The sequence below is a fragment of the Falco cherrug genome, chromosome 8 (genome assembly GCF_023634085.1).
Source record: "Falco cherrug isolate bFalChe1 chromosome 8, bFalChe1.pri, whole genome shotgun sequence".
Lineage (NCBI taxonomy): Eukaryota > Metazoa > Chordata > Aves > Falconiformes > Falconidae > Falco > Falco cherrug.
In genome coordinates, this window is record NC_073704.1 from 43,360,709 (window position 1) to 43,564,680 (window position 203,972).

A 203,972-nucleotide genomic window follows, 5' to 3' on the forward strand; every position below is an offset into this window, starting at 1 on the left:
CCCAGTGCCGAGCTACAGCATGCCACAGCCTGGCCAGTGAAATCACTGAAAAACCTCCTCATGCTGTCCTTGGAGATGGAGATTCAAACCTCTTCCCTCTCGAAGCTGCTAACAGGATGGGCTCCTGGGATAGATCTCCTGGCCGGGGGGATTCCCCTGCCCTGTGCTGCTCATTCACAGCCGCTCTGTGCACCAGCCAGGTGACACTGAGCAGCATGGGCTGGTTGCCCAGTCTGTATGATGCTGTGCTCCTGTGCTTGACTTCAGGAGCAGGATGGGTGCCTGTGAGGGAAGCCAAGACCCTCCTGCCCTCAGCTGCCCTAACTCGTGTCCCGCAGGATGGGACTCTCCAGGCTGGCCCACCCATGTCCTGCGGGATGGGACTCTCCAGGCTGGCCTGGAACCACCCCTGCCCACCCTCTGCTTTACACCTGTGATGCGGCAGGCATGGCAGGGCTGGCAAAATCAAACACTGCAGCCCCCCAGCTTTTAACAGACTCAACTTGAAAAGAATGTAACAAATGGGTGAATTAAGCGGCTGGAAGGCCTAGTGATTCAGGGCTTAAGTAGACATATACGGGCAGAGGGACTTGCCTTTAAGCCAAGGCTTCTCTTGCCTTGGGAGCTTGCTCGGGGCCAGCAGTGGGTGCCCCAGGGCGAGCTCCCGCTGTGCCCAGGTGGGGTTTCCAGGCTAGTGCCACCAGGCACTACTGGGCCCCTGCACCAGCCGTGCTGGGAGAGCCACCCAGTGCTTGCTGGCCCAGCTGGCAAACTGCTGCTTTATGTGCCGATTCAAACACCATTAACATTAAATAGAAGAATCTAAACAGCTGCTGACCACTGGTAACCTGCTCATGCAGGAAAAAGCCCAAATGCAGTCATGTATTGACTTCTCCTCAAGAAACTTTTTCTGGCTTTTTTTTTGTTTTGTTTTGTTTTCTTTTAAAGCCTCTGTTTTAACCATCCTGGCACATCACATGCAGGCTGAGAAAGAGCCAAAGTCACAGAGCTCAGCTCTGTAATTGTGAAAATATATGACCTTTCATTTTTCTGAGTTGTACAGGGCAAATTGTTAACCCACTTCTCTCTGCCCTGGCGTCACATGCCATTTAGTTTTCTAATGAATTTCTAATTGGAATGGTTAAGTACCTCATCCATTTAAAATGCTCAATTCACTAAAAATGGACGGTTCTGAGCACTTCTAGTCCCCCTCTGTTTGGTACAAGACCAGCAGAACACAGAGGATTTCGTATCATAAATTAGATAAGAAAAAAATCTGGAAGGCCAATTTTGCGCACAGCTTTCAGGGTGATGAACTGATTAGCTTACTCCTACCTGAACTGAACATCACGTGAACATCATGCAACAGGAACTGTGATGTGACTGCTTTGTAATAAACGCGTAGCCATTCTGGAACAGCTTTAAGATAGACTGTGATCCTTCTGGGTTATTTATATGCTTTATTGTACACTTCTCATGTGTATCCAGTAGTAAGCGCTTGGCAGAAACACTTAAAAAATTAAGTGGGACAGGTCAAAAGTGAACTGTCAGAGAGTTATTGCACTTCTTGAATGACTAAAGCCACTTTCCCTTCAGTCTCACATCTCCCACAGCACCTGAGATGTCTTAAATCCAGAAATCCCTTGCCTTAGCGTGCAGATGAGGCATGAACAGTGCCCCCAGTCTGCAGCCATCAGGGATACTAGGGCAGGGTAAGGAAGGGATCTTATGGGTCATCTGGCCCATTTACTTCCATCTGGAGGTAATTTGAGATTATGCAGAACAGTCACACTAATGAAGAATCTTTCTGAGCTTTGTTTGCAGGGTAGGAAAGGAGCAGGGCTGTCTGTCCTCCAGCACCCTGTGATCTCGGTACTGCGCTCCCCTACCTGCACAAAACCCGCTGGATACCATCATGACCCGCTGTCCCGGCACAGGGATGCCCTTCCCGAGCATCTCCTCTGGCAGCCTTGCCAACAGCCCAGCTTCCACCCAGCCCTTCTCCAAGGACATGCTGTGGCACACAGGACCACCACAGCATCCCTTTCATGTGCATTTTCCAAACTCAGCTCACGTGGCTGTGAGGACCCTTAAGGCCCACCACCACTTATTTCTAACCCCCCTCCAGCCTCCAGTCTTAGCCTGTGGCTTGCTAAAGCCTTGCCATCATGGACCATGAGATTCCAACAGAAGCCTTGCAACATTTGGAGGTTTTAAAACTTAAAAAAATTGGTGAAAATATGAAGCTGCAAGATCACTTACTTGCATTAAGGTTCTTGGTCCTCAGAGTTGCAAAGGCAAGGATTTGTCCTGAAGGGTCCAAGAAACCAGTTTGATTTTCGTGTTATTGCGTTTAACCCCTCTCACACTTCTCCCACCTGTCTCCAGCTGCATGGTCTCCACCTACCCAGCACTGGCGCAGTGGCTGGGGGCTCAGGCTCCCGCACCTGTGAAGTGGGATGGCAGGTTGGGGAGGCGTGCAGGACAAACCTGCCTTCTCCAGCCTCTGTGGAGGAGCAGGGGAAAGTCCCTGAGGACACGTGGCCAAGGATGAGAAAGGACACATGTAAAAAGAGAGAAATTATGATAAATATAGGGAAAACTGCAAAAAAAAAAAAGGGGGGGGAACTGTCTGAAAAATAAAAAAATACACATTTCAGGACTACTTGGTTGAACTGGGGAGTGGGAAGAGGGAGGAAAGGCAGGGATGGTTTTGCAGCGCTCCTGCAATGTGTGTCCACAAGACACTGAAACACAGAGCCAGCACTGGCAGGACTGGGACACCTCCTCTGAACACAATATTTATTCCCTTTACGTGTTTCCATCTCGATAACGTTGGATAAGGCAAGGTCTGGGCACCTCATTTTAGAATAAAGGAGCCAGAGCAGGTTTGTAATTGCTTCGAAGCTCCTAATCCTCCACGGGGTGTAGGAAACTGCCCGAGCAGCTGCACAAAGAGAAAATGCAGACCCTAACAAGTCTGGCATGCAAAGCAACGCAGCAGCTACTGCCAAGCCCAGCCACATTGCCAGGGGCCAGGGACCAGCTCACCCCCATGCCCTGGCGCTGTGCCAGCCGCAGGCACCCCACCAGCGCAGGTCCCGCGGGCAGAGGGGCAGCTTTGGAGGGGACAGGGCTGGGGCATGGTCAGCCAAACCCCCATACAGCACCTGAAGAAAAATTGTTTCTTGTCCTTTTCTTGAGCTGCAATTGGGCTTGACAAGTACAGCGGCTTTATGAACCCTGCTCAGGCCCTACGTCATTTGCCTTATTGTGGTTGAAATCTCCTCCCAGCCCTCCCTCTTTCTGCTTGCACCCACAGGCACCGGTGGCTGTAATGTGTGCCCACAAGACCAGGGAGGAAAGGACAAAAGGATAAAAATAGCCATGTTAAAAAAAAAAAAAGAAATAAACCCCCCAAACACAGTCATCATCTGGATTCAGAGGCTGGAGAGCAGAGCGCTGGGCAGGAAGGGAGCAAGCAGAAATAAGCGCATTTGCCAGTGCCGAGTCAGGGAGCACCGCCGAGCCCACTTAGGCTCTCACTGCAACCAGCCCCTCGGGCGAGGGAGAGCTGCTTCCCTGCTCCATCCCAGCAAACTGAGCAGCGCTCTATCCACCTGCATTTTGCATAAGCCTCTGTGGATGCTCTCAGCAGACAGCCAGGGGATGTGGAGCTGCTGGGGAGGGCTGCTGACCCCGCAGGAGGTGGGCAGCCCCCAGGAAGGGGCTGTTGCTGCAGAGGGGATGGAGCAAGCCGAACTCTTGCTGGTGGTGACATCCCCGCAGTTTGTGAAGGACGTGGAGCAGCTAATGCTAGTGCAAAGAGGCACAGGGGAGCAGACAGCTTGATGACAAAATGTTGCATTAGGGTTTTGTTGCACAGGACAGGGACAGCGGCTGGACCGCAGGCTGTGGAGACATGTGAAACTCAGACGTCACAGCACTCAGTGCCCAGGAACAACTCTGTCCCGGGACACCTGGTCCCTGGCTTTCCTGAAAGCAGAGGAGCCCCTCCACAGGAGAGCAGGCAAGCAGCAGATGGAAAAGGGCTGAGCCCAACCGTGGGCACACGCATTGTGCCAAGCAAACACGGGTTGGCCAGGAGACCTGGCATTCTGGGGCCCTTAGTGCTCGTCCATGTGTCTCACACCATCCTGGGGCATGGCAAGGTCCGGCCCCACAGCAAATGCTTCTAGCCAGTCCTCCCTCCACCATGGGAGCATCTCCATTGCAGACCCCTGAGCCACTGTCCTCAGGGCTGCCCTCCCTGTCACACTGAATGATGCATAAACAACACAAACCTGTGCAGGCATACCCTTCACAGGCAACACAGCACAGAGCAACACAGAGAATACTGAGAATTATCGTGGAGATCCTTTCTTTTTTTCAGGATGGGGTTACATACAGCCCTTATTCAGGATCCTGCAGATTTTTAAGACTGGAAATTCATAATGAAGTCAGGTATTAATTTCTTGAAATCTGTTAATTTTTCCAAAATAATATCTAAAATTGTTTTATTTTCTGCACATACTGCAGGAGATGGTTTTCTTTCTCAAAATTAAAACACCTCTTTTTACCACCAGTATTGCACCCAGAAGCATCCACCCTCCTTCCACAAGCCGTGGCTCTTCTGCCCATCCTTGGCTTTCTGCTGCCAGCACTGCCTGCGGTCACAGTTTCTGGTGGGTGCAGTGACAGCCGCTATTGCAGTGCTGATGCCCCGCTCCCAGCCCGGCCGTGCAGCCCCTGCCAGCCCTGCATGCCCACAATGAGGTGCATGTCCTGGCTCGGGGTGGGCACGCCAGCCCCTAGAACAGCCCAGCTGGAGTCAGTTCATACAAGCCCATTGCTGAGCAGGGACAGAAACCTAGCAGAGCTGATGTCTTTTCCAATTAATAAAGCAGTGTCCTGAGGCTCTTTCTCTGGCCTCTGCTTCTGAGTACAAACCATCATTTTATCATCTACAAGCGTCTGCGCTTTTGGAAGGAAGAGAGGTCTCGCGCCTGACCCCGCAGCAGGCTTTCTGCTCATGCAGGCTGAAGAAAGGAAAGCCTGGGACTCTGCTGTGCAGAAGAAACCACTGCCACCTCCACTTCGTGCTCACTTTCATGTCCCTGCCCTGGCACACCACTGAACCCGTTTGTGATTGCTAGTGGCAAAGTGCTCATACCCATGGTTGTTCTTATCCTTGCATTTCCCTCAGCCGTGCCGTGTCTGCACAAAGCCAGCAGCAGGGAGTAGGGGGACATGCACCAGAGCAGGGGCTGCTCCGATGTGGCCGTAAGTGGGGGTCTCCATCTGCCATGGCTCAGTCTTCCTTGCATCCCACCGCTCCCCTTGTGACGGCCACGCAGCTTGCAGCTGCCACCGGAGCAGTGCCGGGGTTGGCCAGGGCAGGAGCCACGTTAGCCCAGAAGGGCACAAGGTGGGTCAGGACAACAGGGCAAGTGGCTCTGGGCACTCTGCGCCTATCAGCGCAGGATCCCACTATGGGGTGGAGACCCACAGCAGTGACAACTGTACAGCAGTGGCAACTGTACAGCATCGCAGCACCACCACCATGTTTACCAAGCACTTAAGAAAATTGCCTTTTTGGAACAATAGCCCTTCAGGGGATAAAGCATGCTTATTCTCTGTGCTACTGGCTGAGGCAGGGTGAGGATAACAAACTACCCGCAGGGCAATGGCAGAAGCCTGGCAGGAGTCAGAGGTTATTTTGAGGTGAGAGGAGAGTGCTGCTGGCGGCAGGAATGGGGAGGCAGCGGTCGGGCTGACAGTGTGGCCATGACACAGGAGAGACCAGGAACGACCTCACCGTACGTTGCCTCATCGCATGCTCCAGCGGTGAGCAGCTCGGCACTGCCAACCCTGCTGGTGCCCACGGCCCCACCAGGCAGGACGGCCGTGACACCAGTGAAAGCAGTGACTGCAGGGTCTGCCAGGCTGCGGGGATTGCACCTGGCTCAGGGTACCCTGGTGGGCACCACTGGGATGTGCAGAATGGGGCTGTGAGAGCTCAGCCTGGGCATGCTACCGGCTCTGCCCACTCAGGTCACAAGGAGACAGAGTTTGTTGTGAAATAGGGAAATGCAGGCCCAGAGGCTGCCCAGCCACCATGCCCAGGACCCAGCTGTCCTGCATGTACCTTAGCAGGATCCTCCTCCAGGCTCTGGTTAGCAAAACAGCACTTTAAAAAGAAACAAATTCCTGTAGTCTCCAGGGACTCTGACTAATCATTGAGCAGTAGAAAAGATGGGAATTAGCCCAGCTGTAATGCAAAATTCCTGCTGGTCAGGAGCAGTGACCTGGTGCTATAGTACCAGGCAGAGCTGGACCAGTTTGCGTTAGCTGCCTCCAGGCTGTGGGTTTCTGCCATAGGATGGGGAACGTTTGCACCAGAGGATGCACTAACTGTCCTGCAGCAAGTGTTCTCCCGTCCCTCTGCAGAGGAGCAGTCTCCAGCTGGGCTGCAGCACATGCTTGCACTACAAGCAATAGATAAGCTCCTGTACAGCATCTTCCTAGCTTCTCTCACATGGGTACGGCTGCAACTGAGCACCCACAGGAGCTGCAGCAGCGGCTCGCAGGCAGCGATGAGGCTGGTCCTCTGGCTGTGCCTGGGCACGTGACAGCATGGGGGCCCTGTTGGGGATGGCAGGTCACACCAAGGTGGGTGACTCTGCACTCCTGGCCCTGCCCAGCTGCACACTCAGCTGCTGCCCAAGTGCCCAGGTTTGGTGCAAGCACCTCTCTGGGAAGGGCAAGCCTGCACGGCTGAGCTGGGGGGAAGAGCCCAGGGCTGGGAACACTGTTAGAAGGTGGGTATATGCACACAGCCACATCCAGCTCCGTCTGTCCCAGGGATCAGATAAGGTGCATCAGGAAAAGCAGGGATCCTTCCTGGTGTCCAGACTTGGCACCCAGATTTCGCTGGTCAAAGGGCACCAGGCAGATGGAGAGCTGGCAAGGCACATGGAGGATGCATGCCACAGATCACAGCTCCTCCAGCTGACTGGTCTCACTCAGGAAAGCAGCTGGTGGTGTTGATAAATAAATGTGATTTAAGAAGTATAAAGTATTGTCCATCAGCAGGAGGGCCTTGTGGGATGGGGTAAATGAGTTCAGCAGCACAGAGCGGCATGATGGGGTGGTTTGTTCTGAGCCTGCAAAGCTCATGTGAGGTGGGAGAGGACAGCGCCAGCCACCTGAGGTGAAGGGGATTGCTCTAGGGCCAGGACAGGATGGTAGATCCTCACCTGGAGTTCTGCTGGTGAAGCAGCGTGGGGACCAGCTGAGCCAATGGGCCACGCTTCTGCTTGCCGTGGGCTGTTCTGGTGCTCACTGAAGTCTTTGAGGAACTGATCCCAACGGCGCTGCAGTGGCACAGCCACATCGCCCCGCAGCAGTCTCCAGCACAGCATCTGCCCGTGGGTCCCTCTGCCCGCATGGGGTTTGTGCCCAGGGAGAAGCTGTGCAGCTCCCTCCAGCCCATCCCCTTAAGCAGCCCCCTGTGGGGGGTCCAGCATGACTGCAGCTGCTGTCCCCTCAATGCGGGCTCACCGCGGCATCACCGTCCCAGGGACCTGCTGCGCTGACCTCACGCTTTCCAAGCACATTGTGTGGCTACAGTGAGTGGAACAAAAAGTAGCGTAAAGGAAGGCAAGGTGAAACTGAACCCAGCCTGGGCATGGGGTCCCAGCCTCCAAACAATCCCCAGGCTGATCTTGCTTCTCACTTTAATTTCCATCCTGCATGAAGGCATGAAAGGAGCGCTGCATTTGGAGAGCCAAATGCCAAAACCAACATTTGCTCTTGAAACTGATGGTCTGTGCTGGGCCAGGGAAGGAAGTGGTCCGGGAAGGGCACCGATGCGCAGCAGCGATACCGCGGTAGCTACAATAAACCCTCATACTGCCAGCTGTGGAGACGGCAGTGCGACAGGGCTGCTGGCTGCCGGAGGGAAACTCCACGAGGCCACTTGTGCTGAGGCCGGCGGAGCTGGGCAGGACTGGGGCAGTGCCTAGTGCTCCCGCAGCAACACCAGTACTGGCTCCAGCCAGAAACCGGTGGGATTAAACCCAGCCGGAGCAGCTTTCGGTGAGGCACATAAGGGGCCAGCCCGGTGCTCCTCGAGCGTGCGTGGGCAGGCATGTGTGGCTGCTGCCCCAGCGGCTGCACCTCCTGGCGCATGGACACTGCAGCTCCTGCCTGCCCACGCAGGATCTGGGCAAAAAGGTGTCTGCAGAGTGGGCAGAGCCCCTGCCTGTCCCCAGGAGGGAGCCAGCATGCTGTGTTCAAGGCTATGGAGTGGGTTCAGTGGGGAAAAGTGACTCAACCTTGTCCACAACTCCCAGGAAGCATTCCTGCAATGAAGCAGCTGTGCTCAGCTCCTCTGGGGCAGCAAACGTGGGGACCAGCGGCTCAGCAGCTCCTTAAATAGCTACGCACGTCAGGCAGCTAATTTCTACCTGAAATAAATGGGTTTATGACAGTGTTTCACCTCAGGGGAAAACATGTCCTGTCAAGCTGTAGTTACTCGTGTGCCCTGAGGATTTGTGGTGCCTCGTTTCTTCAGAACGCATTCTACTGACTTCTCCCAAAGCCAGGAACAGATTTATACCAATAATAAACAAGGCAAAACAAAGAACAAGAGCAATCAGTTGATAAAAATCTACATTTTGCCCACCTTGTTTGCTGTTCTGGATCTGCAACAGAAGGAAGGACAGGGGCAGGGGCAGGGCAGGGGCCGGGGAAGGAGAGAGGTAGAGCTCGTAGCCCTGTTCTGCTGGCTGGCACACAGCCTTGTTTCTGTTAGATAAAACTCCCCCCGCCCCGCCTCCGGTGCTTTTTCTGCTCCTTTTGCTGATTGCCAGAAATCACTACTAGAGAAACACACCAGACATCTCTTAGATTTTCGTAAGCTCCCTGCTAACGAACCAGAACTGCTAATTTAAAAGCTGACACGAATGCACTTGTGTGAGCATGGGCTCACACGTGCTGCTGTGATGGCGGTGGAAGCGCCCACTCCTGCTACGAGCACAATCTGTCCCCTCTGCCCAGCGCCGAGCCCCCGGCTGTAAGGGGCTGCCGGGGCTGCCTGCCTTCGCGCACACCGGGGATGCTCTCCCAAGTGTGAGAGCATCTCGTTTATCAGCAGCTTCAGGCAGCGCAGCATTGCAGCAGGGGTACCGCAGCAGAGAAGTCAGCAGCGAGCCGACCTGTGAAGAAACTGCTCTGGCTTGCTCAGAGCAGACATTACAGCAGCTCGGGCAGGACACAGCGGGTGGGACGTCTTTCTGCTGTGCAAAGGCTGACATGCGCTGTCTATTTTAAAATAGCATTTAACATGACTAGAGGTGTTGGATGGGTACAGGAGCGCTGGCTCTCCCGAGCTGTTCTCTTGCTGAGAGCCTGTCTAGATTACCATATGTTATTCTACCATATACTTCATCGTGCTTTATTTGTCATCCTTTAGCTCATATGCTAACAGCTCCACTGCCTGGCACTCAGAAAGTCTGAATTTAGCTCTGAATCAGTCACAAACAAACACTGGCTCGGGGCAACGATCTCTGCTTCTCACTGTCCTCACTTCCCCACCCTGCCTTGCAAAAGAAGAAAACAGTCAGGCAGTTGGACTAGATGATCATTGATCACTTTGAAAACATTTTCTATTTATTCTATTCTGTTCTGTTCTAGTCCTGCAGCCTCTGCCGTGGCAAGCAGGTGGGCAAACCCTGCCTGCAACACATGAGTCGCCCTGCAGTTGGTGAGAGGTAAGAACGGCCACGCTTTGGTTCGGGATATGTTTAAAGCCATCCTAAGGGAGAACAACCATGGGAAAAATAATCACAAAGGAAGGGATCCAACATGAGGGAGATTTCGTAGAGGCCAAGCAGTGAGCCAAACTGCGCAGGGGCAGCTGCCAAAACCTGTGGCGGCCATCCCTTCCCTTCAACATCAGTTCTGGGAAGCCAAAAGCACAAGTCAAGTGTTTCCCTTGGTGCAGTCATGTTTACATAAAAAGAACACGCTTGTTCCTTTTACCTTCAATGCAGCAGGGACAAACACTGCCAGGAACATTGCTTACTCATGATTTCTCAGCCTACCTCTCCAAGCAGAGCTATAGCTCCAGGAGATATCTGTCTCTTCTCACTCAGCAGGGCCACCCTCCAAACCCTCCCCCCTTTGCCACACACAGGGTGCAGGAGGCTCCCTGCCCAGTGCCAAGCACACCAGGAGCAGAGGGCTGCAGTGGGTCAGGGATGGGGTTTCACTGACCACCAGGCAAGGATGTCACCAATGGCAGCTGGGTGTGCCGGAACATTATTTTTAGTTCATAAGTAAATATTTGACTTAAGAAGTTGTTCATGTACTCCAGGAAATAGTTTCATCGTGAGACAGTTTACAGTTGCACAGGTGCAGACTTTGGCAGGCATGCCCACTAATACCCTGCCACGAAAAGCGAAGGGGGAGACATGCAAGTGCTGCATTTAACAGCCAGCAACCTCTGCCCGTGGGAGCGCACTGCCTTGGGGCCACGCACAGTCCCACCTTGCTGCAGGGTCACTCACATGACAACAGCTGCCTGTCTGTCCATCTATCCATCCGTCCGTCCATCCATCCTTCCATCCATCCGTCTGTCTGTCCATCCATCTGTCCACCTACCATTCTGCCAAATCCTGCCTTTCCCTCCCGCACCACTAAATAGCGGCTCCCCCACGAAGCCCCTGCCCAGCCGTGCCCCACGGGTCGCAGAGCACCCGTGGACGGGCTCAGCCTGCTGCAAAGGCAGCACGTCAAGGGGCCAAACCACCACCGTGCTGGAGCAAGGCCAAGGTCCCTCCCCCTCTGAACCCCCTCGGGGCTGCGGATTGCAAATCAGCATTGGAGCCACAGGAAGATGAAGGGGCAAGGCGAGGACTTGTGCCATTCTTTCCCGATCAGCTGCGCTTCCTTTGCCAGCAGGTGATTTTTGTGCCTACTCATCCCACGGACTCATATGGGCTCGACACGCAAGCTGTTCCTTCTCCTTCGTGCATCAACAACAAGTAATACGGGCCCTGTGTGCCAAATCAGCCTCTTATTGACGGCTGGGTGTCTGCCCTGGCTTCAGCCCATCGGCACTCGTGCAGGCGGGGGCCTGTGGCGAGCACAGCTCAGGGCACACAGGCAGGGGCAGAAGCCGGTGCTCCCTCCCAGCTCTGCATCTCCCATGGGACCGCAGCCCCGACGGCGAAGGTGCTTCCACAGGGGAGCGAGGGATGCTAAAGGCAGGCACGGGCAGGGGAAGCACATTTTCCTCCACCAAAGAAGCGCACAAACCCGTGGGAAGCCTGAAGTGTGATCTCACCTCCCCCAAAGTGTTTTACAGCTGCTGTTTGTGAGCAGCAAACCTTCCTATTGTATTCTCTGAACCAAGTAATGCTAATCAGACAAAACTGTGAAGACCTGCACGACAATCACTGCGTTAATTGCACTGTGCCTGAAACATTGCGTTTTGTGCTAAAAAATACTGCAGTTGCACTGAGTGACTTAGATGGTTGAAGGCTGCAGGAGGAATATGTGTGTGTGCGGCCGCAAGGAAACTTTTTTTCTGTGTACCTCATGGTGCAATCTGGTGCATTCTAAAAGGAAAAAGAGACTCCAGATCTGTATTCTTCAGGAGTGTTGTGGAGCATCAGTAATAAGTCATTTTTGGCAGGCATATGTTAACAGAATCCAGGGAGGGGAGAACTTCATCAGAGCAGAGAAATCATTCCAGCCTGACTTTGGTATGACTCCAGCAAGTCTGAAATATCCATAAGGGTTCTGCTGCCATCCCTCCTCCAATCTAGCCTGACCCTCTCTTAGGCAAGATAGCCAATCTACACTTTTCTGTACCGCTGGTTTGTGATGCTTATTTGCTTTTATACAGTGTTTTGCAATGTTAAGGGTTTGGACATGTATTTGCCCAGCAAAAGGCTGCCTGGATTGCAGCAATTACCTTCCCTGTCCCATTAATGAAACAGGACCTCGTTACTACCTGGATGCTGTGCAGTGAGCAGGCCACACACAATACGTTTTTAACTAGGGCTGCAGCTTTGAATGGATGGCAATCGTGCTCTGATTTTCTTTCATTTATTTTTAGTACTTATTAACCAGCTAAATGGCAAAGAAGAAAACCACCATGCACGACAGATAAAGGCATCTGGAAGGAGGGGGCCTTGCAAATCACTTTGAAAGAAGCCGAAGCTGCTGTTAAGTACTGGTACAAAAGATGGGGGGACACTGTGGCAGCAGGTGGGGAGGTGGGCAGGAGCAGGGTGGTGAGCCTGGCAGCCTCATCCCCCGGCTTCACGGGACACCTTGCAACCCGGGACGCAGAAGACCTGCCTGTCATAGCTGAGCACCCAGCTGATGTCAGGATTTAATGCTGATTTGGGGCTAACTCTGCCCGTTGCCCAGGTCACCGGCCTGATGCTCAGCGCAGGACCCAGTACTGCAGGCACGGCTGGCAAGCAGCTGAACTGCAGGATGCAACCCAGGACGCTCAGCCATCCCTGGCCAGGTGCAGATGGGTGGTCAGGCCCAGGTCTGGGGTGCAGAAGCCCAATGGCACCCGGAGGACACCCAGCGCCCCTCCCCCCCTCCCTGATCTGAACGGTTCAGTTTGCAAAGCCCATGGCTGGCCAGGGCATGCCGTGTCCGCACAGCTCCCATTAGGGAAGTTGTCAAAGCTAAAAAAAGAAAATAATGAAAACCTCTGTAGGCAATTAAGGTTGCCCAGAAGCTGTAATGAGCATGCTGGCTGCTTCTGGAGGCTCTCTGTGCTTCTCAGCAGTTCACTGCTAGGACAAGCATTTGTTGTAACAGCCGGGGGACCTGGGATGGTGATCGCACAAATCGCAGAGAAGCGATCCAAGTCGGCAGCAGAACAAGAACATCAGCTGACAAAATCCACACTGAAAGCAGATGTGTTTATTGGTTCAGTTCACCATGGTAATTAATTACCCAGCACTTACCTAATCAACCAGAGCTTTCATCTACATTCCCAGGGGCCAATAGGAAACGCCAGATTCTGCCCCTCCAGCCACTGCCTAAAATATCTTCTAAGGCAATGTCTCACGCCTTGTCAGGACAGGCAGCAGGACTGGTATCACCAGTCTCCTCCCGCTCCTGAAGCACAGGATGCTTGTGCACATCTGTTCCAGACAGCAGCTTGCTGCTGCCCAGCAGAACCTGGGAAGTGCTGAGATGGAGACTGAGCGCCCACAGCTTCCCCGGCATCCTGCAGCTCAACCATGAGCAGGGGACCTGGCCGGGCCCGTGCTGTGCTGCCTCCACATGCTGCCCTTTGCTCTGAGCCATGGGCAGGGGCTGTGCTGGTTGCCCTGGCACTGCTGCCCAGATGTTATCTGGCACCACACGTGCTCGGTGGCCCTGGGGACAGCGGGCAGTGGTGTGTGCCCTGCAGAGCACAGCCATCGTCAGGACCTGGGTCCAGGTCCATCGCACGTGAGGACAGTCATTGACTGCTGTGACACCCGGGGCTGACATCGGGCACCTCTGTGCCACAGGCTGCCATGCAAAGTCCCTTGGGTCTTTTGGAGGGGTCTGAGAAGTGGCCCCACGCCAAGGCACAGCAGCACCAAAGGCAGCTCCTGAGCCAGGGGAGCTGAAGGACAGACTGTGCTGGAGAGGGGCCCAGGCAGCCAGCACGCACCCCTCCCACAGCCCCAGAGCCAGCCAGGCCCCCTGGGACCTGGGCAAACTGACCCCCCTGACCGGGAGCTGCCCGTAAGTGCTCCTGGGCTGAGATGGAGTCGGGTGTGGACAGCGAGAACAAACATCGTTGTCTGGATGTTGCTGAGAATAGAATCGGCCTTTCCATGCCAGAAGCAGCTGCCGCAGGGTCTGTTTCTGAATGGCGATAGCCCACCTCTGCCGAGTGCCATACCTGGGCACCGCTGTGGTCACCAGCAGTGCTGCCTCTGGGGGAGCTCAGTCAGCAAGAGAACTTTTTTGTGCTCGGAGTCCTGAGGGTGAAGGTGGGGATCAGTGGGAGTGGGCACATCCATCTTTTGATGCTTGCCTTGTGAGCGTTTGCCTTCTCAGAGTTTTCCGGGTCACCCAGCAGGACCGTGGCAGTTCAAAACATAACAGACACCCCGGTCCCTGGTGACCCCGTGCTCAGAGAGGGTGGTCAGGGCTGGGGAGCCAAGCATGCTGAGCCCTGACCCTGGAACCAGTGTCACCCCAACCCAAGCCATGTCAGACCGTGTCCCCTCCGAGCATCCCAGCAGGATGATGCCATGCAGACCGACCGACTGACCAAACTAGGGCCAGGGAGCCCCTGGAATGAGGCAGCAGAGCCCTCGCACAGCCCACCAAGGGTGCCCACAGCATTAACTCTTTGTGCACCCAGAAAAAGGCAGGGTGGTTCCAGATTTGCACCAGATGCGGCCAGAGAAAGGCACGTCCCAGAGCTGGTGCCCAGGGTGGGAGCGCCGTTTTGATCCCCGAGGAAGGAGAGTGGTGGCAGTGTACTCAGACAAACCCTTGTCACGAAGCCCTCGCCGGAGACAGACAGGCACCTACCTGGCACCCATGTGCGCCTGCCCTGTGCCCACCGCCCGCCCCACCGGCCCCAGCCCCGGCTGCCCCAGCAGGGCGGCGGGAGGCGAGCAGGGGCGTACGGTGACACCTGCTAAAACAGCCAGTCTGGGACGGACCACGGGGCAAACAAACCTTCGCACCTGATGGGGGAAAGGCAAGCGGGCGGAGGGGACAGGCCACTGTTGATCTTGGGAGCCTGCAAAGCAAGGGAGGGTATTTAACCCCGTGCAGAGCCCCTTACAACCTCCTCAAGCTCCAAAACCTGACAGCTGAAAAAATAGCGGGGTGTTTTCCTTACATTTTCTGCAGGGTATCACTTTCAGCTGACTCTGGTAGAGCCGCTATGACCAAAACAATAGGTTACTCCGGGTGAGTAACAGGGGGAGGTTTGAATTTGTTTTAATAAGACAAGAAAAATGTTCTCTAGGTTTTGTTTAATCCTTATTTATAACATTGCCCTGTATTGTTACTTAGTTTCTTTCCCTCTATTAAAGCAGGTGGAAAGGGAAGGCAAACTGGCCTCCCACTGCCTGCAGAATCTCAATTTAATTTGCACTTGTACTGCTAGGCAGTTATTTGGGACAATATAAATATAAAATCCTGATTTGCAAAGAGCTTAAGAAGCTGTCACATACGAAATAGCACAGTACATTACCCACTAGATATTTCTGGCGGAATTATATGAAAGAGCTAAGGTTGCCATTGACAAAATCGATGATAAATACTGAGAAACTTTTTTTGCTAAATATGCAGGCATAACAAAAGAGATGTCAAAGAGGTTACCAAGAGCAGAAATGCAGCCATCCTGGATACCATGCATAGCTGGCTCATCCCTGTTCCTGTCCTTGTCTCTGTCCCTGTCCCTGTCCCCGTCCCTGTCCCCGTTCCATCCCTTCCCTGACACTGGGGCCACATGTGCCCCTTTGCAGGGCTCCCAGGCCCCCCCATGCCCTATCCCTGTCCCTGCAGGCACTGCCTGGTGCCCCTGAGCTGTCTTCGCCCTGTTCCCCTGCAGCAGTGGGCTCGTCCATGTTAAAAACCCACACTTGGTCTCGATGGAGGAGGACATCCTGTATCACCTGGACTTGGGAACGAAGACGCGCAACCTGCTGGCAGTGTTCGGGGACATAAAGGTAAATAATGGTGAAAAAGCAAGGCAGCAGCTCCCGGCCCTGCGGGTGTCTCCAGCCCCTCGCCCCACAGCTCTACCATCCATGCCAGGGCCCCACTGCCACAGATGCTGCTGCCATGGACAGGGTACAGCTGCTCGGCAAAGGGACTCGGCGACCTGCAGCAGTCTGGGCAGGGAAGTCATCCATTCCTGCTTGTGTTGGGCAGAAATCCCAACAGAAAATTATCTTTTTAAAAACCTGTAGTTCCCTTAAACCTCATTTTGTATTGGCCCCCATGATGGAGGACAGATGAAGTGTGCATTTCTCCAAAGCATCTGATCATCATCTACTGGTGGCAAGGGAATGAGGATGTTGTATTTTCGGCTAGGACCTGCTGTCAAAAGCAGCCTGCCACAGCCACATCTTCTTCCAGTTTAAATCAGAGCGTTACCCCAGCGACACAAGGGGAAAAGACGCGGTCCCGCAAAGCTCGAGCAGCCTGGCACAGTCCGGCCACGCGTGGGCTCCCGCACCCTGCGCTGTTGGCAGCCGGATCAGCAGCGCTGCCCTTGCAGCCACATGCTGATCCCCCTCTCTATGTTCAGGCAGGATGTCATTTTTTCCTTTAATATGTAAAACTTGTCCTTTTTCCTCCCTGACTTTATGGCCTCTGTGTCATCAGCAGTGCTCACTAATTGCAGTTGGCATTGTTGATAGAATAAATTAAATGACAAGCTACTCTAACATCTGGTTTTGCTTTGCTGTCAGTAGGAATACTAACAGTTTAAATTTGCTGAATTATTTTACATTTTCTTGGCTGGGGACTGATATCCAAGTATGTGCAGCTGTACAGTTGTCTGGATGTAACATAGTCACAACCCTAAAGGCGTAACAACTTGGTTTTAGCATTAACTCCTGGGTTTGAGACCCTTGGCTGTTCTGGTGCGCCTCGACTTCCTGAGAGGAAGCAGCATCCTGCTGCACCCTCTGGGGAGATGTGTCTGGTGCAGCCCACCGCTGCCAGTTTAAGACTGAATCTCGGTACCTATTTCAGCTAAAAAGCACCAACACGTCCATATTTTACCTCCAGTTTGTCTGTGTTGGTGGAAGCCCGAAGAGGATGAGGGCATTTGCCCAGTTCATGCACTAGGAGCTGGGACTGACGGGTGATGGGGAGGACCTGGCAGACATCTACATGGGGATGGACCCGTACACCATGTACTGGGCTAGGCCAGTGCTCTCATCAGCGTAAGTACCGTGCCGTGCCGCGCCGCACTGCACCACACGCGCTTTCCACCTCGGGCACTGCCAGCAGGCCCTGCCGCAGGCTCTGCTGCTGCCAGCGCGGTCCTGCAGCGGGCTGGCATGGGGGCCCTGGCTCCCCACACGGTGAGGTGGGTGGCCAGCACGACCTCTGCCTCCTGCAACACCCACCGACAGATTTTTTTCCTCTTTTCAGTTTTCAGCCATTACCATCAGTGCAACCTTTCAGCCATGGTAAAGCTTCTTCTGTTTGAATGGTATTTCTCGGCACCCTACATGTCCAGATTAAAAAGCATTGTATTAAAAATGAACATGTGCATACTTCGCTCAGTTCAGCAGTTTGGCAATTTGAGAGGCAAAGACCATTTCCCACATTGACACAAGCTCTAAAGTGAAAACCTTGCTTTATTATTAATTATTCTTTAAAAGCATAAATTTTGGCACTGCACAAAGGAAAAGGCAAATACAGGCTGCACTGGTGAGTGCTCATACCCCAAGGCTCAGTGCTGCCATCATTTCTTCAGGCATAAAATCAGTCTTAAATCAGATTCTCAGGAGGCAGCATCACTCACACGGCAGAGCTCGTGCTGGTCCCTCTGACCAAACCAAACCAAACCTGAGTGACGGGAAAGCCTGAGGGAGTCAAACTGGTGGGACCCAAGGGGAAAAAACCTGCACAGGCTTTGCCACTCCCCAGTCTGGCAGCAGTTGTGACACAGCTAGAAGAAAAGCCTATGCTGAGCTCTTGGCCACACACCGTTTTTGCACCAATGCAGAAGCCACCAACCCTCAGGCTCATCCCTGCGAGGGGACTCAGGGCAGAGCACGCAGCCAGCCTCCCCCAACATGCTTTGTGCAGAGCAGCTGCCAACATCACATTTTTGCAAGTTGCTTAGAGACACAAACGAACTCAAACATACCAGCGGCAGGAACACGGTTTCCTGCTTTGAATATTTACAATGAGAATAAATTTTTTAGGCATTGGCAAATAAGTCAGGCTGATGTTCCAGAATAACAACCTGCAAAAAGTTTTCATATTTAAAACATGATACAAGCCTAATAGACCATCAGTCTCACAGCCAAATGAAAAGACACAAAGCAAAACCCGACTGCATATGTTAAACTAGTTGTGCTTCTTTACATATGCTTCCTTCAGGTTTTTGAAAAAAAAAAAAAAAAAAAGATAGCAAACCCAAAAAACTGAGGCATGTTTCATGGCAAAAATCAAACCCCACACCACTGAATGCCTTCTGTTTGTCAAGGTAAAGCCGAGAAAAGGATGTCAGTTTGGGTGATGGAGCAGAAACCGAAGACGATGACGTGAAGGAGCACTGGGCAGAAAGCAGAGGCAGCCTCAGCAGCTTGAGATTTGCAGAACACCCACCAGCCCGGGGGAGCAGCAGCGGGGCCGAGGCAGCCGGGCACCACGAGCCCTGGCAGCAGGTGGGGAGCAGGGGGTGCCAGCCAAGCCCAGTGTCTGCAGGCAGCTGGGCATGGAGGGGCACCAGGGTGGGTGAAGTGAACCGGGAAGCAGGACAGTTGCCCCATAAGGTGTGAGGCTTCCCATGACAAATGCCTGACCCCCAAACCCCAGCCCTCGCTGAAGGGCACGCACCCACCCGTTGCCCTTCGCACCCAACGATGCAGGCGGAGGTGCCCTGGTGGGGGGCGAGGACGGGCTGGGAGGTGCCTGGAGAAGTGGAGGTTCAGGTTGTCCTCACTGACATTCACCACTGCATGAGTATGAACAGGACACAACAAAGAATGGAAGGCGGCACATGGCACAAGCGTGGGCAGCACAAAGGGAAGGTCTTGGAGCATTCAGCCATCGGGATGCATTTATGGAGACCTTTCTTGAAGGAGAGACACCATCTGTGTGCCTGATGGGATGGGCACCAGCTCAATTGATAAGAAGAACCTTAAAAGTGTCATGGGGTTAGACGCTGTACCTGGGCAGGCTACAAAGACCCTGAGATGTCTCTCCCTGCCTCAGAACTTTGCTGTTGGCCTCACCAGCTGAAGGAGGCCATGGCATAACCCTGAGCTCACTGCAGTCACGTACCTGTCACCTGCTGCAGCACCACGGGGAATGACATTTTTTTGCTAATTGGTCTCTTGTGCACGTGGCAGTTAAATTCTTGTCACCTGCAAGGCCAGTGCTGCTGTAGCCAAAGGTGGATCAAGGGTGAAGAAAGAGCATGGGAGCCTTGCGCAGTCACAGACCCTCCGAAAGCAGGAGGCCAGTACCTTGCACACTGGCAAAGAAATTGGCCCTGCATCCACAGAGCCTAGCAGATGGGTTATGCTGAGTTGTTTCCTACAACAAGATTGCAATTTCAGAACTACCAAACACTAGAAAAATGTCAGGAAGCATGTGACATTTACGTAAACAAACTTCAGTTACTCTGGAACAGTTTCCTTTTCAAAATTGAATGCTGATTGCAGAGTAGAAGAAATGTAATAAATGAAGAACTAATAATCTGAGGACTATTTATAAACCTTTGGATCTGTTTGCAAATGCGACCATCTGTGTATTGCTCAAGGCCATGTTTTATTTAAACAAAAAGCCATTTGAGAGGATTAACAGTAGGAATAGCAATAAAATGAAGCACTCTGCCCAGGTTAGTGCAGCTGCAGGTATACATTTTACTTGCATCAAGGACTACAGACTGTGCGAGAGGAGTAGCCGCACCAGGCACGTGCCCGCTCAGTGGACCCAGGTGTGGCAGCAGGACAGCTAAAGCCACCAGTGAAGTTAGAGGAGAGGGTCGGGATGGGTGCCCATGCCTGGATGCACCAAGCATGGCTCCAGGTCCTGCCTGCGGTGATGCCCTGGGACCCAGCTCCCTGGCCAGCACCCATGCCACTGGAGCAGGGAACGCCACTTGCAAGTGGCTCAGCTGCCTGACGTCCATGGCAGCTCCTTAAGAAAAATTAAACCTAAATTAAGGGGGTTTTCTGCTCCCCAGTTTTCCCGTTCTGCAACTTGCTATGACTCTTCTAACAGTAATTTGGCATTTCTTGGATTTAACCCGGCAGGCCTTCACAGCTGACGTTTGCCACGGACCTCGGAGGAGCCGCAGTCTTACCCCACATAGTGTAACGTACCCCTGTACTTAAGAGTTGGGGGCTTACTCATTCTTTTCACCAATGTTATAGCCTGCATAGTTTTCTCTTCTATACAGAGACACAGCGTACTGACTTTAAACACTGCAGTTAATATGAGTTAAGTAACTATTCAAAGGAAAACTTTACCAGCCTCAGACAAAACGTAGGCATTGCTGGGTTTGCCTTCTGAAGCTACAGCCCGTTCCCCGTAACCATAAACCCACGCAGGGCCGGCAGTGACATCTCTCTGCTTCCTTTCAAGGTCAGGGGAGATTAGACTCTTTCCAGTGAAAAAAAGTTGGAGTACTTAAAAAGAGCTTATGATGCTGGTGTGAGGAACATTGAAATGGAGTCCACGGCATTCGCTGCCCTGTGCGGGCTGTGGGGCCAGGAAGGTGGGTCCTTCCTGTGCTCCCCGGCTTAACCCCACCTGAGGGCTCGCTTTGGTCCAAGATTCAGACAACCTGAAGGCTAAAAATGTGTTCCAATGATTTTAACTAGAAAACTACACTAAAACAAATACTGCGGCTAAATACCAGTTTGTCTTAGAAGGCCTGAGCACACGTTGGACCAAAAAAAGACTTAATCCCCCCCACCCCCCCAATCCCTCTCCTGTCCTTAAAGCAAGTCCTGGCCATACTGGCATAGCTGCCTCCCCCCATGTTTCTGGGGAAGAAGGGGGGCGAGCAGAGGGCCCTGCGGAGCAGCACTGCAGCCAGCAGCTGCTCCAGGGCTCCAGCCGCGTCCCCCAGGGAGTCCCCAGGGCAGCGGGAGCAGGGCCCCTCTCCTTCCCCACAGGGCAGCGCTTTAAGGCAGCTGGTACCTGTCACCAGGCGCAAGGTAACACAGTGCTTCGGCTGTCCTGCAGCTGCCGTTGGCTGCATGGCCCTCCTGGGCCGCCTGGAAGGGGACCAGACCCAGGCGCCCCGCGAGGTGCTGTGGGAGCGCCAGCAGCGGCCCCAGCGCCTGATCGCAGCCTTCATCCAAAAGCACCTGGGGCTGCACCCTCCAGCAGGAAAAGTGCTTTTCTCCACAAACTGATGGGTGAGAAGCAGAGCAACAGGGCAGCAGGTCCCAGCTGGTGCAGTGCAGGTTTGTGCTCCCGCACCGGGAGCGGGTGTGCAGGACCTACTCACGCTGGTGCAGCGCAGCTTTTTCTGGGAAATGGAAAAGGACATGATGCACTCCCACAGGTGAGTGCCCTCCACAGCTGCGTAGGGCGGCTGGATCCAGCGAACGCTGGTGTGCAGGAGCTGCAGACCACCAGTACGGCTTGAATTGCACAAAGACACTTGCACACCCAAGGAAAGCTCCAGCCAAAATTTGCACAGAAATTAGGGCTGTGTTACTGAACTGCATGCTCCTCACTCCTGTCTCCAGTGGTTGTAAAGGACTGTCCCGTTAGGGTCTCTCCTGTCCACAGGGATCCTCTAGGATGGAGATCTCTTTGCATTTGGCATAAAGCCGAAACCCAAGTAAACGACATGCAAAATTAATCTGTGTCTGTAACTGTGACTGTTACTCATTGCTGTTATGAAGGCCATTCAGACTTTCATTCATACAGTATCTAAAGATCTGTCAAAAATTGATGTACACCAGGGTGTCTGAACACAAGAGGTGGCCACGCGGGAAGCCCACCCTGCGCAGGCTGTCCCCGGCCGAGCAGAAGCAGCTCCATCCCCGTCGCACTGGCAGCAGGTTTGGGTGTGGGGCACTCGGGGATCCTCGAGAGGGAGTGAGGGGAGCACGTGTTACTGATAAAACCTTGCCCTGATGTCACATAACTGCCAGGGACTGCACCGTTCATGTTCATCTGCTAATCAGCACACAGCAATAATCTAGAAAATAATCTTTTAAGTGTCTCCACAAGCTGTAAAACTAAACCACTCCTGGGTTGGGTGGAGGGGCTTTTCATGGAGGGTAACCCACAACCTGAAGAATTTCCCACCAAAATCACATCCAGTTCTTAAGGTTCACAACTAAGGTTGCTTCCAAATGAATTTTGACACCTTTGGAACCAAAAATTACAGGATTTGAGTTCTGGTAAACAAAATTGTATCAAAAAACACGGGAGAAGTTCTCAAGATACTAATGGTATTAAAAGCACGAAACATATTAAGTCTAAAGATACCTACAGAAGTGCTGAGGGTCCATTCCCAAGGTACTCGTTCTCTGGTCAGCATCCCTAAATCTGCTTCATCAGCAACCCTGGGGCCCCTCTATTCCCAGATGTACTTCCACGCACTCAGGCACTGCTCGATTTGCCTCCCAAAAGTGTGGGTTTCTCTCGGCATCCCTCTTGTCACCCCACTGCACGTCATCGCGCTGCCTCCTCCCGTCGGCAGAGGTCCATTTCCAGGGTGTGGGGCCATCTGGGGTGCTCCCCTGGCATGGGCACCCTGCAGTCATGGTCCCCAGCCACTCCAACAACTTACCAGCACTTTGATCTGGGACATGTTCAGTTTGCTGCCATGAAAAAGCAAACTGTTTTTTACAAGAAAAGGAGATTGGTTCCTAGTTTTCATTCTGAGATTGCAGATTTTAGGCTCAAATATTAACCTGACAGGGAGGAATCCCAGGACAGGAGCCAGTGTCCTCCCAGAATGGAAACAAAATCACTCCATTCGCTCCCCATGCCATCTAACCCACCATTCTGTCGTGGTTTGACCCCAGCCAGCAGCTAAGCACCATGCAGCCACTTGCTCACTCCCCTGCTCCACTGGGATGGGGAGGAGAATCGGAAAAAGGTAAAACCCATGGGTTGAGATAAAAACAGTTTATTGAAATACAATGAAATCTACTACTACTACTACTACTAATTGTAATGAAAAGGGAGAAAACAAAGAGAGAGGAACAACGCCCAAGAAACCCCCCAAGTGATGCACAATGCAGCTTCTCACCCGCCTGCTGAGCGATGCCCAGCCAGCCCCCCAGCAGCGACCAGCAGTCCCGGCCAGCTCCCCCAGACTCTGTACCGAGCATGATGCTCCATGGTATGGAATAGCTCTTGGGCTAGCCGGGGTCAGCTGTCCTGGCTCTGCTCCCTCCCGGCTTCTACTGCCCCTCCTCACTGGCAGAACATGGGAAACTGAAAAGCCCTTGCCTTGGGGTAAGCACGACTTAGCAACAACTAAAACACCGCTGTGTGATCAACGTTACACTCGTACTACACCCAGAACACGGCGCTGCGCCAGCTACGGAGAAGAAAATGAACTCCATCCCAGCCTGAAACCAGGACACATTCCAACTCAGTTCTGTACGTCCGAAGTCCACTCAAGAAACTTCTATAGCAATTGCAAAGCACCGGAAGTCCTTTGTGAAAACAATTTAAAGCCACTCCAGGAAAAGAAACACGATACTTTTAACATTTTGCCTAATTTAATTATTATATTTATTATATATAATATAATTATAAAAATAAAAAATAATATAATCATATATATAACATATATATATAATATAAATTATATATATATAAAATATACTAGGCGAGGCTTGCTCTGCATAGCTTACAGCGACACAGTCTTGGTCATCAACTTTGCAGGAGACAGTGAGCTCTCTATATTCTAGAACATTGTCCAGTGAAGAGACTCTTGTTTTTCTCATTTTGGTTTTAGCTTAATGATTATGTCATTAAATGTTTTTTTCTGCTGCCCGTTCTAAGTCTGATGCTCTTGAAGGGCTTCAGCTGAGTCGTTCAGAAGGCGTGTCCTTGGTGCGCTGCTTTTCAAAATATTGACCATTACTGCAAAGCCCTCTCTATTCTCAGAGGGGTCAGAACTCAAATCAGTTATGTTTTTCTTTTTCTATAAATACACATGTAAATGTGCATATAAGGTTATGTGCACATAAGCTGGCACAAACTTTAAATGTTTTGCAGCAGCTGGATACTGCACCAACTGATCTTGCGCCAGCTGGGTACTTGACTTTTGGGCACTATTTCACATTTCAGCCACTTTTCTGACTACCAGAATTGACAGAGAAGTAGTATATCTTGAAACCAAATAATTTTCAAAGAGAAGGTTTTCCCAGGCTTTAAAAAAATCAGATTGCCCATCAAACTGCATACACTTCATACACTGGCATAAAGGATAGCTGAGCTCGGAACGGTTACCCTTACCAAGTCACAACCAACAAAGTAGGGCTGCAAGGGATCCTGGTTGAGAAGTCTATTTCCCATTAACATTTTCTAAATTACTGTTTTCATGTACGAGTAATTTCATACATTTTTGCACAAAAATAACTTGCAAAATTTCATTTTTTTTAAAAAAAGGGTGGATGGCATTTATCACGAAAACAAATGTCATTTTAAACACCTTCACTTCCTGAAGGGTTTTGATCATCTCTCATGAACAGTGCTAAGTGAGGAAGAGGAAGACAAAGACAAACCCACCCCACTCCCGCAGGAGGAGCACGCGAGAGGAGCGTGGCCAGGCCAGGGAGGGTGGCCAACGGGGTCTGCAGGAGCTCTCCTGGCAAGAGCAGCCTCTGGGTGTGCTGAGCAACTGAGCAAAATACCTGAAACCAGTTTCAGGGACCTGCTTGTTTTTCATTCTCCACTGTTACACGTAAATCCCTCTAAAAAGCCTCACTCTGGGCTCTCCGTATCAAGAACGAGCCCCAATTCATGGCTGCAGTGAGCTGACACAGCCTCATAGGTGTAAGCAGACTTCTACTCAGTCTATTCCCTGAGAAGCAACAGACGTGGATACAATTGCAAGACACTGCCTAAAACTCAGTGCACTTTATTTCAAAAACAAACAGCTGCTTCATTTAAACTCTTTTTTCATGTATGTCTCAGTATTTATAAAAGATGACAACTATAATCTGAAATGATTTTGCACCACTGAAACTATCTTGTAGATCTGCTTTTAAATGCAAGAAAAAAGCCCCTCAACTGCCTTAAGTTTGGAATCTCCCATTTCTGGGAAGCAGTCTAGCAGCCAATCTGGTCTCCAAAGGAGAAGAAAAGCAATGCTGGTCTCCCCTGCAGGAACATCCAACAAGTTGTGAAGCTGGCCAAGTGTGTTTTAAAAATAATGTTACCCCAAATGACATACCAAAATAAAATGCACAAATATATGCAGAATTGTAATTTTAGCACAAATACGGAAAAGCTAAATCCAGAAGATGTACAGCTCCCACAGCTTTCGGGCACACTCTGTAGCATTTCTCCTCCGTTAAAAGAACTTAGCTTCAATACTCAGGTTGTGTTGCTCCTGGTTTTAAACTTTCTTGCTCTCAGCAGGTCTGTTGTGCCAGCTCTTCCCCCACCTTCCAGGCACCCTTCCTAGAGCCTCCGTCTGCTTCTGGCTTTGCACCCGTGAGCACCCCGGTGGGAGCAAACCTCCCTCCCCAGGTTCTCAGGGACCTGCTGAGGTCAGGCTTACCCTGCAAGGTTTTGCCTATGTTACTCTCGGTTTGAGGTGTGAGAAGTTACCATTGCTTGTCTCTGACTGCAAAACATTTGGTGTGGAGGTGTCAGGAGAAGAGGGCCCATCGGCTGTGCTGGGTAAGGAGGTAGCATGTAGTGGCCAGCAGTAAAAACACTCTCTAGGTGTTTGCTGGGGGAGCACAGACAGGGCTCTCCCTCCACCCCGATCCTCAGCTTCTCCTCTCAACAGTGAGGAATTACTGCGTTTCACAAGGCAGTGTAGGTATGTGATCCAATAAGACCTACAGGGCATCACAATGCTACATTAATGAAGTTCCTATCATTACTTAGATACGAAACTGTGGATGTTCAGATCTTTCTGACATTCATTGTCCTTAGAAATCTTTGGTTAAACTGCTAATTGTAATTTGTTCACATACCTTTTACACTCATCTTATGTAAGGCTTGAAAACATAATCAGTTAAAAAAAGAAATGACAACAATTTCCCTTTCATTTAACAGAATCATGTTCAGTAGTTTCAGATCCAAAATAAAGATTCCAGATCTGAAATGTTATTTCTAATTTCTAATTTATACTGAAAGACTAATCTGCAATATGAAATTGTATGACCGATTTGCAGTAAATATGATGCAGCAAATTGGTTTCTAAATATAGACAAAGGTTAAGTTTCTTCTTACAATAAACAAGGAGTTATACAAACATTCACAGCCATGAAGATTTTATAATTAAAAGAAACAAATTCTCAAGAAATCTGGAATGAAAGTTGCAGGGTGTATTCACATATAATATAATCTAATGCGACTGTTCTGCAAAGCTATTTTGGATTTACGGTGCCAATTTAAAAACAGAGTTCCTGCTTAAGATGCTACACATCAGACTGGCCTGTAATGTCTGTAAGGAGTCTTTCATGTGCAGGTGTCCTTCCCCCAGCAGAAACAGACGCAGGGAATTACACTACAGCAGCCTCGATAAAATCTTCACCAAGACAGGTGTAAAATGGTTAGCATTGCACGAGCAAGGCACACTGCTTTTCTGAATGACTGCACACACTGAGAACCAAGTAGCTCTATGGCACAGCCTATGGGGATTTTATTTGAAGTTTTCACATTATAGGTCAGACAATACCCCTGAAGCTTCTCTGCTCTTGATATGAGAGAGATGCTCTACGTTTTAAAGACTGTAGATTCCATATCTCTTCTTGGAAGCTTCAGTGGAGGAATTTTTGGTAAAATCTCTTTTGCATAAAGTGTTTTATGAAGTCCAGCTTCTCGAAGAGCTAGCTCAACACGAAGTCGAGGGTCAGAAATGACCTGTTAAAATAAACCACAGCAATGATAAATAGAAACAAAAAAATACTTTCCTCATACACATAGTGTATGTTATGTTACAAGTTATCTGTGGATCTATATATTTTGAAAGTTTTAAAAGAAAGTCAGAAAATTATGGTCATAGAAGAAAGCCTTCAAAAGCAGAGAAACCCTACAGTGAACAAGCCTTATTACACTGCACACATCCTGATATTATCCTTTTTAATATTAATGATCACAAACTATTTTAACAAAGAGCCCTGGTTGTCACTCCTCAGCAAAACTCAAAGGGTTGATGAGAAACTGAGTGACTTTTAATTCAGCTTGCTCACTGAAGAGTTGCTGACTTCTCTACTGTTCTGCATCAATACAGCCCTGCTTTCAGCACAAGACACTTAATCCCTTCCTGTTTGTTTCTATACGATCTAAGTGCTTCAAACATGTTTGTGATTTTTCTCACAGCATTGCCTTGTGACCACATGGCAGCACCACTTCCATTTTACGTAATGACAATCAATGCCCAAGGAAATTGCTTCTGAATTTGTCAAAAGGTTATCTGGCAAAATTTGCAAGCCTCTTTCAAATCCTTCTTCTGGAGGCAACAGTGAGGGAGCGCTGAAAGTACACGTGAGAGTTTCCCATTGCCTTCAGTTCTAGCATCACCTGCCACAGCGCCCAGAGCTGCTGGGAAGACCAACAATGGGGAACATTATCCATGACCACTGCAGCTCTGGGATGGAGCATGCTCATATGCTTAGCAGGAATCACGTACTGCAGTCTGAGCAGTACCAAAACCTGCCTGGAGTTGAAGCAGGAAGAATATTCTGAGAATTCAGGTATCAATCCCAAATATGCATGTTCAGCGCATTTTTAAGGTAAGGCTTTTCAGAACCTCATACATCAGTCAGATCTCGGTAGATGTTAATAGTCAAACAAAACCTACATCTCTTGTACCACACCTCTCCTTTACCAAACCTGAGAAGCTTTAAAATGTCTTAAAATGGGAAGTGCTGGACAAGTGTAGTTAATAGACATTGTTACATTTCAGTTTATTCAGTGCTAAAAGAAAGTTTTTACACCATAGAATTATATGATAGCAGTTCTCTTTCTGTAAACATAATTTTCAAATTCCAGAGTGGGTATAATTTCAAATGCATAGACTAAGCAGATGGGGAACAGTAAGGGAATCAAAAAATCCTCCCCCGTGTTGCTTACTTCCATTTGAAATTGAGCTAGCACTGTGCTCACCAATCCAAGTGACCTGAAAACAGGAGTATAGTTACTTCAGTTTCCTACTTCATTTACACTTCACTGATTTCTTCTCCTTTACCCCTTGCTTATCACATTCCAACTGATCTTCAATCCAGCAATAGTGTTAAAGACAGTCAAGACACCAGCTTCCAGCTTATGAAGAGATTTGTGCTGTGCATAATCTTCCAAGAAAAAAAGAACCCCTCATATTTAAGCTACCTGTGACGTAGCTCTTTTGTATACAGTCAGGAGAACTTAAACGCTGAGTCAGTTCGCTTCAAATACTACGACACTAACTGGAGGTGAAAAGGAGGCACTCTTTTAAATAAATGCATAAAAATGTAAAAGGGGTGAGTTTTGAAATGAATAAAATAGCAAACAGATCAGGCAAAATGCCTGGCAAACACACAAGTGCCAAATGACACCTTTAGCCCAGTGTCCTCTCTCTGGTAGCAGTGGTGGGAGATGCTGTTCAGCGACAGCCCGGGAGCCCTGCACTGGACCTGACTGGATGGACCTTTGTGGCCCACGCTTGTTGCTCCAGCATCTACATTGGGTCAGAGAGATTTTACCCCACCCACTGCTCATTATGGTTTTATATATTCTATCTATTCTATATTCTACTGTTAATATTGCTATTTAGTATATATTATTAGCATTACTATCATGTACTGCTATTAAGATATATGTGCACACAGTAAACTATACAGTATGATTACAGACACTTACCTGCTGTTCACTGTACGTATGCAACTTAAACAGTGGCTTCTGAAGACCAAACTCTTCTTTGGTCCCAATGCCCATCCGAGCTTTAGATGCCACCGTATCAGCCACTACTCTAGCCGGATCTGATTTTGCAGCAATGGCAACCTAAAATACATGATACAAAAATAACAATTACCTCTATGTAGACCTAAGGTGAGAAAAGGTGATTAGCAATAACACATCCCTTGAGAACACAATCATTTTCCTGGTTTAAAAATTTCAAAAGTTGTCTTAAACCACCTTGTATCCATATACAGAAGTTGTAAAGCTTAGAACTTGAATCCAGAGTAAAACCACTTTGACAGAGAATAATAATCGGGGAGATTTTTTTCCTGTTTCCCAATGGAGACAGTTTAATTGGCTGGACTTAATACAGCACTGTGCATGCCCAGAACTGCTTCAGAGTGAGCTGCCTGCTATGTGGGCAAGCCTAACACAGAATAACCCGCATATTATGAATGCCAGCTGTCAGTCCTTGAAAACAAACTTTAAAGCTGGACAGCGTTTCCATCAAGAGAGAGTTTATGTCGCTACCTCATCATACTCCTGGTAGGCAATAAGCTTACAGTAAGATTTAGGCTCCCAGAAAGCAGCACGTCCCAAACGTGCACCACTGATGTTTGCGCTGTAGGAGCGGCGCGTGGTCCTGGCTGCGGAGGCAGCCCTGGCTCCGCAAGGATGGTGTAAGAGAGAAGCAACAGCACCCTCGGCTCTCTAGCAGAGATTGGCATGGGCTCGGATGTTCAAAACCAGTAACCAAATGGAACCAGCAGACTCATAATTTAGCAATACCCACAACTCCTGCAAGTCCAAACTGTCTTCTGATGGAAACAGAGGTGTTCAGATCTGAAGTTCACAATCTTTACAGAGTCATGGACAACAACGTTGAGAGATAAGCCACAGGATTTTTTTCTTAAGTGTATCTGTTCTAAGTGTTTAATTTCCTGCAGCTAGATGAGTATCAAAGATTCTCTCAGACACTATATTGTGCAAGAGTCAACCTTTTTTCATTGCTTATTTTCTTTGTGTCAAAATATTCAGATACAGACAGGCTAATACTACTTTGTAAAATACAGAAAGATGCATAAGCAAAATAATCAGTTGGGACACCATCTGAATGGCTAAACCAAAAAAAATTTTTTTTTTTAATTGTGTATGATAATTTCCCCCCCCCCGCCCCCCATCTCTTTAATAAAATGTCACCTTTGTATTTACAGGCTGTCAAAATACACAGACTGGATGACTTCAGTAAAGATCTTTTTTTTTTTTCCCCACATACAACCAAGCGGCATAATTTATGAAGCAGTATTTCATTAGTGTGAAACCCAGAGAACAAATACTGGTTAGAAATATGTAACGAAGTGGGAAGCCTACTGTCCTAGTCAAAGGCCATTCTAGAAGCATTTTCTACTTCAGTAAGAGAATGGGGTCGGTTAGAAGGGATCAACAGATCACGACTCAACCAGTCTCTTGTAAAATCTGATGCGAAAGATAATGCAATTCAACCAGTAACTTAGAAAAGACATAACAGGGTTATTATTAAAAATGCATTGACAAGCTAAAATAACACTGTTAATACTGCAAAACATTTAATTGAATCAGATTATTAAAAATAAAGCATTATTGAATGGAAATGAGCCTGAGTTCAACAGTTAAAAAAAATGACTGAAGTAACAGACCAATGATCCCTTAGGTCTATTTATTCCTGCTACGCTCAGCTCTCCCACAGTAGATGGCTCAGGGTATTTAATCTCTGTTATGTTTTTCTTTCTTCTTGACTTTGCACACCCAAATGCTGAAGTGAAAGCACTTATAAGGCCACAAACAGTCCATGAGAGACCGAGAAAGAATTTCACTGGCATGCACATGGTTCTGGGATGGTTAATCCTGAAGCCAAAGGATGTGCTGAAGGTGAGGTCAAGGCTGCATCAAATACCATATTTTTAACCATGGGTAGTCCTAGGGAGAAAGCTGCTACATTAGTGCCGTTTAAATTATCCAAAATCAAAAGCGTTTGAAGAGCACCTTTCCTCCCTCCCTCATTTTCCTTTGCCTGCACATTTAGGCTGCAGTTCCTGGAGTGTAAAGAATGTGAGCTCTAGATTTCTCCTTTTTAATCTTTGGAGGAAAAAATAAGGAGGATTAGATAAAAAATGTAAGTGAAGTTAAAATTCCTCCTCCGAAAGTCAGCAGCAGGAAAGAAAACAAAACCAAACCAAAACCACTATATTTACTATGACAAACATTAGCAAGCATTTTCTGGGATGTCCTTTTTAAAATAATGTGCAAAAGTTTCACAGACACTTAAACCTCTCTCTGAAGAAAAGTTGTCCAAGGTCTGTAAGTTTTCAGAATTTAAATTACTCAAAAATATTGCCTAATATTCAAGGCAGATTTATGATTCCTAAAGGAAAAAAAGAAAAAAGAAAAAGAGAAATCACATCCAACCCAGAAAAAAAATCTATTTTCAGATATCCAGTTTCTACAGTCGACTTAACATCATAATGTTCCTGTTGTCAGAGTTACAAAGCACACAGGATTTATAACATGACAGAATTACTGTTAAAGTAAGACCAAAAGTGCATTTCAACATCTTCGTTTATTTGCTTTTGATCGATTGGTCTTTTTATCTTTCATAATACGGCAGTATGTGTTTATATCATTACTGTATATGAAAATACTGTATGCAGGAGATAAAGCCACCTGTTGTCGGAGTGCTTCAAGGCGTTTCTTTTTTTTCTCTTCTTCACGTGCTTCTTGAAGTGCCAGTTCCTTTTTCTCCAGCAACTGTCTTTCTAGTAATGCTTGTCTATACTTTACCCTGCAAAACAGAATACATACAAATGGAAAAAAAGGGGTCAACTGTAATTTTAGATTTCTGTTACGATATTTCAGTTTGAAAACTAGTCTGATGTTTTCTATATCTATGTAATAATACTATGGTGGTTCAGCCGAACACCTGAAAAATGCAAAAAAAAAAAAAAAAGCCTTTTCATTTGAATGTGTTGTTTTTGTTGGAGTAGTTTGGTTTGGGGTTTTGGGGGGAAGCGGGTTTTGGGGAGATTTTTTTTTATTTATTTGGTTTTAGGGTTCTTTTCCCGTTTCTTTGTTTTAAATAACTTGGCTAACCTTTCAGGTTTCTTTTCTAGAACGCAGATTCTCTCTAGCATGCTTTATATAGTCCTGCTACCCTCCCCACACCTCCTCCCCCCGCCACCATATTCTTTGCCAAGAAGAAATGTTCTCTGACATCTGTGTATGGCAGAAGAACTCCTTCCTATAACCCTTTCCATTAAAAGAAACATATCGCTCCCAATCTTGTCACTGGAAGAAGCAAAAAACCTTGAGAATTACATTCTTCTTCAAAAGGAAAAAAGTGAAAGTTAGCACAAGGAAACCTGAAACTTTATCGACGGCATTATTTTTGCTGGTCAATTTTTCGCAATTGGCTTTTATAGCCCTGATAGCACTACCATAACTGTATTTCCTAGTAACTCTCAGTCCACTGCCAAACTGCTTCTTACAAAGCTGTGGGGTATTCTTTGGTATGTCACTTTTATAGTCCTTATACAGGAGTTCCCATTGCCAGGCTTTGCATTCAGAGAATTATCCTTCTTTTGCTCTTCAAATTTTAACTTGCCTTTAGAGATAAGGAGAAGAAAGAGCTGCTTCAGCTGCAATAAAACATGTATTTTTATTTTCTTACTCTCAAAGTTTTAGTAAGCTCAAAGGATTCTATAACTTGTGCTATAAACTCCAAAAATCAGAACTAAATATACAGTTGGTAGCTAGAAAAGACCACTACATCAATAATCCAATAACAATTATCAGGACAAACAAATTTTTCCCAAGACAGTGGTACAAAGCTGCCTGAGGGTGCCCCAGAGAGGCTCTCAGTTTCTTAAATTAGCCATTGTAGTTTAGGCAGATGAATGCTTACAGTAGTAATCTTCCAAAGTAATTTTGTTCCAGGGAAAAAGCCCCATCTTCCTTTCATATGAAGAAAAAATAATGAAAAGCAGATACTTATATTTTTCTGAAAACATGACAAAAGTGTATTATACTGGAAACCTTTCATTCTGCTTGAGCTGACTACTATGATACATCTCTAAAATACTCCAGTTTATCAAATATGAAATTCAGTACCCTGGAAGCTTCTGTAAATTACCAAGAAGAAAAACTGAGGGGCACACATCCAGGTCTAATTTGAAACACTTTCTCTCTACTACAGAAGTTTTCATGTATGCAAGTAGAAACATTTTATGGCATTTCCACATTTGAACAGGTACACAATAATGTATAAGCGACTGCAATTGATGGCCAAAGTAACTGCTAGGCAGACCAGGGAAGAGCAAGGACTTTGCATCCTGATGAAGCATTTGTTGCTCCTAAGAAGAAGGTTCATGTTTCTGTGTTTACATTACTTTAAGAAGATCATCATCTTCCTCATGCTGGAGAGACCAAGGCCAGTATTAACAAAGATAAATTTTAATTGTCTGAGGGCAATGGCAGAGAGAAATCAACACTCAGGGAAGGCAGAGAACCTTGTAAATATGTATTCAATCGTACATGGTGTTCCTAATTCGGAATGTCCTTCCAATACTTTTATTAAAATGTTTACTTGAGCTGTGATTTCACAGTGTCCACATGCAGAGTTAGTTGTTGATTCTCTTTCACTCTATTACGTTTAGTAATATTTTAGCTACTATTTCTTCAAAGTAAACTTAATTTTGTAGAAAAGTTCAAAATTAGAATGTCTTAATACTCAATTTTGACTTTAAGTACCACAGTAAGTAACAACTTTAAGAAGTCACCGACTGAAAAATGAGCTTAGCTGATTAGTTTCAGTAAAGCTACCTTTTTGAAGTATTGTGGGTACACATTTATGTAATTTTTGATAAGCATAATTTCACTAAAACTCTGCTTTCAGATGCTGCCTCATAAATATTCAAAAGGAAATAATGGACTACTAGGTTTATTATGAAAGCTTTAGCAATGCTTTAAAAAATTGGGTTATAACGTAGGCAGCTTTTTTGCCCTGTATCACAGCTTATCCTGTTCACTGTTGTCAGTTGAATAAATCTGACATAAACAGCTGGAAGCCTGATCGCAGTGGCTAGGGAGGTTTGCTGGTGTTTCCACCCGTGAGGCCGCAGTGATGCACGATGCCGCCAAGGCACGAGGCACCTGCGATAGCAAGTGCCTGACACGCTGATCAGATCTGCGAAGCAGCCGCTAGCTCCCACCCAGAGCCTCTGCCCCCCAGGCTGCGCTGCACGGCGGGGCGGGGGGGGGGGCTCTGCGGGCCCCCCCGAACGCAAGGGCAGCCGCCCTTGCTGTGGGCATCGACCCCAGCAACAGCCCTGCCTGCCCAGCCGCATGAACGGCTTCAACACCCCACGATTTGCCCACAGTTTTTCTGGATCCTTTCTGTTCTGTGTCCCCTCAGCGTGCAGCACTGATGAGAGAGCAGGAGGTTTCAGGGCAGTTGGTGAGAGATTTGCTTCAGGAAGGGGAAAAACTTGTGGCAGGGCAAGAGGGGAGGGAGGAAAGGCCGTCTGCACGCAGTCCCAGGGAGGAGCTGCTGCAGAGAGCACAAGGGAAGGGAGAGATGTGATACACAAGCACCTTTCCCCCCGGCATGTGATAAACAGAGCTGCACGGCAAGCAGCTGCCATCGCGCCGTTTCTGATGGTTAGTCAGACAAAATTCATGCAATGAGCAATCCTTTCCTTCCAACTCTCCCACCCCTGCCCTTTGAATTCAGGGCCAGGACTGGCAGCAGTACAGGTGCTGGGTGAAAACGCCTACAGATGCCTCCCACTCGCTGTCTCTCCGCAGAACAGGACTGTGCCAGTCTATTTCTCATAGACTAATTTCAAATATTTCTCATGAATGAAAATATCTGCGCAATTTCACGCCAATTTAATTCTCACCCTGCAGCAATAATGCCATATCTATTGCTTGGGGTAGGTAGGTGGGATATGTTCTTTTACAATATTTCATGTATATTCAATCCATTCCATACCTAAGGGACCCGATGGAGGACCCGACTGAAATGCACTGCATGGATCAAAAAAGGGAGAAGTGGACTGTTAGCAACAGACAAACACCTGCCCTTGCAGATGCTAATTCTTGAAGCACAGTAAGACTCAAATGCAGTTCGTAATTCTTGATACCGCACTAAAAGAAATCTTGTAATTCAGTGTCCTAAAGACATAGGCATGTAGACCTAACTTGAGACATGCAGAACAGCTGAACGTGTGATCCTATGGACATATAAAGGACTGAGGGCAGTAGATGTACATCTGTGCTTATGTCTCTACTTTCAGTGGGCCACATGCAAATGTATCTTGCCACCACTAATTTCTTACCCCCGACATGGTCCCACCAGCTACCCCAGCTTAATGGGGCTAAGTCAGACTAAACACCAGTAAAGAGAACACACACCATTTATTTAGCACCTGCTGTGTTTCTGGAGCGTTTCTCTCTCTGGGGCTGTCATCTACTAAACTTTTAATTTTTATTTAAAAAAGGATCAGAACTCTCAACTTTCCTGTTCAAATGTGGCCAGCCCAGACCTTTTACGATACACACCAGTAATGAGAGCTCTTGCTTGGACAGTTTTAGTCTCAGGTTCTTAAGCTGAAGAAGTTCAAATCTGCATTTTCTGCATTATCAGCAAGCATCAAAATCAGTGAGAATATACAACACTCTAGGTAAGGAGGGAACCTCCACCTCTGTTTTAATAGCTGGGCCACTATCAGCAAACAGTACAGAATGAATGAGTGCAGAGGAAAGCAAAAAAGGAGTTTGATTTTAGACTACTTGTTGGGGCATTTGACAGGATCTGGGCAGACCTGGTTCTTACCTCAGCCCCTGTAAAATGACTATAAAATGACTGCTGGTTAAAAAATTAATACAGAATAGACATCGTGCTTGGAGCAGAAATCACAGCACAATCCTCTTCCCCTCTCCCATGTTTCTGAGTGCAGACAGCATGGCTTCTTAGGATTTTGTGATGCACTCACTACTCTGGCCATCTTTTACTTGTTCAGCATCTATGGGAACTTACATAAACTTAAACCCACGGGGGTTTTGGCAGGTGCAGGCTAGCCAGCTGCTCTGCAGACAACAGTTCTAAGACACGCACAGAACATAAAGCTGCAGCTACCTAGGAACTTCCAGGCCAAAAAATGAAAGGTCCAGTCAGTTACATGTCTCCACTGTCAGATAGTTGCTAACCAGAGGAGCTGCGGAAGGCAAAGCTGGACTCAGTCGCCTGAAATTCTACATCCAGTTTCAGATGCCTTTTAATCCTTTTCTTTGATCTGGTCATAGCTTTGGCTATTCAGCATCTTGCAATTACAAAGTGAGACCTGAATAAACACAGCGCCACAGTGATAATTTTCTTTTTTATAAATCTGATTACTTAATTTTAAATTAATTGTAAAAGCAATTCAGGATAAGAGCAGACCATTTTTTAAGTTTCTTATTGTACCTATTAGAAATTCTATGCACTATCCAGGATGTATCTTGTACTTGAAATAGCCAGTCAGCTCAGGATCCAAAAATCTCTTCCTTTCCCCAGAAAGCCTGAAAACGTGTCAGATCAGAAATGTGGTATTGGCTTGTGCCATGATCATGGCACACGCCTGTGTCATTATCAGTTCTGCAAAGACTCAAAACCAATTTATGTGCTGCAACAGATGAAACGTGTAAGAATACTACTAGTTCATACAGGACTCTAGTTCCACGCTGCGAAACCATTATGCCAGTGTGTCTACCTTAGTTCAGTACAACACATTTTAAAATGCCTTATACCATGCTTGTAGCACTACAACACCTAATAACAGTAACATCTCTCTGCCCTTCTTTGATTAATGTTTCCGTAGGCTTTGAAGATGAAAAGCATTAAGTAATTTCAAAGAATTATTAATCTACACAAACAGTAAGCATTTTTCTTTAAACTGTTTTATTTTGTGCAGTACGCCAATTCTGGGAAACATAATGCTAAGCACTTACCAACTTCTGATTCATAATAGCCTGAAGATGTGATTACTTCCTTCCTGCATTCCTCAATGAACTGTGCCATTCCCTTATATTTTATTCTGCAACATTTATTAGCATAACAAAAGAACATGTTTCTTTTGCTATGAGCTAGAATTGTTGCCGGTATGTTTAAGGGAAGGTATAAATATATTTGTAGCATAAAGATACAGACATTTCAATTTAGCTGTCAGCAAGTTATCACAACAAAGTAAGATCAAAGTAGTGTTTCCCACAGAATGCTTAAGACCAAGTTTAATATTCTAATGCCAATGGTACTTTAACCCTATTTTAATTACATATCTGGTCTATGCAGTTTGGTGGGTCCCTCTATGAAAAGAAAGGTAAGCCTCTAAATTGAGAGCAATTATAACCAGACTACATACAGGGGGTTTTATGCTCCTCTGTGGCAGAGGAACTCCTCTATGAAATCAAGTATTTCTTTAACAGGTCATTGAAGGGCACGTTCTGTAACAAAGACTTGGCAAGGATTCAAATGTTAGCAGGCTGAAGTCCTAAATTACATCAAACAGGTGAAAAGTATCTACAACTAGATGAACAGTTTAAAACCTAAATTCTCTAAAAGAATAATAAACACCTTTGAGGCTGTTAAGTGCTTAATGTGCTCCTCTTGCTTGCCTCTCAAAAAGCCAAACGTGATTATAAATAATTTTTCAAAGTGGGAATTTACCCAGCTACAATTAAAAAACCACAAAGGGAGCTGGTTTTAACGTGTGTACCCTATTGTGATTACAGCAGTTTAGCACTTACAAAGGTCTAAAGCTTTGATGGATATGAATTAATTCAAACTAACAAATAAATTGCATCCAGGATACAATCATGACGCAGCCTTAGTGTATAGACTAAGTGTATAGACTGGGATAATGGCCAAAAAGGAATACAAAAAAATTACTTATCTCTTAGAAAGTTGGAACATAAAAGCAAATTAGGTTATAAGACATTCCTATTGACACTATAGGCATTCACATTTAATTTCTTTTACCTTTCTCTGTCTTTAACTGCTTGTTCAGCCATTAATTTTCTTAACTCCTTCAGATGTTGTAGATCTTTCTCTTCCTGTTCTTGCCACTTGAGCTGTTTCTCAGCCCGGTACTTCTTCACCTAGAGTTTGAACAAATACAGTAAACAAAGTAACAATCATTCACAAGCCAAACAATACAATCATTAGGTAGTGAAAACAAAGAAAATAAGATAAGCATTCAGTTAAAGAAAATCCAGCGTTGAATTTTTAAGAATAAAATTTATCTTTTAGAATAGTATGGGCTAACAAAAGATTTATTAGAAGAACCGGGTGTGGAGCCCCCACAACAGAAACAGTATAATCAGACCGTGGAAACAAATTTGAATATTACTTTCAACTGCAAACTAAAGACTACTACTTTCATTTGCTCCTTCCTTTCCTACTTTGCCATCAACACCTTCAACTATGCTGCTCGTGTGAGGGAATGTTCCTTGAGTGAACATCTCCCAGGTTAGCTCAGACAGCTGGTTCCACACCAGCCTGGTTCGTTTTGGCTGGAGAGCCTGATGAGGAACAGGGAGAAGCACATGAGCACTCCTGATGTAAGTATGAAGCCTTTCCAAAGCTGAGCGAGAAAGAAAGGCCTTGAGCAGGATGGTGAAATCTGAGCAGGGAAGCTTACCTGAAAAGTAGAGGGGGTTTTGCATGTAAAATGAGGAATTGTGATTTAAAGTAAATATTGCTGAAGTGAAACTCTGAATTCTCCACTTGAATAAATTCTACAGGATTCCGTTCCTAAAACCAGGGCAGGTCTTCAAGGACAACTGCTGGAATTTGCAGCAAAGCTGTAATTCCCACTTTGCCATGACATACATTACAAATCACAGAAGCATAGAACCATATAGGTTGGAAAAGACCTTTAAGATCATCCAGTCCAACCATAAACCTAACACTGCCAAGTCCACCATTAAACCATGTCCTGAGTGCTGCCATTTGGAATTCACTGACCAAGCAGCATTAAGTTTCCAAAATTTCAAATACAGCTGGAAAAACAGAGAATAGAAGCTTTAGAAAAAGATGCAAAAATCTAAGAAAATCTTACAAATTTTAATATAAATCTAAGAAAATCTTAAGAAATTTAATGTAAAACTAAGAAAACATTAATTCTAAAATTAATTATAAAAGCAATTGAAATGATACCTCCATAATCTGTTGGTTTTATATTTAAATGCATAAAGTTCCTCTGAAGGTCTGAGAACTTATTCTACCTCCCAAAACACAGGTAATTTCTTATAATGAGATTATTTATGGAATCATCTCACATCGGAAAAATTTCATGAAATGGCAACAAAAACAACTTCTGTATCATCCACTGAACTATATGGAATTTAAGCCTCTTTTGGAAATTCAGTTGAAATGACAGTCAAGATACCATCCTCTTTATCAGAATGGGCTGGGCTGGAAGGGACCCTAAAGCCCCCCCAGTTCCCACCCCTGCCCCGGGCAGGGACCCCCCCAGCCCAGGCTGCTCCCAGCCCCATCCAGCCTGGCCTGGAGCACTGCCAGGGATGGGGCACCCACAGCTGCTCTGGGCAGCCTGGCCCACCGCCTCGCCGCCCTCACGGGGAGAGGTTCTTCCTGATCTCTGACCTGCATCTGCCCTCTCTGCGCTCAAAGCCACCCCCGTGCCCTGTCACACGTGCCCCTGTAAGAAGCCCCCCCCAGCTTTCCTGCCGGCCCCTTCAGGCGCTGGGAGCTGCTCTAAGGCCCCCCCGGAGCCTGCTCTTCTCCAGGCTGAACAGCCCCAGCTCTCCCAGCCCGGCTTCCCAGGAGAGGGGCTCCAGCCCCTGCCCATCTCCGTGGCCCCCGCTGGGCTCGCTCCCACAGCTCCGTGCCCCCCTTATGCCGGGTCCCAGAGCTGGAGGCAGCGCTGCGGGGGGGTCTCAGCAGAGCGGGGCAGAGGGGCAGAGCCCCCTCCCTCGCCCTGCTGGCCCTGCTGGGGGGGCAGCCCAGGCACGGCCGGGGCTCTGGCTGCGAGTGCCCATGGCTGGGGTCGCGCTGAGCTTCTCGCCCACCGACACCCCCAGGTCCTCCTCCGCAGGGCCGCTCTCAGCCCAGTGCATCTGTGAGCAAGCTCCTGCATCTGTGCTTGGCACTGCCCCGACCGTGTGCGGGAGCTCGCACGATATGATTGACTTTGTGCAGAAAAACCTTTAACTATCACAATTTAGAATAAAACAGGTCTTCCAAACAGTGCTTATATTTCAGCACTCCCAATCTATAAGCCAAGCATTTCTTTATATAGGCGATTTTCTACACATGAAGGACATGAAAACAAGAATGGCTATAACAATATTTCTTAGAATGCTTTTATTTAATATTGTTTGGAATACGTATATTTATGAAGTAAAACTAACTCATTTGCAGTTAGTTATTCCATGTCTGTATTCCACATTGCCTGAAGGCTTTCTCTTAAACTCCAATTAGGGACCAGCGGATATTTCTGAAATTCCGTATTTAAATATATAGGGGAAAAAATCTGATCTGCAGTCCAAGAGAGCACACATAGCATTGGTATTTAAGATTTAACGTCATTCTACCCATTCTCAGGTTTGGAAGTACTTGACGCACCCTGCCTAGATTACAAACCAGGCAGAGCAAAGGCATTTCTTTCACACTGATCACGGATCCGTTACATATTCTTCTGGCTGCCACAGAACCCTGACCAGAAAAGCAGCTGCAGTATTGGGTTAGCAGCCCTTCCTAAGGCTCTAAGCTGTGACATGCTCAAATGAAACATACAGACCGCTGACCTCACACAGCTGCTGCTCCATCTGTGCACAGGCAGAGGGCTGTTCTATACAGACATTCCCCACAGGCCAGAGGAAAGTGGAAAGTTCACAAAACCAAAATATTTACACATAAAATGAACATCGCTGGTGGTTAGGTCAACACAGCCTCCCCAAACCTCTTCCCTTCCCCTGGCTTCAGAGCCACCTGCCACTATAAACCTCGCCCCAGCAAAGACAAATAAGCAGAATAAGTTGCAACAAAGGGAAAAGCAGGAAAGCCTCATTAAAGAGGGGCTGCCCCTCTCTCAGTACCCATTCCAGTGCTGGTGGAGAGACCACACCATCTCCCAGTCACACAGCCCAACTCAGACAACTTATGCATTATCCCTACCGGTCAAAATTTCATCATATCTCTCCCTGAAAGCATACAGAAGATGGATGCAGACACCAGACACAGAAGTTCTGCCTTCATTTGTTATTTTATAACTTTAAATCCAGAATGTAACAACATAAATCCAGAACAGATACCAGGAAACATACGTCAACGTGAAAAAAAATAAGATCACATACATGATGAAGTTTTGTAACACAGTGCACATAGACATAATCTGGAAAATTCCCCCTTTGCCTTTTTGAAGAGGTTTATACCTAAAAAGTTCACCAACAGTATCTACAATAAGCCAATTAAAGGTAAAGGCAAAACCAATACTGATTTAAATTGAGCCAAGATGTCTCTGAAAGTGCATGACTTGCAAACCCATAAATACAGCTTTCTCAACTTTTGAACCTGAAATGACAGTCTCAAATACTACAGAAACATATAAGGATTAATAAAACAAATTAAAATAAGGATAAAACCATGAGCTGGACCTCACAGCTGAGGAGACAGGACCAGAGACCTCTTGAGGTCCTTTCCAATCTGAACTTTTCTGATTTGCATGCAAAGTGAGAGTATTCTGTGTATTTTGAAGGAAAGGGAAGCATCTCTTGAAACTGACTTTTGGACAATTATTTGCAATTTTTCTAACTATACGATTTAGCATAGCTTAACAGAAAGATTGTGCTCTGCCAAGAATGTATATTTTATCTTCAAGATAAAACGAAGAAAAATAATAACATCAGGTGACCAAGGTAAAGTAGATACTTCTTCAGCTAGAGAAGGAACTGGATACATGCAATATGCAAATGCAGTAATGAGCAAGAAGAATGAACTCACAAATAAAATCAAATCAATTTGAGATTAGGCAGCTTTTCAAATGTTGGCTCTGAGGACTTGTAGCAATGAGAAATAATGAGGGATAACAGTCTCTACCTGGAGACAAGGCGGCTTCAGAAGCTTCAGCTGCTTTTCTCCAGGTAGCCTTTTCAGTCAAGTGCTTCTTTGCAGATTTGTTGATATAACCAAATTCAATGGCTGTGCAACCTACCACCAGGAATACAACAAGCCACAAAAGCTTCTTCTCATGACCCATTTGCCATGGCATCAAAGCCTATTCCTTTGGACAAAGCAAGGAAAAGATATTGGAGTGCTATAAAAAAAATATAGGGAAATTCCAAGTAGTGCAGGAGTTTACTTTCATTCCTCTGCTAGGCAGTCAGTTTCACCCACCTGCAAGTCATTTAATTTGCTATGCTATAGATTCTTTTCTGCTTTTCCTAAGTGTTGTGAATTGTTTCAGTAACAACTTAATCAAATTGCTTTAAGTATGGACAGTTTTGTGTGTGTGTGTGTTTGTTTGTTTTCCTGCAAGGTGTATCACTGCAATAGACACCACTACCAACACAAGGACCCATCAAGTTCTAGTGTGTCTAACTGGCCATTTTGTAGTGCCATCAGTAAATGTTTGCTCCCAGTAAGATGTTACACAGAAACATGGCAGATAAAGGCAAGAACGCAAAATCTAAAGAGAAAACATGGTAACATATCTAAAGATTTTTTCTTCCTTCTTTTGCACAAGCTTTCTGTAGCATGACACATATTGATGCCACTAAAGCCTTCATACACATCATGGAAACACTCTATCTGGAACAGTTTAGCCTTGTTTTCTTAACTCGGCTTTGAACTGGCATGTTACAAGAGCACAGCTTTTAGTAACCCTTCCTGCAACCATGTTAACACAAGTAGTCCCATAGCAATAAAAGAGCCTGTTTACCCATCAGCACTTGAAAGACAAAGCAATATGAATCTATGACATTCTCCAACTTATTTTTTCCAGAAATAATTCTGCAGCCTTAACAAACAGGCTACAGGTGAGTTGGACCCACCATAAAAAATAATCAGAAAAGGAGGTAAAGTTCTGATAAAACAACCTCCTGGATTTTTGCCATATCATTTAAATAAAAAGGTCAACACAAATACACGTGACACAGCTTGATTTTCTAAAAGCATTACGTTCATTACATGGATTTCTGATTTTCCATTAAGTTGAAGTTTAGACTTATGCATCAAAGCCGTTTCCCAAGGAGTCACCACATAAGTACTTACAATAAAGTAACAGACTTCTGACACCCTGAAAGGGTTAACATTACCATTGTGCTTCAGGCTCACTTTTAAGGCCCTTGTGCTGCAAAGTGCAGCGCGCTATCCTGCAGACAATATACTGTAAGGCTCATTTGCTGCATTGCAGCATACTTAACTGCAGCAGTGGAAGCTTTCATAGTCTGCCACATTGCTAAAAAGCACAAATCTGTAAGCATTAGAAATCCAGTAGTGCCTCTGCGCTGAGTTTTGTGACACGGAGATAGTCGCATACACTTAATTGTTTATGCTTTTTTTTTTTTAAAAAAAACCATAACAAAGTAACACAACTGATGTGTAGTGACAGGCATCTTTAAAGCTAAACTGGACAGTAGCAAGATTCAACTAACCATTTGCTTTTCTCTATACTTACACTAAATACTTTACAAGAATACATGGTAGTGAGATCAGTTAAAGATTTTAAAGCCAGTTGTACACATTAATATATGCAAAATTGTATAAAATTTCTCATACTTTCTCTTTCTCCTGAGCTCTATGAATCATTTCCCGTTCTTTCTGTAGCCTTTCTTCCTCATCTTTCTTTTCTTTTCTTCTGGCAGCTACAGCAGCTTCTCGTTCAGTAGCCTCTTCCTGCTGGGCTTTCCACTGGAGAACCTGGAAGAGACAGTGGAAAAGACAGTTCTGCAGCCGACTTGCGTAACACTGCGATCCAGCCAAGCCGAGGCTGGGAAGGAAACCCACGTAAACCATTTACAAACTTAGACTTACAATCTTATCAGCAACACATAATCATTTAGTAAGCACCACCTTCCCGCATGTTAACGTGTGATTCACAGCTGACTGCCATAATACGCAGTAACATCACGTATGAAAAGACTTGAGGTGAAATTGCCAAAACCACCTCAGTAACATCAGGTCTTAAACTCCCCTCCAGCGCTTAGACTTTCAGTAACATGTAAATCTCTTAACGAACCTATGAACAAATGGAGAGCAAGGCTAACCGACAGGAGTCTGCTTGCGTCCTTCAACTCAGGCACTTCTGTGACAGCGCTTCAACCGGGGCTCTGGACACCAGCAGACTCCAGTGACAGACACTTCCCCTTTGCCAGCTTTCAAACTGTGCAAAATTTACCTTGGTGTTGTCAAGATCAGGTGTATGCTCATCTGTTTCACACTGGTTTCAATGAGATTAACGATGTCTCCTTTCTGTTGGCTTGCCAGCTCTTGATTTGTCAAGTGCCAACAGCACTCTATTCCTCAAAGGAACAAGCGCTCCAGCCATTTTTCACTTGGTTTTCTATACTACAGTAAGTACTTTAATACTATGATATTATAATACTTGGTTTTTTCCACCTTTACTGGATTGCACTGTGTGCATAAACTCCGTTAATCCTTCTGAACACCAATCCTTCACAAGCACAGAAATCCGGCACTGCCTGTGGTCTGAGGCTCTCAACAAGTTGCATCTCTGAGTGATGCCATGGATGCCCCCCTTCTCTGCTTAAACAACAATTATATTTTGTTCTCTTGCAAAGTGTCCCAACAGACTAAACACTGCTGTGACTTGTCATGTAGCACAGGCAAAAAATAATTACACAAAGACAGCATGACGTTTTACAGTGGTTGTAAAATTAAACTCTCTCTTTATTAAAAGATTCAAAGACAGCTTGTTAAAGAGATACTCTGCCTGTAATGAATGCCATGTGTACACAGACTAACCAACAATTACTTTTGTCTTCTGCAACCCAAGTTTATCTTTACAAGTTCTATGCAATTTCCCACCATACCCAAGCATAAGCATTAACTGATGTGTTTCCATGTTTTCATTAAAACTACTCTGTTTTGGGATTCTTCAAGCAACTTTCATTTACACTGTTATTCTCTCAGAGGACATACAACTTTTCCCAGCTTCAACTCCATCCCCAAAGCTAAGAAAAATGATTTAGCTGAGCATTAAACTCTTTTTAACCTCTTTTCTTCCATTTTTGTAACTAATTCTCAGTGGAGGAGGCCTGTCCATAACTGTGTTTCACCTTCTGAAATCTCCTTTCTCTCCTTTCCAGAACAGAAACAAAAAAGCTAGGAAACAGCCATCTTCACCTATCAGATGTTTTACAAGAAGAGAGCGAGGGCCCAAGTCAAAAATTATCCCTGTGACTAGGAAAATGTAGGCAGCTAGGGAAAAAAAAAGGCACAAGATCCTGAAAACCCAAACCTTTCTACTTCCCTCCCTCTTCACCTTGTTTGGACAATGCTACTAATTATTTTACGGGGCAGTGAGGTAGAAACAGGGATAATTTTGTATGTGCCAGCAAGTATTAATGGCACTGAATGAATGTCACAAAACATAGTGTGATGGTTGGCAAGGAGGGAACATAAAAGCGTGCACATGGAAACTGCAGCCAGGCATGGATGCCTGAATATATGCAAGAGGGATGAATTAGGATGCATACATGCAAACTGCACTTGTCCATATGCATTTGAGTGTGCAGGAATGTCATGGCCGAGAGCACAGAAACAACTCTTGTTTTTTTTAGCTGTTCTTACAAAATTGTTTCAAACTGGAATTCAAGCTTGTGCAGTATGCAAAGAAAAAATAAAAATGTTACTGCAGTGTTCCTTAGCACAGATGTTACTCCTCATGTATGATCTCTCTCCTCAGAATTTTGAAAATGTTCCCTTAACAGGATTATATACATATCTGATATTGTAACAACAACAACAATAATATTGTTCATGAAAGACGTAATTGGTAGAGCTTCTTTGGTAGTGGTCAAAATACCTTCTTGTTCCCCAAAAGAAAAAGCACAAACCTCACTCCCCTCAAAACCTTTAACCTGCCAGTCAGAGGCATGTTAAGTTTTTATAAGAACTGGGGAGCACACTGAACACTTGTGGGGCACACAGAACACCTGTTCTTCCCCCACCTCCCAATTCCCCGTTAGTTAGAAGTGACATATTAACATAAATAACCCTTAGACATAAGTACTGTAACATAAATAGCTCTAAGAATCTGCATTAAATCATTTCATTTTTTTCAGAAAAGAGAACTAAACATGACTGGTCCCACTTGAATATATACTGCATATAAATAATTCACCTGAATTTCCCCAAAACAGGTTATTAGAAGAAGTACTGGGCAAAATTTTTTCCTAGCAGGTTTTCCCCCAGTAATTACCATGCTTTTGGTCATCCCAAATACATTAATGAATTCAAGCAGTACGTTCCAAATAATTCCCAAATTTTTACTTAATCACTTGGATTAATCAAGACTGCCATATCACAGCATAAATACCTTGAGCCCTCTTACCCAGGCTGTGGGAGATCCACATTCAATTCTTAATTCTATAAAAAGGAATACGGAGTCATATTTATGGTTAAAATTACTCCAGGTTGCAGAAAGCAGAACCAAAGAGCTGAGGTTGGAAGGGACTTCTCAAGATGGTCTAGGCCAACTTCCTGCTCAAACAGGCTCAGCTAGGTCCATGGCAAATAGAGGTTTACATATCTCCAAACAATGGAGGCTCCACAACCTCTCTGGCCGACATGTATTAGTGTTTATCCACTCTCTCAGTAGAAAAGTGATGGATGCAATGGAATTTCAAGTGTTTCAGTTTGTGCCCGTTGCTTCTCATCCTGTCACTGGGCACCTCTGAGAAAAGGTGGCTCTGTCCCCCTGGCACCCTCTCTCTGGGTGTTTACACCCATCAGTGAGATCCCCCCGAGCCTACCCTTCTGCGAGCTGAGCAGTCCCAGTGCTCTCTGCCTTTCCTCATAGGACAGGTGCTGCAGACCCTTCATCTTAATGGTCCTTTGCTGGACTTGCTCCAGTAAGAAAGAAATAACAACACACTTTTTGAAGCAGGGACCTGTATCCACCTGTCCTCAAAATTAAGAACATTTCATTTTCAGACTAGCTTGAACCAGGGTCTTTTCATTCCTTGACACTGTAGCTGTTCCACTTGAAAATCACCAAGAAGCAGAAGAGCGTCTCTCTTCCAGTGTCCAGACATTCCCCTGGGAATGTCTCCTCTGCTGTCCACTGTCTTTTCTTTTACATTAAAGAGTTACTCGGGTGCAGAGAGGAACACATTTTCTCTATAGTTCAGTCCTCACTCACATCATTCTCCTGGATCAGTTCCCATAGTCAGTTCTGGGACTTGAGTCCTTCTCTCCTATCATCTGAGCTCATATTTCCGTAAGTTTGTTCAGAAGTTAAAATCATGAAGACGAAAGCAGTTGCTGTAAGATTTAAGCAAGTTCCAAGAAAAAGAAATATGCACTTAGCTATGTTTTTAGGCATAACAGAAATGCATCTTCTTGAGGAAGATGCAAAGCAAACGACAGAACCACCTTTTCTCAGAGGCGCCCAGTGATGGGATGAGGAGCGGGAAAAGAGCGGGTAAGAGGATCTAACATGCTTTCTTGGGAGAGTTGTCCGAACTCTCCCAAGTTCTGAAGACTGCCGCTGAAGAGGAGGAATAGCCAAGTATAAGCAGCAAGACGTATTTAGACCTTTATTTCAGGGTTTTCTAGAGATCTGACACTGCTAACAAATTCAGCATTAGACAAGGTCTAAACAGCTTGCTTCACTTGGAAATAACGAAAATGAATAAATGAAGACTCTAAGCAAAAAAATGCTATGTAGCAGAGGTTTATTAGACACCCCACAGGGGAAGCCAGCAGATTTGGGCCTATTGCATGCATAGGAATGACAAACTTGTTCATTCTAAGCCACGCAAGAACAAGAATACCATCAAGCAGGCAAAGAAATCCATAGCAGCTCCACATCTGGGCTGGTTTTGGCTGGAGCACAGTTAGTTTTCCTCACAGTAGCTGGCATGGGGCTACGTTTTGGATCTGTGCTGGAAAGAGCGTTGATAGCACAGGGATGTTTTAGTCATCGCTGAGTGGTGCTTGCGCAGCCTCAAGGGCTTTTCTGCCCCTCACCCCTCCCCACCAGCGAGCTGGCTGGGGGGCACAAGGAGCTGGGGGGGACACAGCTGGGAAATGAGTGTTGAGAACAGAACTGGACCAGCAGAGCCTCTGTCAGGACGACAACTGATTGAAGGAAATCAAACAACAATAAAGCAGTAAGCAGATACAGATGCTCACCTAGTCTGAAATCACCTCAAGCCTCCTTACTCATTCATTTTGGTTATCAGTCGTTTGCATGGCATATGTTACGTGCCAATCTCATGGCAGGCCTTAATCACTTTCCCTAGTTATTTTCACACAGCTCTTCTGTCAAATCCATTTAATTCAAGTCAGAAATCAATATTGGGGCACAAACTAGATTTTTCAAAAGGTCTTATACAAACAAGTGAGCATAACCAAGCACAAAATATGTAACTTCACTCAGGTGCAAAACATTAATCATGCCATGAGGTTCCCCAGCCAAAATTCTGCGCATATCTCCACTACCTTCTACAATGCTATCTACGCTGCCCTAAATCACTATTAAACACACCTATTTACTCAGTGGGTAGAATCTGCTTTCCATTTTTATCTAGTTAGTTTTCTTGAATGCATGAGCCCATTGCCAATCAAGAAAATGGGTAATAAGAATGACAGAAGGAAGGACAGTTTCATTGTAATATACTTTCCCACAGTACCCATTTATTCTTTTCTGTAGGCAGTAAGTATATGGAGTTAGTTCAGATTAACCTTGCCCCACACCCACCCACCCCCTTTATCTAATCCATGCCTTTTCATTAAGGCAAAAGAGGAATCACTTCCTTTAAAAGTGATTCATAATTGCAACAAAAAAGGAAAAAGTGGTAAAAACTGGAAAAGCACTGTTTTCAAAATATTTATAAAATGTGATTCAGTAGGTTGGCATTATGCCACGTCTTCCCCACATGAAGAGTTATCATATAGGATAAAAATTTCTTAACAGAGCTGAGCCAAATTAAAGTGTTCTATTATGTAAGAAATACCAAAAATTAGGAATTAAACTGCTGATGTCAATATATTTCACTTTTTTAAACCACAAACATGAAAACATCTCTTTGCTAGAGAATAGTTTCAGTTCCACAGCCTCAACTTATTTTGTGGGCCAGCCTGCCTATAGAGGGGAACTTCTCAAGGGAGTACCGTCCACAGAAGATGGCAGGGGCCAGAATGAAAAGATTCCCAAACCAAACCCTGTCCATACCATCATGGGTTCAAAAATTAGGAACTAGACTATCTTAATTCAGTAACAAAGGATATAGTAGACTGCCTTTTATGGAAACCCAGCCTGTATCTGTATGTACCTTGCAAACTACACTTCACTTTGTACAACACACGGCACTGTGGGAACCCAATCTTATCTGAGAGCTGTAAGCACTGCTGCAAAACAAGTAACAACAAAGGGCGGGCAGTGAAATGGAGCGTAATAGCTGAGCAGTCTTTGTGGCATGCATTTCCATCCTTTTAATATTGTGCTGTTTAAAAGTGACTACCTGATGTTGAATTTCCAGTATTCTTACAATTTAAGCTTTTCAAGAAAACCCACTATATTCATCAGGTTTTTACTCCAGAGGTAGTATCATGCAGGCCTGAAGAACAAAAACATATCCTGAACAATAATTCCGATTCACTAAGGCAGTAATCTGGGTCCTCAGAATGCACACACAGAAAAAATTAATGTGTTCTTGATTGCATTCTTTCATTCCTACGAGTGCAAAATCAGAAGGGTAGAGTTTACTGTGTCAACAGTAAATGTTCTCTTTAAATATTAAAAATATCTTAGTAGTTAAACTAATATTGAAAGTACACTGAAAACTGGATCCCCTATTGCCTGTTTCACAAAGCAGCTTACATTTTAGCTGTACAAGCACTGCCAACATCAAGTTCTGCAAGTTTTTAATTACAACAGGCATTTCAAGTATATTTCACATTTCATGTATTATTAGAGTAGCTTTTGCCAAGTGAATCATTAAATTGCTGTGCCGAACAGAATGCATATATACCTATTTTCAGTTCGTTATTTCAATATTGCGTATTACAATAAAGTACACTACAAACTAATTAAAGTAATAAATTAGTTCTTTCACTCTAACATCTGAGGAGTAATAATGTATTTACCATGTACTTAATGCTACAGATACATCTCTCTTAATGACAAAAAAACTTTTGAGAGACTTCGCTTGGGAATTCCCACTAAATTAGCACACGGTAACACCGCACCATCAAGGTTTTCTCTTTAAGCAATGCTGACTACATTATAAACAGATCTTGAAGCTGCCTCAAGTGACACGAGAATCAGCATCAAGCTCCTTCTGGCAGCTAAACTGCCTAGCTAGGCAAACAGCAACACAGGACAACTGGCTGATGTAGAGAGGGTCTGCACAGTAAAGGTCACACAAGGAGTAAAACTAGCTTTTGGAAACTGAGGCAAAAGTACACTACAAACCAAAGGGACATAAAATGACCAGGTGGAACAGCGTCACAAAATGACTACACAGAGCTCCAGATCAGTATTCTCACAGGCTACACTGTGCTACACAGTTATAATAAGCTGCTAGAATTCAAATTCAGAATTCCTAATAATCATTTGATAAAGTCAGTATTGTTTGTCATAACTAAAGGCATAAAAAGAAAATCCTCTGATATCCCCACGTGGACTCTCTCTAGCTCACTCCTTCGACCTTATAAAATGACCCCATCCCAATACACCTTCAGAATCTCCCAGAGCTTTATTCCTCTCTGAAACATTTCTGCACACCTTTCCTTATTTTTATTATGGTTTGCAGGTTTTTTCCTTCTTCAAACTGTCCACAACTGATTCCAAGAATGCCTGGGAAAAAATTTAGAGGGTCTCTTCAAGAAAAATAACTTCACAAAAAAGATGCTACATAGCAAAAGTACCACCACAAAATCTGAGTAAGTTGCAGAAGCACACCACAGAATGCTATTCCAGCACTGGTAAAGGAACTGGCATTTTCATGGTGGCATCACCGTGCAACTGAAAACAAAAGCAGCTTGCAGCAGTCAGGGTTGCGTGGTCAGAAATGTTGAAACACGATTACAAGATGACTAGAGATTCAAATATTATTTCAAGGAATGAAGTATAAAGAAATAATTAAATATTAAAAAAATCCTAACCATAAAACAAGGAACCACAGAATGCATCTACATACGTATGTCCACAGCTCTCACTGGTTGTTCCGCAAAGCTGGTAAAGGAGTAGCCGTGAAGTGTTACTCGATGTTTCACAACTGGGCCAGCACAGACACCTAAGTTTAAAGTTACATTGTGCACAACATCTGAGCCCAAAACTGGTATAAGTAGCAGTAAGATTCCTGTTGTGTGGCAACGCTCCACATGAGGGTACTGAAGGTACCCTTGAAAGCAGAGAACAAGTTCAGCAGCTTTTTGGCTTGCCCAGCTAGAACCCAGGCAGTCCTTCACAACCCCAAAATCAGCCCTGGAAAGGATGAGCGCCAAACTGCATGGGAACTGTCATCTGCTCCCTTTCCTTCCACAGGGTTATTCAGGCTAGAGTCCTCTAGGTCATCTAAGGCTTTCCTACAGCTACTTACACTGTGCTCATATGGAGCTCTGAAGAAAGAGGAAGCTTGGAATCAAGAGTCCAAAAGCACACCAAGACATGTCTGCAGTTAGATAACCAGATTGATCTACTTCCATGGCCAGGATCAGCTCCTCTCCTTTCTTTCCCTCCTTCCCAACTTTACTGTGCCATCATCATCATCTCTACCCAGCTTTTCTGCCCTGTTTCTCACTGAATATGCAATTGAGAGTTATCCCGTTTATGGTAAAGTCAGAGATACCTCCTCATTTTTCCAGATGGAAGATACAAGGCACAGAAGGGAAAAAATGCCTCTTAATTGCAAGTTTGGATTCAAACCACGTCAATCACGACATTTTTCCTTCATGTTTTTAAGACAAGGACTGCAGCCTCAGAACAAGTTGGTGACCTAAAGAATTCTGTTTACAAAGAAAAGGCTGTTTTAGAGCTATACATTTCTACTACATCCTGAAAAACTGAATTCAGCAAAACAGATGTAAAAGGTGATTAAGTGATAAAAAGTTATGGGCTAAAGGAATTACAGGATTGCAACATCAGGCCTTCAGTAAGGATATTCTTCTCAGTTCAGTTCCTAATAGACACATCATCCAGTCAATGAAAATGATTTAATAAATTTGGCAAACTTCTTATTTCCCCACACAAGAGAAGGTCATTACTTTTTGTCTGCTATAGAACTGGCCAAACAGCACAGTCAAACTGAGATCACTAGAAGATTAACATGGAAAACTCATTAAAAGGTGACTTTCATTACCAGCAGTGTAGCCTCTTCACTTGCAATATAGCTTAGTTATTAATACTTCAGATAAAAGTAGTACATGCTGATCTATGTCTCTTGCCTGAGCAACTCCGTGCCATTCTATGGTGGGAAAAAAAGGAAAGATTCTTAAGAAAAGGGGGAAGGAAATGTAGAGGAAAATAAAAAATTAAAGACCTGATCTCCCATAGAAGAACAAGGATCCACCCAGCTCATTTCTGTTGAGGTTAATAGAAGTTAAGCTCAAATTCCACTTGGGTTAGTGGAATAATAAATCCCTTAGACTTAGATACTTTGTAAGTGGAACAGGACAATAGAATCTGTGTTACAAAACTAACACAATTTTTTAAAGACACTAATTATACAGAAATGTCTATTCAATGACTATGTAGCACATTTCATTTAATTAAAGAAAAAAAGTTTTCAAACTTACTTGCATTCACTCGTAATTTCTCATTACACTTTCAAACCTCATTTTGACTACTCAAACTTTTAAGTCTTTCTGCCATGGACTAGGAAGAAGGAAATGAATGCATGTTATAAAACATTTTATTTGCATCTCCAGGACAGAAATGCTACTGCTTTCCCAAGACAAACATGTGAGCCTCCATGGTATTTGCACAGCACCCCCAACACTCCTAGGAAGCAATGGCTGTACACACTCTATAGATGTTTTGGGCATGCATGAAAAGCATGAAATTTAGGAAACACTGGACCTACTGGTAACATATGCCAGTGTGCAGCAGCTTCAACAGCTCTCAGATACACAGAACTTGCAGCACAGGTACTGGAGAGCAGATTTGCACTTGTGCAGTGGGCAACTCATGGATTTCTAAATTTCTAGATAACGAGTTGCTTGCCAAGACTTTGGAAGTCACAGGCAAATTTTGCCACAACTAAGCTGACACCTCCAAGGAAACTGGGATGTAGAGTAGACCTGCTACTGATGTATAATTGTATCAGCTGAAAGTAAGAACTTGCATTAATCAAACCCACCACACATTGAAATATAAAATATTAACACTGTTGTTCTTGGAAATAAGAATAGAAAGTGTACGTATATATTCCTAAATGGAAAGACAATGAGATGGGTGCCTCAGGGTATGAATACTAGAGGTTATAAGAGGGAAAAAATTAAAATGTATATTAAGAACAGTTCCCTGGAGTCTGAAGTATTATGGGGCAGGGGGGATCCTTTTTTAAAAGCATTATAAATACTGTTTTCTTGTGCATCAGTAACCTTATGAACTGACATGAATGTTTAAAATAGCAAGTGTGTCAGTTATTAGTTTACTGTGGAAGGAATTTCAGATTTGCAAGGGTAAACATCAACAACCAAGTAGAAATATTTAGCAAGAATCGTTGCTGTTCACATGTTTTGGTTCATATGCTGGTGGTAGCCGCCCAGAGAGCTGAGGTGATGAGGTGATGCCTCCTGCCAGCACCTTAAGCAACACACCAGCCAGGCACCCTGCTGTCTGTGTTCTGTGATACAGTGCTTAAAGTCCTGCTGGCCGTTAGCTTCCCCACAAACACTAAGCATCCAAAATCCATGCTAACTCCTAATTCTAAATACAAAACCCCAAAATCCCCCCAGTGACAGAGGTGACGGGGCAGCAAACACTCTGAAACAACAGGTCACTCAGCAGTCCAGCAGTGAGAATGATGCTAACCTTCCCTGGGAACAAGACTTCGCCCTGCTGCCGTGGCAAAGAACTTGTCCGTATTGCTTACACAGCACCTCCTGAGACCACACAGTTAATACATGATGTTACCTATGACATCAACAGTTACTGATGTCAGCAATATTATATATTAACAGATATTAACAGATGGTGATCTGAAGTCTCCAATAACTTTCAACTCTAAAAACCTGTTCCTTCTTCTCTAGGCTGGGGATCCTTCTACCCTGAAAACTTCTGAACAGCACCTGAAGTCACATCCCGACCCCACAGGGTCTTGAATGACGAAACAGCAAATGGTGCAGGCTGACAGCGTTTTGCTTCTGACTGCCTTACACAAGGCCTATGAGAAGCATTTGGCAATGGGACAATTAAGAAATAAAACACTTGCAAGTTAGTTTGTTTTTTTGTTTGTTAACCTCAGAAGATAATCTCATTCTGGCTGTGGTAGAAAACCCAGGAAAATGCACATCCCTAGTAGATTTTTGACTGGTACTCTTGGGCAGCTTGTGCTCTACAGGCTACCTCTAAGAGGTCTGCAAGAAATAGTGGAGAAAAGCAAGGCTCCTGGCACTAGGATTGATTTTGTTCCATAAAATAATATCTGTATCCACCTCTACAAAAATTTTAATTTGAAAATCAGAGAGTGGCTAAAAGTAACTGTTTTGATTATTAACAGAACTGTAGTCATTTTCTTCAGCTATAAAAGTGTTTAAACTGAAAAAGGAATATGAGAGAAAAGCATCTGAACATAATCCTCAGTTGTAACCTGAAGAGTAAGAAGATATATTGCTTTTAGTTATGCAATTTAGTCACCAGGGCTAGGACTGTTACCTGTCAAACCTGTGACCCAACATAGGCATGGGTTTAGTTCCCTGGAGCTGGAAGCACATCACGACATCTTTGCTCAGGCCAGTGTGTGAACAGTTCACTTTTCTCAGCTTGTCCTTGTACTTCCTCTCTCTCCTCAGTCAGCGTTACTCAGAATATCTTTCTGTTCTTGACATTGGGAGCGTCAAAATTTTATCAACATGTTTAAATATTATGTAGGCTTAAACATTCACACATACATAACCCTAAGTAAGCTGCATTTCTATTTACAACTACTTAGCTACATTTGCTGTCCTTCTACATACAGTACTATCTCTTCTAGTTCCTTCTGCAGTCATATGAAGAGCTCCTTTGATCTTTACTACTTTTGCAAAATTTTAATGCAAATTGTTTTGCTTGCCTGAGGTGCCACTTTTCCAGCTGAAGATGGAAGATAATTCTCCTAAGAAAATAAGGTTAGCGTGGGCTGTCTGCTTGTCCAGCTACCCATCCTCAAATAATTTTTGGGATCACTGGACAATTTCAACTAAATTTGACAGTTAAGTATATGTTTCAAACATACCTAAGATCCTACAGGCTCTGATGAACCTAGCAGCCAGGTAAGTGAGCAAGATATGTCTCAGGCTGAGGCACTATGTGCTCCTCTGAATGGATGGAGTTTTTGGGGTGCGACAAGTTGTTTAAATTGATCTCAGAGCTGACAAGTCAGCCCATGGTCTCCTCCCATGCAGGATACCCCTGCAGCTCGTTACCAAAACCCTGTAATTTATGCCCAGTACATAACGTTAAGCATGTAGTCATGAGTGTCCTCAGAAAAATAAAAAGAAACACATGTAACAGAGTTACCACAGTTCAACAAACTGCCCCTTGTCAACTTCACTAGAATGTGTGGCTCTGTGTGTGCTCCTAGTCCTTCCCAAATCTGTTACAGTCAAAGAAATGAAGAAAGCATTCTGAAATTTGTATGTTGTCTCATATAGCACAAATTCTAATTATAATGCCGGAGCAAACCACAAAGGCAGTTTAAACTAATACTTCCCAGGCAACTGGCACAGAGCAGGAGGTCCACTGCTGTGGCTCCGGAGGCTGGTAGCTCCATCCTTACATTAAGCTGATTACCTAAATCACCCGTGCATTGCCTCACAGCCATCTCACTTACAACCTGTTGTGTCCAACCAACATAATGAAATCACTGGAAGCAGCAAGAATGTGTGCTTATAAATTACACTGCAAATATGATTTACAGAACAGGCAATAGCTAAAGTCTGAACTTCCATTTCTCTTAGGTTACTATTTACCAAACCCCTCTGGAATACAATGTAAGGACCTGGTTAACGTAATGAGCATCTGGTTATTTATCTTTGTATTCTGCTAATGATTGTTTCTTAATTAGCAAAAAGGACAATTATTTTTTCATTTGTAGCTTCAAAGATAATGTCTGCTTCTTAAACACTTCATTAATTGGTTTACCAACTACTTCTGTTTGCGTATTGAAAGAGAGTGACATTATAAGAACATTTCTGCCTTTTTCTTGGGGCTTTGCAGTTGCATCACCGTAACAAAGACCTGTGAACTGCACCAGGAGGTAAGAAAAACATGTGGGATGGTAACCCCTTAAATGGGCCACGTCCTCAGACAAAATATGAGGTAATACATTGTGAGAAGATTTGAACAGAGGTTGACAGATTCAGATGAAACACATACGGTATAGGAAAACAGGGCCAGGGCCGGGGGGGGGGGGAAGGTAAAGCAAGGAACATTTGCATAGACAGTCCCTGCATGTGCTTCAAGCTTACTGCCTATCAGCTTTATCGGACCCAAAAGCCATGTAATTTGTCAGTGTTGTGCTGGCCCCTCAAACTAATAAATCCAGGTATATTAGCTCCAGATTAAAAACATACTACAGAGTCACAGTTGACTCATCTTTGGTGAATCTTAGTCTTAGATATTTGTTCACATCTACTTTGGAGAAATACTATAGCATCCTACAACTCTTAAGCTCACCACATAATTTCTGAATGAGTACCAGTATTTAAAATTTAGGTTATTGAAATTTCTCACACCCAGCAAGTGAATGGGTCACCTCAGTGGTGAATAGACAATGCTTCTGAAAAAGAAAACTCTTCTTTTAAATCTCACTAATTAAATATATTATTTTAAGCTTCCTGCAAAATGATCAGATTATAGTCAAAGTACTAGATTTCAGATCTTCCAGGCTTACTTTTTTTTTTTTTTTTTTTTACATTCAGTTCTAATATTTCAGTGTTGATCTATGGCTGCCAAATCATTCAAATCAGTTACTTGACTATATGCTGAATAGGGAAATACAACTTTTTTTCCCAGAGTTTACCGACAAATCCTTTCTTCTCATTATACATAAAGGGAGAAGGAAGCCAATATGCAATAGGCTTTATATGATTTGCAATACCCCAGTTAATTCCACCCGACTGCTTTCCTTTTGAAATTAATTTATCTTAGCTTCTGCCAGGACAAAGAAAGCAAGAGTTGCTCTCCAAAAATTCCCAACACATTGCAACAGATTTTAACACTGGAGTGGGGATTAATCCTGCAACACAAAAAGAGAAATAGAAAAGATTTAAAGGAAGGCAGGCACATAGCTTTATGCTAAAGAAGAAAAAGCCCACCCTATGCATCATACACAGTAGATTCAACTGTCCTTTTGTCTACTGTTGTAGCTCTTCCCTTGAGTGTCCTTTTAAAACTGTTTTATATGAAGATGGAAAGTAATGGATTATATGTATTTTAAGAAAAAATCAATAGAAAAATAATGTTTTGAACTCATGCAGATACCTGGACTAAATTTCTAAATGTATTACAGCAAGTACTTCAATCCTTCAAACACCAACTGTGAAGCAGCACCCTACCAACCCTCTTAAAAGACCGCTCTCTCACTTCATTACTTACCCACCTTGTGACATAGAGGAATTTCCTTCTCTATGTTGTTTAGGAAGAAGAATTTTTACTCAGAAAGGTATTTTTTACACAGCCATCTGCTAAGGATCCCTGAAAGTGGTTAAATCCACACAGTATAAAGCATACTAAGCATGAGTGATTCTTGGTCACTCATTGAAAGTGTAATCCCCCGTTTTTGTTTTGTTTGTTATCTCATAGCAAACAGGGATGTTAAGGACACGTACCAGAAACGTTTCTTCTTTAAGAATGTACAGTATATCCTCACCAGTATTATCCATTTCATACTTTATTTCATTCAGATATTTATTTCACCTGAGCTTCTTGAGTAGTTTCAAAATTCTTCCTTAGATATTCTGATTTCAGTTATGGGCACACATTGATCTTCTGTGAGATGGAACATGGAATAAGAAAGTCCTCTCCCCAAGTAGCAACTGCTATAAACTGCTGCTTTACTTCTTAATTGCGATACCCCTTGCCAGTCACGAGGCCTAGGGTCTCACTGATGGCAGAGCTGCTTCTAGTGCATTTAAAAGAGCTTTAAATAACATATTCTCTAGTCTGTTTGCTATGCCTTTGGTTTGTTGTTGACAGATGAGAACTATATAAAAGTTAGGTGATATCATGTGGCTACTGCAGTAATAATAAAAATGCATAGCCTGTCACAGATGAGTATTTTCTTTATTGCTCAATCTGTACTACAATTAGGAACAAACTGATTTTCACTCACAGAGAAAGACACACTATTGAAAAACCCCACGAAGAAGCACAGAAATTGATAGAAAAGACATTCCTTTTAAAATAAGTAAAATGGGCTAAATGGTTTACTGACTGGAAGCTATCATATTGGGTCTAGTCTTCTCCCACTGCCATTAACAGCTGCTTAAACAGCCCATTTTGATTTTAATATATTTCTGCATATTGTCTGCAAAATGGGTCTAACAACCCTTTGCATTTCTAGAACTGCTTACATCTATATACACACAGCTTACATATACACAATGTGTGTGTGCCATAACTTCATTTTACAGCTGATGTAAATATAATGATGTAAATAAAGCATATAAATGCTACGACCTTCTCTGCAGCCTGCTGGCGTAATGAAGGAGATCTGTATGGCTCGCATTCAGGGTACAAACTCTTCACAAGCATACCTAGAGTTTACTGCACAGCTCAATCATTACAGCAACTACATTTTCCCTCTGGTGAAGCGATACAGGTAAGATTTCCTTATGCTAAACCTAATGAAATGCAAAAAAGTCAGTCAATTAATGGTCAAAAAGAAAAAGTGGTAGAACAGCCCTAATCCCTGATTTCCAGCTCTGCACTCATTCCCTTAGCAACAGATTCACTTTTTATCCCATCTTATGGATCCTTGTCAGGATGGGGTTTTATCAGTGTAAATTAACTTACTAGGCTGAGAGTTACTTTTTATCTGATAGTTGCCCCACAGCTGCTTTCCACAGTGTGGCATTCTGTAGTTGCACACTTGAGAAGAGTAGAAAGACAAGTCTGTAAAATGAACTAGAACTGAGTAAAGCATGAGTTTTCAAATGCATACACGCATCAAATCTGAACAAAAATTTGGATGGATACAATGGATACATTCAGAATAATTTCTTTGAAAAACAGCTAGCTCCTTGCCCGATTTCAGCTTCCGTCCTCTAGCCCTTTCAGCTGTTGAGCTGATCAAAACAAGGTCACAACGATATCCCCCTCTAATGAAAAAAAATGAAACGTATCTTTCTCTTTCCTCTTTTCTGGGAAACAGATGAATTGTTTTTGTTCAAACGTTCAACATTTTAACAAAGACACCTTTGAAAGCAACCCTTCAAAAGTGTAGGCCTAATAGGTTTAAGTTTCAAACAGTTCCAGGTTACTGGAAACAGGAGGTCAGAATCCAAAAAACTTTCAGGCAATGTTCAGTGCATCACTGAGAATCTTAAGCTACATGGAGACAACCTAAGTACTCCAACACTTGCTTTTTACATTTTGTGGGAAAGAAAAAAGAAAAAAGAAGGAAAAAAAAGACTGGCTCATAAATTCACAGTTCTGGAATAAATGGCCCTTACACCTCTAACTGTTCAGATAAGAGACACGCAGCAATTCCAGAAAGGAAGGCCTAGGTAAAAAAAAAAACCCACAAAACAACCAACCCCCCAGCTCCAGAGAGCTGCTTCTTACTCCACTTGGCTCCAAGGAAGCCTGACACGAGAGTTAAAATGGTGTACTCCCCACTCAGTCAAGCCCAGACAGTTTCTAACCCTAAAGTTTAGATTCAAACCTTTCTATATCAGATGGCTCCAGGAACAGGAGACAGGAGAGTTTTTTTTGTATCACTACTACAGTGAAAAACTGGCATCAACATCAAAAAACTTCATCACAGTACAGTTTTTACTGTGGTTTTCAACTTGTAGAAAGTCAAGATCAGTTGTTTAGTGTTTTGCTGAAAAGTAAGGGTTCACCCGAGATAACGCTGGTAAGGTGAGAATAACACAAAGTGTGGGCTTTCAGATGTTAATTTCTATGCAAGTGGAAAATCACAGAGAGCAGTTTAAACAAATCTTGACATGCCTTTCATGCCCAGAAATGTGATTTCCCTTACAAATGCCTTAGGCATCAACATCATAACAGTTTCCTTTTGCATCCAGGCTCCTCCTATTTTACTCTATTCTCTTACCTAAACACCCCCCCCCCCCTTCCCCCCCCCCCCCCCCCCCCCCCGGTATTTTTATCTTTTTTCACCACTTAACACAGTAAATTGCTTTTCAGAATATTGCAACACTCCATAACAAAGGCAAATAAGTTATGGGATCCGTTTTTTCAGGTCTTAGAAAGCATTCTTAAAAATAAACAGAAGGGAAGACATATTCATTACTTCTCTGAAAATAGACTAGCATTAATCTAAAAAAACAATGGTGGTGATGATGAATGGAACATATTGCTTCCACTTATGAGGATTCTCGTGTTAAAAGCAATTATGAACTAAGCCTCAGACAGTATTTATATCAATCCAATTTTGATGAGGAAGAAACAGAAACAGAAATATTTTGTGACTTGCCAATGTTACAAAGGAACCCAAGGAATATGATGCCAGACCTTTACTCCTGTGGCTTGCTTATGCCCTCTCATATTGTACACTGCAGAACAAATCTTGTTCTTCCAATACTGAAATGCCATTCAACCTCTTCAATGGTGCTCAAAATCCACCGAAATAAATGTGATCGCAGTTATACAGAGATTATACCCACAGTATAAAATTCACAGTAAGGCCTGAAGTGTGCTAGGTAATGAAATTCTTCATCAAAAAAAGTTCAAGAGCTAGTTGAAACAATAACAAGGATCCTTATTGGTAATGAAACAGAGTATCTTCAAAATCATTTGCAAGTCAAGCTTCACAAACATAATGATCTCTACCAACAGATTATAGTTTGCTTTTTTCCCCTAAGTGCCCAAAACAAATCAGGCCAGTAAAAACAGGATTACGACAGCTAGTTTCAGTTAGTTTTTCTTCACTTGAACACTGTAACTTCATTTTGAATTTACCAGTAAAACACTGATTTATAACTGAACCTACCTTTGCTTTCAGATCAGCACAAATCTCTTGTTGCTTTTGCCTGGTATTAGCCAACGTTACTTCTGCCTCACGAGCAGCACAGGCTTCAGCAACAGTCGTCACTGCCTTAAGCAAAAAGGCTTTCCTAGCCTGAGCCCAATTTAATATCAAGACTCTGCGCTGATTCCTAATGAAATGGTAATGATCCCAAGCTTTCTCATGAGCAACCTAAAAAAGCAAAGCATTTCAGAAAGTTTTAAAAACTATGCATTAATAAAATAAAATAATTGTAGACATTTTTGCAAACCTTGAATACAACTGATTTAACTATTATATCACCAATATATGGAATCCACAATTTAGGGCCCAAAAGTATTCTGTCAAGTGCTAGGTATGCTGCAGTCTCCCAGTGCTTGTAGTGATACCACTCCAGCCTTTCCCCATTTTGCCTGTACTGCATGGCACTTCAGTATCCTGATGTCCCACTGTCCTCTTCTGAACTACGCTTTTGCAATACAAATAAATGGCATGCAATGGTTCCTTCCTGCCCTAAAGTACATAAAATGCAAGTAGGTTCCTTCAACACATCTTCAGAGATATTGAGCACTTTTAGCAAGATGAGGCTCTTCATAGCCAATTATGATCTATAGAAAAACAGAACACCAATTAAAGCAATTGTACAAATGCAGTTCAGATGAGAATTAGCTTCACTTTTTCTTTTCTAACAGGAAATGTGGAAATAGATTTTTAGCTTGCCAAGCAGCATACTGCCACCACCAATGTCACCACCTACCGAAAATGGTGAGTGTTTAGTTTGAAATACACCTTCTTTGGTTAGGCTCCTGAGGACATTAAAGCCTTAAGACTTTGACAGAAGCAGTAACAGGTAAGGCTGTGTAGACTGAGGCAGTAGAGTCTTGGACCTGTTCTATATCCCCAAAACCTAGAAGTTACAGGGATGAAGGGGATTCTAGAGATGGCTGTCTCCTCACAAGTGTCAAGGGGACCATCCCTCATGTTAATTTCCAGACTTTTGACAGGGGACAGGGGGATGCTGACTCATCTGGCCCCTAGCTCACAGATATTCCTATCAGTTCATAGTTGGATGAAGATAAAGTGGTACCACTACCCCTGGAGCTTCATTTTGGTCAAATGCACATAGGCCACCACATTGAAAGTTCACATTGCCGTTGCTGCTGCCACAAACTCAAGGTCAGCCTTGCTGGCAAGCACCTAAAGCTAAGACACTTATAAGCAAGAAAGGGAACAAAGAGTTTGCACATCTAAAAGGTGAGAGCACTCTGATGAGCTGCTACTGGATACGTCAGTGCTTGTCCATTGATCCATTCATCTTCAGAGGGAAGAAGGCATAGCGACTCTGAGTTTAGGATTCTAATGTAACACAAACATTTTAAGAATAGATTCTTAGTACCGTGTTAACATTTCTGTATTTGTCATGCTAGTATACATACTAAGAGATACCAATTCAATGCTGAACTATGATTTTTTTGAATTTAGAAATTTACATTTTAAATGAACCTTCAAAGAATTAGGGAGACCCATTAATAATGGCTATCCTTAAAATATACCTGCACTGTACAAAGCACATAATTACTTAGCCCAGTTCTCATGAGCAAAAGCTCTGAAACCCACAAGAACTTTATTTCTGGTGAAACTATGCTAATTGTTAGTACCACTTCACTGTGACTCCTTTGCACTAGGTACCCCTCAAACACAAGGAAGCAGATGGTCTAAAAATACATGCAGAGTTAAAAAAAGATGCCTACTTTACTTATTACATCCTGAGGTGTTCTGGCCTTGAAACAGGTTTCTCTATTAGCTGCTATGTGCTTATTCACTGTGGAGCGTAAAAGGAATCAGCAATCAATTTGAAAGGCATTATGCATACAAAAATAGCCTCTCCCCGAGAGCGGGAGATAACTCTTCACTCTTCCTGCTACATATGTGCCACAGACCAATTAAAATAACTATTCCTAGATAGCATGACAATGCTATACATCCTCATAAAAAATAAAACCACCAAGAGGAGCAGAATAACATGACATAACTATAAAACCGTACAGCAAAAGCAACAGTAACAAACTTATTTTGTGAATTTAGCTGTAAGAGTATGCAGAACTATAAAATCTCCACAGTGTTTATTTTGAAGAAACCATAGGTTTTCAAGTTCACTGATTTTGAAAACCAGGACATCCCTTCTTCACTGCGCAGAATAAAATTCATAATTAAGACATTTTAAAATAAAAAACTTTGATAAATGTTCTTTAATACAAATGTTTGCTACTTGATTAATGTAAGAATTTATATAATTGATCTAACATTTAAAACAACACTGACCAGCTCATGCCTGGATTTGTGAGGAAGGTATCTCTGCAGCACATCCAGGTACAAAGTCCTCCTATTCTGGAGATTGCCTGGATACTGATTGATAACAGTCTGAAAAACCCACTGAACTTCTTCTGTCCATTCAGTGTTCCTACAGAAACACAAAACAATCAGCCCTAGCATAACTGAACATTTGAAAAGGAGGTGTTTGGTTCTAGTTTATTTTTAAAGGCCTAACCTTTCAGTGGGCTCGCAATCCTGAACCTCCAAACTGGATGTTGGACCAGAGCAGAGAAATTTAATTTACTACAATCAAACAAAGCAAAACTATATTGCTTTTCTAATGTGAACATTTATTGTGCCATCATTCAAGCAAATTGCTCCTTTTCTAACCTGGCTTTTTATTGCATAATGATACTGTGTTTCTTAAATGCATTACACTAATGAATAGTCACACCATGCAGAAAATGCAATGTGAAAAAGATGATCAGTCTCTACCACCAAGCACTAAATAAATGATCAAAATGAAGTGATAACACCTGTATGCAGCTAAATGAGGAGCTAGTTTAAAAACAAACTTCTGACAGCCAAAAACTCATCAGCAAGGCATTAAAATTCAGAATTTTTTAAAATAGAAGGTGTAGTAATCAGTATGCATTCATGTATTTCAGAAAACTGGAGCCGCAAGAAACACCGAACTAAAACAGTACCACAGGTTTGGATTTAGTAGATTAGATTTTACCCTCAATCTGAACTCTTGGCCTTGAAGGGATTAACGTCAGGCTTTCATTGTCAGCATTAACGTATGAGCAGCAACACCGAGTCAGACCAAAAGGTCTTTCTATCCCATTGATCTCTTTTCAAAAGTGACTGAAAGCCTAGGGAAAATTAAAAGGTGGCAGTCATATGGCTCTACCCCCCACAAACTCACAGCTCTCAGACTTCTGAGCCAGCAGCGGTGCCTCGGTATTTAATAGCACTGCATTCAGTAAGGTATTAGAACTTTATCCTTAGGCAGACAGAAATACCAGGTACTTAAAAAAGGAGATTTTTTGTGAGATGCTTATATGTAATTAATATTAAACTAAATTTTATATGACCTATCATTATCTCTAAAAAGAGAAGAGCAAAGAAGTATTAAAAAAAAATTATCTAATCCAGTTTAATACAACTTCTCTTTAAAAAACATTGTACAGTAAAACCACAGTGTATTACCACTGTTGTACAAAATTTTGGGACACCAAAGCAAGGAACAAGAAGATGTCCCTAGAACTGTGATTTTAAGAAATGGAAAGCTTCACCTACAGACCGATCACAAGAATGCAAAGACACAACGTCCCGTTTCAACAAACCGTTTTCAAAGTCAGGCAAGGGAACCCGATCTCTCGATGACAAGCACTGCACCTTTTTCTCCTCTCTACTGGCACTTCTGGCACAAATGTGGACAGAGATTCACTTATCTTCACCTACCTAAAGGCATTTATTTTATACTTTTCTTCAGGGAGACTACTGGGCTTTATCTTTACCCTTATGGTCTTAAGAGGGAATTAACCTTCACCCATCTTTCTGGAGACAGCTAGTGATCAGAGGTTCTTTCCTCCCCACTTCAATTCTTCATCTTCTGACTTGCATGAAACAAAAATGATTCTTCATTTACGATAATGTTTTCAGTGCAGAATCATTATTCCAGGATCAGAATGGTGGGACCTTGATGATCACCAAATAGGAGGAAACATTGTAATTACTCTTGCCTAGTAACAAATGCCTTGTTTCTCGCGCTCTGTGTGTACATTTTTTCTGTATTTTGCTTTTCTTTGAATAAATGTTGAAAGTTACTCTTGTCTTTTATGCAAACAGCATCACAGTGAAGATGGCCAGGTAAGGAGAAATCACATCCTACCTCCTTCAATAAACTCAGTAACATTGTCATGGCCATTAGTGCCACAAACACATCAAAAGACAGCTCTGCAGTAATAACGTTTGTATCATATACAGAGATCCCAGTCATGAGAGGGTGTTTTGCAAGAAAATACTAACCACTAACTTTCAGCTGGCCCTCTGTGGTAGTGCCTTTGAGTAGCTTATCTGTTTATCAGTGGAGCAAAATGAAAGTAACTTTTATTAACTTTATATTAATTAACTTTAAAAAAGACTAAGTTGTCCAGAGGTAGCAGAATGACAGGACAGGACAAAGAGTGGACACTGACACTTCAGTCTTTGCTTTTACGTGTGAGGGAAGGGTGCACAGTCTGCATTTATTGACAGCTCTGGAATAATTCACAAAATGTAGCTAATAAAAACCAGCAACAACCTAACTTCTCATGAAAAGAACACCAGCCAGGCAGCTTGCCGTGAGCACTCCCAGCAGCGGTGAGCGGGGTATACAAAGTACCAGTATGCCATACCTTACCTTACCTTTTGCACATTTTGACTTCCCAATTGCACAAGACTTCAAACACTCGCTGTGTGGGGATGTATTACAGCACAGCAGTGCAAGCTCATATGGAAAAGCTCTCCACCACTTGTGCAGGTACAGATTTAGAACTAGGAACACTATAGTAATAATCCTGACTTGGAGACTCATCAGTAGGCTAAAATTAATAAACTTGAAGAAGGAGGCAGCTTTCCCTCTACAAGCTTAGATGACAGAGATATTCATACTTCCCACCTATTTTCCTTTATCTTCTTATAAACTGTATAAAATACCTGACAAACTATTTCTAGGACCCAGCTGTTTGCTATTAAATCCAGCCATCATGAAAAGAAATGGAGGTGGCTTTGAAACATGGCAGAGACAAGATCTAGCTCCTGCAAAAAGTTTATTTGCAGCAACTGACAGCTATCAAGCAAATGTCGGAGACAACATAAAAAGTGAAATTACTTTAGCAAAAGCAGAATAGAAATCCAAGTGTTTCTTTATAGGTGATTGCTTAAATTTCCCATGACAGACAATGAATATAGATGTCTGAGCTGAGGGTTTTTTCGCATGCTAAGTCTAAAGAGGAAATAGCGCCCCAGAAAGTGAAACTGGGCTAAGGAATCCTTCAAGGAGGGCACAGTTGCAGTAGTATCTTCTAACCTTCAAGCTTCAGGGCTTGAACAGCAGACACAGTTCTCCAAAGACAAGAGTCCCTGAGCTTTGACACAGAGTTGGTACTGTTAAGATGTGCTACTTCTGCAGCATTTACTGCATCTAAGAAGAAATTCTTGCAATTGATCCTCAGAAATTAATGTTTTAAACTCCTCCCTTTTCTCTAGAGGGAGCTTTTCTATGAAATCAGTTCATCTATTAATTTTAGAATCTCTGTGTTATAATTTGATATTGAGCTATAGGCTTTCTGAAGAATAGCTTTAATGGACAAAATTATTTTTCGCTACGATTTAAATATTCTTCACTGCTACTGCTCCTACCGATGCTGAACTAAGCAAGTACAAAAAAAGATTTTTTTCTTCAGATAACACCTAGCATTCTTGTCTTTCCAGCCCCAATATTTTTTTATTAGAAGAACAACCATAAACCCCTGCTAGCCTTTACTCAGAGGGAGTACCAGCCATCCTAAGAGTGTTTACTAGTTTCTGACTGCTGGATTTTAAACTACCTCATGTAATTTCTGAAAGAAATCAGTAATCCTCTTCTGCGAGTCCTGATACACCTTAGTACGGTGCCATTTGAACACATTATTTCAGTGACAGTAACAAGACAGTTTTAAGAGCTGAGATTTTCTTTTGCAAAATCTACCTTAGGTGTTTCTGACCATACAGGAACAAATATGGGTCTTCGGTCTACCAGAAGAGTAAGGCAGAGGTAAGACATCTTGGTCAGGAACCATTACACCATGAACTTGAGAGCAAGGAAACCCACAGATTCTGTGGTCTGAAGGCCAGTCTGGGGATCTCCTCTGCCTCTCAGCACACAAGGACAGATGCACCAGTTGCTGCATCAGTTTCTGCCTCCTGCATGTCACCTGTCTCCCAGGGTTCCCTCTGACTTGCATATTCCTCTGACAGCCAGATAACAGTGCATCTCTACTCAGGAATAAAATGAAGAAATTAAGGTTTGTGAAAGATACTCTGGGGAGCGATCAGCTACAGCTACAAGTAGTTTATTTTAAGTAGGGACAAACTGCCAATGCCTTGGTTTGTGAGCTCTGCCAAAATGTGTCAGCTGTGCTGAGATTTTGTCAGCTGTTCATAGACAAAGAGCCCCCCCCCCCAAAAAAAAAAAAAAAAAAAGGCTGCATGATCCAAGCCCAGCGTATTTGTAACTATTAAATGCATGGAGAATTTCAAAATATCCTGCCTGATGAATTCAAGATGTCAACTCACTTAAACTTTTGTAAAATTCCAGAAAGGAAGATCTCATCTAAAACAAGTCTGAAAAGTGCCAACACGTTTTACATTAATATTTAAGCTAATAGCAGGCTTCTCCAGTGTGAAGATATTGACAAACTTTTACAAGGCTGAATACATGACCCAAATTTTAAATGTAGTGCTTGCTTTACTTGTATGTATCATCCTGCTAGAAAACAGTACAATCTTTATTTTGTTTCAGAACTGAGACACCAATTGTCTTACATTCAACAACCCTGAGGCAGCTGCTTCCTTTGAAACAGATTTACCCAGCATTAATCCGTGGCTTTACACTTTGTGAAGAATATAAACAACTCTGAAGGGAAGCTACCCTCTCCACCCTATAATCCCCACATATTCTTTGCAATAGCAATGTATCCTCGCTGCACTGCAGTCTTGTTGAATCTGCAGATACACAGAATGCAACAATACCATCAAGTGAGATGTTCACCTGACTATTAATTATGTCATTGCGGATTGTTGTACCAGAAACATCCTGGTAATAGGCCTGAAAAGAGGAACTAAATTTACTTGACTTGGTCCTAATACCCCATTCATTTGAAAGGATGCTGCAGAGGCTACAGTGCTGAATATGCAATACTCCATTCATCCTTCAATTATTTAAATAATTCAGACATGCTTGGAAATTGTGGCAAAATATAACAGTGCTTAGAGAATTACCAGCTACAATAAACACATCAGTTCCAAGTCCACAATCTGTGGGACAAGACAGAAATTTGTGTTTTAGCAGCAGTATAAAAAGTGAATTTAGATTATAAAACATTATAATCCTATATTAGTGCTCCAGTTTCTAAAAGCAGTAACACTGTAATGAGCATTCTAGTAGGACTGAAAAGCACATAAAGAATATATCGTACCAGAATATTACCTTATTCTCATTTTTCTTCTTTGGAAAACCTATGCACATTTTCCAAATTTTTTTATTCCTGACAGTCTGAACAGTTAAACAATGAGATGTGTTAACACCAGAAGACTAGGGTTATCTTAGGGTTTCTTTAGTGTACATTCAGGCATATGATGAGAGATGAGTATCAACAGAGAAGTAATGCTCAGATGAAGTGACTAAGTTATCATATAATCATATTGTTCTACTGAACAACTTCTCAAATTACAAAAATGAGAAAAAAATGTATTGGTATCTTTGGGTATAGAGCAATGACAGTAATTGCAAAGGCTTCACTAAGGCTGTATTAATCAGTACAGTAGATACATACCAAGGGCAAAAGCCTGTCACTCAATTTTTGACAGTATTATCTCTGTTAGTTGGATCAAAGTTATCTTGATGAATTACAGAATACTTAAATCACAAGGCTGTATCTCTGCAAACTCATACAATATTTTAATGTAAATTAGCCATATATATGTAAGAAGTGACAAAGAGTGTTATGTCTCTTACAAAACCCAGATCTCAGAAGTAGGCAATGCTACAAGAGCAAAGTCTTGCTTTTTTTTCATTGAAAATACATTTTTAACACTGTTGTGGATAAAATCACAGAAACATAAATGAGCAATAGATTAAAGATTTGGAGACCAGAAGGCAAAAACAAAAAACCCCACAATTTGGCTTTAAACAAAATACCCAAGATAATTGCTGATGGTTTATTTATGATTTCATACATTCCCAGCTAACAATACTGGCATCCACTGATCCAAATTGGGTAAATTGTCCTACACAACCTACCCTGATATTCCACCAGCAGATTGCTATCACTGCCACTACCACCAGCATTTCTTCCAGCTACATCCATTTCTTTTTCCCCATTTACATTTCATAACTTAATTCCTTCAAAGTACCACTGCCTAAGTTTTCGTGACTACAGACGATTTATTTCCCTTACAAATATGGTATTTTATCCTTAAGTCTTGATGTTACTTAACTATCAGTACAAAATTAGCTAGGTCAGGACCTAAATTCAAACCTAGCATATGGTCAATGAAAATATCATGCTAGATTTTTAGCTGCTTCCATAGATTCTGTTGCCTATATAGATGTTTGTCTATTATTCAGAAGCACACATGCTGTGTGGATCAAGAATTTAAAAGTGTAAATTTTCACCAAAATTGTGTTGACCATAAACTTTAATACTGTTTTAATCAAAACCACTAGGACTATGTACATACATAATGATTCAGTATTTGTCACAGATTTTCTCATAGAGGTTGTTAAAACTTCTTCCATAACAGCAACTGTAACAAAATATCAGAGACAACAGCAAAGGAACTACTGTAAATTTGCCACTTGCTGCTTAATAAAATGCTATAAATATGGGTAAGAGCAGAACAATTTTTAATTAGTATCACATTATAATAGCTAGGACATTACAGTAATAATAGGTTTGAGTTAACAGAAGAACCACCTACAGAGTATCTGTACAATTTACAAAAAAGATAAGTAGATTATATCGTTACTTTCTATGGGATCCAACATCTTAAACTGGTTTAAGCACCCCCAAACTATTTCAGCAGCAATGGCAGAAAATTCAAGTATTGTACTATAGGTGCACTGTAGGTGTATATAGAAAAAGAGGGAGATTTAGCAGCAGCGTGTGATTGTTTTACCACAGAAACTTAGGGACTTTCCTGCTCTCCCTGGTTTCTTCCGCCCAGGCTTCAATTTCATTGACCTTCCTATTCCCAGTCTTCTTAAAACCTGATGCCATTCTAAGCCAGAGGAATACCAGCAGATGGCAAAAAGAAGTCAAGGCTGGTCCAGTACCTGCAACTCAGTATCTCCTGGACTCAAGTTAGCCTCCGCAGAAAAGCTAAGATTAATATTATTTATATATAGGTACGTAACATTTCTAGATCGTTCTGAATATTTATGTTCTTTCTGTAAACTTTTTCATTTAGTTTTTCTTTCATTTTAGAAAGAAAACTTTCCTTTCCTTTACTCCGAATCAGAACGACATACATTTTTAAAATTTCTTTGTGATGAGAATTTACTGCAGTAATCTAAAATCTGTGAAAAGATGGGACCTATTTATCTGCTTTACAGGCAAATACATTCTAGATCTCTCTCAAAGACTGTACTCTGACATAAATTTGATAGTGTAATTACCACCAGAAAGAATCATTTCTATTCATACAAAAGCATGTGAAGAGGACATTTGATGCATACCAGACTGTTGTTCTTTGATCCACAAAACATTTTGCTTACTATTTCAGATGAGAGCTTTTGAAGGACTGCCTCAGTTCTCTCAGCTGTGTAAACAGTTACCAACTATTTAACCCCAGAGAGCTGGGCAATATGTCAACTATCCTCTTCAACTATCCTCTGTTCCACATCAAATATAACCAATGCTAATGGTAAAGGCAACTGCAGGATTACAAAATACATTACAGTTACTTATTTTGTATCCAACAAACAAAATCCAGAAACAGATGTCATTACCTATATAAAACTTTTAACTGTTGATCAATCTCTTGAAGCTTAGACCAGTACCCACTTGCAAGCTTTCGGTATTCATTAATAACTAAGGCCTTCAAATCAGGGTAGGGGCATTCCAGAGACAGTAGTGCTGAAGGAACTTCAAGGAAAAGTCCTTCTTCCTCTTCAAAAGAATGCACTAATACCTGTGATGAAAAAAATGCTACTGAGCAGAGTACTCTGCATTATATTTTCTCTCTGCAAAATTACCAATTAAACATATAAGAAAAGCTTACTTTTGTTATATAGTCTTCAAGCTCTTTTTCCAAAGCCAGACTTTCAAGGATAAGGAATTCCAAAATTGCCTTCTGTTGCTTCTTCACAAATTTGATCTATTTCATGAAATATGTTACTGTTACTACTTTATTTTTTTACAGTATGAAAGCTCTTATTCAGAAACAAAAACCCTGATTTCCAGTTCTATACTGCTATGCTTTTACAGATTTTAGTGAAGCAGATTTACACTACAGCAAGTACAGAGATTACTGGATACTCTGAATGTGAGTTATTGCCTCAAAGTATTACACAAAAATACATGAATATGCTAAAAATACGGTGATAATAAATTGTAAAAATAAAAGTTAAAATACCAACCTGCTGTAACACCTCAACCGGATCGATCTTAGATTTCAGACAAGATTCTTCTGAGAGGCAACGCTGCACTTCAGACAGCCTGAATTTCAAATGCTCTTTTAGTTGCCAGACAGGAACTACAGTATCTCTTTGGTATGTATCCCGCTCCTTCGATAATTTATGTTCTACATCCAAATGAAACACAAAGCTTTCTCAAACACAAAATATTACACAGCACTGTGCTTTCTAAACCTAAATCTGTCAGGCCACAGATTTAAAAACTCAAATATTTAAGATAATTTTGACTACAATACATAATCAAGAAACGAATACAGAATTCTCACCCAAGTCCCTCATATCCAAAAAAAAGTTGTGCTTATGGCTTTCCTCATCAAGAAAAGTCTTCATTTCTGCTTCTGCTTTTTGCCTGAAAGGTATGAATATGAGTTTTACAGAAGCTTTAATTTCTTATTCATTAAGTTTTCAAGAATGATAAGCCTCAAATACTCTAATAACTAAGTAAAAAGGGGGATTTTTTGCCTGGGAAGGTATGAAGTGCAGACTTGAACACGAAGGCAGTATGGAAGCCAACCTCTGAGCTCATTAAGATTAAAGGTGATATCACTGACCTGCTGTACATACAATACACAAGCTAATAGACAAGAACACTATTAATGTTCCCAGTTATAAGCGTGAACTCAATATGCACATCTAGAGACAGACTCTGAAGGAATGAAAAAGCATCTGAATACTTCTGATACTCTTACAAATAAATGCTTTTGAGATGTTGGTAGGTCAACTAAACAGCTATGTTTAGATCGTCATGCAGAGGTACATACAGAACAAGCATCAACTCCATTCTTCTCACCACCCTTTATGTCTTGTCATGTAAATGTTCCCTTTCAATGTAGATCACAAGGTTTCATGCCCTGCACAAAAAATTATCTTCGGTTCAGGTATTTTAATATTTTCCTCTTAATGTCACTTGAATCAAGTGTGCCACACCAGAATCTCCGTCTACTGAAGTGTTTCTTTAACAATGACTAATTAAGATTCCTCAGCTCTTACCTGTTCTCACTCAGCCTTTTATGCTCTTGCCACCATACTTGCCGATGCTGTTTCAGTAGCATTTGCTCTTTGTTAATTTTTGAAACTTGCTCAATTTTTTTAATCTGCAGGAAAAAAACATAGCTTTTTGTATCAATACAATATTTTGAATCTGTTTAATAGCCTCATCAAATGCCCTCATCTAGAAACTTTTAAATTACAGAATGGCGAACCTTTTTTCAAAACTGTGTTTTTCTAAAGAACAGGTTCAAATGTAACCAATTTTCATGGGGAAAAAAAACTATTCTGTTTCAAATCACAATTAAATTAGAGGAGAAAGTGAAAAAAATGCAGTTCATTTTCTTCTTTCCTTTTTTTCTCCTGTTCTTTCCCATCCCTATTTCACAGGAGGTGAAAGGGGGAAGATGAGCAGGAGAAAGAAAAATACACTTTCTTACAGGTAGGAATATAAAAGAGTGAAACTCTGTCTTTCAAGAAGAAGAATTTCAAAAACCGATTACTAAAAAAGATAGCTTTTCAAAATTTATCCAATTAAAGGTGCTCTGAAACTGTCCGAGAGCTTCATGAAAACATTGCTTCCAACTTCAGGTAAAATAGAAGGTAGATTAATTACTGCTTGAACTAGAGGAAAATCCATCAGGGAAAGGTTGATGAAGTGGTAGCCAGATGACTCTGGCCAACCAGCAATGAAGGAAAAAGGATCAGAAGTCACCTGTGGCTGTCAGAAGCCCCTGAGACAGACAAGTCAGTTATCTCTCATCCTCCTGCCACCATGACTGTCTCCTGGCCTCTCAGTGGATACTCTGGACAAAGCAGCATTTCAGTTTAGAATTGGCTCCTTTCCCACTCCTCTTTTTGCTGCCTTGCCACCATCTTCCTCCACAACACCTGACCTCATCCCTGCCCCAGCCAAATTTTTATAGCGCTGCAAAACCCCTTCTGATTCCAGAGGCTCCCACAGTTCACATCCCTCTTCTTTTTTTTTCTCCCTTCATGCAGATACATTATTCTACTGCAGGATGGTAGCAAGACAATAAAAAAAAAAAATTGGAAACTCTTGTCCTAGCTCATAACAGGGAAAAATGATAAAGATCTCGCTCCACATCTAGTTCAGGAAAGAAACGATGCTCTGAGTCAAAAATGCTGGTTTCCTACTCGCCTCAGGTGGAAGTAATCTGCTCTGCTTAAAATGCTTAGTTAACATTCTTGTCTGGTGAAAGCTGGACAAAACCACACACATCACCCACTCTGCGTTCCCCTGCATAAAACCACAGAGCGCAAACCCCTACGGATCCATCCCCCAGCTGGGCAGCGATACCAGTCCGTTCTCAGAGAGGAAAGTTGTAGAACTTTTCTTTGCTGCACTCACGCACAGGTAAGCAAGAATCCCACTTCTTGAATCACAGCCTCTCATTCACCCACCAATAAAGCTAAAATCTTACTTTAAAACAAAATACCTAAAATTTTGAAACACGAAACATCTCTCAAATGAATCTGAGTTTAATATATCTGGTTTCTAGATAGTCACATAAGGAAGAACCACAACTAGAATGTGGTTAACCCACGGCACTTCGGCAGCAAACCTGCTTTCAGCAGTATTATTTGGGTAAGAAGTTGCAATAGATGCTGTGCAGAGATTATGTCACTGTGAATGAGAAAAAAGGTGTTTATAGGAAGCTGCATATGTGGCTGTACTATAAGAGAGTTTGAAAACACCTGGTTTATGCTTTCAATCAGTACGTTACAATGCTTTTGCAGCAAAGATAATGTCTCCTTATTTTTATTGCTTACGTATTTTCATGTTTTAAGTTATTTATAGCTTCTTCATGATTACCATTAGGTGCTTAAACCCAGACTTCAGCAAACAGAATACTGTATTTAAAGTAATCTGAAAATACATACATCTTTAAATCAATTCTAAAACTGAAGTGAAACAAAAGTTGAAGTAGATCTGTACATGAAGTTTAATATGCTCTTGAAATTATTTTATAGCAACAGCAATGACATTTATGTATGACTGCTGCAATACTAGCTTTGTTTCTGTATATGCTGTATTTTTCTTTCTTAAATGGTCAACAACTGGTTATCATTTGCTGTTTTGGTTCTACCTCAACGGAGGAGTAATCCAGCACTTCAAAATTTGGATAGCCTGAATCAGCAACAAAAAAGTGGTAGGTGGGAACACATTCTATTCTCTGTGGAGCTTTCAGCATATATATTTTACTACCTACTCAGTTGGAAAACATTGAAAATGTGAAATATCAAAAGATAGATGACGAAAAATTAGTTTAAAGCTTGAATGAGTTCAGTAATTTTGTACTGCAAATCTATGAATTCTGCCAGAGTTTTTGATATATTATACTTACATGCAATAAAGGAAGCAATACTATAAAGTATATATGTTTTTTCTCTCATTCACTGTCACCGTTTTCTATTTTAAATACAAAGACAGGGGGTGCACAAGCAACCCCCTTTGCTGTTGCAAGGCCTTCCGAACAGTAGTGTGTAAGTAACTTATGCTTGTTGGCACTGTGCATATTCCATTTACTAAGATTTAAGAAACAGCATCAGAACAAAAAGAAAATTATATTATGTTGCTAACCAATGTATTTAATAACTTCTGTTCAAAGAACTAAATGTTTTATACATGTCAAAGACATCATCTGATCAGGTCCCTTAGTTATCTACACAAGAAAACTTTAGTCACTGCATTTTGCAGTTTCTATACTCTTCAGCAGTCTTTCATCCCAAAAGCCATCCACAAATTGCAACTGTTCAGAGGAATGGCCAAGGACTGGTGAGATAATAAATTGCCAGGTCAGCACAGGTTAAGCATACCAAGCTGTATTATCCTTATGCTGGATTTGCAGTTTTCTGAAACAGCATTCAAATAATGTTACTGCTGGAGGGGTCTGTATCAAATCGGTAATTTTTTTCCTGTTCTGTTTTGTTTCTCAGCCTAAAGGAACTCCCTCAGCTGAATGTCTATCAGTGTCAATTTCTCCAGAAATCACTTCCTCCTGTGAATTCCACTTATTTTTTTTAAACACGTGACACTCATCAGTGAAACAGTTACACACTCAAAGCAGTTCCATTCTCACAAGGAGTTACCCTCCACAGTGTTACTAACCAAAGTTTTACACTATTTCCACTCAAATGAAAAGGAAAACATACAGAGCCAGTCACACACACTCCAGAGAGGTTGGAGACTTCTTGGACATCTGCATTTGTGGCAGTTTGACATATACTTTCCTTCAAAGAAAGCACATTTTTTTAAAGGGACGCTCTTAAAAATATAAATCCAAAGAATGCTTCTGGACCATCCACAGCTAAACCCAAGACCTGTTTATTCCTAACCACCTTCGCTTGCCAACCCTGCCCCAGCTGGTTGCAATACACAAGTACCTACGCACAACTCAGTGTAAAAGAACACTTATGTCTTGGCTGTCCCATTAAAAACCAGAAGTGCAACACTTCAAATTATGTTGTGGCTTAATAAACATAGCATGATGATAAGCTGTATGGAAAAAACCTAAACTCATAAATAGGCTTCAAAGAATTTCTCTTCTCAAGAGATTAACATGTTGAGATTAAAATACGTTATTTTCTGCTCATTGAAAAATCCTAAGCAAACTTTTTAATGTACAGCTGGATGGAAGTGAAGATGAGCCGCAGTCTTCTCATATATTTGGGTTTGCTGTTTAAGGAGCTTGTTCACAAAAATATTCTGTGTTGTTTTGTAGGTAAAGTTGGAAGCAATCAGAACTACCTGCTCAAAATGGCACATATTTTTTAAAAAACTAATAAAAATAATAATAATAAAAAATCATCAGCTCTCCAATGTTGTATGCAACTGAGACTGACAAGTCAGGCAATACCGTAATTCATAGAGAACACACAAGGAAGCGAGATACAAAGATACCCAAGCACATCATCTTTTAAAAGCTACCCCAATTTAACCAGACTGGTTTTACCCAATGAGGTCTGGCTGCTGTCAAAGCCACTGTGATTTCCCCAATACTGTAGGTCTCTGAACTCACACTGCCTAGCTTGATTGCTAATTACATGGTGATGCACAGTGGCTGGCCAATGTACTGGAACCTGCAATGCAACCAAGTCTCAGCAGCCAGCTCAGGTCTACAAGCGCTGACATCATCCCAGTTGCAGATGTGTGCCACAAAGGCACTGGAACGCCTCCACCCTGAGGTCCAGCAGCTAAATAAGTCACATGAAAGCTAAGCTGTTTCTCAAACCGAGGTACCTCTGGATGCAGAAGAGCTGTGTTTGTGCAGCACTGAAGTTCCACCTGACTTTTGGAAATCCTCACTTCCTATTTTTTTTGTTTTGTTTTGTTCTGGATGAACCCCCGCTTCCCATTTATCCTTGTAAATTCTTCATTACCCCCCATAGTTTGAATGGTTTATGTAATGAGTCTGGCTGAATTTCCTCAAAGCGCTCAAATACAAACTTTTCCTGTCTTTTTGGGAAGCAGATCCCACACATATTTTGCATCTCTGATTCAAAGAAATTCCACACTTTGACATTAATGTGTCCAAATCACAATATGGCTGACTGTGATAGACTCTCATCTTTTGGCCCCCTTTGCTAAACACTGTTACAGCAATTTATCCCTACCCGTTCTCAGATTCCTTGGGGCAGTGAAAAGAAATATGATCACTGAATTTTAACATCATTCACATTACAAATAATATAAAAATCATACCTTTAATTGAATTTTTGCAGATGTCAACTTTTCTTCTGCAGCAAGTTCATGTAGATGTTTGTAGTCAACAGGTTTATACTTCTGGCTGCAAAGACCATTCCTCATAGGAAACACCAGATTTCCTAGTTATCACATAAAACACATACAGTCATTTCAAATACTGGAGAAATATTTTAAGTGTGAGTCATAAAATGAAAGTATTATAGATAGAAATTAGAAACAGTGTATTTTAAGCATTAGAAGTTTCCGTAACAAAGAAATTGTGTGTTGGTGAATAAGAATTTGAAACAAACATAAGCTAGTACAAATCATATAAGAAACATTAATCATGTGTCTATTTAAAAAGAGTTTATATTAAATAGGTTTTTTATATGGAAACTTAAAGAATAATTCACTTCAAACTGAGTTTACTGGAATTTTAGTAATTTCTAGTACAGAAATACGTAAGTTGTAATATATGCATTCTTATTTCACAAATTGGAAAATTACCTCAGTATATATTGTATTCTATAGATTGAGCAAAAGAAGTAATTTTTTTCTAAAAGGTATATAAGCTACTAATTATATGTAAACAGAATGAGTTGCAGGTACATTTCCCATTGAATCTCCAGCCATAGGAACAGCGTAATTGATCTGTTAAACTTCTGTCGGCCCCCAATGTACATCCTCATAAAGAGAGAAAGGCACTAATTTGCAAGGGAAACATCATACTTGGTGTCTGCTGCCAGCAGTAGGGATTATAATGTCCACTTTCTGCAGTCCTATCATCAGTATTTGAAAGATCGTGACAGTATTGAAAGACTGTTGTCCAAACAAACCCCGAGGAAGCAGGTTTCCTGAAGAAGCATTTGATGTCAATAAAGATTTAACCAAGCTGGTCTTTCACCACACAGTGAAGATAAACTTCGTAAAAGGATCATTGCAAGTTCTTTGAGAGATTGTCATATTCCCCAAACAAGTTACTTCGAGTTTACCAGAGGAGTCCTTTGGGCTTACGTTCAAGTTCCTAAATCCACGACCTTTCTCTTCCCCTTCACCAACTTCCTGAAAATGATCACTTCCACCATTACATGGTCACTTTAACCACAAACATTACATATACACATACACTTAAAACTCAGTGAGCCAAGGACTGAGAACACCAGCAGCCGTATCAGAATGAATCCAGAAAACCAAGCCTGTAAATCCTATCTGAACAAGATTTGTCAAGACAAAAAGAGAAACACTCTCAAGGTAACCTCAGATACATAGCTGCCTAATATTAATCAACCTTTTTTCCTAGCTTATTGGCCTGCGCCAGACTCCCATCAAAACAGAATCTCATCTTTCTTCCCCTGTAATCACCATCCACAGTTTCCACAGGCAATCCCTTGCAGTTGCCACTGTCTGAACTTGAGAGGGTACACCAGCTACCTAGAGGAAGGCTTCCTACTTTCCTCCTACTTGTTAATCCTGCTTTTTTTGGCCACTCATTTTTTCAACACGCAAATTATTCCATCAAATCAGTGTAATGCTAACCAGGTTATAGCTTTGATCTTGTGTTATGACTACTTTTTTATTCTCTATATACCTTACACAAAAAATGTTCTGTAGTTTGATCCACTAATTTCTTCCATTTGATCTCCTCTATGAGCTTAGTATGAATAATCTCCTTTCTCCCAGTTTTTACACTTTCAGGTGGCTTTGTTCATCTGTGTGCTTTTAGTCCCATCAATCCAAATTTAAAGTTCCCATCCCTAAGTCAGCAAGATTTTATGTGAACATTTTTTTCCTTTTTTTTTGAGATTTCTTCCAACAGAGATCATGGAATGTAATTCCATATTTATTTTTATTACAAGCAGAGATCACGGAATGTAATTCCACGCTCAAAGTAGTAAAAGCTCTGTTGCCAAACCCTCTGAAAAAGCCGCTCATTCAGTTCTTCCTCCTAAGCCTATTACTCCTTCATTACTGCTCCCAAAGGCTTGCAATCGCTTCTGGTCCGCTAGGAGTCATTTCAGGCAGCAACATCAATGTCCACACACATGAGCAGCAGGGCGCAGCAGGAGCTTCAGAGCAATGCCGTAACATTTTTAATTCAGGCTCCCTGCAGGCAAAGGCCTGGGAGGTATGTTAGCAGATGCATCTTGTCTTATTCATTAGAAAAGAATCAGGAACTGTTACTAGTACTACTAAATGACGTTAACTATTGCTAGAAGCCATTAATTACAGCTTCTCGGCATGGTGCTTGTGAACCTCATGATCTTCAAAAAGCATGACAGCGTAATGCTCCAGCATTAGAGATCCTCAGTTAATTCCAGGATAGCATACTATCATGCAGGTAAGTGTCAGAACAAAGGTGGGATGCTGTCATCTTCCAGAGGAGATAAAGATCTAAGCCTCTCCCAGCAGCACCTGTTGCAGCTGCTCCAGAGACCTCTGTACAGACCTAGCGTCAATGGTTTTAGAAGCATTCTACATGCAACCTACACCATGTCAATGCATGCATTGACAAAGTCCTCATGCTACAGTCAGCTTTTAGCCATGCCACTCTTAACTTCTGATTCCTCATCTGAAGGAGTTCCTAAATCATTTCACTAACATGGATACCTCACACCACTTGTTCTGAATAGTGGCACAGGTATCCAGGGGTAGCAACCCTATCTGGGTATGGCACTCAAAATTGCAATATCTGACAGGTTTTCTTTGGTCTATGTCAGCACTGTAATTTCCTTAAACTACTCAGTGAAATTAGTTTGTTGTATCTGTTTGACAGCTCTCACTCACCACTGGCTTTTGAAACCCTGCTTTCACTATGCCAGCTTTATTCCCCAGTACAGTGTAGTAAGGATAAGACATACGATCAAAAACCAAATCCATTTAATCTTTTTTGCACCCTTTCTTTCTCACATTATAAAATGAGAGAAGAGGGTTGACAACAAAAAGCATGGAAACACAGGATGAAAAATGCAAAAGTGTATACTGATGTACAGAAAGCAGTAACAAACACAGTGCAGAAACAACCAGGGAGAATGAACCACCTCACTTAATGAATAGATGGAGAGAATAAGGAATGCTTTAAAGTAACAGGAAGAAGCACTATTTTTCTTTGGCTGGGATGTCTTAATCTGTTATAACCACAGAAAAATGTAACAGAGACCAGTGAATAAGCAGAGATAACCCATTTACTTAAAAAGGTTAAACTTGGTGGTACCTAGATAAAAAAAGAGTAATTATTATGTTGGGTTTCTAAAAAAAAAGTTTGCGGCAACATTTGGAAGCCTTAGAGTATTCTCTGGAAACCCCAAGTTTAATTTAGCAACATAATCTGATATTTTCTACACTCTTAAAACCCACTTTATATAAAGCATATAAATATACATAGATATATGTAGAACTACTGTGAGAGAAAGTAGGTACCTGAGGTACCTCCTCGGACAACTCATCTTCACCAAATTAATCATGTTCCTCACATTTAAGAAAAGAATGAGGAGAAGAATGAGGAGAGATAGGTTCAATTTCCAAAATTAACCCCCAAAAATTTAATTTTATCTTTGCTTTCAATATGCTTTTTCCTTTAGCCTGTATATCTGAACCTTGCAAATCTCTGCTATTTATCCATTTCTTCTTCTACTGAGGATTTTACTCTGAGGATTTTTCTGAAGTCAATAGGGTCTATCCATGTGAAAATAATTCCAAAATCAGAGTCTTGTCATACAGGATGAAATTTTGTATTTAATAGGTAACGTACTTGATGTGTCTTATATTTTACAATGAAAATAAAATTTATTTATTTTTATATGTATGTATACACGCACTAATGTATACATGAATAAAAATACAAAATACTAAACTTTTAGATTTTAGAATGGCTTTTCACAATTTTTCTATAACATATTTGCTAAAGTTTGAGATACAATTATAATGGTAAATGAAAATACTTGAACTTTTACTTTAAAGTAAAGCTTTAGTGCACAGATCCTCAGTGACTACATAAACTAGGAGGCTTATCAGGATAAGGAATGGACCTTTTCTTTCCAACCTCTTTGACAGGTTCCTTTAGTAGTGAAACTTCCCATTAGGTATGATAGGAAGATTTTTTCCATTTACTGTTAACAGCATAGTGGCTGGAAGCAATATATCTGACATATGGTTTTGCAGAGGGGTGCCACATAAAATGTTAAGGTAAATCCTGCAAAGCTACCCCATGACCTTCCTTCAAGTCTCCCCTAAGAATTTTCATTTGCCACATGCCTACAGAAAGTCTGACAACATGACTCCAGATGATGCCTCATCATGGAAAGACTTTTTCAAGTAAACCGCCAGGACAATCCCCAGTAGCAGTTCAGAATGGGGGATGAATGGATTGAAAGCAGCCCTGCAGAGAAGGACTTTGGGATCCTGGTAGATGAAAAATTGGGCATGAGCCAGCAACGTGTGCTTGCAGCCCAGAAAGCCAGTCATATCCTGGGCAGCATCAAAAGAAGAGTGGCCAGCAGGTCAAGGGAAGGCATTCTGCTCCCCCGGAGCCCTACATCCAGCTCTGGGGTCCCCGGTACAAGGAAGACACTGACCTGTCGGAGCGGGTCCAGAGGAGGCCACGGAGACGCTCAGAAGGCTGGAGCCCCTCTGCTGTAGAGACAGGCTGAGAGAGCTGGGCTTGTTCAGCCTGGGGAGGAGAAGGCTGTGGGGCAGACCTGATTGCAGCCTTTCAATATATAAAGGAGGATCATAAGAAAAACAGAGGAGTTTTTGCCAGGGCCTGTAGTGACAGGGCAAGAGGCAACATTTTTAAATTGAAAGAGGACAGATCTGGATTGGATATAAGGAAAAAATTCTTTACCGTGAGGGTGGTGAGGCAGTGGGCCAGGCTGCCCAGAGCAGCTGTGGGTGCCCCATCCCTGGCAGTGCTCCAGGCCAGGCTGGATGGGGCTGGGAGCAGCCTGGGCTGGGGGGGGTGTCCCTGCCTGGGGCAGGAGGACTGGCGTTAAATAATCTTTAAGGTCCTTTCCAACCCAAACCAGATTCTATGATCAGAATGCTATAGCAGCTTCCATATGCAGCTATTTATTACACAAGAGTATTTCATATGTAATTTTATTCTAGACTGTGATAAACAAATTTGAACATGATAGCATACCTACCTACATCACTAATCCTTTGAGTTGTAAAGAACATTCCATGGTCCAGTTCACTCATTTTTATTTGTTATTTATTTTTTATACCTGTTGAGAAACAAAACAGATGCTTTGAGAATACCAGCATTGTGGATGCAATCCAGAAACACACTCAAAAAATATCTACTGTTTTCTGAGGAGAGAGGGCACATCTCACTAAAAATGTAATTAGACAGAAATTCCACAAGTTTGTCTTTCATTTTAAGAGATTGCACGTGCCTCAATTTAGCAGCTAAGAAAAAGAAAACAAAATATTTCCTTGATGAACCTATAATGCTGTCACACAGATCACCTATTCTTTACTTTGTGCTTTTCAAAATATAACAGTCCTAACAACCCAAATGTAAGTTAAGTTTCTGAGATGTTCTTTGCTTTTTAGAAATTAAGCCTGAAAACATCACCCTCTTCTTACATTTAGAGACTGGTTTATATATAGACCCTACACCCCCCTTAAGAGTCTCCGTATTAACACTTGTTAACCCAAGTCAGCAGTTGCAGCAACAGTGGCTTAGTTCCCAATGAGCAACTGTGACAGCCAGCATGTATCAAGCATTCACATCATCTTGGGATCAACTTGACATTTAGGATGAAGTAAGATATACAACATAGTAAAAAACTTTGATGTCTTAAAAGCCTTACTTTCACCTTAATTAAGCATGCTTGGGAACCATCACAGTTCTTCCACGCAAAGAAAAGCAATAGATCAAAATGAGGTATTTCAGTGGAACTGAATCGACAGCTGAATAATGCCAGATGGGGAAGGTCATGTTCAACCAGCCTCCCCAAGAACCCTCTCCCTCAAACTCAGTACTACCATACCAAAATCTCCTACACACAAAATTCCATCCACTTTGTCACACTTTTGACATTTATCTGGTCCCACAGCAAGCAGCAACACAGTAAATCGTAGACCAGCAAAATCTGTTAATTTGTGTATTGTGAAGTTACTTCTCTGCTGTTCTAGGGAGTTGAACCAGTTTATCCATACAAATTCCAAGGATGGCACAATGCAGCAAGGAGGAGGGAAGGAAGAGCAGCAGAAGCAATGGAAAGGGAACTGCTTGGACAGTGCTATTAATTTCAGTCAAATAAAAAAGTGAGACTGCAATCAAAGACACTTAGCATTGTACTTTGTTGTTACCTATGTTTTCTTCATGACAACATTCTGCATTTCTTCATGACAACACATCAAAAACAGCTGAAGTGTTAAAATCTGTCTTAGATGGACAACAATTTTATGAATGAGCTTCCAATACTACTGCAAACAAGTGCAGTTGAAATTACAGCCACAACAGTGCACACGCACACACACTCACTCTATTCCTGTGGCTCAAAGTCAGTTTGATGTTAATTCTGTACATGTTAACTACGCAAGTTACAAGGCAAAGAAAATTCATGACCACAGCCTTTGTACAGTGAATATTCCATGACCAAAGCAAGAGAAAACAGTGAACAGTCACTGATAAAGTGTGACATTTCTCAATGCTTCTTCATGAATATTATTCTTATTTAACAATGCTATAAACTGTCCCTGCACTAAACCAAAAATATTAGTCTAAATGTCATCTGTCTTCCCCCAACAGGACCTTTTCAAATTTGTTCTGAAAGTAATTGATGATATCAATTGGTCGGAAGCTTCACTGAACGTCATCATCTGATCACAAGACTGAAATTAAAGATACACGAGAGTAAGAAAATGACAATACATGAGAATTCATCCCTCTTTTGAAAGATTAATGTGTATTTTACAATCTAATAGTCACCTGTAGATAAATTCACAGTTATTATCCCGAAGTCTACACACTCCTTAAAAGTCAGGGGAAGAAGAAAGGAAGGAAAAATAGAATCAGCAGTATGAATATGCTAACATTTTCCCCAATCTACAGCCATTATTTAGTTTCAACTTGTAGTCTTATATAACAATGCTAAATTCATCCAGACAAATGAAGAATTTGTAATTTTTAATTCTCTGTATCAGAATTAACTTTGGCCTATTTGTCATGGTAATGTTTTATCTATACATCAAATTACCTATACATAATTTTCTAACTGCATATATACTTCAGTTGGAATAATTTTTTTTAAAAAACAAATTAATTATATATGTAAGGCCTTAAGGTAGGGATTTATGTAACACAGTAAAGTATGGGATTTGCCTTACTCATTCCTTTAAGATGCGCAGTCAGTTTAAATGTTGTTGCTTTCCCCTTTAAAGACAAAACATATTTTTCTGCTTCTTAGAAAGGTGAGCTATAAACAGGCTTGTCTTTATATCTTGGAGGAATCACTGGAAATATGACTGGAACTTTGAGAAATTTGGGAAATCCTCAATCATCAATACACAAATCTTTGAGCTATAGGCTGATCAATTTAAAAAGGCATTTAAAGAATATTCTTTTTATTCAGGTTGCTTACAAGTCTCTAAATTAGGTTTACTTCAGTATCCGTGGTGTCATAACTCCCTTAGATTTCTATCCTTCAAAAGCTTCTTCCTGGGAGGATGGGGAAGTAGACACAACATGAAAGTCTGTAATTAGAAAACAGGGCCAGAGGGGGAAATCATAAAAAAAAAAAAAAAAAAAAAAGTGAAAACCTGCAAACTGGCATAATTTCCCATGGAATTCTACAATATTCAGCACTTTCTGGAAACTCCAGCATAATTCTCTGACATAATCTTCCACTGAATTTACAGACATTAAGATTGAATAATACCAATAATAAAAGCTCAAAAAGTAGAAAAAACAACCCAACTATAAGGAAACTCAAAATATTTGTTTAGTACTACTTTGCAATTATTTCTTCTTAAGGCTTTTAATATGAATCACAAAGGAAAAAAACAAGCTTTTTTTATTTTGCTGAATTTCATCCTGCCCTTGAAAAGTAAATCAACCACATACCTGAATTTAGAGAAAGGGAAAGAAAGCATCAAAATATATACTGAAATCCTTTATTTTAAGGATTTTTTGGTTGACCAGTCTAAAACAGACTTTCATACATGTCTGTCTTAGAAAGATCGTAAATCATCACAATTCCTAGCCTCCTTCAGGAAGTCATGAAAATTCAACTGTGGCTTGGCATTTTCATAACCCTACTGATAGTCTTACCAAGGAAGAGTGAAGAACCAACACAAGGCTTCTGAACAAGTATGACCATAGTGCCACTTGAGCTCCACAGATCAGCAGCACCACTTTTAAACAACAGCAAGTTCTCAAGGGTTTTTCTGTACTACGGTTAATATTTACACAGCAATGTTGATTTTCCTTAGCAGAGATATCAGCAAAGTTACCACATTCTGAGATTCTGCAAACAGAAATAAATATACCTGCATTAGACTTGAAGCGGATTGTCTGCACATGCTTTGTGGAACCATTTGGACTTTTCAGATTTCTAACAGCCCAGTGAGAGCAGCAGCTTTGACAAAGTTGCCAGAATTTCTCAAACTAAAAGCTGGAAAAAAGACCTACAGAGGAAAACAGAACATGGGCTAGTCCTAACTATAGAGTGAGAGGGCAAAGTTCCTTGCAAAGTCAAAATGAGAGCTTTGCAACAATTAAAACTGGCTTGGCTTTGCCTGCTAGCACTTGGAACCCAATTTCCCCATGCTTAAAGAGGGAATTCAGGGGTACATTTGAATACAGTGGTACAAAGTAAACAATTTACCTCCAAAGATTTCCTGACTGCTCTTTTCACAAGGCTGGTCTGTACAAAGGGTATTTAAGCCGCCATCATCAGGTTTACAGCCCGTATTCATTCATACCAGTATCACAGCAGAGATACTTTCTCTTGACACAGGCAGACCGCTGCTGGGCAGTATTCTTGGAGCACAGGGTTTGCATCAGTAGTCTGAGGAAATCCCTGCTGATTTCAGTCTCCCTGGGCCCAGTGGAAGAACTATGATACAGCAATTTCAAAGAGCACAAAACCTACTTCCATTTTTCATTCTTAAAAGCATAACCCATAGAAAAATCATATGAAGCAAATTTTTCTCTACTTCCTCTTGCGTTTCCACTCTAGCCCATGGAAAGTAATGCAAGTATTTCAGGTAGTATTTAAGTTTTTAACAAGAGCCACTGGATTTTGCATTTCAATACATCTGGAAGCATTTGTAAGCACCTTCACCTTTTTGCTCTTAAAATGGAAAAATTCTAATGTTCTCTTCATGACCTTAAAAGAGTAATTTCCACTATGTCAATGCTCTCATTAAACTCTGAGAACTGTTAGTATTTCTCCTAGTTGTGGAGTCTATATTAAAAGGGGAAAGGAAATCAATTTAGGATGAAGCTTGGTATATTTACATCATAATGACACATTTACAAAGATCGTATTATTTGTAGTTGACAAATTTAATTGACAGCAGTGGGTTAATTCTGGGCATGCTTGCACAACCTCTATCCTCCAAGCTCCCTGTCAGCTTCAGCTGAAATTTTGCACCAAATGTGCAAAACTAGAGCTTACAACCCAAACTTTACGTTTCATGATGAAAACTAGTTTTTAAAGGTTTGCAGCTGCTTGAACAGAGGTAATGAGTTACACCTAATGATTTTTTTCCATATACCTATGTGGTTTTGAGGCCAAAATACTTAGAGAGCAGAAATAACAATTTCAGGAAGAGTTTACTGCCTTAATCTTTTCACTTCCACAGATTACAACAGAATAACTGTAATTCACATACTTCTTTTCTAAGGAAAGATTATTCAGTAAGTAGTACTCCTTAGAACAAAAGTAACTTCACCTCTCTTCCTCTGGTACTTAGTATATTTTCATTGGGAATAAATTTGTTTCTGTGGACTTTTTTAGCAAATTAGTTTATTAACATACATAAAATGCAGCCTAAACCAAACATAGTATCCAGAAACATGGTAAATCCATTTAATATTTGTGACCAGAAAGATTAAGAAAATATTCAAGAAGGTTGGAAGGCTGACATGTTAGCATTTATATTTTAAAAACACTCTTTAGAATACAATCACAAGGAAATTTGGATACCATTCCCAAAAAAGAAAAGGACCGTCCCTTCCGTAAACCATTGTATCCCAGTGGTTGGGGATAAAGAGGCATGAACGAGGAAAACATGGGTTTCCAATGCCCTTTCTGCAGGGTCTCCTAAGCATCGGAACTACAAGGGTTCCCACATATTGGATGGTTGTCTTAACCATACATATTAACAGATACTCTACTCTGAAGGTTTTTGAATAATGCATATATCTCACATCCAAACTTCCTAAACTAAATTGAGTTATGTCATTTGAGTGTTTAATCCAAAACACTTCACCCAATAACTCTGAGTAAAAAAAAAAAAACAAACTGGTTTTGGCTCTGCCCCAGTGTAGTCAGACTGTAAAGCCAAAAAACTCCAGAAGCCCCCTAGGACAACAGCATCTCGAGGTTCTGTCTTTTCCCCCAGTGCCCCACAAGTCTTTGACCCAGAGCAGCTGGGCCATGCCATGCCTGGTTTGCTGATCCTAAGCAGTAATTACAAAGCTGTTAATGCTCTGTGTCATACAACATTGCAACCTTTCAGTAAAACACCTGGAAAATTGTCTGCCTTGTCACTGCTGGCACACGTAGAGCTAGCCAGGCCGGGCCGGCCGTGCTCCCACACTGCCGACAGATGCCAGGTCAAGCCCACGCTAACACACAGCACAAGCTAAGGCCTTCCTCCTATTCACTCTGCAATCTGCAAGGTGCTCCAAAGCCTATGGGTGAATGAAAAATAAAAAAAATAAAAAAATACCTGAGATGCAATGAAGTATAAGCTCAAACCTGTTCTCAAGAACACGCAGGACAGGCTGAAACAGAGCGGTTCGGTACCTGAGAGTGCTGATGAAGCTATCTCCTGCCATCGTGTGAATGCAAGGACTGGTCAGGAGTTGTAACTAACAGCAAAATCAGATTAACTTCTCACAAATGGAGAAGCACTTCCCTTTCCACCCATACTATGAACAGGATAGCATTTTTACTAAAGGTACTACCATCTTGAAGTCCAAGCCTGGAGACTAAGCAGCAAGGGAAGGTCAAAGCGGCATTTTAGCTGGAGAACTAAGAACCTGGCAACTCGGCCGATTTGGAGGAAAGCTCTAAGAGAAGAAGAAAAAAAGCTGCATTAGAGAGCTCTACCAATCAGTATGACGTGCTGTACAACTGCATAGGAGGACACAAACTATTTTCTGTAGGTATCAGCAACCCGAACCCAAGTCTTGACAGAATGAGCAGTGCCTTGCACAGACAAGCCCATACTTTTTATTCCCAGTCTGACTTCCAAGCCGACTTCTGGTTATTCTCCTGCCTTGCCCATCAGCTCACAGTACCTGTTGTACGTGGTCAAAGCTCAAAACCATGGGATTTAAAAATAAATTAAAATAAGAACAGGTCAGGGTCAGGAACGTCAGCTGGAAATAAAGAGAAAGGGGATACCTACCTCCTGACAGTTTCATTACTGCATCAAAACTTCAGTAGGGTTAAGTTAAATCAAACTGAAGAGACATTTCAAAATTATGAATAATGTAAAGACTGGACAAAACATCAGTCTTTAGAAAAATAACTGATCAAGGAGCTGACAATCTAGTCTCTCACAAGCTTAAAAGAAATTCTATTCTGCTGCTGTAGACAGCCAGCCTTCCTCCTGCTTGCTTTTTTGGGTTCTGACCCTCCTAGCACTACTTCTATTGATAAAATTGGGAGGACGGTACTACACAGTGACTCCCATCTGACCCTATATGATAGCAAAAATAAGTTATTGATGAAAAATTGGGAGTACTTGAAAGCTTTAAGACAACTGGATCCATCGCATCCACTTCTGTCTACAAAAACCTTTTATTAGTGTTCCCTGCACAGCTGCTGCATTAGCGTCATTCTCCTGTATCACACATTTTTAGAACCATCATCCTAATCTGGGTCCATCTGGCCAGCTTTAAATGGCTAGCTTCTTTGAACACAAGAAACACTGTCCTTTTTCAAAAACAACTACAAATACTAGTAAGATTAGCAGCAACATAGCTACCCCTCCAGTTTGTTTATTTATTTACCCCTTTGGCAAATTGTTAATATCTCTTCTTTCTACTGACATGTTTCTGATACAATGTCAACATTTTAACAAAACTTCATGTATTTGCATTAGCTTAATCTCCTTTGAAAAGAAAGCAGAATACATCTGGAGGAACGGAACTTATGGAAAAAACAACTTCTGACCATTTTTTGTAATTTCAGGGCTACTGTGTTTCATTAAATAAATGCTTATTCCCTTCCAGTCTACCCATTTCTTTCTTCTTCAATAGTGTCATGTTTGTATTTGATCTCAGCCTTTTAACAGACATCATTGTCTGTTATCACAAATTCAACATTATGACTTCACTAAAACACTGGAAATGAATGTTCAGATGGTTTCAGAAAGGGCAAGTTCTTTATAAACCTGTAGTTTAGCTTCAGTAACTAGAAAATGTACCAATCAAAATGATAAAAGCACTGCAAGTCAAATTTATTTCTGCTTTAATGCTGATATATCTAAAAACCTCTTCAACAGTATAAAAGTTCATCTAAGCCTGAATTCAGATACCCTGCTTTAAGGCTTTGTTCAAATTTCAGTACAGCCACTAGGTTGGAAGTCTTGATGCATCTTAGAAAGAAAAAGTACAAAAGATGAAACAGACATTGAGCAGCAGCCTTTAGTACATAGAAAACTGTTCCCCGAGAATGCTAAATAGGCTGTGCCTACAACCAGCCATGACTAAATCTTTTATTAACAGTAAAAAACAGAAGGTTTACCAACCCACTGTTTCTCCTCCTGTTGAAAATCCAGCATTTCACTACAATTCAGAACTCTTTTAGGTAATAACAAGTATGACCTCTAAAAAGATTGTGCCTTCAATTCAATAAATACATCAGTGCATTCTTAATGTAAACACTTGCCTGTGCCTGAGGTATATGACTTAAGTATATTTATAAATATGTGAACACCAAATATTAAGGCAAGATCCTACTCCCTTTCATTTAAATAGAAATTAAACTCTACAAGTGTTAGTCAGCATTTCTGGAGCAAGCAAAGCCTGCAGTCTGCCAATCGCACCCTGTCACATGCTGCTGCTGGTGATGATTCATGCCCAGTTAAGGTCCCAATTCCTCGGGCATGAGTACTCCCAATGCGTTTAACCATTAACTTTAAAGGAGCCTAGATTTCACTGCCTCAATTTGACAAGCCACTTGCATACATAAAACTTTGCCGATTCAGGTCACGAGTGTCATTTTTTCCTCTCAGCTAGAGTGCTGCTAATCAACAGAAGGGCAAAATTACTGGGTGGGGAGGCACAGCATTTAATGATCTGGACATGCTATTTAAAACAAAACTTCTGGTGTGTGTTTTAAATCAGTCAAATTATGAAATATGCAGCCGTATCAACTATACACAAAATACGATTTAACAGCATAATCAATGACAGTTTAATAGCGATTCATATTTTGTGCAAATGAAGATTGCTTAATTTCACAACATCAGGTGTTACAATGCTGTCAGTGGTTCAAGTAAATTACTAGTGGCCATACACAATTAAAAACCAGAAACGAACCACTGACTTCATTGAAAACTATGAACACAACATCAATGGGAACTTCGATTATACATTAGGCCAGATGTTTCCAAAAGCATCCAAACTTGAGGGGGAGGGGAACCCAAACACACCAAAGTCCCTTTTTTCAGTATCTGGAGATTTCTTAAATATTTTGTGGAAGATTTCTTCCTAGATTTTAAAATTTAAAGTAAATGTTAATTGCTTAGTTACTGCATGTTTCCATTCAAAGAGAAGGAATACTAACATGCAGTTGTTAGAACCCTCTGATCCTAATTATTGTTAGGGAAAAGAGGCAGAGAATCTCTCATATTGTACGGCATGGAGTAAAAGCAACAAACAAATAACCAGCTTTATCCTTTAATCAGATCCATTCTCTTATTCTAGTTGAACTATCTGAAAATGGCCCCCATCTAGAGCATTTTCATCTTGCAGCGGTCAATCCTTTCCTCCAGAAGAAAATACATAGTATAATATTTGTATCATTCACTGTCAAAACACTTGCTAGAGAAGTCCCATAGCTTGATTATAATTTAAATTTGTATTCCCTAAAGAAAGAATCGTGGATCTGTTCGAAATAAAGTCAAGTATCAGAAATCGTATGTTCCCAGAAGACACATAGTCCTTTTTGTCTATGATAATCTCATTATTTCCTCATTAAGGAAAACCTAATCCAAAGTAGGAAGCTCAATTTGAATAACACTTAAAACAATCAGCTTCGTGGAACACTCTGCTTTCTTAGTACAAGAGAACTTGGATTTCCCCCCCTAGTCTTTAAAATTCTTAGTAGCAAATCCAAGACAAAATACACTTAAAAATCACTTCATACAGAAAAAAAAATAATTGCAACAAGCAAATAAAATAAAGGGAGTAAATGTTTTAGAAGTTAACAGGTTGACATAAAAAGGGCAGGAAAGGAAGTCGCTCACATCCACCACACATGCAACCCTGAATCAAGTGTGTCAGCTGGTATTTTGTTTTGTTGGTTTATTTGGAACAAAATAAATGCACATCCATTTACACTGACCAAATGCACCCATTCAAAGCCAGCCAGCTGCAGACAGCACACCTGGCAATTTAAAAGTTTACGTGAATGAGAAGATGAAATGAGAAAATGCACTGATGCTTTCAGTACTTGATTATCATAGAACAGTTTGGGTTGGACGGGACCTTAAAGCCCCCCCAGTTCCCAGCCCTGCCCCAGGCAGGGACCCCCCCCAGCCCAGGCTGCTCCCAGCCCCATCCAGCCTGGCCTTGAGCACTGCCAGGGATGGGGCACCCACAGCTGCTCTGGGCAATTCCTGGCATGTGGGTGGGCAATTCCTGGACAAAATCCTGCTCTGCTGAGCTAAATGCAAAAATCCTGAAGCTTTATTTACAGACTTTTGGATCTGAACACAAGAAATTTGCAGAGTTGTATTGTACACTTTTTTCTTAGTGTTCCATCTAGCTTCCTATTTATTACCTCCATGTATAACAAGAAGTTACAAATTAAACAATATGCTTCAACATATTCATTTAAAGAATTATTTGAAGACGTGAGTCTGAGTTATCCATTATAGCACCCTACAATTTTCTCTATTACTTAAGAAATAACAAATGTATAGTTAAATCAGCCTTTAACTGTCTGACTCTTAAAGCACATCTGATTATTTGCTAGCCTTGTGAAAAGCAGGGTATTTGTAATGGTGCAGTGAGCAACTTACCACTCTGCTGCTCTGGCATCCAGCAGATAAAATGTTTAAATCTACATTACTCATTTAGCACAACAGAAGATTCCGCAATAGAAAACTGCCATAGAATCAACATTCCCTGCTTTACAACAAAGCATCTGGGCTTTGCCTTGGCTTTGTTTTTCTTTTTTTTTTTTTTTCCTTTTTTCTATTAATGAAAAACAAGGCCAAAGCAGTAGCTTGAGACTCTCTGAAGAGACTGATATTAGTGGAACAACAAATTGCAATTTCGTTATCTCTTAAGGCCTACCATTTTGGAACCAAGCATTTCAGCCCCCCATATAAAATTTACATAGTATTTAAAAAAAAAAAACCAAACCAAAAAAAACAAACAAACAAAAAGATGTGGTTCATAGGAACAGGGAGACTAGACCTAAAAGTCCAGAAAAGTACTGAGAGAAGGAATTTTCTTGTCTGGGATTTCTTTGCATAATAGCACCAATGAAATGATGTTCCTCGTCCAAAATCTGACCTGCCTTCTAAATGCTAAAATTAATCAAATAAATTCTTCTTGTTTGTATATAACTAGAACATTTAACTTCACGGTAAAAAATAAATATAAATACAACTATCACCTTGCTAACTTAAGGAAATGCGTTCCTTCTCCAACAAGTGGCACCCAAATCTGTGCAAGGCACAGCACTTCAAACAGAACCTGTGCAGAAATTAGAAAGTGCAGTATTTTTGCCATTTAGAATATATTTCAGAATAAAGTCGTATCATCCATACAGAGCATTCCAAATTGTGTAAGAAAAAATATCTGCCTGTTTATTTCCATATAAAAGTTTTGGTGCCATTCTTCTTCCCATGCACTTTCTCCTGAGGACTCTTGTTCTGCAAGATAACAGCCATTCTAGTCTGGATCCAACACAGCACATAGCTGCATGTGTAAGCTTAAACACACTAAGTATTTTGAAAAGTCTGGGTCAGTATTAAATAACCTTGATACTATACAAATGATTTCATTTCTAAGAGAACTGCCATACATTTAATAACAATTAAAACCAAAACCAAAACCCAAACTCTGAAAGTAACTAGAAGGGAAGGTTTCATAGGACTAATACATCAGCTAGCATCTAACTTTCTGATGATAACCTAAAAGCTGTAAGGTTTTACAGAAGAAGCATTTTTTCATTACAGTTTTCATCGAAGAAAAGGAGGCCTTAATCCGAAAAGAAAATGCCTTGTTAGAGGTGTAAGAACAACAAAGAGGAAAGGACTGGTGTGAAAGTAGAAATACTTCAGAACAGATATTCAGGAGACTAAAAGGAGCCAAATGAGGAGAAAAACTACAGCAGTTGCATAGCTCACAGCCTGGGGACAGACCAGCCAGCAAACTAACCAAGGGAAGCAGGAGGGCTGGCCTCAGGTGACTGGCTGTGGAAGGCCACACCAACATGCTCTCAATTGACCATGGCCTTCTGCCACCAGGTGACTGCCCTGATGTGGGAAGGACTGGCAGCTGTGTTTCTGCAAAGAGGCATCTCTACAGGAAAGATATAAACATCCCTCTACCCTTCAATGCACAGTGATGACTGCCTGTAATCTTGCTGAATGAAGCTGGCACTGGTCTCCTCGTACAGAGGGTCTCAGTTGCAACAGGCATCACTGAAGCTGTAATACCATAGGCAGCCTGTTCTTACACAAAATAAGCATAGGCCTGCTTTTTTTCTGGTAACCAGTTATGTCTACACTGTAGGCAATGATTCAGTTACCATGACTTCCTATCAAGATGTAGGATACAGAAATGTCAAAGATTGATTCCATGTATAATCATGCGGGGCCAATGGAATAAGGATGTAATTTCACAGGCAGGAATAGTTAAGGACATAGAACTTAAAGGAGCTGTAGCAGAACACTGTGCCCTATAAGAGGCATCACATCTACTAAACCATCAGATACTAAACCAATGCTAAGTAGTAGCAGAAGTTCAATGGAAGAAAGCTAAAGAAGCTCAGAGTATACAAAAGTCATCAAGTCACTAAAAAAAAAATAAATTACCTACTGAAGACTAGGCTTAAAAATTCTGTACAAAGTATCTGAATTACTGTTGTTACATCACAGACCCAGTGCTCTTCAGATAAAGCAATTTATGTGATTTTGTTTCCAGTGCTGCAAAATGAACAATTAGATAGTTTTCAGTCATCATAGTTTTGTTTTCCTTAACTAGCTAAAGCCCAAGCTTTCTCAAAGCAGGAAAGAAAACAGAAGTCCAATTCTTTGTTTTACAGAAGTGATTTTAATTTGCCCTCAGTCTTTGCTCTTGCTTCTGTGTAGTATTTTAAATTAGAGCATTTCCATCTATCCCATTTTCCTGCTAGCTCTGTTACTGATGTTTTTTTCTTTAGAAAAAAGACCAAACCTGTATGGAAAGGTTCGCTGAACCACTGCTGGAGGCCTCCTCCCCACAGCTCTGCTGACAGACCAATTTGTGTAAGCACTGCTTAATGAACTTCAGGCAGAAGTCATCTGCCTTAGTTTATTGTGTGGTACCATTTTTCTTTGTCAGTGCTTCAAGAACATATTACTCAGAGTAAGTCAAATTTCTCCTTAAGCGGAGATACTTTTTCATATTATACCCTATGAGAAGCTATGGTGCTCTCAAGTTGCAGTGATTTGCACATTTACGGTTATATCAAAAGCAATACCGTGTCAGTGCTCCCAGAGTTTAACACTGCTTCACAAACTGAGCTTACTGTGAAGAGACACAAACAGGGCTAACAGCAGCTAGGGCTGGGGCAGGGGAAAGGAACTTGTGGAAGAGGAACCTGTGGGTTAGTGCTGACACCAAAGACTGTATCACTATAGCTTAAGGCAGCCTATCTGATTTTTGTCTGACAGTAGCATAGCTGGAGTCAGAGAATAACATTTGTCTGCAGCCTGTGAGATAGCAAGCAAGAGGGATAGATAATTCATTATTTAGAAGTTACTGTGGGGTGTTCTGTCAGAAGCATCAGTATCATTTTGTACAGCTTTTGCCAGTTCTGCTAGGTCACATGTGCAGTTACATGCAGGGAAGCATTTGGCACACCTTCACTTTAAATTAACGCATGACATCTGATATCCTACTACAAAACCCAATGCATGCTTGTCTGGGGCCCCTCATTTACAAGCATCAGAAATGTACAGCCCATAAATAAGAATCAATCTTCTTTTTGCATATACAGTCCCTTCGTTGCCTCCTTATTCATAAGGTTCTCTGGATTTCAGTTTGAAATTCTGTATCATACTCAGCTAAGAAAGATTACAATTTAGTAAATTTCCCCAAAATTTTTCTAGGCCTCAAACATGTCCTAGTGAGAAGATGGTTAATATTTTGTTCAGCTTGGGAACTGTAGCAGTCAGTAGGAACTGAGAAGGAGTTTAGCAGGCTTTCACCTGTCCTTGAGCAGATACAAGTACTTGCACTCTCTAGGGCTGGTTTTTTTTTTTTGTTTGTTTGAGGGACTGGGGTGTGTGTGGGTGTATGGGTCTGGGGTGGGTGTGAGTGAGGGGCTTTTGTGCTTTGGTTTGGTGGTGTTTTTTGCGGGGGTAGGAGTGGTGGTTGTTTTATTTGAGCGTGGGTTTTTTGTGGGTCCTTGGTTTCTACAAAAATTACTTAGAAGCTTAGGACCTGAAAACCTACAGAACAGCATGACTGCTAATAACCTTTTCTTTACTGAACATCCCCCTCAGCTTTTCCTCACATCCTCTCACCAAATCATCAATTTGGCTGCTGCCAGGCTGCCCCATTTTGTCAAATGCAGTAATATAGAAGAGCAACCCTGACTTACAAGTGCACGTGTGTGACAAAGCCTGGCTTCACTATTAGCTGGCTTCAGCAGCGAGGCATAGTTAAGGACTCCCCTTCACTGGGCACTTCTTCCTACCCTCTCACTGCAGTATGCTGCCTCCAAACAAAACCCTAACAAAACCACTCATGGAGCCACACTAGAAGCTGAATCAATATATAGGTACAGGATTGTTTTGTTTTGCCAAGAAAACATTACTTTTCTTAAACCTGAATCAACTCAGCTTATGGTCCAATGAACTGTTCCTTACACCTCCATTGTGCTGAAGCAGGGACTCAGGGCAGATCATTTCCCACTGCTACCAAAAGAGAGAAAGAGGACCTCCCCCATTCCCTTTGTACCTAGCTACTTGCAAATGTCTTGGTGCAGGCATTAGAGGCTGCAACAGTGAGCTAGATCAGGAAATTGATCCAACTAAAAAAATAAGAGTGTATGTTGTAGAGAGGTTTCTGGGGAAACCAGATCAGTTTTGTAAACCAGCTCACTGCACAGTTGCACAATCACGTTTGCTGGCACAAGGAAAGCTGGAGAGGTGTCATTACAGGGTAGCATTGTCCTTTTCCATTGCAGCTGGGCTTGAGCCCACTTCAAGTGGGCATGCAATCAGAAGCTCTGTGATCCTGCTGAGCACTTTTGCAGGATCTAGATTCAAATACTCATACCTGATGCTTCAAAGCCATGGGGAAAAAATTATGAAAATGCAAACAACTTGGCAGTATCCAAATAGTTTTCCTCAATACTTTGTTTTCCCACAGGGAGAGCGAAATCTATACCTGTGATAGAGCAGTAATTTTGAATGCCACCATCTGAAACTTAAAATTTCTGTAAAAACCCTTACTGAAATAGCAAAATGTGAGTCCACTACTGCTTCAGAAATAACACCTTCTATTGGGTGCCACACCTCTACAGTTCGACAATAAAAAAAGCAGAAGTTTACTGCTTTTAAAACCAAATGAAATTACAGTTTACAAATTACCCAAAGTCAATTGTAGCATGATTGACTTAGTTGCTGTGACATCAACACAATGGCTTGAAGTTTTGAAACCAAATTGTATGTTTTAACGAGGGGAAGAACCATCTACTAGCCACACATCTAATAATTTCCCCTGTGAACACTGGACAGCTGCTCATTTGTTCAGTTAGCCTTCCATGAGCATCACTGTCTTCTCCCATCATTTTTTTCCCAAACCTCTGTAATTTTAGTACCTGTAAGAGATTACAGATAAAACAGGTAGCACTACATAGTTTCCAGGAGAAAAAAAAAAAAAAAAAAGAGAGACAGAAACAAAGGCAGCACTATTTTTGTGACTGGTATTTATCTTCATAATCCCACATTCCCAAGGACCAAGCCTTGCGTGCCGGCAATTCTCACTTTCTAGCCACGTTGCCTGCGCACTTACATCCAATGATGAAACCTAGGTAATCTTGCAAATAGAAGAATAATCACTAAAATTAAAGATAGGTAAGCCGGTGTTCTGCAAGGACTGTGGGCATCTGTGGAATATATATATATATATATATAAAAAAAAAGACTGAAATGTGGATTAATTTCAGAATAAACAAAGCAGAAAAACATATTAATGAGTTGAAATACTGCAGGAGCACAACAGCAGCAAAATAACCAGCAAATACCCATTAACTAAATTGGTCGTCTAAAAAGCCAGAAAACGAGCACAATATTTTAAGAGATCAGATTTAAGACTCGTAAGAAACCAGGAAGGCTCAGAAGGGAAACATGCCATTAGACTTTTATAAGATTTGTAAACATAATGGAATCAGTGCTTTCCAAATGACACTGAGAATTAAAAAGAAGGATAACTTGCTCTCAAGTCACATCCTGAAGAAGGTGAATAAAAAGAAACAGTACTTGTTTGTTGCTGATCCTAAAATTGATATAACAGTTTAAACACGTATTTGACAAAGGCTACTATCAGCTAATGGAATAAGAAACCTAAAGAATCACTACACCACGCAGCTCTTTGTATTGGATAATTAAAATGGGATGCCTTTCTGTAACATATCTTGTTCCAGTTGGGCTCAATACAGCAATAAATAGGTGGGACTTGATGGCCTGTGATATGCAGCAGTCAAATTAGATAATGTATTGGCTGCCCTGGGTGCCAAAACAAACAAAAAAAGCTATGACTGTATGACTAATACCAGACAGAATGAAATGTTTCTCACTGATAGTCATTCAACATATCTGCAAATATGACAGGATCTCAAAATATTATTTTTAATTCTTTATACTTCTGTTGTGCCAAAACAAACTGGCTCAAGGTCACTTTCTCCTTGCCATTTCTTACCCTCTTCCATTTCGTCCCAGTGGCAAACACTACAATACAGAGAGGCATTGCAACGCATGGCTCTGCAGGGGTAGAGCGCACTTGGAACAGCCTGTTCCTGATACTGTTGAGGGTTACAGCCATCCACCTGGTACCACCCAGAATCTGGACAGCCTAGAGATGGCATTATACCACCTTTCATGACCTGCCAGTAGACTGTGCCTTCCACAGTCACAGCAACATTCAGAAATAGTTCGATTTACCAGGGGAGGCAAATAAGCTCCTTCATTTTCTAAAAGCTGTTATCTGAAGAAGCTAAGCCAATGTAACAATATCCAAATTAAAGGTTAAAACCAGCTGAGACTGATTTGAAGCTGATTTAATTAATCCAGTACACCTTTGGTAGAAGCAACCTAGCAACTAATGAAAGCCATTGCTCTCTCGGGTTCTGTGCTTTCTCCTCCCTTTATTTGAGATCTGCTTACTCTGATTCCACATTTTATTTTTCCTTTTCTCTTGCTTTCCACTCTCATTTGACCCTTCCCCTACTTATTTTATTTTACCCTTGTTATTCTTTGTTTTACTAAGTTTCTGGCTATTATTTCTCTGGATTCCTGTTTCCTATTTCCTAGAAGGAAGTCACCATTCAGGTTTGGTAATATTTTATATCTGCTTAACCTAGTATAAATCGAGATTTTCAGGGCAGTGGGGAATCAAGACCCCTGTTTATACCTGCTAAGTGCTTTCCATTTGGCATATGACTGATCATACTGTAGGACTGCATTAATCCATACAAATGGAAACAAGTATTACAGAGATTTAAAATTATGCCAATAGCCTACATAGCTTCCAGTGCAGCAGATCACATTCCAAGTGGGAAATTAAGAGAAGGGACTATATGACTTCTGAGTTTATAGGTGGACTCGCCATGTTCTGCTACTCCCTACTTTTTACTTGCGAGTTCCTTTCTGAAAACAGAGGGTAAGGACACAGTTCTACTTGCAGCGTACATATCAACTAAACCACATCAAAGTTTTCACATGTCCTTATACTAAGATAAAAATATGGTGCATGCCATTGCACACCAAACTGGAAAACTAATCTGGATAGAAAAAATACAATAAAAATGCAAGTAGTATTTTCACGGTTATTTTTAAGCAGGATTCCTGCACAGTCTGCATCAATGCAACAGGGCAAAGGGTTGAATAAGTCATCCTTTTAAGAGAGCAAGAGCTGCTCACTGAACTACACCCCAAATACAAGTCTGCCTACAGGAGACTATCTGGAGCCTTCTCAGCATGCCAGATGAGTATCAGGAAAAGTATAAGACAAAACCGCAACAGAGTTAAACGAGAATACTCGCACTTCTGGGCGGATTCAAGTGGCTGTTTAGTCTTCGCTTCTTTTAGCCGTTTACCGCATCACCATCACATTAGACAGTGAAGCCGTGCGTGTCCTATCGTAGCTGTAACAGCAGGGAGGGCTGGGAGGAGAGGAAGGAAACAGCATCAGTCAGAAAACCCTGAGAAACAGGGCGAGTCTGGGACAGTCAGATAACTCAGAAGATCAAGAATGTAACACACACGCCCTCTCACCCAAACACTATTTTAAGCGTTTCATGGTATCTTCAGGTATATTAACTTCACTTTTTTCTCAGTCTGTAATTCTCTATGCCACGGTTAGGCCAGCACTAGAACCTTCAAAGCGGTAAGAGTTGGAAGCAATACAGAAAGTATTTCTCGTGCCTTTCACAAACACCTTGACCTCATCCGTCGGGGCCGAGCAGACTAAGGGCCGCACGCCGGGCCGGGCTGCCCGCCCTGCCGGTACCGCGGGCCTCCAGCCCCTGGCTCCTGCCAGAACCGGAGCGCCCCAGCCGAGACCAGCCCTGACCCTGCAGCGGCAATGCCGACGGCTTCCAGGGCCGCCCTCCACGGGGCAGGGGGCACCCCCGCGGCGGCCCGCCTCGCCGAGAGAGCCCGGCCGGCAACGAGGGGGCGAACATCCCCGGCGGGCACCCCCACGGCCGCCATTTTGCAACCGGTTGCTGCAGCCACCTGCGCGCCGCCCGCTCCCGCGCCCGGACACTCACCGCGAGGAGGCCGGCGGGCTCCGCAGTGGCACCGGAGGAGCCTCTCGCCCCAGCGGCCTCGCCCACGCAGGCGGCCGCACCCTGCGGGCGCCCCCGCCTCCAGCCACCTCGGGCGCGGTGCGGGACCGCCGCGTCCCTCGGCGGGCCGCTCCCACTGGCCCGGCCCGTCCCCCGCCCGCCGCTGCACCGCGCTGAAGGAACGGCTGCGCCTTCCTCTCGGCATCGGTAACCGTAGCAACCTCAAGTCGCGCCGCCATTGGCAGGTTTCACACGAGGCCGTAGCCAATGCAACGCCGCTCTGTGCCGCGCCTGGCCAATGGGCGCGGGCGCAGGGCAGGGCGCTGCACTGACGTCGCGAGCGGGGCGGAGCAGGGCCAGCGGAGCGGGCGGCGGGGCTCGGCGGCGCCGGCGCCACCACCGCCACCATGGAGACCCCGGGCTAGGGCCTGCCGCGGCCCGCCGGCGCGTTGAGCGGGGCCGGCCGCTCCCCCGCCGCCTCCCTCCGCGCGGTGAGTGGGTGAGGGCCGGGGGAGGCCGCGGGCTGGCAGGTAGGGGCGCGGCGCGGGCGGGCGGCAGAGGCAGCGGAGTCCGCCCGGGGCAAGCGGGGCTGAGGAGCCGCCGCCTCGCGCGGACCCGCGCCCGGCCCGCCTGCGCCGAGCGCCTTCCGCGCGGGCGGAGCACGCCATGCCCTCCGTGCCGCCCGCCCGGGCCCTGCGGGCGGAGATGCCGCCGCCCGGCCCCTGCCCCGGGCTCCGCGTCAGGCAGCCGGGCGGCGGAGCGCGGGCGCCACGGGGGCAGGTGCGGTCGGGCCGGGCCGGGGAAGCCCCGCGGCGGCCGGGGGCGCGGAGCCTGGGCCCGCCGCCTCCCTGCCGGCTTCCCGCGGGCCGAGCTGGCGGCGGATGCGCAGCCCGCGGGCGCGTCGGAGGGCGCCGTCTGCGCGGGGCGGTGCGCGGCGCCGCGGCCAGGAGCGGGCAGCCGGTGGCCGGGAGCCGTCGCGGGCTGAGCTGGGCCGCCCCCCCGGAGCGTGTCCCCCGCAGCCGGGCCATGACGGTGGCCGGGAGCGGGCTGCAGCGGGCACCCTGCTTCCCCGCAGCTGCCTGCCTCGTGTCCCCGTTCTGCCTGTCTCCGCGCTCCCCGGACGCGGTTTAAATGCGCGATTTAATTTGCTGTGTTAACCTTAGCGTGACCGCTAAACTTCGCATGGCGTGCGCGGGCCGGGCGGGGGGAGCCGGCTGGGGAGCCCTGCCCGCGCAGCGGCAGCACGGGCGGTGCAGCCGGGAACTTTCCGCGGGTTTTCTTCCCTTCCCCTCCCCGATCAAACCCAGTCGGACAAGCGGCCGGAGAGCGGCGCCCCGTGCCTGTCCCGGGGTGCCAGGCGGTGGCCGGGCCCAGGGGGCAGCCGGCCCGCCCGCCACTCTGCAGTGGCCGGGGTCAGCGCGGCGCAGCCGTGGGTGCGCGGTGCCCAGTGCAGTGCCTGAGGCCGGGACAGCTGGGGAGTGAGGACTCGGGAGAATGAAATTAATACTGACACTGAACCTGGGCTGTTTCAGGAAAAGCCTGCGTTGCTGTGAGTGTAGCTTGCGCGGAAGGTACAAGTAGCAAACGCCACAGAATACCACAGCTGAGGAATCGAGCCCTCTCTGGTCCTTTTCCCCTCCCAGCTGACGCTTCAGAGTGCATCAATATTTGACTAAAGGAGAGCTCTCTGTGTTTCTAAAGCGCTTGTGTTTGGCCCGTAGACCTTTGTACTTTTTTTTTTTTAATAACCTTCTGCTCCATGTTAATTTTACATTAGTCATTGCTTCAAGATGTGACTATTTCAAGGAAAAGGTGTGGTTGGAGTTGCACCAGTAATGTTTCATTGACTAGCTTTTCAGTTTCTTCAGCAGTCTTATTTTTTGATAACTTGAAGTTCAGAGATTAGGAGAAGGATACCAACATTTTTCTTCTTTAACTAATACCTGGACTTCTGAGGTAAACACTAAATAATATGTTCCCTGAGATAAAAGTATGGGAACTTGCTTGACCATCATGTTTAAAATGGGAGTGTGTTTTGGGGCAGAAGCTTGTTGACCCTGACATGCTGTATCTCTGTTAAATATTACATACAACTTTGCATACTAATAAATGTAACCTGGCTGTGAAAAAACAGGTTGCAATAACTTTCTCCTATTGTTCACATTGCTTGTAGAGTGCTAGCTTGCTACTGAAATAAGTTGCTAATATTTTTAATTAAGGCAGCTGATGTTTTTTTTCCAGTAAAAATGATGTCTTTTTTCCTTTCATCATGTTAAATGTGGAGGATAAGTAGCAGTAATAATAATGAAAATTCTGCTATAACGCAGAATTGGATCAGGTTTTGTGAGAAAGTGGTCTTATATAAGATGGGACATTTTTTTTCCAATTTTTGTTAAAATGTTGACAATATAATGCACCTTTTGGTGTCTGCTTTTTTTAATAGTAATGCAGGATCCTTTTTTAGTGAACAGATTAATTCAGTCACATAATATGTTACTTTTATAGCAGCTTCATGTACTAGCAAAATAGCATCTATGATGCATTTTGGGGTATTTTTTGAATTGAATGATAGCATATGCTATATAAAAATAATAGTAATCTTAATTAGTAAGCTGCATCATGTGTTTAGTACAGGAAATTTGCATGCATTGTGTGGGAAGCCCCAGTGGAAGAAACACTGCATGTTAACAAAACAGGAAACATAAATAAGAACTTTATGTATTTCTGCTTCACTTTAAATGCATTTAAATAATCTACATATAACAGATGAAAGGCTAAAGCAGGTCTAAAAGACAGAGCTCTGTGAGTACTGTCCTAATTTTGTTACTTTTTTTTTTACTTAATTGTGATGCTGAAAATGATCAAGTTCTGCAAACATTTATCTGATTTTGGTGCAAGAAACTACTGACTAGTTCAGGGATCTCAGTGAGCTTAATGAAGTTTTTGTAAGTGTAATCAAGAGTAACTGGGCTTATTAACAAAACATAGTTTTTGTAATATGGTATAGAAAAGACTGCTAAGAAGCAAGCAGAACTTGCGGTACTTGTCTGGAAAAAATTAGCGATGAGCCTGTTATCAGGTATACTTGGTATTGCTCTCCTTTACTTTCTGACTATTTTCAATTTAATCAGTGGGTCTAGGTTAAAATTGGATCACTCTGTATGAGAAGCTGCACCCTTTTGAAGCTATTTACAAATTGGTTTAACAGTGCAGACCCCATAAGAAGAGGGGCTTTGAGAAACAGTACTTAAGGTTCTAGCTGTCTGTTGTGTCCTGGGAGGTTGTTCTGCGGGGCAGCCTGCCCGTGCCTTGGGTGCTTAGCCTGGTCCTCTACTGCGGGCGCGCAGAAGCAGCGTGCCCGAGGCTGCTGGGCGCCTGTGTCCAGACCGGGGACTTCATTCGCCAGGGCTTGATGGGAAGCAACTTGCAAGAGGTGCTGCAGAAAGAACGTGTTTTTCCATCTTCTATACAAAGCGTGTGAATGTCTCCGGAGTAACTCGTGTTGGTGGGGGTTCAAAATAGTGGATTTTTCAGAAATTTTTATTTGGTTTGTGTGATGTGGGTTTTTTTCTGTGGTGAAAATAAACTGCAAATCATTATGAATATGGCATGTGCTGTCACTCCAAAAGTAAACTGAACTGATTCAAACTTTACCAATTAGGGAGGAAAAAAAAATAATTATTTGAGCTAGCAGAGCTTTATGTGCAAGTCAGTAGAAAGCTGGACTGGAAACTAGAATTTTGGGCATGGCTTGTAAATACTGCTTGCTACTGTTCCTATCTTGACTGCAAATATTGCTGATAATAAGGCAGTTCAAATACTTGTTAAGATGGAGAGTAAATAGGTAACAACACTTGAGCACAGAATCAAAGCCTGTGGTAACAGCCCTTCCTGCTTCAAGCTGCACGGGGCCCTGGCAGCAGAGCCACGCTTAACAAAAGGTGAGCTCCAAACTCAGCTGGAGGGACTGCCAGCACGGAGCGGTTCTCTGGGCATGCTTGGCAGCTTTTCTGATTCTCAGCTGCTTTTCCTAAGGCCTGTGATAGGTCCTGGTTCAGACCTTGGGTAACTTGACGTGTTCTTTTTATCCAAACGGAATACTCATTTATTCTGCTTGGGGAAGGTTTGCAGAGGGAGGGAGGAGGTGGATGAGAATAGCCAAAACCAGCCTCTGGTGACCTCCCCAAAACTTTTGCTTGCACGGAAGAAAATTGCAGCTTCTTGTCAGTTAAAATCTGCATCTGGCCGCAGTGTTGGGACCTTTGCTCCTTTCCCACTCACTACCTCTTTCCCTCTCCACTCGTAGTACCTTGCTGCTTTTTCTTCCAAGGCAGAGGAGACGCACGTGTATTGCAGGAGGAAGCAAGGACTCCTTCAGATTTGCAGTGGATTAGTTTGTTTATTTTTTAATGATTAAATCCCCAACGCTATCAGTAATGGGAAAAGGCTGAAGGAGAAAGCTCTTTGAATGGCATCTTGCAGAGGTTCCCTTGTTCTCCAAGCCACTGAAAGGCAGGAGGATGTGCCTCTGGTCCGGCTGTGCTCTGCAGCAGGGCAGGCGTGTGGCCAGGGTCAGGGAGGTGACTCCAGCACAAGCTTGCCCTCCGTTCGGGTTCGGCTCCATGAGTCAGCCCTCGGCTTCCTGGAGAGCAGCGCGGGGCGCTGGAGCAGGCGGAGCAGGGCTCTGAACCAGCTCAGCCCGTTTGCTCCTGCCCTCCCGTTTCTCCTCTGGAGTCAGCAGCGAGCGGCTTCGCTCACAGCGGTCTGGGGGATTGCTGTAGCTGTCCATGACTTGCTGGTCCTTTTTGTTGCATCCCACACTTGCAGGCAAATGAAGGCAACATTGCTGTGGGAAAAGTTAGGAAAAAATCCATTCTTAGTGTTTTTCAGTATTTTTAAACAAGATCTTCATATTACTGCATTTTTAAGATACTGTGGTTACAGAAGAAAAATAAATTACAATTTTTCTCCAAAACGTGTCCATCACCACCTCTTATAGATCTTCCCCTTCCTTCTTTAATTTGCCTAGCATTTTACAAAGCTCTTACCTAGCACGAGAAATTGAAGGCCAGTTAAATTCCTGTTTAGCGGCTTTTAAAAATAATTTTAACTATGCCTTTATTTTAGTGGGGAAAATAAAACTGTGAGTTATTACTTCATTTGAGAGCGATTGATCCATTCTTCAAGGAATAATTAAAACCAAGACTTCTTCCCCTCCCCCCCCCCATGTAGTGCAGCCTTTTGCTTATAAAGACTTGTGATATAAAAGACTTCAGTTCTAACTGAAACGTTGTGGGGTTTTGTGACCCTTAAATCAACATTATAGCTAATCTAATATTCTGATTGGTATTGTGATTAATTTGTTATTGAAGAGTAAAAAAGGAATCTATTGTAAATCCTTTGAAGTTACACAAGCTGAAACTTGCTTTCTGCATCACAGCTCAATGGGGGGATTTTTAATGTATTTACTGTTTATGCAACTGTGGGGTGGTAATTGTGGGCAGTGAATAAAATTAACCCTTTAGCTATTGGATCTGCAAAGCAGATGGTTTATAGATATTGTTTAGGTTGTATAAGTAGCTAGCCTTTATTGTTTGTTGAATTCATAAATAGGAGTTTAGAGCGCCAGGTCCCCGTTCCCATATGAGTGAGGTTCATCTTGGAGCAGTAGGTGGGAAAGCTCTGGTGGGGTTCATGTGTCTGGAGGGTACTCATGCTAGCTGGCAGCAGGACAAATGCAACAAGAGTGGCTTTGCTCAGCATTGGTTTGGTCCAGTAAACATCCTCAGTTCAGCTGGAGAAGTTTCCAGAGGCAGTAGGAGCCAGGGGGAGAGTGCCCTGGGAGGGAGGTGAAGGGGCTGAAGGCCAGAAGGTAGGAGCAGTTTTTCTAGCACCAGGCAGGGTAAGAAGTGGGAGAGACCTGGAGACCAAGTGAGGAAAAGGGGTTGCTGCAGCATATGGTGCCAGACGTAGTCTTTTCTTAAATGAGGTTCTGCTGTAAGGGAACAGGGAAGAAGCATTAGAAAAATTCTGGATTTCCCTTCATTTGCATGGCTGCCAAAAACTTTTCCTCACTACACATTCTTAACAAAACCTCCTTATGGTATGTATGTGGTGTGGAAAGCCTTAGGCTATCACCTGTGCTATACTTCCAATGTTTTTTAAATAAATTTACTGAAAAGCATTTGCATTACGCACATCCATGTTGAAAGCATCTAATCTACATCTCAATTTACTTTAAATGATTTAACTTAGACCATCTCTACTGGAACTGTAATGTGAAGGGGAGATTTTCTGCTTTGTGGGTTTCTGTCCCCTTCCCACCCAGGAAGGTGGCGGCAGGCAATGCACCCATAGTGCTCCAAAAGGGAAGCTTTTTCAGTTCCAAAAACATGTTCTTCATTGTCTTGTATTGGCAGAATTTTCTGTTACTGTATAACACGTGACTTGAGTACTTGTGCATTTGTTACCATGAAGGTCAATCCAGTTGGTCAAAACTAGTAAGTCTTCGTTGTTCCTGTTAGCCTGTTTCTGTGCAGTACGGTTCAGGAAAGCTTTCTCATGGGTTGGGACATAGCAGGTATGCGGCTGGGGCAGCTGCAGATCCCCGCTTTCTTTGAGGCATCATTCGGAAACTGTTGGTTGCTGATACAGTATAAGCACAGTATACAAGTTCCCAGATATTTCTTCCTGGATGGATTTGTGCATATAATGCTAGTAGTGATATATGTTACCTACTATGCTGAAATTCAATACAGTATCTCCACTTAGAATTAACTCTTATACTTTGTAGTGACAGATTTTGTACCAATTCCAGTTTTTTTAAAAAATAAAAATTCACTGATATCTGAAACAATTTCAGACAAACTATAACTCCTTACCTTCCATGTCAGTGTGACGTGCCTTAAAAATGAAGTGTTTCATGTCTTCCACAAAACCAAGATGATGCATGTAATGCAGCTGATTTCAAGGGATTCTGGACAAGTGAAGGGCTGGAGTGTTAATAGAAGAAACTCTGTGTACAGATGGTGTTTGTGTGACACTGTTCACTGGTTGTCTTTTGCAGATTCCTACTCAAGTTTTGCGTGGTATATAAACGGAGACAGATCTTAAAGAGTTTATGTTTTCATCTTATTTTTATTTAAAAGCAAAATTGCTAGATTTTGTTGTTAAGACAACAGTATCACAATGATAGCATATTATGGAAGGAGATGTCATTTATACTGTGATAGTGCCTAAACTCCAAATTGATGTGCCCTTCTGTGAGGTAGAGGGAAATCCATGCTTTGTAGAGCTTACAGACAAAAAGGCAAAACTTAAGCGGATAGATGAAGCGAGTGGAGGAGAAGACGTTGAGAACATGGCTTCCTGAATGCAGACCTTCATCCAGGGTGCTTGTGATCCTGTGTAATGCTGCCGCCTTGGTCTGTACTATCTGATACAGCCTTAATCGAAGATACACCAGCAGAATTTGCCATCTGTTGCTGCTCCATATCCTTCATATCAAGCTTTGTCCTCATAACTAATGTGGTGAAAATAACCAGTGCTATATTTTAGCTGAAATAGAAAATATTGGCATGTGAGATGACTGATACAATACATCACTTGTTTCTGGGAGCGGGTTTATACTTCAAACAAGAGATGAAAAAACATTGAACCCAGAAATGGTAGATTGGCTCATAGATCTGTGAGATGTGTCTGTTTGCTCCGTGCTATTTGGACGACCCAACAAAGAAAGAAAACATAGTGATTTTCTTAGTTTTGCCATTGCTTCTTAACATAAATCACAGCAGCAGCATACACTGAGACTTCTGGGATTTCATTGTAATTAAACACGTTTTTTTCCAGAAGATACTTTTAAACATCATTATTTAGAATTCTTTACAGAATAGAAACTGACACACAAACTTACAGTGATTCAAAGAGTTGACATTTTTTAAGGAAGTTCTAGTAGAGAACACTGCCTACTATGGGATGCTTTTTTGTTCAGGCTGATGTAATTGGTCTTCCAATACTGAGAGAGGGTTTTTTTTAATGTTGCTGTACCACAGAGGTTGTTTTTAAGCAACACAAAAAACTCGCCAAGTCATGTACTGACACTGAAATAAAAAATAACTCCCCCCCCTACAAAAGAAGCCCACTCAAAACCAACAAAAAACCATGAAACAAACAACAAAAAACCCCACTCCAAATATTTTCAGTAACTTGAAATACATTGAATTAGGCAGAATTCCTGAATACGAAATTAATTTGTCTGATGAGCTATAGAGTATTGTTTTGGCCAACCCTGAGTTCTTAGAAAGGAGCAGGAAGACTGTCCTTCAGTCAGTTGCTCCTGCACTAAGAAAGGCTGAAAATTTACTCACAGAGTATAGGAAGGTAACACTTTTTATGAAACAATATATTTATTGGTATGCATAATGACTAGGAGGTTCTATACCTTTTTTAGCATAATAGATGTAAAAGAGGGTACCTTAAATCACAACTTGCCTGCTTTTAGGAAGTGTGTAGTTCATCAGCTTTAGAAAGCCTTGACTTATTTGAGCAAATGCTGTTTTAGTGGTAAAGTTCATTGTATTATTTTATATCATATTATTAAATTGTCTTTATTACTAATATATTAATTTATTCTATCATATTTATATTTTTATGTTTCAGAAGGACTGAAATTTGAAGTGGAAAAGGAAGTTACAATTATCTTTTTTGTTTTAGATAGTAAAGGTATCTTAAGTTATTGCAATTTTTCCAGAGTTTTCCTTCTTTCTCCCTTCATCTCAAAGCATCACAGGCGTCATATTACAACAAACAAGAATAGTTTATTATGGTAGTATTACAAGTAATTTTTGTTACAGAAAGTTGAAAGTAATGCTAAATTTATGTATAGCATTGCAAACTGTGTGATGCTATTTTCACATGTTCAGATTTTAACAGTTTCAGTAAGACCATCTGATTAAAAGTTCATTTATTAGTCCTGTGTGCGCATCTTTGCAGAATAGAACAGCTGATGGAAAAAATGTTGGGTTGGTAGATGAGTTAATCTGCATGCAACTTTGATGTCAGGATACATCACTACAACTAATAAAAGTATTGTGTTGTCATCAGTAGAAACATTTCGGCAGCGTTCTGTAGCAAGTTGGTTGTAAGTGGTTGTTTTGGTTGCTTTGAAGAACACCTGGGAGTCCTCAACTTCTCAGTGTTGTTTGGAGCTTTTTTCCCCAGTATTTACTAATGAATGTCTTTCTGAATTGATTGTTCTCAAACTTGTATGTTATGATTGAGCATTGTGAAAACCAAGTATCTTGCTATGCAGATGCTTTCAGCATTTTGAGGCGTAAACACAATCTTTTCCTTGTGAATGGAAGCTGAGAGTGGTCATGCTTTAGGAGAATGTCCCGGTACGAAAGCTTATGACAGCATCTCCTTTAGCCATGTTTTCTTACCCGAGTAGCAGCTCATAAATTCTTCAACTTACAGGACAACAGCCAATCACGTTCTTGTATAGAATTTTTTTCTTACAAAATGAAGAGCTACTAACACTAAGTAGGTAACTTCTTCGCTATTTCATGCTTCTCTTGGAGCTTGGAATTGGTTCTATATTATCCTAGGCAAATCTTTTTCCTCCAGGTTCACTGGAACAAGCAAGCAGTTCGTAAAAGTGTGTTACTGTTGTCTACGTGGCAAAGAGCCACCTGCCCGCCTAGGGTTTTCTTTCACAATATGTGGCGTGTCTGTCTCGCTTCAAAGTCTTTAGATGGGCAAACTTAAACATGTTGGAGGAAGGGGAGACAGGCTATACTACTGCGTGAGCTCCAGCTCTGCTCTCTCCCTCCTTGCCTGGGATCTTACAGAGGCTGCCTCAGCTTCGCTGTAACTGAAAAATAGCCTGTAGCTGACTGAAATGATTTACATGTTGCACAGAATTATAGCCAGGCTAGAGATTTTTATCTTGCATGCAGAAATGCTTTCTAATCCTAGAAATTCAACTGTGGTGTGTCCTTTTCCCCTCAGTATGAATAAACATGAAGTGTGAAATCTCTGCAGTGTTCTACTAACATTCATTAACTAATTAACAACCAACTACAGAGCCTCTGCTCTGGCAATTCATAACAGCCTCAAATGGGAGGAGAGCAAAGTGTTTAGTTATCACAACTACACATGTTCTTAACTTTCTTAATTTTTGTAACTTTTATTTTTTCAATCCTCCTATTCTACTGCTGTCTTTTATATTTGCATTTGTCAATAGGCTTTATAATTTCTTAAACCGAGGTATCAGGTAAAAAACCTTACAGAAGAGTATAGTCTATTGGAATTCAAAACTATTAAGTTTGCTTGGCCTGTATTTCAGAATCCAGTTTTGGTTCCAGACAACAGATTAATAACTACTGTTCTTCAGCATCTTTTGTTGCAAGAATTTGGCACTTCTGTTTAAAGGTCTTAAAAGAAGATACTTGACAGAATGGGGGGTGGGGGGGGGGTGGGGAACAACGAACCTGGGAAACAACTAATACTCTGTGTTACTTCAAAATAGTTCTCTTACACAGCTTATAAAAAGATATTGCAAACTGAGACTTTTTATCTGCTTTACCAATAAATTCTTGTAATTCAGCTGAGTCCAGTAATTCAAGATTGGAAGCTGTCTTGTTTGTAGAGCCAACTTGTTTCGTTGTGGTGACTGGGAGAGAAACCCAGGGTACAGAACTGCTTACGTCTGTGGTCCTTTTTTTCCTTGATCATCTGCTGTAAGCCATCAGCAGTCAGGATTACCATGGTAGGTGAATCTCTAGTCTGATGCACTGTAGCTCATCTGAAGTTCTTACGGGCAGCTGGATTTACTACATGCATTTGATATTTGGACTTTTTCAGTCTCTGTTTGGAACAGGACAATCCAAGCTGAAGCAATGCTTTATAACTGAGGATATGCTGATTTTGGTAGTGTAATGCTTTCTTATATTTAATGATTTTAATAATCTGTTACATAGTGCACAGAGTGAGCAGGTCTCCTTGCAGTAGTTTTGGTGACTTAGTTTGCTTTTCAAAGGACCTTACTGGCAGACAGTCTTGTATGGTCCAAAGTTTAGACTTCTTTCCAGTGTGGTTTTTTTATTACGAATGTGAAGCAGTTTTGTGTGATGTTCCCTCATGATGTAATGTGTTAAATTTGTAAGACTTATGACTTCATAGGTGTGCAAACACAAACTGCACCTTTTCAGTTTTAAGTGCACATTAGCTTTCCACCAATCTTTTCTTTGAAGGCAAGGCTAGCGTACTATATAATTAATCTTGTCTGGTATGCTGGAAGTGGACCTAGTAATGCTGGATGACGTGGTGCTACTGCCTGACTTCACTTCTGTTCTCCCTTCTTTACCTCGAAGCATGTGTTAGGAGATGCAGTGACTGTGCCTCTCATCTGGCCCAGTCCAAGGCCATTTCTTCGTCTAGGTGAAAGTATGGCTGTCAGACTTCCCGCAGTATAGGATTTATGTGTAGACGTGCATGTTATCTTCAAATAGAATGATGGTTGACATGTGCAGATTTACTTGGATAGGAGACATTCAGCATCTCCCCAAAGTTAGTTATCATTTATCATGACATGACTACGGTGTGTAGATTTTCTCCTATGCTACTAATTTTGGAATGGTTAGAGCAGCTATGGCCTTGACCACCTTGACTAGCTCTAAACTGGACAGGATCAGATCCCCATTTAATCCCAGGTGAACTTAAAGCAAAATGCTGTCTCATTATAAAACTAGCAGAGGGAGATGCAGTGTCTTGAGCTAATTGTTTTCACATGCCTATTTGTACCTTTAAACATGGTGGAACTCGAACGTATGATTCTAAACATCCTATGGATGTCCAGATGTACTTGGTGGTGTTAGAGTGCTATGGGTGAATGCTAAATGTAGTAATAGCTTTGATTAATAATAAATTCAGCTACTGTATGAAGATATTGTCTATATTTCATTCAAGAGCCGTAATTGAAATGGCCCTACCACAGAAGGAAAGCAAGCAAATCACCTTGATTTGACCATAACATTTTCCAGTTGAAGAGATGCCAGCAGGATATGAATCAAAACAGTACTGACTGTAAACACATGCCAGAGGATCTTGCTACTCTCTGCTGTTTTAATTGTGTGACTGAAGTACTGACTTTCCTTATGATAGGTATGCTTTTATTCGTATAAATAAGAAAAAATAAATTGGGTATACCAGTATGATAGGAATCCACTCTAAGGATCCTAACAGCACAGTTACTGCATTGAAGAAAACAGCCACCAGTAATTCTGTTCTCAAGTGATATATTCAGTATATGTTTTTCACTTTTCCAAGGTGTTCACTGAGAAATTTCCTGATTTTATAGTCAGAGAGATAAATTTCATTATGGTCATTTAAGACCTGTTTGTTCTGCACTCAAATGTCTCCTTATCCTCATTTTTACCCCCAAGTATTTAGAAAAAACAAGATCTTCTCAGTCTGTTTTGTAACGTTTCTGTCTGTCAAAAAGGTTTGGTCCCTTTTATCATCATGACAGCCTCTGAACTCAGACCAGCCCAACAAGCAGCAGATGTGAGGAACAAGACCTGTGCCAGACATGGGTTAGCCTGTACTTCATTCTCATGGAAGCAATGCTTCAGAGTCTCTGTGGGAAATGTGTTTGTGATATATTCTGCAAGGGCACGTGCCATTATATTGGCCATCTCACAGGAACAGCTAGTGAGTCCATGTTCTTTTCACCAGTCACTTCTGCGTGATGACCTTACTGTCTGTCACAGAAACTCATTGGTCACTACCTGTGGCTGGGTAACTGCAGCAGGATTAATTCTTCAAGGTCTTCCATAATAACATGCCCCCTTAATGCCCCAAGCCCCTCTTGCCTGCCAAAGCCCCCACAAATTTGGAAGACATGCAAAGACCTGTTGTTTAAAACATGATCAGTTGCAAGGAGTTCCTGGTGGAGAAACTTCTTTCTAGATGGAGCTTCTCATTAATGCTACATTTTTGTCTTCCTTCCCATAAACAGGCTGAATACATAATTGTGATCTTTCGAAAATAGAAACGGTGTTTGGCTTATTCTGTCTTAGGTACCTGGTGGCAGTGTATTACCTGATAGTATTTTCTCTACAGGCAAATGTTTTTGTTGTTCTTGGAATTTATTTGCTGCTTTAGCAGGTCTGTTTGGCTTGATTGTCTGTAACTTTCACATAATACCATCATTACTGGACTTGGAAAACAACAGTTCTCAAATCTCACGGACGTATGGATTTCTCCTCTCCCCTTAGGGTGCTCTATATTTCTGCTTGTATCACTTTTAAAAGTAGGTCTGCTTCACAGATAAGTGGTTCTGTGTTGGCTTGGATGTATGTTGCATGCTTGTGTGTGTCATCCCTTCCACCACTTAGGGTAACGCTTTGGATGGTGTTTGGTAGCACTAGCATTAGACAGCTCTGCTGGGCTCAGCTGGTTGATTTCACCACATTTCCTATTTCATAAGAATTTTCTTCTCAAATCAATGACTTCAGTTATAGGTCTGTCTAGTTGAATTATCCTTCCATGTAAAATTTAAATCATCCATAACAATGTGCTCTGTGGCTATTTTGGCAACTGATTTTTCTTCTGTCATTTCATGCTGGAGTTTGTTGTGTGAGTAATCTTTCTTGTTGGTCTGATTGCTCTTTCGTCACCGTATCTGTGGAATGAATACCTGTGCCAGACCATTGTGATGATTATTCATACATCGATCAGTGTCTAGAAAAGCTAGCTACCTGTTTGTCCAGTGGTATTTGTCTCTAATAGAGCTTCCACACCAAAGTTTGAGTGGCCACTACTAGCAGGTATCTCTTCTCTACTGTTGGAGATGCACTGAAAGCATTAATGGTTATGCTGTAAACTCTGCTTTTTCACATGAAGGAGCACCAGTTACAGAAATGAAGAGTCTCCGAAGAAATGACCTCTCTGAATTTGAAAGCTGGTAACATGACTACTCCTGTCTTTTGAATTTTGCTGTGGTCAGTGGGTCTTACAGTTCACCAGTGGATTAAATTTATAACTAATAAATTGGAGGTACCACAAAGCAGTTTGTTGTGAAGACATTGAATCAGTAGTTTATTGAGGAAGGCTTTTTTTGGTTTTGAAAGTTCATAGCTTTCAGCATGTTATACTTGGCGTGGACGCGAGTCTTTCCATGTTCTGCAAATAGGTCATCGGTGAGTTTGTATCACCAGTTCTTCAGAATTTAGTGTGAAACCTGGAGTTCATATTGCCATTCCAGTAAAAAAAATGTTTCACTTTCATGAGCACTTATTTGGGGATAATGAGGTCTACAGCCTCACTTCACCCCTGTGAGGTGTTTGTTGGTGAGAAGTATGGAGCGAGTAACCAGCCTGGTGTCAGACCTTTGTCCTAGGCCAGCTCTACTACATTTTCCTTCGTTTAAATGCTTTATATTTCTAATTCCTATTGAGGTTAGGAGTAGTAATGGTGATGACCTTGGCTTTGAAAGCATTTCAGATTTCAAACTGGCTTCTCAGAGCTGAGGGCTGGTGTGGTGCAGCAGTCCTGCCACTGTCCCTGGCACCAGGAGCACTGCAGCAGCAGCAGCCTGTGGGCAAAATAATCCTCCTGAGAGCCAGCCTAGGTTGTCCTGGGCTGGGTTATCAACACGCGTGGTTCTTCCGCGTCTGCATTCCACTGCACCAGACACGTGTGCTCGTTTGGTGGCTGGCCTCTGTCAAATGCCAGCGTTGCTCAGATCCCTGCGTGCTGCTTTGCTAGGCTGAGGGCAGAAACTCCCCAGAACGGCATGGGCATGTTACTCAGTCTGTTCAGTTGCAAGTAAATGCTACCTTTTGAGATGGCCACAAATGACAATTTAAGGGACTTCGGGTTTACTCCATGTATCTGACAAACCTGCTGGGCATATCCTTCCTGTCGCTCAGCAGAAGGCTGTTGACATGCAGCAACAGCATCAGTATTAAAACCGGATAAAAATGGGAAAAGGTAGTGTGTGTGTGTCTGTATTTTTACCTTGCCGTGTTTGGACATGTTGATCTGAAGTCTGCATTAACAGCCTTGCTGAAGTCTATTTTTAAAACATGTAAAAAAAGATGTTAACAGTGTTCATCAGAAGGTGTATTTGGAGTTAACCAGCAACATTACTGCAGAGAAACAAGTTACAAAATGTATTTGCCATTGCAGGGAAGCAAATTCTTTAAAATGCAGACTATGTAATGTAGACGTTTTTCATGAAGTTTTTATTGTCTTTTTGTTCAACAAAAGTGGAATCTTACGCACTTGCCTTAAACAAGAGAAGTGTGAGGTAGATCTTTTGAGCCTGGTTTTGCCCCTCCTTTGCTGGGCATGTTAACATTTGTTCTGGCATTTGCAGCTTTACCTGTCTGGTCATATGAGAACTGAATTAATAGAGAACGTCCTGGGTGAGCTTTAAGAAATAAGGGGCTAAACCCTCTGTAGAGCCTCTTCTGTGCCTTTGCTGAAAAGCTCTGTTTGTAAAATTTTTGGATATGAAGTGGTCTCTGTCACAAATAAAAAGCCAAAAAATGCAGTTTAGGTAGATACATATCCTGTTAACATCTGTAACTTACCCTGTCGTCTGTGACACAGAAAACATAATCAGCAGTTGACTTAAAGCACCTTGCTGAAATGTTCCATTTTTAGATAGCTTAAACAACATGTGGAACAAATATTTACAGTTCCTGTGGTATAGTAATACGGCTGTTTCTTGTTGATTTTCCCTTGCAAATAGGAGTCATTTTAGTACTTCATTCTGCTGAGGGCGGTTTGGGCTTTGTTTGACTTGGGGTGCTTTCCTGCCTGGTGCCACTCAGCTGCTTCCCTTTCCTTGCCGTGCAGGGCTCAGAAAGTTCAGTTCAATATCATCTATCTGAAATTGTATATATTTTTATGACGCTTAAGTAAGATCTTCTAAAAATGGAAAGATATGACTCTAACTACAATAACTATTTAAGCATTATATGAAATAGCAATCTTGCAGGTTCTGGAAGTGCATTCTTTTCTGCTGTTGTCATCCATGAGTTATATTTCCTGACTTGTTATATCGACATTTTCCTGGACTTGCATAGTGCAAGCAAGAGCAGACTTTCTCTATTTTGAAAGTGGAAATCCCCTAAAACAGTAATTAATTGTTGTGGGTTTTTAAGATTTTAAATTGTGTAGGTTTTCAACTACTTCATGTTATTGAGTGGATTTGCTTTTGATAGCTGTGTTTTAAACCCCTCATTTTGAGCTTCATGTTAAAGCACCGTGAAAATAACAGATTAAGTTCGTAGCTTTGCTGGTGGTAGAGTTACTTGTTTAAGTATATCAGTATTAATTGTCAGGCATATCTAAACCCTGACTGTGAGCATTACATGTTTTATTTCTATTATCTGCAGTTATGAAAAGTTCTAAAAAATAAAGTTTGTTTGAACTTGGAAGGGGGAAAGAGCACCCCAGTATCCCATTTAGAAGAGACAGTAATGCTTAAATATTTAATATAATTGATATTGTCTGATACCTAGCAAGAAAATAGCAGAAGCTGTAAAATATTATCCTAGATTATTGCTTTGTCTTTCCTGCAGTGACTTCAGTGGTCTTGCTGTTACCACTTTTCCACTTAGTCTCTCTGTCCAAACACAGGCAACTCCTACACAAAATTTGCATAGCTTTGGTTGCTCTCTTCTGACATTTCAGTTGATCCAACTTGAAATTGGGTGCACAGACCTGGATATACTTCTTTAGCGAAGCAGACTGGAAAGATTGTGCATTTCACAGTACTGGGAAATGGAAAATGAGCAGGAGTGATAAATGAGGGTTGGTGGGGTTTTGTTTGGGTTTTTTCTTTTTTTTTTTTTTTTTTTTTTTTTTCCCCCTCCTCCTTTGTCACAGGAAAGTGTGCTTTGATTACAGGCATCCTAACTTCATGTTGTTTTCCACAGAGCAATTGTCTTGCTAGTTGCTTTCTGTACTGCGTTGGTTCCTGCTTCAGTGCAGGACTTTGATCTTCTTATAGCCTGGGTGAACTTGAATATAAGCAAGACAGGATTATGCATGAGGAGGTAAAAGGAAAAAAGTGAGTATTACTGGGATAGACAAGCTTTAATGTTCAGTTTGAGTTGGGGTCAGCTGCTTTTGAGTTTGGCATCTGTTTTTAGATGGGTTCTCCTATAGTTGGTGATCTGTGAATGCTGGCCCTACCACACAGCAAATGGGGGCATTCCCCTCTCCTGCCCTCAGCTGTCATCCACAAAGTGCAGGCAAGTGATGCCAGCTTTATTTGTTATCCCAGGTGACTGTGTCCAGGCAGTACCTGTGACACAGCCTCATTTCAAGCCTTCTTTTGATGCAAATGAACTGTTAACTACTGCTTTGATTACAAATTTCAAAGAAGTTACACTGGTTACCTCTTCCCACCCCCCCACCCCTGGTGTTTTCACCTAGATAAGGCTGGTTGTCAGAAGGCCACGTGGCACTGTCAAAAACTTTACATGCAAGCTGTGTTTCTTGTAGTGCTCTTCTTGTAGAGCAAAATCAGGTAGTTTTGATATAATCTACTCTTGATAAATCCACGCTGTTTCTTAACACTTGACGTTCTAGTGCCTGTTACTGTGTTACTGGTTTTGGTGTGTTTAATTTTCCCTGCTCAGAAATTGGAATTAGACTAGAATATGGGGCAGAGAATTAAAAGGTAGAAATATGAATGATGTTGTGACCAGTATTTGAGATTCCTTTGAAACTTTGGTTTTGAGCTTTAAAATACATTTGAGTCATATTTTAAGTCTTTCAGGAACTGAGGCAGGAAAGCTGTCTAAACTGTGTCTCCAACTGGTAAACTTTGACGCAAAATACTATAATCTTGTGACAAAATTCTATGCCTGTAGCAGACTTTACAGGAGGAAATGTTTTTCACTGAGAGAAGAAAATCACATCTTAACATCATCGTATAGTGCAGCATAAAGATGCAATACTTCCACACAACCAGAAGCCTGTAAATGCTGGTTTGAGAGTTTCTTTTAACTGAGCATCAGTAAAAAAACCTGAACTGTTTGCCATCATGCAGTATTTGTTTCCCTTCTTGACTGTTTCCACATTTAATCTTCATTCCTTCAGTATATAGTTTTCTATCCCTTCAAATTTTCTTGTTGCTGTATAGTGAATTGTCTACATTCTGTGCTCTGGGCATCTATTTCAGTGTGTGGGTAAAATTATTGATATTATTTAATGTACTGTTGTCCTGACTTTTTTCCCTTATGGCACTTGTGCAAAAAGTCTTCATGTCTTGCGAAACATTTTAACCTAAGTATGTCTAACTCCATGTTTCTATCATCTGCCCCCTACTATGGGAATGCATGTGGTTCACTTTCATAGGAATAAATATAATTTTATATTTATCAATATTAGCTTATTCACCTTGCTTTATGGTTTTCCCTCAAGTTACTCAGTTGTCTTAGCTCTCCTCTAATTGTAATGTCACTTGTAAATTTTGGTGCTTTATAGCTCTTCACCTTTTTATAAAGTATTAGTAGAAATACTAAATTCTCTGTAATGTGTAATCTTGCCACTAGTACTTAAAGTTTTTAAGGGTAAACAAAGTCAAACATACCTCAGAAAAATTACACCGATTATACCTCTTTTTTGGGGAGATTGGAGAACTGATTGAAATATGAGTAATTTTGGCCTTAAGAACCAGAAGCTTGTTCTCTTAATTCCTGTAGAATTTGCTACTATGTGCACTTTTTTATTTTTTTTAGCTTCTAGCTTGGAGAAGAGGGGAGAGCTCCATTTGCTTAAATACAGAAGTTTGCAGTGTAGAGCATTTGTAGCAGTAAACTTGATTTTTCCTGTGCAGTTCTGTTTCAAGACAAAATGAAGAGTAAACTGCAGTTTAGTAATTGATAAAGCTTTATTTTGGTAAAACCTTTTGCTCAGCCATAGCCATGTTTACTAGAGAACAGTGGTATTCCCGAATCTATATCATGCAGGAGCTTGACATTTTTGTAGTAGCTATTTGAGCACGAACAACCATAGGTTGCCTTAAAGAACTTATAAGTGTGTTCAGAGTAAAAGCTGAAGTTTAAACATCACCAGTTTCAGAATTTTGCAAGGGCATAGTTGGATTTTTCTCCCTGCTAAACCTGATTTAAGCTGCTGCTTGTTGGTCACTCATTCCTGAATTGTGGTTCTCAGTGGAGAGATGGAGACTGCCATGTTAGGAAAAATACGTGAGCCTGTGTTGTAAGTGAAATCACACCACTGATCTAGTCTGGTGTTTTTTTAAAGGCAACAGGGGCTTGGTAGTGTGTCTAGTTCCAGACCATCTCAGCGATACGCGTTACACCTCATCCCTTCTAACATTTGGGTTGGCAAAATGGGGAACTGTGGAAATCTGTAACTCTTCAGCTGTCTTTTAGAATCATGGTTGTAGCTGTTAATTTTAATCATTGGGAAAATTGTTTATGTAATAATTTTTTCCCAATATACTATATGACAAAATTGAGAAGCATACTTCTATAAATTCATATAAAATAAATTTGGGTTTATAATGCTTCCGGTTGAAACATATCTGCCTACAGTTAGTGTACATTATCTACCGATAATTTATAGACTAATGCTTCAGTAATAATTTTACAGGGCTAGGAGAAAATGTAAGAGGAAGTTGAATAGCAGCTGCAGCTATTGTTCTGCTTGGTAGTGTTTTTATCTTTACTTATAGTTATTCTCAGTTTAACTCCTGTTTGCTTGTTTCTAGGAGTTTTCAGGTGGGAGACTGCAAAAGCATCAGTTTGGGGGTCCTACACTTTGCAAGCATTCAGTAGTAGTGCTGCACAGCATACATGCACAGCAGTTACTCAGCTGTTACAGTTTTTAAGTTATGTTGTTCTGTGACATTCATTCTGAATGACTTCATACCCTAAATTAGTTGAGGCTATTACAATGCCAAACTAAGAATGTATCCTTCTATGAATGGTTGAATGAATAGGTGATGAATGTCTTTTCACCTGACAGCCTGTTTGGAAAATCAGAAATCCTTCCGTGATCCTACATATCCCTCTTCCTCCTCAGTCTGCACTAGGATAAGACTGAACTTTATTCCTCGAGGTAAATCTGTCTGTTTGCCAGTCTGCAGAACTGGTTTTGAGCACTGTGTGCTGTTGAGGTGGTTCTGAATGGTGGTGGGTTCAAGTATATCAGCAGAACAGAGCAATACAGTCTTGGGGTGGTCCAAAGGAAGGGTTCACGTTGGGGTCTGTCATTTGTCTTTTCTTTAAGGCATGGAGCCTTGTTAACTTAAACTACTGAAAACTCTGTTGGTTGCCAATTAGGTTGTGGTACTTCATACATTTGTGAAGTGGGAACGCTCTCCAGATATCCTTTAGATGACAAAGGTTCTTTTTTTAAGGTGAGCTACAAATGGTGCCTCAGGCCTTGAAGGATATAGTTGTAAATATGCCTTTATTCAAAATGGTCGTCTTGCTATACCTGTCTGATCTCTTCTGGTGAATAGTTGGTTTGAAAGCTATAAAAAATACTAATCTCATGAGCATGTTACAACTGGATATTTGCAGTTATAGAATCTTGCCTGCTTACTAGAGTGAAGTTAAAGTATGTAGCCATCGGCCAAAAAGAAAAAGACTGTCTTCTACTAGGAGCTGTAACAGAAATACATTTACCCAAAAACTAGGGTAATCATTTTTAACATTTAAAAAAGGATACAGTACCACATGCCTTTTGAACCTGCATGTATTTAAATAAAATAAAAAAAAAAGAAGGGGGAAAAAAATGTATCCTGAAAAGAAATTAGGAAGGTCTTGCCTTTAACTATCTTGCTGCTAAATTTATCTCCCACATTTCTTGAGCAGTGTATAAGTTGCATGTACGTTTCTTCTGTTACTGTGAGACTCTGCACAACTGTGCAGGTTGGGGGGGCGTTATCCTGACATTATAGAAGTCTGTTTCTTCCATGTTTCCATCAGGTATTTGCTTGCCTGGTTTCATCCTTAAGTCCACGTGAACAAAACTTTTGCGCTATTAATGTCCATATAGAAAAGTGATATCTGAACAGAAAGCTTACCCTCTAGTATGGTATTTGAAGTATCTTGACTTACTGCATCTGGAAACTTTAAAAGCTGTTTTTCATGTAAAGATTTGGGTTGGAAAGGCCTTTAAGACCATTGAGCCCAACCATTAACCCAGTGCTGCCAAGCCCACCACTAAACCATGTCCCTCAGCACCACAGCTACACGTCTTTTAAATACCCCCAGGGATGGTGACTCCATCACGTCCCTGGGCAGCCTGTCCCAGTGCCTGACCACCCTTTCCATGAAGAAATGTTCCCCAGTGCCCAGTCTGACCCTGCCCCGGTGCACTTGAGGCCGTTCCCTCTGGTCCTGTCGCTTGTTACCTGGGAGCAGAGCCCGACCCCCCTGGCTGCAGCCCCCTTCCAGGGAGCTGTAGGGAGCGATCAGGGCCCCCCTGAGCCCCCTCCTCTCCAGGCTGAACCCCCCAGCTCCCCCCATCAGGCTCGTGGCCAGTTTTCTCTGGACATGCTCCAGCACCTCAGTGTCCTTCTTGCGGGGGGGCTGGCCCAATACTGAAGCCAGGATTCAAGGTGGTGGGGCCTCACCAGTGCCGAGTACAGGGGAACCATCACCGCTGCCCTGGTCCTGCTGGCCACACTGTTTCTGACACAAGCCGGGATGCTGTTGACCACTGGGCACGCTGCCGGCTCATGTTCAGCCAGCCATCAGCCATCACCCCCTGGTCCTTTCCTGGCAGGCAGCTTTCTAGCCGCCCTCCCCCAGCCTGTAGTGTTGCTTCACATAATCCATTTTTAATTACTTGAATCATCTTTGCAAGTGGGTAAGTTCTCATCTGCTGTCTTTTCATCCAAACACGTAACCATAGGCTGGAGTCATCATACAGAGTTTGTCTTGGTTCGGTCACTTGGTTGCACCAAGTTTCAGAATGTAAATCACTGCCTCGTTTGTAGGCGAGCAACACTATCCTTGTAGCAGGATGGAGCTAATGGGAACTACTCATACCTAGAATTGTACTGACATGTCTGTGAAGTTACTAAAAAAATCAGATACGATTATGTCTTCATTTAAAAAAGGTAGCAATGCAGTAACTCTTGTTTTGGTTTTGACTTTCACCTGTACTGTAAAGGATGAAAAAAGAAGAATCTTTGACTGAGAGCTGAGATGTGCCTTGTTGCTTAAGTGTAGATTTAAGCAATATTTGGTTGTGTAATAAATAACGTGTCAGTGTCTCAGCAAGTTGATTTTAGGTTATTGGAGCTCTGTTCTTCTGTACTAATGAATATTGCTCTGCTGCCCTTTCTGATCTACTGCTGTTGCTTGAGTTAATCTTATAGCTAGATAAAAATGAGGATTTTTACTGATGAGGTATTGCTTGTTTTTCTCAGGTTTCCCTCATGAAATAGATACAGTCTATCCTTTCCTAGTGGACAGCGTTAATAAGAATTGTATTACCTCTTCAGCACAAATTACTCCAGGTACTGTTGTTACTGGCTTCAGGCCAGCAATGGGAGGCTCAGAAACAGGGGACACAGGTAAGGAAAAATTTTTGGACAATAACCTGTGTAAGGAAGGCAAGAGTAATACAAAGGAAAGTGAGTAAGGAGCTGTGGAAAAGCACCCCTTTCACTGTCTTGCAGGGAATCTGAAAGGTCTGGCTTCTCCTTGAGCCTAGTCTGCTCTACAAGCAGTGGGATTACTTGGTGCTGGCAAAACTATCTGGGTCTCTCTTACGAAAATAACAGAAGGAGCAGTGAAAGGTGGGCAGTAGATAGTAACAAGAATGAAGAACTAAAGCATGGTTTCCCTACTCTCAGTTCAGTGATTTCTCATGCTACTTCTCTCCTTCTCAAGTCCATATTCACATTCCTTCCTTGCATCAGTGATTGTACGGCTGGCTGGCTGCAAGATCAACTGGTTCAGAAAAATACACCCCTGCCTGGCCCGCAAAAAAGCATAGCTTTGTGTCAGATGAACTCACTGAACCTATTTGCTTTGCAGCTGTTTGACCAGACACAAAAGAAAGTATTACCCATACTGGCAACCTACAACCTCACTGCATGCTTAGAGGACCAGTATGAAAGCCAGGATTGGCAAGTTACTAAAGAAACCAGTGGATCTGCCCCATCATCAGTACTGGGGTGCCAAGAACTCTGCTGCTGCATTTGTACAGAAGGGGAACATCTGGGAGGTTTTGAGGAGTCAGTGTTTTTACATGCTAGATGAAAACGAGCTAATTGCATGCAGTGGAGGCAATAGTTACTCTCTGAAGAGGCAACTGAAGTGGCTGTGTAAACGTCGTTTACTCAAGCAAGTTGTTGCAGTTGCCTAAAGAGATGGTTTGCTGTACACTTGCTGGATTGAAAGCAAAAAGCAAACTCTTTTTGATGGCTTGGTTTGCTGTGGTCCGACTAAGCGCATGGTTTCATGAAGCCATTTGAGTGAGCCTCCATGGTAGAGAGGACAGAAAAGCTGCTATTTTCAGAATTATTGTAGGGTATTTCAGACTAGAGGCTTCAAATTGAACAGCTTCATTTCCCTTGCACACTTGCATCTAGTTTGAAAATGTAAATGCCAGACAGCCTAGAGCTAGATTGTCACTGCTTCTGTTCTTTTGTCCTTTACTATCAAATAGAGATTTTCAAAATTCAGAATAAGTGTTAATAATTTTCTCATGTGTATTCTACAAGAGAAGCATTTAACAATTTTTCTGGAAGATTATTTAAATGATTGAAATGCATTTTTTGTATTGTAAACTGAAAACCACAGAAAACAATAGCAAATTCATACTGTTCTCCTCATCTGCTGTTAATCTTCCCCAAAGTTTGAAAGCACCTCGCGTTATACTTTTGAGCTACGCTAGAACTGTTTACACCATTCACAAACCTGTAGTTCTGCAGCATACACCAAAAGATTATTTCAAAACATTTAAATCTTTCAGTCCTCATACATTCTTTGCTATAGCAGACAACGTAGATTTGTAAACTTGTCTCTCATATTTAGTGATTTTAAGACTGGAATAAGGTATGCTGAAATGCATCACACAAAGTAGAACAGCAAGATAGGCTTTATGAGTTCATTATGGCTACATATATCTCAGTATCTTGAATGTGTAGGAGCAATTTGAGAATTAAAAGAGCTGGAATACAAGGAAACTTTAAGGTGCATTTATAAATGGTACCTGTGTATATTATGTGACTCATCAGTGCATGTAAGGTTTGTAGAAAGCAGCCCTGCATCCATCCTGATGGCAGTTTAGTAGCTGTGATACTGCAGCAATGGGTTGTAGGGGATGAAGGTTTGGACAGACTAGGAAGGATGTAGGAGCAAAGTCTCCATTCTGGGTGACTGGCTGTGTGAATCTATCTGCTGGGCCGTGACACAAGGGGCAGGCAAAATAACTGAATGCAATTTTTTGAGGGATGGAGTCTGGCTGCTTGTTTTCCAGTAATGAATCAGTTATTCATACCCAAAGGAGTGAGTAATGCAATTGAGTCCAGGGAGTATCTTCAGCCAGTAAATTGCAGCTTGCCTAGGGAAGAAAGGTTTTTCTTGCTAACTCCTCACCAGTTTTACTTGTGCCTGATTTTAAGGCTCTCACTAATGCTGTGTTTGGTACTTCTGTAAGGTGAACGTGAAATCTAAATTGAGGTTGTGAGTGAGTTCCCTTGCACAAGCAGTGTGCCTAGGCAGAGAGGTGGTAGCGGGGTCTGGGGTCCTGGTGGGGCTGGGCTGTAGGGAACATCCTGGTTCCTTCCTCTTTGTGCCACAGCACCTGAGCTTGTGCAACAAGCAGCTGCCTGGCCACGCAGGAGGTTGGAGTGAACGAGCATACTCATTTGCGTTAGCCTAAGCATGTACGTAAGTGTTTGTAGGATCAAAGCCAACAGTTGTCTAATCTTGGAATTGAGATTAGAAAATCAGTAACTTTGCCAAGGAGTGTGTTAATTGAAAGAACGGCAGTTAAAGCAACTGCCTGTGTGGAAGGGTATAGCTCTCTAATTACACCTCTTAGCACTGAGATGTACATTTAACACTGACATCTTCATTAATAATTAATTTGATTGGTTTAATCTGAGTGTTGTTATTATTAGAGACTCACTATTGTGTGTGTTTTCTGTTCAGACAAATTACCATACCTTCCAGCTAGTTCAGATGGACATTGTCTTGACTGGTTTGTTACAGGAATTTATTACAGATAGGTTGAAGATTTACTTCACAGTGTTGGGGTATTAAGAGAGTGGCAGATAAAATAATGGAAAAGGAAACTGGGATCATCTTGCATCTGTGCTCATACCATCTTTTTGTAGTGTTTTTGTTGTCCAGTTTTAAGCATTCATTTAGACTATATGCTTTGAAAGTGATCACTTACAAGGAATTGGCCCTACTTTTTTTAGTACTTTTGTAGCACTTTGATTCTTTCCCCATCCCACTGCAAGGGGGGTGAGTGAGTTCTCTGTGGGGCTGAACTGCCACTGGGGTTACACCACAACACATCTAAGTATTTAATCGATTTAAGGCTACAGACATGCATAACTCGGCATAATTAAGAATTCAGTGCTGCTATTTATTGATTTATTTTAAAGATTGGCTTTATTATTGTACTGTATTTTGTGCTTCTCACTTGGATGTCCCACCAGACGGTGGACATGTGCTGGGCTAGATAGGCAGAAAGCAGCCTGGCTCCAAATGAAGCTCATGTGTAACTTAACTTCTGAGAGGTTTTGGTATTTGGCCTCTTGATTACTTTGCAAATATTCCTAGGTGAAGGAAAAGCTTGACTGGGTAGTTTTATTACTTCATGATATGCTTGCAAATTTAGCAGTCCATTTAGAACCCTGAAACACTGCGTTGTAGTCATAAAAGAACTGTGGGAATGATTCAAAAGACCAGGTATGACCCAGGGAATTCTAACGTGTGTTCTGTGATTCTTTGGGTTATTGGGGCTTGATGAAAGCTGATTTTTTACAAGTAAAACCTGAAAAGAATAAATTTTTATTTTATAAAACCTTGAAGTTACATCTTTCACTCTGACTTGTCAAAATTCCCTTTTATTACTATCAGAGCACAGGGTTTATTCTGCTTGCTTGAATGCTGTTTGTTTGGTTCTTGTAGAAACAAGGCTCCGTGAAGCTCTAGATGCAGGCCGGGCTGGCGGTTGGTTTATGAAAATCTCGCTGTGGCAGCCCTTCTACTGGCAAGCTTGAAATGAATACAGATGTTTCAGAAATACCCAGAGGTGTGGCTGGTCATTCGTTTGGCGGTACCCCGGGGGCCAAGTAGCATGTCATGCCGTGTCTATCTGTTCTCCGAAAGTAAGTTCTGTTCCAGGTGTGGGACCCACCTTGGGCTCCTTCTGACACAGACTGACGGGTCTTTCGGCACAGATTGAGATTGGCGGGGTGTGATTAAGAAACAGTGGAAGAAATGGTGGCTATCCTTTGCTCCGCTCTTGCTCCGCTCTTCCCTGTCGTTCATCCTGTCAACAGACCACCCTCGTTCTCGCTGCCGTGGCGGCTGGAGGCCTCGGCGGTGCCCGCTCCCGCGCCTCCCCGCCGGCGGCGCCGGGCCCTCCCGCAGCCCTGCAGCGCAGCCCCGGCGGGCGGCGCGGGGAGCGGCCAGGAGCCGCAGGCAGGGGAGGGCCGGCGGGCGGCGGCCGTTCTCCTGCTGGCGACCCCGGTCTCTCGCCAGAGCCCCGGCACCAGGGGGAGGGCTCACGCGGTAGCGCGGCGGCGGCGGGGCGTCGCCCTCAGGGGGCGAGGTGGCGGGGCGGGCCGCGCTGGGGCCGGCGGGGCTGTGGCTGTGGTGGGGGAGGACGAAAGGCAGCTTGGGGCTTCGTTTTGTTGGCCGAGGAGAAGGGGCAGAGCGTGGCGAGGCCCTTACTGCCCGTTGGAAGGTGAGGCCAGGGAAGGCCAGGGAGCTGTGCTTTGTGTGACTGAACCAGCCTCCTCACCTCTCCCCCAGTCCCGACGCCGGAAACCTGGCGATTGGGTGCGATTTCTTTTTCCTTGTTCCGGAAGGTAAATGCCATACGGCCACAAGGTGAGGACAGGCTGTTGGTACAGACCCTTTTCAGGCGCTGGGCAGCCTCCCGGTGCCACCCGTGCAGTCGCTGAGGTGGGGAGAGGCCCTTCTCCAGGCAGCCGCCGAGCCCTGTGAGGCTGCTGCTCGGACGTGCCTTTAGAAGCAGCTTTTCTTTTTCCACTCGCAGTGGTAGGTAAGCTGCAGAGTGACCAGGGTCCTGCAGCCGGTGTTACCCGTGTGACCGCTCCGCTGCCTCTCGCTGCTCACCTCGCTTTAGTTTCCTGAAGCAGTTTGATTGCCTTAGTGGCTGATGCGAAGCTGCCCATTAACTCTGTTACTGGCTCTTTTAGCAGACTAGAGTAGCGTGGTTAATAATGACTGCCAGCTAATGCACTTGAAGTGGCTTGTAAGCCTGAACAGAAGTCACCCCTCTGACAGTGCACATGCTGCTGTACATGAAGCAGAATGAAAGTACAACTTCTTACATTGTCTCCCTTCGTTGCCCAAGGCTGCCTGTAGTAGCATAGAAGTCCTCTGACAACATAGTGCTTTACTTGTGCTTGGCCTCTGTCTATTAGGCACAAGTGCAGAAAGTGTCCCAGGAGGATGAGTGATTTTGTACGGTGATTGCAGAAGAGATCCCTTGAGGGTCAGCTCAACTGCTCTTCCAAGCAAATCAGGAACACACAGCTTTACAGCACAATCGCCAGTCTTGTAGGTTGTTCTGTGTCTTTTAGGGTATTGTGTGCCCAGCTTTATGCTGATTCAGCATTTAAAAGGCAGGTGGTGGAGAAGGGATGGTCGTGGTTAAAACAAGTCAGGACTGAGAGGTCTTATGAGTCCATTCCCAGCCTTGGAGTCCGTTTGCAGTGTAAGCTGCTCCTTGATCTTTGTGAAATGAAGGGAAGAAAACTGCTGTTCATATTTGGCTCTAGGAATATTGAGTGGGTCTCTTCTGGAAATCTAAAATCAGAAATACTGACTACTTCTAACATTAGACCTCATGAGCTTTATTTTCTTTATTCTGAAGGAAATTAAAGCATGATGTATGTGTAGAAGCTGCACGAATACTACCTACTTGCTGTTTTAAAAGTGTTAAACACACTTCATATCTACTTCTGTAATATTAGTTAATAGTGACTTCTGTAGTTAAATAAATTAATTGCCTTTTTTACATGTACTGAAATCGTTAGTGTGCTGCCTCTGCAATAATGAAGCTTGGGATTCTTGAACGCTAATCCTGCTGGTCCTTTCCACACTATCTGTAGCCCAGAGCAATTGGTTTAACTTCAGTGTTTTAATTTCCTCTTTTGCAAAAAGAGCACTAGAAGCTTTATTCACATTTTTTTTTATTACCATAATTAGTCTCTTCCATGGTTTGTTCCTAACAGCAAAGCATTCTGCTCTCACATGTCATGTTTTTATGCTAAAAACTGCACGTAAAGTAAAAAAAAAAAAGTAGACTTTTACTGTTCCTAGGTGTTCTTAATGTTTAACAACAGTATTTTGCCACACATCTTGGATTTTGCTACTTCTAGTAACTACCACAAAATAGTATTTTAAAAATAATCTTTAAACATCGTGCTGCCTGCTTGCGCCTACCTGACCATCACGTTCTGTATGTAGTTCTGATTTCAGTTTGTGAAGATGAAGCACAGTAATAGCAACACATTGACATTAATAATACAAAGTTCTTTGCTAGTTTAGTTGTTTGGAAAGGTTTTAGAATAAAAGACAAATTTATAATCCTGAAAACTTGAATATTAAACATCACTGACTCAAAATGTAAACTATTGTAAAATATTGTTATTACAGGCAAAATGCCAGCCCCTGAGCAGACCCCAATGGTGGAGGAGGGTCTGCCGCAGACAACACGGGAAACTTCCACAGGCCCAGGCATGGAACCAGAGACTACTGCCACTACCATTTTAGCTTCTGTAAAGGAACAGGTATATACCTTGTTTTCAGCCATTCAGAAACAGTGTGCGTTGTGGACTTAACCATTGCTACTTATTGCATTGCTGGGGAAAAAAATTGGTTTCTAAAACGTGTTGCCTAGAGTTAGTATAGCATATTTTGTGTATCAGAATGTTAGAATCTGAATATAAAGGGTTCATTTAATTGCATTGAACAGAAGCATTATTATGGTATTCTGTATCCCTTGGAAATATGCACTATTGTCGTAAATCAGACTGAAAATGCAGGTCTCTTGTGTAAAAAAGAAAAGCTAGTGCAGAAGTTTGCAACACTGAAAACCAGTTCTTTTTGTACATTCTGCAGAGTTGTGTACAGTTTTACAGAAATTTGCCCATAAAGATTTGGTATGATTAATTGTATTTTGTTAAAGAGTAAATTTTAAACTTTTGAATTTGGTTTCAGTTATCAGTACCAAGGTAGTAATATATTTTAAATCTGCAACACTTTATGGATTTTTATCTTGGTGATAGTCTCAATAGGGAGCGTAAGATTGTGTTTGAAATCAAGTTATGCCATGATTTGTAAAGGTCATTCAAGGGAGGAAAAACTGCAGTTTTACAAAGAAACATTCTAGCTACAGTTTTTGGGTTTGTCGGTTTTTTTCTTCTTGGGTTTTTTTTTGTTTGTTTGTTTTCTAAGAACACAGAGAGAAGTGTTAGTTTTTCTTTCACTGTCAGAACTAGAAATAATTATTGTCATTCTTGGCGTAATATGTAAATTTTAGCATCTGAATTTCAGAATAAATCTGCTTTGCTGTCTCTGTTTCAGAACTTCTTTTAAGATAAATCAGTGCTTGATTCAATATATTAACTCTGAATGCAACCACTTGATGTATTAGTTCTCATATGTTGTCCCATATTTGTATTTTTTTAAAAAGTTGAGAGTTAGGTTATATTGTCTTGGTATGAAGAGATTTCTTACCCATAGAACCCTCATTCTTAAATGAAGATTTTATGCAGGATAATGGAATTTGAATCTTTATTTTCATGACTAAATTAATAGTTTCAAAAGTATTATAAGGTGACAATAGCAACTCATATTATTAAATCTTCCAATGAGAAGGATATTAATGCTGGAAGCTATCAAGATATAAGTAATCCCAGGCAACTGAGTTCCAGTGATCTTAAGCCACTTCTTGTCTGAGACAGCAGTTTGCCTTGTGCCCATCTTAGCTTATCACAAATGTAAATTAGAACTCGTTTGCTTAAAAGTACATTTGTGGTGATTTTAAGTTGGTTCATATTATTTTGCAGTTCACCAATAACATGCTCATAATGCTAGCTTAGTTGATGAGCAGCTTTGCAATAAATGGCAGTACTGTAATTATTAGTGATCACCAGCCAATAACCTGACTGCTGTGATTATTGTCCAGAATTGCTTTTGTGCGGTTTTCATGCAATAGCAATTGTTTAAGCTGTGAACATACAATTATGACAGCATTGTCTGTAATAGGTTGATACATAAGTATACAGTAAAAAGCCGTTGTTAGCATTCCCTTTCCTACCCAGGAAATGTTATCTTTTTCTTATCCTTAGAGAAAAAATGATAATGGAATATTTCTTCATTTAAAAAGGAGGTTAAAACCACCTCCCCTTTCCATTCATAAAAAAAGCTATTAAGTATGTGGACTATTAAGTAACTTGTGATGAAAGGAAAAAAGAAGTTTAAAATGGTGTTCAATACTTAATGAAACACAAACTTCAAAACTGTAGCTTAACTTTAAAATGTATAAACACATTAGCATGAATACAAGGGAGAAGAAGATGTAAATTGTACTTCACTTTAAAATGGTAATGTGAAAGAATTAGGAGCTGAACTGTTGCTTTCTTGTATTTTTTCTGTTGACAATAATTATGGACACTGACATATTCCAACACCCTTCCTGTATGGCATAAAGCCCAGAACAGAATATTTTCCAGTGCAGCTATTTACTTTATTAAGCTTGAACAGAAACTACTATGCTGTTTGTAGTGCTTTAACTTCCTTTTGTACAGGAATCTGTCTTTATTTGCAGTAGTTCTGTGTTTGTAAAAAAAGAGTTGCTGCACCTTAACTTTGTTACTGCAGAAACATTTACTGCAGCGGGAACACAATTCAGAAAAGCCTTTATTATTACTTGTCAAATTATGTAAGATTTTAACTTCATAAAAAATTAAAATTACTACACTAGTTAGGAAACAGGCAGAAAAATTTGTTGAGCTTTCTACCATAGTGGCATAGATAAGATTATATAAAAAGTGGCACTAATTAGTCTATGAACCCCTACAAGCCACTTTAAATAAACTCTCTTTGTTTCTTTTCCTGTGAACCCAAATCAGTTTAAAGCAACTTTTTTACCAAACTAGACTGTATCCTCTGAGCTCTGAACAGTCTGTCACTGAGACAAAATTGTCAGATGGCTACGTAAATCTCCTTCGGTTATATTTTAGGAAAAAACCATTTCATTTCACTTTTAGTGTTATAATATGTGCAGAACAATTGTAGTCTGTGAAGAAATTCAGATTACTACAGCTTTGTGCTTTTCTGACGAAGCTCAAGTTTTGTTTTAATGTGAAGACACATCCCTAATTAGTATAAATGATGAGACAACCACCATTTAATGGCTTTGATTGGTGTGGAGGGGATAGTTCTTTTACCAGCTTAAGTTACTGTGTTTCAGATACACTAGTGGATATACTTTTGGATGAAAAAGGGAAGGACTGACTTGTATAAATTGCAGCTGTTGTAGCGGAATTAAATCCTAAGGCTACCTGTAATGATACTGAAACATATTTTGGCCTTTTTATTTATTTTAATGGATTTGATGATGTGTTGTGGGTTTTTTGGATGTGGGGGAGTTTTGGAGGAGTGGTTGTTTGGAGAGAGGGTTGTTTACTGTGGGTTTGTTCTGAAGGTAGTAGTTTGAGGGGTTTTGCAAAACATGTGTTTAACTTCCAAAATGTTACAAAGTTTCCATGCTATAATGGACAGAAGTATCTTTGGAAATGCTGAAACAAGTTTTAAGTAAAACTAAAGCATTGAAACATACATGTCTGTATATCTGAATCCTGGGGAATATTTGGATAAAAGTTTAGTTGAGTTCCATAGGGAGTCTTTTATCTGTATTAAAAGTAAATCGAGTGTTTTCACACTAAAATAGCAAGTCGTTAAAAAAATCATAGGGGCAACATCATATCAGTAACTTCTTTGGGGGGTTGGAATGTAGGGGCATCTGGTTGCCAACTACTCCAGATAAATTTGTGGAGTCACTGCTGCTTTACACATGCAAGCCATGTGCTGCTGAATTTGGAATGAATGAATTGGGGCTGGCAAGATTAAATGGGATCGTTTGGAATTGTGTGTTTCCTGCTTAGCTTGTTAGTTTCCCTTTTCAGTGATGGAGCTGAGAGAAAAGGTCTTGCAGAAAAAATTACCCATCAATCCAGTTTTAAAAAGTAATATCAATATGCTGGTGTTAGTTACTTTGCTAAGACAGAAGCGCTTGCAGCAGTGTCATGGAGGTTTTTTTGTTTCTCTGTTCTTGGATCTAGTTTTTTGACACCTGAAGATGGACAACTTTTCACCTTTTCTTTTGTATATAGGTGACAATAGAGCGAGAATGATTTGGTATGCTTTCAGATAAACCCAAGAGATTTATGACTGTTTTCCTGGAAGTGTTCACTTTTTTGCAACACTTGAGCAGAATCTTTTTCCCTTTTGTATGACTGTATTGAACCACAGCATGTATTTTGAAAGTGTGCACTTTGCTTTTTTTCTGTTCTTTATTGTTTAAGTACTGAATTCTTTACATGGATCTTGAGATGTTTTTTATATGGTTTCTGGGAGGGGGAGAAGGCAAAACCCCAAGTTTTTCAGGTGGAAATGAAGGAAAGAATGCATTCTCCATACATCAAAGAATTTATTATTGCATGTTTAAAAACATCTTTACTAGAATGACAGTATTTTGAAATTAAATTTGGGAGATTTCTTCAGCAGTTCAGGTATGTGGTGCTTTATATCAAGTATTCTGTAATGCAACTGTGTAGACATGTCACTTCAACAAGATACCTGAAAAAAAGACTTGCTAAATGCACTTTAAGTAATTAAGCACAAAAATTTAACAGTCTTACTTTGAAATTATGATTTGCATGTGTCTAGTGATCAATTAGGTGGATTAACATGTATCGGCTCTGAAATGAAGGCAGTAATTTTTATGAAATGGATTTCCAAGTTTTGCATGGGTGCAACAAAAATCTTTGTCAACATTTTCTGAATGACTGGAAGAACTGTTTTTTCTCCAACTCTATTAATATTATGTTCAATTGCATAGGTAATTCTTCCCTATTTAATCCCAAAACTTTGAAGTTTACTGTTTCTGCTGTTTTACAACTATTATGTCTTGGTGAATCAAGTCTGAGAAATCCATTTCCCAAGGCTCTTATTCTAGGGCAAAATATATGCCACTCCTGTCTCAGATGAAATGGCTAACTCATTTCCTTAATCAAAATTCTGTGTACTACTTTATTCATGTAAAAGTCTAGAAATTAATTAGTCTTTGTAGCATATACTGTCAGGTATCTGAGGAGAAATTCCCCCTGGAAAAGAGCCTGCCTAGAACTATGTGTACCCCTGAAATATACTGGAGTATTTGTACCTTTTGTAACACTTACGTTTAGATTACCAGCCTATCTACTCAGCAGCAGCTGAACTCTTAAATCACCAGCAGGCAGAGTGATTAGATTCCTTAGCCTCAGCACCAATTAAAAAAAGAATAAATAGTATTGTAACAGTTTCCAAAGAGGATGCTGCTGAAATGTAGCCAGTTCTTCCTTTCTACCATTGACTAAGAGTAAGCTTTCTATGAATTGTTTAAATTTTGATCCCTCATCAGCTAGAGCAGCACTAAACTGTTTTGCCAGACTGGTGAACAATGCAGGCATAAAAGTATTAAGGGCTTTAATGGTCTACTGCTGTTGAATACAGAGTAAGTGTGATCAGCCAATAATTGTAGCTGTCTCATTTCAGATCCTGTAATCTGTGATTCTCTTTACCCTGTCCAATTTTTTATCTTTTGTCTTCTGTTTTGGAAGATACTGAGATACCGAAAGCATGCAAATGCAGTTGTGTGCATGGGTAAACTTTATTTTTACAGAAAATGTTAAGGTTGATCTAATATGGTTAGTTAAAAGTACAGGGTTTTTTTCTCAACAGATTCTGGTAGAGAATTTAAATACTATTAGGTCACTGCAGTTTGATATTCATGTTGGAAAAGCACATTATTCAGTGTGCTTTTAAGTAGTGGTCAGATGCTTGATCTAGCTCTGAATTACAGCAAGTGGAGACAGGTAGAACATAGATCAATGAAGGAGGTTAATGTGAAAGAAGGTATAAGTGAACTTGATTTTGTTTATCCTCTTCTTTGTTGCACACTTGTATCATAAAAATGTCCAGAATGTAATTTGGACATTTTTTCTTTAGCACCATTCGAACTTTCACAGTTGTTCAACAGGCAACATTTTTATGATTAGGAAAACATTTCCTAGTTTAGCTTACAATTACCTTCTTAGTATTTCACAAAGACAGCGGCATTTGGCAATTGAAGCAACTTAGCATCTCCCAGTGTTACTGCCACTCGAAATAACATCCCATCCTAGGCCTCTTTTCTACCACAGCAACCATAGAGAGCTGGTGGAGGCCAAGAAGCTCTAAGAGATGCATCTCTCTGCCAATGGCATCTTCTCTCTCAGATGTCCCAACTGCCCGATCCTGGTCTGACTAGCCCGTCATGTACTATTCAAGAAGAGTTTGTGAGTTGTCTTCACTGCTTGTGCCATTGCTGCTGATTCTTTCAGTTACCTTCAGTTAGCCAGCTGGACCACCGTTCGCTTAAAGTTTTAAGTTATCTGTGTTTTGCTGGAAGTTTTCAAATCACAACAGGGCAGAAAGAAAGTAATTTTTATTTTTCAATATTGTGAATGTAGACTCCTCATCCACATTGCTGAGGCATCAAAGTTCCTTGTTAACAAAAATGAAAATGCTGAATCTCTGCAATATGGTATCATAATGGGATGCAGATAGAAAGCACAGAATTGCCTCTTTTACTATCCAAAGCTTGCAACAGAAGAATGACAGTCTTCATGGTCAGTAGTACCAATTACAGTCCCGTTACTTACCTGTGTTCAAGTATTTGCTGTTACTAGCCCAGCATAGTGTGTTGGCAGCTATGTTCCTTGTCAGGGAGCCACAAGCCTGTCAGAGGTACTTGGCTTTCAAATGAAAATAGTATTTTGTTTTTGGGATAGGTGTAACTTGTCTCACCTGTGTCTGGCAGCAATGAAGACCTTGAAGTGTCTTCTTGAGTGAGATCTCAACATTGCTGCAGACAAGTTACCACTTGGCAGAGCTTGCCAAGTGAGAGCTGTTGTTGGTCACCTGGGGTATACACTACAATGATGACACCCTACGCAAGGCTTGTCCCTGCTCCAGGAACCTCAGCCTCCAAAAGGACATGACACAGTTCTAAAATTGGATGGATTTTGGGTTTCGCTCACGGAAGCTGATCTGTCTGTAGTCTGCATGATTGCCTTTCCACAGCAAGTTGCTTTCTGATCTTTCTTGAAATATGTGTGTGTTTCCTGTTCCTTAAATGTAATTGTATTTAAGGCCGGCATTTTTTGTAGCTTCGTATTAAGAAATACAGTCTGTGGCTTTGCAGTGGAATTTAGGTTATAAATATAAAACCTGTGAATAGAATTATAGAGCTTTTTTCCCCCTTTGATGTATATTGAATAATTTTGGAAAAGTAGCAGCTCTGGCCAAGGCATCACAGTGTGTATCTTTTACAGGATTTGGTTGGTCCTTTTAATGCAGGATGGTAACATGTTCTGTAATCTACAATTCTAGTATATTCTTCTGCAAATGAAAACAAGCTTATTAATTTTTTGTTTGACTTCTGTCATGTCATTTTGTCACAAGGTAGTAGTATAAAATTCAGTTAATTGTGATTTTTGCCTAGGGCAGCAGCTTCTCTTTGTTGCTAGCATCGTGTTCAAGATGCATGCTCTCCCACTGCTTTCAGAGAAGTGGCTAGAGAAACAAATTCAAATAGAATCCCGCAATAAATAGTATACTGTCTGATACGTAAACGTGGTGATGGTAGGTATCCATTCAGAGTGGTATAAAATGTCATTATAAGGAAGCATAAACTATGAAGGTGATCAATGCACTTGGAATTGATTAGGACTTAGTTTTCTATAACAGTATGATGATTTAAGCTACAAAAAAAGAACATGAGGTATTCCAGCTCTAAAGAACATGGTACCTCTAAAATTATTCCTCTTACATATTTATATAGATATTTAAGACGTCACCTACAGCTGCAGATACCAAATTTAAGAAGACATACAAAAGTCAGCACTCATTGTTTCAAAAAGTATGTAAATTTTGCTGCTTCGTTAGGACCATAGGCTGCACACATAAGAATATTGCTCAGATTAGAAAATAGAGCTGAATTATCTTTTTTGCTGCTTTGCTTGGACTTGCAAAAATACATTTGATTTTCCTAAGCATCAGAATGATTTTAAAATGGCAAATTAGTTGCGTGCTTTTTACACCTTTGCAGTTCAGTGTGCTGTGATTTTTTATTTTTTTTGTCAAGACCAAAATTATAAAGTTATGAAGAATATTGTAAATAGACAACCGAGTGTTGGTCCAAAAAATCAACAGTACATGTACCCCAGAACAAGTGGCTAAACATGGCTTGGTGTTTTTTTCCCCTTATTTCTACTTAGCACAGGTTTTCTGATAGAGTACTAGCAAGTTTTGCTTTTTAAACATAGTATAAATACATGAAGTAAAACTTCCTGCTATGTAGTCCATTTGTTTCATTCACCTCTTCCACCCCCAAGAAAAATAGAAGTACAGTTCTTTTGTTTTAACTGGCTTTGGATTTTTGCATTGTGAATTAAAAACAGGCCTTTTTACTTAAATGGGCAATTTGTTACTTCAGAAGTTGTGCAACTACCTATACAAATTTTGTATCGCAATGTTGGGGGTTTTAAGAGAAAAATGGTGTGTATTAAGAACACTGGGCAGGCCACACAATACTCCAATACTAAGTGTGTATCTCTTCGCATCATTCTGCCAGTCAAAACCAAATTATCCTTTTCTAGGCAGAGCTTACCACTCTCACTGTGAAGAGCAAACTGCATGTAAGAGATTATATCAAATTAGAAAATGAATTATCAGCAGAAAAAGAAAATAATTGTTCCCTTTTCCTACCGTGATGCTTTCAGTTAAGTTAACTAGAAGTAATTTAGTTTTTAAAAGTAATTTTTTTGCCTCAGTTTTCAATGGTAATCTCTTCGCACACTTCTGAAAACCCTGAACCTCAAGGCAGGTACATCTTCCTCCCATTGTAAGTGAAGATCAGATCTGAGACCACCTGAGGAACCTCAACACGCACATTCATGGGACCTGATCAGATGCATCACAGGGTTCTGAGGGAATTGGCTGATGTAGTTGCCAAGCCACTCTCGGTCATAATTTGAGAAGTCAGGGCAGTCAGGTAAAGACGCCGGTGGCTGGTAAAAAGGAAATAACACAGCCATTTTTAAGAAGAGTAAAAAGGAGTACCCTGTGAACTTAGCAACCAGTCAGCCTCACCTCAGTGCCCAGTGAGATCATGGAACAGATGTCCTCTGGAAGACATGTTGAAAGATAAGGAAGACAGGGAGGTGGTTAGAGACAGCCATCATGGCTTCACCAAGGGCAAATCGTGCCCGACTGATCTGGTGGCCTTCTACAATGGAGTGACTGCATCAGTGGACAAGGGAAGAGCTCCTGATGTTATCTACCAGGACTTCTGTAAGGCCTTTGATATGGCCTCCCACAACATTCTTGCCACTAAATTGTAGAAAGACAGGTTTGTTGGATGGACTGTGTGATGGGTAAGGAATTGACTGGATGACCGTGTCCAAAGAGTTATAGTATGGCTCAATGTCTTAACTGGACACCAGTAATGAGTGGTGTCCCTTAAGTGCCCATAATGGGACCAGTACAGTTTACTGTCTTCATCTTTACATAGACAGTGGGATTGAGTACACCCTCAGCAAGCTTGCAAGTGCCAGCAAGCTGAGTGATGCAGTTGATTCGCTTTGCTAGATGAAAGAATTGTCACCCAGAGGGACCTTAGGCTTGAGGAGTGGGCTAGCATGAGCCTCACGAAGTTCAAAAAGGCCAAATGCAAGGTCCTGCACCTAGTTCAGGACATTCCCAGGTACCAGTACAGAATGGGGGATGAATGAATTGAGAGCAGCCCTGCAGAGAAGGACTTGGGCATCCTGGTGGACAAATAATTGGGTATGAGTCAGCAATGTGCACTCTCAGCCTGGAAAGCCAGCTTTATTGCAGGCTGCATCAAACGAAGCAAGTTGAGGGAGGGGATTCTGCAATATATTCTTCCACTGTAACTTCTGTATTTTGTCTTGTTCCCTTTTCTGTAGTGTTTTAGAGAAGACGTAGCTTGCATTGGTCGTTCTTTTAGTTTCAGTGGGACTTTTTTGTCTTTTAAACCTGTAATGGTTTTACACTTGTAAAATCTAAAAATTGATTTTTTTCTGATGATCTCAAGTAACTGTTTTATCTCTTAAACACTTTTAGGACAGAAGTGTGGACAAATCAGTTTGAAAAGCTGTGATCATTTAGATGGGAGCTTGGTTGACAAGCCTGGATTTTTATTTTTCCTTTTGTGTGTCTGGTTTCTGCCACTGTAATGTTGGAATTGGAGCTGTGTTCTGTTTCCTTTGTTACATGCTGCTTTTTAATTGATTACCTTTATGTAAAAAGGCTTTCTAGACAATGCCAACCTTTTTGTAGGATTTGGTAATTTACTTTTGGTAATTTTTTCTGTCTGGAATGCAAAATGGCAAAAGTTGCCTAGCGGTAAAATTTGCGTTACAGCATGCCTTCCTGCAGAAATAGTGTGAGCTGGTGTAAATGATGGTGTTAGGAGTGTAGGAGAAGACAGCAAAGGGAGGAGATGTCTCACATGAACGTGTATTCACAGAATGTATTAAGAATATTTTCTAGAATAGTGTTGTTTTCATTAATGCCTCTGCCTGTAATGAAAAGGCAAATGAGTAGATTGGTTGAATGTAAGCAAATAATGGCTAGCATATGTTTTATTTTATTCATCTAATTAGAAGATCAGTAAATAACAGGCAACTTGACTCTCGTGTTCAAATTCATAGTTTGTATCAATGATTGCTATTTAAATACTGATTTAAAAGTAAGGAACGGGAAACAGCTTTAAGCATAGCATAAATGTTCTATATTATTTCTGCAAACAAGCAGTGCAATATTCTTTTATTTTAAAGATTTATGTTTGTTACATGCTATATAATACATTGTCGTTTATTTGGGGAAAAGCTTGTCTTGCTGACGTTTGCTTCAACACCTACAGAGTGTCAGCATCTGAATGGGTTTTTTTTGAAAATCACGTCATTCTCCACTAGCATGTTAATGACTGGCTGGTGAATCAGCTTTTAGATGGATGCATTGTCTATATTCAGAATTGGAAAAGAAATTCTTACTTATAAATTTGACTTCTTTTGCTTAAAACGCTTTTTAATATTTTCTCTCCAAAAGACAGACTGTCCAAATGAGCTGGCAGGGTGCATATGTGCCACTTTCATATAACATGAGGTTGAATCATGCTAAGACCTGGTATCAGACTGTGATGACTGGGTCTCTGCTGTTGAATGCAGTTTCATCTTGAACAAACCTGGTGTTATTCATACTTTCTAGTCCATATACAGGCCCAAAAGATTTCCTGTGGCCCTCAGCTTATCATGTTCGTGGGGATTTTCATATCTGATCTCAGGATTAAAAGGATTTAGCTTTAGAATTCTGTCTAAATGCAGGTTTTAATAAAATCCAAGTTTAGGACGTATGTCCTAAAATGCTCTTTCATGTCTGAGCATTGACTGTGCTAAGCTTTTCTAATGCTGAAGCTTGACAGTAAATGCCAGCGTAATGGAAGGGGTGGCCAGGAGGAGGTCGAGGATGACATCTCCCTCCTGCTGCTCCCGTGGTTTGCATATTTATTTTTAACAGAACTACAGCATATTCTGTTCTGTTGAACTGGTCTTAGTAGAGCAACAGTAGAAAAATGCAGTCTTGTTCTGTGGATGCTTGTGTCCTGTGACAGTAGTGGGTGAGTTCACGTCCTAGAGGCAAACGGTTTTGCTGGCCAATGTTTGGAATATTGCAATGTGTTTATTCAGTTTGGGTAGTGAGCTCTAAGAAATGTTTGAGAGTGTCTACAATTCCTTATATCATCTGGGAGGGGCAGCAGCTTCTTAACAGGCCAATCTAATTAGCTTTCTGTGTGGGGGTTCTTGAAGGTAATCTTATTGTGTTGTTGGTAGAAAAAAAAAAAAACATTATCTCCTACTTCTGCAAGGTAAATCTTGGGTTTAAAGTAGTTTTTTTACTACACCTCTTATTTGCACTGCTGTGAAGACCTCCAAAACTGGAGCTGTGAGGTAGAAAAGTACTTGCAGACTGCCGAAGGCTGAGGAGTGCATTGCTGAACCACATTTCACCTTACTGAAAAGGGATACAAACTGCAAGTAGAGAGCTCTTCCAGGGGCCATTAATGAAAGTGAAGTATTTAAGCCTTGCTCCATGTAATGTAAGGTGTGAAAGAATAGTTTGCGTTAAAAGTCACCTTCATTCATATATTATTATTAATATGGCAAGGCATGCAGCTGCTATGTAGTACAATTACATTACGTAAATTCAGAAAAAAACCCTTACTAGTAATTTATGTATTAAAGGAATGCTTCTGTGCTCTATTTGACTTGTCTATAAGATTTGCTTCATGAGATTATTAAATATTGGTGTTCATCTATCTTTAAATAGTATTGAACAGTTTACACAAACTTCAGGGGATATAGAATATCAGTTTGAAAAATAATACAATTGCTCAATAAAATTGTGTTCTATCATTAATAAAAGAAAACTGTGGTTGAGGACATCACTGATATCCCTTGATGACAGAGTATAGATTTCAGAGTATCATGTTTATAGAAAATGTTTCCAGATTTTAATAACATACAAACAATTCTGTGCAGTGCTTCTATTTCCCATGTCTTCCTCTGAGCATTGCATACTAAAAGCCTTTTACAAAGGCTGAGGTTTGGTACATTTGACCAAGAAACATAACAAAAGTTGAAAAGGCGAGAGGTGAAATAGCACACCTCTACCCTCAGCCAGTCTGAAATAATACATTTTAAGTTTCTGATAGCATAGCTTAGGATTTCAAGTTTTGCAGCTGGAAAGGTTAGGATACAGTATTTTCTAGTGTACCTTGTTTATAGATGAAATTGAAGACTGACTTTATAGGCACTGATTTTTTTAGATTGTGGCAACATAAGGAGACACAATTTTAATTGCAGGAGGAATAAAATTAACAAATGCTTAAACATGTTTTTCCTTTTGTACAGGTGATAAGTCAGTATTTGCATGAATCACTGATTTAAAGAACCATTAAATTTCCCACTTTAATCCTCTAATAGTTTATTCCACTAAGGAAGAATCAGAACAAGGAACTTGATTGTGATGAAACAGTGATTGTTTCAAAATTAATCCACACCCATTTTTTAACATCAAGAATGCTTTTCTTTTTATTTTGAAATTTCAGGAGCTCCAATTTCAAAGACTTACCAGAGAACTGGAAGTGGAAAGGCAAATTGTGGCTAATCAGCTAGAAAGATGTAGGCTTGGAGCAGAATCACCAAGTATCGCCAGCACAAGGTACAAGTCCTGATGACTTCACTTTCATATGTCCCATAAATTAAAGGGCTTTTTAGTGGTGCTTGTGTCCTACATACATATATTTTCACTGATAGCTGTTCACCTTCCATTAATATCCGAAGTATTAAAAAAAAATGCAGATTTGCTGTAAAGAGTTGTGGGACAGTTTAAAGAGGCCTCTATAATAATTGATTACATTTTCAATAAAGTGTATGTAAGGCTTTAATTTTGCTTTAAGTATGTTGAATTTTACTTTTAAGGTTCAGCCAGAGAGAAATACAGTAGACTTAATACATATTTGTGTCAAAGTATTAGTGCCAGTTAAATGCAGTAATCCAGTATTTTTTTTCCCCTGAATTAACTATCTAGTTTCTTCCAGCCTTTCTGAAATACTTTCTGTTGTTAAATTTGTTCTCAGGGAACATCTTGCTATAAGTGTATTATTAGCATATTTAAATATTGTGAAACATACCTAATGTATTTCACATACAATAACTATAGCAGAGCATTTTGTTAATATTTCAACTGTAACTAGTATTCTGATTATTTATTTATTTTTAATTCCTTAACAAGCTTTTTAACTCTAGATGTGTTTGGACACCCATTCATTTCAAGCGTATCTTGCATCTGAAAGCCTTGATAAGTGTGTTCTCTTAATGAAACATTTATACGTCCATTTCAGGTTACAGCAAACTTCATGTTGGCCTGTACATAGAGAGTATTCTCTGAACATTATTATTTCTTGCCTTAAATACTGTTTGTTTCTGTATCCTTTCAGGAATAAACTTGGGTATCATTCTGAAATGTTTCCTCCTGTGGCCTTAATGAATATTTCTGCAAGTTAAATGGAAAATTCCTACAAAAACTTAAGAAACAGGAGGCGATTACTTAAAAATAAATTTAAAAAAATCCAATGTACCAGCTAATACCGTTGGGTTTATATATCAAACTACTTGGCCTGAGTTGTTAATTGACAGTATTGTTACTATGATGATAACTTTTGTTTGTATCTTGTAATAAAATTCATGTTTTGTTAAGACACTTGGAATTATTAATAATATTCCTTGGACAATGTTACTATTTTATACCCTTCATACTTGCCTGTCTTCCCTCTAGATCCACGTATTTCTCCAACTGCTGCTCAGATTTTGTCTTGAGAGCTTTTAAAAAAGTTAAATTCCTACAGAAGAACAAGTAAAAAGCTTAGTTATGTTACGCTTCCAACCACCTTTCATTTAGTCTTGAATGTCCATTTTCAATGAGTTTGCCTGAAAAAATTCAAAGGAAAAGGTTTTCCTAAATCCCAAGTCCAGAGAATTTTACATGCAAAGAACATCTGAGTTACCTTATCCCACATAATATAGTGTTATTTTTGAAATAATGTACAATTACCAGTAGCTATGCAGTAAGTTAGATCCTGTGCTTCCTTGAAATACTATAATTAACCAAGATGAAAAACATAATTTATATCATGAAGCAGCCAGAGAAGAAATGACTCCCTTATGGCTAATCTTGTTTATTTGTATATTAAAAAAAAAAACCTATGAAAGTTTAGGGACAGAAGATACTAGCATGTAAGTTGGTTTGCATTGTACTTCGGTATGAGTACCTTCACAAATCTAGGTAAACTCTTCAAGCTCTAGGCCATAAATTTTCCATAGTTGCTAATAAAATATTTTACGCATTTAAAATAAAAGCCTAATGATATTCTTAGCTCTTATAGACATATCTGTATTCTGACCACTGTTCTTACATTTCTAAATTTTTGTATCCCAGCCGAGTCTGGTCCTGTATAGATGAGAATGCCATGCTACCTCAGTTTTTTTACTGAAGGACGTGGGATTAAAACTTGGTTTAGACATTATGTTCTGAGATGTGTGTGCCTTTGGTTAATTTTTTTACTTACTTTCTTAACATGGATGTCCATTTTAAGAGATGTGTGAGAAGCTGGGGGGGCAGGGGGAAATCTGTGATTGAATTAGATGGTTTCATTTCTTCACAACAAGTTGCTTTCAGTGTAGTTAGAAGAGCTGTCAAAAGAACCAAGGTAAAACAATCTCTCAGAGCGGTATCACAGCAGGCACAAATACAGCAGCAAAATTTAAAGCCATTAAAAGGTTCCTGTGTTTCCCCAAACTAGGTGATACAAATGTTTTGCGAAGGCTGACAAGAATTTAAATAACCTCAAAGGGGGCATGTAGAAGAGGCTTGGAAACTGAATGCCATGTTGAGAGATTGGTCATGGACAGCTAACAGCGTGCTCCCAAAAACACAAAGATGCTAAGCATTCAGAGAGCAAGATGATGTTTTTCTCCTAGCCAGATGTAAGAATTGTCCAGCAGTCTTATATTAAAAAAAAAAAAACCACAACACCCCAAAACAATGATAAAAACTAAAAAACCAAGCAAAACTAAAGCACAAGATGCATATGCCTTTTTGTTTTTATCCTGTGTTCAAGTTTTCTGTCCCTGAGGAAATCAACAATGCTTTGTTTCAAAGTTAGTGCTTTAATCTCCTTTAATGTGGTTAAAACATTCAGGAGCATTTAGTTTTCAGAGGTCCAGCTGAAGGTTCTGTTGACCTTGGTGGTCATTGCAGTGCCTCTGATTTACCCACTTCTAAATGGAATTCCTGCAAGCCAGTGCTGGCCGGGAGGTGGTCCTACTTTGCAAAACAGATGCTGACATGAAGGCACAGGTACTTTTGCAGCAGCATACGCCTGTTTTGGTGGTTGCAGCTTGAGCTTCAAGCTGTTCTGTGTCTTGTCAAGTCATCCCTGTGAGCCAGCTCATGACCCAGTTGCACCAGTGCCAGCCCAAGGGAAGTCATAGTTACAGCTGGTGAGCAAAGGGTGAAGTGCGATATCAGTACCTTAAACTAGCTTAAACATCTGTAGCTTGTACGTGTAGCTTCTCAGCAAGTCTTCACTGCCATGAGCCCAGACTCTGGCACAGTCTGGAGTGCAGGCTGTGCAGATGTACCATCTGGAGGTAGACACCGATGATCAGGCTGTCACTTACTTGAGCACACCTGACAAGGACTCTCACTGCAGCATCACGGTTCATTCTGTTACTGCTAGGCCTTAAGAAAAGTGTGTGTTGCTTTGTACGCGTGAACGAAGCAGAACAAACAGAAAGCACTTGTAGTTTAGGTTTGTTAGTCTGTTGCCCACCTGTATTGCAACTATATGGTAAATGCAAGTAACACACAGCAGTGGTTGGCTGTTTTGCTCTCTGAAGAGGAGTGTGAGAGATGAGAAGAGCAGATCTGCTGATCCTGAACAATTGTAGTGTAATGGGCGAAGGAAGCACTAGATCTGCTGCAGCGCTGAATTCCAGTACAGCAGCTTTATTTTTGTGTACCTGTAGGTTATTTGTCTGTTAAAATTATTTCTTCTCATAATTATTTTTATAAATGGGTATTGTACTCAGCACTTCTGAGATGTTCATGGCATCCTGTATACTTTCAAACCTCTTAAGAGCCTGAAACAATATGTGGTATTAGTGTTACATGTAAACATTAAATATTTTTATCTGTGTTACACACTAGAAGATCAGAGATGGTAGACTGGGAAAAACAACATGAGGTTTCAGTTGTATCTTCTTACTTCCATTTCATGCTATAACATGTACAGGTTTCTGTGAAGAAGGCACTGGGCTGTTCAGCCTCCTGTACAAACAGATACAACACTGCAGCTGACTTTCCATCTGTAGCATTACTGACTCTGTTGGATTCAGTTTTGGGCTGCCAGTTGTGTTGGAGTATGTGCTGATGCAGGTAGACATCGATATGTATCAAGGGGTCAGTAGTCGGGCTCGCTTCATAAAGCACATTGCCTAACCTCTCTGGTGGGAATTGGCTCTGTGACTCACAGTCGACTGATTCTTCTCGTGAATTACCTGTTGTGTGTAACTTAATAAAACTGAGTGGTGTTGGGAACCAAAAGGCTTATACTTGTTTAATTTTAAAATACTGCACTTGTAATAGCAACTTGCCACGCTTTAACAAAAGAATAGTAGGTAAACAGCACACTAGACTTCATCAGAATGCAAGCCCTTTTGGCAGTACAGTAAATAATAAAAAATGTAACACTTCTAGTACTGAACGGTCAGTTTGAGTAATAATGCTCCTGCCTGAAGCCTTCTGAGTTTTGTAAAATTAAACACAGCTACTGGGATGGATTATTTTCTTCACTTTTCCCAATGCCAGCTGAAATACAACGAACACTTCCTGTAGTAGTAGAAAATACTCCAAAGTGATTCAGTAAAATATTGCACTCTGTGATTGAACGCTGTAGACTTTGAAATGAACATGTGTTGCATTTCATGGTCGCGCATGTTTTTTTCCCATAAAATGGGAGAACACTTGTAAAGGGTGTAAACAGAGCAAGTAGTTCTGCTTGAAAGCCAGCACGCTGTCGTGTGAAGCTGTGCAGCGTTTGTTCCGTGTGAGGAGCCGTAACATGCGAGACGCTGCCAGACGACGCACCGCCCCCGTGCTTGGGGCATTCCACAGCGTGCCGCAGCAAGTTTATCCTGATGAGACTGTTCTCAGTGAGCTGATCTGGGTGCAATTATCCTTACAGAATACAGTTTAGTTTGGTTCGTATGGTGTATTTAATATTTCAGCATTTCCAAAAGGTGTATTTGAAATTGCTTGCATATATTGCAATATATGATGGCACTTTCATGGCAAATTATAAGCTCCACTAAAATTACCTTTAGAATCAGCATGGACTTTCGGAGCAGGGAGAGGGAAGGAATCCCAGTAATTTAAACTATTTATTTATTTATTTACACTAATACTATGCTTACTGAAATTTGAAAACAAGTCTATTAAAGGACAACATTAAATTTAAAAGTAAGAAAAGATACGCTTCAGTTTCTTTGCAGAGTTTCAGCATACAATAAAAGCAGGACTAAAAGGTATTTAACAGCATTTTTCTCAGTAATGAATCATTTTAAATGAAGATCTCCTACTTGATCATCATAGAGCCCTTGGAAAAATGTTCTGGGCACAGATATTAATAGTCCATGTATCCTAACAGTTTGGAAGAAATGATGATTAATTCCGTCATTAGTGGCTAGGTAAGAGCTACTTGCCATGTTAGCTAAGATAACCGGTCAGCTGGTCACCTGACAGTTGCCGATGCTGAGCACTTGGAGGAAGGACCCACCTCTGCTGCAGAATGAGGGAAACTCCTTTTGTTAGAAACTGGTCCATGCCATGATTGCTTTAGGCATTTACAGTTCTTACTGCGCGTGTTCTAAGCCTTCTTCAATCTAGCTGTACAGTTTCTATTTTCAATTTTACAGGTAATTACGTATAAAGATTTGTTTTTTATTTTATTACATTTTAGATTGTAGTGATACCTTGTGAACTTAATTTCAGAACTTGAGAATGGACTGTGTTAGGTTTGTTCTGCTGTTTTTCAAAACAGCATCAAGTGGCTTTTCCTCTGTCTTTACTGTTTGATTGAACTTTGAAATGTCTTTAATTTAGAATTGTCTTAGAAAGTGAACTTGTTTTTTTCTTATCTTTAATTTCTGCTAATTCTAGAGTAGGAAAAAAGAAAAAAAAAGGAAAAAACAAGAACATAACCATTGGTTTATGTAATATCAGCAAATATTCAGGATTTTTTCATGTTTTCTTCACAGCCTGGTCAGATTTGCTTTTTTGACTGTACCTACATGTTAGACAGAACTTTCCATTGATGTGTTTCCTTCTGGTTTGTACACTCTTGCTCACTTCAGGTCTTCAGGCAGTCTTGGGAATGTAAATACATTAAGAATCATGTTATAGGTATTTTCATTAGTGGTTAAGGTGACATACAACCTTTGATGTGTATGCAGTACGTGTTGCATATTTTTGAAGTAGTAGTTTTACCAGATGACTTCAGGAAGCACTAGAGGGTCCCCTACTCTTAACTAAAAGAGTCACTGTATTTCCAGTCAGTCCATCATTTAATAAGGCTATTTAAGGTGCTTACCCTAGTTGAGTGGGTGATCAAAAACACTTACCTTCTGATACAGAAGGCGTAATTCCAAGTCCAGTACTGAATGCTGTGTCTTTCTTTTGGCACTTCAGCTGCGGCACTCAGACAGCATCAACTCTTCATTTAAAATTTAGAGATGCTTATTTTTTACATGTCTACATTGAAAATAAGTGAAACTTGCGAAGTTTCTTGTTATAGCTCCAGTATTCATATTTTTGTTTTCTGTTTACCCAGACTGTGAGCCTTTCTGAAATTCTGTCAAAGCTTTTAAATGCCAGTAGAACTGAGGAATTTGGGGATTTTTATGCAATTTGCTGATGTTCAAATATAAAAAAAAATATTGTAGCTTACTGATGAGTTTTCTGGTGATAAATTGAAGAGTGATGATTTAATATTGACTTCAGCTGCATATGTAGATACTTACTATCCTACCAGTAGATTGGGCTAAAAAACAGGATTGTTATTTTTACTGTGAATGCAAATCTACTGCATGCTGCGGATTGAGATGCAGTAAGCAACTGCGTGTCAGCTGAATTATGGTCACTGCTTGTACGAGTGCTTATGCAAGATGACCTGAAATTGCTAGCGGATGGTGGTGATGGGTGAGGTGGCACGTGTTAACCTGTCACCTTCTGAAAATGCCTGTGTCATGGTAGTTACTGTGGGGCATCGTTTAGCTCAGCTAAATCATGCTTGAAGGACTGTTAATTCTTTCTGAAGACAGTCAAACATGCCAGACACCTGCATTTTGAATTGCTGTTTTGTGGTACCAGTAAGAAGACAGTGGTGATGGGTGGTATGCTGCTGACTGCGTGGGGTCAGATGGCATAGGGGGCTGTATGGCAGCGGTGGGCTGGTGTCCACCATGCCCAGATGTTCTGTGTGCTGGGGGGGGCTTGGGAGGCTTAGTTGCTTTTGAGCATTGCATTTCAACTTGAAATGCCATACTTCAGTACAAGTAACCACATTTGGGTGTAGTATTCTAGATACAGTTTTCTAAATACATACCCAGAGTGTTAGTGCTGGCCTGTGTCAGCTGAAAACCTCTAGCAAGTCACAGGACCACTGGCTTTTGGTGGCAGAGCTGTTTAATTTTTGTATGGAGGCCATGTCTGTGGTACTTGGTACATTGTCTAGCAGAGTAGGTACAGGAATTAGGCATATTCATTAAATCAAGGAGATAGTTATTAGAAAAGCTGAAGACTGAAAATTACCTCATTTTGTTAAATTATTTGTGAGAACTTCTACTAACCTGTATCAACAAGAAAAACAGAAATATGAAATCTCATTTCATTGGATGGTTGCCAGTTGCTTGCAACGTGTATTACAAGTTTATGGAGTTTAATATATGCTATTGTATTAGGGAAAAATCACCCTACACCAAGAATTCACAGTTAGAAAAAGCTTTAAGCTGAGATACTGTGTATAATTGTAAGCATGTTCTTGATGTAGATATTTAAAATGGGAGAGGAAGGACAAGTGAAACAATACATTCAGTCTTAACAGGCCCCTTGAGTTTTGGCTGACAGCTCCGCCTAAGCAGCAAGCGTGAATCCCTGCGAGTAAACTATTTACTACTGGGTGCCTGACAGAACAGATGTATTCCAATGATGAAAGCTTAGCCAAGCAGTAAACAAAAATACTAAAGAAATACATGTGAAGTACGTACATTTTTCAGTGGAATTATGTATTTAACTTTTTACAGCTTTTCACCATATTAGAAATATTTAATAAATAATGCTTAAGTTTTTCAGCTGGTGCCTTTTTTTTTGATGAAAACAGCGGTATATTAAAGCAGTTAAGCAATGGAAATCACTACTTCTCTCAAGTGGTACCATTCAAATCACAAATACATTTAATCTTTTGGAATATTTGCTAAGATAATAAGCTTAGACTGTTTTATATCATATATTACCTTCAAAAGATGTATGTAGCACTGAGAATTTAACTGTCCTGTCTAGAAACTGAAGTTCATAGTTGTGTTTACATAAGTTTTTAAGAATAGCATACTGCTTAAGACATCTTAACAAAAATCAGAAATCTGCAATTTTTTTAAAATTGTGTTGTTCCTGTAGCCTTGCCATCCCATACACAGGTACTGGCGGAGACCTGGCTGTGACCCTGATCAGCCAGTTCTGCCGTTGAAGTGTGGCCAAACCATTGAGCTGTCATAGCCATTTGGCTAAGATGAACGTTGACCTCCTTTTCTAGCTTGGAAATGGAAAGCTGGAAGGTGTTTATTTGAGAACTATCTCTTGAAGAATGTAAAATGGTACTAGTGATACTTCATACATTTTGTCTCTAAATGACTGCATACAAAACCTTTTCCATTTATCAGATGATTAGTTTTTTTTCCAGATTGGCAGCTGGTTCAATTTTGTGTCTAAGACATCAGCTTTGAACTAAAGCTGTAAGATGACAATGGAAAGGTGTGAAAAGAAGAAAGGGACAGAAGAGAACCAGCCAAACAAAAAAAACAGAAAACAAACAAAATCTGGATACTTAGGAAATACAAGTGAGGAAAAAAAAAGGAACAAGAAAAAATTAATAGATTTATTTCAGCAGAGTTTGTATGCGTGCTCCATCCTCAGTTACCAACTGTTTGTATTACTGGTCAAAAAAATTAGTGTTTCAGTGTATGTATTTTATATGCACTTGGTGTAGAGTTATGTTTTTATTTCACTCAGTCTGTGCGCTCTTGTGAAGCAGATTGAGAAGGGAAGAGAACATTTTTTCATGTGCATGACTCTATTGCTGGTATTTTATCTATGCTTTCCCTCCATGGCATTTAAAAATAGCTGCTATATGGTAGTAATATTTATATCTTAACTCCTTTCACTGAAAACTATATTCATCATACCAAACTGTTCCAAAAGAAGAATATAACTTCTACATGTTTACCCTACTAACCTAATTCTTTTTCAAGGATAATAGTGGGCTAATATTAAGTATTTTTAGAAGTGCAGTGCACCATGTATGGGCTCTCTCTAGATGTAGTACATGGTAATATCAGGACAAGACAATATAATGACTAGTTAATGAAAGCAGCCGTTGGTAGTGCAGTATTTCACCACACTGGTTTTTAAACAGTGGAATAAAACGCATTAGACTTACTTATCAAAGCAGAAAGATTTAACTTCAAAACATTTCTTCTGTAAGGTGACACAATGAGATGATTAAGTTGGTAGATGTTGGGCTTCAGCAAAAATAATGAGTCAAATTAAACTCTTAACCCGTCTAATTGTTCATGAAGTAGCTTTCTACTTATGACCCATAGTCAGAGCAACGTTTATTGTTCCTAAGTCCTGTACATGTAAAGAATGTTCAATTAGCCAGATGTGTTGGGTAAGGATATGTCTGGGGGGTTTAAAATCGTATGTAAGGGTAAAGTGTTTCTGTATGCTTAGCACTTTTTACCTTGGCTAGCACCACAGAATGATGTCATCTCATTTTAAAGATTTGAGTTTCCAGGAAGTCAGAAGAATAAAGGAAAAGGTGAAGAGTGTTAAACTTTTGTTGTTCAGGTAGCATGAGAATTCTGGGCCCAGTGCTCACAGTATCTGTCCGATAGTCTTCATATTTCTTCATTTCAGTGGCGGAAAGTATTAATGAATAGGCTAACAGTAACTGATTAAAGGACCCATTATATCCAAGTTTGCTTTGTAAAGAGTAAAGGATATACTCAGTAAAAAAATCATGTACGTTAACTGACATTGGGAATTCAGCTTTCCTTTTTTTTTTTTTTTTTGCAAGCCAGAAAACAGTGCTAAGTTGCACAGAATTTTATGGCATGTAATTACAATTCCCAAAATACCCTAAAGAAACAATCTGGAGTTAATGCACTAATTAGATTCAGTAGTAGTGTACTAGAAATGAGAAATATTTTTAACTTTTTGTTTAAATTGAATGAACTTTAGCTCAAGGCTGTGCAAAAACTGAGGTTTGGTGGTCTTGGCATTGCTTACTGCTCTGGAATAGCCAGGTGGTGGTAGCACTGTTCCTGTGCTGTAGAGTTCCTGGGGTCTGTGGATACTTCGGGTTTTTCACAGAGCTGTCTAGCTTGTGTGCCACGTTCACTTAGTCTGTTCTTCTGCAGAAAAAGTTGTAATAGCTTAAGAAATAACCATCTGTAGCCGTTTATGAGCTCCTGTTAGCTGGAGGCTATGAGCTTCTTTCCTGAAACACCTTAGCAGGTTCTGTCATGCAAAATCTGGGTTTGTTTAAATCCCAATTTAAACTATACCACTAAAAGTAGTTTAAACTAATCCACCTGACTTTGCACTCGACTGGAGCGACAGAACTCACAAGGTCACAGTAGCTGAGTTTTGGAGGAGAGAGCAGTGATGTTTGTTGTAGAGCAAGTTGTTAAACTATCCTAGTTAAACCCTCGGGATGATATTCAGTTGAACTAGTTGCGTATCCTGGTTAGGCTTGTAGTTTCATTTTGTTTATGTACTTATTTAGTGTTTCTGACATTGGACTTGTGTCCCAGTACTCTGAAGTTATTTCATCGTTGTCTAAACTTAAGATATGTGTGCTTCTGGGCTTGGACAAGTTGGTCCTTCAGGAAAGAGAAAATATCTGCAAAAGTTCAGGCGTGCATCTGAATTTGATGGTATCAGTGTTTGAGCGCTCTCCACAAGCATCTCGGAAATACAGTAGAACACAAAGAAAACTGTGAAGTCAGATGAGCCTGAAAGGTCTCAATCTGGAGTTCAGCTCTTCACCTGTAATTCTGTACACCTAGTTTCAGTCTATTTAACTGGTCCACTTTATGTACATACTAAAGAAAAAATCAGTGTAACACCCCAAAAGACACTAAAATTGTTGACTGAGGGAAGGAATAGCCAGTAAGTAGTAAAGTAGATATGAAGTTGGCTTTCAGTCACTTCAAGCCTGCATTCAAATTCTCCTTTTTCTTTACGTTTCATTGTAATTGTAGTTTAGTTTGTACTCATATGCAAGTTTAGCACCCTTTTATACACAAATACTTTGTTTCCAAAAAAGGCTCCTAAATTATTGTTCTTATTTTTAGAAAATAAGTATCTGGTGGTGTTTATGTTGCTGTGCTAAAGTTTTTTGTAATTAGTAGCTGTGGTAGAGAGAAGTAAAATAAATAATACTAACTTAGGAGCAGATACATCTTACCCAAAGTCACAGTTTCATGCTGATATTTAGATATCATCAAATCTCATGGCCTTTCCTGTTTTTCCTTTGAACAGCTTTTTGTTTGGCAAATAGCTGCTTATAATCATTGCAAAAATCACTTAATATTCAAAGTTTGATAGTTCATATGTAGAGTGAGGAAACTACATTTTTTTTATGGGAGAACATATCTAGTTTTATAATGCATGGATTAATTTTGCATTTGTCTGCAAAGGTAGCCATGCATCAGTATTGTTAACTACACATGAACATTGCTTTGTAGAAGAAACAAAATGGTTAAGAAAGTTTGATATAAAATAGTTATTGGAAAAATACAAGAGAAGTAGGGCTTTACACTGATACTAAACACCAACTCCATCTTATGAAATAATTGTTTCCTGAGGCCTCTCTTGAACCTTAACAATGTAAAATCTGTTACCTGTTTACACTGAGGTGTGCATGTATGTCAAATGGTTTGATTTCTCATATGCAAAATATCAGAATTCTTTCTGGAAAACTGGAATATGAAATAACAGTAAAAATTGTAGGTTTGTTTCTGTTCAACTGTAGAAGCAAAATGCCCTAGACCCTCCCACGCGCAGTGACTGCTCCTATCTTTGCAGTGGTTGGTTTGCTGCTGATCATACATATATAACTGGGAACACTTTCTGTATATGCTATTGTATTTACATCGTTACACCTTAAATTATAAGTGTGTGTCATAAATCATGTACGCTCCTTGATAATTTGCTGTAGTAAGTTACAGGGCATTCCCACTGAATAATACAAAATCAAAATCAATAACCAATGGTTTAGGTGCCCGGTATTATGTGCTGCAGAATATTATTTATGTGGGCTATTGAAATTTTGCTGGGGTTTTTTTGTACAAATTTGTATGCTTCGGTTAAAAAAAAAATAAAATCCAAAGTACCCACATGGTTCATTTTCGTGATAATGTTTTTTCTTTCTGCAGCTCTACTGAGAAGTCATTTCCTTGGAGATCGTCAGGTATTATCTTTTATGTGTACATCTTGCTTTAAGCCCCAAAACCTTCATTTTATTGGCATTCTTTGCTTGTCTTGAAGTCAACTGAACATCAGCAGCAATGCTATGTATCTTTTTCAAGTATCGTTTCTAAAGTGTAACATGAACATCTTCTTCCTCACACATGAAGAAACTGTTGTGTTCCTTTGTTACTGTAAAAGGTTGGTTTGCTTAGAGGTAGTTGCAGGTACTTTTCTCACACCTTGTTGTGCCTTTGCATTTTTGTGTGAGATGTGACTGCAACAAGTCCTTGTATTGGATCTCCTTTGCAATTAATTAAAAAATGCTTTCAGTTCTTTCCCATGGCAACTAAGGATAGTGAAAAAAAACCTCTATGTTTTAAGCTTGAAAACTGATTTTCTTTTTACAGATAACCTTACTTAATTGAAAAAAATCTCCAATAAGCGAAGGTTTTTCTAAGGGTGCTTTTTCTATTTTTGAATCTCAGGATAGCTTCAACTTTCTTTCCAAAACAAGGAACATTTGTCTTGTACTTCAACATCTGCTTCTGAGTATACTGGGAGGAATGGATAGGACTGTATCTTAAAAGTGACATTCAGGCGTCTGTTGAAATAATTCAATCTGTCCTTTACAGATCAGAGCATTTGACTATAGTTAAGTTTCTTGCATCAGTTAAAAGTATTTCATATTGGAGAGTCAGTCTTCTGAACAGTGGTAGTCTCTTCGGAGTGATGAAGCGTATGTGCAGAAGTTAACGTGTGAAAACCACACAGCAGGACCAGAAATGGGACCTTGACTCCCTGCGAATTGCTTTTTGCACTGGATCATATTTCTTTAATTCAATCATGTATTCTTGACAGAATGTCATATTAAGCAAAATGTTTAACGTAATCAAAATGCAATTAGCATTTTAGGTAGCTTGTTAAAAGCTGTATTAACCAAGTTCTGCATAGCGTTAATATCTCTTTATATAAGGCTGATGCATACTTGTTTAAAAGCTATCCGGTTTCTGCTGTACAAAGAATAACACATTGCAGTTAGCTGCCTGTTCACTTAAGCATGTTCATCATTATGATAATTGTGACTATTTTAGGTAAATAAGTCTCTCAAACTATCTACTTTCCCTTCCCCTCCCTGTTTATTTGTTTTATTTAGAGACTAAGCTCTTAAATTTGTGTATAACTGTGTTTACATGGTTTCACTTGCCATCACGGTATCACCTCAGCTGAGGTGAGGCACATATTATCTTTTTTCCTTTTGTTTAAATCTAATATTCTCAACAGCCTACTTGGAATTTAAATTTTGCTAGTCATGGTGGTATTCTCAGGTATTCTTTTAGCAGTGTTTTTAAACAGAAGTCAAATTAGTTCTTTCAGGTAATCGAGAAATTAGTTTTGCTTATTCTTTCAATGTGAAAAATTTTTTGTGAGGTTTTGTTTGATTTGTAGTTTTTTTTATCATACTACTTCCCCTGTTTCTATAATGTTCCAGTGAGGTAAAGATACCTTCTACACAGGTCTTGGTCATTGCTTTACTGGTTTATCTCATCCAACGACATTACATTTCTTTATTTCTTCGGTTTTTCATGTAACTTAGTCTGTGTCTATGGTTTGTTTTTCTTCTTTATTTCTGTTAGTTCCTTTCTGACTTTCATCTATCCAGCTTCTATTTTTTCCCCTGTAATTCTTTCCTCCCATTTGTGTGTTTCTTATCTTCAGAATCTCTTGTGCACATCCCTGCTAACAAAAAAACCTGATTTCTGTTTAAATACTATATATATTAATATAAGTCTAGATGTATATTTCTTAGATTTCTGTGTATCTAAAGTAAGGCTTTTCTGGAGTAATTGCTCAGAAGCAGGCATGTGGGGGAAAAAATATTTTTTGCTTAGAATTTCCTGATACATATTTCATTTAATGTATACATTTATGTTATGATTGTAGCATGAATATAAGTTTTACTTACTTACAGATTCACTCTTGAGCTTTGTTTTGAAGAAGTGTCACTAGACTTGAGCACTAAAGTGCACTTTACCAACTGCATGCTGAAAAGTACTGAAGTTAAAGATGAATGAAAACACTACCTTAAATCACCTTTTTTTCCTGACTGCAGATAATAGTTTATATAAAAAAAAAATCAGTGGTTTATGTGATGTGACCATACCTGTAATTGCTTAATGCATCAGTAGAATTAAACAGAATTTTTTAAAGAAATGCAAAATGATGTTGTTTTGCACATGCTTATAAATAGAATATTAGATCAGCAACCATTTATAAAGGGCTATTATTTTATTCAGGGCACTCTCCTCATGATTTATAGTAGCAGGGAGAGATTGAAAGACAACAATTCATTTTATTGTGCATTCTTGCCTTTGTTAGAGAGCCTAAACAATCTTTATTTTTAAGCCTTGTGAAAGCATTTGCTTGGTGGCAAATGTGTGATGGAAGCGAGGTTTTGGTTCAGACCTCTGTCTTAGGAACATCTGTACGGCACTGCACAATTGAACTTTATTCTTCCTATGTGTTTTCTCCCAAAATTGATTATTTGTCAGTTTGACGTTGATTTAGTATCATGTAATATCAAGTAATTAAAATAACAGGGCCTTGTATTATTTAAACAGAAAACATGGAACATTAGAATATTGAAGTTGAAAATAATTGTAATTTAAATGTTTCAGTCCCTGCAAGTATTTTATTCCAAAGAATATCTAGTACCCACTGATGTGTGTTATGATCAGTTATCAAGTTAGTGTAACAGGAGCTGTGGAAGTGAGTTATTTCAGTGTTGCTTTTCTGTATCATTTCTAAGCACACTGACAATAAAATTAATGGCAGTGTAGTAACACTTCCTATTAAATCTTAATTAAATTTGGTCATAATACTCCTATTATAATAAATTAATTAGCGTCAAATTATACTAGATGGTTTGGACCTAAGAATGTACTACTGATAAATAACTCTGCTGGCTGCCTGTAATTTCTAAAATTTATTGGGGTGTTTTTTAGTAGTTTGGTATTTTTAATCTGATATTTCAATAGTGTTCAAACATTCCTCATAATAGCAATTAATGAGTTACATTTTTAGTATGAATGTTCTGTTATGGCTAATTGTGCAAATAGTGAGACAGCAGCATTTTATGTACAGCTACCGGTAAAAATCAGAGTATTTATTTACAGCTTGATACGTACAAATACCATTTTTGGTTTTTTCTTGTTTTCTTGTTTGTTTCTTGGTTTTTTTGCTTCTTGCTTTTTGTTTCTCCTTTAAAGTACACTGTGATAGCAACTGTTATAAAGAATTTCCAATAGCTCATCTGTCAGGGTATTTTGGGCGTTTTTTTGTTAGATTTGCGTGGGATTTTTTTTCCAAAAGTACCACTAGATTTTATATCAGAGTATTCTCTGTCAGTTTGAGAGAGTTTTTGTAGCTATTGCATGGAATTTATTTTTCCATCTTCCTCCTAGCTTCAGATTTCTGCAAACTCCTAACAGTTTTGCCTCTTTCTGTTACATGCTGTTAGATACATTTTCAAAGAGCACTTGGCAGGCTTCACCATCCACAACTCACAACTTTTGACATGAAGCAGTCGCAGAAGTTTTTACTAGACTGTTGCTTCTTAGCATGTTTCTTTTGGTTTCTGCTGGAGGCTCATTCATAGATTTCTTCAGCAAGAATTTAAATATCTGGTGTTACCTTTAAACATAACCCACATTTCCTACTCCCCTTCTTCAGGGGAGGTATTAGGAAAAATTTCTTCACCAAAAGAGTTGTCAAGCACCGGAACAGGCTGCCCAGGGATGTGATGGAGTTCCCATCACTTGGAGGTGATGTGTGTAGCTGTGGCGCTGAGGGACATGGTTCAGTGTGGGCTTGGCAGTGCTGGGTTAACGGCTGGACTCAATGATCTTAAAGGTCTTTTCCAGCCTTTCCATGAACTATTCCAGACTGCATCTCAGATGCCTGTTCTTCATCAGTAAGTGTAACGTGATGGCAACTGAATGCTTAATATTTCTGTCAAAAGTAATTTTGATTCATGTTCTCTTACTGCTTCGTGTCCTCATCTTTGTCCTTTTTTTCCAGACTAGGTTTAAATTTTTCATCTCTTCGTAATAGTGTTACGATGTCTCCTTTGCTTTCTCTTGTGAATGAGGACACTTTCCTTTGCTGTCTGTAAAGTTCAGCCAGTATTCTTAGAAATGAAGTTAGCTTAAAAGTTGTTAAAAAGTAAACATTTGGATAATAGTGTATGAAGTAAAAATTGTATATAATTTGCAGCAGCTTTTTGTTGATAATACAAAACCAGGGATGAAGTTCAACTCAGGCTTTTGCTTATGAAGGTCTTAAGATTGTAGGATCTTAAAACAAATGATAGCTGTCCTCTCTGTGCTACACCGCAGTTGCACAATGTTTCTACTCTGCGAAGCATACTTACCAGGAATCACATTTTTCATTAAAATAGGTTTGAGCATACATTTGAAAAATTAGAATTGTAGAATTACATAAAAAATACAAGAAACATGATTCTCATACACTAGTATTAACATTCTTTTCATTTAGTTTGGTAGGTGGTACCTGTCTGCCAGTAGACTCTGTTTATGTTGAAAGGAAGTTCTTCATTAGAATGTGTGAGAAATTTATCATGTGTGTTTGCAGGAAACTTCCATATGAAACATTGGATTTATCTTAATTAATTTATTCTTTCAGATCCTCCGACCTCCAGTGTAAACAAGCCTCAAGTGTCAGAGAGTGTTCATACCAATGCCTATGACATTAGGACAGAACCAGAACAAGGGAACCTCTACTCACCAGAACAGACATCTCTCCATGAAAGTGAGGGTCTGTTGTGTGCATTTTAAATATTAGAATGCATCTCTGTATTGACTGTATAAAAATGTAATACAGTTATTAATGCAACAAATAACAAAGTTATATAATTTATTTTTTTTTAAGTTCTTCGATGCTTTTATTCTTATGCTGGCTTTGTATCTGCAGGGTCTGTAGGTAATTCAAGAAGTTCAACACAAATGAATTCTTATTCTGACAGTGGTTACCAGGAAGTAAGCAGTTTCCATAACAGCCAAAACTTAAGCAAATCAGAAAACAGGCAGCAGCATTCCCTTATTGGAACCACTAATAACCATTTGGTGAGAAGCTCGCGAGCTGAAGGGCAGACATCAGTCCAGGTATGCTCGAAATAGTGCACTTCATTTCTGTCTGTACACTGTCTGTACCACGGTTTTACAGGCAGTAATTGTATAGCTGGACCTACCTTTGTATAGGCTGGAATTAATGTTATTAAATTATGCTTTTATTTAACACCTTCTTCACTGGTTAAGAAGCAGAAATTATTTGTAGCAGACATAGACTTGTTTGCTGAAATCAGCATGCATGTGATCTGGTTCATTCACTGCAGCAGAAATGATCTAAAACATCTGAGAACTGACTGCAGAGTATGGTGCTAATAGAATATCAAGAAAGTGTCACTCATTTAAAATTCAGTAGCTATATTGGGGAATACCTCCTAGAATTTAGCCTGTTTGTAAACATAGTGCTTAAAGGAAGATGGTGTTTGTCTTCCTGTACCTTCTCCTGTTTCTGTCTTCTTTTGGCCTCCTGTTTCTTTAATCAGCACGACGGTAAGACAGTAATGGACAGAACTTTATTAGCTTATACTAGAACTCTTCAGTTACTGTTCCTGAGTTTCCAAAGTGGTAGAGTGGTGAGGATAGAAAGCATAGGTATTAACATAGAAAGCCAAATAAGAATGAGGAGCAGATGGGTTATTTTTAATGTTGAGAAATGCTGGTTAGAAAAAAGGTTATAAGAAGGAATTACGTTTAGTGTAAAAGCTACTCTTCAGCTGCTTTTATATATTGTTAAACTGTGTGCATTTCTTGTTGACTTCTGTGTCTTATTGGAGAAAGGTATCTACTACATGGTCTAAATGATAAAACTAATATGTGTTTTTGTTTTTAAACAGCCTTCAGTCAATATTGCTACCAACCGAGTCATGAGACGTGTCAGTTCAGTCCCATCCAGAGCACAGTCTCCCTCTTACGTGGTCAGCACAGGTGTTTCCCCTTCAAGGGGGTCGCTGCGAACATCTCATGGGTACGGTTCTCCATCAGTTACTGAGCAAAGATCCCTTGCTTCTCATGCATATTCATCCACTACACTGCCAGTACAGCGAGCAGCATCCCCATATGCTGCACAGAGACCTGCCTCCCCAACGGCCATGCGGCGTATCGGCTCGGTTACATCCAGACAGACAGGCAATCCCAACGGCGGGACTTCCCAATACCAACCGTCGGTCAGAGTTGGCTCTCCTCTTGCCCTTACTGACATACAAACTAGAGTAGCTTCTCCATCCCAAACTCAGCTGGGATCTTCTTCCCCAAAGCGTTCTGGCATGACTGCTGTTCCACAGCATTTGGGAACAACACTGCAAAGAACAATTCATGACATTGAACAATACGGACAGCAGTATGATATATATGAGAGAATGGTCCCTCCGCGTCCAGATAGCCTTACAGGTTAGTAAAAAGGTAAAGACACAGCTTAAAACTTGGTATACACCTACAACTGTAGAAAACCTGTAATGCAATAGTCACTTTATGGATGAAATGTTACAGCACCAGGACATAACTGAGGTGGATGTATCAAATCAGTTGTAAATACTGATGTCAAACACTATGTATCAATCATAATGCAAGTTCCCTGTGAATACTGTCTTTCCCTTTAATTACTAGATTGCTAGCCATCCATTAAATTAAATCACATATTTTAAGTAGCTAAGTGAAATTCTGAGTCTTTCAAATAGAGGCATTTCAGTATTTTCAAAGATAAAGTACATTTAAATTTATGTGCAGGTTGTACATAAAGTAAATATACTAGGCTGGAGCTAGTTTTGTGCCTAGTTCTTTCTTAAAACATGTAACTTAGTACCACTGAATTTTAGTCTTTTTTTCCCCTAATATTTCTAGGCTATTTCAAAGTACTTTAACTTAAATATAGGTAAACATTGTAATATTAGCTTAAAATAAATTCCTAGAGGTAGTTGTTATGAAGATGCAGTTAGTTTGCATTTTAAGTTCTCTGTGTTCCTGGTTTTGTTCTGGCCTTCATCTAAGTGAGCACATACAAGTTTTTGCAGTTAAACCATATGCTGTTTTGAACAGACTGTAATGTCTCTTGTCCTTTTTAAACTATTATACTACAGGAAATCCCAACATATTCCTTAGGAAAAGGTGTAAACTGTCTTCTCTCTCACCTTTGTTTGCAAGACATGGTAATCTAACAGTTTGATAAGGGTGGGGGGAAATCTGTTTGCCATGAAAGGCTATTCGATAGTTTAAATGAATGCATAATTTGCAATGTAACAGCAGTCTTGTACTCTTAAAATGTTACTAAGGTACTTCACAAATACCCCTGCCTGAGGATATCACTTTGTCTAAACAAGTGAACTGATACATCTTTAGAAAAAATGAGTTACTGGGATAGTGAATCAGTAATTCAGAAACAGATGCTTTAAATGTAATACTTTTAGTATTAAGGAAATAAGTAGCAACTGTAATTGAAATAAGTGAGCAAGTTTAGAGAGCGTCCTGTAGCCATCTTCACTGTAATTTTTACAGGAAACTTGAAATGGTATGACTTCCCTCTGCTCTGTGTTATGAACTATGAGTAAGAATCCCTCAGTATTGTAAAAAAAACTCTTACATTTTCTAGTATAAATTAGTTTTCATGTTTCTTTAAATGGAACGGTTTCATATAATGCCTGAAATCTTAAACTCAAATTTGTATTTGACCAGTTTTCTGAAAGGAAGTCTGGGTATGGGAGCAGGTTAGTGCTGTAGCAGCCTTTAGCATAACCCAGAACTCTTCCCTGCTCTGTGACCTGAAGGAGAGGATGGATATATGGTCAGGTCCTCTCTTGCTTCTGTGCTTACAGTCTGTAAAAAGAGTACCTGTGCTCTGGGAAAACCGTACTATTAACAAGATGAGTGTCTTCCCAGGGGACAGCGTCACCACCTGGGAGGCAAAGGCCCAGCCGCCCCCTTTGCATTGGACGCCACTCCGGTTGCCTGCTGTGCTGTTCCCCCTGTTTTCACCACCTATAGGTGTGTCTTCTTAGTGATGGCCTGCGAGACCCCCAAAGGTTTCCTGGTGGACACTGCAATAGAGCAGGTCTGTGATTTTGAGGGGAAGAATACCCAGATGCGGGATCCATTTGGTTACACATCACTACTTAATTGTATTTTTAAGGTGTTCCATAGTCTCCATAATTTCTTTGTCTTGCATAGTTAACTCAGCATATTCTATTGCTTCAATAGCTGCTAAAGCTTTAGTGCCTACAGTAGTAATGCCAAAGTGGAGAAAACAGTATTAATTTTATAAAATAGTTTAAAAAAATATTTTAAAATGAAAAATTATGCTGGCTTTGTGCCCTACTTGAATTTGCAAATGACTAATTTAAATTTTTTAAATGTTTGCCTTGGCTATACCAGCCCTATGTTACATGCTTATTTGTTAACTTTTTTCTAACTCTGTTAACAATTTATGCTTTGAAGTAGTGAGTAAATGTTGTAGATAAACTCTGCATATAATTTCAGGCAAGAAAGATGACAATAAATTATGTTGTAAGATTGAAAAATTTAGGTTAGCAGTCTAGGAAGGGAAGCATGAGGAATGCTGGTCTGAGACCAAGTGGGATGTATGTGATTGTCACACATATTTACTGTAGTACAATGGGAAGTATATTTGGCCACGTTTACTGTGAAGAATTTAATTAAAAGAACAAAACTGCTGAAATTACAGAATAAACTAAGAATGCCAAGAGCAGAAGGAGCTCGAGTCGCGTTCAAAAGGGGTGAAGGGGAGACTAGGTCATTGCAAGATGCAGTAAAGAAAAAGTCAGAGAGTGGAAGAGGACCCTGTGGCAAGGTAAATCTGAGAGGCAAAAGCAGAAGTATTGCGCAGTTGTTTCAAAGGAAGTAAAAATTCAAGAGACTAGAATACAGACATTAAAAATAAAAGCTTTTCAAAATGAAAGAGAATTTTTCTGGTAGAGTAATACTCAAAAACCAAGTTGGTGTAGGTGGCAAAGGTGTTGTGTAGCAATTATGTAAGTAAACTAAATTTGAAAATACGTGTTTGTTTGACTTAAATTTTATTAAGTATGAGCATCTGAGGCTTGTTTAGCACTTTGCTAGCTAAAGGCTTGGCCAAGAAAACTGTTAGTTAGAGCGTATAAAGCAGTGAAACAGATGATACAGAAGAGTGGGAAATTAGCGAGGAGTATTGAAATACAGGAATTCTGAAATGCTTCCAAAATAATTTTTTAGGAGTTAGGGGTAAGGGAGCAACTGATGAGTGCAGAAGAGCTTTTTGTTTGGGTGGTGCATCCTGTTAGTTGCAAAAGCACTGTGCTCTCAGAGCAGTACAAAAGCTGACAAAAAATCGGGTAGGAAATGGTGAAGAACTCTCAGAAAGTAAATTAATTCCATTTTTCCACTACCCGGTTTAGTATATTAGTGCTTCTCTGTAGACTCTGGAAGTACAACATATAAAATGGGGGAACTAGGATGCTTTAGAGAAAAGCATTAAAAATAGATGAGAAGGTTGGTGGAGAGTTAGCTAGTTAGTACATTGCCCGTATCAGGAAGCAAAGTCTGTGGTCAGTGGGAGAGGTGGTGTTATCTGTCAAAAAATGTTCCAGGGCTGACAAAGAAGAAATATGGGATTAAGACTGTACCACTGACCTCCCGATCAGGATGGCAACAGTGAACTTAATAGGAGATTGGTTGCTAATTCAGTTAGCAAAATCGTAAGGGGAACGATGCGTCAGTGCTGGTTACAGAAATCCAGTAACACACCAGCATGCACGGAAAGAAACTCTAGGCAACATGAATGAAATTTTAATGGAGCAGATAGAGGGGGAGCCTTCCCGAGGAGAAGCACATCTGATCTTGTGCAGTGCTACTCAAAATGCCGCCACTGAAAAGCTGTTCTGCACCTCTGCTGGTAATGTACTTGGGTCTAGCGCTGCAAAAGTGGTAGCAGGAGGCCCACTGCTGAGGAATTTTAAGTTAAATGAAACAGAGATAAGTTAAAAGGAACTCGAGGGGCAGCTGAAAGGCAAGGTGAAAAAAGAGATTCTGGTACAGCTGTGGCATAGCAATGTACATACACACACGCACACGTATCATGGGCTATTTAAACTTTTATAAAGACTTTTCTCCACATGCTTAAATCTCTGCTGCCACTACCGAGAAGATTTTTGCTCTTGCTGCTACATAGTGTTTCATTTTTAGGTTTATGAAGCTCTTTAAGCTGTGCCCTATTTCACTACTGTATTTTTGTCAGGGTCACAATTTACCTTGTCATTGCTGAATCTGTGCACTGCACATGCTGACTTAGCTTTTACTCTGTTTTAGACTTTCAGTTTTAAATGCTGCCAAAACACTTGAGTTGGAAAAATTAAAAGTTGCCAGTGTATGGACAGAACCTTTCATCAAAGGAGTGCTGCTTTGTCAATGAATCTTTCAGTATGGATCATCTAATAATGGAAAGAAGTTTAATGAATAAATGTTTATAACTGTAGATATAACTAACACCTTTCCTTGACTAAAAGAAGAAAGATTCAAGCATAACAGCTTTATTATTTTCAATTGATATGGGCCATGTCCCTCTTCTTGGTTTTAGGCCTGAGAAGTTCATATGCTAGTCAACACAGTCAACTAGGACAAGAATTACGATCAGCTGTATCTCCTGACTTGCACATCACCCCTGTCTATGAAGGCAGGACTTACTACAGCCCTGTGTACCGCAGTCCGAACCATGGAACTATAGAGCTGCACCAGGGATCCCAGTCAGCACTGTATCGAACAGGGTCAGGTGGGTAAAGGGCTCACAAGGCTCTGCCATCAGCTGTGGCCCAAAGGCAAGCTTCATTTACTTCCTGGAGTTTTCTTCTGGAACCTATGGCGTATAAGGGAACATACATGAGATATACAATGCCAGTTTAAAAGAAAAAAAAATAGATGTTATAAAGTAATGGAGATAGAAACTATGTTTGACTGACTTAAAATGACCAGCAGGAATTTAAAAGCTGTTGTGATGTTTGCAGGAAGTACCTGGGGCTATGCATCAGCTTAGGGTCAGAATGTTTTGTTTGATATCACAAGCTCGGGTGCATCCAAGCAAATTGTATTTCATGACACAAAAAACTTGGTGCATCCTCTTGCATTCTCTGTGTATCGTTCCCTTACAAATACAGTTTGTTCATTTTTTTTTGTTCATCCATACAGTAAAATGACAGCTTGCACACTTAGATTCCCTACTGCATCTTTCGCAGTAACAATACTGGTTTTACCCAACCTCCCAGCAAAGGATAATGTTAAGATACTATATCTGAAGATCATGTATTGACACTGAAATACTTCTGTACTATTTTATAGAATTGCTACTTGTATATTATAAAGTGCATAGGGATTAGATTAGGTTTAGAACTAATTTTCTGTAAAGAGAAATGAAACACATGTTGTAGTGCAGTTCGTTCTTTGAGGTTGATTAGTAATTTGTATAGTGGAGTAATTTCCAAAAACTCAAAATTTTTATTAGAGTGACTATCTAAGGAACTCTCTAGAAATAGTTATAGAGAAGTGTCCAATTCATATGTCATGTTTTCACATATTTGAAAAGTGCTTTTTAATGTTCTTTTAATTTAACTGAAATACTGAGAGTATGGAATGTTGGAGGCGGCAACGGTTTGTGCAGTTCTCCTGTCTTCTACAGCATAAACAAGTTTGGTTTGTCAGGATGTGCCGATGAGGAAGTATGACTAGGAATTGGAAGTCTCTGTTCACTTGTCTACCTAATATCACTTCCTTTGGAAGAACAAAAGCTACCACAACAGCTCTGTTAAGTCAGGAAGATACATGTTCCTGTGTTTGAAAAGCTTAATCTTTGAAATCATCCTCTTGTTAGCTTTTGTCAGGGAAAATATACATGTCGTTGAGAAAAGGATAATATATCAACTATATAAATTTTTGTTTACTTATTTTTCCTTTTTAGTGAAGTTGGCAAATTGACATTACTGTCAGTAGTTGAATTTTATTATAAACCTTGAAAACATTTTACATCCTGATTTCTGCTTGGTGGCACAAGATGCATTTCTTACTTTAAATGCTTACTGAGGCAAGCTAAGGCATAAGCCTGATTCCACCAGACCTTCAGTTCTCTAACTAACCTCTCTGCCTTCCCTGGGACATTGAGTAATTGCTCCCTTGAATCTGGTGATAGCTTTCAACGTTGGTGAAAATATGGTGCATGTTTTTAAGATGGATTTTTTATTTTTAATTGTTGGGTTTTTTACTTACCCTTTTAACCACATATTGCCTCTCCTCTTCAATGGACATTTGTTACCTAGTTTGTTTTAATACTGATTTTACACTAGGAGTCGGGAATCTGCAAAGATCGTCCAGTCAGCGTAGCACACTAACATACCAAAGAAATAATTATGCTCTGAACACAACAGCTACCTACGCAGAACCCTACAGGTCAATGCAGTATCGACTGTCAGAGTCCAGTTATAACCGACTGCAGCACGCAACACCCGCCGACGATGGGACCACACGATCGCCATCCATAGACAGCATTCAGAAAGACCCCAGGCAAGTCCATTTGTGCTTTCAAGAATCATAAATATTTGCCGTAATAAGGTTTTGCAATACATTCCTTAACTATGTATGACATTTTGTTGTGGATATTCCAATTTTACATTGTTTAAACAATCACGACTGGTGTAGATACCAAGATCTATAAATGCAATCTACTTGTTACAGTAAGTAAGAGCAACTTCTGTGCATTTCATTGTTATTATTGTGTTTTTCTTCCATGTTTATTTTCATGTAGAAGTTACTACAGGAAATACTTGAAGTTCTATGAGAATTGACTGCATTATTCCAAATATTTTTTAATAACTCTGCAGAGCAACCTGTAATATTGTAGTTAGTTTTCTCTTTATGGGATTGAACTCAGGGCTTGAAAATTAGGAAGTACATACCTAAATATTTGAGTGAAGTTTTCATGAGCAGCCTCCTTAAATTTTGAGACAACATAGTTTTAAAAATTATATACAAATGTATCATTTTGAAAGCGAATACACATTCGTATTTTTAAAATAGTTACTAGTTTGATGTTGTAAACGTATGTACACAGTGTGGGCATGTGACAAGTGTAATACTATCATTACAATTAATTAGAGACACTGTTAATTAAAACCCTTTATTTTAAAATGGGAGTATCATAACCCAGTCAATGGAAGCCTTGGAGGTATGTGATTGCTAGAAATACCAGCCCATCCCCAGATTGCCAGCCTCATACTGGAGGATATGGACTTCAGGGATGCCTCAGGAGTCTTTCACACAAGGCACGAAATAAACTTTGAAAAAAGTGGCTTGTAGCTATGGTTGAGCTAGAGTCTTACCCTGAAATCTTTTGGGCTTCCTGCGTTACAGAAGGCTCACAGCATGATGCAGTTATTTTCTTGTTTGACCCTATCCTTCACTCTCAAATATAAAATCAAAGTGTTTAATAGGTTTTGTTATTGTGTTATTAGTGGAAATTAATATATTATTTTTAATAGATATTGAGAGACTGGATTAATTTCATTTAACTGCATGGTACATTCATCTAAGTGATGTTAAGAGGATAATCTTACCTCTGAGTAGTAATGCTTGCTAGCTGCATGCTGCTGCTGGCCTGTTCTGGCATGGCTTACAAGAAAAGTTACATATAGTAGGGATGCTTCACTTTTGTAACAAGGAGCTTTAAAGAAATTCTGACTCCGTTTTCATTGCTGATGAACCTTATCTTGTAATTTCACAGCAGAGTAGTTTTTACCTTACATTTTAATCTGTTCCAGTTTCTGATTTGCATATCGTGCTGTTGCAGAGGTTAGTCTGGTGTGTTACAGTAGTGTTGGACTGGGCTATTTGAAGGCATCGCTCTAGAATAAGAGTGGGGGAGCATTCAGAAAGTTACTAGTTTTATTGGAAAGGCATTTTTCCCTAGGGCCTCCCTGTCGTTAGTATGAAGAAATAAACCTCCAAGTTGCTGAGCAGTTCGGAGTAGGCACGGAGCTGAGATTTCACTTTTTGGTGGCTGTAGGAGCCCTGGGGAGACCCTGCTGGCCAGGCTGGCAATAGCCTTTGAAGAGCTCCCCATATACTGTTCTTGGAACACCCTTTTTTTTTCTTTTTTTTTTTTTCCCTTTTTTCCTTTTTTAAATTACTTGGATTTTTGACCATGGGAAAACTTTGCTTCCCTGCTCCCCCCACCCTAGTCTTCCTTGACACAAGGAAGATAGCCCAGAAAATATTAATGAGTGTATTTCTAAATCTGTGAATTTGGTATGGGTATGTTTTAATGACTTTTCCAGGACTTGTCTGCACAAAATAATTCTGCTTAATGAAGGAGATTTGATTGTAGTGATTTTAAGTTTACAATCCCTGAATAACGCAGGTTATGCAGCTTCCTGCATCTGATTATGAGGATGAAATTTCAGGCTGCACAGCTTTTTTTGAAGTATAATTGACTTCGGACTAGGAAGAACATTGAGCACCGAGAAAAAAATGTTGGGTGGAAGAGATGCCCCTGAGTAGCATTGTTACGTGGGTATCTGTTGCATTATATATTTAAGCTTAGGGAGAATCATGTAAGTAGCAGTGTTTGAGTTGCTATAATTTTAGTACATACATATTTGTGTGATCAACAACTGAAAAACATAGGCTATAAAGCCTCCTTTTCCAATTGGAAGACTGAAAAGTGACGTGACAAATAGTTATTCTAATATATCTGTTTTTCCTCCTAGCCCTGACACTCCAGAATAAAACCAGAATTGTTAAAAAACACTTAAAGATGCTTTAGTAATTCTACTTAGTAAGTAAACATACTTTTATAACTAATGCTTTCTCTTGAATGTGTTCATCTAATGAAGGGAGTTTGCTTGGCGAGATCCAGAACTGCCTGAAGTCATTCACATGCTTCAGCACCAATTCCCATCAGTTCAGGCGAACGCAGCTGCCTACCTTCAGCACCTGTGCTTTGGAGATAACAAAGTAAAAACGGAGGTACTGTATCAAGCGTGTTTCTGTTTTGGGAAACTGTAAAAGAAAAACTAGACCTCTTGCCTATTTTTGGATTATTTTTTCATCACAACTCAGTATTTTGGACCCTTTTGTGTTTCTTGAAGTACCTAGGTGTGTGTAATCACACACACATACATGCACGCACAAAGGAAAGATGTTCAACCCAAGAAGTATATAGAGGGTAGCATTTATGTCAATATGATGTGGAGAAAGGCCACATCTGAGTGAAAATTCAGATTATTCTTGAAATTTCTAGAAACTTTGCATTTGAAGAGCTGCTCTTTCTGCAGAGCACCTATGAGCTAGTGATCTGATGCTTTTTTTGTTTATATCGTGTATGTGTGTGTTACCTATTATTTTCAGTATAAATATTATTTATGTTGACAAAATATTGGTGCAGCTTTTATAAGAAGATAGACCAATGCAAGTCACTGTTGCTGGAAGGCAGATGAAAAGATGGTGGTGGTTTTGATGTTCTGGTAAAAGTCGCAGTGATAATCAGATGTAGATAGATTTATAAGGTAGTCTTGCTCTTTTATAAGAGATAGCTTAAGAGATAGATAAGAGATAGCTTAAGAGATAGATAAGAGATAGCTGAAGACAGCTTATTTAGGAATTCATGGGATATTATTTGTCTGCATGTGTTCATCTGTAGGAGATCTTGTGTTTCTTCACTGTTTCCATTTTCATTATTACAGAATTTGTTTTAGAAGTTATGGAATGTCTGCTTATATTTTTTCAAAAGTACACAAAACTGAAAGAAGTATGCCAAGGTGTAAGAGAATTTGAATGTGGTGCTAACTTGTATGTCATGTCAATTGTTTACCCTACTCTAGCATTAGAAATATCAGATATGTGATATATTTGATGTATGCCTTCCACTTAGCGTGTGGAATTTTGAAACAGAGAATTGCTCCTTTTCAAATAGAGAGGAGTTATGTATTGGCAGTTATTTGGTTTTGTCGTGGTTTAACCCTGGCCAGCAACCAAGCACCATGCAGCCACTTGCTCACTCCCCCTCACCCAGAGAGATGGAGGGGGGGAGAATCGGAAAGGAATGTAAAACTTGAGGGCTGAGATAAGAACAGTTTAATAGGTAAAGCAAAAGCCACACACGCAAGCAAAGCAAAGCAAGGGATTCATTCACCGCTTCCCATCAGCAGGCCGGTGTTCAGCCATCCCCAGGGCAGCAGGGCTCCATCACACATTACTCAGGAAGACAAACACCATAATGCTGGATGTCCCGCTCTCCTTCTTCCCCCAGTTCATATACTCAGCATGATGCCATATGGTATGGAATACCTCTTTGGCTAGTTTGGGTCACCTGTCCTGGCTGTGTCCCCTCCCAATTTCCCATGCCTTTCCAGCCCTCTTGCTGGGAGGGCCCAAGAAACGGAAGAGTCCTTGACTTAAAAAAGTCAGTGTCCTGTCAGCATTGTTCTCACACCAAATCCAAAACACAGTCCTGCATCAGCTGCTAAGAAGAAAACCAACTCCCAGCTGAAACCAGGACAGTTTTGAATGGGAATAATCAGCTGTTATAAATTCTTAGAATACTATAACAGAAAAAATGCAGTTGTCTGGCTTCTAGGGGAAAGGATTATTCCTGCACTTTTGGGAAAGCGAGCATTATGTCAGTGTTTCCTTATGAGGCTTTCAGCCTCATTAAGAAGCAGCCGTTCCCTGAGATGTGATGGTGGGTAGGGATCAGCACGTTTCGAAAACATGACGGTACCTGTGGCAGCAGGAAAGTTGCAATTCATGTTCCCCTCAAAGCAGAGGCCAGCAGAGGCAGCTCTTTGGAATAAGAAAGGATCATAATTATTGTAGTGCCAAATTCAGTAAATCCTTAATTGAGAACTGCTTTTGTATTTTCATTCATTGTTTAAATTAATTATTTTATTGCTGTGGTAAAGACCAGGTTAATTTGCTAAGCTACTAAGGATGTTACTTGCATTGCTAAAACGCAAAGGTAAGCATACGAAACTGGTCATTGTGGAGGGGAATCATTACCATGTAAATCAGCTATGAAACTACACAAAATTAATAGATTGCACTTCCAGGTAATGTGTATCTATCTTAATACATAAACACTGATATATTAGTTCACGAATGTATCATTTTACAAGAATTCTGGTTTTTTCCATTTAGAAATTGAAATGCCTGTTCAAACTAGCAACAGGTGCTACATTTTAGAATAGTTAATGAGTCAGCAAAATGCAAATCTTAATGGATTTCTAGTCCGGTATTATTTTTTAAATAATAATCTACACAGAAAATGCATCTCATCAAGTTTTGAGTACAAATAGAAAAAACAATAAAGCTCTTTTGTCATTCATAGTTTGTACCTGTATTACGGATGTGTAGTGTAGATGCAGCATTTGATGTGCTGCGTTGACATACAAGGAGATTGAAAAGTATGACTAGTTATTTTTTGCTTTGCTATTCTGTAACAATTATTTGACTTGAAAAAGAGCAATTTATTTTTTTAATAGGATCCTGTAGTATGTGCTTTCAATGTAGTCTATATAAAATAAATAATCTGTAAGGTACTACTCATTTCCTAGCTACAGAAATCTTGCCAGGTGAGTAACTTTAAGCTTAAAGCTCCCTGATGCCTTTAGATACAGATTCCCAGTGGCTTTTGGCATAGCAGGGGCTTCTCTAATTGGTAAACACCAAACTTTGTATCCCTTGGATATGTAACTTGACATAGTAGATAAATCTAGGTGTGTAAATGTAGGTTTCCTTTTGAAAAATACGCATTTTAAACAGAGGTCTTAAAAATATCCAAGTCGCCACTCTTCTGTTTTATTTCTTTTATTCTACCTAAGTTGATTTGACAGGTAAAACCCACATACAGTGTTGGTTATAGACCTTGCCTTTCAGTTGTGTGGGGTTTTTTTCCAAACCTCTTCAATTTGGCTGTTTTAAGGTATAAAGATCTTAACTGGTTTTGTTAGACAGTGCAGTTTTCAAGAATGTAATAGAAGATTCTGTTTCTCAAAGTATCAACTTAAAATGATTTGGTTACAACTCAATTACGCTTTCATTGAGAATAATCTTATTCTCCTTGTGGTATGGCAAATAAAAGTCTCTGAACATTTTAAGCCAAAAATCCATGAAAACTTGTACACATTGATGTATTTCAGATAGCCTTGTGGCTTGCCAACCTAATTATTACACAGCTTAAAATAGAAAAGGGGCCTCTAGAAGTGCTTGTAATGCTAAACTAGAGAATCCTTAGGACTGTTACATTTTTTACATCTTTTCTGTTTGGCCCAGAACCACATAGTGTACAAGCAAAGCATTCAGGAATGATGGCTTAGCTTGCTCTTTTTACCATGGGGTCTCCTTCTTAGGGCAGCAGCAGATTAGCTGCTGTAGGGGGGGGTTGAAGTGATCCTATGCCAACTTCCTTAGGCATATGCTATGGCTAGTATGGCACAGAAGTTGCTATGCTATGCTAAAATAACACCAGGTTAGGGCAGATAAATCTTATATTACAAAATACCTTTTTTTTTTTTTAAGCAGTTCATAGAAAATATTTTGGTAGCCTTTTGGTGGTGATCTTTAAAACTAATTTTAGTCTTGTAAGTAATACTACTTAGTTATCTCTTTTAATTTTTTTTTCTTTTTAGTAAATATTACAGAATTCTAAAACACTTTAATCTTTTATAATTTCTGTAAGTTATTTTGAACAAAGGAAAGTACTACATAGAAATGCGATCTCAAATCACAATGGTTTGGGGTTTTTTTTTAATATATTACAAAGAATAAATATAACTAACCTGCTTAAAGCAAATAATACAAACAACTTTTTGTTTTACAAATTTCTGCAGAGTAGACCTTCCTTTTAAAAATAATTTCAGATATGCCAATATGACTGGTTATATGCTAATTTGATTTGTGTGAGTGTGTATGTAGCTGAGTGTAAAAGTTGGTATTTAAATCTTTGCAACTTATTTCTAATGTTCCCTAACAAGATATTCTGAGATATACAAAGTTGCATAAAAACTGTGTTAATGGGAAACAAAACTTTAGGAGTAACAATGCTCTGAACACAGTAAATGGCCTGAAAATGTCCATCAGCCTTTTCAACAAGGATATGAGTCGTTCACAGGAATTTTCAGTACAGTGTGACAATCAAGTTATTAACATTTAACAACAATATTTCCTCTTGAAGTAGAATTGAATGTATTGTTTTTTAAAAAATAACAGCCTTTTAAATTTGTAGGGTGAAATGGGTGAAATCAGTGGGTGCTGATGTTCCTGACATCACATTTCCTAGGTATGTAGGCTAGGAGGAATCAAGCACCTGGTTGATCTCTTGGATCACAGAGTCCTAGAAGTTCAGAAGAACGCTTGCGGTGCACTGAGAAACCTTGTTTATGGCAAGTCTACTGATGAAAACAAAATAGCAATGAAGAATGTTGGTGGGATACCTGCCCTGTTACGACTGTTAAGAAAATCTGTTGATGCCGAAATAAAAGAGCTTGTAACAGGTAAGTTTTAAATGGAAACAAGCAGGGAACTATAATACAGATTATTTTTCTGAGGTGGACAAGACTGGAGTAACTGTTAAGTGAATGGAATTGAGTGTATCAACTGGATTTTTATTTGTGCGATGGTATTTTTTGTGAATACAAAAGCACTTATTTTGATTACTGACAGTTAAAGTATTAGCAAAGAAATACAGATTCACTGGGAAAAGTGAATCTTGAGGTAGCTGCACTAAAGCTCCACTCTATGATAAATTTTCCCCTGGTACGATTCTCCTGCATGTACAGCTAGCTCTTAGATAGGTATTTCTTTATTGGCTCGTAACATGTGTTTCAACACAGGCTTTTTTTATCATCTGCTGACAACAGTTTTAAATAAGATCCTGCAGAATTCAGGAGGTGGACCCAAACTATCTAAATGTGTCTTAAAGTACAGACAAGGATTAAAAGTATGGAAATCACAGACGCATCTCGGTGCCCAGCCTGCTAGTAGAGTCATGGCAAGTAACTGCTATACACTCCTAGTCTCTTAAGTGTGAGGTAGCAGGTTTAGCTTATAACCCATAAACCTACTTGGCACTTGGTACAAACAAAAAGTGCAGAAATAATAAATGATTTGCAGTTCTGACACGAGGGAACTCAGTTTCCATCAAAACAGGGTGGATTTTTGGGTACTGTATGCATCTGCTAACTCTTTGTCTTGAATATGGGAGTGATTTGCCTATGAAGGTTGTAGGGGATTGAAACATATGAGAGGATAGAAAAAAAGCAAGAGTTTTCACTTTCTTTAAACAGTTCCTCTTTCAAGTTTTAGCAGCTCCCTTGTTTGATTTTGTTAAGGTACAGAGCTTAACTACTTGCCTAGTAAGCAAAGCTGCGCAATACTGGGAGCCTTTCCCAGATATTTCCTTGTTTAGAAAAGCTGTTAAGTAGAGAAAGGACTGCACAGAATGTTTCTGAAGCATGGAACTTTAAGTTCATAAGCAAGCATCAAGATAACCTGCAGCGTTCATGTTCTCTCTGGAAGGATATAGTTTTTTCCTTAAGAACATATGTAAATGGAATACTTAAAACTAGAATTACACATTATCTGCCTCGTCTGCTCTACAAAATTCATGTTTTATGCATCTAAATTACTTGTGCTTTTAAGATGTTAGGGGTGGTTCCACGGACAAAGCCAAAGTGAAATTCTTAATTATACAAGGTATTTAGTCACTATTAAAAAACCCAAAACCCTACACTGTTATCTTTCAAAAAAGATACACAGCACATCATCTGTGACTAAAAAGATTTTTCAAATAAAGATGTTTTTTAATTTGGATTATAAATAAAGATGACTTCTTCAGAAAAAGTTACTCTTTCTTTTTAATGCACACATTTAATTTGTTTTAGCCAGCTACAACAAAATGGAAGGTTTTGACATAATTGTCTTCTGGTTAAGTCGGTGGCATTGACTTGTGTTTAAGACCAATGCTGAATGCTTGAGAAGAATTCACAGCAGACTTCTTCTGGAGCTCAGGGATTTTTAAATGCTTTCTGTAAATAGCAGTGTAAAGAAAAGATGTGGAAAGGATCCAACGACTATTGGTTTCATAATTTAAAAACTCCACCTATGTCAGAACTAAAACTAGCAAACCAGACCTAGTCTACTACATTCCCAGATTAAGATAATGCAAATACAGAGAAACTAGTGTCAATCTACACCAGTAGCAATGCTCTGTGTCTGATTTCTAGTTTAAAATTAGCACTGTTCATTACTGCTTGTAGTTTATTCATCAATCTTCATACGAAATGGATTTTCCAGTGTAACATTTCTTAATGACATACGAGTGCTTTTCTTTTTCCTGAGCATGGTCTTTCTTCCTCACTAAAGGAATTATACTTTCATTATTAGCAGTATCAATTGCCTTTGAAAGGTAACAGTTGTATCTGGTGTCATTGCAAGTGAAATTCATCCAGTTTAATTTAATGTGCTGTTAGATAGCTGAAAACTTCATTATCCTAGAGAAGTGAAATCAGAGTAACAAACTTTTTGTGATCTTTACAGATACTTTTCATATGAATGCATTTATATAACATTTATGAGGAATTATTTTATCAAAAGCAACCTTTTAACCTCAGAAATTATTTGAGAACATACCCTAAAGATTGCCTATGATAAGTTTGAAAAGCTAGTGTACTGTGGGAGGGTTTAACTGCACAAACATGTTTTAGAGGTGTTAGAAAAGAGTAGGACTGCTGGGCTCTATATTTAATTAACAGTAGTTGAAATTACAAAGATTGAAATGCAGGGAGAACAAAGAATTGGAAACTGAATGGAGTGTTAACATTAAAAACTACATAAAATGCAATTCCAGAACGACAAGAATGTTCTAAGAGGGAAGCAAGTCATCTTTTTAACGACTATAGACTGTTCAGGAAATAAAATGTGCTAAATCACTTTTTGTAATTACTATATGAAAATGAAGTAATACTTAAAAAAAAAAAGTCTTTAAAAGTTGGGCTTTGGAATGCATTGGAAGAGGATAACTCTTGACTGAGCCTGCTCCAGCTGCATGCAGGTCCCATCACTACTGACCCATGGCAGCCTTGCTGTCCTGCACTCTGCCCGTGGCAGGGAAACGGGGAAGGTACTCTGTTTTTCTTTTTTTCTTTTTTCCCCTTTTTTTTTTTTTTTTTGTGGTTGTAACTCCAACACATTTCATCATGTTGCAGCACCAGCACTTTGTGGAGGCTACTGTTTTTCATGTTCTAGCACAGCTTCAGCACTAGGTAGCAGACATGTTGGGGCCTTCCTGGCTGTGTGCAAGAGCTCCGTTCCCGAGCAAGTGGCATGAGGGGTGCACGCTGGCCTGTGCTCCCTGCTTGTGTGGTTACATTGCTGTCAGCACAGCCTGGAATCACTCTGTGATTTCAGAATCTCCCATCTTAGAAGCTTATACAACAGAAGACTGTCTATGGGGTAGACATGAAAATACACATGCTCTTGAACCCAGGTGCACTTTCTAACAATTGAGCCTACTTTCCACAGACCCTCCGAAACGGATCTTTAATATGTTAAAATGTAAGAAACATTGATGTACTCTGCCACTGCAAGCTTTCCAGACACGATGAGTCAGATGCCTGCTTTAAAAGAGTAGTCCCTTGGTTTCCGTCCAATGCTGGGCAGCAGAGCAGAGCCCCAGACAGTGCCCTGCCCAGAGAAGAGCCGCAGCCCACTCCTGAACAGTTGGTCTGCTGTCAGGATTCCCCCCCAAAAGGTCAAGCAGGTGACGGGGCTGAGCCTGGGGGAGCCGTACAATTTTATAGCGGGAAGGAAGGAAGAATGAGCACAAATTCACTTATCTGCACGGTAAAGCTCTGTCCTTAAAGGGGAAAGGGGTGGTTGATGATGGCCCAGGTGATTCTTCATAGTTTATTTCTTCAAATGAGTATTACCTCAGCCAGTTCAGTTGAGAAATGCTGTTCTCTGCCCAGCAGCATGATCTTTTGTACACACAGCGTCATCTTTGTCAGAGATTGGGTTCTTGCAGCAGTTAGCACTGCGCGTTGTTGCCTGTGTATTTCTGGAGAAAGGACCCAGGGCTCCACAGTTCCAGGCAGCCAGGGATGACGAAGGTACAGAAACAGCTGCAAGTCTCACACAGCTTTGCAAACTAAGCACTCTGTGAAATGGCTATAGTTACCTTTCACAGCTTACACATTACTATAATACTTACCTCAGTTCTACCCCGTATGCAGTGCAGAGTTCCTTGTGACCAACTGTGTGTAACCTGCCGAGGTCCACGTGCTCAGCCGTGTCCAGCAGTGGACCCGTCAGCTGGTGCAACTGCTGAAGAACTCTTAATAAACCTGCCGCTTGTTTGCAAACACTACATGTTGTGAGCAGTGGCAGTGGAATTCATTGCAGTAGACTCATCAGGAGTCTTAAAAATCTGGATTAAAATGCCAAAATTCAAAACTAGAGTAAAGCATAAAAAAACGGGCTGGATACAAAGAAGACACAAAGTTCTTTGCCACTGGTGGTGCCAGCGTTCCATGAATAGCTGAGACCCCATAACACCCCAGAATACAGAGGCATTCAGCAAGGAATGCACAAATCATACTTTTTCTTCTTTCCCATCCAAAAATTCTGCCTGCAGATTTTTCTTAGCCCATGACTTAAGCTTGACTTTAAACAGCTAAAGCTGTTGACTGGAGACACAGACATCATTATGCATTGATGTCCTGTAGCCCTAACATAATTGCTGGCTTACTATTATCTGTTTCATGTATTCTCTGAATCAGGTAATAAAATAAAGCTTTGAGGAATTTAACACATAAGGGGTTTTCTGGAGAGAGCAATTATTTTGCAATCCTATTACGGTTGCTTAAGTTACATCAGTAATCTAACCAATTCAACACTGAACCTGTAACTGGTAGAAGCAAACCAACAAAAGACAACCCTTACAACACCAAAAGCTACTAAGAGAAGGTGGGTTTTCATTTTTCTCATGCTTCATTCCTATATATTGGAAAAGACAGATTCATCACCTGAATATCCTGCTGTTGATCCAAGTCCAGAAGGGTTATGAATAAATATAAAAAATTTTGTGTATCAGAACAGTCAATACACAATTGTCTTAATATTTTTCCCTGAGGAGAAAATGTTAGAGACAAGTCGATGTTAGGGGGCATCCCCCATGCAGCTTCTTCTCCCAGTTAAGGAACATTGCTAGCCTGTCATCCATGAATTGCTGCTAAGGATCAACAGCCTTATTCCGTCCTGGCTTACTTGGTGAGAAAGATGAAGCCAAAGTTTTGCTTACATGTTACAGCTCAGGTAACTCCAGCAACTGTTAGTGCAGTGCAGTGGCTAAAGATCTAGCAGAATTGTTAATTTTGCCTGCTTAATTTTTGCTGTTACAGAAGGTAACCAGTCTTGTCCAAGTGCAGTCCTGAAGTGGATAGAAAATTCTTTAGTGTGAAGAAAAGTGATGATTTGTAAGTGAAGGAGCTGGAATTTGATGGAGTGAGGTTTGATGGTTTTGTATGCTGCTGTGAAGTAGAATCTGCGTGTTTTCTTGTGCCAGGGCCCAAAGACTTCAAGCAACATTATTGGGTTAGGCATTAACCTTTAAAAATCAATAAAAATAAAACCTTATATTTCATTAGGTGCTTATGGTCTGACAACAAAACTGTTGCACAACTGAGAAATTCTGGCTAACAAGCCATTAACTTTAATATAAGTTAATAAAATATTTACACGTGAGGTACTGCCATTGCACTGTTACCTGCATTCCGTATGCCTTAGCACATCATGGTAGAAAAACGCCAGTGAGATTCCATACACATTAGTTTCATACTTCTGTGTTTCAGTAAGATCAACTATGGTCTACTTCAACTATTACTTTCCACTGTATATTATGTACCTTGCTGATGCTGCCATTTGGAAAGTAAATGAAAGAGCACAATACTAGTGCTATTAAAATACAGGAGATGAAGCTTACTGCATGTATTAATCTGTGAGTGCAGTTTTAAATACAAATAATTATATAGAAGGCCATCAGTTTGAATGCTTGAGTATGTTACTCCTGAGTAATTTCCAATAATTTTATAGAGAACTTTTTTGGGGAGGTGGTGGGTGGTGTTAAAAGTAATGCTTTTCCATATCTACGCTAGTTCTAGTGCATGCACTGTTGTATTTGCAACATTCAGATCCAAAGTTAAGTTTGTTTCCTTGCAAGCTGATAAATCTGGATTGCTATATTTTTTGGGAGTTTTATGTGAGGATACTTTGGGTCTCGATTTCAGTCTTGATGTCTGCTGTCAGAGTAGCATTATTAATTGCACATCCGAGATGGCATAAACTTGTTACCGAAAAGCATATATTGAACCTTTTAGAGATTTAACAAATTTGTACTAGGTGATCACATAACCTTTTATTTCAGTATTTATAATTGCTAGACATCAAATTGTCTAAAGTAATGATTCTTTTCAATTATTTGCTTAAAGATACTGGTTTTAGAATAGGACTAGCAGAAGGAATGCTAAAGGTATCAAGAGAAAATATCCATATCTCTTTCTTGAGCAGTATATGACATCAACATGTTTCAACAGTAATGTAAGATATGCTTCATATGCATGGAGTTCTTTATGTCAGTGCAGTAGAAAAGCAAATGCTAGCATTCATTTGATTTACACTGGAACAGAAACAAACAAATTGCTGAGGTTTACAAAGCCTGATAGCTTTGGACACAACCTTGCCAGGCTCTGATTACAGCAGGTATGTGCTCAAGAACACAGAGCTGTTCCTTTTCCTTCCATTTCTACAGTTGATTATAGGCCAAATCTTGACCCTTGCAGATCTAAATTAGCATGCGGTCTTCCGGACCTCACAGCACCAGGTGAGGCATTTCACAGCTGTGTCAAGTCATTGGCTCTGTGATACCCCCCAAGCCCCGTGGAGGGGTCCTGCGCATGATCACAGACCCATTGCCCACATGCACTTCGCTTGCATCCATTCCACCCCAGAGCATCATGTGCAGCAAGCAGGATACAGAAACAGACTGTTTCTATTAGTGTGTTGGAAAAACAGTTCTTCATAAATAATTTCTCCCCAGTTGAAAGCATCCTATGAAAAATTATGAAAACTCAGTTGATTTTTCAGTATTTCTGACCTATCTACATGCAGTAGGATTTGATGAAAAACAAATCCAGTCACTAAATGCAATAACATTTAAGTTTTGACTTTATAGATTCCAAACTACCTGTTTTCACTAGATGGTTCTGATTCTGGATTTTTTGTTTTGTTTTGGGGTTTCTTTTGTTTTGTTTCAGTTTAGGTTTTGGTTTTGTTTATTCTGCTTCATATCACCTTGTCCAGATCACATTTCCAGGGCAAAATCTGATCCTTGCTGCCTGAGTCTTGAGGTCTTTTTGTTTGTTTCCACATAATTTTTGGTACATTGTGTGAGTTAATTCAAGCATATGTCATCCTCACAGAAGTTCGCCCAAGTTATCTTCTCTATATATAGCCAGATCAGCTGTTTAGTGTCCTCTGGTGTTACAGGGAGTATCATAGCTGGCATGCAGAGTTGGTCTCTGGACCTAACTGACAGACATTTCCTCATCGTGGATCTTTGAACCTCCAGATGTGTTCCGAGTAAAGTGATACAAAACCATGAAGACTGAAAAGAGGGCTGTTTTACTCCAGAGTCTTGTCCTTTTTCTTTTTAATAGTAATTTCCCTCTTGGGAAGAATCCTTTTCTCCGTTATTCTCTAAAAGTTTTGAATCTTTGGAGGGGGACAACATCTCACAAACAGAAAACAAACCCCAAAAACCTCAATCACTGAAACTTAGTGGTTTAGAATTGTCTCTGGTTCTGCTCTGTTACAGTTTGTAGAAATTTCAAGTGCTTTTAAAGTATCTTCTACGTGAGGAAGGAACATCACCAATTAAAATCACTTGCTATTATTAAATGTGTACCGGAACAGCTTGACCAGCATCATAGAGCCAGAGACCCAGGACCTTTAGAACAAAAAGCTGATTCTTTCAAATTTTCAGGGCAAAATGTTCAACCAAACTCTTGTCTGCTGCACTATTGTGTATATATGTTTCTTCAGCTTGGTTCAGCTCTGCTCCTTTTAAGCATTCACTTCTGTAGGCAGTTCCTCAGAAAAGTCTTCCAGATAATCCTATTTTCTTTCTTTTTTTTGTTTGCTGCACCAGAGTTTACGTTAGATAGTCAAAATCATTTGGCTTTAACCTAAGCTTGTCAGGGTCAAGGATGGGATCTAAATTATTTAAGATTTCTCCTCTATATATATTCTAGGTAGCAGGGGTTTCAGTCTAGAGAACCAGAAGTTTATGGGCAAGGGTTTTTTTTGTCCCAAATCTATGTGGAAAATATCCTCAAAACACCTACCAGTACTATTTCTGGTTGCCATCATTTTTAGAAAATATAGAGTACCTTGGCTTTCCTCACCCTGTACGCACCCATTAGCTTCAAACGTGAGATCTGTTGTGAAGTTGATGGTTTTAAAACAGAACTCTGTTCTGCGTCTGTAAGGCAAACCTCAAATACTTTGTCCTTGTGTCAGCTGTCCACTTCATTCATGGTATTGGGTTTGGAGAGTTATGTTTTGTTGTTGGCTCGCAGGTACAAGGTTATTGTTAGTTCGACATACTTTTATCAGCCACCACTAGCTGGTACTGTTCCTTGCATCTTCCATTTATTTATCCGAGGTCCAAAACAACTTCAAAGCCCTGTAAATACAATCGATAGATCAGCTGTCAGCAAGTATTGTTATGTCAAGGAAGGTAACAGATGGGGTCAAAGAACGATCCCCCTGATCTGCTTTAGGAGGCTGTGCAGTTCAGTGGGTTTGACTGTTTCGGGTATTTCTTCTTTGAGAGCCCTCTTACACAAGACTTTGGTCTTCTGTTTTCACAGCATCACAGAAGAGGTGAGGTTGGAAGGGACATCTGGAGGCCGCCTTATCTATCCCCCTCCACATGAGCAGGGTCACCTGGAGCAGATTGCCCAGGACCATGTCCACCTTTAACCTGCGTGACATATATTTGTCTTAACAACCCTGATTTGTGATGCTACATCAATTCTAAAAAATTGTTTCAGGACAGGATAGGAAAAAAATGAGGGGGCTCTAAAATACCTCCAGTGAGTAACTTCTGTTAGTCAACTTAAAGGACTCATCTGACCCTGTCAGTACTCCAATGTACAATCCCTAAATTTTGGTAATTTTAAGATCTAGTGCATAAACCTATATACTTTCCATCAAGATTCTTTTAGTAAAGATGTTGGAATTTTTATATGGATTTTTCTGGGACTTGATCTTGCAGAAGATGTACATCTTTAAACTTGAATTACACCTCTGCATAACCTGTTGAGCATTTTTATTCTGCTTTCATCTTTCCACCTTATCTTGAACTATTGTTTTTTATTTCTCCTATTCAGCCGTTTTAGGGGAGAACGTATTCTGGTTCATCAGAGTAGTTTACATAACTTGATATGAGCACCTGTATTTTATTATATCTTGTAGGTACATCCCAGCTACTTAAAAGCATTTTATCTACAGTTAAATCAGGGTTGCATGTTTTCATTATTTTTTAATACTTATGCTAGAATATTTCATTCAAGAGCCAGACATCTAGTTTTTTCTTTAGTAAGTAATATTAAATATGACTTGGCAAATTTTCCTGATTTTTGAGAAAGGAGACGTATTCATTAAATGTTTTTTTCATTTTTATTCTTACCATCTAATCAATTTAAATGACTGGCTAAAACTTTGGAGATGGACATTCATGTTAAAGATTTGTGTCCCTTGCCACTTTAGATGCAAACATCAACGTAAATTTTCTGTCTTGTCTAAAATAAATTTTATGACAAAAATATCCAGCCATTGCAAATACCGAAGCAGCGTTGTCAATGATAGCAACTGCAAATTTTCATGTAGATAAGGCTCTCAATTTTATCATGCTACTTACTTTAATTTCCCAAGTAGGGTTATTTTGGGCAACGTTCACAGAAATATTATTTTAGCATGATGATCTCTGAGAGCCGTAAGGGTCCGAATTTAATGCAAACATAGGGCCGGCAACCCCCAATCAAAAAAAGGAAAATGGTAAGTTCCACTTTTCATTAGAACTACAGAAGTATTTTCATATGGCATTTTAAACTCTCCTGCAAAGGTTACTGATCTTTTTTGGTGTTTCCCCCCCCCCACCCCAGTGCTGTTCCTACTGATTTCCTTCTACTATTAAGAATTATCCATGCTTGGTAATGCTGCTATCTTTTGAACTTTAGCCTTCTCTCAGATTTTCCTCACCTCTAGCCAATGTCAAGCACTAATAGTGGTTTGTGATTTTTCTGCTGTATTTTGTAGTACATTCACAGACTAAGCGTGAAACATGAGGCCAGCTGAAGCAATCAGTTGAATTATACACAAACTCTCCTTCCAAACCCAGAGATGCTAGGGACAGTAGGCAGGTAATGGACTTGGCACTGCTTTTGCTACACAGAGTTGTGAATGGGATGATCACCAGTATTCCAGAATGATGGAAGTTGCAGCTGTTGAAAAATATATTTTTTCTAAATTCATTCTCTATCCAAACTGTCTCTTTGGACTTTGGCAGATGATTCTGTAACAGTTAAATACTTGGTCATAAGTGTGCCTCCACAATGAGGAATAAAAAGGCCCTGTTACTTAAATGACATATGCAATTACGCCATCATCCCAGAAGTCTCTTAGACCTTAATGCAGCATTGTACTGGCTTCTACCACCATTTTCCTTATCTTTGAATGGAAACTTCCCAAATTATAACTGCTTTTGCCTTCAAGGATTCTTTCTGTAAGCACTCTACAAATAATCATATCATATTCTCATTTTTAACATGATGGCTAAAGGGCTAAGTAATACACAGTTCTCCTCTAAAATAAATAGCTGAAGACTTCTCTCAAATTAAGAAACAGTATCCTGGTGAGAACTTTTGCCTTCACATAACGAACACAAGGTGATACATCATTAATCATTTGATCAGGCTACCTCCTCGAGAGCCCAGCTTCTGGGCAAGGTTTGACATAGTTGCTCTGTGGAACTGGTGATCTGCTCTTCGAACGCTCCCAGGCAGATCCTCACAGACAAGGTGTAATAGTTGCAAAATTCTAACGGGCTTCTGGGGGGGGACCGAGTTAAGGGAGGTCCTCTAGCTGGTCTTCTCAGATTGTGCCCACATATGACAAAAAGATGCTGCTGGCTATTCTCTTCCAGTTTCTTAGCAAGCATCTGGGTTACAGAGCTCCTGGGAAGGCAAGGTCGGGGGCGCGTGCCACGTCCCTGGGCTGTGGGGAGCGACTGGCAGCACTGGTCCAGCTGTGCTGGGGAATGCAGTGCGTCACCACTTGTTGCCTTGGCATTTCACACAGCACCCGGCTGCTCCAGCTTTTCCAGAAGCTATAGGTTAGCCAGTAAATATTTAGAGGCAGTCATACTTAGCAAGTGCGAAAGATTTCCCTCTATGTCAATAACCATACAGTAATATTTTCAAAGCTAGGCCACGGAGAATCGAGCGTGCTGTTTTCCTGTATGCATTAAGTAAATAATAGTACTCTGAGACTCAAAACAGAATTTTTCTCTTGCATAACCTGCTTTAACAACAAATGTTTGGGGGGGCAGGGAGGAGGTTTAGATAAGATCTAATTTCTAGTTTGCATCAGAAACTGCATTTTCAGTTTTGAAATGCAGTTTCAAAAACTTAAAGCTGTAGGCTGGTGAAGGATTTAGATTTCTCACTGTTAGTTACCCATGAAGCACTTACCTTTAGCAAGGGCATACCGTCATGGAGGAGATTTATGGTATGGAAGTGGATATACATTTGATCGTTTGCTTTCAGTAATCAAACTGTTAAGTAGGCAAACTTTCTGGTAAAAGCACCCTGCTGGCTCCTCTTGAGCCTGCTGCTGGCCAGCACGCCTGGCTCCCTTTCTGCCCAGCTGTGCTCCAGCTGTTCTCCAGCTAAGGCCACAATTACAATATGACAAACTTGAAAGTTGTCCTTCGATCTGTCTCACTTGTAACTTGGGTTCCGTAGCTCAAAAGCCACTTGGTTGAGGGAAACCACACCTGGATTCTTCAGCAACGATGCAGCCAGGACAATTGTCTGTAAACTGTTTCTGAATCCATCTCCATGTAGTTTCTTTGCATTTAAAAACATAGATATACTGATTTAGATTCCAACAAAGTTAAAGGTTTTTTATCTGTCTTTGGGGAAGTTATTGTAAATAGATGATGAATACAATCTCGTCTCAAAGCTTGGGCTCATTCTGCTTTCATTGAAGCAACCACAGTGAAGCAAACATGCTTTGGATTTAGAAAAGGCAGCGGAAAGGTTTGTGAGGGTGTTTTGGCTCTTAGGAGAGTTCATTGTACAGTCTTCACCTAATTGCAAAGAAGTCTGTTTCCTAGGTAGATGAGCTGTTGGAGAAAGTTGGGTTATTCAAGGACAGCCACACCAGCAACCGTAATCTTCATCCAAACATTTGAGTTAGCTTTGTGTGTGAGCTCAGCGACAGAGATAAGAATCTCCAGGAAGCAATGTGTCACACATTAAGTACTTTGATTGCCTGTGTCATAGCTAGAAGTCAAGACAGTCATGAACCTCCTCATGTATCTATCTCGTGGAGCCCCCTCTTAACTGTTTTACTGAAGAGAAAAAAACAGGTTGTTTGTTGCAAAGATTTTTCTTTCTTATTTTTGTGTGACTATTACAAAATTTTGCTGTCTTATGAACTTTTGGTTTTGTTAACTCTTGTAACATTTACTGTCTTGATCTCCCATAATTTATTTCTGAGGAAACAAAATGTTCAAGATCTAGTCAAACTGAACACCGTATGGTTTATGGTAGCAATTCTATTGGGCTATTGTGGAAATGCTGTTTAATGGTTTTTTGCTGGATGTACACTATACATATATACACACATATATATTATAAAGCTATACTGCTTCACAATTAGTAAAATACTGTCTGTGGAGAAAATGTTCCCAATAAGATGAGTACCTGGTGAGAATTTAGATGAGCTTTAAGCTGTGTTTCATGAAGAAAGATGATTAAATGCCTAGTTTAGCATATTACTTGCATATACAGTTCTGCTGATAATTATGTTAGAGCTCATACTTTTGTATCTGAGTGTCGAGCAAGAAGACTCTGCAGGGTAGGAAACTGTTGAATTCTGCCTGAGGATAAAGATTGATAGTTCCGTTTGGCTGATAGTTGAATGTAAAATATTCTAGACTACTTGTTATGGTTTCCAGGAAGAACATTTCTGTAGGATTTTCACATTAGCTCTTGGACGTTCAGCTCTGCACTTAAATATCTAGGATCCCAGGCATACGATGCAAGAAAGCAGTAATACCAGTGCAGGCCGTTCTTCCCATGTTTATCACTGAAAAAAAAACCCACAAACCAAACCAAACCAAAACCATATTCCCCCTCCATAGTTCATCTTGAATTCCTCTTTGCATACTGGCTTTCCAGGTTCTGCCTGATTTAGAATCATCACATCACACACTTGGGACCTTTAATTAAGACTCTAATGGCTACCACCCATCTGCCAATCTATCTTCTTTGTCATTTGTTCAGAATTTTTTTCACAAGACCTCATCTTTTCAAAACACTGGTGATTTTTCAGCTGTGACGTTCATAGATTATTCTTGCTTCATTTTTGCTCTTGTATTCCTACGACCTTTCTTTTAGCTGATAACTTCTGCCTGCAAAGATGTAGAGATTTCCAGTGTAAACAGTCTCTCTCAAGAATATCACAAATCTCTTCCATGTTTCTTTTTAAGTAGTTTATAACTTTAATCTCCAGGTTTCATATAAATCAGGATAATGATCTGTTTCTTCCTTCTCCCAAACCTCTTACAGGGTTGTTAAAGATTCACCCTTTGGAGGTCAGACATTCATGCCTTTTTCTGAATAGGATGAAAAGTTCAGAAAAATGCCTTCTCTCATCTGACAAATATGCCTTCTCAGACTGCCGACTGCCTAGAACTAACGAGGCAACAAATGAAAGTACTGCTAGGGATCGAGTTGTACACTCACGGCAGGCATGCAGTTTCAGTGGCATCTGTAAGGAGTATTTTTGGTTTTGAGATTTAGCTGCCTCGTTTTAGCAGCCCTTCCCTTGAAGACTGTACCATTGCCTGAAGTACCAGGCATGACCCATTCCTCTTAACAGAGCAGCGACCGTTCAGTAGTGACCTCTGTGTGTCAGGAGCCTGCTGCTGACAGTCGCCCATAGTTGCGATGTCCATATGAATTGTTACTGGAAGCAGCTGCTTTCTTCTTTTCTGTTCAAGCAGATATTCACACCTTTTCTTCTACACTGGAACCCTCCTCTGGGAGAGGAGCCAGCTGGTAGTGTAGGGAGCCGTTCCTGCTGGCACGCTCAGGTGGCAGCGTCACTGGTGTCCCACTCCAGCTGCAGTGACTGCACGTGCATGCCTACAAATGTGTGTACAGGTGACAGACATCAATAAAACTAGTTAATAGTGAATGACTAAATTACTTTTGTTTTTTTGTTTTGTATGAACTTTTGTGCTGAATTAATCTGGCAAATCCATTCATGACCTCTTTAGGAACAGAAGTGTCTGCTACGGTGTGTTTATACCAGCTTGTACTAATTTTTCACGTTGCCTGGCATACTAAAAAAAAGACAGATTTTGACTCCCATTACACGTAGAGGGTACGTTTTATGTTTAGGGGACGCTCCTCTAGACTCCTGTAGTGCAGAGAGGGGGGCTTCCCCTCTCCGGGCAGGTAGTAGGATGAGCTGTACCTCAGGAAAGAAAGAAGGGAACATCTCCTGGCAGTTGGTGTGCATTTCTGCGGAGTATTTTTCCTTAAGAGTATTTATCACTGATGCACATGTTTTCCTTCTCAGTATTGTGGGAGACCTAACTGCTGATCTGTTAGGGTTATTATGATGATCATCTCGCACTCCAGCCTTTCCGTCAAAGAGCTTACGCAGCAGCAAGACAGATAGAGTGAAGGCTCTCAAATATGTTACAACCTGAAGTGTAGAAATACTTACTTCAGTCTGTGAAGTGAATCTTTTACTGGCAGCTTTTCAGACCACTTACTGACCAATAATGCTGGAATAATACTAAAGTTATGTTGCAGACTAATTAACATTTGTTTTGGGTTTGCATAGGTAGATTTCTTTCTCCTGTTTAAAGTGATGTCTTTTAAGTTGTTGCTGCTGCTTTGTGTTTGGTTGCCAAGCCTTGTCTGACCTCACTGCAAGGGAAATCTTTTCTTCAGGGGTTCTCTGGAACTTGTCTTCATGCGATGCAGTGAAGATGACAATCATTAGAGATGCTCTGTCAACACTGACAAGCACTGTGATAGTGCCACATTCTGGATGGAACAGTTCTTCCTTTGACGATGATCATAAAATTAAATTCCAGACCTCCCTAGTGCTACGCAATACTACAGGATGCCTGAGGTAATTTGCTGTTCTAAAATACTGCCTTTTATAAAGTAATCATGTTATCTAGCAGGTCCTTTTTGTACTGTAATTTTTAAGACATTTATAAATTACGTTGAGAAGTACAAAACTAGTCACTAAGAGATGCTAAATATAATAGCTAGTGGTTAAATTTGTGTTGTGTTTTTTATGAATTGTGATCGTTGCACTTTTCCCCTGTTACTTACTGCAGGTTTTGTATTGTATGTAAGGCTTATGAATGTTATTTAGGGAAAAAAATGCGGATTGGGTGATTCTTTATGGTTGTATACATTTAAATAAATACGTTTGTATATGCGTACATATCCATAAAGAATTGTTTGACTATCCCCTTTGGGGATTTCTCAAACAACAGTAAGAAGAAAAAAAAGTACTCAGAGTAATCAAAGCCAAACTAAAATATCTAAAAAGATAATTCAAGGGCTGGGGTAGTATACAAGCTATTTCTATTCATTGGTAGGTTTGTTTATAATTTTTATTTATTAGATTTCAAACTGTCTTCCATTAAACAGTAGAATAAAGCCATTGAGTTTAAACAGGACTGGAATTGCTTTTGGTAACCCTTCTAAACTTCAGAAAATTTTCATAAACTACTTTTTTGTTGTTGTTTTTCAAGATGACAAGTTTTATGCTGCTTTTGAACATAGTTTTGTTCTAGCATAGTAGTGTAAACATGATATGTAGAGAAAAGGCACCCCTGTGACAGGCACGGCAGCCTTTTTGAGGAGCAGTACCATTTTCAGCGTGCAGCCAGTTACAGTGTAAGCTTCAGGTTTTGCAGTATAGTGGCCTTGAAGGCAAATGTTTTCCTACATCCTTTGCTGCTTATTCTCAAGCACAGTGCAGCCTTTTCCTTTCCTCACACCCTAATTTATACTTCTGTCTGCGTAGTACTACTACAAGTATTAATGAGGCTGCATCACAGAACGGACCACTGAATGGATCCAATTTAAAGAAGAGGCAACGAAGGATATTTCTAACACAGACAAGCTCAGCGATCTGTTCTGCAGCACGTACAAACCATAGATTGGGGCTTGTACAACAGAGGAGGGCTTGGAAGGGAAAAGTCTGTGGGAAAGGGGTTCTGCTTATGGCCAGTTTTGTTCACGAGTCAGTGCTGTCTTGGTATTGCAGTTTTGAATCATATTTATCTTCTCCAAGAACTGGGGGTGGGTTACTGCACGAAGTGCTGTGTTTGCTTTTAACTTCTCGATTATCAATCGGCTGTATAAAGAAACTCTGCAGATTATCTAATAAGATGACTGTCTGTCTGTGCATACACCGTGTTCCTCTATCATTTCAATCCGTTAGGAATCTAAGCTCCGCAGGTGAAGAAGCCCGGAAACAGATGAGGTCTTGTGAGGGGTTGGTTGATTCGCTGCTGTATGTGATCCACACGTGTGTGAACACATCAGATTATGACAGCAAGGTGTGTGCATGTTTCATCTAAGTGAATTTTAGCGATAAACTGTATGCCTGATAGGATCCTTCAAGGTTGTATAATAAAATTTCGCTCTGTGGTGCACCGAGCTCAACTGGTCCTCTCTCCCAACCCCAGTTCACTGATGCACAGTCAAATTCTGTTGCATAATATGCTGCAATTTTTCAGCACTTTTCATTTTCATCAGTGTTGAAGTATTCATTCTTTAATAAAATAATAATAAGCTCTTGTGCTTTTCATTTTCATAATACTAAAAAATAAGCCACTACAGGAGAGATTACTATTATAAATACTTTCGTATTTGAGGGTATCAGAAGAGAGATTGCAGTTTTCACAGAGAAACAGACAAAGAAACCCAAGGCCCAGAACTGGAATTTAGTGCTTGTGCTCCGAATGCCTGTTCACCTCTACTTGATTTGTTTGGTTTGCTGTATCACTGTGTAAGAAAGTACCTAATTACATGACATCTTTCTGGCTTGGCTTCAGACAGTGGAAAATTGTGTTTGTACCTTGAGAAACCTCTCTTACCGTTTGGAACTAGAAGTACCTCAGGCACGTCTGCTGGGTATCAATGAATTGGATGACTTGTTAGGAAAAGAATCACCTAGCAAAGATTCAGAGCCAAGTTGCTGGGGGAAGAAAAAGAAGAAGAAAAAAAAAACTTCACAGGAGGATCAGGTTTGCCGTTTTCCTTGTAGTACAAATCTGTCAACTGTGGTTTAGCTAATGGTGGGGGAGGAGTACATCACTTGAAGAAAAACTATCATATATTGAAAAAAAATCCAGAGGTTTCATCTAATTACAAATGTATGTTCACTTCTCAGTGGGATGGAGTTGGCCCTATACCAGGATTTTCCAAGTCCCCTAAAGGGGTGGAAATGCTGTGGCACCCATCTGTGGTGAAGCCGTACCTAACACTTCTAGCAGAAAGTTCCAATCCTGCTACTCTAGAGGGCTCTGCAGGATCTCTCCAGAATCTTTCTGCGGGCAACTGGAAGGTATGTGAATTCCTACTCTTCCTCCAGTCATATTTTAGCTGGCTTTTTTAGTAAGATATTGAAATGCGCTTTGAAGGAATGTGTGATTTTCTAGTATGCATCTGAGTGTCTCTCTCTAGTGCACATCATTAGTGCTTATGTGCTGCCATAATGTTATTTCCACAGTGAAAAGCAACAACAAAGATGGTAGACAGGAAGAGCGATATGGATACTGGCTTTGAAATTGGTACCATTTATTTTAAATAAACAGAAAAAGCTTTCTTCCAGTGCACATTAGGTCAAAATAATCTTCTAGCATCTAGGTGTGAGTTCTGGTGGGAAGTTTACTGTCAGAATAAGACCAGCATAAATAAATTGTTTGTATTTGCTTTATTATTTGTATTATTTCTTCCATACGTTCTTGCTTGTGGCCCTTGCATACAATATGTTACAAAAGCACCGCATGAGAGCACTTCATTAATGTTATGTATTTGTCACGGATAGATTAAAAAAAAAAACCCACAATTGCTTCCTTTGCTTATAGAAAAAAAGCTTAGACTTTTTCATTTTATGACCATTATAGAATTGGTATTTAGAAAAAAAAGGAAAAAAAAACCATCAAACTATTCCCTTTTCAATGACTTGTAATCTATTAAACTATTTTGTCTTTTAGACTACTTTTTTTAAACATGGCTTTGTAAGAGGAATGGGTGAGAAACAGAGCCAGCTCTTTATAATAATAGAAAAGACATTTGACATGCATTTGACGTGTCATCTTTTCTTTGGAAAATGTCTCCTAACATACTTAATCTCTTACTAGGTTGTAATTCTTACTTCAGTTGGAATGTTGTAGTAGGTTTGTGAGTAACTGGAGTTTATTGTAGTTCGCAGCATACATTCGAGCTGCTGTAAGAAAAGAAAAAGGACTACCAATCCTGGTGGAGCTGCTGCGAATGGATAATGACAGAGTTGTTTCATCTGTGGCAACTGCCTTAAGGAATATGGCATTAGATGTTCGTAATAAGGAGCTTATTGGTACGTACAGAACTGTGCTGAAGAAAGCACCATTACCAATGTGTCAGACCTTGTATTGAAAATATACCAGGATGAGATTCTATCGGTAGAAACAGCATACTTGATTTTCCTATATCCTGTCAGCTGCGTCACAGAAATTAATCTTTTTGACAGCAGTAGCTTTTCGGAGTAATACTGACATTTTAGTTTGCCTTTAGCCATCTTGCATGGCAATCTCTTTACAACAGATGGAAGTCACCACAGCTAAATTAAACTGGACAGGAAACTGTCAGTACAAAATGTGATGGAAAACACAACTACTTCCTTGGAGCTAAGTGGTAACCTTCTCAGAGGGTTTTGAGGTCCCTTACATATTCTAAAAGGATAGGACAGCTCTGCTGCCACTACATCAGTAAATACTTTATTTGATAGTACTGGATAGGGAGAGAGGGAAGAAATCCTCTCCTAGTAAAATATTTCCATGAAAACCCAGATGTAGGGTATCATATATATGTCTTTGCTGAATTAAGTAATCAAGGGTGCTTGCTAGAAAAACTTACTGTTTCTCTTTTTTCAATTTTATTAAATTCTTCAAGCATTCACCTGTGCCTCTCATCTAGCATTTAAAAAACCCCACATTTTTCCTGCCTTGAGCAGGAATCTCAGTCTATTATGGCAAGCGTTGAACATGCCTTGCCCTCAGCTTCAGACTGCTGTGGCCTAAGTGAACCCTGCTAACACAATGTCATGATCTAAAAAAAATTCATTTTTGTTACAGAAGTATTTTCTGTCTTGTTAGACTGGTGGGATAAGTATATAACAACTATTTATACAGATGAGAGTATCATTATTCTTAAAAAGATAAATGCAGGTGAACAGAATTTAATATATATATTTCTGAAGCTTCTCCATTGTTGATGTTCAGAACACGCTTTCTTGCAGCACAGGTATTACCTGCAAAAGAATTTGGTAAAAAGAAAATTCTGTTCTATAGCACCAGACATACAGGTCATGCTCAGGTGATACTCTTTTTTTCAGGATCTTTTTTTCCCGTTCCTGGCAGAACTTCCCAGTTCAAGAATGCACCTCTGCCTGTCCCCTTGCCCTGTCGAATCCTTAACTATGAAAGAATTACTGGCTTTCCAGATACACTCTGAAACTACTCTTTGTATAAAATATTTTGAGACATGAAGTGAGTCATAAATTACCCCATGCTAGTCATCTGTTTTATGCAACTTTACTGCCATTGGAAGGGGCAGGAATAATGGGTTTACACAGTCTAAACTATGAAGAAAACAAGAGACTGTGGACTCCCAACAAATAACAATATAAACTGGTATATGCAAACGTGTTGATGAGCTTGCTAAAAGATTGGCAGTGACCAGGTACTACCATATGCAGCATTGTTGGTGATGGTTTACAGTGCGTCTGAAAAGTTTTTCCTTGTGTTTGCACAATTCCTTTTTGGATTTTTTTCCCCTCACCCCAAGCACATTATGCAGATGGCTGGCTATTGGCTTTGTGTAAAGCTTATTCATTTTTCACTGTTGTGTACAAATACATCTTCAATAAAATCAATTAATCATTCAATAAACAGCACAGCTGGGGGGGGGGGGGGGGGGCTTACCTTGCCTTTAGTTAATTCCCTTTGTCTGCAGTGTGATTATTCCTGCGCATCAGTCAGTATTGAAATCTGGAAGAGCTGAGATCTGATCTCTTAGGGGTAACGAAGAATGTGGAGAGAATGTCTGAAAGGAGAAAAATCCCAAGTTACTGTAAGGATTTCTTTAACCATCCCATAAATGAAGCCTAGGAATATGCACTGCTTCTTTAATCATAGTAAATAGTGTAACATTTTCCCTTGGATGATTCTGCTTTCTCAAATGCTCGTGTTTTAATGCAAAAATTCAATTCCTCACATTTTTAAACTAAAAGGAAAAAAAGTTCAAAAATTGATTTCTAGTCTCTCTTGACTGTGTAAAATGTGAATTTTTGAAAGGTTTCCACGGTTTTGATACTGCATTTCTTTTTATTGCTTTCAGATGCAGATTTGTGATGAGTCCTGTAGTTTCAAACCTTAATTACTAAAATGTATTATTTTTTTTTACTTGGTTCTGTTGATGGGGTTTTATAGGTAAATATGCTATGCGAGATCTGGTTAACCGACTTCCAGGAGGCAATGGTCCAAGCATATTGTCTGATGAGACCGTAGCAGCAATCTGCTGTGCTTTGCATGAGGTCACTAGTAAAAACATGGAAAATGCCAAAGCCCTCGCTGATACTGGAGGGATAGAAAAACTGGTGAACATCACAAAAGGAAGAGGTGACAGGCAAGTAGGCAACAAAGTTCATACCTAGACTGTTTCTATTTCCATCTAGGATGGTTAAGAATGTGGGAAATGGGTTTTTTTGAGTTGAAAAAAGGATCTACTTTTGCTGTCCTGATCCAGGTAGCTAACAAAACACGATTTGTGCTGGGAAAGAAGAGGCAGTCAGTACCACCATTCTCTTGCAATGTATTCTCTAAAACTTTTGGAGGCTTTTACAGTTGCATGCAGTAATCACATTAGTGGGGCCTATATGCAGGTTAAATGGTACTTTAAAAAAAAAATGTCCCCTGTTAAACATCTACAAGATCAATGGAATATTCAGGATGTATTGCAATAGCTATTAATTGTATCTAGCGTGGCCGTTCAGTCGGTGGTAAGGAAGAGCTGGCCGGCCGTGCAGTTTTCCTGGCCCGTGGGATTTGCCCAGGTAGGGCTGCAAAGCAGATGCTGGTTGAGAAGGCATGACTGCAGACCTACTGGGGTCTGGCTGTGCCAGCCCCTGCGCTAGGGTTTCTGTTAACTAGTTCAGTGCTGGGCTTGATCAGGTGTTGGGTTAATTTAGTAGTGAAAAAACCTTTCAGAACCGGACAGCTGAGCGTCAAGGAACAGGAACATGCAACGGCTCCCAGGTCAGGCAGGGTCAGCACTAAGTCAGCCTCATAGGCCCCATATGGCTTTGCTCAGCATCACTGCTCCCTACTTCTTAGCAATATGATGCAAATCGTATTAGCAGGACTCTTGTGTAAGCCAGGTACCACAGATCACTCTTCTATGGATAGCAGAAAGCTGATGATACAGTCAGCGTGGTGTACTGTTCCCACTGTGTTTGATCAGATGTCAGGAGAGAAAAGGATCTTTTCTCAGAGAAGTTGGTCAGTGTGAATTAAACATACCACATTTTTACCGAAGTCTTTGTCTCAGAAGGAACTGGGTTGTATTTTGAGCATCCAAGATGTGCTTCCTTCCTATGTTCAAAGGACATAGACTCACTTCAAGTGTGGGTGTGAATGCAGTGACCCTTTATATGACTTCATTGGTCTGTGGAGACAACATGTAAAGTTGCATCTGCACTTATATTTATGAGGCAACAGGGTACACTAAACAAATTTAACATGTTGTGAACATACTGAGTGTCTACTCATAGATTAATGCTATCAACTGCCATTGTTTTCACTCTTTCTTCCAATAACTGTATTTGGATGAATCTTCACAGTGACAGAAAAAGGTGTACATTTACAGAGATGTCATGCTGTGACATTTAATGTCAAATCACTGCTTCAGTACCACCACCAGCTTACTACCATTTCTCTTTAATAAGGTGGCATGACTTTATTTTTAGTAATAGCTAGACCAGTTTTCCTAGCCTTGCCCTCAAGAGCGGGAAAGTGTTTCCCCAACCAATAAAAGTTTTCAGTAGTGCTACACAGAACTGAAAACAAAGCCTCACTATGACAATGTCTGGAGACTTAACACCAGTTCTCTTTTATTTGTTTATTCATTTTCTACAGTTAGGAATTTTGTACAACAATTTAAGGTATGTAGACTCCATTTTTATGAAACGCACTAAACATAATGTTTCTCTTCATGATGTTTAATTCTTGCAGACAATGACAGTAACTCTTTCAGCCTTTCTGTCTGTGTTCCTCACGTGTGGGACCTGAAGGGAAAATTTCTAGGCTGGAGAGGGAGAAGATTGTAATGTTTAATTGGGTTCTGCACCAGGCTTTTGATGAGGCTGCTGACACAGCTGTGTTCACATTGTGGTAACGCAGGAGTGCATTATTGACACCTGGAGAGATGACCTGACTTGCTTCATAGCATCAAGGTTTAGGTCATTATGTAGCTCAGGGAAGTTGTTCTTTTTAAGTGGAATTTCTAATAATGTAATATACTTTACTTCCGTAGATCATCACTGAAAGTTGTCAAGGCAGCTGCCCAGGTACTGAATACATTATGGCAATACCGAGATCTCCGTAGCATTTATAAAAAGGTAAATTACAAGATTAGCCTACACTGGAAAATAGTTCTACAAAAATTCCTAATTTACTGGAAAGCAATTTTGATGGGTTTTTTTTCTTTTTGCCACTCCACAGGATGGATGGAATCAAAGTCATTTTATTACACCAGTATCAACACTAGAGCGAGAGAGATTCAAATCACATCCTTCTTTATCAACAACAAATCAACAGATGTCACCTGTCATACAGTCAGGTCAGTCAAGAAATGTAAAGAGCTGTACTGAAGGGGTAGCTGGTATCTTTTTTTTTTGACTCAAATAGCCTCTCAGTTTACAACTAACTGTCTAAAACACAGAGGTCATGCTGTCTCTCCTGTATTTAGACGTGAAGTACTTCACGTACTCTGAAAGTTACTTTCGCTGTTGCTGTTGTCAGGCTTCAGATTCCACAGGACTTATGGATGTCTCTGTATTACCATTTTAGTTTGAATAAGCAGCACTTTGAAGCCCGTCTCCCCACTTACTCCTTAACACAAATCAAACTGCAGTCTCAGCATGTGTGAACTGTATTCCTTTTGGATGAAACAGAATCAGATGGTGTGCGTCCAGACCACTGATATACTCCAGCTGCTAATGGGCATTCAGGTCATGGGACCAGGTTAGATTTGGTGCTAAATAAAATCCTCAGAGTACACACCTGCCCTTTGTTACCAAGTATTTCCCTCTACAAAGCCACTCCTGTGCTGTATGACTTGGCATTGTAGATGCAGCCTCACAGAACACGGGTACTTGATAGCATAGAAAGCAAAAGACCAGCAGTGAGGAACCTACTTTCATTCTCTATTATGTAATGTCCAATTAGGATAAACAAAACAAATACAAAAATCTTACTTTTGTGACTCCTCATTTCTCGCCTTTGTGCCTTTAATATCTTCAATGCTAGGATTTAGATCTTCGTGAGGGGGCTGAAACAAAACCTGCTTGAAGTCGTATGTGTTGTCTTCATTGGCATTTTGTTTTATCCAATGTAGTCTTCTTTTTTTATGTGAATAGATCTCTGTTAATACCAAGAAATATCTACCTACCATGACTGCTAAAATAAGTGACCGCTTCCTACAATACTGTTGTTTAATTACTTTACATAAAAGTAACAGCCCTCACACATTCCTTCACAACATCGCTGACTTAAAAAACAAGGAATAGACCAGAAATTTAGTTTTGTACGAGAAGTATACTTCCAGTGTCTTAGGAATGGAAAGAAAGCGTACCTTTCATGCCTAGGGTTCCTCTCAGCCACCACAGTACAACATACAAGACGGATTCCTTTGTCTAGTGCCATACAACAGCAGTCTGCAGTTACCAGTTCTGGAGGGTTGCGTTACTCTGATCTCACTGTGTTCCACATTCAGTTTTCTCCCAGACCTCCGGGATTCCAAAAAAATGTCCTGACCAGGTATCTTTGTCATTCTCAAACCAGGTGATACTGGAGGCAGTTTTTGCTTTTACACCCAGTTGCCAGGTTGCACGTACTGGCATCAGAACGCTACCTTGAAGTCATAGACTGTTTAAGCAATGTATCTAATGCCAGAGCCAAAAATACCTTCTCAAAATCAGCAATGACAAGGAAGCAAATTCGGCTTGGGCTCAGGGAGGTGACCAGATTCTACCAAAGTGTAAAAGGATTTTCCAGTACCTACTGCCACATACATTTCTCAGCACTTTTTCTCCCAAGATACGCTAGCAGAACAACTGCATTACTCCACTTCTTAGAACAAAAGTAGAAAGTGAAATGGGCAGCTCTAACATACTATTCGGAGTCTGTTGTACTTCAAAGAACACTTAAAAAATCCTGTTAGGAAGCATCTGCTTTTCTGTTCAGAGCATGAACAAGCTTAAACTGGTAAGGTGAAAGTTTGGTGCAAAGAACGTGTCCACAGAGGGTACTGCAGTAGCAGCCTTGCTGGTGACAGCAGACACAATAGGAGATGCATGGTAGAACAGCTACGCTAGGCCTGTAACAGTTGTTTTTGTTTTGGTCACTCAATTACTAACATGCACATTACGTTGACCCCTGTCAGAATTTTAATGATACCCCCAAATGTAGCTTTTTTAGCTGTGAATATGCCAGGATAATATCAGTATTTAAACTATCCATAATAACACACAAAATTGTGAGATATGATGTAATGGACACAGCTAATGGAAGAAAGTACCATTGATTAATATTTTGAAGCAGAATTTCCAGAAGTTTTCTGAGGTATTTTTCTGCTGTGTTACCAAGTCTTTCTAAGCCAACAGAACCTAAGTGGTCTGTAAAAGAGGGAAGATTTAGCGGTACAAATGTTTTACAACTACGGTAGAGATGGACATGTTCACTGTAAGAATTTCAAGTCAGTCATTCATTGCTGCCATGGTGGTCAGCCACCTGGACTGCAAAATGCCCAAGATATGCTTCTGCATGCTAATTGCAGAACAGTAACGCAAGAGTTTACGTGGATCACTTCAGCCAGGCAGACCGACAGTTTTTCTGTCCTGTCCCAAGCGATAGGATGGACTTAGTGTGTTTAAGTATAACTTCCTTAAAATCGCAAACATTAGCAGGAGTGTCATCATCATAACGCACACAAATTATATCATATGCAGACTGAAATGGGCAGGGTCTCTTATTTCAGTTGTAAGCATCACAGAGCAGTGACTCGCCATTAATGTATAAAATTATCTCGTGTTATGTTGTTGATAGCTTTGGCACAGGAGTTCTTCATCCAGGAAAAATGATGTACTTGTTTTGTCCATTGCCCACATCTCTCTCATTTGTTAATCCTCAAGGAAGAAAGAGATGAGGAGAAAATAAAGAGAAGGTTAGGTATGGGAAAAGCTTTTGTTGCATATGCTGATAATCTTTCTTTTTTCATCAGTTGGCAGCACATCATCATCACCGGCTTTATTAGGAATTAGAGAACCCCGCTCTGAATACGATAGAATGCAACCTTCTATGCAGTATTATAACAACCAAGGCGATGTCATTACACATAAAGACGTATATACTGGTAAGAGAGCAGTTCAGTGAACTTTTAACTGGAATACATAAATATTCCTCATATGAGGCATTTATGCAATCATAATATGGACAGTTGCATTAGCAGGCTTCTTACTACTTAATGTTGTTTTCCATTTTTATTCATTGTATTCATTGCATGTGGAACAGAGCAGGTTTTTCATCTGTCTTTGCTATTTTATTTAAAATTGCACACATAACCAGAATAAGAGAAGATCTGTTTATATATTGAGAGGTTAGAGGTGTTGGGAATTTTTATTTGAAATCCTATTACATAGATTTCTTCTATTACGCACATTCTTGTTATTATTATGTTATAAATAAGAATGATGCAAGGTTGTATACTATTATATTATTATATCAAGATTTCATCTGTTTCCTCATCTGCCGTTTCCTTCTCACTATTTGACATGAGTTGCAAAATAATAGAGATGACAGTGAATAAAGATAAGGAAATTCCTTGCTTTAAAGGTTACCAGTCTGGACAACCAAAACCCGTAACACAAAAAAGCCTCTTGGTTTCAATTTACTGCTGAGGGACAAAATTTCACCATGTGGTGTTACTGTATTATATTATTAGTAGATACCAAAATCTGCAGATTTAATTGTTTGGGTGCTACATAATTTCTTCTAGGTGAAATAGAAGCAAATAGACGAAAGAATAAATACTGAAGTTTATGCCATAACCTGTTTTCTCACAGGTTCCAGCAAACCTTCACCAATTTACATCAGTTCCTATTCCTCACCAGCAAGAGAACAAAACAGGCGACTACAGGTGACTCCAAAATTCTGTTCTGAAATGCCACTGGTAACAGGACTCAGCACGTAGTGTTTAATGGAACTTAAGGGAGTTTGAGTGTGTTTCGTAATGTTAGATCGCTTTTTTTATAGACTCTCTATAGCATAGTGAATTTGTTATTGGGCATTAGTGTACTTAAACTGAAAATTGCTTATGTACTTCTATTACCTTTGTGTTTTCTTAGTCACATATTTTAGTGTGTTGTTATTGTGGGATCTGAGACCACTTTTCTGAGGTTTGTGGGTTTTTAGGGTTTTTTTGGTACGTATAGTCAGGTTCTGTACTTCCTACTTAGGCTCTAAATGTACTACTTTTGAAGAGTTACTAGCTTCCCAGTGGATGCAGAAGGAGGCATGCAGGCAGGCTTAGAGGTTTTTCCTCTCTTTAGTTTCATTTAACAATTAGGTACATTTCATGGTGGTTGGAAACCTATATTACTGTCATCTTGGTAGAGCTGCACTTAACTTTTTAGGGAAAGGCTCTGTATAGTATGTGTAAGCTTGAGAAACAAGTATTTTCTCTGCTAATTATATTTTGAAAGCTTATTTTTCTATCATTTTGTCAACAGCATCAGCAATTGTACTACAGTCAAGAAGATACCAACAGAAAAAACTACGATGCATACAGATTATACTTGCAGTCCCCGCATAGCTATGAAGACCCATATTTTGATGATCGAGTTCACTTTCCTGCTACTTCAGATTACACAACACAATATGGACTGAAATCAACCACAAATTATGTAGACTTTTATTCTACCAGACGATCTTATAGAGCAGAACAGTACCCAGGTTCACCCGACTCCTGGGTGTAGCATCAAAGAAAAACAACAGTGTATTTCTCATCTTGCTTGAGAAGAAATGGAATGGCCTCATTTGTTGTTTTGGTTATGAAATGTGAAAGTGAAATAAAAGAAGGAACAAGGAAGATAATTTTTTTTTTTTGAGTGCGGAATTGTCAGGAAGAAAAACTGGAAGGGATGGTTTTTTGCTCTGTTTAGATGTTAGGTATAATTACTTGTAGCTCCTGTAGTCTGGTGAGGGTGTGGGCGATGTGATGAAAGGTTTGAGAATTGAGTAAAAAGAATTTGGAAAGTGTGTAGGTCAGAGCAAATTAACGCTGATTTTTTTTTATGTGAATAAAAGTCTTGTTCTGATAGTTTGTACAGAAAAAATAAAATGAATGCCCTTGTTTTATTGCTATTACTAAATGTCAAGATTGTATGCTATTACGTCTTGTAAATTTCTTTTGTTGGTGTAAATATGGAAATGCCACATTGGTTTAAAGTGCCATCCGTTTGTAATGCAGTGTGTCATTTTAAAAGGAATTTCAAACATCATGCACAAAAAAATTTCCAAGAAAATGTTAGAAATTTTAAAAGGAAAAAACCAACCCACTTTTAAAAATGAGTAGTGTAATTTTGAAGCACAAAGTCCAGTCCAGTATATCTACACCTTTCCCATTCCCTGCCTATTTCATAAGAAACTTCACTGCCATTTTCTATGCACATGGAATAACAATAAATGTGGAAGTCTCATCCATGGAAAGCTGTTCCCTCTTCATTTTTTTATTTATTTATTTTCTCTGTGTGATACTCGGAAACAAATACCACAAATACGACGTCTAGTTGCATTCTTTTAAGCAGGTTAAAGATATCAAAACATTTGGGCCATTTCCCCACTTTTCTTCAGTGCATATCTTCTAAATTTGTCATGCTGGCCGACCAAAGTGTTAAATCATGCACTGTCCTTCCATTATTCCTTAAACTAGTATTTTTACTTTTTATATGGGTGATCCAAGGTATTTCAGGTCTCTGTCCTATTTTCTTCCCATCACTCCTCTACTGTTCCCCTTGCTCTCCCCAACAAAAACAGGACAATCTTGCTTTCTTAGAAATTCCGGTCTCCATTTTGACATTCTGCTTGCATTAATTTACAATAAAAATATTTTATTATTTTAAGTAACTAAATCACACACATGCCATAGAGTCTGTTAACTTTATACTGTCTGTAATTGTGATTATTGTTCCCCATCATTGCACTTTTCAGTGTTTCCAGATATCCCAATTGCATCAGTGAAATGAGAAAAGGTAGGCAGAACTGCTCCAAGCTTCAATGATAAGGAGATCTTGCTTCTCCTTAATCAGTTGGGCTGCTTCAGCCCCCTAACTGCAAAAGGGAAAAGAAATGAA

General features: G+C 40.8%; 3 protein-coding genes across 9 annotated transcripts; 2 read left to right on the forward strand and 1 right to left on the reverse strand.

Annotated features, from left to right (window-relative positions):
* The first annotated feature begins 14,875 nt into the window (after positions 1–14,875).
* Positions 14,876–21,122, forward strand: UPP2 (uridine phosphorylase 2). Its single transcript, XM_005432675.3, is given in 5 exon segments — positions 14,876–14,967; positions 15,614–15,731; positions 16,801–16,958; positions 20,370–20,476; positions 20,950–21,122. Coding segments are annotated over 5 exon segments (582 nt in total). The 5' UTR covers positions 14,876–14,941.
* Positions 21,123–23,440: 2,318 nt separating this feature from the next.
* On the reverse strand, positions 23,441–101,700 carry CCDC148 (coiled-coil domain containing 148). 3 transcript variants are annotated; one of them, XM_055719150.1, is made up of 15 exons: positions 101,516–101,700; positions 83,024–83,104; positions 77,901–78,022; positions 73,178–73,281; positions 72,454–72,536; positions 72,131–72,294; positions 71,773–71,868; positions 71,501–71,682; positions 63,751–63,889; positions 61,414–61,620; positions 43,616–43,756; positions 37,853–37,971; positions 31,504–31,621; positions 28,765–28,905; positions 23,441–26,787 (listed from the first exon to the last, which is right to left on the reverse strand). In XM_055719150.1, exons 2-15 carry the CDS (start codon positions 83,076–83,078, stop codon positions 26,641–26,643), a joined length of 1,818 nt encoding a protein of 605 aa, XP_055575125.1. In that variant the 5' UTR covers positions 83,079–83,104; positions 101,516–101,700; the 3' UTR covers positions 23,441–26,640. The 3 variants fall into 3 exon arrangements, with proteins under 3 accessions (XP_055575125.1, XP_055575126.1, XP_027663250.1); XM_055719151.1 differs by lacking the exon at positions 61,414–61,620; XM_027807449.2 differs by lacking the exons at positions 83,024–83,104; positions 101,516–101,700 and adding an exon at positions 72,949–73,038 and having other exon boundaries at positions 77,901–77,917.
* A 185-nt stretch (positions 101,701–101,885) lies between these two features.
* Positions 101,886–203,328, forward strand: PKP4 (plakophilin 4). Of its 5 annotated transcripts, none has more exons than XM_055718586.1 (22): positions 101,886–102,024; positions 130,423–130,556; positions 143,270–143,382; positions 155,496–155,530; positions 160,231–160,362; positions 160,519–160,709; positions 161,507–162,059; positions 166,231–166,422; positions 167,984–168,204; positions 170,532–170,660; positions 174,970–175,183; positions 190,004–190,187; positions 191,520–191,637; positions 192,136–192,327; positions 192,474–192,647; positions 193,511–193,661; positions 195,775–195,970; positions 197,876–197,960; positions 198,064–198,181; positions 200,843–200,974; positions 201,684–201,757; positions 202,350–203,328. In XM_055718586.1, exons 2-22 carry the CDS (start codon positions 130,428–130,430, stop codon positions 202,593–202,595), a joined length of 3,579 nt encoding a protein of 1,192 aa, XP_055574561.1. In that variant the 5' UTR covers positions 101,886–102,024; positions 130,423–130,427; the 3' UTR covers positions 202,596–203,328. The 5 variants fall into 5 exon arrangements, with proteins under 5 accessions (XP_055574561.1, XP_055574562.1, XP_055574564.1 ...); XM_055718587.1 differs by having other exon boundaries at positions 160,231–160,356; XM_055718589.1 differs by lacking the exons at positions 130,423–130,556; positions 155,496–155,530 and having other exon boundaries at positions 101,888–102,024; positions 160,231–160,356.
* Positions 203,329–203,972: the final 644 nt, after the last annotated feature.

Coding starts and splice junctions, on each gene's coding strand:
- CCDC148 (XM_055719150.1), bottom strand. CDS start 83,078: ATGAGTGAACTGGACCATGGAATGTTCTTTACAACTCAAAGGATTAGT. Junction 78,023..83,023: donor TCAAAGGATTAGTGATGTAG/GTAGGTATGCTA, acceptor TGTGATAACTAG/GAAATCTGGTGTTTCCTATG. Junction 28,906..31,503: donor TTGAAGCACTCCGACAACAG/GTGGCTTTATCT, acceptor CATGTATTTTAG/GTTGCCATTGCTGCAAAATC.
- PKP4 (XM_055718586.1), top strand. CDS start 130,428: ATGCCAGCCCCTGAGCAGACCCCAATGGTGGAGGAGGGTCTGCCGCAG. Junction 190,188..191,519: donor AATACTACAGGATGCCTGAG/GTAATTTGCTGT, acceptor TCAATCCGTTAG/GAATCTAAGCTCCGCAGGTG. Junction 198,182..200,842: donor GTCACCTGTCATACAGTCAG/GTCAGTCAAGAA, acceptor TTTTTTCATCAG/TTGGCAGCACATCATCATCA.